The sequence below is a fragment of the Anopheles moucheti genome, chromosome 2, assembly GCF_943734755.1.
Source record: "Anopheles moucheti chromosome 2, idAnoMoucSN_F20_07, whole genome shotgun sequence".
NCBI classification, from domain to species: domain Eukaryota; kingdom Metazoa; phylum Arthropoda; class Insecta; order Diptera; family Culicidae; genus Anopheles; species Anopheles moucheti.
The window spans coordinates 56,930,598-57,205,557 of NC_069140.1; the positions used below are offsets into that span (position 1 = coordinate 56,930,598).

General features: G+C 43.4%; 21 protein-coding genes across 53 annotated transcripts in view; 11 read left to right on the top strand and 10 right to left on the bottom strand.

The window, feature by feature from the left end:
- Positions 1-61,066: 61,066 nt before the first annotated feature.
- On the top strand, positions 61,067-111,020 carry LOC128310805 (uncharacterized). The gene is made up of 9 exons (XM_053047526.1): positions 61,067-61,154; positions 64,591-65,011; positions 92,529-92,734; positions 104,616-105,044; positions 105,122-106,012; positions 106,090-106,308; positions 106,401-107,996; positions 108,066-108,611; positions 108,679-111,020. Exons 3-9 carry the CDS (start codon positions 92,581-92,583, stop codon positions 109,686-109,688), a joined length of 4,845 nt encoding a protein of 1,614 aa, XP_052903486.1. The 5' UTR covers positions 61,067-61,154; positions 64,591-65,011; positions 92,529-92,580; the 3' UTR covers positions 109,689-111,020.
- Positions 84,994-86,241, top strand: LOC128310806 (uncharacterized). Its single transcript, XM_053047527.1, has 2 exons — positions 84,994-85,217; positions 85,283-86,241. The coding sequence occupies exons 1-2, from the start codon at positions 85,122-85,124 to the stop codon at positions 86,183-86,185; spliced, it is 999 nt and encodes a 332-aa protein (XP_052903487.1). The 5' UTR covers positions 84,994-85,121; the 3' UTR covers positions 86,186-86,241.
- Positions 111,021-111,692: 672 nt separating the features above from the next.
- On the top strand, positions 111,693-114,875 carry LOC128309739 (E3 ubiquitin-protein transferase MAEA). Its single transcript, XM_053046202.1, has 3 exons — positions 111,693-112,040; positions 112,463-113,436; positions 113,515-114,875. The coding sequence occupies exons 1-3, from the start codon at positions 112,002-112,004 to the stop codon at positions 113,684-113,686; spliced, it is 1,185 nt and encodes a 394-aa protein (XP_052902162.1). The 5' UTR covers positions 111,693-112,001; the 3' UTR covers positions 113,687-114,875.
- Positions 114,876-118,196: 3,321 nt separating this feature from the next.
- Positions 118,197-133,533, bottom strand: LOC128297835 (protein glass-like). Its single transcript, XM_053033538.1, has 6 exons — positions 133,494-133,533; positions 131,465-131,595; positions 122,857-122,990; positions 121,536-121,658; positions 119,990-121,441; positions 118,197-118,269 (listed from the first exon to the last, which is right to left on the bottom strand). The coding sequence occupies exons 1-6, from the start codon at positions 133,531-133,533 to the stop codon at positions 118,197-118,199; spliced, it is 1,953 nt and encodes a 650-aa protein (XP_052889498.1).
- Positions 133,534-142,174: 8,641 nt separating this feature from the next.
- On the bottom strand, positions 142,175-142,736 carry LOC128298122 (ER membrane protein complex subunit 6). Its single transcript, XM_053033860.1, has 2 exons — positions 142,552-142,736; positions 142,175-142,474 (listed from the first exon to the last, which is right to left on the bottom strand). Exons 1-2 carry the CDS (start codon positions 142,688-142,690, stop codon positions 142,266-142,268), a joined length of 348 nt encoding a protein of 115 aa, XP_052889820.1. The 5' UTR covers positions 142,691-142,736; the 3' UTR covers positions 142,175-142,265.
- A 357-nt stretch (positions 142,737-143,093) lies between these two features.
- On the top strand, positions 143,094-144,424 carry LOC128299643 (WD repeat-containing protein 91). Its single transcript, XM_053035697.1, has 3 exons — positions 143,094-143,378; positions 143,490-143,630; positions 143,707-144,424. The coding sequence occupies exons 1-3, from the start codon at positions 143,135-143,137 to the stop codon at positions 144,315-144,317; spliced, it is 996 nt and encodes a 331-aa protein (XP_052891657.1). The 5' UTR covers positions 143,094-143,134; the 3' UTR covers positions 144,318-144,424.
- A 236-nt stretch (positions 144,425-144,660) lies between these two features.
- On the bottom strand, positions 144,661-146,541 carry LOC128299730 (annexin B10-like). The gene is made up of 4 exons (XM_053035819.1): positions 146,391-146,541; positions 146,078-146,254; positions 145,296-146,009; positions 144,661-144,803 (listed from the first exon to the last, which is right to left on the bottom strand). Exons 1-4 carry the CDS (start codon positions 146,406-146,408, stop codon positions 144,747-144,749), a joined length of 966 nt encoding a protein of 321 aa, XP_052891779.1. The 5' UTR covers positions 146,409-146,541; the 3' UTR covers positions 144,661-144,746.
- An 814-nt stretch (positions 146,542-147,355) lies between these two features.
- On the top strand, positions 147,356-148,861 carry LOC128309609 (annexin B10-like). The gene is made up of 4 exons (XM_053046043.1): positions 147,356-147,525; positions 147,612-147,788; positions 147,853-148,566; positions 148,637-148,861. The coding sequence occupies exons 1-4, from the start codon at positions 147,508-147,510 to the stop codon at positions 148,691-148,693; spliced, it is 966 nt and encodes a 321-aa protein (XP_052902003.1). The 5' UTR covers positions 147,356-147,507; the 3' UTR covers positions 148,694-148,861.
- Positions 148,862-149,572: 711 nt separating this feature from the next.
- Positions 149,573-151,705, top strand: LOC128309793 (annexin B10-like). The gene is made up of 3 exons (XM_053046265.1): positions 149,573-150,038; positions 150,391-151,281; positions 151,356-151,705. Exons 1-3 carry the CDS (start codon positions 150,021-150,023, stop codon positions 151,410-151,412), a joined length of 966 nt encoding a protein of 321 aa, XP_052902225.1. The 5' UTR covers positions 149,573-150,020; the 3' UTR covers positions 151,413-151,705.
- A 249-nt stretch (positions 151,706-151,954) lies between these two features.
- Positions 151,955-153,479, top strand: LOC128310895 (ferrochelatase, mitochondrial). The gene is made up of 3 exons (XM_053047643.1): positions 151,955-152,145; positions 152,234-152,381; positions 152,455-153,479. The coding sequence occupies exons 1-3, from the start codon at positions 152,097-152,099 to the stop codon at positions 153,416-153,418; spliced, it is 1,161 nt and encodes a 386-aa protein (XP_052903603.1). The 5' UTR covers positions 151,955-152,096; the 3' UTR covers positions 153,419-153,479.
- A 1,359-nt stretch (positions 153,480-154,838) lies between these two features.
- On the top strand, positions 154,839-158,960 carry LOC128299890 (regulator of G-protein signaling 7-like). Its single transcript, XM_053036025.1, has 5 exons — positions 154,839-155,797; positions 155,861-155,974; positions 156,056-156,181; positions 156,283-156,574; positions 157,841-158,960. The coding sequence occupies exons 1-5, from the start codon at positions 154,839-154,841 to the stop codon at positions 157,898-157,900; spliced, it is 1,551 nt and encodes a 516-aa protein (XP_052891985.1). The 3' UTR covers positions 157,901-158,960.
- Positions 157,270-160,323, bottom strand: LOC128297462 (DNA repair protein XRCC3). Of its 6 annotated transcripts, none has more exons than XM_053033102.1 (4): positions 160,237-160,323; positions 159,831-160,171; positions 159,320-159,762; positions 157,270-157,868 (listed from the first exon to the last, which is right to left on the bottom strand). In XM_053033102.1, exons 1-3 carry the CDS (start codon positions 160,265-160,267, stop codon positions 159,340-159,342), a joined length of 795 nt encoding a protein of 264 aa, XP_052889062.1. In that variant the 5' UTR covers positions 160,268-160,323; the 3' UTR covers positions 157,270-157,868; positions 159,320-159,339. The 6 variants fall into 6 exon arrangements, with proteins under 6 accessions (XP_052889062.1, XP_052889061.1, XP_052889063.1 ...); XM_053033101.1 differs by lacking the exon at positions 157,270-157,868 and adding an exon at positions 157,959-158,076; XM_053033103.1 differs by lacking the exon at positions 157,270-157,868 and adding an exon at positions 159,081-159,248.
- A 278-nt stretch (positions 160,324-160,601) lies between these two features.
- LOC128310736 (twinfilin) lies at positions 160,602-162,812 on the bottom strand. Its single transcript, XM_053047451.1, has 4 exons — positions 162,615-162,812; positions 162,367-162,444; positions 162,197-162,308; positions 160,602-162,129 (listed from the first exon to the last, which is right to left on the bottom strand). The coding sequence occupies exons 1-4, from the start codon at positions 162,637-162,639 to the stop codon at positions 161,313-161,315; spliced, it is 1,032 nt and encodes a 343-aa protein (XP_052903411.1). The 5' UTR covers positions 162,640-162,812; the 3' UTR covers positions 160,602-161,312.
- Positions 162,813-163,331: 519 nt separating this feature from the next.
- Positions 163,332-169,394, top strand: LOC128310440 (cyclin-G-associated kinase). Its single transcript, XM_053047084.1, has 5 exons — positions 163,332-163,515; positions 163,909-164,282; positions 164,356-167,451; positions 167,534-167,695; positions 167,769-169,394. Exons 1-5 carry the CDS (start codon positions 163,383-163,385, stop codon positions 167,877-167,879), a joined length of 3,876 nt encoding a protein of 1,291 aa, XP_052903044.1. The 5' UTR covers positions 163,332-163,382; the 3' UTR covers positions 167,880-169,394.
- Positions 169,395-171,097: 1,703 nt separating this feature from the next.
- Positions 171,098-196,175, bottom strand: LOC128310477 (uncharacterized). Its single transcript, XM_053047127.1, has 6 exons — positions 195,842-196,175; positions 195,637-195,760; positions 175,401-175,640; positions 173,934-174,967; positions 171,430-173,851; positions 171,098-171,353 (listed from the first exon to the last, which is right to left on the bottom strand). Exons 1-6 carry the CDS (start codon positions 196,173-196,175, stop codon positions 171,224-171,226), a joined length of 4,284 nt encoding a protein of 1,427 aa, XP_052903087.1. The 3' UTR covers positions 171,098-171,223.
- Positions 196,176-199,850: 3,675 nt separating this feature from the next.
- On the bottom strand, positions 199,851-200,240 carry LOC128298699 (uncharacterized). Its single transcript, XM_053034470.1, has one exon. It carries the CDS (start codon positions 200,238-200,240, stop codon positions 199,851-199,853), a length of 390 nt encoding a protein of 129 aa, XP_052890430.1.
- A 25,939-nt stretch (positions 200,241-226,179) lies between these two features.
- Positions 226,180-227,205, top strand: LOC128299832 (probable salivary secreted peptide). Its single transcript, XM_053035945.1, has 2 exons — positions 226,180-226,495; positions 226,580-227,205. The coding sequence occupies exons 1-2, from the start codon at positions 226,316-226,318 to the stop codon at positions 226,751-226,753; spliced, it is 354 nt and encodes a 117-aa protein (XP_052891905.1). The 5' UTR covers positions 226,180-226,315; the 3' UTR covers positions 226,754-227,205.
- Positions 227,206-230,099: 2,894 nt separating this feature from the next.
- Positions 230,100-232,204, top strand: LOC128299828 (helicostatins). Its single transcript, XM_053035940.1, has 3 exons — positions 230,100-230,427; positions 230,507-230,673; positions 230,746-232,204. Exons 1-3 carry the CDS (start codon positions 230,102-230,104, stop codon positions 230,877-230,879), a joined length of 627 nt encoding a protein of 208 aa, XP_052891900.1. The 5' UTR covers positions 230,100-230,101; the 3' UTR covers positions 230,880-232,204.
- A 2,052-nt stretch (positions 232,205-234,256) lies between these two features.
- On the bottom strand, positions 234,257-244,888 carry LOC128299816 (V-type proton ATPase 116 kDa subunit a 1). Of its 8 annotated transcripts, XM_053035926.1 has the most exons (10): positions 244,861-244,888; positions 243,792-243,970; positions 243,417-243,722; positions 239,203-239,297; positions 238,717-238,758; positions 237,171-237,297; positions 235,696-237,075; positions 235,347-235,602; positions 235,079-235,250; positions 234,257-234,993 (listed from the first exon to the last, which is right to left on the bottom strand). In XM_053035926.1, the coding sequence occupies exons 2-10, from the start codon at positions 243,906-243,908 to the stop codon at positions 234,891-234,893; spliced, it is 2,598 nt and encodes an 865-aa protein (XP_052891886.1). In that variant the 5' UTR covers positions 243,909-243,970; positions 244,861-244,888; the 3' UTR covers positions 234,257-234,890. The 8 variants fall into 8 exon arrangements, with proteins under 8 accessions (XP_052891886.1, XP_052891887.1, XP_052891885.1 ...); XM_053035927.1 differs by lacking the exon at positions 238,717-238,758; XM_053035925.1 differs by lacking the exons at positions 238,717-238,758; positions 239,203-239,297 and adding an exon at positions 241,114-241,214.
- A 597-nt stretch (positions 244,889-245,485) lies between these two features.
- LOC128299824 (uncharacterized) lies at positions 245,486-247,584 on the bottom strand. Its single transcript, XM_053035937.1, has 3 exons — positions 247,513-247,584; positions 247,284-247,401; positions 245,486-247,190 (listed from the first exon to the last, which is right to left on the bottom strand). Exon 3 carries the CDS (start codon positions 246,986-246,988, stop codon positions 245,708-245,710), a length of 1,281 nt encoding a protein of 426 aa, XP_052891897.1. The 5' UTR covers positions 246,989-247,190; positions 247,284-247,401; positions 247,513-247,584; the 3' UTR covers positions 245,486-245,707.
- Positions 247,585-249,959: 2,375 nt separating this feature from the next.
- LOC128299807 (calcium-activated potassium channel slowpoke) overlaps positions 249,960-274,960 on the bottom strand; it is a 60,289-nt gene continuing 35,288 nt past the window's right edge. For 4 of the 21 annotated variants that reach the window (XM_053035898.1, XM_053035901.1, XM_053035907.1 and 1 more), the window contains exons 11-23: positions 274,682-274,794; positions 271,154-271,312; positions 271,000-271,076; positions 270,255-270,290; positions 259,344-259,376; positions 258,503-258,644; positions 257,378-257,552; positions 257,085-257,309; positions 256,728-257,007; positions 256,510-256,646; positions 256,287-256,429; positions 255,995-256,214; positions 249,960-255,914 (exon numbers count right to left, since the gene is read on the bottom strand). In XM_053035898.1, coding sequence (XP_052891858.1) covers positions 255,774-255,914; positions 255,995-256,214; positions 256,287-256,429; positions 256,510-256,646; positions 256,728-257,007; positions 257,085-257,309; positions 257,378-257,552; positions 258,503-258,644; positions 259,344-259,376; positions 270,255-270,290; positions 271,000-271,076; positions 271,154-271,312; positions 274,682-274,794 — 1,881 coding nt within the window. In that variant the 3' untranslated portion in view covers positions 249,960-255,773. Of the gene's footprint in view, positions 255,915-255,994; positions 256,215-256,286; positions 256,430-256,509; positions 256,647-256,727; positions 257,008-257,084; positions 257,310-257,377; positions 257,553-258,215; positions 258,282-258,502; positions 258,645-259,343; positions 259,377-261,039; positions 261,118-264,589; positions 264,653-267,261; positions 267,337-270,254; positions 270,291-270,999; positions 271,077-271,153; positions 271,313-273,115; positions 273,229-274,681; positions 274,795-274,960 lie in introns of all 21 variants that reach the window. The other 17 variants (XM_053035892.1, XM_053035893.1, XM_053035900.1 and 14 more) reach the window with 14 other exon arrangements.

The following is a 274,960-nucleotide window of genomic DNA, read 5'->3' on the forward strand; positions in this document are numbered from 1 at the left end:
GTGGTTAAAAAATACCGAACGCACTGCTGCTAAGGTGTTACCGTATGATTCAAACAATAAACCAAACATGATGCCACCCATCCTGTATGAGGATGTTCAGAGTTGGTTCGATTCAAAGTATGACGAATCCTACGACTGATTCACAAATGTAGAATTGACACAGCTTTGTAGGCATACTTTGCAAGGTGTGTTGACTCATAAAATTTACTCAAAACGACCGCGCAAAATATGGTAGATTCAAACAGGATTTCAATCGAAATTAGTGACTCAACGGATTACTTCATCGCAATTGATCGAAAAATTGAATCCGAATTATTATTATTATTGTGTATTGTTCAACGGACTTAAGGCTAATTCTATATTCTATATTCTATATTAAATTCTGATTTCCAAGCAATAATTTATACAATTATTATCTAATGCTTAATGAGTTCGCGAGATTAGTCCACTCTTATAAAATCCTGTTTTTGGATGTTGATTCGATTATAGATGTGATAGTTGTGATAAATACATTTTTCGCGTCATAATGGCTTATGTTTGGGGGCCTAAATGTGTCTCTTGTTCGAAGAACTCTTTCCGATGGCTTATAATATATATTCTCTAACAAACAGGGAGCATCAATGTCATGTTTTAAAATTTTAACAATAAATGTAGCCTGTGCAACTTTTCGCCTAAAAGCTAGTGTTGCAAATTCGGATTTTAAAAGTATATTTTTAACAGCCTCGTTATACTGAGAGACGTTCAAAATTTATTACTCGTCTTTTCTCGATTGCAACATGAATAGGGCCCGATCCTCGCAATCCAGCCCTTTTTATTGCCTTGCTGGTGGCGCCCTCTCCCGTCATTTCTTTTAAGCTCCGATCCTCCAGATGAGCAGGTTGTGTCAAAAAACTTTGACAGCTAGTGATCGTAAACCTAATAGATAACAACGATCACGATAGCAGCGCATAGTCCCGACCATGGCACATTGCGAAGCGCTAATCTACTAAACCTGCGCTGAATCGTCTCAAGTCTATTGTTTCATATTGTTGTACAGGGTGCACAAGTTATCGAATTAAATTCTAATACAAAATGAACCGGCGAAAACACACGGGGTCCTTAAAGTATTTCGCATTGCGTGAGACAAATTCCAACATTCTATTAGGCTTGTGCAGAACTTATTGGTTACCTGTAAAACAGAATGTCTGCCGCCACGAAAGTAGCATATTATCAGAGTTTGCAGAACCGTATCAAAGAAGACATCATACTGTTGACCGCGTGTCTTTGGCAAATGATCGATGAGCGTGTGTTAATAATGTTTTTCTCCTATCTTTCCAACCGCTTAATCAATCCGGTGATGGTTTATCGTTTCAACATTCGCGTCGCTTATATGACCGACTTTCCAGGTTTTGACAGGTTTTGAACGGGAGTTGATTATCTTTTTTGTTGAACTGTTTCTCCCCCCCCTTCTGGATGCATATTTTTGCGATAAAGAAACCCAAACTACTAAAGGTGTGCGGGTATTTTTTTAGTGCCACCTTAATTCCAACCTCCGATGTGTTTCTTTCCCTTCTATCGCACACTGTCCCTCTTTCTTATGATCCAGGTTCTTCTTTTATGGGAAGCGTTCCCATGCTATTTTGACTATAATTCACTTTGTTCCGGTACACCCGAAGCTCCGCAGAAGAGCAAGGCCAACGCAAAACGGTGGTTGTGTGGTTGTTCCGCATTTAAACACCGAAAAATTGCCACCGGAGCAAACCTTTGCAGGGGTGAGAGTTTAGTGATGAGATCTAGCACAGAATGTGTTTTTAGCTTTCAATGGTTCAGCAATTTATGCTCGACAAAAAAAAGGGCTAATTAAACCAACGAAGCCGTGGCATCCGTGGTTGTTCTAAGGAAGGCATCGTGACAGAGGAGTGGTCACAATTTTTGAAGGTGGTAAACTTAGTTTGTCAGGCACTGTACACGATGGTTCTTCAATCGCTCTCCCACAGATTCCGATCACATTTTGTTCATCTCTTCGCACTATGGTGTGAGTGTGTGTGTGTGTGTGCGTATGTGTGTAAGAATATACATTTTTATTGTCCTCCCCATTCCTGAGATCCTGTTCTCGATGGCTGCGAGCAGAGCTCGACACTGGACAGAACAGACCGTGCAACCGGTCCGTGGTGCTAAAGTATTGGAGCCACACACGTAAGCCCACGGATCGGCGGGATAAAAAAATGAATCCCAACCCCAAAAGACCGTTCTTTATCTTTCACTTTCTCGAACCTTTTACATCACGTCGAATTCCCCGGTGGCTCCGGTGGCTTTTCAGCCTCCCGCAGAAGTTCGAGCCGTCTCTTGTTGTTTCCTCTTCACTGCACAGAACGAGCCACAAACACATGCACACGTGTCGGAAATAAATTTGCCCTGCTCACCGGTAATCACGTTCCCGAGGCCTGCATAGAACGATCAGTAAGCTCCGTGGCATTTTATCTCACTGCAGCTTTCTTTTGTTTGATTTTAGCCTGTTGCAATAGGCATAATCTGAAATCACTGCAGATGGGGGCACCAGCACCATGTCAAAGCCTCGTTTTTGAGCCCAGATCACTTCGGTTCACCGGTAAGTAGTATGTGTTTGTTTACCTTTAGCTCGCCAGCTGCTGCCACGCAGATTGTTGATGTTTTCAGTAGCTGATAAAACGCGATTCACCTGCTTCTGCGCACAGAAGTGATACGACACACATACAGACCGATCACAACACGAATGGCACTAGTATCTTTCACCCCACTGAGCTACGCAACCGAGCAGTATTGATTGGACAACAATAACCAGGATTGATGATAGCACCATCAACTGCAATGGGTCAGGCCGTAAACGCGCCACAGCGCAGGAAGAAACGCTCGCGGGCTTCGGAATGCGGGCGTACGTCTAGCCAAGTGCGTCGGTTCGCGCTGCGCGGCTCGTTTTGAATGAAGAAGAGAGAGCAGAGAGCATAATAACAGCCATCAGGCTGCAAGATACCATCACACAATGGGCAACGGCCACACGAAACATGGGGTAAAAATCGTACATATTAACAAATTAGTATGTTCTATGCTTACAGCAAACAGCGTTCATGCTCATTGAGTTTAGTATGAAGGAAATTTAGTTTAGTATGATAAAATTCTCGAAACAACGCAAAAAGGGCGCATTTGCAAATTTTTCGTTGATTTACCAACTTTATTTGTTGTTTCGTAAAGCAAATCAGCATTGCTTCGGCTTCTGGACTAAAACAATCAAGCATACATTATAAATCGTTAACCAAGTCTACAAAACGATTGTTTGTAACGGTTACAGAACAATAAAGGTTATGTAGGAACATTATGTAATAACATAATATTTAGCAACATGAACATATCCAAAAATACCAAAAGCTCCATTAGTGTTTCTTATGCTTCAGAAGTTTTTAAAACGCATCTTTTGATAACGTGCATGAATTTCAATGTCCGTTATTTATTCAAATTTTGATTGAATAACAGAATCTTATGCTTTCGGCGATTAATCATTTGTTTGCCCATAGTGCGTTCTCACGCAATGGCTTTGGTCAGCATTGGTTTCATTTTGCCATTTCCGGACCTTCATTCCTCTGGCTCTGCAAGGTTTCATCCATATACGAATGTTTTTGGCTTGTAGGGCACAACACAAACAGTAGTTGACGAAGAAACGTACGCGTGTAGTTTTTTTTGGTGAATTTCACGAGAAAATGTTGAACAAAAACTAGTTAATGTTGTTATATTCAGATTTTCTAAAGTAAATTACGGTACAATACACTTTGTCAAAGTGGCACATGTTAAATAGTAACAAGCAGTAATAGTAATTCGTTAGTATATGAATATTTCTTAGCATAGCAATATGTAGCATTCAATAGAGATTTCAATTATTTGATAAAAAATACACCACAAAAAATTAACTAAACTAAGCTAAGCTAGTAGTGAAAAGTGAAAAGTAGTAAGACTGATAAGATGAATGGAAGGTGATAAAGACTGATAATACTAAGCGAGAAATGTTAATTAAGAGTGTAAACCATATTTATATTATATTGTGCAACGAAGTTTTGAACTGAAGTTTTGTCCTTAAGTTTCCCACTGTGTTAAGCTGAGCGAAGATTTGGTCGACGATACACTAATTGACTAAATGTAGTCGGTGACCACACAAGCGTTATTCAGCATGTTATTCGCTTGATAATTTTTGCTAGAAATGTTGTCATTATACAATTGCACATGAACCTTTTTTTTATATAAGTTGAAAAGTGTTTTGCAGTTATTTGTTCTAACACTCATTATATTTGTTTCTATGGCTTAAAGAGACTTTGAATTCCAAAGGATTTCTTTCGTCTGAGTTATACATCTTATGTCAACGTTTATCGTAAGTTGAATAATAAAAAAATCATTTAAAAATAAATAATCATACGATGATATTGAAATTTTGTGCATTTAGCTATATTTTTTCGAGGTTTTTGGATTATTTAGTAAAGTAAAGAAACTCAACAAACTCGCAATAATTAATTTACAAAGTTTGTCTCACATGTCGATCGAATTTATCATTTTCGTTTATGAGCACCACAAGTATGCATGATCTTTGATGTAACCACTGTGAACAGATCATTCAACTGTTTTCAATTCATCGCTTACACTGCACACGTGTTACAGTGCACGGTGCATAAACGCGCGGTTATGGGGCCATATATTTATCAATACATTTTACCATCATACTTAAATGCTCATTCGGCAAATGATCAACAAAAGTCTAGCTAGTTTTAGTAACAAACTGCTGCTTTATTTACGATTGCTTCCTCTGTCTGATTCTGCTTTTTCCAACACGTAAAGTAGTTGTAGAACAGAGTTATTGTTTTTCTCACGAAATATAACAACCTGTTCTTCTGTCAAACACCTACGCATGCCCTTCGCTGTCGGTTCGGGTAGGATTGTGTTTTATGCCGACGTTTCATTCGACACCTAGTAGCTGCATATTTTGCGACTAACAACCAGGACGCAGATGGTGGCCTGTATTTTTGTGGTTTTAATCATTTTGCGCGTTACTCACGATGGTGATTCAACGCAAAGCAAACGTAACGTGAAACATTGGGTGATTCTGCTTTCCGTGCGTTGTGCCGCTGTAGAAAATACGGCTAGCAGCTGATTCACATCTTACGAATATGTATACAGTGGAAATGTTTCCGGTAAGCAATGTTACGAGTGGCGGTAAGGAGCTTAACTTGGGCATTTGCTTGGAAGAGAAAGAGGTACCTGATTAAATGGTCGCCCGAGTGAATCGAACACACATATTAGCATTTTTCCGATGAATCCATTGCGGAAATTGATATACAACGCCGTATTCACTAAATTTGGGACACGTGTAATTTGTCTGTTTTAATTGTTCAATGTGCTTTTTTTAATTCATTTCCATGCAACTCAAAATCATCCCTAGAAAGTTGACATTTATATACAATCATATATTGTATCAGAAAAATGCCGAAATGGAAGATTTTTCGTATGCATGATTTAAATAACAAGTTAATAAGTCTGTTTACAAGCCTTGACATAATATTAGAATTTAATGAAAAATAGTTAAGTTAAAATAGTTGAATGAAAAATAGTTAATAGTTAAAAATAGTTAGTAAATAAAATGCCTAAAACCTCAAAGCTTTCAAAAATACTCCAATTGTATATTGCATAAATCGTTAATAATCGGCTGAGTATACTTTCACAGTGTGGAGAAGGAAATGGCTTCAAACGAATGTGAATTGTTCATTAGATTAGGCTACCATTACTTATGAGCCATATGTCCTGGCTATTCTTTTCTGCCCTCTGTTTCTGTTCTGTCTTGTGTTAACGTCAGAATGAATGTAGATGACTTGATGACCTTAAAAGTTGTATAACATCATGAGTCATGGTTTAAAACTAAGCAAATATGTATCACAGTAGATTAGCAGAAAACAACAACATGATATCAACGGAATATACCAAGTTCATAGAAGCCAGTCCCTTTCACTTCTTTTTAAGATAATCAATTTGCATCCCAAAATAAGCGAGGCCATCCCAACTGAGTTAAGCTTGGCTGTTCCCCAATCATCTTGCTAATTGGCGTATAATAAATAATTGAACATATACCTGCACTTGAACATCCATGTTATCGGTGAAACTGGTACTTTTGTCGTAATACAGGAAGAGGTAAAGTGACTGGGTGAAGGGTTCTGAAGTAGTGACAGTTGCAGTCGGTGATCCGCACTGCTGAGGATCGCTTCGGTAGTAGTGTATGTGGAGAGAGTGGACCTTCGCGGTGGTGCTGGGTCAGCAGTTTACTTTCTTGCCCGTCGTGCTGTGTATCGCCGATCACTTGAGCCAATGCGCACGCTACACGCTAAACATTACACCAATTACACAGTTGTTTGAATGATTCACGCCGCGGGAAGGCCGTTTGCCAGGCACGTGTTTTTGGTGTGGTTGTGTGTGGGATGAAGTGTCCGAAAATAGTCGTGTTATTATATTGTTTACATTAAAGTATCTGCAGGATGCGCTCTTTTCACAATTAATCACACGGTTGGATAAAAATAAACAGCAATCAATCTGAAGAAAGAGAAGAAGACACAACGAAGCATGCTATCACTACATGTCAAAAACACATGTTACGTTTTTTTTTCAACAAAGACTACAAAAATGCACAAGATAATCGTGTAATGTGAACAGAACAGCGTTTAATAAACAATAGAAGGATCCGACACGCGCCATGACGTAGGGCTGGGCTTTGTTATTCACCATCCCCCTCCACACAGTGGAATATGGGTGTTGTATGTCCTGTTCCGGAACATTCCTGAATATCACTGTTTAATATCCAACGGACGGGCCAGGATGGTATATTTAGTCTGTGGAACGGTTATGCTGCTAAAAACGCTCTCACACGCACACGTACAACTGCGCAACAGCATCACCAAAAAACAACTTAGCACCAACAGTCGTGGGTGGGAAAACAGAAAAGAAAACACGGAAAAGGAAGAGTAGAAGGATAATTTACAACCTTTCAGTTGCGCCGTTCCGAGGTGTGTGTTTTCGCGATGGGTATTGCACTGATCGTCGATATTGCGAGCGCAACTCTCTAGTCATTTACCAGTTCGTTCCTTTAATACGACACAAAGAACACATTTTGGAGCACTGTTTCGATAGCATCAGCAATAGGGGTTGCACTTGCTCGAGGAGGAGAAGGTCGTTTTAAATTTCGTGTTGTTGCCTTTGAATACACTATGGAAAAAAAACACTCACTCACGCTTCTCCTGTGTGTCGGGTGAATGAAAGTGCACGCGATTCACTGTAGCACACAAGCCACGATCGACACTTGTCTGACGTTTCCATTTACACCCTAAGCGCAGGGGATCGAAGATGGCGGTGCAAGGTTTAAAAATAGCTCAACCACTCTGTTTAACCAACCAAGCCCTACTTCCTTCTTCAACATCTTGAGACGACCAACCAAAAAAAAAAAAAAAAACAAACGGATCCACACTTAAGCGATCACGATCGTGAATGAATCATGGGATGGTTTATCGAAAAGCAGATATCTTTCTTACCACGTCAGAACATTCACGTCTAAATGTTCACAGCCTTTTAACCGATCAATGAGAAAGATAAATTTACGCATCTACTACACAAGAGGGAGGAGTTTTCACGTTGGGTTGGGTGTAGCAGTAACGAACTACTGCAACAAGGGGTACCATAAAACAGGTGAGCTACAAGCGAAACTGCATCCGATTACAAGACATGACGGTGCGGTGCATATGGCTTACGGAAGGGCTGCTATTTTTGGAAAGCGATTGTTTTAGATGCATTCAGAATGCGAATTTGGCGGTGCTGTTGTTTTCACTCTTTCGCTTCCTTCACTTTCAGCAGCTCGCGCAGATGAGAAGCAAGTGTCACTTGCGGTCATTCGCTTTCCTTAGCAGACATTGTTTATGTAGCTAATTTTGCATAAGGGATGTTGTGGTGATAGAAAAATCAGCAAAACATATATTTCTCGAAGAAACGAAAAATACACACTAGTTTTTTTTTAAACTCAACTATGTAATAGGGTAAAGTTATATAGATAATTATTTATATTAAATATTTATCCCATGGAATCCTTCCTGCTTTATGATCACTTAAAATATACTCCCCTTCACACCGTGATGTTTCAAGTTCATCGAGATGTTCTTGACCAAACCTCCTAGAACCGCAATTCTCACTCCATACTTCGTTTCATCGCTCATAACCCGTCCACGGTGCTGCGTGCCGGACAGTGACGGCGGACGAACTGTTGCCAAATAACAGCTGCCCTCTGGTACCGTCGTCATATGCCAGAAAATATGTCAATGCTAAGCATTTTTCGGGTGCCAAATTGGATCAACCTTCCCTGCCATCCTCTGTCTGTCAGTCTGGAGGGTGGATTTTGTCACTGGCCGCAGATCTCAGATGTCGGACGGTGAGCGTTGGAGTGTCCTGTCTCTACCTGTTTTCCCGGCATGGTCCATAGTTTTCCACCATTGGCGAAAAAATATTTCCTATTTTTTGTCTACGACTTTTCGTACACGGTTTGCAATAGAGTGCGAGTGGCACACGCTCGCGCAAATGGCAGAACGGGAAAACAAACAAACATTTGTGAGCGCATAAAATTGAGAGCAAACCGTGCCCGAATACCTCACGCACGTGCATTCGTGTGCGTGCGATGCGTCCCTTTCTCTGGGCAGTGCTCCCGTTGGCTCTGCCGTTTTCCACCGGCATTTTCCCATGCGGAAATCTGAAATCTGCTGAGTGAACCCGTGTGACCGAACACGAATAGAAAATGAGATCCTCACGTTCGCAAAATACTGTGTGTGTGTGTGTGTGTCTGTGGAAAACGGTGTGTTAATATCATACACGTTGATTCACTTTTGCACCGTTCGGTTTACTCTAGCCGTCACTGATCACATTGATGGCGAATGATTAGAAGAATGGGATCGCTTGGTGTGTAATCGTAAATTTACTTTCACTTTAATTCCCGAATAGAATGATTGTCCTTTCCAGTGGTGTAATTTGAGTGTTTTACGATTTGATACCGCTTTCATAACACTTGCGTCATCTGTCATTGGTTGAGATACACAGAGTACTGCCAGGTGTACTGCTTCACTTCACTGCTAATACAGAAACCGTATCACTCGTATAATAATGCGTCAGAATAACTAAACATTATGCATTATTGCTCTTTTAACACAACGTGACGTGAGTTTTCCACTTGTAAGATCACCTGAGCAGAAGCGATGTTGCGCAGCGCATCGAAGAATGGCCGTTCTGTGCAAGTTTGTACTAAAGATCTTAAGCGCGTGCTTACCGATCGAACCGACAACGTTAACTACGGTCTGGTTGCATCTGTGGTGGGTAGTGCCGGTAAGTGAGAGTAACCGTCGCCGCTTCCCTTCCGGTAGTCCGTCGATCCGTGCTGGTTCGTTCGCACATTGGTCGCGGCGCGATTGGATAAATAAAGTGTTGTTATGCCTTGAAGCTACTAATACACGCAGGAAACAGCCGATCGTGTGCGTTATCCTGCTTAACGCGGTACTGTTTACATCATAGACAGCAAATGTTTAATATTTTTAAGCAACAACTATTTGTCTACCGATTATTCATAAGCTCTGTACATAACCTTATCTCTATAACCTTTATAACAGGGTCTGGTGTTAGTCATCAGTTTTATTATTTTCCGAAGGAACGACTTTTATGTGTGAATAATTGATATTTATTGCTTAAAACCAAATTTTTATACCTTTTGTGAGAAATTCTCACTAGAATACTGGCTGTGACTTTAGGAGTTTCACGGAGGTTTAGTTGAAATATTTCATGAAACGTTTCCTTATAATTACTGCAATTTATTTCATGAAGCTATTCTCACTTAAATTTTCCACGCCTTCATTATGCTCTGGGAAGGTAACTCATTACGAAAATCAGGGTTGATTATAGGAATATTATTTTCAGCAAAATATAACGATTTTGTCCAGCGTCAGTTTAAACCCGTCTCACTGTGGTAGTGCAGTTCCTAGTGTACCGGTATTGGGTAAGCATGCGCAAGGAGCGGCGCCTGCGCCGGAAGGATACCTTTTACACTCGTGTACCTACCCTACCAATACCTACAAAACTGCTTGTTTCCACCACGCTGGTGGTTGGGAAAATTGTTTACCATCCCGCGCGCACCGTTGATCCGTACCTCCATTCGGGAAAATGTGTTGGGGAAAATTTGTTTACCGACAATGCTGAGTTTTGCATTCGTTTGTTCGTTCTAGCGCCACTCGCAGGCGCACCCTTCCGTTCTGGGCCCATTTTTCCGACCGAGACCATCCATATGGTGGTGTATGTGTGCGGCCGTTTGTTATGATCGTGATCGCGCGTGCAACCTCGCCATGCGTCCCTGACAGTTTAGTCGATCGTAAAAATTCGGATACATACACACTGTGTGTCTGGTTTTACGCCAAAAAAGGCCATTCCATAACCGCACTCAACGTGACAGCATGGCTTTGCGCTAATGGATTCATCGCTTGGGAATAGGCCAGAAGTATGCCAACGGCTGTTGGCTCGTACCCCCAAAGAAGCGTGTGAGATGAAGCCTTCGATCATATCGGTTCGTTTTAGGTCGCTACGGGCAGGGTGCTAAAGGATAGGACAGAAAACCTTCGCGCAGAAATACGAATAAAAAATAAAAGAAACACACACACACGACTCGCCACCATTCGTAATGCCGTAAAAGGCAATGAATCTTACCTGGCGCGATTAACGGTCAGTACGTTTTGTTGCTCACAAGCTGACGCGTGACCTCCGGCGCTGTCAGTGTCGACGGTTCGCGGAAGCATGACGCGAGAGGGAAGAAAAGCGGGAGATGCCTCGCTGCTCTACAAACAAGGCGCCAGATTGTCACCCAGAGAGGGATCCAAGGAGGTTTATGAATATTGCGATGGGCGCGTCCTCGGTGGAGCTGATGACCGGTTTGAGAGTCGGTGAAGGATGCACTGTATGTGCAGTTTTTGGTGTAAACGGGAATGAGTGCCTGGCTGCGCGATATTAAGCTTGCAAATTATCAAAATAACTAAATGCTGGAAAACAAATGCAATAATTGCCTTAGAAAAGCAACGTGACATATGTTTTATTTCTTTATTTTCAAGCAGGGAATTTATATATCTTGCTTGCCGAAGAGTTAAAATGTTTTTTAATGAAAGAATTGTAGCTCTGTGACTTCCCTCCATTGTTAAGCAAGTACGTTTGGATGCTTGTTTAAACAATATCACTTCTACTACTGTCGAACGATGTATGTGGGGCACGAATAGGTATTGTTAGATTCGTGTCTTGGCGGTTTTGTCCTTCAAACAGGGAAGGTAATGATCAGGGACATGTTTCGCATGAAAATGATATGCTGTTGTCGCGGAGGCCTACAGCAATACATCAACAACCATATTACAACATGTTTAACAACCGGAAGCGTTGATGATCGATCGTAATGTATCTTTGTTTTATCGGTGTGCCTTGACATAGCAACATAAGCTTTTGTATGCAAATTGAATTCAATATATTCAGCGACAAATGGTTCGGAGAGTAATTTCCTGTAAGTAGTTCGAGTTGGGGAGCGATCTGACGAGTAGCAAATCCATTTCATGTCTGTTCTTCATATGCAGAATTGTTTATTCAGCTAAGGACGAATAAAAAGAAAGTAATATTACGAATATTGAGGCGAATCCTTCACTGTAGTGTCATAAAGAAGAAGAAAAGATAAGTTATCGTACAGCATGTAATGCATGCGTCGAGCAAAACCAGTGAAACTGATGCAACCGCATCATGAACCGCAGTGCAACAGCACTATCTTGCAGGCCTCCTTAGACAGTATTTGGCGTTCCAGTGATCGATCGAATCGATGGGCAACGAAGAAAGTGGAATTGTGTCTCCTCATGAGAAATTTAAATCCTTGAGTATCGTTAACCCATCCCATCCCAGCATTTGAATTTCATGAGCAAAGATACTCTTTTCCAAAGAGCAGTATTGATTAAGATACAGAAGTATGCAACAAGTTTAAAAAGATATCAGATATTAATTGATAAAGTGCCTTTAGTGCCAGTACCACTTTGTAGGCCATTTTGAATGATCATGGTTGGAGTTTTGCAGCGTGCTAAGTCAAAATGTGAGCATAAATAATATTAAAAAGCAGGATTTTAAAAGATTCGATTTTGAAAAATCTGATTTTGTCTTCTTCAGATATCACGACTTCTGAACATTTAAGAATGACATCTTTCCCCAGCTCCGATTTTGAGCCATTTATAGATGGACTACAAGCCAGTAATGATAGTATTTTATACCCCTGAAAGATAATAATTTAAGACAGTTTTGGCCAAGTTTCAACGCCTTTGGGTGTTTTATGATTTGATTCCACGGTAAATATATCTTATACAATGTATATGTTTTGAATGGAAAATGTTTCGTAAAGATTTGTAAAATGATTTTCGAGAGAATACCCCTTTTTTGAATATTCGTTGCCTGATTGTTTTAATATCATCGAACATTTAATAGCAAACTTTCCCTTACACTAACCGATGGTAAAAATGAATTCGCCTGAACATTTTTACGTTAAATGATTTTTCTCGCGTTGTTATGAGCCTGGAGCAGTATAGTGTAGTATGTAGATAAGTTAATTCTTTAACTCTGGGCTATTATAAAAATTAGAAGTTTACTCAAAAGAAGCACACATTTTTCTACATAATGACACAAAGCAATCTATACAGTTTTTGTGCAATTAACATGACGCAGATACCTTAACCGTAGAGTTGTCAACCAAATTTACACACGTAACCTGGCAACTGGCATACTCGGGTATTCCGTTTGACGTATACAATTAACGGTTTTCGTAGCTAAACAATGCATTCTATTTATTTATATTCTTGCAAATCTTTGTAAATCGGAATGTTAAATGAATATAGGACTATAATGCAATATTATATAGATTTTTTTATATCACACATATTACAATATAAAAAGAAACAAGTATTAACATTCGAAACAAGTAATCATTCGTATATTCGTAAGAAATCATTCGGGGATCATTCGTAATTAATGAAAAAATAAAATGTAAATATAAGAATTGTATTCAAAATTACTCGCAACTACGTATTGCTTGAAGAAATAACCATTATGGACGTATGGTTTGCCTCTGAGTTAGAAGAGTGAAAATGGAATTTAATGTACTCTTCACAAGGTTTTGAGGAATGTTAGACGTAGCTTATCTTGTAGGGAACTTTGCTGCATGCTGCTCGTAGATGGAAAAATTCAGAAAAGCAATTGCAACGTGAAAAGACTTTCACGTACAATTATATTTTTAATTTTATGTAATGTATTTATTTATAATTAAATATTTTTTCTAGACTTTTTGTTGCTTCCCAAATAGCTAAATTGTTCGAAATCGTACTGTGACGCTGCTTGCAGGTTGCTCTACTGAAAACCGAACCCTGTGTGACTCTTGCGGCCATTTAAACCGCACGCGGTACTCAATGGGAATACAGGGCTTGTTATTGTTCACTTAGTGGGTCGCGATGGAACTTTGCGGTTTGTTGAGAAGCACACGGTACTCGATGGAATTTTTGTTACAATATGATAGCTCTACTGTCAAATGACGGCTCCGCAAACGACGCCATTCGTTTCGGGGAGTTGTAAGTGAAAATAAAATGATTTTAAACCGCGTAAAGGTGTATTGAATTGTAAACGTGCTGGATTCCAATTCACTGTTCCTTAGTTTCTACCGGTGCTATTTTAAACTCCGACCGAGGAAGAAGCCCTTCATCTGGCCAGATTGCTGCTGCAAATTCCTTCATTGACTGTCATTTCCTTCAAATACGCATTCTATTGCTCCAGCATTTGAATCAGAGCAAAAAATCTATCTTCCACAATAATCTACGGGACGCCGTTAACAAAAACAGTGTTGTTTGCCATTTCGATAATTACACAACAGAACAAAAACAACTCAAACACAAGGAATACACTAAAAAAGACAGCAATTAAAAAAAGCACACCAAATCAATATCTCCTTTTTTTGTTTCGTTAGAACGGCCTGGCCGTATCGACGAAAAACAATATCTCTTAAGTACCTAAAAAAATCGCAACATATTATTGCGCACTCCCATTACGCAACATTTTGATGAATCCTCGACAGCGGCGGATCAAACGGTAGGCGGAGCAGGCGGTTGCCTAGGGCCTCGCCGTGTTGGGGGCCCCAAACAACTTGTGCCGATTATGCGATTTTTGGAAATTTAGCAGCAGAGTTAATTTATAGCACAAAATCTAATTTAAAAGGTAGAAAATTGGCTATTCTTGGTTAGATAATTTTTTTTATTTGATTAGCTATATCGGCCCAGTAAAACGGCTACGCAAGAAAAGTATGCAGTGTACTCAAACTCCTACTTCTTTATCGGCACGACATCTTCAGGATGTTTATGCCTACCATTTCTATTTTTTTTTACTTTATTTACCCGTAGGATAGTTAGTGCTGCGTACGGAGGTTTGGTGGTCCAAATGAAATTTTTCCGTGGTCCTGTCTTGTGCAGACCGACTGCGCTACCAATACACCATCTGGCCGCCCCGTGAACCCTTATATGCCCTTTTACTTCAACCTGTTCACGTATTCTATTTCTTGAGCGGGATTTTTTCATCTGTTCGTAAATGATCCTACCGTTAGATGCTAGAATAGAAACCATGCTTGTTTTCACTTCCACAATATTCGCCAGCTATTGCTATTGCGACACTCGTGGTGTGGTATTGTTTTCTCTCCCCGATTGAACCGTGAAAATGTCCAGCCTACATGTTTCGAAACAGTATTGTGGTGGAGTGTTGTGTTTAGTATTTCGATTGTCACAATTTCTGCAAGTTTGCAAGCCGGTAATGATGTTATAACCGACACAATCTGTCAGTGTACTACGACATAGCTAGCATTGTCATAGAATATGAATAAAATCATATTGCAATCATTAGAACTATCTTTTTCGTTCGATATTACAACTACTATTCCTGTCTGTCTGGAATACTATTTCTGTCTTTCTTGAATATTACTTATTTGAAGTTGGATTGTACGTCCAGCTTATGTCCACCCATCCCAAACTGTCCAAATACTTCATCATATCCCCGTGTAGAATACTGTTCAAACTACATTGTTGTAATCTCGGTAACATTTGCATCGTCGTTCGACTTAATTTGCTCTAAAATGTTCAATTCTAAATCCATACGGTTGAAGATCATCACCGCGAAATCGTTGATCTAAATTAAAAAAAAGAACATGAAAAAAGATACTCGAAGAAATCAGGTATGCATTGATTTAAAAACGATGTCCATTGTGGTCGATATCGTGCGTGCTGAAAGTGGTCTCGTTTTTTTGCATTGAAAACTCAGTATGTGTGAGAAAAAATAGTGAGTGCTTTGTGGTGTTGTATCCTTATAATTTGCTAGTGACTATTCAATTGTGCCTGAGGAGCACGTAGGGTGTTTCATATTGATGTAAATGTGTAAATGTGACGAAATGATCGCAAGTGTCTTTACAATGACCGAAGAGGTTCATAATTTGCAAGAAATTCGGCCAAGAAATCGGTCCAGAAATTCCTGGATTTCTTGGCGCACGGACAACCGACCTAAAATTGGAGCATCAAACTTAATACGCGAAAATCAAGCGAACGATCGAAATTGACATTAATATGTGCAGGGCCACGAGAGTTGACAAATTTGTCCAATGACCAAATAAACTGGGCAACTGTGAAAACCACTATACCGTTGCCGCGCACACTATTGTTTTCAGATGTCCGATACCAGGAGAGCATGTTTTTCCAGAGGTGACATCTGCAGCTTGGGACAAATTTGCCCATCACAATTGCTATTGCATACTATCAAACCCGTGAGAACGATCGCTAATAAGAAAGATCAATAAAACGGAAAGCATTTTTCATCTCGCTCAAACTTTCCGTCGGCTGGTACGAAATTCCATACAAAACCAGCTGTTTTCCGATTTTCAATACCAGGAAAGCATCCGCGGAAGAGGTAGCACCTTGTACAGCAATTTTGGTCGAAAACCGCCGAAAGGTATGCAATGATTAAACACTAACTTTCCCGTTGGTCGAGAAAAATTTCTTCTAAAACTACCAGTTTTTGATGTATAGTACCAGGAGAGCATCCACGGAAGAGGTAGCTCCTGGTACTGCGCCGTAAGGTATGCAATGTTTATACACTAACTATGCAACCAATTTTCCGCCGTAAGGTATGCAATGTTTATACACTAACTATTCAACCAATTTTTCGCCGTAAGGTATGCAATGTTTATACACTAACTTTTCATACAAACCAGCTGTTTTCAGATTTCCGATAACAGGAGCGCATGATGTTCAAGAGGTAACATCTTCCATCCCCCTCCCCCCCTTCACCATCAAAGATGGCAGCCAAAATGGTGGCCAAGATGGCGGACAATATGGCGGCCAAGATGGCGGTCAAGATGGTGGCCAAGATGGCGGCCAAGATGGTGGCCAAGATGGCGGACAAGATGGCGGACAAGATGGCGAACAAGATGGCGGACAAGATGGCGGCCAAGATGGCGGACAAGATGGCGGACAAGATGGCGGACAAGATGGCGGACAAGATGGCGGACAAGATGGCGGACAAGATGGCGGACAAGATGGCGGACAAGATGGCGAACAAGATGGCGGACAAGATGGCGGACAAGATGGCGGACAAGATGGTGGACACAAGATGGCGGCCAAGATGGCGGACAAGATGGCGGACAATATGGCGGACAAGATAGCGGACAAGATGGCGGATAAGATGGCGGACAAGATGGCGGACAAGATGGCGGACAAGATGGCGACCAAGATGGCGGCCAAGATGGCGGCCAAGATGGCGATCAAGATGGCGACCAAGATGGCGGACACAAGATGGCGGACACAAGATGGCGGACAAGATGGCGGACAAGATGGCAGACACAAGATGGCGGACAAGATGGCGGTCAAGATGGCGGACAAGATGGCGGACACAAGATGGCGGACAAGATGGCGGCCAAAATGGCGGACAAGATGGCGGCCAAGATGGCGGACACAAGATGGCGGACAAGATGGCGGCCAAGATGGCGGACACAAGATGGCGGACAAGATGGTGGACACAAGATGGCGGCCAAGATGGCGGACAAGATGGCGGCCAAGATGGCGGCCAAGATGGTGAACAAGATGGCGGGCAAGATGGCGGACAAGATGGCGGACAAGATGGCGGACAAGATGGCGGACAAGATGGCGGACAAGATGGCGGTCAAGATGGCGACCAAGATGGCGGACACAAAATGGCGGACAAGATGGCGGACACAAGATGGCGGACAAGATGGCGGACAAGATGGCGGACACAAGATGGCGGACAAGATGGTGGACACAAGATGACGGCCAAGATGGCGGCCAAGATGGCGGCCAAGATGGCGGACAAGATGGCGGACACAATATGGCGGACAAGATGGCGGCCAAGATGGCGGCCAAGATGGCGGACACAAGATGGTGGATACAAGATGGCGGCCAAGATGACGGCCAAGATGGCGGTCAAGATGGCGGCCAAGATGGTGGCCAAGATGGTGAACAAGATGGCGGTCAAGATGGCGGCCAAGATGGCGAGCAAGATGGCGGACAAGATGGCGGACAAGATGGCGGTCAAGATGGCGACCAAGATGGCGGACACAAGATGGCGGACACAAGCTAGCGGACAAGATGGCGGACACAAGATGGCGATCAAGATGGTGGACACAAGATGACGGCCAAGATGGCGGACAAGATTGCGGCCAAGATGGTGGACAAGATGGCGGACACAAGATGGCGGACAAGATGGCGGCCAAGATGGCGGACAAGTCGGCGACCAAGATGACGGCCAAGATGGCGGCCAAAATGGCGGCCAAGATGGCGGACAAGATGGCGGCCAAGATAACGGCCAAGATGGCGGACAAGATGGCGGACAAGATGGCGGACACAAGATGGCGGTCAAAATGGCGGACAAGATGGGGGACAAGATGGCGACCAAGATGGCGGATACAAGATGGCGGACAAGATGGTGGACACAAGATGGCGGACAAGATGGCGGACACAAGATGGCGGCAAAGATGGCGGACAAGATGGTGGACACAAGATGGCGGACAAGATGGCGGACACAAGATGGCGGACAAGATGGCGGACAAGGTGGCGGACACAAGATGGCGGACAAGATGGCGGCCAAGATGGCGGACAATATGGTGGCCAAGATGGTGGATAATATGGCGGCCAAGATGGCGGACAAGATGGCGGACAAGATGGCGGACAAGATGGCGGGCAAGATGGCGGACAAGATGGCGGCCAAGATGGCGGACAAGATGGTGGCCAAGATGACGGCCAAGATGGCGGACAAGATGGCGCACAACCCAAGCAGCCTAAAGCAGCATGAGGCGCTGCATTATAGCTATATTTGCTTCACATGCTACTTTTAACGCTAAAGTTTCGCAGAGCGCTACTTTAGCGATATTGTAGCGATTTTCGCTGCTGTAAAAGTTATGCTGCAAGAAACCTCTCATGCAGCGCTCTTATAGCCAATTGTAAGCCAATGTCGTGAAGTCAAACAGTTTCGCTGCAAACAACCTCTCCTGCAGCGGTTTTGCAGCGATTCATGTTGACTGAAAAAATTTCGCTGCAAGCAACCTCTCCTGCAGCGGTTTTGCAGCGATTCACGTTGACTGAAAAAGTTTCGCTGCAAGCAACCTCTCCTGCAGCGGTTTTGCAGCGATTCACGTTGACTGAAAAAGTTTCGCTGCAAGCAACCTCTCCTGCAGCGGTTTTGCAGCGTTTTTGCGGCAAATCGCCATAATGTAAACATTTTCTGCTCACAGTATAAGTTTAAATATAGGTGTGTGTATGTCATTTGCAATCTATATTTTGGTACGTGAGGTTTGTTCTTGGAGAATTTAGTTGTGATAAAGCAAACATAGTGAAATGAATGCAAAAAGGTTGCGGAAGTCTGGTGTGTTATACCGAAAAAGAGATGTGTATATGAAAAAAAGGACCTCAAACGAAGAGGCACCACAAATTCCAACTGTAAGCATCCAGGAGCCCGGAAACAGAACCTTGGCAGAAACAAAACCATATCGAAATAGTGAAGCAAATTGTCACGTTCCTAATGAAATACCAGCAAACGAATCAGGAAGTGATGAGGAGGAAAGCAGCATGTCAACGGAACATCCAAATTTTAAGGACATGGACATAAAAACATGTTTAAGGTACTGGGCAAAACCTTTGCAAAACCATGCCATGCAGAAATATCAGGAACAATCCTGTCAAACAGGCTCATTGCCGATATAAACTAACACACATACACACATTCTTCAGTCAACTGATTCACTTACACAAATAAAAATGCTAACTGCACGCACACATTTAAACTATCCAAGCAACCTAAAGCAACATGCAGCGCTACTTAGCGATAAAAAGAGCGCTTCAATACATGCGCTGCATATTGCCGAAATGTAGCGCTCTTGCAGCTAATCTGTAAAGCTTTACGATAGCTGCCGCTGTTTCCCGGATTGGCTGCATGAGCGCTACATTTCGGCAACGAGGCAGCGCTGCATTTCGACTGTTTCGCTTCGCTCTCGAACATCGTATCGAAGCGCTCTTTTTATCGCTAAGTAGCGCTGCATGTTGCTTTAGGTTGCTTGGGAAGATGACGGCCAAGATGGCGGACATAAGATGGCGGTCAAGATGGCGGACACAAGATGGTTGACACAAGATGACGGACAAGATGGCGGACAAGATGGCGGCCAAAATGGCGGACACAAGATGGCGGACAAGATGGCGGTCAAGATGGCGGACAAGATGGCGGACACAAGATGGCGGACAAGATGGCGGACACAAGATGACGGACAAGATGGCGGCCAAGATGGCGGACAAGATGGCGGACAAGATGGCGGCCAAGATGGCGGACAATATGGTGGCCAAGATGGCGGATAATATGGCGGCCAAGATGGCGGCCAAGATGGTGGCCAAGATGGCGAACAAGATGGCGGACAAGATGGCGGGCAAGATGGCGGACAAGATGGCGGACAAGATGGTGGACACAAGATGGCGTGCAAGATGGCGGACAAGATGGCGGACAAGATGGCGGACACAAGATGGCGGACAAGATGGCGGACACAAGATGGCGGACACAAGATGGCGGACAAGATGGCGGACAAGATGGCGGCCAAAATGGCGGACACAAGATGGCGGTCAAGATGGCGGACAAGATGGTGGACAAGATGGCGGTCAAGATGGCGGACAAGATGGCGGACACAAGATGGCGGACAAGATGGCGGACACAAGATGACGGACAAGATGGCGGACAAGATGGCGGACAAGATGGCGGACAAGATGGCGGACACAAGATGGCGGCCAAGATGGCGGACAAGATGGCGGACACAAGATGGCGGACAAGATGGCGGCCAAGATGGCGGACAAGATGGCGGCCAAGATGGCGGACAAGATGGCGGCCAAGATGGCGGACAAGATGGCGGCCAAGATGACGGACAAGATGGCGGACAAGATGGCGGACACAAGATGACGGACAAGATGGCGGACAAGATGGCGGACAAGATGGCGGACATGATGGCGGACAAGATAGCGAACACAAGATGGCGGCCAAGATGGCGACCAAGATGGCGGACAAGATGGCGGACAAGATGGCGGCCAAGATGACGGCCAAGATGGCGGCCAAGATGGCGGACAAGATGGCGAACAAGATGACGGCCAAGATGGTGGCCAAGATGGCGGATATAAGATGGCGGTCAAGATGGCGGACACAAGATGGCGGACAAGATGGCGGACAATATGGTGGCCAAGATGGCGGATAATATGGCGGCCAAGATGGCGGACAAGATGGCGGCCAAGATGGTGGTCAAGATGGCGAACAAGATGGCGGACAAGATGACGGCCAAGATGGCGGACAAGATGGCGGACAAGATGGCGGCCAAGATGGCGGACAAGATGGCGGTCAAGATGGCGGCCAAGATGGCGGACAAGATGGCGGCCAAGATGGTCGAAACGAGATGTTGGCCAAGATGGCGGACAAGATGGCGGACAAGATGGCGTGCAAAATGACGGAAAAGATGGCGGACAAGATGGCGGACAAGATGGCGGACAAAATGGCGGACAAGATGACGGCCAAGATGGCGGCCAAGATGACGGCCAAAATGGCGGCCAAGATGGCGGCCAAGATGGCGAACAAGATGGCGCACAAGATGGTGGACGATTGTGGGGTGGTGGCTCGTGGGAGGTGAGTGGAGACCCGTGGGAGGTGGGTGGTGACCTGTGGGAGGTAAGTGGTGTCCCGTGGGAGGTGAGTGGTGATACGTGGGTGGTGGGAGGTCACACGTGGGGGGTGGTGACACCAGGGGGAGTTGACTCGAGGGAGAGGTGACACGAGGGAGGGAGATGACGGCTAATCGACGGCTAATCGACGGCTAAAAGGCATGGAATTGGCATGGAATTGCATAAGAAGTTGCGCGCCATCTACCTCGGCTTGCTCGGCTGGTTCCAGGTGTCACTTCTTGAAAAACATGCTCTCCTGGTATCGGAAATCTGAAAACAGCTGGTTTTGTATGGAATTTCGTATGGAATTGCATACGAAGTTGCGCGCCATCTACCGTCATCTTGCCGCCATCTTGCTCGGCTGGTATCAGGTGTCACCTCTTGAAAAACATGCTATCCTGATATCGGAAATCTGAAAACAGCTGGTTTTGTATGGCATTTCGTACAGGTCGATGAAAAGTTTGAGCGAGAGAGATAAGAGATACTTCCCATTTCATCCATCTCACTTGCACTTGGGATTTGCAACTATCATCGGGAAGCGCCGAGAAGTGAGCGATGAAAGGAGAAGGGGGAAGAGGGGGAAAGAAGATGTCACCATTTGAAAAACATGCTCTGCTGGTATCGGAAATCTGAAAACAATTGTGTGCGCGGCAACGGTATAGTGGTTTTCACAGTTGACCAGCTGATTTGGTCATTGGACAAATTTGTCAGCATTTTGGCAACTCTCGTGGCCCTGCACTTAATGGATCAAAGAATGCTTAAAACATGATCAATTGTTGAAATAGTTCAGTAAGTAGAAGCTCACCACAGAAATCAACCGTTAATTTTTGTTCATCGCCTAAAACATCGACGTGAGCGAATGATCATTGAGGTAGTCTTTCAACACAAAAACTTGACCTAGCATTTTAATTTTCAAATGCTAAAAGCTATGCAAATCTAACCGACTGTGCATAACACAAATTATTATTATTATATAAAATTTGCGTCGTTTGTTTAATGGGATACACAATGTTAAACAATCCACTAAATAATAAATAAACAAAAAAAATCGAAATTCACAACTTAGTAACTCGCTCTTTCTGTATTGCAAAATGTATGACAGGTAATTACCCCTTACAATGCATCAGAGAATAAGCGATCTCCCGCCAGGATATGCAATATATACGCGGCATATTTACGTGGAGTAATTTGATTGGATGAATTTTCCTCTGCTTTCGGATCCATCTGGGGATCATTCTCATTGATGACGCACCACTATCTGTGTTTGTCCCCGTGCTCGATGGTCTCGGCTGTCTTCCTCGGCGACGTATCTTGAGTCCAACCGGCTTCACCCCGTGGAAACAGGATCGGGTACTGTAGTGGACGCATCATCTGGTTGGTCTCGTACACTGACCTTAAGGATCCTGTAGCACGATGTTGCAGCACAATCTCCCGTGTATATTCCGTGCTACCGGTGATATCGTCACAAACACACATGACCCATCTCACCTGCAGTCGGTGTGTTGTTCCGGAACTGGTCAATACCTTGTTTACGTGAAAGGAGGCAAAGGCGCAGTTCATCGCAAAGAGACATGCGTTCATACGTATGACTGAACATCCGTGTTAGGAGATTGTGTGTGATAAATACCCGCTGCAGGATAAACAATAGCGATTAACTTCACCACCAAATGCTGGTGCTTGTGTGTTTTGTTAAGTTAAGTTAAGATCGAAGAAGTATAACTGAGTGTTGCATGGCGAATATCCCGGAAGCACAGCGAGCGAACCAATTCGATGGCAAAGTGTTCCTTAGATGCTTTAGTTGTAAATTCCACCATGTGTAGCTTCTCTAAGCTGGCGCACGTATGATTGTAGCTCCATTTAGAAGAGTACATATATAGTGGTAACTGGTGTTGGTGGTGATATAGCCGGTTCCGTTATTGTATTCGAAGATGGTGATGGCCCTGGCGGACCATTTGAAGAAGATGATTAGGGGTGGCCCAGCGGCGAATAAGACGGTAGGCGGAGTAGGCCCCTTCTTACTGCGCTTTTCGCCTTGTCTCATTCAAGTCCCCTCAATGTCCCCCTTCCATCCTGCATCGTTTTTAAAATTAGAGGCCCCAACTATATTTCCACCCTGGGCCTCCAAGGGGATTAATCCTCCACTGATAGTATCGCAATACAGTCTTCCTCTCTCTAATTCGGCTAACACTACATCCGATGGGCATTTTGCCCATCTTCAGCAGCTTAGCCGCCTCCGAGACATCGAACTTGACAGAGGCAACCTGGGGGCCAGCAGCACGACCCTTGCGGATGCGGATGCTGCTGAGCGGCACAACCAGATTGGCCCGCTGCATAAGAGCGCTAGCCACCTCTGCCTAGTCGGTGATCTCATCTAGATCACAGAACTCCATAAACGTTGTCGGCGCTAAAACCGACGTTTTCGTAACCTTATGTTCCTTAGCCGCCCCGGCAAGGAGTGGAGCGACGGCACTAACCGCCACCCCCTTTTTTAGCGTAATCAGCAAGCCACCGTTCTGTGTTCGGCGGATCTTGCTGATGCTATCTTTCGTCTGAGCAAGGCTCTCCTGCTCACGGAGGCCTTTTAGGATCTCCGCATAGGATGCGGGATCCTTCGATTTCAAAAGGACGGCTTCCGGCCGGGGTCGTATGCGTTTGACCTTCGGCTTCGGAGGTTTCGGTGAAGGTTCCACCACCCTCTGTGGTTTTGCCTTCACGAGCTCCCCCTTAGCCTTGGGCTTCCGCTGGTCTTCGACTGACCCCGGTTGGTTCTTGTTCAATTTGGACTTCTTCTTTCCTTTAGAGGCTGGGGGAGCCTTCGGCTTCCGCCCCTTCTTCGTCTGGTTGACGAATTCCCCTTCACGGTGTTGTGATTTAGGTGCAGGGGACACTTCCTGCACCTTTTGGAGGGTTTGGCGTTCGATGTTTGCTTTGCGCTCGTCCGTATTACGAAGCAGCTCTTTAAGGAGACTTCATACCCTTCGAAGTAGCTTCGGTTGGGCCTCCGCTACTGTACCATCCTCTATCCGTTCTATCAGACACTCGAATTTGGCAACGATCCTTTCGGGTCCCGCCAGCTCCAAGAGCTAATTTTGACGCTCAGTGGCTTTTTCGTGGATACGGATAAGGTTATCCAGGGATGTATCGCCCTCAATGCTGTCATTGAGCGTGTCGATTATGTTTCGTGATTCTGTTTCTTCCATACTGTTGGGTCCAAACTCCCGTCCGCTATCCGAACCTGCGGCTGTAGTCCCATATAAGATCCCGTGGTTATCTATGCAAGCAGTGAGGCCAAGCGAGGGTTGACGACTGTCCTCATGAGACAACCGTTCAGATCCAGGTCAGGGTAAAGCAGGGCCGGAGCTCACCTGCACCTACAACTACCGGGAAACCCGGCAGCAGGCCCGGAGCGCTACTGGAGACTTGCTAGGTTTTAATAGGACGGTGACGGACGCACCATTAACCCTCACGCCGTTTCAGTTGAGTTTCACCTCAACTTACTAAGGGATCGGAATGGGTTGTCCGCCAGCCCCGAACATAAGTCTTTCTGTATCTTCTACCCGTTAAGGTAGAAGTCCATAGCGTTCAATTTAGCACAACATCTACCGCTCTACTTGGTATGCAAACTGGCGACGGACCAGCTACATTCCACCCGGGGCCACGAGGAGGCGTGAGTCGGATTACCCGGGCAAATTCGCTTCCTATTCGGAAGTTTTCTTACAGAAATACAGACCTGAGCAGGTTGGCAAATATCACAATAATGTCTTCCCTTCACTTTCCCCACACACAGCTGATGGAGTAGCAGTAGCAGGACGACAGAACAGCTCATTCCAAGCCAAAGAATAAATGCTAGGGCGAAGAGTAGTGTAAAAAGGAAAAATAGTAATGTTAAACACGTGTACCACCACCTTAATTTATATTTCGTTAAGTTTTTGTTCGTTAAATATTTGCAAAAGCTCAAAAAAGCGTTTTAGCCAAGCCACACACCTCATTAACCCTGATACCAACAACCACTTTCAGCCGTGCAAGTGTTGAACTTTTGCTTGGAAATATTAGTGTTGCGGAAAAATTTAAGAAATTCGAATCTTAAAACATATGTTTGTAACTATTTGCTAAATAAATGATGAAATTAAAGCCATGGAGAATTATTTTTAAATGTGCTCCATTAGAAAATGCTGCTACTTCATTTTATAAGTTTTTGTTGTTGTATGTGTATTCAAAAATGTACATGTCCATGTTATATTCTAATTTGTGCATATTTTAAACCGCACCATTCCAATTTTCCTGTATTGTCCAATTTTTTTTTGTATTGTCCTATGCTAGTGAAAGTTTCAGTAAAGCACTTAGAATTTATTCTTGTTTATGGTAATGTAACAGCATGTATTATTATCTGTACTACTTTGAAAGTAGTGAAAATAAAAATATAGAGAGATACAGGGAACGAACAATCGTCATTAGTTCGTTGATTGTTGAGAAAAAAACTTTATCATGAACGCTTTGGCTTATAAATATTATATTTTTTATTTATTTATTGTTCCATTATGACGGCCAAGGGCCGTATGATCGACATATTTTGTCGAAATTCCATGACTTTGGGCATTTCCTCCCAGTTATGAGCCTTATCCCGGGCTTGCTCGGTTGTTTTTAAAAACTAACTTAAAACTATGGAATGCAGTGGCGGATGGTGATGTGGTCTTTTTGTGGTGGCGGTTGAAGCTTTGTGGTGATGGCGATGATGGTGGCGGTGGTGATGCTGATGCTGGTGGTGGTATTTGTTGTATGGTGGTGGTTGGTGGTGGTGGTGGTAGTGTTTTTGAAACGATGGTTGTTGCCGGTCTATTGTAGGTGTAGGACAAAGAACAGGCACGTAATATTAGTGTAACATTTATAACAGTTACAGCAAGGAGCGATACAACCGTGCTAATTGTAGCTATGTTTTTCTGCCTCCGTGGATGTTCGGAGATGCTGCCGTGTCCCAGTGGGGTCGCGTTGGTGTCGAAATCTATGTGGCACAATACGAATATCACGTAGGACAACATTTAACATTTAATGGAACATTTGGAAGGATGGAGAGGAACTTAAGGAAGGGAATCAAAGGATTAGACCATTCTCTCGGCAGAAGCGGTGTATAATCATCATATACCTCAAGTCCTTGTTAGCCAGTACGTCGCGGATCGGAGCACCCGGTTGCAGTCCGATACCCCGGACTGCCCTCAGCAAGTCAGGTCTGGCGGGTTCGAATTCCACGCAGTGCCACAGAAGGTGATCCACATCGTGGAATCCAACCCCGCAGCTACATACTTTCGTGTCCGACAGGTTTATGCGCTGTAGATGTGCATCCAGTGCAAAATGGTTCGACATAAGCCGAGACATCATGCGGATAAACGCACGATCCACAGAGAGCCCACCAAACCAGGGCCGCAGGGACACTTGCGGAGAGATCGAGAAAAGGAATCTCCCGAGTTCATCCGCTTCCCACATGCTCTGCCAGCGAGACAGACAAAGTTGCTGTGGGGAGCGAAGGTACTCATGGGTTGAGATTGGTCTATCGTAAAATGCGCCTTCGGTTGCGCCTTTTTTGGCCAGTGAGTCGGCCTTTTCATTGCCGGGAATTCCACAATGAGAAGGAACCCAAATTAACGAAACTCTAAAAGCTAACAATGAGCCAAATACTTCCATAATTTTGTGGATAAAATAGTCATGGCTCTTAACAGCCTTCTCTGTTTTTAGCGCTTCAATTGCGCTTAAACTATCAGTGAAAACGAAGTACTGACCAGAAGGGCTCGCAGCTATGATAAGTAGCGCGTAAAATATTGCGGCCAACTCAGCAGTGTATACACTGCATGGTTGCCTCAACTTGAACGCGACCTCCGTTGTTATGCCAAAAACACCGAAGCCCGTACCCTCCCCAGAAGATGATCCATCAGTGTAGAACTGTTTTGAAGGGTCTAAATGGCCATACTTTCTCCTAAAAATGCCCGGGACGACCTTCGGGCGAAGATCATTAGGAATGGTCTTGATTTCCTCTCGCAACGAGGAGTCTGTACATACAAAAGAACTGTAGGCCTCAGGAAGGGCAGCACGGTTTATTGCTTGTGAAGCGCTAGGGTGTACTTGTAGGGAGACAAAATCATTATATACAACAATGATTTTGATCTTTGAACCTGCCTCTATTAGTGCTTTGAAATTCTCTATAATCAAGGGATTTGATACTGAGGATCGGACCAGAAAACGAAGCGAGAGCAGCTCAAAACGAAGTTTCCGCGGCATCACCCCAGTCATCACTTCTAGGGACATGTTGTGAGTGGATTTCATGCTCCCTAGTACGAGTCTAAGACAACGGTACTGTATTCTTTCTAATTGTATCATCGACGTTTTGGGTGCCCACTGGAAACATATGCTTCCATACTCCAAAACGGATAGTACTGTAGTCTTGTACAATCGCAGGACATCTAATGGGTGTGCGCTCCACCAGAAGCCTGTGATTGTCCTCAAAAAGTTGATTCTCTTGGAACACTTTTGGACCAGATGGGCGATGTGTGTGTTCCATTTCAGTCTAGAGTTGAACCAAACACCTAGGTATCGAAAATTGTCGGATATTGATATCTTTTCCCCGTACAAAAAGACATCAGGTTTTGGTTCAAATAGTCCTCTCTGTCTGTTATTAACCGTGTCGCTAAAACAGGAAAAGACTACCATTTCAGTTTTTGACGCAGAAAACGTGATACCTAGGCTATCTGCCCACTTGGTGAGATTATCCAAAGTGGATTGCAAAGCTTCTTGTATATCGATGGTGCGTCTGCCCGCGACTGAAATAACACCATCGTCTGCCAATTGTCTAATGCTGCAGTTGGCCGCCAGACAGGTATCTATATCCTTGACATAAAAGTTGTATAGCAGGGGGCTCAAACAGGACCCTTGTGCTAGTCCATGGAAGCTGGTCTGTTTCATTTTTACGTGACCATTATCGAAATTCATTACTTTTTCCGACAAAAGATTGAAGAGAAAATTGTTCATCTTCGGACCCAGCCCCGCATTTTCTAGCATTTGACACAGTTTCCAAGGAGAAACTGAGTCAAAAGCCCCCTGTATATCCAAAAAGATACATCCCATGTTTTGCTTGCGAGCACGAGCAAGTTCAATTTCTGTTGTAAGAAGCGCTAAGCAGTCATTTGTACCCTTTGCTTTGCGAAAACCAAATTGGGTAGCTGAAAGAAGGCCGTTTGATTCAAGCCATTCTTCTAAACGAAAAAGAATCATCTTTTCAAAGAGTTTCCTCAGACACGAAAGTAACGAGATAGGGCGGTACGATTCGTGTCTTGATGCCGGTTTACCAGGCTTCAAAATGGTGGCAACTTTCACCTCTCTCCAGTCTGGCGGGACGATGTTAAACTCCCACAGTTGGTTGAATAAATCCAACAATCGTTTCTTGCCCACGTCTGGTAAGTTCTGAAGCAATTTGCTTTTCACCTGATCCAAACCTGGGGTAGAATTGTTGCTAGATAGGAGAGCGAGAGAAAACTCCATCATGGTGAAAGGTGAATCCATCCTAGGATCACTACCAGGCGCATGTTGAGAATAGTTTTGCGCAGGAACGAAGTCAGGGCAGGACTTGTAGGCAAAATCCTTTAACCAGTCGCCGGTAAAACCTTCGCTCTCGTTAGTATGTTTACTACTCCGCATTCTTCTAGCCTTTCTCCAAAGTGACTTTAATGAAACGGAGGGCTTCAGTTTTTTGACGTAATTTCGCCAGTAGCATTTCTTTTTTGCTTTAAGAAGATTTTTGCACCTTCTCTCCAAACTCTTGTACTGTATATACAAGTGTCTGGAGCCAGTGTCTCTAAAAGCCTTAAAAGCCGTCCGCTTCATGTTAAATACCGCTTGACAATCCTAGTCCCACCAAGGAGTGGGAGGTTTTTTAAATGTCCTTGCTTGGTGGGAGCCCCTTGTTTGGGCGGCAAGGGCGCACTCGATTATCAATGATTCGAGTTTTTTATATTCCTTTACAGGACATGAATCGGGTTTATCAAGGAAGAGTGAAGCGGTCATAAGTTCACCGTATCTCACCCAATTGATATTCCTCGTTAAGTCACATTTAACGATCGAATTATCTACTGAGTATCCTCCCTTAATGTAAGAGATTGCTATCGGCAGATGATCACTGCCGATAGGGTCCTGGATCACCTTCCAACTAAAATCCAAGGACAAAGCTGAGGAGCATAATGACAGGTCCAGTACACTTGCCCTACTCATTGCTGTTTGCATCCTAGTTGCCTCCCCTGAGTTAAGTATTGCAAAGTTATGTCTGTCGCAGAATTCTCTGATTAAGGGAGCGCGAATATCATCCTTTACACATCCCCAGTCTAAACCATGGGAGTTGAAGTCTCCCAGGATTAAAAGTGGCCCAGGCAGAGCCACTGTTAGATTTCCAAGATCCTGTTTGATCTTTTCAATCCTGTTCTTTTCATCCTTAGCTATCGGGGGGATATAAATAGAGGCAATTGTCACGTGAAGATCGCCTATCTTTGCCTTTATAGCAACAGTTTCGATTATATCCTGTCTGGGGGTTGCTAGTCTTGAGAAAGTGTGACTCTTTTTAATACCAATCAACACCCCTCCTCCTCGGTTGATTCGATCTTCACGGATTAAATTATATCCCGGGAAGGTTAATAGTGTATTGGGCGATAGCCAAGTTTCACAGAGGGCGAAGACGTTACAATTATATTCGCCAACTATGGCTTTAAAAGAATCTATTTTTCCAATCAAACTTCTACAGTTCCATTGTATGATGGTAGCCATTTTGATTTAATCATCAAGACGGACCATCACACTCAAGTATGGCCATTGTGTCAGCCACTGTTTGATCATCCCCTTTAGGTACGGGAGAGCCCAAGTACCGATCATTTGTAGTGGGATGGGAAGATTCAAGGACATAACAAGGGACTCTAGGATTTCGGTCAAGGAAGGGGTGTGAGCCCTCGAGAAGCTCCTAGGTTCAGTGGTGAAGCCAGGAGTGTCCACAAGGGCCTCGGCCCGAGGGGATCGCTTCTTCTTGGTCTGCTCCCGGGGAGCTTGGGATGATTTTTCCAAGGGATCAGCGCCACGACTAGGACAATTGGATGTGGGGAATGGCGTCTTTTTCTCGGCGCGACGCTGTGGTGCCACAGGGTTTCCCTTTTTCGATAAGACCTTCCTTTGGACCTTTTTGTAGGAATATCTCAATAATTTTCTTGGTCTCATGACCACCCGCTCTGATGCAGTCAGATTTAAAGATGGTACATTTGGCGCACCATCGGCCAGCACTTCAAACGAATTTTGAGCACTCCTAAGAGCCTCACTAAACGTGCCGCGTGCCCGCTCGGCTATTGTTTTTGATTGCTCTTTTTTTATTTTTTTATAAACAGGGCACACTACCACCTCGTGCCACTCGTCCCGACAATGCGAACATTTAGGGGTCAAGGTTTTGCATTCCTCGGTGGAGTGTTGCCCCCTACATTTACCGCAGCTTATTTTGCCAGTGCAAAACGCCTCGGAGTGGCCTATACGACTGCACTTAGAGCAGGTGGCCACCCTTGGAATGTATGGCCGGTGGATGGGTATTCTTAGACCCTCACAAACGAGTGCCTGTGGGAGTACCATTCCCTCAAACGTAATCCGGAGGGAGGATGTCGGGACGAAGGTTTTTCCACCTTCCTCGGATACCACTGCTTTAAATAATTTTTTAACCTCCAAAACACGCACTTTTGGAGTATCTGGCGACGGAAAAGTTCCGAGACCATTTTTTAAAATGTCCTCCTCCGGATAGTCGAAATCTTCGACCACGCCGGTTACCTCCACCGATCCACCAGGGATAAACACCCGGTAAAGCTCCGCATACTCCGTATCGGCCGCTATGGCATTGGCTTGAAGCCGGTCCTTTGCGGTGACCTTGATCTTGTTCGGGCGCATCCGATAAATATCGGTTACACCCGGGTACTTGCCTAAGATCGATGTGGCGATCGATCTCACATCCAACTGGCGCGTACGTGGCATAAAATAAACTATTGGCTTACCCTGCCAGGAAGCGGGGTAAGCGCGCGATCTTGTTAAGCCCTTATTCAGCGATGCTGATGCTTGGGCTTGAGGGTCAGAATTGGACGAACATTCGCTAGCGAGTTTTTTTGATGCTGGCGCACCTTTCTTCCGTCCTATCTTCCGCTTTGCCCCACTGCGTAACTCCGAGTCGGAGTCACTACATGGGTCTGACTCTACCATATTGGTAAAGCCCGAGAATTGTCAACTGGGGACAGGGATTGGGACTTACCGTCACGCACAAAAACACTTCACACACACTACAGTGAAAACTAACTGCGATCGCTATGATAGGACACTCTCGTGAGTTACCCTACGCATACGATCGACACATAGACAACACTTTCTCCTAGCGAATATCGGAGAATAACGCAACACCAATTAGCACAACACAGCCACGACGAGATTCTCGGCGTTGTCGCTATCGCAACCGGGGCACTGACCGCTATCTGCCGAAATCGAAACGCAAGCGCTCGTCTGGAACACGTGTGCTCTCGACGGAGGCTGGAGGCAGAAATATTATATAGTAAATATAAATAATCATATTCATATTAGTTACATTTTTAAATCAACTACATTGTATTACCATTGTATAGATTGTGGTTGTAATTAAAAGAAAATAAAAGAGTAAGTAATTCTAAATAACAATCAGCTAGCTGAACAACAATAGTTAGTGTTGACAGTAGAAGTTAAACAATGCTGTTAAAATGTTGTTAAATTAATACATAATTTTTTTTTATTCGAGAACGGCCAGGCCGTATTGCTAATAATACATAATTTCAATCAATATAAAAATCCACCCAGTAGAAATCCATCCAGTAAATGCTCGATGTTGGTTAAACAAATTTAAAAAGGTCTGGACACATTTCCAAGAACAAAGCATAACTCACTTTTCCTGGAAAAATGCTTAAATTGCAATGATGGAATGCTAACATAATTGAATATTAATTAAGTCATCAATCAGTTCGCTCACGTGTGGCGATTTCGTACGTACGAACGCTGCTGGCTTTTGAGAACGACAAACTTTTTCTATCATTAACCGATTAGATGTTCACTCATGAGAAGTGCGGCTGCATCGATGGGAATCCTTCGGTCGGTTGGTGCTAGACATTACAGTGCCATATTGAGATGCCGCGGCAGAGGCTGTGCGTTGTGTAAACAGAACAACAAATTAAAACCGTACCGTGGAAAATACACCATCGTTGAGCCACGTCGAGGGTTCGCTAGATGGTAGGAAAGAAGGTGGCAGCTGAAAATTGGTTTTCCGTTCAAAACATCCTGTTGCGTTAGTGTGGGTAGAAGGTACGAAAAGACGCGAGAGAAGGACATGGAAAACATATAATACATAAAAAGTTTAGATAGAAAATTAAATTATGCACGTCCGTTCGTGGTGTTTCGGTTGGTTTTATTCTCCGTGGGCCTTTTCCGTTGCTAAAACGTGTAGGCGAGCATGCGTGAATCATGTGCACATCTGGACGTATGGAGAAAAAAGTATGAACTGTAGTTACGGTCTGGATCAGTTGGGTAAATTCATGTCCTGGTTTTGCACGACTTAACTTTTAATTATTGCACCCAAGGAAGTGCAGGTTTGCATAGAGTCAAATTACGTCAAATACAGTGAAGTTTTGTGGTAAAGAATAATCCCACCTTTCCCCAATCACCGGCAATTCTCGTTTTGTACAATCTTATGTTTTCTCAAACAATTTTAGACAACAGTAAAATATATTTGACTTGCAGGAATATAGAAAAAACGATTCTTTTGCAACATAAAGCACTATTTCCAATCCACACCATAGTGAAATTAATTACTTCCGAAAAAGCAACATGATTAACATAATATGTAGGTCAACATTTAGCAGATGTAGAGTTGTCTTGTTTACCATTGTATTTAACTTTTTCATTTTATTCTAACTAGTATATTGACCTCTGACCTGATATACTTCTCATATCGATCTAGTCCAGTTCTAAAATATCACAGAGATTAGCAATAGAAGTGGGACTTCCAGAGCCAAAAAATCAGCATCTCGTGGATTGAGATTCTTAGAAGGATGAAAATTTTGTTCAATTTTGATTGTATACTAAGGATTCAGCGACCCGATGGTGACTTGATTGTTTGGGAAATATACACAATAGAACCGGTGCAACATTCTATCCTATTTTATGCCTAAAAGTCAAGGAACGGTCCCAAGAGGTTATTAGTGCCACAAACAAGAGATTTAGGGATTAGAGAGTGATTAAACTGTGGGTTTTTTAAATTATTCATGAGTGCTTGGGGAAATTCGGTCGTAATTGTCCAAAGCTCTTTGTGGGTTTGAAAAATACCTTCTGGTAATCTTTACCATACGAACACAAATGGCACAGGGATAGTTTGAGGTGGAAGTAAAAGAGGATTATTTGCAAATCCGTTTCGGGTTATTAATTAAACGTTTCGTTAGTGCTGCGAAAATCCCAATGAGCAACAACTTTTTTTTCTATACATTAGCGCTAGGGCAGAGAAGGCTCATCAAAGTGAGGTTGATGTGACTGAATATTACGTTGGTGAGTGTCCTTAATGAGAAACGAGAAAAAAACAAACTGTCTATCCGAAGTGGCCACGAAGCTGACTGCATCCAACGAGTCGATGATAAATGAGCGAAATTCAGAGGACGAACTAAACCGAACCGTAATGATTAATGATATGGACGTGTATGTAAAGCTACATTTATGTGCAAAAAAAAAAAACAAGCATAGACACAAAAAGCATAAATACAGCTTTACAAACACGAAGCTCGCCGTAGTAACGAATGCAAGCGATTGTATGGGAAAATCTGAAATGTTTGTCAAAAGGATTAGTGTTCGCTAGCGACGGAAGTTTTTCATCTTGATTTGTAAATTGTGTAGTCTGCATTCATGTGAGTGTATATTGTTTTTTTTTTACAAAGCACTCACGTGGATCGTGGTGACATGCAAAAATAAATGGGACTACGCTACTGAACGGTAGAAGTGTTTTATTTCCGGTTTGTTGCAATGATAAGAAGTATTAAGCTGTCAGTCAAAGCAGGCTTGTCTGATTTATGCTGGAAATATACAGCGCTGTCGGGGTGGAAATACTGTCAAGAGCTTCGAACAATGAAAAGAATGTTGAAAAATAAAACGTAATCTTTTGTCACAATTCATTCGTAGATTTTTCAGTAAAAGAACAGATTTACCAGAATATTGTTATATTATACAAACATTTTAGAATTGGCATTTTGTTCATTTTTTCACACCATTTTTAGAATGTTGTTGGCAATAAGTTTCCATGCCCAGGGTTCGTCGGGTTTGGAAAGTTTCGTAATGGAAGTAACAAAGTAGTCGCTTAAAAACGAGCACACAAAATACGTGACACAATGTTTTCCGCTGGTACATTCGTTGCGTTAGATCCGAACTTCTGAATCACGTGGATACTTCTATAAACAATACAATCGTGCTGCACCAGCGCTACTAACATGAAGCTCTACTTTCTCCTGTATTCAAAGCTTTTTCACTGTCACGAACTGAACTATCAAATGAGTCACATACAAAGTTCCCCACAAACTCACAGTTTTATGCAATCTAGCGAAGCGGCACCGATCTCCCATCATGCGGCTCAAGGCGCGGCACGTGCATCGTTCACCCAATGTTTATCAATTTCGTCTGGATTGTTTTCGGCATCATATTCCAGCCGTGTGGTGCTAGTGCGTCGTGAAAAGGTTGCATCAATTGGTTTCAAACCACAGCAACGTTCAGCATGTTTCCCAACAGTTTCCCGACCAGCAACAGGTCTCCGGCAGCGATGTTTGCGCTAATAAATCTCGGTTCCGTTCTTGCTGCACGAGCCGGGTGGAAATGTTTGGCTCACGACTGGTTGTGTGACGTGTTTTTCCAATTGGCAGCGGACCAATGAGCACACACAAAGTGGTCAATATTTGTGGCAAAAGTTTCAACCACCTTCAACGTCGGTTGAACGGTCGCATCGTTTCAACGCTAATTTATGTCCTGTGACCGGTTGCAAATGTTCTGTACGAGACATAATGAGGGCGTAAAGTGCGATAAATCACGTCCGACAATCGTGGTTCCAGTGTGTCACCATACACCCGAAAGCATGATAGTTTTCCGTGCTTTATTACATTACTTCGAACAATTTTAATAGTCATATAAGCCATTGAATTCCAATTTTCGGTAACCTTTTATTTTGATAATACTTACTGAGGATATTACATACCTTGTTACACATCCATTATACGAAATGGTGATGTACATATTCAAATTCTGATTGCTTTGAGATTCCAATACTATTCAGCTATAATTAAGCTTAATATAAGAGTTAAGCAATTACGTTAAGTTAACATCATTTACAGTAAATGGATCTAAATATCATCTTAATAATAACATATTTAAAATAATACTACATTCGTGTTGATTCAATCGTTTTTATACTGGCATAAATGAACACAACGTTATTGATTATATTAGGACATTCTACCCAGAAATTAAGTTTTCATCTTAATAGAACTTTCTTACTCGTTAATTACTTTTTAGAGGTGCAGGAAAGTAAAAACCATTTCCTTGTTTTATCCATCCAACGAAGCGAGGATAAAAAGCGAAGAACAAAGTTTTTTTTCGTTCCCCGTTCGTTAAAGCCATTGTTTCTCGGCAGGTACGCAGGTGGTTGACAATGTGCATGATTAAAACGTGTTATCCGTGCGCGAGTTTTGGGTTGAATTTCGGCCTCATCTTACCCGCCCGAACGATTCCTACTGTTTCGTAAAATTAGCTCTCCGACGCACCGCCGGAAGCGATACCTACGGTATTGAAAAAGCTACCACGCTTTGATGTCGTCGTGCCGATAAATGATCCCTTTTTTTTCGACGGTTTTCCTGGTACGGGTGGCGCTTTTTTGTGCCGTCCAGTGTTTTTCACGTTTGACAAATTTTCTGGTTCTGTCAGCTTTGAAGCTGGTGCATGGAACCACCCGCGGGTGAACCTTTTTATGATGTTTGCATCAATTAGGCTGATGAACCTTTGCGTTGTTTTGCAATCAATGGGAACGATCAACAAGAGATGCTTCTTTCACAGGACGTACTACAGCAAAATTGTTGAAAAGCTGGAAAATAAACAGAAGCGCAGTTAAAAATATTTACAATCAGTGTAGATTTTGGGAAAGAGTAGATTGTAGATGTAGATTGTGTTTCTATACAAACTTGAGATGAAAACTTTTACCTTTTACATTCAGAACTCATGTTATTTATCATTATGTTCACGAGTCGTTTTCACATTATCGAGATTGGGTAAAATGTGGTCTTTTATTGAGATTCTTTTACTATGTCATGGCGCCGGTTACTATGTCAATTGTCTTAACAATATTCTTCATTGTGGTTTGTGAGCTTGTATTAATCTTTCCTCAATGTCTGACTAATTAATGTATCCTCAATGTCTCAATGTCGGCTGTTGTTGTAGCATCTTCTAGCTGACTCTGTTCTCCAAATCGACGGAAAGTAATTTGAACTTGACAAAAATTGTGATGTACTGTTCATGTCGGTTACATACGTCTAGCAAAATTGTTTTTCTGAGTGACAGGATGACAGTAAACACTAGCATGGTATGACACCCGATGGAGCTGAAATTGTACATAACTCATATGATGATAGATCCTTGCAATGAATATTAACGAAGGTGGCAGCACCAACGGCCTAACAAATCCCAACTAATGCCGAAGTGACGTACAGAAAGATGAGCGCACCTTTGAAGTCATCTAAAATTTTATCTATCTTAGGTCAATAGTTAGTATCGACAATATCATTGATGTTGAGATACATCAGCATGACGAAAATTCTCTACTCAAAACACCTGTGGCGACGAACGAAGCTAAGACTTTATTGAACTTATATAGTTCCAAGACTCACATACCCCGCTGCGACATGGACTTTGTCCAAAACTGACGAAACCCTCGTAGCTGCGTTAGAAATGTTCAGCCAGGGCCCTGTATGTGTGGAAGAACAATCTAGGAGCCGCTACAATGATGAGCTCTAAGAGCTGTACGATGAAGTCATTGTCGTACAGCGCATTAGACTCTTTAGGTTTCGATGGGTTAGTCACGTCATGAGAATGACACCGGAAGACCAGCCAGCCCGTAAAGTACTGTTAGATCGTCCACATGGACAGAAGAGGTGTGTGAGGTCTAAATTGAGATGCGTTGAAGCGTCCGCCAGAAAGGCCGGAATAATAGATTGGCAAACGACGACGCACCAAAATGAGCGGCTTAGAGGACTCCTGCAATAGGCCAAGACAGTGAAGGATCAATCCCCTTGGAGGCTCAGGGCGGAATTTTTAAAGGGGAGCCTATAATTTTGCTACGGCATTATCGGTGTTAGCAGTGGAGGATCAATCCCCTTGGAGGCCCAGGGCGGAAATATAGTTGGGGCCTCTAATTTTAAAAACGATGCAGGATGGAAGGGGGACATTGAGGGGACTTGAAATGAGACAAGGCGAAAAGCGCAGTAAGAAGGGGCCTACTCCGCCTGCCGTCTTATTCGCCGCTGGGCCACCCCTAATCATCTTCTTCAAATGGTCCGCCAGGGCCATCACCATCTTCGAATACAATAACGGAACCGGCTATATCACCACCAACATCAGTTACCACTATATACGTACTCTTCTAAATGGAGCTACAATCATACGTGCGCCAATTTCGAGAAGCAGCACGTGGTGGAATTTACAACTACAGCATTCAAGGAGCACTTTGCCATCGAATTGGTTTGCTCGCAGTGCTTCCGGGATATTCGCCATGCAACACTCAGTTGCAGCGGATACATGAGAACACAGTATCAAAATTCAATGATCATTGTTTGTGCTTTTGGGCAAACCAGATCTGTTCATCATCGTAACTTGTAATCCGAGTCTTGATAACAGGAATATAGTCCAGTACGATTTGCAATACAGAATGAGCGAGTTACTAAGTTGTGAATTTCGATTCTTTTATTTACAGTGTCGGACAAATCAATAAGACCACCCATCAATCCAAACTTTTAGTTGTTAATTTGGCTAAATTTGTGCGGTAAATTATTGCCAATTAATGATAAAAGATTCCTTTTAGTCTCAACTATTTATCGAACATTTGCTTTGGATAAAGAAAAAAGTACACAAGTTTTTACAGGCAAACGCTTTGCAAAAGTCTTAAATCTACGCGACATAAATATAAGACCACCTACGTACTACAAGCTCAAGCGCATCGAAAATTAAGCGCTCATATATTTTTTGTCGCTCCGAGAGGGTACTCGTTGCTCAGTAGTGAATATCTACTCATGAGGGTACTTATAACGGTGAACATCGTGAACATCACCGTATTTTTGTGCAATCGCCTTGTTTTTTTGCAATGGGACGCAGTTATCATTCCACTGCTGATCAGCGTTTGTTTATCAAACAACAAGCTGCTGCTGGTAAGTCTCAGAGAGCTCGGGCGCTCGAAAACGTTTGTTTTCAATGCGCTTCACGCAAGTGAAACGAAATTAGCGTCGGTACGTCCTCGCAAGACGATCTCGAAGGACGATGCGCGCATCAAAAGGTTGTGCAACATCGACCCGTTTCAATCTGCAAGGGCCATTCGTGATGAGCTGGGTTTGTGCGTAAGTGCAAGAACAGTTCAACGACGCTTGGTCGAGAAGAACCTTCAGGGACGTTCTCCACGCAAGGTTCCTCTTTTGAAACGGGTGCATATCCAAGCCAGGATCAAATTTGCGCAGGAGCATTACGATTGGGCTGGAGACAATGCATCCAAGTGGCGAAACGTTATGTGGTCGGACGAATCAAAAATCAATTTGATTGGTTCGGACGGCAAGCGTTGGGTCAGACGACCACCAAATTGTGCTTTCCGGCCACAGTACACTGTAAAAACGGTGAAACACGGTGGCGGTAACATCATGGTGTGGGGTTGCTTTTCTTGGCACGGGGTTGGTCCAATATTTTGGATAAAGCAAAATATGGATCAACATCTGTATATCCAGATACTAGAGCAAGTGATGTTGCCGCACGCTGAGTGGGAGATGCCACTTCGATGGCAGTTTATGCAGGACAATGATCCGAAGCATACTGCCAAAAAAAACGCAGAAATGGCTCGCTGACAAAAGGCACAACGTGATGAAGTGGCCTGCACAATCTCCCGATCTCAATCCAATTGAGAACCTGTGGAAGATAGTCAAGAACACACTCGGTACCACAAAGTCTCAAAATCGAGAGGAATTGTGGAAGAGGGTACAAGAAGCTTGGTACGACATCCTACAGTCCACATGTCAAGCTCTTGTAGAGTCCATGGCCAGAAGAGTAAGGGCAGTTCTGCAGAACCATGGTCACAGTACCAAATACTGAGTCCAGCTCAAACCGAGTCAGCCCGGGATAAGGCTTCTTAGTTTAAGGAGAAAATGCCCTTTTTAACAAAAAAATATAAATATTTGCAATTAATTCCTTAAGTGGTCTTATTTTTTTGTCGCATGGTTTTTGGCCAATTTTTGGTTTGAGGACCATACAAGCTTTTTCATTATTTACGTGGTTCTTGGGACGACTTCATCGTTTAACCAACACACTAAGCAATGTATCAAATAGTTGGTTTTAACGATGCAAAGAAAAACATAGCAGATGCAGCACATTTATATATATATTTTTTATTTATAACAAAACCGGGTGGTCGTATTGTTTTGTCCGACACTGTAAGGAGAACCATAACGCCACTACTTGAATCACATTTTCTACGATTTACGTACATTTATGATTCCTAATTAGTCCAACGCCTTCTACGATTTTTTCGCCCAAGGTACAGTTTCCAATCGGTTTACTTTTTCGGTAACATTCAGCGAAATTTCTTAGCAACCTGTTCCGCTCATGTAGATGTTTTAGGCGATGAACAAAAATTAACGGTTGACTTCTGTGGTGAGCTCCTACTTACTGAACTTTTTCAACAATTGATCATGTTTTATAGCATTCTTTGATCCATTAGGAGCAAGGCCACGAGAGTTGCCAAAAAGCTGATAAATTTGTCCAATGACCAAATCAGCTGGTCAACTGTGAAAACCACTATACCGTTGCCGCGCACACAATTGTTTCCAGATTTCCGATACCAGGAGAGCATGTTTTTCAAGAGGTGGAAAAAAATTTGCGCTGCAGGTGAAATAACCTGCCCATCACTATTGCAATAAATAATTTGCCCATCACTATTGCATTGCCTACTATCAAACCCGTGAGAGCGTTCACTAGTTTAAGGAAGATGCTGTTTTCAGATTTCCGATCCACGGAAGAGCACCTAGTACAGCAATTTTGCTCAAAACCACCGAAAGGTATGCAATGTTTAAACACTAACTTTCCCGTAGGTCGTGAAAAATTTCTTCGAAAACTCCAGTTTCCGAGTGTATAGTACCAGGAGAGCATCCACGGAAGAGGTAGCACCTTGAAAAGCAATTTTGGTCGAAAAGCGCCGAAAGCCGTCGATTAGCCGTCAATTAGCCGTCAATTAGCAGTCATCTCCAACCTCGTGTCATCTCCCACCCGTGTCACCTCCCCCCTCGTGTCACCTCCCTCCTCGTGTCACCACCTACCTCCCACGTGTCACTTCCTACCTCCAACGTGTCACCTCCCACCTCCAACAAGCAATCTCCCACCTCCCACGATTCACCACCTACCACCCGTCATCTTGTCCGCCATCTTGTGTCCGCCATCTTTTCCGCCTTCTTGTCTGCCTTCTTGTCCACCATCTTGTCCGCCATCTTGTCCGCCATCTTGTGTCCGCCATCTTGTCCGCCATCTTGTCCGCCATCTTGTCCGCCATCTTGTCCGCCATCTTGGCCGCCATCTTGTCCGCCATCTTGTGTCCGCCATCTTGTCCGCCATCCTGTCCGCCATCTTGTCCGCCATCTTGTCCGCCATCTTGGCCGCCATCTTGTCCGCCATCTTGGCCGCCATCTTGTGTCCGCCATCTTGTCCGCCATCTTGTCCGCCATCTTGTCCGCCATCTTTGCCGCCATCTTGTCCGCCATCTTGTCCGCCATCTTGTGTCCGCCATCTTGTCCGCCATCTTGTGTCCGCCATCTTGTCCGCCATCTTGTCCGCCATCCTGTGTCCGCCATCTTGGCCGCCATCTTGGTCGCCATCTTGTCCGCCATCTTGTCCGCCATCTTGTCCGCCATTTTGGCCGCCATCTTGTCCGCCATCTTGTCCGCCATCTTGTCCGCCATCTTGTCCGCCATCTTGTGTCCGCCATCTTGTCCGCCATCTTGGCCGCCATATTGTCTGCCGTCTTGTCCGCCATCTTGTCCGCCATCTTGTCCGCCATCTTGTGTCCGCCATCTTAGTCGCCATCTTGTCCGCCATCTTGGCCGTCATCTTGTGTCCGCCACCTTGTCCGCAATTTTGGCCGCCATATTGGCCGCCATCTTGGTCGCCATCTTGTCCGCCATCTTGTCCGCCATCTTGTCCGCCATCTTGTGTCCGCCATCTTGTCCGCCATCTTGTCTGCCATTTTGGCTGCCATATTGTCTGCCGTCTTGTCCGCCATCTTGTCCGCCATATTGTCCGCCATCTTGTCCGCCATCTTGTCCACTATCTTGTGTCCGCCATCTTGTCCGCCATTTTTGCCGCCATTTTGGCCGCCATCTTGTCCGCCGTCTTGGCCGTCATCTTGTGTCCGCCATCTTGTCCGCCATCTTGTGTCCGCCATCTTGTCCGCCATCTTGGCCGCCATCTTGTCCGCCATCTTGTCCGCCATCTTGTCCGTCATCTTGTGTCCGCCATCTTGTCCACCATCTTGTCCGCCACCTTGTCCGCCATCTTGTCCACCATCTTGTCCGCCATCTTGTCCGCCATCTTGTGTCCACCATCTTGTCCGCCATCTTGGCCGCCATCTTGGCCGCCATCTTGTCCGCCATTTTGGCCGCCATAGTGTCTGCCGTCTTGTCCGCCATCTTGTGTCCACCATCTTGTCCGCCATCTTGTGTCCGCCATCTTGTCCGCCATCTTGTCCGCCATCTTGTCCGCCATCTTGTCCGCCATCTTGTCCGCCATCTTGTGTCCGCCATCTTGTCCGCCATCTTGTCCGCCATCTTGTGTCCACCATCTTGTCCGCCATCTTGTCCGCCATCTTGTCCGCCATCTTGTGTCCGCCATCTTGTGTCCGCCATCTTGTGTCTGCTATCTTAGTCGCCTTCTTGTCCGCCATCTTGTGTCCGCCATCTTGTCCGCCATCTTGTCCGCCATCTTATCCGCCATCTTGTCCGCCATCTTTTTCGCCATCTTGGCCACCATCTTGTCCGCCATCTTGTCCGCCATCTTGGCCGCCATCTTGTCCGCCATTTTGTCCGTGATCTTGTGTCCGCCATCTTGTCCGCCATCTTGTGTCCGCCATCTTGTCCGCCATCTTGTCCGCCATCTTGTCCGCCATTTTGGCCGCCATCTTGGCCGCCATCTTGTGTTCGCCATCTTGTCCGCCATTTTGTCCGCCATCTTGTCCGCCATCTTGGCCGCCATCTTGGCCGCCATCTTGTGTCCGCCATCTTGTCCGCCATATTTGCCGCCATCTTGTCCGCCATCTTGTCCGCCATCTTGTTCGTCATCTTGTGTCCGCCATCTTGTCCGCCATCTTGGCCGCCATCTTGTGTCCGCCATCTTGTCCGCCATCTTGTGTCCGCCATCTTGTATCCGCCATCTTGTCCGCCATCTTGGCCGTCATCTTGTCTGCCATCTTGTGTCCGCCATCTTGGTCGCCATCTTGTCCGCCATCTTGGTGGGGAAGGGTGGGGGGAGATGGAAGATGTCACCTCCTGAAGTACATGCTCTCCTGGTATCGGAAATCTGAAAACAGCTGGTTTGTATGCAAAGTTAGTGTTTAACAATTGCATACCTTACGGCGCATTGCATTTCAAGTTGATTGCATACCTTCCGGCGTAGTACCAGGAGCTACCTCTTCCGTGGATGCTCTCCTGGTATTATACATTCAAAAACTGGTAGTTTTCGAATAAATTTTTCACGACCAACGGGAAAGTTAGTGTTTAAGCATTGCATACTTTTCGGCGGTTTTTGAGCAAAATTGCTATAAAATTTGACTCGACCCACGGGAAAGTTAGTGTTTAAATATTGCATACCTTTCGGCGGTTTTTGACCAAAATTGCTGTACAAGGTGCTACCTCTTCCGTGGATGCTTTCCTGGTATCGAAAATCGGAAAATAGCTGGTTTTGTATGGAATTTCGTACCAGCCGACGGAAAGTTTGAGCGAGATGAAAGATGCTTTCCGTTTTATTGATCTTTCTTATAAGCGATCGTTCTCACGGGTTTGATAGTATGCAATAGCAATTGTGATGGGCAAATTTGTCCCAAGCTGCAGATGTCACCTCTGGAAAAACATGCTCTCCTGGTATCGGAAATCTGAAAACAATAGTGTGCGCGGCAACGGTATAGTGGTTTTCACAGTTGCCCAGTTTATTTGGTCATTGGACAAATTTGTCAACTCTCGTGGCCCTGTACATATTAATGTGAATTTCGATCGTTTGCTTGATTTTCGCGTATTAAGTTTGATGCTCCAATTTTAGGTCGGTTGTCCGTGCGCCAAGAAATCCAGGAATTTCTGGACCGATTTCTTGGCCGAATTTCTTGCAAATTATGAACCTCTTCGGTCATTGTGAAGACACTTGCGATCATTTCGTCACATTTACACTTGCACATTTACATCAATATGAAACACCCTACGTGCTCCTTAGGCACAATTGAATAGTCAGTAGCAAATTATAAGGATACAACACCACAAAGCATTCACTATTTTTTCTCACACATACTGAGTTTTCAATGCAAAAAAACGAGACCACTTTCAGCACGCACGATATCGACCACAATGGACATCGTTTTTATATCAATGCATACCTGATTTCTTCAAGTATCTTTTTTCGTGTTCTTTTTTTAATTTAGATCAACGATTTCGCGGTGATGATCTTCAACCGTATGGATTTAGAATTGAACATTTTAGAGCAAATTAAGTCGAACGACGATGCAAATGTTACCGAGATTACAACAATGTAGTTTGAACAGTATTCTACACGGGGATATGATGAAGTATTTGGACAGTTTGGGATGGGTGGACATAAGCTGGACCTACAATCTAACTTCAAATAAGTAATAATCAAGAAAGACAGAAATAGTTTTCCAGACAGACAAGAATAGTAGTTGTAATATCAAACGAAAAAGATAGTTCTAATGATTGCAATATGATTTTATTCATATTCTAGGACAATGCTAGCTATGTCGTAGAACACTGACAGATTGTGTGGATTATAACATCATTACCGGCTTGCAAACTTGCAGAAATTGTGACAATCGAAATACTAAACACAATACTCCACCACAATACTGTTTCGAAACACGTAGGCTGGACATTTTCACGGTTCAATGGGGGAGAGAAAACAATACCACACCACGAGTATCGCAAAGGCAATAGCTTGCGAATATTGCGGAAGTGAAAATAAGCATGGTTTCTATTCTAGCATCTAACGGTAGGATCATTTACGAACAGATGACAAAATCCTGTTCCAGAAATAGAATACATGAATACGTTGAAGTAAAAGGGCATATAAGGGTTCACGGGGCGGCCAGATGGTGTATTGGTAGCGCAGTCGGTCTGCACAAGACAGGACAACGGAAAAATTTCATTTGGACCACCAAACCTCCGTACGCAGCACTGACAGCACTTATCTGCGGGTAAACGAAGTAAAATAAGGCAGAAACGGTACGCTTAAACATCCTGAAGATGTCGTGCCGATAAAGAAGTAGGAGTTTGAGTACACTGCATACTTTTCTTGCGTAGCCGTGTTACTGGGCCGATATAGCTAATCAAATAAAAAAAATTATCTAACCAAGAATAGCCAATTTTCTACCTTTTTAATTAGATTTTGTGCTATAAATTAACTCTGCTGTTAAATTTCCAAAAATCGCACAATCGGCACAAGTTGTTTGGGGCCCCCAACACGGCGAGACCCTAGGCGACCGCCTACTCCGCCTACCGTTTGATCCGCCGCTGGGTGTTAGGGAGGTGTGCTTCAAACATCCTCAGAGTTCTGTTGCGTAGCCCTGTAAACGGGCCTAGTAAGCTAGTCTATATATAAACGTTTGTATGCGCTAAGGAGAACCATAACGCCACTACTTGGACCACATTTTCTACGATTTACGTACATTTACGATTCCTGATTAGTCCAACGCCCAGCGGCGGATCAAACGGTAGGCGGAGTAGGCGGTCGCCTAGGGCCTCGCCGTGTTGGGGGCCCTAAAAAATTTGTGCCGATTGTGCGATTTTTGAAAATTTTACAATAAAGTTAGTTTATAGTAAAAAAACTAATTTACAAGGTAAAAAATTTATCAAAAATATCTTCCTTGGTTATAAAAAACATTTGTTTCTATGTGATAAATTAAATGCAGAGAAGAATATCGACTTAGTGACTTTAAAGTATAAACGAAATTGTACCAGGACCAGGACACTAATTTTCCCGTTGGTCGAGAAAAATTTCTTCGAAAACTACCTGTTTCCGAATGTATAATACCAGGAGAGCATCCACGGAAGAGGAGGCACCTAGTACAGCAAATTTGGTCGAAAACCGATGAAAGGTATGCAATGTTTAAACACTAACTTTCCCGTTGGTCGTGAAAAATTTCTTCGAAAACTACCAGTTTCCGAATTTAAAGTACCAGGAGAGCATGCACGGAAGAGGTAGCTCCTGGTACTGCGCCGTAAGGTATGCAATGTTTATACACTAACTTTGCAACCAACTTGCAACGCAATGCGCCGTAAGGTATGCAATGTTTATACACTAACCTTGCAACCAACTTGCAATGCAAGTTTGGTGCATGCAAGAAACTTGTAGCAAGATGGCGCGCAAGATGGCGTCCAACTTCGTACTTGCATGCAACAAACTTGCATGCAAGCTTGCATGCAAACTTGCATGCAAGTTCTTGCAAGCAAATACTTGCATGCAAACTTGCATGCAAGTTTGCATGCAAGTTTGTATGCAAGTTTGTATGCAAGAACTTGCATGCAAACTTGCATACAAACTTGCATGCAAGTTCTTGTATGCAAGCTTGCATGCAAACTTGCATGCAAGTTCTTGCATGCAAGTTCTTGCATACAAACTTGCATACAAACTTGCATGCAAACTTGCATACAAACTTGCATGCAAACTTGCATGCAAACTTGCATATAAACTTGCATGCAAGTTTGCATGCAAGTATTTGCTTGCAAGAACTTGCATGCAAGTTTGCATGCAAGCTTGCATGCAAGTTTGTTGCATGCAAGTACGAAGTTGGACGCCATCTTGCGCGCCATCTTGCTGCAAGTTTCTTGCATGCACCAAACTTGCATTGCAAGTTGGTTGCAAGGTTAGTGTATAAACATTGCATACCTTACGGCGCATTGCGTTGCAAGTTGGTTGCAAAGTTAGTGTATAAACATTGCATACCTTACGGCGCAGTACCAGGAGCTACCTCTTCCGTGCATGCTCTCCTGGTACTTTAAATTCGGAAACTGGTAGTTTTCGAAGAAATTTTTCACGACCAACGGGAAAGTTAGTGTTTAAACATTGCATACCTTTCGGCGGTTTTCAAGCAAAATTGCTGTACTATGTGCTACCTTTTCCGTGGATGCTCTCCTGAAATCGGCAATCTGAAAACAGCTGGTTTTGTATGTTTCATACCAGCTAATGGAAAGTTTGAGCGAGATGAAAGATGCTTTCCGTTTCATCCATCTTCCGTACACTAGCGATCGCTCTCACGGGTTTGGTAGTATGCAATAGCAATAGTGATGGGCAAATTTATTCCACACTGCAGGTGTCACCTCTTGAAAAGCATGCTTTCCTGATTACGCAAATCTGAAAACAATTGTGTTGTTCATCGCCTAAATCTTCAACATGAGCGAAACAGGTTTCTAAGAAATTTCTCTGATTGTTTCCGTAAAGTAAACCGATTGAAAACTGTACCTTAGGCGAAAAATCGTAGCAGGCGCTGGACTAATCAGGAATCGTAAATGTACGTAAATCGTAGAAAATGTGATCCAAGTAGTGGCGTTATGGTTCTCCTTAGCGCATACAAACGTTTATATATATAGACTAGCTTACTAGGCGCTACTAGCTTACTAGCTTACCCGTTTACAGGGCTACGCAACAGAACTCTGAGATGTACGCAAGGGAGCTTTCTTTCCGAGACTTTGCTGGTGTTGTTAAATCATGTTTGAAGTACATCTCCCTAACACCGATAATGCCGTAGCAAAATTAAAGGCCCCGCTTCAAAAATTCCGCCCTGGGCCTCCAAGGGGATTGATCCTCCACTGCCAACGCCTTCTACGATTTTTCGCCCAAGGGACAGTTTTCAATCGGTTTACTTTACGGTAACAATCAGAGAAATTTCTTATGGGGCGTTTAGAAGGCGATTATAATTAATTTTTTTGACAGATTGAATTAATTTTTTCCTCATAAAAATTAATTTTTTACTACGAAAAATTAAATTTTGCTCCGACAAATTAATCGCTACTGTCAAAATCGATAGCTAGTACAAACAAATGTTTTATATAACCAGGGAAGATATTTTTTATGCTTTTTTTACCTTTTAAATAATTTTTTTTGCAATAAATTAACTCTGCTGTTAAATTTCCAAAAATCAAAATTTTTGGGGTATCCCCAATACGGCGAGGCCCTAGGCGACCGCCTACTCCGCCTACCGTTTGATCCGCCGCTGGGCCAAGACCAAGAAGCGGTTGCAGCACCTAATAAATAAGTAAGCAAATAGAACAACTCTATCCTTATATCAATAGTTTCTGGTCCATCGATCATCGTAAAGTAGTCAATTTATCAAGAGTTCCAAGTTAATCATTGGCCACAAAAATTCTCTTTATGATAAAGCATTTTCAATCATTAATTCATCATTAATTACAAATTAAGTAAAGTTACATTTTAGTTACAACTTAGTCTTTTCGTATATGGAAGTTCGTAATGAATTCATTTATGGAAGAGATAAATGAATTTTGGCACATATAATTATTACATACATATAAGTTTTCTACGCTTGAACTCAGTCAAAATTTTACCTATCCAGAGACGCTTGTCATATACATGAGAATATACTCAAATGTGATGTTTGCAGTTTTTGCATTGCATCCTAATGTTATCGAACAAGAATTTCGCCCATCTCACGCCCATATCAATTACTATGAAAGACATCAGTTTGAAAATACTTATCCAGCAGCCAATATTTGCACAACGACGAAGCACGGTATCCACGTGGGTGTTGGGTAAACATTGGGCCGGTGAGAAACCCGAAAGAAAACCTTCCGATCTTGAATTGTTTGATTGTGTGATTAGGTTTCTGGTGAGAATGTCCAAGTGGTACGAGCGTCCGAGTGGCTTGTTTTTTTTCTTGTGAGATTTAGGTCCGGTATGCACTTTCGGCGTACGTTCACTTTCTTTTCGATACTGACGTAGATCCTGTTTCCTTGCGTCTGGTACAATCGATCGTGAGCTCCTCACGTGAACCTTAAAAAACCGGGTCGCATGACGAGTCACTTTCGATTGCGGTTTCACCGGTTAGCAGCGGGTTTCAAGTTCAGCGACCTATTTATTTGTGTTGAATGTTGTACGTTACTTCCCGATCGGTACCACTTGGGAACGAGTTTGGGGGATAAATGCTTCGGGTGGCTGCACGGATGACGTTGATATTTTTTCGGTGTTTATTCCGAGTTAATGCATGGAGCGTTTAAAAGATGGAAAAGTTCCTTTAAATTGATTGTTTAATTTTGATCCGGAAAAAGTGATATTTCTGATATATTGATAAATTACACGTTACTGATATGACTTTAGTAGGTGAAAAAACTGAATTTTATCTGCTCGTCTAAAACATTTCGTACCAATGATCCTGGAAGTTTTGGCACTATGTTTACTAAAAATATTCATTATGTTGTGTACATACAGTTGACGAAGTTATTGTTGTAGGCAAGTAAACAAACAAGTTATTTCAGCTATGTTTACACAATTCACGCATATGAATGTTTGAATAAAAACTGTATAAATAGGGATAGGATATACAGCCAAGCAACTTATCAATCTCAACGTTCAGTGAAAGTAAGTCGACTATCTGAACATCGGGTAGAAGAAAATAGGTTAGGGGCAATCGGCCGTAGCCGTTGCTCTAGAGAGCTGCACGATCGTTTGCATGAGACGATGTGATTGCGGTAAAAGCAACAGCAGGGAGCATTGCCATCATCAGCATGATTTCATCTGTCGTGGATAATGGTATTTTTCCAATCTTTCGTGATCCAAACGTTCCAAAGCTTTCTATGCCCGCCCGGCGTCCAGAAAGTGCGGAGATGAATGAATGCACCACAGTGATCTGCACGGAGGACCAGAAGAGGTTGAAATTGAACCGCTGCTCACATGGTGTCATGGTCAGTGGAAGAGGATGATTGAATGATGATTGTGAAACCCGGGCCCGAATGAAAACGAAACCGGTCTAAAGAGAAAGAAAAATAATAGCAATGGAAGTAAAAGTGATTGGGCGATTGATTCTAGAATGAGGGTTGTTGCTACTGACGCTTGCGTGCGCTATTTTTTTTCCAACGGTTTTAATCATTCAATTTAACTGCAATCCCAAAGCTGGATGGCTTTCACATTCACACATTTTAGCTTTTTAAAGTTCACCTTTCATGAATTCTAGGAGCTCAGAAATTGAAACCGTGCTTCTGTAACATTTCCGAGCATTCCGTGGCGTAAAACTAATATGAAGCCAACAAAATCAACGGTAGTGGCAGTTGCATTCTGGGAACAGTAATCGATAACGTGAAACCTCAATTTGTGTATTCTCCCACAAGCGTTTGTTTTTGCTCGATTGTTACCATGGCACATAAAATTAGCTTTATTGCAAATCTTCCCCCATGCCAACGGATGATGCCGCTTCATCAGTGCGCTGAATAGTTGCCCACATTTTCCGACCCCAAAAGCTCGCCACATTTCCATTTTTGGATCCGCTTTGGAGATGGTAGGATATAATGCATCCGGTGAGATTTTATTGCATCCCTGTTAACCAACTCGCGATGCAATACACCTGTGCTTCTAACCTGTGATTCCATTTCGATGTTTAACCCCCTCCCCATCAGGCTTTGGGAATTTAGATAGATTCTTAATCGGCCATTGATCATTGCCGGACGACCCCCACTGAACCCCTCGAAACAATCGACCCAATTCCAGGAACACTAAATCGGGGTTTCCTCGTTTGGTTGAGCGAACGACTACAGTAGATCGGATCGCAGAGGAGTAAGCTTTACAGGTGAAATGCAACGCATTCTGTATATCCTTTTGCGATGCATTCACTATCGGATGCAGCGAGAGCAACGGTTTGGAACAACTTCAAAAGCCGTATGGTTATGTTTTGTTTCTCTTTCCCGGTGTTCGATTGAGGATGTGGCTGTCGTTTGCATCCGGCTTACTCATTTTGCTGCCGCATCGATGCCGTCGAGCTCAACCTGACCTTACTCTGGGCAGTGCTTTGCACTATTCAGAGATTGTGCAGCACATAAATCAACCTTCTCTTCCCCACTTTCTGACATCTCTTCAGCTCTTCACACAGTGTGATGTTCGCGCGGGAAAGAATCAGAGATTGGGAGGAATTTGCATTCATTCAATTGGAATAAACATCACTTACAGATTTGGTATCGCAGTGCAGTGTGTTCGTGTAATGTAATTGATTTCAAACAACAGCAAAATGTGCAACCGTGTTTGCATGGTTGCACATTGATAGCTTTTTATGAGGTTTAACAATGGGGAAACGTAGCAATAAGCACCGTGCTCCTGGTGGGTATGCAGTGTATAATTATGTAATATTTAATAAGCCTGTGAATGGTTTTAATTAAAATACTAATAGGATTCCGTGAATTTCCTTACTTTCATAGTAAGATTACGTTTAGCAATTTTTATTGTCTTTATTGTCATTTTATCTTTACATATTTCGATCAAAACATTTCGGTGTCGTTCAGTAGACCAAGGATTAGTAGCTGCTCTCCCCTGTTAGATTATAATAAAATTAGATCTTTCTACCCGAGTGCACTGCAGTAGTAGTAGTAGTAGTAGTAGTTCATATTTATTGATACGTTTTGTTTGACAATTTTTGTTTTGATATTGGTACCGTTCTAAACTTAACTCAATGTTGTGGAATTTAACGCGCATTACGAATTTGATGTCTTTTTTATACATATTTATGAAGTCTGAATAGGGAAAATTGGAAAAAACCCTTTTGTTTAAATTTCACTTATAACTATCCTACACCTAAGTTCTTAATGCTATGAGTAACCTAACTATGTACAAAAACACCTCTGCGGGCACTTGGAAATATATATTTTTCAAGGAACTCATTTATTTTTTGGATTCCGGTGATGCTATGAATTTCGTTTGTACTGTGCCATGGGGGAAGATTTAGAATTCTTTTTAGCATTTTGTTTTGAAAGATTTGTATTTTTTGTTTGTGAACTCTGGCACAATCAGCCCATACTGGCGAAGAGTGGAGTATTGCTGGTCTTATTATTGTTCTGTACAGCAGTAGTTTGTTTTTAACATTTAGTTTAGAGTTCCTATTTATGAAACTATATAACATATGAGCAACTTTCGACCCGGTCAAGATTTTTCCTTCTACATGTTTTTTATATGTTAATCTTTTGTCTAGAAATACACCAAGATATTTAACATCGTCTTTCCACCGAGTGCACTGCAAAAAGCGAGAGTTTCTTGGTATTAGACTTAATTCAGCAGACAGCTTCCGGAATTTCGAACCTCTCGGAACGAGCATTCGTGAATTAGTATGCCTGTTGTAAGAAAAAAAAATTACTCTGCAGTCAGGATTACACAATAATGGTTTTATTTCATAATATTTAACTGCTTACAGACCGAGCTTTTTTAATTGAAATAGACAAAAGTACTTGATCAGGGACGATATGTTTGTATATCACTTTAGCTTTGCTTTCAGCTTTATAACAGGTGGGCTGATAATTGTTTGGCCTGTGACAGTAAAACACTTTTATTTTGCAAAATCATTTTTTGTTATTCAACATACATTCCTTCAAATGATGATACACCGATTATAGCGGTCTTTGAATTTTTCGATACCATTTTTGTAGTAGTATTTGCCCCTTGCCTCAAAAAAGGCCTTTGTTTCGGCGATCACCTCTTCATCCGACGAAAATTTATTCTCAACGGGTATCCTTTTGCGATCTGAGAAATGGAAATTATCACTGGGAGCCATATCTGGGGAATACGATGGGTGGAGAAACAATTCGTAGTATATTTCATGACCATTGTTGCCATTGTTTTCATTAATTTACTGATGAAACAAAACATTTTTTTTCTTCAAATGTGGCCGTTTTTTGGGGATTTCGTCCTTGAAACGCTCCAATAAATTGGTATAGTGTTCACAGTTAATGCTCTTTCCTTTCTCAAGATAGTCGATCAAGATTATTCCTTGTGAATACCAAAAACCTGACGCCATAACCTTGCCAACTGATTGTTGTGATTTCCCCGTTTTGGAGCAGGTTCATCGCGTCCAGTCCACTCGGATGACTGTCTATTGGACTTTGGAGTAAAGTGGAGAAGCCAAGACTCATCCGTGGTAACATACTGACGCAAAAACTCGGATTTATTTCGTTTAATCAACTCCAAACACTGCTCCGTATCATTAAATCGTTGTTGTTTTTGGTCAAATGTGAGCTCGCCCGACAGCCATTTTGCACAGAGTTTTCTCTTATCCAAATAGTCTTGAACGATACCTTCAACACGTTCCTTAGACATCTTTAGGGTGTCAGCTGTCTCGATCAACTCCAAATTATGGTTGCTTTTAATAATTTTGTAGGTTTTTTTAATGTTTTCGCCTGTAAACACCTTTTTCGGCCGTTCACTGTGTTCACCGTCCTCAGTGCTCATTTCACTGCGTTTAAATTTAGCATACTAATATTTGAAGGTCGATTTTTGTGGAAAATTGTCCAAAAACTCTTTATCAAGGAAATTTTTGGCTTCGACTGTATTTTCCCCATCAAAAACCAATACTTTATCATCACACGAAATCCCTTTTTTTCCATGATTACTTAAAGTACAAAAGTTGCGTCACACTAAATGCTCTAGCCTACTAGGTTATTGTCTGAGTGCTGTCAAATTTTGACAGAACTCGTTTGAAGGTTGGTACAAACGAAATATGATATGAATTTAAATCTAACAGCGCGATCTATTCGTTAGGCCAAACAATTATCAGCCAACCTATTATATTGCCGTTATTTATCAATTACGTTCAGTGTGTTTTCAACAATGAAATTAATCAGACCTTTCAAAAAGATAAGCTAAAACAGCTGATAGTTTAACGACGGCATGGTGTGTTAGTTTTTAATAGAAAATTCATCATGTAAGCTCATTTATAAGAATAAGGGAATAAACTGTGAAACTGTTTTGTAAAAAAAGGGTACAACGCGAAGGTTACTCCAACAACGATGTCCTACATTATGTCCCTAAAATATGGGAACAACATCATTCGCAGTGCAATAAACGTAAGCGAGGAAAAAGCAAGCATCAAAAGTTCCGGGTAACGTGGCGACTAAGCCGGGACGGTTTTTTTATTCCATCCGTGCAGGGGAAGATTCTGGCCATCGCAGCAGCGCTGGCGAAAAATAAAAGGAAAAGCTCAACAGTAGCTTAGCGACGCGTCCACTGCCCAGCGGGCAGCTGCTAGGTATAACAATAAAATCCGCTTAAATACCGTTAAACCCCAAGATGGGCTTATTGTTTTAGTGCCTATCACAGTTCACCAGTTGGTGGTTTGATTTTGCAAATAAAAAAACCCCAGACACTACGGGTTGCTTTACCCATTGACAGGGCCGCGCTAAGTGATGCCGTCGGATGCCTCTTCGAAGCAGTACGCCACTTCACCGGACAGCAATTAAGCACAAACCGAAAGCAGATTTGGAAGACGGAAGTGACGCTATTGAGCGGGTCATATCATCAGATAGAAATGGAACCATATGAACGGTTGGAAACTGTGGCGCTGTGGCAGCCATCAGCAGTGCATGCTGATATGGAACAGTAGGACAAGTGGCACAATTTCATGTGTGGAAATTTTATTGTTCCTTCGCATGAAAAGTCTTCCGTGTCCGCGCGGTAGGCATAATCAGAAGCTACCTGAATGTGGGTTTTGATGAAATTTGGGTTTGTGTTCTTTTTTTTTTGTTTTGATTTAGTTTCTTCCCAAACAGCGGGTACCAGAGGGACTGGTGAAATACTAGGTCGTTGTGTTGTGGCGGTCATAAAAATGGCCAATGAGCATGGTGGGCGATAAGTTCCAACAAAATGGCTTACTGGTTTGTGTTCTGTTTTGCTTTTGGGCCCCGCACTAGTATTTTTTTTAAATAGTATGGTAAGTTTACCACATATCAACAAATAACAAAAACAAATTCTAATAAAATCTTAGTAAAATAAATAAAAAAATATTTTATCAGCTTTTAATAATATACATTAATCAAATCAACCAGGCCGTTAGCGATGAATGATAAAAATGTGGTGCATTAATAGTTAATAGTGATTTAATGCATAGTAAAACGACGATTGTAAAGTTTTGCTTTTTACAATAAAAAAACGTTTTTTTTTCGCCCTTTCCCTTATTCCAAGGTAAAGTTAAGCATAATGAATAGTTATATCACGGCGAGGGCTTCTATTATTGCAGTACGATATCATGCCATAAATAAGAAAGCACAAACCACTGTCAGGCCTTTGCAACCTACAGCCTTCACGCCGAAATGTTCGATGACCATATGCTGCTACTGATACATACTCATCGAGTGTGAAATGGCGTGCGGAACGGAACTAGCGAAGGTTTGTATTTCCCTGATTCGCCACGGTCACACACATCGCACCGGTCACGTGTCTAACGCGGATGGTTACGAGGTTGCACACATAGCGTCATACCCTCACAACTGCCCCCAAATATGTTGGGCGTGAGTCGCAGCGCTTACGCACGGAAAACCCCGAAGGCGTTTCGATGACGCCTGTGAGAGCATCCGCTTGGACTTTGTGCTGTTCCGCAGGGGAAAGAAGCCGTCCGGTGCGCAATGGAATCGCTTGAACCGGATCCGGATCCATCGTTTGCTGCGCGGTGAATGTGCAGTTCGATTTCTACAGTGTGTACTTCACGCGAGATGGAGGCAAAACCGTCACAACAGCAATGTCCTCGGTTCCCATCGCACCACGAAGATCGTGATCGTCTGTATGAATGAATCCGTCTTTACGAAACGCGCGCAAACGGGATCCCGGAGGCAGTGGATGTTGTCTGTTGCTGCGTTGAACGTTGGGTCAGTAATGCCAACGTAAAGAGCACGTGGAAAAGCAATAAAAAAGCGCCAAATGCAATAACGAGCTAAATCCGTTTTCTTCCACTGGTTGCGTTCTGATTTTTTGCTAAAGGACAAACAAGCAAGCGTACTAAATGCGTGTAGCACAGCACAGCGTGAAGAAGGTTACCATGGTAACTTAAACAAAGCAGAAATAAAAATGATCTGCACATCACCGAGTGACCAACTTCCGAAATGGCTTCGTTACCGCTTTCCGGTGAGGCGTACATTCTGCTCTATCTCGTCGGTAGCAACCCTTTCCCGAGGGTTTGCGAGTGTGAACGGGAACGAGCGAAATGGTGGATTTATTATTCATGTTCTTTCCTGACCGTCCAGCGGAGACTGCGAAAGCTCCCGTACTTAAGTTTATGCCACATTTTTTTTTTCGGAAACCGAATGACCAACATTCAGATTGTTGAATCCGTGGTGTGATTTTCACTTTAAGAGAAAAATATACAATTCATCATTAATAGACGGAGGCATTTGCAATTGAGGCAATACAAGACAATAAAGATTGTCAAGAGAAAGAAGGAAGCAGCATTGGAAGGAAATACAAATGCATTAGCTGATATCGTTAAGCTGAGAGATTTGTTTGCATAATAAACCCATTTTGTTGGTGATGATTGTATTACATAATTTCAACAAATAAGTCAATCTATAAAGAAAATAATCATTGTTTTACTAAAGATGTGCCATCGGATGAAGTTTAAAATGGCAAATGCGAGCAACAGCTGCCGCACAATGAACTCCCGGAAGTGGTCGAATAAGCTGAAACACTACAGGGATGAAGGAACTTTCCCCAGTTCCTGGCACCTGATGACACACTCTCAGCCTGTTTATAAATTTACGATCGTGACGAAAGTTTGTCGTACGTCTACGTAGCATCGTTGATGTTTTTCTTGTCCATTTTGTGAGATGCTTTCGAAAGTTTCGCAAACCAGGATGCTGTTGATCCTGATTGAACAGTTTTTTGGTGTTGATTTTCACGAGTCCTTGTCATCGAGGGCTGATTAGGTTTACATCCGTTTGTCCGCTGTTTTGTGTTGAATGAAAGTTTCAAGCAAGTGGCTCGCACGTTTAGGAATTTGAGAAAATTCCGAACAAAAAGAATGGAACCATTTACTGTGGCGTTATAACAATCGATATTGAATCATGGCACGGTTATGATTTCTTGGTAATGGACCACTTCCCAGTATCGAGACACTGGCCGTGGTGGATCATTGGCAAGGTAAGATGCTGAATAGTAATCTTATTATGCAGAAGACTTACACGCAAAACAAACTTGGCAAGGAAAAGATTAATTTTCATTCTCTTTCGGGGAAGTGTAATTTATTCCGCAAGTTAAACGGGACCCAATTTGATAGAGGTCGAAACCTTGAAGAACTTGGAGGTTATCTGTTAGATAGGGAAAAAATCGTAATTGATGTTATGAAGTTAATCGCTTCAAAATATATTAAATACTCGACTCATTTCTGATAAGTAAAACAATCGACAAACCACTAAGGTTTTTTTACGGGTAATAAAATTTATGTACAAATTGATCGGTTGAGTTTAACGTACCTTCCCAAATAGCCAGATTTGCTTAAGCAGCCAATTTGGCAACGCTAAAGATCGATCTTTAAATAGGTCGTTTGCAGTAGATAATCAGCCTTAAAGTTCCGCGAACTTTTAAGCAACCTTTAAGCAGCCCTCGGCCAAAACGTCAAAAAATGTGAATGCCTGACTACACGGTGGAGCTGTTCATATTTATGACTTTATGTTTCTTTTTTCTTATTTATTAATTATCATTTTATGAGATTCGAACCTAAGGGTTTTCAGAGACAGCAGAACAACCACTTTACTAATTCGGCCATTTAGTTTTATTACGTCACACCCTACAAAATGCATATATGAATGATACCAATCTAAATGAAAAAAAATAACATTTTCTTGTACATTGCTTTTTATGTTTTGTCTATTTAGGTATCAATTGTTATTTCGGATTTTTATTAAATTATTGCAAAATAATTGTATATATATTTTTATGTATCGTTGACTTTTTATTACACAATAACACAAAACAAACGAATGCCACTTATTACCAGTTTCAATCGAAGCGGGTGCTACGAACTTTGCCGTAGTTTGTGAGCCTTAATCACAGAAGTGTATGCGCTACGAACTATGTTTCAGGAGCAGATAACCTCGCGATCGCAAGGATATGATGACTGGAGTACATAAGGAGGACCCTCATCGTTAATCGTACGCATGAATCAGATGCGAATTGGAATCCAGCACTTTGATTTAATACACCTTTACGCGGATTAAAACCATTTTATTTTCACTTACAACTTCCCGAAACGGATGGCGTCGTTTGCGGAGCCGTCATTTGACAGTAGAGCTATCAAATTGTAAACAAAGTTCCATCGAGTACCGTGTGCTTCCAAAAGAACCGCATAGTTCCGTCGGGAACCTTTAACCGACTACTTTGGAACTCAATAGTTCCATCGGGCGCTGCGTGCGGTTTAAGCAACCCCAAGGTTCACACACGGTTCGCTTTTTCACTAAGCAGCCCTCTAGCAGCGTTATGGTTCGATTTCAAACGTTTCAGGCTACTTGGGTTGCAATCGATACCGCGTCGGAGGAAGGAAGGAAGTAAAAAGTAATCCCAGTATCGCGTCAAACTGCACCTACTACCAGTGCGACACGTAAATACGCTTATTCGTGTTCATGCTTATCCCGAGTAAGAGTACGTATTTTGCCCTTTGCAGGGTCTCCACGCAGGCAGTCAATCGTGAAAAAGGTGGCAATATATTGACGGCCGTTTACTTTCTCCTGACCTTGATCGACGTTAATATACGCCAAGGTATGCAAAGTCACGAACGATTGCATGTTGGCCGAACCGGAAATGACGCCTCTTGCTCGGGGCTACTAACTGAGTGGAAAATAGGAAAGGAAAGGTGCAGAGAATAAGGATTTCGTACAACCAATCTGACCCGAATTTGGTACTTTTTCGACACCGAAAGTGATGGTGGGTGGAAAATTACTTCGATTTATTTTATTTCGAACACCATCGCATCCGTAACGCTTCCTCGAAGGGTCATCATTAGTGTACGTGAGAAAGAAACAACAACTGCTCAAAATGGTAAACCGTGCACTGGTATGAACGTGGAACCAACCCTTAACGCACTAGTAAGGAACGAGGTAAAGAAAAAATGCTAACAAAATCGACAGTAATGATGGGTAACGAGGTTGGAAAAAGGAAACATGGTAACCTTAAACCGTAGTACCGTGGTACGGAAGAAAGGATTTCGTTCGTTCGGGATGCTTTCTCTTCTTTTTTCTCTCCCCTCGCGACTGATAATCTAAGTTGAAATGTAACTCGACGCACTGATAACAGGTCGGAGCATTTTCAAGGGTGCCTGAGAGCATCGGGTCATTGATGGTGTCATTCTTTGTCTCAGAGATAGCTTTTTCTGTTTTTGTTTTTGGCACCCTTACAAACAGAAAACACACATGCTTTTTAGTATACATACCCGCAAACAGCATGGATGACACGAGTGCAGTCCGTAGTGAAACCGAAAGATTTTCTCACTCACTATGGGATTGGGTGGAACAAACTAAAAATATTTTGCTGGATTTTTTTTTGCATACCTTGTATGCACAAAGGCTTCGTACTTAAGCTCACGTATGAAATTTTATAAAACATGTTACTTATTTTACAAAAAAAAAACTTTTTTACGCTCTACGTAGCGATGGCAAAAATTTCTTTTGTGTACGAGTATTGCTTGAGAGAGGTGAGTTTATGATGAGCAAAATGATTTCGTAGTGAGTTAGGTATAGTGAGTAAAGCATAGCCGAATGGAAAATGAGACATGGCTATACTGTCTCAATATACAGTGATAGTGGAAGGGCAAAAGAGTGAATCAACATACAGGGTTGTTAAAGATGTTTTGTCTGTTTCATCATTTCCGCATGGTTTAAGAAAATAAATTACAAAAGCAGAGTGCTTTATATTATGCTTTGTTTCCTGTCCCTTAAAAAAATACTAATGTAATCACTAGCAAACGACAAGATTAGCTAAATACGAACCAACAACATTTTTAAACAAGTTAAATTAGTAAGTTAAATTGAAAAGTGAATTACAAGTGTACAAGTTTTGTACTATTTTGTTTTTTTTTCTATTTAAATAATATTATTATGACATGAATTACCTATTTTGCACGTGTATCAGGTGCTCCGTTTTGTTGAAATTTGGTCTTCAATAACACTGGTATATCTTACACAGTTTACACAACAGCCCTCGGGGACTGACTGTACTCGGCTGATTCTATTTATCAATACAAAAAATGCGCAAAGGATGATATTATTTACGAGCAGAACTCGAGAATTTTCTAGAAAATGTAAAAATTGTAAATCTGATGATAGTGAAGAGGAATTTCGTTGCTTGTATGGTGAATGAAAACCAATTTGATATTTTTCTAAAAGGAAAACCTTCTCCTAACTCCTAACCTGGGCTTTACAACTAAACCTGGAAAATAAATTATTTTCCTAATATTATTCATCTATGCGATACGCTAGTATTCGAACCGTTGTAATCCGGGAAAATTCTGCGTATCTCGATTTCCTGCTTATGTCAAATCCTGGTGCAATATCGTTTATAATTTAATGTTACAGAGTCGCATGATATGAAAATCGAAGGAATTTCCGATTAATTTTAAACCTTTTTGGTGAGATTTGATGCTATATTTGAAAAAACGCATATCTTCGAATCCGCGTATGAGAGGAACTGTACCCTGTACTCCTAACCCCTGTACTCCTTAAATACACGGAAGAATCTTATGCAGAAAAACTAGAAATACGATAATCTAACAATCAGGGTGAATTTCATTCCGATTCAAGAAACTAAATGAAGCTTTAAACTAAACGAATGATTCTAAAATCTCAAAATCTCTATTTCAAATCCTCAAAGATGCATCGAGTACTCGCCAGATTAGTGTTAATTTATGAACAAACAAAACTTGAACAATCCAAGACTCCAAGCAAAACAAGCATACATAAACAAAAGTTTAAATTTAAAAAACGGGAAAAACAAAATATCAGAGAACGCTTTAGGACGTATCGACGTACCCTGTAAAGTAGCTGAGGTGCGCGAAGAAACAGCTCACCACCGTGTGAGAATGAGCTTCTCACAACAGCCTCTCACTCCGCAACGACGAAGCTTCGCGTTATCCAAGTAGCTAAACGAGAGAGCAAACTCAGTTATTTATTTTTGAACCGCGTAGCCGAACGCACGCACGTGCGAGCGTCAGTTTGAAATCGAAGCCGGGAGTTTTGGCGAAACCGTCGTTACGAAGAAATCTTAAACGTAAGTGCAGCACAACATCGTGCAAGACACGTATTGGGAGCGTATATTTTTTTGTAAAGCTGTGTGTTTTAAATACGTTGTTGAATGCGTGAGCGTGTGTAAGTTTAAGCCCAAAGTCGGAAACGTTGACGAAGTTTTGTACGGCACGAACACATTTTCCAGTATGAAAGTGCACCGAAAGTTAAGGATCACAAGAGAAATAGTTACATGCGGTTTTCGGTGCAACAGCGCTCGAAAAATGGTCGAAAAGTAATCGCGTAACTTTAAGTGCTAAGGTGTGCATGTGCATTGTGTGATTGTGTTGAATTGGTGGATACAAAAGATGGTGGAAAGCGCATTTTGGGTGAATGCGTCCGTTGTTGCGTGCATCTGCAATGGAACGGTGGTTGTGTGTCGAGCTTTGTTGTTGTGGTTGTTTTCTTGTGGAATGACGTTGTGGGGACGAGGATTTCGATGGTGAACCAAGCGACACGCTTGATCAGTGGCTGATGGCCAATCATACATATATGAGCGCGCGTGTGTGTATGGCGGTGTGTGAGTGGATATATTGTTTGATAGAGAAGCAGGCGCCGCAGGGTGAAATGAAACGAAAAACAGGTTTCCAACAAGAGAGAAAGTTGCGAAAGCAACCGCAGAAATCAAACAAGCGAACCATCGCGAACGTTGGCCTACTCGAATTGTCGCTATGTGTGTTTGGTGCGTTTGCTGTTTCCCTTCAGGTGACAGATGGCCAAAAACAAAAGAAATACAAGACCGACAAATTTCATTGAAGTTTAAAACGTTACTTATTCAACCTAGATCCGTGTGCTATGGGATGTGAAAGGCAAGTTTCCTTGCCAATATAAAGCAAATAACAGTTAAATAACCGAAAGCATGTGGGCGACTGACTGCTTGGTCCGACGCATGGTTTTTCCGTTGCCAGGAGCAAGTAATGCGTTAAGTTCTATGAATGGAGCAACGTTAAGTGGCGTTAGGATGAAATTCGATCATCCGCAACGTGCCTTCGGTGAAAGGCCTGTATTCACGTTCGATGTTGTATGGTGAATTTTCCAACCAAAAAATCCACCCGTCAGCAAACGGCAAACGAGACCGTCGTTCTTGCAATGTGGCCTTCATCTCAAGTACGATGAGCATCCTTTTTTTTTTTTGTTCGGGGAGTGTCTGTTTTACCAGGAACGACCGAAAAGGTCCATAATCATTGGGTAGACTGTTCGGTTGTTCGCCTAACCGGAGCTGGTCACTGTTTCCAGCCTTTGCGAAATGATGCTGCTGAAAATGGTTTAAGGAACAAAGGGAACCGAAAAGTCGGTGAAGCTGTAGTTTGTGATAACCGGTCAACGTGGCCATGTGGTCGTTGCATGGCTGCGTAGTATGCAATTTATGTTGCAGTTTTTTCGTTGTCTTTATGCTTCCGCAGATTGCGGCAAACGGTAAATTCATGCATTCATTTTGTCACTGCAGAATAATATGACTACAGTACAAATTACAATGTTACATTACAAATGCTGACAATGGATTATGTTTGAAACAAAGCTTAATACAAACATGCATCGAAAGGAGAAAAAACAATGCGCTGCAATTAAAATAGGCATTGCATCGTCATCAAAGCTCAACGCAACAAAAAGCGTGATTGATTGCTATCCATTTGTTTCATCTTGCATCAGCATCGTAACTGCGCTTTATCGCATATCGATACGCATATCGATGTTGATTTTCCACTGCGTAAGCTCAGCATCAGTTTTGCTCACTTACAAACACTTTTACTAACGCCCATTAGATGCGCCAACACGGCTCGGACCCAGGGGCCACACCAGGCGGACGACTCTTTCACTTTCTTTTACGCTTGATTGGCTGCAATTTCTTCGAACGCTCCGCAACATGTAGGCTGCTCATTTGCTTTCAAATCGTAACCTCCCATTCGAACGCCCCCTTCGGATCGGTTCGAGCACTTGGAAACAGTGAGATGAATCGTGGCTTGGTTTGAGGTTTTTGATGGGGATTTTTTTTTCACCCTAATCAGCAAAGTGTAATCATCATTATGGTACCGGTGTCCTATCGGCAACCATCGGCCAACGCCATCGGCAGCGCCACCCAAAGCCCCCAAATGGAAACTGCCCCACCCCACGCACCCCATTCCAAGGAGGACGCATTCGTTAAAGGTTGATCATCATCGAACCGTCTCCGCTATCATTATCGGTGCTCATCTCCTACTCCCGGTATCACGGGTGAGGCCATTTTCCACCGCTTTTTTGTTTTGTTTCACACCGTTTGCCGTATCTTTCTAAGCCATCGGCATTTCGTTATGCAAAGTTAAGAGAGTGCGGCCTGCTTGCGTACCGCCGCCCCAAACCCGCTTGCCCGCAGATTGAATATTGATCAGTTTGGAAAAGCCAAAATTTAAAACCAAAACACCAACCACGGGAAAAGAAACAAAACGCTGGAACCGGTCGGAAAAAAGGCGGAAAATCTACCACACACACAAAAAAAGTAAAATAAACGCAAGAAATACTCTGTGCACTGTAAACGATGATGCATAAATAAACCGATGAAGGAGCAAAACGAGGTTGTGATGTATCAGCGGTGTGGGTTTATGCTGAAATTGCTCAAAATAATGAAATCGAAAACCCAATCGCGAAGGCAACCGAAAACATGAAATGAAAATTTACAACGAAAGAGAAAGGGCTCCGAAGAGCATGATTCCACAATGATGGATGGATGCTGGGAGTTTCCATCCCGATAGAAAAAGTTATGCGCGTGTGAGTGTGTTTATGTGTGTGTGTGTGTGTGTGTGTGTGTGTGTGTGTGTGTGTGTATAAAAGGCAAAAAAGGTTCCAGATTCCTGCAAACGAATTAACGTGGAAGGGCGCATTGAACCACAGACAAAAAGAAAATAAGACCAATTCAGCTTACTGATGCTGGTATGCTCAAAAGGAAGAACGCATCTCAGACAACGCGGAGCCCGAAAATCGATGAATTGATTATTGATTATGATTAAAAAGTGAATTTCATGGTGAGCAACGGTGCAACTTTTTGTGTAATAGACTTTCCGATGAAGTTACAATAACTGCGTAAAAAGCACATCATGCGGCCAATGGCGGCCTTGGGTTTACATTAAAATATTCCACACGACTGAAGATCACCCGCACAAAACGCTGCCCAAAAATTAGAAACAAACTTGTTTCCATCTCATTTAATCACGAGCGAACGCTTATCAATCCGGTTCCGGATCCAATGGGTTTACATAGGTGTGTGTGTGTGTGTTTGTGTGTGTGTGTGCCGCCTGTTTAACCTCGTTTGGTTCCACCTTTTCGTGCTTATGTTTCGTTTGCATGTTTTACTTCTTCCATATTGAAACGTTAAAGTGAGAGTTTTGCTTACTTGGTTTAAGCTATCGCGACATGATTTGTGTTCTTTTCCCCTTATTTTCCCCTTCCAGTTAGTGTTGCGTGTGAACTAGTGCTGCAGATAAGAAAGTTGTGAATTGGTAGCGAAAAGAGGTGAGAAACGTAGAAGAAAATTCAAGAAATAGGAAAAGAAAGCACAAATCGCACCGGAACGCAAACTGTGCAAATACAACAAAACAAAACAAAAAACACAAAAGCTAAAGTAAAAAAAAAAGAGACGCAAATCAAACATCCAAGCGGCTTATTAGCAGCGAAACTACAACGCAACGAACGAACGAACCATCGTGTCGATTCCGGAAGTGCGCGGGCAATCCGGAACCAGCGCGGAACCCTCCCTCCTCTTCTGTACCACAAGCGAAAGGAATAAAATCCAATCAATACGACAGATATTAGCGGTGTGGCTTTGTCCCAAGCAAAACAGTACGCCGTCCCGCTAGCGCACAGCAGAAGAAGGTGAGTGTTGGCTTTGAATATTCGTTCAGGACGTTTGACACTTTGGGTACAGGGAATTAAATTTAGTCCTTTGTCTCTCAATTTCCTCGCATTAGCCACAAAATGGCTTACGCTCTTCGACACGATATCAGTGTGAAATCGTACGGTGTACCAGAAAAGTGGGTCGGTCCGGTCGGGTTTTCTCCGCAGCTATCATAATCATAGACATCACAATATGCGAAATAGCTCAACAGTAGGGAATGCAAGTGCTTCTAGTGTGAATTAAGTGAGGACAGTATTTTTTACTCAACAATTTACAACACCACACCGATAGGTTAGTGGGTTACTAAGCTTTTATCTCGCAGATAGTCGCGTCAATTCCTGGACGGAGGATCGGTGCGGATGACATACGATCCACGGCTGTCGGAATTATTGCAGTGAAGCAATCGCTTGTTTGTTTTATTGTTTGTTTCTCTCGTCTCAAGTTGATTTTATTTTTTTATTTCACTTATTTCTGTTTTGGTATGTAAGATTAACTCTATCGCTTCTCGCCTTCTCGTACGCTCTACAGTATCAAATCCATTCGATAATCGAGAACCTTAAAACACTGCAAGAGATAGGCTCTAATTGCAAAATCCTGAAAGTTTACACGGATTTTGCCTCTTTTCAGGTCCACCCTAGTACATCGCAAAGCGTAAATCGTCCTGCAGTTCCTTTTTCAATGTAGATACCTCGTTGAGAGAGGAAAGTAAGTCTGTCCCTGATAGTCTTCGCAGGACGGAAATTCCCAGCATTTTTGTGGAAAAGTATGGCCATTTAAATAGACATCAATTTTGTACTGACGGATCCTCATCAGAGCACAGCATTTTTGGCGTATACAACACACTATCCGAAGCACACTACAAATTACGCCAACCGTGCTCGGTGTACGTAAAGCGCTGTTCATTTAGAATTCGGGCAGACAATTTAACGTTTAGCAGCGCCACCAGTGGTGCTATATGGAACTTTTTGACATTTATGTGTTGGTATTGGAGTACTCATTCAAGTAGTGCAATAGTTTTGGCAAGTCCGTGCAAGTTTACAGTTGCTTTTGACCATGGAACTAGAACGTCGTAAATTAATTGTGCACACCCACTTAGAAAATCCAACTTGATCCGGGAGAAAAATGGCCAAATTCATGAAAATCGCCGCATCTACAGTTGGATGTGTATTACAACGGTTTCGAAAGTGTCAAAGTACTACTAGAAAGGTTCAACAAAATCGTCGATCAGGAACAGTGGGTCGTAAGGTGAACGGGAAGGTGTTGAAGACGCTGAAAGCTTACCCTGGACTTTCCGATGGGGATGTTGCAAAAAATACGGTGCCAGCACCGTCAAAAGAATCCGGTTAAGAGCAGGCTACCGCTCTTTCCGTGCATCAAACAACCCAACAGAACCCTGAAGCAAAATTTAATCGCAAAAACACGCGCCCAAAAATTGAATGACCAGGTTTTGACGAGGTACACGGGTTGCATTCTCATGGATGACGAAACGTACATGAAAATGGATTTCAGACAGGTTACTGGCCAGAAATTGTATGTTGCCACAGCTCGGTGTGATGTCCCCGATAGATATAAGTCCGATATTGCCGACAAATTTGCCGGGAAATTGATGGTATGGCAAGCCATCTGCAACTGTGGCCTCAAGACAGGGGTTTTCATAACCAATAAATCTATTAAATCAACAGTTTACAAAGAGCAGTGTCTGGAATAGTGTGTTTTGCCTTTCATCAAGGCTCACAATGGCCCAATTAAGTTCTGGCCAGATTTGGGAAGCCGTCCCTACAGTCGGGATGTAGTATTGTGTATTGTACCATTGTACACTAATAACAATGTGAACGTCATCGGCAAGCATTTGAACTAGAGATGTGCACGCTGAGTAAGAGTGAGTGAGTGATTTGAAACCTTCGAGGGAGTGAAAGAGTATAAATCAGCACGAAGAGTTTTTATGACTCCTTAAACCACTCTTTTGTGCCTATACTCACTCTCACTCTCTGTGCCGACTAGAAACTCACACAGGAGTGAGTATAACTGTTTTTATCACTCTTTGGATTATAATCACTCTGCAAGAGTGAGTAAAAGAGTATTATCACTCTTTTGAGATTGTAAACGCTGATGATGAGAGAGCAAACGTGTTTTGTCACTCTCTTTGGATTTTAATGCCCGCCAGGGGATTTCGGGTTAGCAAGAAAGAGTAAAATGTGTTGTTTCTCTTGTTGGATTGTAAACATTGAGTAAAATAGGAAGAGTGTAAAAGAGAGTGACAGTGTTTTATTATTCGTTTTGGAATGAAATCGATGAATAGGAGTAAGTAAAAGTGTTTTATCACTCCTTTTGGATTCAAATAATTCAGTAGGTGTGATTATATATTAAAAATTTGAGCAGAGAGATTTGAGAGATAGCAAGATTTTTTTTCGTTCACTTTGATACCGAAAACCGGAAATAATAGTCGTATTCCAAATCGTTATGAATTTAACCAGGAATTCATACTTGTAAAATTAAATTATACTTCATTAATTTTAACAGTCCTTGGTAAAAAACAGTTTGAATGAAATTATATTTTTACTCTGGTTTACAATAATCAATCTTGATGGATTTATTAGCAAAGCTAGCGGAAAAATACATGCACAAAAAATATGCTGATATTAAAAAAATTATATTAAAAATTTATAAAGAATAATTAATCACACCTACAGAATTATTTGAATCCAAAAGGAATGATAAAACACTTTTACTTACTCCTATTCATCGATTTCATTCCAAAACGAATAATAAAACACTGTCACTCTCTTTTACACTCTTCCTATTTTACTCAATGTTTACAATCCAACAAGAGAGGCAACACATTTTACTCTCTCTTACTAACCCGAAATCCCCTGGCGGGCATTAAAATCCAAAGAGAGTGACAAAACACGTTTGCTCTCTCATCATCAGCGTTTACAATCTCAAAAGAGTGATAATACTCTTTTACTCACTCTTGCAGAGTGATTATAATCCAAAGAGTGATAAAAACAGTTATACTCACTCCTGTGTGAGTTTCTAGTCGGCACAGAGAGTGAGAGTGAGTATAGGCACAAAAGAGTGGTAAAAACATTAATGCAGTGTAATACTTTTAATGAATCTCAAAAGAGTGAGTAAAGGTTTCAAATCTTTAAACCCACTCTTTGACTCTGTTTCAAATCTTTGAAAAGAGTGATTATTCTCATCTCTAATTTGAACCCACCGAACTGTCCAGAAATCTGGCCGATAGAACAATATTGGGCGTTAATGAAAAGAAAATTGAAAAAGACAGGCAAAACCACCAAAACAGCCATAACAGGCATAATAGTGGAAAAAATAGCTGCTGAAGTTGCTAAATCGGTTGTGCGGCAGCTGATGGGAAGCACCAAAAGAAAAGTCCGTGTTTTCATCCGTTCATCAAAATTATAATTTTTTGCTTATTTTAGTAAAAAAGCAAATAAAAAAACCTTTCATTTCATGTGAAAATTATACTTCTATATTAAAGGATGGTCCTTTTACAGCTTGTGATGTGTGACCGATTTCTAAATGAACAGCATTTTAGCGGAGCTCGCCGCAATCTTTTACGCCTTACTAATTATAAGTGCTAGCCCTCCGGACGAATATTTTATTTTTTCCTGGCCTGGCCGTTCCTGAAGAAATAAAAAAAAAAGATTAACTCTAAAAAAAAGTTAGCAAACGTTGGGACGAAATATGTGTTCAATCTAAAATTACACTGCCCACCCAGGTCAGGTTTAAGAAAGGGCCAGCAATGGTTTCTTTTTCCTATTCTTTATCTGCATTACCACGGAGTCAGTCCTGCGCACGGGAGATTGTTCCGGGTGGGATTTTGGACCGGTCCTATCGTGTGAGGACCAATATACTACCGTCCCCCCAGAACAAAGGTTTTAAACCTCCAAAATTCGCTCGTCATTCAATGGAGTATCTAATGAATTGCATTTAATTCGATCTGATTGGTTAGCATTCGCAGGAATACGGACGGGAGCATATCGCGATAATTTTTACATTGTAAAGCTATTCTACATTATCCTTTTGTTATCCGCATGGCATGGCGTACCGTCACGTATCGGCACGGCCATCCCCCCTGGATACGGTCGATGGAAAATCAGTTTGAATGGGTGCCGGGAAATATTCGATTATCTTTCACCACGGGTAAAAATGTCGACCTCAAAAAAAAAGGGTCACCTTTGTGATTGTAGCATCCGCAACTGATCCACTTAGATTCACTATTTGTACAACCTTACCTTTCACCCAGATCCTTGGCACGCACGCATTCTGGAGCACCTTTCGCTATGCGCAACCCTCCCCGATAAGCTTCGAAGTTCAAACCTTCAACCTTGCGCGCGACGAAGAGCATCCGATAGCGGATCGGCTTGAGAATGGAGTCGCATTTCTTTCACTTTTGTAAGATGAAATAAGAAGAAACAGGCAATCTTGCACCAAATTCGGCCTCTTCGCATTGTGGTTCGCATTGGCGGAAAAATACAGTCATTCTGATGCTGGCATTTTCTTTTTGCTACAATCTTTTCCCCACCAAAAAAAAAACCAAAAAAAAAAAATGCCCCGATGGACCCATCCGGTTTGGATTGTGAAGCAGTCCCGGTTGACTGGTTTGGAATTGGCATCTCGGCACAAAAGAAAAAAAAAAACTCCAGAACTCCGGATGCCTTGGATGCGAGAAAGCTGTAAGAACAAACAAATTCCTGCTCTTCTTTTCTGCCATCACGAACGCATTTGCGCCATTCCGTTATCAGATGCTGACGGGGTCGCGTTTCCCTTTTGCCGTGAACAAAACATCCTGGGACCACTTTAGACTTTCTTGCTTGTTCCGCTTGCTTTTTTTTGTGCCGTTCTTGTTGTAGTGCTGAGTACACACTCGGCCTTCGTGCCGCCGCTGCTGATAACGGTTTGAGCGCTGGTTAGAGCGCGCCGACCAGTGCGGAAAAATCGCACCCGAAGGGCGACTGCCTTCCGGCGCGCCAGTCCTGCGGAAAAGCTGCAGTAATTTTGACATTACAAGTCCCGCGAGGCCATTTTCATTTCACAAACTGCTCTAGTAGGAAACGCACAAATGATGAACAAATCAGGGAAGTGGAAAGTGAAGAGAGCTAATGTGAAAAAGCGTGGAGTGTATTATGCTGAAATAACTGCCGAATGGTACCGAAAAGGTTTGGCGCATTATCTATGCTCATTGAAGTTTGTTAAGATACGAATTGTTCACTGATAATAGATTGTAAAACAAGTATTGTAAAGCAGTAGAAATACAGTGACTTTTATTTAATTTAAAAGAAATAGAATTTAAAAGTTTATTCAAAGCTTGTTTGGCAAATGTTTTTTTTTGTTCGCTTTCCAAATAAATATACAGGCAGTCCCTAAGATTCGCGGTAGTTGTAAGTTTGTAGAGCAAAATCTCAGGAAAAAGGTGAAAAATTGGTCGACAATTCCTTCCTTTGTCATATAAAATATTTGTGTTTCATTTATTTTAATGCATACTTGCAAAAAGTCGTCTGGTTTGCTGAATGAATTAAGTAACTATGTTAAGTCTACTATGTAACTTTGAAGTTGAAACGATTTGTTCGACCCGGATTCGATCTGCGCGGATTTTCCCGAGCAACATCGGTCCGCTATAATAGCATATCTCGTGGACTGCCTGTATTAGAATATGTGTTGGTTTTTTTCGGTGGTTTTTTTGTTTGTTTATTTTTGTTTTCACTCGACCACCAACAACAAATGATTCAATTAATTCAGTAACGAAACTGCGAGGGACGAATGGAGTTTTTTAAATCAACGAAATTAAACAGCTTTTTCCTCTGCTTTCTTCTGGGTTGGGTTGACTCACCCGAACACGAAGACTCCCGGTCCCAGCAAATAACGTTAGTCCTTGGCAATGTTTGATTTTTGGAATGGACAAACAAAATGACTGTCCCCACGATCGTTCCAAAAAGGGCAATGAATGACTTTTGGGCCAGCCCGTAGTAAGTCACCTAACCTATTATTACAAACTTTACCAGCACGCAGGACACGGTATGCGGACGAAATAGAAGTCGTGGCAAGTCAGGAAATGAAATACGGAAACCATTTGGGAGAGTATTTTCTTTTCAAAACAATAACAAATCCGCTAAGGAAACAAAACGAAGGCATGAAAAATAGCGCAAAGACGACAGTTGCCATATGGCAGGACTAGCGTATTGTACCTTAAGGAACTCTCGGTGTATATTGATGAGGAGATGTGATATATATGGAAAAAAAAGATCGGTTTGATGTCCCAACCCAGAGTTGGATTCCGCAGCAAGGACCTTTTTCGTTGCTGTTGTAGGCGTTGTTTACCTGGGTAGTATTTCCCCAAGCTAATGAAGCATTCAGTTGACCATTTATTATCACCCAAGGCTTACCCTACCCTGGGGTACTTACCCTTTATGCTCGAGACCGCGATGTGAGCACATTTCCATCCAAATTCTACACCTACAGCACCGTACAGGTTTCCGAGTTGGGGTTTTTCCCCCAACATGCCTTGCCATTACTTTTGGCAGTAGAATTTCCTCTTGAGTGTGTTGAAATTGCGTCCCACTTAAGTTTGGAGCTAATTTGATCAACGATGTTCAAACGAAAATGCCTTCAAAGGTTCCAAAAATACAGTCACAAAAGCAAACGAAGCGGCGTACCGTGGCCAATCCGACGGACGGCAGAATGGTAATCATATTTTAGAAATTAATGTGATAATTTTAATGAAATAATTTACCTCCTCCCGGCGTCAGCTTCGTTCCTTCCACGGCGCATTTTCAGCACATTTGCGCCTCGGCTCGTTTTTCAGCGAAGAACGAGAGCTCGCTCACCGGAGCGTGGAAAACTCGCCCGCATCGTCTTTATTTGAGAAGCCAAATTGTATCGGGATGTGGCATTTGCCACAGAAGTTTCTTATCCCCCATGGCCGGGCCGGGTGATTAACGGACCGGCCATATTTACGCGAGGTCATCAATTTCGGTCTACCGGGGTCCGTCTTGGTGGTGGCCGGGATGTAGTTGGTCGGAGGTTTTCTCCCGCAAAACCCCCCTCCCCCCGTAAATGTGTGTTGTTTGCCCAGGCTCTTAGGGCGCAATAAACACTGATAAGTGGAGATCGCGCTGGATATCAATTTTCCCCCCATTTTCGGGTCCGCGCCGTTGCTGCCGTCCGCTGGCTGGGGGCACATGTGCGCCGGAGGCACGCTATACGATAACGCTTTCCAACGTAACCGAACCTTCCGCAACATTCCGGTTTTCTTTTCGGTGCTGTACTCTGTTCGACCCGCCGTGTCCCCGTGTACATAATATTTTTTTATTGGAGCGTATCGCATTGCCAAGACGAAATTTGCGAACGACAGCCAACGATGGACCATGGATGGGGCTGGTGCTAGTAAGCGAGCGAACGAGCTGCGGCGTGGTAAATTCAGTTGATGATGGTTTATGGTACATACGTTGCCGGAAATCCTGCGTACACAAAGAGACGATTTTTATAGAACCCGTGTACGGCAACGGCGGGGTCGAAAACAATCTTGGGTCGCGGCGGAAAAACGGTGAACGCGGTGCCGGAGAATGCCGCCGGAAGCTTATCTTCCCCGCTGGTTGGATTCACTGGTAATGGAATGGAACGTGTCTGCAGGCAATGGCAAACCGGAGCCATACCGGAGTCATCTCGTAAAGTGCACGATAGCCATGGCAACGCATCACACACACGCTGGGGGTTACGTACGGTTCGTGCTGGAAAGGAAGAAAAAGAAAATCATTTTTCCAGCTTAGAGAGAAAAACGGGATCCGGTGCGCACACATATTTATTGCAGTGCGGAAAGTGTTTGTCCCCAAATAGACGTTGTTTAAAATTGCATTTTCTGCGAAGACGTATCATTTCCTATCATTTCCACCGAGCTTGTGGAGTGTACACGCGCCGTACACGCGCGTACATCGTTTTCACGCTCCACGTGTGAATGCCGTGTTCCACGAGAGCTCACGTGTGTCGCATGATGCAGCAGGTTTCTTCTGGTCTTACCTGTGAAACATCCCGGCAAAGTTCGCCATCATCGTGAACCCGAAGTGTTCGAGGTGTCAAGTGGGCGCTATTCAATCGGTTTCGCAATGCCCTTTGGAAGATAGTGGCTTTGGCCGCCCTTTTTTTTTTTTGGCCGGAGAATGTCAATTAAATTGCTAGCACGAGTTCGATCCACACGCGAGAAATTGAACGTGTCACTGCGGAATTGAACAAGAAGAGAAAAAAAACGCACAAGCTGTGCCATAACCATGAATCCTTTCGGCGATGCCGTCGTGTTAAAGCAGTGTCCGGGAGGATTACATTTCATCGCCGTTCAAAACGATGGAAATTGTCATCAGCAACTGGAAAAGTTTCACAACCCCTGGCCCCCAATTCTACGTCGACACCTCGTTTTGCACAGACAGTTGCTGACCGCGCGCTGGTTGGGAAAAGTTTTTCTATAATTTCCCCCCCCATCAAAGACAACCGATAAGCCGCACTCCATGCGAGTGAAGCGTATTTATTTATAGTTTCCAAACGGGGCCAAGAAAAACAGCCCACAGTTAATAGTGAACAGCAGCGCTTCCTCGGAGCGACACATTCCATGCTGCCACAGTTGGACATTTGTCTTGTTCGGTCACCATCAAATGGGAGACAAGTTTGGCGTCCGGGTGTCCTAGGGTGCTTTTGTTACATTCATTCATTCATACACACACACGCAGTTTATGGGAATAGCAATATGAACCCTTTTTTAAGTGGGGCTGGCGCCTAGTTGCTTTGTGAAAGGATGATCCGATGCGTGGTCACTGTGTGATGGGAAAATAATGAAACCCGGAGAGATGGAGCGGCGTTGTGGAAGGAAAGGATTCGAGATAAGCCACGTTTACAGTGCTAGCCCCGAGGCATGATAAAACCATTATGATGTACGCTTACAAGAACCATACCAGCTAGTAGTAGGAATATTACATGTGTTCACATTGGACAGTGGCAAATTTAGACATTGCAACATTGCATACCTCCAGGCGCAATAAAGTTTATGATTATATTCGTTTTCACTGTTTTTACAATACATCAGAATACTAGAAATATACTTCAAAAATGGTATTTTTCGAAACTAATTTGATCACAAGCAATCAAACTGTAAGGGGAAAACATTTAATAAGTGACACGAATATGGGCGCCAGATCATGTTTTCACGAAACTCATCCTATGCCATGTTTCCGTAGTTATTAAATCCCATTATTGAATGTACCACGTCCTCTGTCGCATAGCTTCATTTTTGCCAGCGGCGCGCTTAGTACGGTCCGAGATATGCACATCGGTTTCGATGCAAAGGCAGTACGCCTTGGTGAATTTCCCATTGGGCTGTTATTGTGGGGGAAATGAGTCGAGGGACACATAAAAATTTATGTTTCATAAAACTCCATCCTGTCGAACGATTCCGGTTGAGGTGGACGCAGTATGCGATGCGGACATGGTAATCGTTCGTGGAAGGTACGATGGCCATGTACTGATTTGTATGGAAAAAAAATGCAACTAAGTCAATTCATTCCTCTCCAGGATGTCCCATGTGCCTGTCAAGTAGTAGTAGCGAGCACGATTACTGACATGCCGGTCAGATTTTAATTAAGCAAGGATCGGATTGCTTTAAGCTTCGAATTGGTTTTTCGACAATGCTATGCAATCGAATCGAGTCCTGTTTCGCATTCCAAAGAGCCGAGGTTAGCATTTGCCAGCTGGCTGGTTCGGATTGTGGTTTTTAGTTGGAACAATGCGAGTAGATGGGTGCTTTTGTTGAAAGTGATGTATAGCAAACCCTCCATACATCATAACACATTTATGCGTTAACATATTTCTGTCGAACATTTTAGGAATGTATGAAGAACGATATGACGTCCAGAACCAGACATACAAAAGGGATGTGGCGCAACATAGCCTAGACTGCTCCATTATCAGACATTGGCAATTTTGCAACGTTGTGTACGTTGAATATTGACATCTGAATACGACGCCACGCATTCAGCAGATTCTTCAACTGGTCATTTGACTGTCGCTGGTTGGGTTTTGTCTGTAACGCACCGACGTCACGAAGGCCAACGTCGGTCGTCGAGCAACGGAATAATGAAAACGGGCACGAGTTTCTGCTCCATCAACTCGACGCGCTTGACGTGTATCCTGCCAGTGGATGCCGGTTTGCTCTTCTCGTTTCGGGTGATAACGAGCGCACGAAACGTCACCGGGTGGTAAGCCTTTGAGAAAGTTGTTGGACTGTTGGCCTCATGGTTGGGATACTTCATTAACGTAACACGGTAGTACTCTTTGCCTTTGGGAGCCCTGTCTTGATCCCTAATAACCGTTTTTCTGCCGGATCGGGCCCAACCCGCACACGATGCGTCTTCGGCGTGGTGCGGTGCTATGAATTATTCATGGGCCAAGGATAAGATTGCCGGTGGTGGTGGTGGTGAGGCCACCAGAACCGCAGTCCTCGCCGGGGTTCTCGACCTTGGCAAAACGTCCTGTCACGAAGAACTGTTTCGATGAGCGCTTCGATCGGTTTCGAGTAGCCGGGGAATCCTTTTCGAGTGGGTGCCTTTTACGTCGACAAGAAGCACTTCTTGGGCAGAATGGAACGGGCATATAACCGCTAGCAGCGTCTGAAAGCGCTTGAGGCTGGCTCTCAGTTACACTAAGATGTTGCTGGCGAAAAGATACTAATGCTTAAGCCGCTCGCAGGACAGTTGTGAAAAGTTTTTCGTCGAAGTTTGAAGAAAATTTGTGATAAATTTATTCATGAATAGACACTGCGCCAAAGTTTGTGAATATGTGGCAAATTTGTTTACTTGTTTATCAAAAAAAGTTACACTGTGATGTAAAGTCGCAAATGTTCATAAATATACTTTTTTATCTTTATTGTTGAACATTCGTGTTTCATACGTTAAAAATCACTGCATACCATGTACGATCACTTGTTTTTCTCATTCAAAAATGAAAAACAATCATGGACATGGATATTCATGCAAATAACATACAAAATTGGCTTTCACGTTTCATGTATCTCGTATAGTTTTTTGCTAGTTTCATACGTATCGTTGACCTGATTTCTGTACATTGGATTTAATATTTGTTTTTTTTGCATTTTAAAAACGTTGCATTGGAGCATGAAAATTCTGGCAGCATCTCATATTCTGTGTTGGGTTTTTTGTTTCGTATTTCTCCTGCAGGATTTTATTTTTCCCGATTTGCTTTCCGGGTTTGCAACATTGTTTTTGACAAATAAATAACCTTTGGAAGTTTTAGTACAATGTAGCTCAAATGTCGAATGTTTAACGAACTTTCAAAATAAGATACTAACGAATGTCACATATTTCATTTTCACACACAACTCTTTGCAGTCTTATCGGTAGATAAACTAATGAAAGAAGCAGTTAGAGAACTACGTAAAAATGCTCGGTAACATTTGGTTATTATCTGAGTATTTTATTTGCATAGCGCGCATTTTCAACGGCAATTGTGAATATACCATTTTTCCGCCACATACAAAGAACTTTATGGAGACATTATTTATTACTGTTGGTGTGTGTTACCCTACGTTGTGTTTTTTTTTCCTTGTAATAAAATCCAAACTCCTTCCGTTGATTTCTGGTTTTGCCTTTATTTTCAAATATTTTGAAACTTCAATCTGTTATAGGTGTGATCCTCTCTAGATGTGGTTACTAACTGATTTCTTTTCCTTCTCTTCCTTTGCTCTATGGTTACTTGATTAAAATCTTATTTGTCCTTGAACTTTCCTTTTCCTGTTTTCACATATGGATCGAATTCTTCACTCTCTCTCTGCTTTAAATGAAAACTATTGTATTTCCAACAATTACAATGCTAACAATTGCATTCTTCACGCTGTTTTGCCGCTAATTTACATCAAACCATGTTTTTTCCAACATTTCACCGTGAATGGTTTTTTATGCTCCCGACACGATATGCCCAGTTCTCCCGGGCACCAGTTGTGGTTTCGTGTCCTGTCGCCTGCTTCCATCCCCGGCTCGGGAGCAATAATGGCTAAGTGAAATTAGTTTCCCCCTGGAGCCGGTCATAAAATATCAATCAAGTTCTCGTTGATGGAAAGCTACCGGATGAGAGACGCGGAGCGAGATATTCGTCTTGCCGTTCGCCGTTCTAGAAGGCACGCGAATAAAAAAGCACTTTTACTGAATTTGTCGTAGTAATTGGTTTAGTGGAAGCAGTGCGCGTCTTAGCTCATGTTATTCCGATTGATTCCACCGCCTTCCAGCTGTGCCGAACGAATGAAAAACCCCGGAACATTAGCGCAACACTTAAGAACCGAACAAATGGCTGAAAAAGAGTGAAAACAAATACATTAAAGAGTTTTTAAACTTTTCCAACTGTATATTATTGCACGTTTTTTGTTTTTGCTGAAAATAAATAATAACAGTAATGCAAACTTTTCCCTTTAAACTTATTGAAAGATATTGTTTGCAATTAGTTGCACTTCCGGTGGTAAATAGATTTTTGAAACATTTTTTTATTCATACATACAAATACAGAAATTACGAGTTATGTTGAGTTTATTATCTAAACCGTACAAGTGATGTTGATACAACCAGTAGTCCTTCTATGATAGCAGGATTTTTTTTTCCTTCCATATCCGGCTTTATTTCATTTCAACCTATCGTTCATGGCTGGGAACGGTTGAAAAACGGAAGGATCTCCAAACGGCAGCTCTCGTGTAGAGTGCCTGAAGAGTGCTTTGTCAGACTTGGAATTGGATGAAAAAGATGAAAGCAAATCGTAAAGCAGGGTGAGTCAAGTGCACTCACCCACCGGCGTCCTCTAAAAAAAAAAAAACGGACCGGCAGAAGGTGTTCGGATGGATCGGAAGCAATTCACGTGCAAGGCACCACCAAGTCAGAAATAACAAGCACATTTTCCCGCCGGTTGGTTGCCGGTTTCGGTACAGGATACGCGTACAGTAAGCATCGGAAAATAACACCATGGCAGCGATCGGTGTACTTTAGGATGCTGCTTCATTTGAAAAGAGATATTATTATGCTACTATTACGTACCTCATTCAATTTAAACCCCCGCTCCGGGCAACGCGATTCGCCCGGAAACCTTTAACAAGGGCTCCACTGTACAGATCGGGATGGCGGGATGCTACGCAAGCTCCGAGTACGTAAATATGGGAAAATGTGATAAACCCATGTAGAGAGTTTTGCTTTCCGGTGGCTCGATTCGGGCATAAATCTCGCATAAAATTGGTGAACCATAATTCAGGTGGGGAGATGTTGCCACAGCACTAAACATCATCCGGCAATCCTTACGCCATGCGTACAGAAGATACACAGCATTCGTTTAAAATTAGTGACGCATCGTTGCAGGGCTGTGCTTTTTTAACCTTGACTACAAAACAGGGGATGTTGCATTATAGTGGCTTTACTTGTGGTTGTTGTGACACTGATTTCGGTGATGATTCTTTGAACGATCAAAATGCATGAAGCCTGCCAAACGTGTGGCGCGGCACACATTTTGAAAATCTTGACCGCCGAACCCATTTCCCGGAAAAAAAACATTCCATCTGCTTTCCCAACGTTTACAACGTGCCATAAATCATTTGCAGCGCTCAATCAAGCCGTTAGAAAGGTTAAACAGGTTCCGTTCTGCAAACAGAAGAAACGTTACACTGTGCGCGTTACCACTGTTCCGTGCCGTCCTTGCGAACGATTGAGTTTGCTCTCACCCGAAGATCCGTGCGCCAATCACAGTCACGTACTGGAAGTGGGACGAAACTTAATTACACTCATTGCATTAAATACGTTGCACAAGTGTCGGTAGTAGTGACTGTGATGGGGTTTCAATCTGCCTGCTTACAAGCACTTAACTAACGAGCAGTTGTGCATGCGAATCGTCCGTGGAGTGGAGTTGCGGCCTGGTGGCCGTAATCTCAGACGTACGATGCACTTGGTCCCGTTTTACTGTTACTGGTACTGCAAACGGATGGTAGAACTCTCCTGTAAAGTTCAACTGCCAACGAAGATGGCATTCTTTCCCTCATTCTGCGAGATCCAATGCTGGTGAACAGCATCTGAGGACGTTACATTGATTTGTTACGTTGGTAGATTTATTTCTCTTTCCCCCATTTTGTCGATATGATTTCTGCTCCAGAAAACGATGCTGCCACATACAGCTAGCACGGTGGTTCTTTCAAATGGAATTGGGGGTTACGTACGGTCTCATAAATTCTTGACAAGCAATTACAAATTTCTCATCTGTTCTCTGGCACTGCTTTGACTCTTCATCTACTAATAGTAGAGTCTATGGGTATGCAATGCATGGTTGAATTCCGAAACGTAAATAGTAACCTTTCTATTTGCGGTGTTGTCACAATCTCGTTGTAAATGTAAAATAAAACTTCATCAAATTTGAATATTTTCCTCACTTTCTTGAACAAGACATTTACCCGAGAAATGAGATTCCAACGTACCATCTTTATTCCTGCTCCCCATAAAGTAATTAATTAGCGGCAGTACGGTGCTTGCGATACAATATATTGATTAACATTCAACAAACGATTATTCACGGCAGTATCATCTGTTAGCTACCAAACATTATTAAAGCATCAGTGAACAATTATCTACCTTTGGAGCATTGTTTTATGTTTACGATGCGACAAACAGCAATCTCTTTATCGCTACCCATTAACAATGATCATTATCGTCGTTTGCACCTGCGTCTGTGTGCGAACTGGGCAGCTTCGGGTGTATGTGTGACGCTCAGAACATTATCGTCCTGTGTACATTGTTCTTTTTATTGTGGCATTATGACTTTCGCGCTTTTCTTCCTTCATGTGCGTGGAATTGAGGTTAGCGCGTTGAGGTAACAACCGGGAAGCTTTCTTTGCCTTCACCGCCAACGCTTGTTAATTGGTGTGTTAGGTGGCGTTTCCGTTGGTCTGCTAATGCCAGCCGGCAATCATTCTACCGTACCTTTGGTAAACCACAAATCTGTCTCCATTTCGTTCGCCATTCGCTGAACGCCACGTTTGTTGGTTCACGTGTCGCGCGCGCACTCGCACCAGTCGGAGATGGGGGCGACAACATTGATGTTAATCTATCGCAAATCGGAACATAATCCGGAACCCGTGGGAGTTGCGAAAGCTTTACACTAGGACGAGCACGTACGCCGAAGTCCCGCTCCGTGCCAGCTAATATGTTTACGGAATGCGAATGATTGAAAATGTTCGCATTTTATTACGCATCGGCTAATGCTGAAGAGGCTGAAGAAACGGGCAGCAACACTCAAGCAAGATTAGGCTCATCGCGTAAAAATTGAACTAGCGTGTGCGTGATGCTGTTCGCACTTTGCGTACAACTCATCAAAAGCGCATTATCGGTATTAGATTGCCCCGGGCGGCTGTCGCGTTTAATTAAATGTCACAGTGCCGCCACTTCGCCGTTGTCTGCTGGGCGAGTAGGTTGACGCTCAGGGAGAGAGCGAGCGAGTGATGCTTTATTACGCCAGACTCGGGCCAGAATACTAGAAAGCGATTAGTTCGATGAAAGCGATTCTATTGACATGGAGCATTGTGATTGACAGGGCGCAAGGGACACAAATGAGTTGGGATATTTATCAGCATAAAACAGTCATTTCATTTGGCATGGATAGCATTTTCCGATTGCAGCTGGTATGTTGGAGCAGCAGAATGGTTTTGGTAAATATAGGGGAGCACGGGGCAAAATAGGCACCCGCTATTTTACTATGAAGATACGATAAAATCACTGACTCATTCATTGTAGGGTGTTATCAACAGCACGTAAGCTTGATAGCTCGATATAAAGTTATGGCAAATCAAGAACAATATTTACTAAGTATTAGCTGTCAAACAATGCTCTTTTTACCACTTAGACCATAAGCTTAAATTTATGTTTCATAAGGGTTGTGTTGAGTTGAGTTAATGTTCTACCGGGTATTTTTTTAAAGATATGATATTTCCATACAATTGGTGAAATAAAAGTAGGATTAAATTGATGTACATTTTTATAATAATAGCAAATATAATCAAGTGTTGCGGTCGGGGCAAAATGGCCAGTTTTTTGTCAGATGTCTTTAGATAAGGCTATGGTGCCGTGTTAATTCAATGAATAGGAGTATCTTTCCATTGAAGAAGTTAAAATCAATTGTTATATTGAAGTAACCAATAAAGTTAGGATTATGTTTATGATTAAACAAATGGCATAAACGCTGACCAATTAATTATTTCCGTAATTTAAAAAAAAACAATATGTTTTATTTTTTACAGCAAACATGTCACATGTGGCACAATTTCTGCGACCATTACCTAAGATCTCTTGTTATGGCCCATATTGAACAATTGGTTTCACATTTCATTTGTTGAATGTGATTAGTGTCATGTGAAACATTGACTTTTATTTTGTTGAGAGCTTAATAATTAAATAGTAATATAATTTTAATCCATATCTAAAGAGTAAAAGCATAGAACCATGTAAACATATTTGAATCACAACATATTTGATCACAACATAGTTGTGCTTAGAGGTAAATTCTAATAAATATTCATGACTTTGCTTAGCATGTCTATATTGCCCCACATTCCCGTACCCAAATTTAATCGCATTTTCTAATACCATCGAAATCAAATCACTCCGTTCCACGTTGTAATGTAATTATCGTAATGTAATAGGAAACGGTACTATTTGCCTAAAGTTAGGGACGAATGTTACTATTGACAGGTTTAGCACTGGAGGTTTGTTTTATTATATTGTTCTGGGTAATGTAAGTAGTGCAGTAAATTAATTGTTGAAATTATCACATACTGATAAACCGCCCGGTTTACGGCCGTCTGCTTAAGAACAAGTTCATTGCTGTCCCGCATAATGTTTAGATTTTCTTCGGTAATGGAAGCTCCTATGCTCCATCCATCCAATGCGGCCTCCTTATCGCATTGTCCCTCTATTCCCCATCTTTCGTGCTCAAGCACCAGCTATGTTGCGTGAATACATTACCCGTATACCTAGATTTAAAGCTCGCGATACGCCGTTAGTACCCGGCCCGACCACTTTCGTTTTCTTTCCGTTAAGCTTCGCGCCTACTTGGCGACGATGTGCCGTGTGCGTCTTTGTGCTGTCAGCCCCGATGGCTTCCGACACCCCGCAACAATGAATGGAAAACCAAGCGAGTGATGTAAAGTGTGTGGGCAGGCGCTTTCCTCGCTACACAAAGAGGGAGTGGAATCTTATACGATTTCATCCGTTGCTTCCCTGCTGGCGAGTGATGTTGGCCAAAGGCAGCAATAAAGTGAATGTAAGCGAGAAGAATTAATGGTATCTTCTTTTCTTTCGTTTTCTTTGCCCGTGCTCCATACGAACCCTCTTCAGCTTCACAGTTCAAAGGTTATGATGCTCCAGTCGAGCAGTTGCAATGCACAGAACCGTACCGTGACCCCGACTGACACACTCAACCTATCCGACAGCTTCGTGCGGCAAACGCCATCCTCTGTCTGCCATCTGTAGGTTAGGCACTATTCCCGTTCGAAGACTTTGTCGTCCATGTCTAGCGGGAGCAATAAATTGATACCGTAGAATTACAATGAAACGCAGATTGCAGTGTCCGTTTGGCCGGGTGTGATGGTCTATCTCATTGAGATTCCTGACAGCAAAAGATCCCGGAACGGTTAAGAGTGGCCACATTACTAATTGGTAGGATTCTCGAATGGCTTCTTGCGGTGTTCACTTCGGGGACACTTTCTTTCGGTTTTGGATGGAAGCCTTTCCAAGAACGCGGGACCCGACGTCTTTTTCCATGGTGGACTATTATACACCTCTGCAGATGGGACCCGGTGTAAAGAAGCATTTTTATGGCGCATACGGAACGAGCTACCGGGAACAAGAATAGTTGTCCACGGTATGCCATAGCGTGTGACATGTAAGGAAGGGCCTCTGCTGCAAGTAATGCGGAACAACCAGTTCGACTGATCCGACACGATGGGTTCACGGGAACGTGTTTCGCTTATTAATGGCCGTGTCTTACGAGCGGTTGGGGCATCCGTCGTTACCGCCGGACGCTTAAGCTGTGAAATCGCTTTCCCTCCATCCGTGATCGGTGCTCCCGTTCGGCAGGACAAAACCCTCCGTAACCGTACCGGTAAACGAAAGCACGTGGAAACACAAACATCATCGAGCCGTCGTATCGTTAGCATAACAATTTGATGGAATCCCTTCGTTACAGCGACGTGCGATGGTTTATTGAAACAGAAGCCGCCTGGTGCTGTTTTTCATTTATTTTCGGCTGTTTAAGGAAGCACAAACACCTCGCAACGATGCGAGCTTACGCGGGTGATAATTTGCGTAACTCGACATCACCCATCGCAGTGCCATCTTTCTGGTGCGCTAGGGGAACCCAAGCTTGGAAAGAGCTTTGCATAAGCACCAGATTTACTGTACTCGGGACGCCCGGGGTGAAATCATAATTACATCCCTTGGAAATGTGCATAAATTGTGAATTGTGTAGTATTAAGCACATCTTTCCAACGGCGGAACAAGCTCATTAGAAGCCTTGCCCGTGCCGTGTGTTGATTCAGCATCGAGAGATCCTTCATTCGCAGGAGGCGTGATCCGATTCGCAGGAGTAGCTGCTTATGCATCCGAGGGGACTCATGTCTCGCTTTCCATTTGCATTAGATTATAAAGTTTGTGTATGGAGTGGTTAATGTGGATGCGTCTACCGGGTTCTCCATCAGACCATTAGCGAAACTCGCACGGTAAATGCCTGTCGTAGAAATGATAAATCAACGCTTACTCTGCGCGTGTACGAGGTCACGTTCCCATGCAGGCCGATTAGGAACGCTCTCCGGAGAGTTCTTGCTTGTCAAATAAATTCTCCACTCAGTCAGAGGTGAACCGTGGCACTAGCTGCTGTCTACCAATAGGACATAAGCGATGCCAAGCATCCTGAACGGCATTTTGCCCACGCCATTTCCCGGAGGGGCCACCTCATAAATCAAAACATTTCTGCATAAATTATTCCCATCCCGAAAGCTCCTTCACTGCCGTCACGCCGCACTGTGTGTAATGCCGTAGGATGGCGCTCCGGATCTCGCGTCCTCAGGACAGGCGGCCGGAAATTGAATTGTTCAGTTCGATTCGATGTAATTGGATTCTTGAAGCTGAACTTTCTGCACCGCTCCAGTGTCACCTTTTTGGCACGATGTGCACACAGAGCTTCGGGCTTTGTTTCCGATTTCGTCGGTGTTTTCTTTTCCGAGGACACCGAACCTTACGCAATGATGCCAAATCTACCCACGCGGTTAACGACACAGACAATGTGACAAATCAAAACTCGGAACGAGGCTCGCTACTCATTGAGTACACCACGGCACGGCATCACCCCACGACAAGGGGAGGGGGCTGCCTGGAGTGGAGCCATGTTGTGCCAAATGGGAAATAAATTCCGAGCGCGTATCGAAAACAAGCGGCACCTTCGTTGCGGTCGGTCGTGATGGCAGCTTCATTTTGCGGTGACAGTTGAAATTGTTTCCGTCGGTTTGTTGGTTTTTCCCGTCGGCCAGGAGCTTCCGCCTCGCCGGGTTGGCTGTCGATAAACCAACGCACAAACCACCAAACCAGCCTGTTGCTGTGCGGTGGGCAATAAAGTTATCCCGGTACGGTACAACACGATACGCGCGTTTGATGGGGATGGGTTTGCAAGCGTTTGGCAAGCTAATGGTGGGGGTTCGATTAAAATGTCAATACACAGGCTGGACGTTGCCGTGGATGCGGACGCAACGCATCGCCAACACGGTGAGTAACTATTTGCGCAGTTGTCGCCGTGTGCACAATAGTTAGCGGAGAAAGAAGGAAGAGACAACGGTGGACGGCACGCTATGGTTTGTTCGTACTAAGTGATCATTGAAGTTGTTGACGTTGACCCGAGGACACTGGTGGTTAGTACACCGCGACTCGAACACGTCCGTCTATCAGGATATCTAAACATTGTTGAAGAATACCTCTCGGAGCTGCGTGTTCTTTGATCAGAGTATATCAGGAAATGAGATACGGAACAGACTGGGTGATACCGGCGCTAGCTCTAGCATCCCTGGTGTTACCGCGAGTGACAGCTGTCAAACACGTTGACATATTTCAGGTTAGAAAATTGGTTGCTTTGTTCGGTGGAGTTTTCACGAGAAGTACAAGGTGTAACATTTGCAGCAATTTAACGATGGGAGCTATCAGGAAAAGCAAAAATCCATCCGTGAACCGCTGGACGAATCGGACGAGGACGACATCCGAACCGAGCAGCCGATGAGCTGCGTCGAGGATGTGCTGCCCACCGATCCGCTAGAACTGCACGAAAAGCTAGAAAACGAGACGGACCGTCCGCGTGTGCCAGTGCAAAACATTCCGCAACCAAATCTGAGCGAGCTGTTCGGTAAGCTGAAGTCGGGTTTCTTCAGCGTCAACCTCTTCCAGATCGGTCAACACGTTCGCGGTGTACTCGCTGGCATAAAGGATGGCATGCAAGCATACGTCGTTGACACCGTTGCCAAATTTGAGCACCGCCGCCATCAGACGATGAATGCCGTGAAGCGGAAGGTGGACGAGATAAACGGGCAGATCCGCAACTACTTCCAGAACGAGTTTGTGGAGTACCGGGATGTTTGTCTGCCGGACGAGAACCGTTGCATGCAGCTGCTGCACACCCAGATCGACCAGTACGAGCACCGGCTGCGGACGAACGTGGACGAATGCCACGACAAACTAGCGGAACATTTGGCCAAACAACGGCGCGAGATAGACGAGGCGCAACAGCTGCTGAACGGACCTTACAGCAAGATGGACAATTGTCTCAACCGAGATGCCGGCTTCGGTCGCAGTTTTCTTGCCTGCACTGGTGGTGCCGTGGCGAACCTAGCCAAACTGACCACGGATACGATGCAATCGTTCGCCAATAGGATGACACACCTGTCCGGTGTGTTCACACAGCGCGTGAACAAGTTCGAAAAGTGCGTCGTCCATCGACGCCAGCTGATGAAGCAGAACGAGCGTGAGGTGTCACAAAAGATGAAGAATTGCTTCAGGAAGCAACAGTCGCAACCGGAAGCCTTCTTCTGACCGTTCCTGGGTTGAACAAGCTAAGCTGATCCAATAAAGTTACGGCACATGGATAGGTACCGATTCCGAAAGCAATCCACATCTTAAAAGGAAATGTTCCACTTTCAACAGGAAGCTTATCTTTACGTGGCTTCCGTTCACGGGATGGTGCGTCAACCTTGCTCGTTGCCGTCTTTATCAGTAGGCAACCATCGTTCCAGGTACATAAATCTCACCAACATGTGCCATTGAACAGTGAACAGCTAGCTGACATGTGCATCGCGTGGAAAACTGGAAGCCAGAAAAGGTGAACGCTTTGACGCGCCCGGCCGTCTTCATCATGCCATGCTGTGATGTATTGTAGCTCTTTTTTGCACGTTAATCTCCCCGAGTTGACAGGAGATATCTGGTGTTTGTGACTCGATTTGCATCATGTCGACAGATGAACCTCACGGAATGTGTCGAAACAGCTAAGGGAGCTAATCATCCCTTGTCCCTATTCTGGTAGTTACAAAACTTCAAGCTTATGCGGACGTGTATAGGGAGGTAGAGTGGAAATAAGCTTAATCGTTATGTGAACAACAGCTTCTGAGCTTCTTGACAAGTGTTCGGGGCGATGTGTTCAACAAGAAGTTCGAGAGAAACTTACATTTAATACTAAAGGAGGCAAAGCTTTAGTGCGGAATTGTTGTTTGCCTTAGCAATGTGATAAAACATTGCTCATTCAACGGAATTTTAAATATTCATTTCCAATCTTCTCATTTGCCATTATTCGTTCGAAACTCGGCAATTCGTAGAAGTGGACCGCCAAAAATCTGTTCCCTGTTCGCAGAGCGCAAGCAAACAAACCAACACGGCGAAGTTCTATTGACACAGTGCTAACAGCACGAGAGCTTTGCACAAATGAAACGCGTATTTTGCACATTTCATGCACTGCACGCTGCAAGCACGTGTGCAATGGTAAATAAACCACGCCTGAACTTCAAGCAACAGACTGCGCTACCGCTACGAAAGCCCACCTGCATAGAGGCGTAGATCTGGGAACTGCCGCCATCATGCAAAAGGAAGGGGAGTAGTTTGTAAGATTGAAATTAAAATTTAATTCCCGGCATTTCCGCCCAAACTCGTCTTGCGATACGTTCAACACTGAATCGTTTTCTTCCCACGAATCTTCGTTCTATTTATTTCTACGAATGGACTGTCGGAGACACACAGAAAACAAGCAGTATGCGAAACACCCTTAAGGATGGCGCAAGGATTCGGTAACTGTGGGAGAAAGGAAAGTAAAAGTTTCCTTCTTCCCTGCCGGTGGCCAAATTAAGTGCAGGAAGTGAGTAGATTGCTTTCTGGCCCGTTTACTCTTTTCTCCCTGTTTTCGTATGCAATTGTGGATTGGGTTTTTTTTTTCATTGCCGCTGTTGTAGCCCTGTTTTGAACGGCATTTATGCAGAGTTTTAAACCCCTGAACATCAGCTCCACTTGGCATCCCTCCCTGCTGCACGGTGGTAACGTACCTTCAGGCTGCGTACTCATTTTAAAAGCATCGTGTTCTTATTTAAAACTTCGTACAGAACACTTCTCGCTAGTCGCGAACACTCTCCGCCATATGCCCTGATTCTCCTGTCAAGAGCTGTGCAGCAATTCGCCCCTACCGCTGTTGGGGCTTTTCACCCCCATGCCCTTTCGGTTCATTACGGTTACTGAGGCGCAGCGCAAGTCGAGAGCCCATCGTGAAAACAAGCCCACGGTATGTGAAGCATTTTGCGCGCTAAAAGTATGTTTATTTGCAAACATGCCGGCACCATATCCTGCGAATCACCATCCCAAGATTCCTCGAGAGAGACTCTAGAAACGATTCGAGAACTAGCGGGTAATTGTGAAAGAAAGGACTGGAGGACGGCGTCAGTGTGAGATGATGGATGAGCAGCAATTTCTCATGGGGCTCATGGTTTTTCCACACCTTTGGGCTGCCCACCTTCTTCCTTTTTACTGCTACTTTCAATGAACAAGCGTCCACCGACGACTCACACGAGGGCGATATTATACTGGATAAATATAGCCCTACTTCGTTTCGTTTCTTACACAAAAGCAGACGAAAGCGTTGGAGTTTTCCGAAAGTACTAAAGGTAAAGGGAAGAATAGTATTAGTGCTGTTATGGTAGTACAACGTATCAAAGAGGGGTTGCACCTACGTGCTTTAGGCAAATATTTTACAAGCGCGCAAATAAATTTGTCATGGGAATTCCACTCGCTTTTGATGTTGACTTTCCGTACCAAACGGTGGGAACCCGGTTTTAGGTCGTACGCACCACGCACCGAACTATAGGGCTTCCTTAACCTTAACCCTGATCGTTTCTCATCCGAACGCATCTTATCCGGACGCTCAATTACACTCACCACCACCAGTAAAAGTTGTCTAAAGGATCTTTTCAACCGTCTCAGTTGTTTTTATGTAGGCGGAAGGACACTACATTTGCATTCATAATACTGCTCGTGAAATCTACGGACCACCGGGGCACCGACAGGAACCGTTGAAGCAATCAAACAAGAAGCAATTTAGAATACGCTTCTTCAATTCGCTCTTCTATCGGTCTTGGCGTATGTGTTTTCGGCATAATATCGGAGCAAAACTTTCTCCGGCAGCTTGTAAATATTTGATGATAATCCTTCATCAGGTTGTTCTTGTGAGAGATAATCTTTTACTCGCTCGGAAGTTTGATAATCATTGTTGAGCAGCTGAAAAAAAAGGTTATACCGCACGGAAAGTTTTCTCCCCGGCGAGAAAAAGTTTAAAATAAGCCGTATTAATGTTGCATCTTAAAGTTTGCTTGAGTTATCCGAGTATTGAGTATATCCTTTACTTTAGAGACTAATCAGGACCTTCATACATCTGAAAGCTCGTCAGTGGAAGGTGAATAGATGGTGCTTGAAACATAAAATCTACGTAAAGTAATCAACTGTAACAATTTCAGCAAGAAAGTTCGTCTTACGTACTGCCAACTCAAAAAAGGGTGATTCAACTCTTGTCCCCATTCTCCATGCTGTCAAAATCCCTAATGCACTACCGTTCCCAGTTGGAACGAGCACGACCTAAAGTACTCTGGCAGGACTGGAGGGATTTCTACCTTCTGGTAATTAACCACAGACCGGCAGGGCGTCCGTACCCAGCCGTCATGTCGAATGAGCAAGCCCACCGACATAACTGATTGTGACAACTAAATTGGAGTTCTCGCTCGTCGTTAGAGAAAACTAACAATCAATTCCCTCGACCACATCGTAGAACTTCGATAAAGAAAACCTCACTTCCAGCCTCCGCCACTTCTGCCCTGGCACTCGGGCTTGCCGGTGGAAACGATCAAAGTCCTAGCGTTCTTTATCCTTCCTGTTCCGCTTCCGATTGCAAACCGTCTCTCCGTGATGCTCAGCAAGCTAAACTAATATTCTTGCTATTGAAAGAGAACCGTTCTTTCATACCGCAGGGGCGGGCAACTTTTAATAATGTTGTCTTTTGTGAGTGTGTGTGTGTGGACATTTTCTGCCTCCCTGCATGCTTTTCCACTCCTTGACACAGTTGGTGCTCCACTTTCTACTACCAAAGCTCTCGTTCTTGTGTGTGTTTGGTTCGCTGTTTTTCCCACAGGCTGCCATCTATCTTAAGTCGGGTCATTCCGGAAGCCCGCAATCAACGTTGTTTCTGGGTTGGTTTTCTCTTTCTTGTCCTATTAATTTTTTTTCGCATTTGCGGTTTTCCCTTTACTGGTGGCGGTTGTGAACTTTTACCAAAGTCATAAAATGGAGTACAATCAGTAGGGATCAAGCCCGGGACGCTGATTGTGCGCTCATATCCGATGTCACTTTTTATTGGCGATTTTCGTTCTGCCCTGTGCAGATTATCGGTACGAGGAAGGAAGTTTTCAACATCATAAACTACCGGCACGAACACACCAAGTGGTAGCATTAAAGAGCATTTCAATGGTGGAAACAGGATATCTTGTTAGCAAATGAGTTATGCGCAATTAGCATATTCCTATTCATGATGGAATCAATCCATCCAGCAATTCAGCAACAAAGTATTGAAATTTTTAAATTGCTTTAATAAACGAAATTATACAACGATGGCAAGGCATAATTAGTTCTCTTAATTTTGTAGTCCCCTTGTCAATCCGCGACATTCCAATTTAATTACATATCCAAACATATGTAAGAAACCTCCAACGTTGATGCGTTTCACTATGCATCGATAATGTGACACCCGATTCCTTAAAGCAGGGGTCGGCACTCCTTTCACGAATAGGGCCAGATAGTAGAAACATCTTTGAAGTTGCGGGCCAGATATTCCAAACGATTTTTTTGGGAACATATGAAGTAAGTAAAACCATTTTATAACTGTATCGGTTCTGCTGATACACAAACGTTTTTTTTTTCAAAATTATTACTGCAAACTGTTCGCAGTCCATTTCAAAATATTTCATGCGTTTTTGTAATTCTTTTTTGCTGAATTGTGAAAAAACGCTGCTTCTCAGTCGGATTTAACAAAGTGTGAAGCACACACATACACTGATAATCGATCAAACCCACTGCTGTCAATTTTTGTTTCATTTTTCTAAAGAACAAATGTCAAATCATTAGGGAAAAGCCCACTTAGTTATTTACTTTACCCACTTTGGGATTTAGAAATCATGGACAAAACTCTGTCATCCTCGACCACTGGTCACATGGTTACACAACGTTACATTATGGACATCAGGTTTCGATTTGTGCGTAGAACAACTCTAGAAAATAACTGCCTTCATAATGCCTATGCTTTATTGACTTCGCGTAGAAGGAACTTTAGTAAACCGACCAAGAAAAAAAGATGACCAAAGAAATTTTGTTTAAAAATCTACACAAATATTACACAGCTGATATAAATGATCAATCACTAATATACATTATCAGTATCGTGGTGAAGAGATCTTGTGAGGTGTGTGAGGTGTTTCAAAATTTTCTATCGGGCAGGATAAAATCTATTAGCCGGATTTGGCCTGTGGGTCGCACTTTGCCGACCCCTGCTGTTACACGCCGTGCTTCTTCGGCAGATCACGCGAAGGACTGATCCTTTTGCTGAAGACTCAGTGCGACGGTAACGGAGTTTTACCCGTTACCGCTCAGTTACGTTAAGTCGTCCCGCTTACCAGACCTTCCCGCTAGTTGCTCCTTATCCAATGCTTGGAAAGCCTATTCAGACAGAAGGGGGTGAGGTGCCGAAAACCAGAGCTCTGATAAATGAAACCCTCACTGTTCGCTGTTTCTACTTCAATCGATTTACAAAAACTGCTTTATTGAACAATTGCTCCTGCTTATATAGCCATTTTAAAAAATGTCATAGCTTCCTTAAACTGTTTTACTGCGGTTTACAATGTTACATTTTCGTATGGTTACTTCGATTCAAAATTCCAAAACGCAACACCTGCCCTAAAACAACCAAGCGTACAGCTTCTGTGAAGACGATCGGAGCGGTTTACCGTGAAGTTTTAAGTTTTAAGTACCTTTTGTCTAATGTTTGAATTTTGGTATGCTTGGTACACTAAAGCCAACTGTCGGTCGGTGTGAATTCCACACCCATTGAAGAAAAACGACACTGCACGGTAAAAAGTAAAAGTTTTCCTTCCATTACCGCGTGTGCGTGTCGTCTGTCTACAAACTGCAAACAAAAACATCCATTTTCGTACAAAGCACGGCGTATCGCACCGATCGTTCGAAAGAGTGCTTTGACCGGTGTCTTGCGGACGGACTCGTACACCCCCGTTGTAACGGTCGGCCGGATTTGCCATAATCCGATTACGGAAAGCCTAGCGGGAAAATGGATGCACGGACTCCCGTGCGCTGATGATCGATGATTAACGCAATGGCATAGCCATGTGTGAACCGTAACCGTGCCTTACCGTTTTGCCGATGGTGGAATTGTACGCTTGGATAACCCAACGTCGGCGATGGCCACAAAAGGCTTACTTACGTGCATCCATAGCCCCAGGGCCACGGTGCACAGCCACGGGACTTAATGAGCGTGCCAGTGTGTGGATTCCTTTGTTTGGTGGACGCATCCTCTCGGTCGCCGGAGGTGCTGGAGGGTGGCAGGGGTGGTGGGGGAGGTATCGTTTTGTGGGGCATTGTGTGCTTCATGACTCAAGTGATTTCCAACGCAGTGCACCATGCTGGCATGGCCGTTGCCTATCAACTGCAGCGTCGTGTGCCGATGCTGTTCTGATTTTCCGACCAAACCCGTGCGATGACACATCACTGGAGAGTTTGCGGACTCCTGGGCTGTGAATATACCGCCCCCGTACTGACGTTATGGTTTTCTCTCTATCCCTCTGTCCTGCAGCGGCTACCTGACCCACGACCGGCGCGAACGAGAGCTCGATGTGCAGAGAAGGATGAAGTTGATCGATCGACTGCTGGACAAATGCTTCCCACGCAACGGGGCACTCGTGCTTATCGTCGCCGGACTGCTGTGTCTCCAGATTACCACTAGTGATAGTACACCGTTAGACGATAGCAATAGTAATAGTGGCAGTATTAGTAGTAGTGGTAAGTAACATCTTTCTACTTCAAAAGCAAAATCCACATGTTGTTGCCACTGCCAAGTAAGGTTAAGGTGACTGTTTTCCCAGAAGAATGTGAAGAAAACATTTACATTTTTTTTCGTTTCATTACGTTATTACAACAGTTTATTTGCATCGCAAAAGAAAATTGTTATCACCGTCATGCACATTAATCCTTTCCCGAGGAGGAGAACCCAAAGCACCAAGTTCCAAACAACTGTCCCCGCTGTGTTCACGCACCGAACAATCAGCATCCATCGATTCACCTTTGGCAATAGGCAAACACACACATTGGCTGTCGGGTAACAATGTGGAAGCAAATTGAATTGAAGTTTATCTGATTTGTTCGACGCTTGTTGTTCAGTGTTCGCGCCCCGCTGCTCGTCAGCAGCAAAAACAATGCCCCGGTGCTGTAACTTTCCCGTGAGCGCCACATCACATCAAGGAGCCCGCCGACGTCGTTACGCGTGGCACTCGGCACCGGCAATGATAAGGCGCCACCATTGTGCAGCAACGCCAGCGCCAGTTTTACAGGAAATGGCGTGCAAAACGCGCCAAACGGAAGCATCCCCCTTCCCAAGAGTACGCCAACTAGGAGGACTTTTTGGAGCTCTCGAAACGTTATCTGCTCGACGGTTTTAAGTTCGAGTGAAATGAAGCAGCGTGTGTGTGACGGTTTTTTTTTCTTTTGTTTGAAGGGCATTTTTGAGGCTTTTGTGGTAGAATGTAATTGACGATACGCACCGTTTGGTTTGCGATAAACGGAAATGCCACCAACAACATCGTCACTACCCGCCCCGCCCTCCCCTGGTTTCGACTCACTCGCATTTCGCACCGAGTGCCGTTAAATACTGGAAAAAAAGTTTTTATGTCGGTTGTTTTTCCTTTTGTCTTGCAACAAAGCCAAAAGTACACTAATGAGTTCTGGAAAGTCACAAACCGAATATTCCATCGTTTTCCCTGTTTTCATATCGGACCTACCAGTGTTGGTGTCGCTACCGACCTAATGGTGCTTTTTTGTGCAAAAGTTTGGTCCTGCTGTAAAGGATCGAGGGGGTCGGTCGGCCGGTAAGGGCCGGTCGCGGCGAATAACAATTTATCAGATCATAAACAAAAACTTTTGGTCGTCCACTCTCCGCGCGCACCGGCTTGGCTCTACCCGAATCCGGTCGAGAATGGTTCGTGCAAAGTTGGTTTCTTCTTGAGGTGAGGATTTTCTGTTTTACAAAAGCTCACTAAACCAGCACGTTATTAGAATTTTGCAGCAAATGCGGTGACATGGATCGATGAAAAGCAATCTGCCGACGCTGTTTGTTTCTGCTCGCTCGGTACATTTTATGTAGAAGCACTGAATTAGTCGGTTTGTGGCATTGTTTTAACTGCTGTGTTTACTTATTGCTAAGTAAATCCTAACTATTCTACTTGAAATAAGCTGAAATTTGCTCGCTTTGTTGAAAAAATTCATTTGTAATTACAAAAACCTTAATTTTGATTGAAAAAAATGCCAATTTTCAGAGAATTGTGTGAAGAGTTATCCGAGAAATCTTTTGCATATTAGTGGTTTTAATTAAGTGCTTTTAGTGTGCACTTTACATACACGCTATACGACTCGAATCACAAAAAAAGTCGTAAACATCTACAATTCCCGGTAACCGTGCAGCTCGTAGTTCGTATCGTTTCGTTGGATCGGCTTCATTCAACCATGACTGCCTTGGCATGCTTTCCCAACCCAACCCGGTAAGGTAAGGTGAGTGCCGGTAGGGGGAGGGAAGTCATATAAATCGACTCTACTTCATTGCCCCCGGTATATTGGTATCTTCTTCGATTCCGGCGCCCTTCGTCCATCGTCCATGGAACCTTGATCGGTTTTCTCGATCGAATGTTCTGATGTGTGGCCATTCAACCGCACATGTAGATAAAAATTTGCCAAATATCAACCGTACAGCAAACGAGCTGAACGGAGTCGGGCGTTAAGTTAGGCAAGCAGACTCGCAAACGCCGACTAAACCACCGGAGAGTGGGGCGAAAAGTCGTCCCAGCTTGAAAGAAATCGAAAAAACACATCCGGAAATCCGGAAGTGCGAGCGCACTGGGTCCGTCCGGTGGAGGAAACCCGAGAGAGAGAGAGAGAAAAAAAACCCGTTTCGGCCCCGTACGCGTCACAAGGTCCGGTTTGAGCGATGAGATTCGATTTCACGATGATGCCGCCGTTCGAGGGTGAAAGTGAACCCCCCCCCCCCCCCCACCGGGAGAAAGTTCGATGTGTGTCCCGTTGGGATCCGTGTCTTCTTCAAATCGCTGTTTGCTTTCTTCTGTTTAATGTGCTGAGTCAGTCGAACAGGCGTAGTGGGAACAAAAACAAAAAGAAACCACGTGGTGATGGGTGGATTGGATGCAAAGGGTGCAGTACATGCTTCACTACATTGCCGTACACATGATATTGTACCAACTCCACCCTGCGGTGTGACTACTTCCTTGCATTGGGGGTTTCTTGCTTTCCGCCGGCAAATACTTTCGTACACATTCGTTGTCTGTACCCCACACATACGTTCCGTTTCTATTTGTGCTGTTCAACCGCCCAGCTGACAAGAAAAAAGGCACTTTCTCCTTACAACACTGCCCGTGTACCTGGTGTACACGCTTTGACCTCGATCGATTGTATGCTAATATGACACCTCAAAGGCAACCGTCCGGCGAGTTTCCCCGCTACCTTTGCATGGAGATAACAGCTGGACAGTACACCCTGTGGCCCATTAATAAGCGCCACCGAGTCTGCCATAAATCTTACCAACACGGGGGGGGGGGACGGGGTGCCCTATTAGGGCAAGTGCTGGGCGCCAAGAGTTTTTGCCATTGAGAACGGCGACTCGAATGACGTAGGCCCGCTTGCCAAAGGTAGCAACTTTCGCAGCAATTCGCAACAATAATGGCACGCAATGCCAACTCGGTCACTTTGCGCACGGCATGCACGGAACGGTCAGACCCCAGCCCGAAAAGTAACGATTACGATTGGCAAAAAACCAAGAAACGAGTTACTTTATTCTTTACCGCTGGTTCGTTTTTCTGCTGTGGCGATTATTATTTTAAAAAAATGACGCCATTAACTGAGCCACCTCTTCCAGCGCAGAGAAAGGGGAATGAAAATAGACGTATTAAAGTGAGCTTTTTCGTTGGCGTTGTGATACCGGTTCAAGCTACCTGTTAAGCTGCTCCCCTGGAGGAGGTTTACGTTGGGTTCGTCGCTTGTTCCCGCTTTTTCTCCGTACACGTAAAGTCACTCGAGTGTAAAAAAAAACCTGACAGCCAGTTGAAGGGGGGGGTGGAAGGAAAAATGAGAAAATGTGGCACAATGTCGACAATCAACTCAACTATTGTTTAATGACCATGTGTATATGGTGTATGTGAGTGTGTGTGTGATGTTTTTTAATCGCACCGTTGTTTACAATCGGTTTTACCAGACCGGCTCTATCGACATTGAAACGGCCTCGTTCCCATCGGTCCACCACCAACCAATCGCGCGTCTGGTCCTCGGCGACCGGGGCAATCGTTCGCTTGAGTTTTCCAAATTGTGCCACTCGGACACTCACAAGAACCCTCTCGCGGCAGGTCCAAAACAGCAATCGAGGTCAGCCGGGAAAACGAAGTCACCGCAAAAAGCATGGAAAAGCGAACCACAAAACCACACAGCGAAGCATTATGACACTCGGAACAGGGGTGGGATGGACACGAGCACTCCATTTCGCTAATCAATCGACGATACGAAGCGGGACGGATTTTATACAGATACACACTTTTTAGCTGCTCGAATTTAGTAGCAACGCCCCACACACAAACCGTGCGGGGGAATGGAGTGAGCGATTACAGAAGCACGCGGAAGCTTATGGTCCGGTCCGAAATGATGGGTTTCGGATATGTCGTGCCGTTCCACCTGCAAGCGTGATTGATTATTGGTGATTGACATGATTCCGGAGCGCCGGCCAAATGGCAGACGAAGGCGAAACCGTATCGGCTTTCGCCTAGTGCGTGCAGCCGAGCGCAAAGAAACATCAAATCGCTTTTCTCCGCCGCAACCAACGCGCGATGGACACGGTTCGGACACGGCGACCCAACGAGAGGAAGGGGAAATTATTGTACATGGCTTGCGCTTGGGACATTGTTGTGATATTTTATAATACTCTTAGGCGGTGCTTATTTTCCACTCCACGTGGCGCCGACCTACTTTCGGGCAGAAACGTTCGATTGCTTTAGAAATTAACGATCTGCTATCATTTCGCGATTGATTGACAAACTGTGGCTGTTGGGTTTCATACGGTGGCTTACAGCAAGACTGTGCATGCATTCGCCCATATTTTTAAATAACTTTTAGAATTTAGTTTTGTCTAGGATTAAGTATTAATATACCCTTAAAACTCCCTTTTTTCATATTGTGGTGTGTTGGATATTCAGATGGCGACAGTGCATGCGTCTGTGATTATAGTAAAGTATTGGTAATAAATCACTCTATATTACCATCGGTATCACAAATACACTCAACTCTAATTGTTGGCTTAATGACTTACCTCTAGGTCATGCCTGCCATTTTTGGTTTACTAGACTTTTTTAACCTGGTAGCCGAATAGTCAGTCCTTGCTACGGGAGATTGGTCCGGATGGGAATTTGGACCGTTCCTGTCGTGTGAAGACCGACGCCGCTACCAATACACTACCGAGCCGCCCTTAATATTACACCTAGTATCGCTGGGAACATTCCTGAGGCTGTGCTACGACTAACTGTCACACATTAGAAAGGCTTTACGAATACTAAAAGACGATGATGAATAATGCAAAAGAATCCGTAGCAAAAGAATGCTGTTATCATATTTTACTTACTCCTTTTACATACAAACTTATAGCTTGCAAATTTGATAACTAAACTTCAAATGTAGATAAAAATTGGTTGGAATTTTCACTGAGGGTATAAAAAACTGTTAAATTTAATTACTAACAACTCACCAAGTGCAGGAGTTATCAGGAAAAATGAGATATTCAAACACAAAACCAAAGTTTTTTTAATATTTCCTGGAACAATTTTGGTAGTAAATCCCTCGCTATGTCGATCCTAATGTTTATTGAAATACATCATGATAGTACACTGAAAATCTTTTCCAATGGCGTTTTATGTCCAAAGTAAATTGTTTTGTTGATATTTCTATAAGGAAATTATCAATCAAAATAATTTCAACCGTTTTGTCCATATTGTGCAAGTTTGTTTTTCAGATGGTGATATCTTGCATGAAGATGATGGCCATAAGAGGCCTTGCTTTGGACTAAACTATCTTAATTTCATTACAGTCATTTCCCGAGTTACGCGACACTCGAGTTATGCGAATCCCAAAATATTGACGGATCGTGTAACTTTATGTGTGGAATTGAATTTTTTATTTTTCAAATTTGAAAATTTCCAAAAATTCGTTACATTTTAATATTATAAACATAAATTTTGGTAAAAATTAACCTGATTGTCGAAACAAATGCAAGAAAATCAATTATTGATGCACTTTGTACCATGAAAAGAAGAAATCGATCTCTGAATACTAAATATAAACGATATTATAAAGGGAATTCGAGTTACGCGAACTCGACTGTATGAACATTTGGTTTTAAGATACGTATATTTAATGTAGACCCAACGTCCACCTCTGGGCTATAGCACGTTTTGTTCCATAAATGAATTTCACAGAACGATATGAAATACATACCAAACACAATAACATAACAGATTATTACAATTGATAAAATGTACCGAGAGTCTTTTTCATTCATCAAATCTTTTAATTTCGCTACAAAAGGTCATTGACGCGCTTGATCCGGCATGCAACTGAATTTTCCCCGGATTTGTTCTCCGATAGTTACTACGCATCATCAATCCGGATTGTGAAAAGAAAAAGCACTCTTCGAAACAAAAATGTCGAAATTACTCATTTCTGCTGCGGTTGCAAACCCCTCCTCATCGTAAAATTGCCCGTGATCGTGGAAAAACGAGAAACAAAAAATATCTCCAATCAACCGTCTATTATTAACATCAGCGGTAATCGTGCGAGCAGCTTCCGCTTTGATGAGTTCACCCCGTTCACCCCTTGCGCTGGTGGTAGACTTTCAGTTTCAGTTCAAATTAAACACAAGTTTACGGTTTACGGGACGGTTCTGTAATTTCGACGCGTGCAAAGACCATCGATGTGTTGAAAGCGAAACGGACTCCCGGACAGACGCACCCGATCGGGTGCTGTGGCGATCGGGAATGGCACCGACCCACCACCCCCTTGAGACATTGCGCTCAAACCTTTTCTGGCAGCAAAACCGCGCACGTGCGGGTGAATACTAATGGCGGGAAAATCCGTCATAAATGCAACACGCTATGCTTAAAACGTCAAACGTGAAGCGACCTTGGTTTATGTTCCGTAGTTGGAAATTCACTCCTTTCGGCAACGGTGTGCGGTGTGGGTGCCAAACAATTGCGTGTCAAGTTAACAGTGGTTGTTTCGTTTCGTTTTTGCTGCCGTCCATTCAGCGGTTTCGCTATTCTGCGTTCATAATTAACACTCCGCTTCCTGGGCGGGTCGAGGGAATCGAGTAGCACCGCAGCAATTGCCTGCAGCTCGCACCGTCCGACGACCTCCCGTGGGCCCACAGAAATTGAAAGGGCAGAAGCGTAAGTTATGACACGGTGGCATGCACATCCGGCCACCCGCCAAGGACCCTTAAAGTAATGAGGGGAAAATTAAAAACACTTCCAAAAGCGTGAACCTGCCCGGCAATCGCGAACCGCACCACCGTCCGGTTCGGTTGAACGCGGTTGAGATTGTGCATCCTTTTTGTGCACGTTGCATTTTCGCCATTCCACTGCACAAATAGCTCATCGCGTGGAATGAAAATGGATGAGTGCATTTAACTGCTGTTGCATGCAATGCACCGGAGGAGGAGCAGGTTGGATGTCGAATTTCCATTACAGTGATTCCTACTGCACAGGAGTTGCCGCTGCAATGATGAGTACTTTATATGTTCTTAATAATAACCAATCCATACAACCATCAACAACCATATCAAACATGAAACATTTAACATCATAGCAAACAGGGACTTATCCTTTTAAACTTCTTTTTACGTAGAATTCAACACAGTCCCACACAGTTTCCAACATCACAGGTTAGTTATTGCACCCACAAATGCACTTCATCAACTATTTCAATTGGGTTTTCATACGTTGAAATTGCAGTGTGAGTGTGTGTGCGTTTAAATTGCCACTCGAAATGAATGTTCCATTCCAAGAACCTGGCCGCACATGGTACAGTACGCAATCAACAATCGCTATAAAAAAAATGTCACCCTTCGAGATCCTTCCAAAGGCAAAAAAGAAGAAGGGAGGAGTGCTGCCTGGGTGTGGTGGTGTATTTTTAATTATCACACCACATTCCGATCCGTAACCATAGTAACGCTCACTGCCGTAACGCACCATAGTAACGGTGCGTTCCAAGGGCCGGGTGGTACACAGGGTGTGGTTTCTATTTGTCTACTTTATGAAACGCACCGCACCGCGTTCACCATATAAGCGCTATCAGTCGCATAGGGTTTGGTTTTGTAATTTTCGAAGGTCAAACCCCCAATTCCCGATAGTGGCTGTTCGCACAAAATTAAAATGCATACCCGGTTGTGGGACCGATATTAGCCTTGTTATAATAGGTGTCTGGAAATGGTGGAGCAAAGCGTTTTACTACACCCCATCGATCACCGAATGCAGCGATGCGCAGCGGATGACATCAACCTGACTACGGCGAATTCCTTAACGAATGGCGGTCACCCCTCTTACCGCCGAGGGGGGTTTTGTTTCTGCGCGTTATGAAATCATCAGCAGTGCGAGCTTTTTTTCTATTTTCTTGCCCATTCTCCTTTCTCCTTCCAACGCCCATCTTCTGCCCATTTGTTGTTGGCCAGCAGAAAAGAAGGGAGGTTTGGGGTTGTCGCGTCAATCAACGGTATTACGTAACGACGCGAGGCCATTTCGCGAGATTGCCAGCGCAGCAAAGGCGTGTGTTGGACGTTGGTTCGTTGGTGCATCATCCACTGCCGAGGGAGCCGAGTAGTGTTGCGAGTCGGTATTACTCAAACCGGCGAAAAGACACTCTTTTGTCGCTATAATAATATGCAGATTGGTCCCATTTTTTTTTTGTGTCCCCTAACGAGATGGATCCTTTCAAAGTGTTCCTCTTGGAATTGGCACTGTGTTTGCACTATTGTTAGCTGATGGAGACGCACCGTTTGCTTTGTGATTTGATGTGACCTCTTGAACGCTGTATTATCCTCTATTCATAAGTGCACAATTTCCACTGGCACAATGAGGTGTTTGAATGGGACCGGAATGCGCTTGAAAGCATCGCCGGGCATCAAAGTTTTCCCATCCTGCAACCGGAAGGGATGAACTTTTCCGTCGCCACCCCTGCCAAACCGGGAAAACTATTCCGAACGCATTGTTTGAGTCGCGCCCGGGCAGGGATAAATGTGTAATTGAATTTCTTCAAGGTAAGGGACAACTTTTCGACCATTTGCGTTCACCGATGGTGAGCTTCCATATTGCCATATTGCTTCGGTTTAAAGTTTGCCCTGGTGCCCAGTGCAGTGCCAGGACTTTGGAACAATACAGGTTCTCGAAGTGAGCAGCTAAAGGACATGCAACCCATTCCCCCATGTTGTCCAGTGCTGGCTACGAGTTCAGCACTTCGGATCGGAACGTGGCAAACGGTGCGGGTCCATCGTGAAGATAAACAAACATGTTATCCTTTTTACAAGCGAAGTATACATATTTATTTCCGGTGAAATAACTTTCGTTTTACAAAAAAAAAAATGCGGTCGATACCTCCCCGGGCATCCGCACAGTCTGCTCCAGTCGCACGGCTTTTGTTCGACAGGATCGTAAAATAGTGATAACATTTACATCACATCCCATCACCATGAAAAATGTCGTCAAAAGCTTGTGTGCAGAACAACCCCGTTGCGCCGCACGCCACACGGTCGAGATGAGTTTCATGTAAAGTGAGCCACCGAAAATGCTGGGAGGTGGAAAATTGACGTGCACGTTCAGAAGACAAAGCCCCATTCTCGTTGCTCACAGCTTATTACTTTTCATCGTGCCATTTTCTTACACCGGGGTTTTTCTCATTTTGTTTTTTTTTATCTCCCCATAACGTATGGTCCCATAACCGGTGTGTGCTTGGCATTGCGCCCGTCGACGTCTTTCGAAACCTTCCAACGCTCCGTTAGGTCGGCACAGCACAGAAAAATGATTTGGATGTTGTTTTTTCTTTCCTGCTCTTCTGATACCCATTTTGTCCGGCACACTTCGGCAGACGAACTTTCAATATAACTTCGTGTATCATTTAAGCTCATTATAGAACCATTTTAGAAAATTCTGCCATACAACCGGTGGCTGCGTTGAGAAGTTGAGCACCGTGCTTAGATTGTGTTTTTCACCACCATCGAAGGAAAGAGGGAAGTTTTTCCACGCTGCATCAAAAATTTGGCTTCGAGTTAAAGAGTTTCCTTTTGCGAAGTTTGCAAAAAAAAAAAGTTTCCACCCTAACTCGAGACGCGACACTACAACTTTAACAAACCATCATTTTCCGAAAGAAAGTTAAACACACACACACACCCTGCGATACGATCCCCGATCGCAGGAAGTGAAGAGCGCGCAATTGACGACACGAACGTTCATCATGGCGCTTAAACGTAAACTCCACTTTGCTTGGCAATTTTGAATTTTCACAACAAAATTAACGCTTGGAGCACACACCCCCCCCCCCCCTTCCCCGCCCATAAACGTTCGTGGCCATAGGGTGGCTTTCCGCTGCCGGTCGTCGACATCCACTCTTTTCCCAGCCATCTCCCACAAGGGCCGTCGTTATGCTCTAGGATAATAGTAGCTTAATCGTTGCACTTTCGCTAGCCTCATTCACGACGGTACCCCATTGGGAGGGCCGTACTAGGGGGTGTGGGGGTCAACATTGACCAACGGCCACAAAGTGGACTTTCCATTTTTAGAGACCGAGTTGGCTGGACCAGTCGCAGCTGGTGATCGTGGAAACCCTAGCCCCGGTGGTGGTGGTTGTTGATGACGTTGGAACCAGGGCCCCATGTTTCTATCTCCTATTCGCTTGCATTTGTTGTTGTTGCCGTTATAATGTAGGAAAGAAAGTAATCACATTATCTGCAGGCTGTGAAAGGTGTGCCACTCTGATGTTGTGCAACGGAAAAGCACCCGGCTCTGCATACCCCGGTAGCTTCTTTTTTGTGTGCCGCTGTAATTGTAGCGCTGAGGCTGAAAATTTTTGTTTCATAAGACACTTTATTTCGGGGCGTGCTAACCGGTACCGGTTCCATTTCAAACCATGCCCCAGTGGGTTTGTTTGTTGCCTCCGTTCGGTGCACTTAATGCCGGCGAGCACAGTTTAATTCACTGAAAATCATTCAACGTCAGGCTAATTCTATTAATTGTACCTCGCTGTTAAAGCTTAAATTGATGAAAAGCAATACTGAAACGTTTGAAATATGCTGTCTGTTGTGTCCTTTTTTGTAACTATATTCGCTTTAAATTGAATTATTCGCCTGGATTCAGCACAGCTATTGCGCCACGAGATGCCTGAACCGGTTCCTGGATTGACCGATTTAAGCATTCATTCAGCCATCGAAATGCAATTTGTTTCCCACTAGCGATGGTAATTTGGCCCACCAGAATCCGACTCACATTCTGCTGCTATTTAGACGAAAGCTCCACCACCAACGGAACCAACAACAATCCGCATATTGTACGACGAAACGCGCCCATACAACCGGCAAAGCAGGCGGTGAAGACGCGGTAAAGCCGTGCGTTTGTAATATTTGCCGAAAATTCATCCAAGTGTACGTTTGCCGCTGGAATCCACCTTTGGCGAAAACAATCGCCGAGCAACGAAGCGTTTCGTTTAGCGACGGCATAATTCAACATTCCTGCCTGTCGCGGGGGGTGAGACGAGACGCAAAAGACCTTCACAGCGAGGCAACACTAGCAGGTTTTGTCAATCGTAGATTTATGCAAATTATACACACCACCACCCCGACACCCGGGGAGGGGCAGATGTCTTGGATCCCGTGCGCTCTCAAGGCTGGCACAGCAACGGAGCGCGTCTTCTCATCTTGAAGCGAACTCTTCGCAACGAATCCGAAGAAGTGCTACGGGACGTTCCGGGTTCGAGTGGAAACACCTTGAATAAAGTTTTGTACCGTGTCGGTGCTAACCGGTAGCGCAAACACACCGTCGTATCGCCGTGGGACGGTGTGCATACGGTGGGGTCAAATGTGCTCACCAGCGTTGTGGACGACCGGTCAGTCGGCGGCCGGTTTGGGTGCAGTTTTGCAACGGTGAACGGTGAACGCCAACCACCGCAGAACGTGAAACAAAACTCGAACTAAACCTGTTTCGGGCCGGAGCAACCACCGAAAAGCATTGGGGTCTTGCTCGTCCAATTAGCTGATAATAATCGGGTGTCTGTTGTGTCTGCTTCTGGGGTTGCAGCTGGAGCGCCAAGTCAGGAATATGGATTCCTGTGCTACACCACAACATTGATCACATGCTGGGCCCCACCGGGAGCATATAGTAAGGATTGATGGTCTCAAGGTTTTCTGGACATTACAAAATTAAAAGCTTCACTTACCATTGCAGAAGTAGAAAGTAAATGGAAAATCAAACTCTATTTGCGATTTTCAATGTATTGATGTGAAAGTCTCCAAAGTGTCCACTTTTGAAAAACGTCTCCACGATTTAGTAAACATATCTCTTCAATCTTCTCTACTTTCATCCAATAGAAACGCTAGAATTAACCGCATGTCAGCATCTGAGGCGTGCGGAGGCGCGTCGCGCCAAGTCATTAGGCGATAGTCTGCTGCAAACGGTCCGGATACCACGGTGTACCGCGCTCGGTGACTTCGAACCGGTGCAATGCTCCAACGAGCTGAACGGAACCGAGTGCTGGTGTGTGGACGAGTATGGCGTGGAGATTACGGGCAGCAGGCGCAGCCACGCGGATGACGTCAACTGCACCCGGGTGGATAACCACTGCCAGGCATCCAGCTGTCGCATGTTCTGTCCGGCCGGATTCGCGAAGGACCTGGCGTCCGGTTGTCCCGTTTGCCGCTGTCGTGATCCGTGCGAGGACATTCAATGCCCTCGGGGACAGCAGTGTGAACCGCAGGAGGTACAGTGCAAGACCGAACCCTGCCCGCCGGTTCCAACGTGTAAGTATCGCTTTTGTACCGTATCTGCCGCTAGCTGGCCATGGTTGTATGAAACGTCTTCGCTATCTTCGCTACAGGTCGTAAGGCGCGCAGTCTGAATGACCTTTGTCCGGCGGGACAACCGCTAGCGATCACGGGCACCATACGTCCCTTCCTGTGCGGAACGGATCCTGGCAAACCGAGCTGCCCGCCACTGTACCGCTGTTTGGTGCAGGGTGGCAATGACTATGGCGTGTGCTGTCCGGCTTCGTTACAGTTCGAGAAGCCCGGTAGCTGTCCGCGGGCGAACGAAATTGAATCGACGGACAGCGCAGGGTTCCTGTGTGGTACGCCCTGCAGCCACGATCTCGAATGTCCACAGATGCAAAAGTGTTGCCAGTCCGATGGTTGTGGCCGGAACTGTCAGCAGCCGCACAATGTTACCGTCTGCCATCAGGCACGCATGCTGTCGGAGCTACTGTCGGTGAACGAGCGTGAGGGTCGCGGCTATGTGCCACAGTGCGATGGACCCGGGGGCAGCTTCTCAACGCGCCAATGCTCCCGGAACGGGCTCGTTTGCTGGTGCGTGGATCCGAAAACGGGTAACAAAGTGAAGGGCACGATGGGAGCGGCTACCACCGTGAACTGTGAAGGTGTGGAGAACATGATCGGTGGCCGTAGTGGGGGACGAAGCGTGGACGGCACACAAACGCTGTGCGACCACAACATCTGTGCGGCGGTCTGTGAGTATGGTTTCAAGAATGACCACAACGGATGTCCGACGTGTGAGTGCTCGGAACCGTGCGAGGGATACCTTTGCCCGAGTGGATCGCACTGCGAAGTGGCGAAGGATCCGAAATGTGAAGCATATTCCGGTCTCTGCTCGTCCGAGCCAGTCTGTAAGCCGGACCTCGTGTACTCAAACCCGTGCGAGATTGGTACACCGCTAGCGGACAACATCACCGGTGAGCTGCTATTCTGTCATATGGGTAAGTTGGGCATTGTCCAATAGGGGTTTGAAGATTTTTGACGAGCTTGCTACATTTTTTTTCATTCTGTTACTTAGAGCGTCTTAAGAGTCGCGAATATCAAAGTCGTACCTTCTTCGACGATGACGAACAAGACGAGGAGCAAAATGGTCGGAAACGATCGATGTCGAACACGATCATGTGTCCGGCGGAGACGCACGAGTGCCGCAAGCTGCATGGCGAATCCCGCAGTGTCTGCTGTCCTTTGGTGGTCGAAGGTGAAGATGAGGAGGTGACAGAAGAACGTCAACAATCGAGTAAGTAAAGAACTGGCTAAGGAAACATTCTCACCCGTGTGCTCAAAGAAAAGCTGAGCTAATACGCTTTCTATTCCCGTTTGCGTGTCTAGTGTGCGAATATCTGCGCGACTTCTCCGACCGTATGGAAGGTACGGTGGAGGGGATGGAACTTGCACTGCCCCCACCATCCTGTACATTAGACGGAGGCTACCAGGCCATGCAGTGTGTTACTCGTAAAGCTAAGGTCAAAGTATCCGAACAGCGGAAGTACATCGAGCAGAACAGCATTCGTCGTATGCGGAAACTCCTGGAAGATGCATCCGTCGCAGGACATGCGTCCCCAACCACGACCGCTTCTTCTTCCACCTCATCAACTGCGCCCGAAGTTAGCTCTGTGAATGCACCAGTTCGTGCACGACGTGCTGCTAATCCAAGTCCTGACAGCACCCTCAAGCTGCTGCCCGTCAGTGATGTAGAACAGATGATGGGAGGCGATCCGACCGGAATCTACAACATGCCCGGTTATCTGGCCGTCCAAGCACGCTCTGCAAAGATCATCGATTTCAATCGTCTAGAATCGAAGAATGGCAACGGGAACCTCGACAAGCCGGAAATTAAGCCGTCTACGCTGCTGAAACGCCCGCTCGTGGTGCCGACCCTTCCCACTCCAATGCAGGAGCAGCTGGTGGAGGTTGAGATTGAGGAGTGTTGGTGTACTGATGGTTTCGGTACGGAAATTCCCAAGACGCGTGGATTCAACGCAACGACCAAGAGTTGTGAAGCATTACGAGAATCTCTTGACTGTTTGGATCTCACGTGCCGTATGGGCTGTGACTATGGGTTCGTGTTGGATCCTGATACGCAATGTCCATCCTGCGAGTGTCGCGACCCGTGCGACAGTATCAACTGCCCGGATGGTCAAGAATGTCGCTCGGTCGAGGTGTCTTGCGAGGGCGAGTACTGTCCACCGGTGCCGGCCTGTTTCCCCAAGAAGCCCGGCCAGTGTCCTTTCCTGGTGCCTCCTGGATCGGAGAACTCCGAATCAGACTCGTGCGAGTATGAGTGCCGTACCGATGCGCATTGTGATGGATCGAAGCGTTGCTGCTCCAATGGCTGCGGTACGCAGTGCGTTGAGCCACAGCTAAAGACCGCTTGCCAGCATCTGCAAACGATTCAACTGCATCAGGCGTCTGAGCTGGGTATTCCACCTAAACAGAAGTACATCGCACAGTGTGACATCGATGGCAGTTTCCGAACGATACAGTGCGGCCCGGGTAATGTGTGCTGGTGTGTGGATGAGTTCGGCAACGAGAAGAGCGGAACGCGTACCAACAATGGTCAACCGAACTGCGAGCTGTTCCCGAAAACGGAATGTCCACTGCTTAAATGTCGTCCGTGTGAGTACGGCTACAAGATTGATGCGAACGGTTGCAAGACCTGCGAATGCCGGGATCCGTGCGGGGAGATCTCCTGTCCGCGTGGGGAAGAGTGTCAACTTATCCAGGTAGAGTGCATTTCGGTGCCCTGTCCAAAAATGCCAATCTGCGTACCGATTCGAGAGTCCGTCTGTCCGGAGGGGTTGCCTTTGCGTTCCAGCGGTCGGGAGATTGTGTGTGGACCGCAAACCGACGCGGACACGTGTCCGTCGACACACATCTGCCAACTAAACCCAATCAGCAACCGAGGGGCTTGTTGTGGGAAGACAAGTAAGTGTAGCAAACATAAGTTTAATGAAGATTTCCGGTAAATTCCGTTCGTTCTGTTTCTTCCAACAGGAGATGTTTGCTTTGAGTCGATCGATCAGAGTTGCCTGCAGGTAGCGGAATCGGGATCTGAAAGTAACGAGTTGGACAGCATCACACGATGGCGTTTCAGTCCTCGATTGAACAAGTGTGTCCCAGTGACACTGCCACGCGGCGTATTCTGCCAGTCAAAGAACCTGTTCCACAGTGAGCAGGCCTGTAACGGTGTTTGTCCAGTGCTGTCCCAGTGCGAACGTCTTCGTCTAAAGAACGCAATGGCAGCTAAACGAGCAGGTCAACCAAACACCTGGTTCCAGCCACGTTGTGATCCGGAAACTGGTTTTTGGAGTCCTGTGCAGTGTCTCGGGTCGATGGGAGCTTCATCGGCCGAGTCTAACGAAACGAACGGAACAACATCGGCAAACACGGATGCTCCGGCCGCAGTCGGAGTGTGCTGGTGCGCCGACAAGAAGGGCGCTCCAGTAAAGGGTTCGCTAACGAAAGGCTCCGAACCGAAGTGCAGCAGTCGACAGGCACGCCGTCGTGGTGACTCAATCGAGACGTCCTCCAGCGATCCAGGTAAGTGTGGTTAATAGTGCACTGGAGTTCAACTATAATAATTGGGTGGTTCCTTTTCCTGTTCCAGTGATGGAAGAACTGATACGACAGATCACCTTCCTGGTGGACGAAAACAACTATCTGGTGGATGAAGATCTGGAACCTGTTCAGCCGGTCTCTGTGGCGAGCGCCAACTATGCTCCGGAACCACGCTACATCGGCTCAGTGTCATCCGCTACGGAAAAGGTCATCGAGCTGGCACGCACCGCCGAGAGCCGTAATTACATCAGTGACAATGGAGCCGAACCTATCGCCAAGCGTCTTAGCGCTTCTGCAACACGCTGCCAAGCCCTGCAAATGGCTGCCTCCTTTCCGGTGGCGTGTGATGAAGCCGGATCGTTCGAACCGATGCAATGCAATGGTGATACGTGTTGGTGCGTGGATGCGGCCGGCAACCAACTGCCACTGTCCAGCACCTTCAAGCGTGGCCAGCGGTCCTGCCTCTTCACACCGATCGACGTGGTCGAAATCGAGCTACGGCTAAACAACGTCCATCCACAGCGGGCACTGTTACATGTCTACGAAACCCTCCGTACCGAACTTTCCATGCTCGTAGGCAGCATTTATGACAACTATCGGGTGCAGGAGAACGTCGATGGAAGTGTTACGTTGCGGTTCGATCTGATCGAAAGCACCAAGGTGGACGATGCGTACGCGATCGAGGAAATGGTACGGGAAGGATCGTTCGCACTGTATCATGGTCAGCTGGTAGCGGATATGACACAGTCTCGGTTCGCGCATCGCATCTCGGTCGGAGTTCCGCTGGCCCAGCCATCGTCCGGCATCCCGGAAAACACCTTCCAGACGATCGTGTTCGTGCTGGCGACGGCTTCCGCCTTCCTAGTCGCCATCTTCGTGGTGTTTGTGATGCTGAAGCGGGGCCGCAGCACCAAAAACAAACACTACTCCAATGGGGACAAAATATTCGCCATCGGTGCGGACAAGTATGTCGACTACAGTTCCCCCATCTTTGTGCTCAGTGCCAACGATAGCAAATCAATCCAGCATCAACAACAGCAGCAGGGTCGTTCCGATTAATTACCTCCTGCAAAGCTGGTGAACGGTTGGAAAACAGTACAGGCTGTTAGGTATTATCTAGGGATCTTGTTATCAGGGTCCGCTGCACACGGTGCATCTTCGGCCCCGGCGTGCACCAGACTCTGGTCGGCTGGATTTGCAGGCTGCTCTTCGAGCCGATGCTGAAGGTTTCGCAACTCTTGCACGAACTCTATAGGAAACGGAATGCACATGTTGTTGATTTTTTACTGTACATATTGTGAAAGTTCTCTGCGTCTTTCGCTGAAACTGCAGCGATGACTGCTAAAGGGATGAAACTTTAAATGCTCTTCATCTTTGCAAACGTTCTTTTAGTTGCTTCCCGTTTCGAAGCACTGTCGATTATTACTTTCCACTGGTTTGCATCACGCGTTCCACGCTATCGTCACCTTAATCGTGTCCCCAATTTCCTTTCGTAACGGTTCTAAAAAAATGGCTTTTTTGTGTGTCCCCGAATGGAATGGCTCCCTCGTACGGTGAGGGAGGTTGGAGGTACGTGTAAATAAGATTTTTCGCGCAAACAATCCGAGATTGTCTTTACATTTCCTGACGATTTCAATGTCTGCAAGTCTTCACTATACCAAGAAGTGTTTGAATTCACTACCAGGGAAAACGTATAAAATAAAAGAAACCATACACACAGGGTCTACCGGATACGGAAGTAACGAAATAGAACTATTTTTTATCTTACAAAGACACACAACCGCTAGTATGTAAGCGATCATATTTCTCTACTCTTGTCGTCTCGTTGATACCCTCCGTGGAGCCAATGAGATGTAAAATATTACGATCAATCAATTAAACGCTGAAGATCATTCGATCCACATTCGCGCAGGACAGTATGATGAACGATAAATGAGGAGGAATATGCTATTTATTTATTCTTTTCCCCCTGCTGATTCCCTTACGTCCAGCATTTTCACCTCGTTTACCTATCTCTAGGCAAATTAGGATTTTTCAAACATAAACTTTTCGAACTGCCTGTACATTGGGTCACCTGCCGCCGAGAGTAGGATCTCGCAGTAGGTGTAACTGCGCACAACTGTAGCGACACGATGTAACTGGCGGAAGTCTGGTGCTCTTATTAGTATTTTTCTTAAAGTACGTGGTGTGGTATCTACAACTATCCTTTCTAATTTTGAAAATTTGTACATAAAACTCTACACTACAACCTGGTGATAAAAATACACACACACACAAACACACACACAAAAACGGTGCGAAAGCGGCTGGTGAAACCCCAATCGATATTCTTCCGTTTATGTGACTTGTTATTTTGTTTTGTTCGGTAATGAAATAAAGAAGATCCGTATAAAATAATACTGTGTCGATCGTGCTTATTTCCCACGTTAAACAACTTACTTTTCCGAAGAAACTTAGATCCGAGCCTGCACCGTACGTAAAATTGTGCTGCTGCTGCAATTTCCAATAGGCAATACACTGTCTTGATCAAGTGCTAAGAATAACGCTAAACAATACAACATGTGAAGATCTATCTCAGCAAAAGTCTGATTCTGCAAATTTCTTTATAATAATCACTATCACTATGCGATTAATATGCGATGTACTACTGGTACCTGCAATTGTCCGAATGAAATAGAGAAGCAGTTGAGATCATTGTTATTATCTAATTATTCCACAAACAATAGAGCTACGCAGGAGCATAGGTTTTTGTTAAGGACATTTTAGATTTTCTGGGCAAAGGAGTAGCTTTAAATTTGATCCAGTATTTCCCATTGTTCCTGAGCGTTAGCTCATAACGGTTGGCTGTCACAACGATGCGTTACCAAACGTCAAGCAGTCATATGGGCATTTCCGAACCAAAACAACAGTCGTCACTTGTCATCTCTTTTTCTCTCTCTTCCACGGGAGCAAGTGTGGATGAAATGGACGACATTGTTGTTGTGGCATAGAAAGAAGCTGTAGTATTGAAGGCAGACACAAAAAAAAAATCCGTCGCGAGCAAAAGCAGTAAACGTAGGGGTTTCAGTGTAGCGAAACTTTACTTTCCATCCTTCCTTTCGCTGTTGCAAACCATACGGCAGTGATCGACAAATTGCCTCGGTTGCTTCCTCCAAAGTGCCACCTCTCATTAGAGTGTCGAGAATGAGATATAGTTGGAGACAATCGACAGGAAACGCAAACGCAAACGCAATATCTTTGGTGCATCGTTCTGATTTGGGTGGTTTCATTGCCACCATTGTTGCAAAGCACGTACAGAAGTGACGTCTAGAGTGGAAGTTTTCTATCGCAAACACAACGAAATCTCTAAACCGAAAGACGTGGTGAGGGGGAATGGCAGAAATCCGTGCGATGGAACATCCTACGCTGAAGGTAACTATTTCTCCAAATTTCGTTAGGATTATTTCTGGTGATGTTGAATGGACGAGATCCGCTGAGCTAAGCACTACATTTGCGTCGCAATAGTGAGCTACGGCAATGGTTGCATCTGCCACAAAATGGGCCTACTTGATTTGATTTGGCAAAGGTGTGGGGGTTGTTCGAGGAAACAAAATGGTTGTTGCAGGACGATTCTCCGCACTTGTCAAACGCAATTGCAATCTTCGTTCCAATTTTGTGCTAAGCCTACTTCTCCATCCACCATCACCACCACCACCTAACGCCAACAAACCGCACCCTTCACGCAAAAGTCGATGTCAGCTGTTCGTTTGTTTAGAGGGAACAGTTGAGTGATGAAGTACATGATTAATTGTTTCCTGCCACACTGTTCTTTAATTGCCCTGTGTCTGTTTCAGGTACCATATGAAATTCTGAACAAGCGCTTCCGAATTGCTCAAAAAACTTTGGACCGCGAACTAAGCCAAATACAAAATGTGGCCTCGGAACTGGAGAAAGGTCTGACGGAAGGGTCTGACAGTACGGAAATATCGCGCCTGCTGGGAGGAGTGGTCGAGCGACTGCAGGTTCTAAAGCGTAAAGCCGAGGAAAGCATTTCAGAGGAACTGTCTGCTGGATATGTTTGCAAGCGCCGATTGGAACATCTGAAGCAAAACGTGAATCCGCCAGTCGATGCAACGACGCTAGAACTGCAGGCAGCTGCCACGAACCAGTGGAAGAAGATCCGTCTCGATCGAATGATCGTGGAGCATTTTCTGCGTCTTGGATATTACGACACCGCAGAACGGTTGGCCGAACGTAGTGGCATCCGGGACCTGACCAACCTGGACATCTTCCAGGTGACGCGCGAGGTGGAACGTGATCTGGTGAACCGTTGCACGGTGAAATGCATCGCCTGGTGCAACGATAACAAATCGAAGCTGAAGAAGATAAACTCCACAATCGAGTTTCAACTACGCGTGCAAGAATTCGTGGAACTGATCCGCGAAGACAAGCGACTGTTGGCGGTGCGTCACGCCCAGAAGTATTTCCCTGCGTTCGAACACGAACAGCTAAAGGAGATCCGCCAGTGTATGGCACTGCTCGCGTTTCCGGTGAGCACCGAAATTGAACCGTACAAAACACTTTTCGATCCGCAGCGTTGGCAGGATCTAGTATTGCACTTCCGGCTGGAGAACTATCGGTTATTCCAGCTGCCAGCCCAATCGGTGCTGAGCGTTGCCGTGCAGGCAGGTATTTCCGCCCTGAAAACACCGCAGTGTTACTCGTACACTTCGAAAAACATGAACTGCCCGGTATGCCAGGAGAATGTGAACGAAATAGCCGAGAATTTACCGTTCTCGCACTGTGCCCAGAGTCGTCTCATTTGCAGGTGAGTTCAAGATAGCACGTAAGACAGCGATCTATCGCATCCGTTCCGTTATCAACAATGCTTATCTGTTGTTTGTAGGATCACCGGCAAACCGTTGAACGAACACAACCTACCGATGATGCTGCCGAATGGGCAGATATTTGGCCAACAAGCCATCGAACAGATGCGTCGCGAGAACGACGTGCTCGTTTGTCCCAAAACTAACGAAACGTTCCGTTCGCCAAAGATTGAGAAGGTGTTCGTGATGTAGTAGCATCACCGGTACATCCTACGACCGAACGGCTGCATTGACATTCTGGAAGGTGGTAAACGTGGTTGGAGGACGTTACTGTACTATGTAAGCGATTTTTTTCACAGTCCGTTTGGACGTTTTTTTCTTCTTCTTTCAATACGAATTATTTAGCGCAAAATACTGCGCTGTGAAATATCTATAGAGTTTGTTTTTAATTTTAATTGCTTATGATTTTAATGTAATTATATGTTATGAAATTAGCGATGAATTTATATCTTCGGAAGCAACAGAAGCGTAGGAACGCCAATTTGCCGATTGATTGATTATTTTTTTCAATGTGATCGATGCACAAGAAACAAGCCAAGTCAAACCAAATGCTTTTCATAACTTACCTAAAACGTTTTTTACCGATTTCATTTTGTTTTTATTTCCCTACACGATTCTCCCGTTTTGTACTGGTATGTTGCATATTTGAAATTATCATTTTGAAACACTCAAAGAATTTAAAAGTATCGCTTGACAGCACTTGCGGCTTTGTGCTGCACCATCAATTGTAATTTTCAAACAAATGTTCTTTTAGCAATTAGTGTTAAGTGAACAAAAACAAAAGCGTGTGATCATCTCTCAGCTACAAGTAAGACAGTTTACTTTTGACACTTGTACGAAAGTGTTCATTTGATCAATATCTCCGATATCTGATGTAATGTAAGAGTGTAATACAACCGCCTACTAATCCACCATCAGATATATATACATATACATATAGAAAGCAGAGAGGTTATGTCAGTCTGATATGTCGGCAACCTTTTCGGACGAGCGATTCCTCAAGTTTTCGCTTAATGTTAATAAGGTGAAGTGTCCACGTGATAATATACCATTGCGGAAAAGAAATCACGGATAGAATTGCCTCTAGGCAAACGAAACAAAATGTGGAGAGATAGTGACGATTAGTTCAGACGAAACCGAATCATAACTGATATCGTAACGATCAGAAGCAATATTGCTAAACCAGGGATAACCGACACTATCTATAACTTGAATTGTCTGCTATAACCCTCGAATGCACGACAGATCGAGTCAACGCAATAAAATTTAATTTTGCATGATAGTGTGCTATTGATAAGAAGATTTGAAAATGCCGCAATGTGGATGATTATCCAGATTAAGAGTGACACTAATAATGGTTTGCTATATGATTTTCAATAAAAAAAAACAATTAAAAGGATGATCAAAGTTTCTACGCAATACAAACGATGAATGCAAATCATCAGAGACAATTCCGAAACAAAGAATACACCGTTGAACAGATTTATACTATGTCGCACACTCTAGAGAAGATGGCAGGGCGGTAACCGCATTAGCATGCAATAACAGTGCCAGATTAAATCTTTACGAAAAAATAAGCTCTTTGAGCTACTTTCTGAACGAGCTTACCATCTTCAAGTTTAACAGGAACCCACCTATTTTGGGACAGCGCTATCTATATCTACATAAATGTTAAGAAACACGATGTGCTAGCTGCCAATCGGTTTAGAACACCTGCAAACATAATAGCCGAAGCTGGTCTGTTAGATAAACAAACTCATTTCGCTACGAGGCTTGAACTGTGCTAAAAGCGGATATGAATAACTTTTGCCATCATCATCATCATCATACTTACTTATGAGAGTTGTTTTAACAACAATGATAATCAACACGAACGGATTATCCTTTTGCATGGTAGACCCAAGGTGCAGGTGAAGATTTCCCTCGTACATAGGACTGACTATCCAACTATGGGAAAATAAAACAACGCGAGTTGTAGTACCATAAAGAAAGAGATGGAGTTGATGCGTCCGTTGAAAAAATGCCAATTTAACCTGAAGTTTGTCAATGAATCCACCGTTGCCCTTGAAGTTATGATTTGTACATGGTTGTTGTACACTACTTTTATTTAATAGTAATCTTTGTTCCAGTTATTTGTTCTTATTATAGCTTCTGACCATACTTTTCTAACACCACTTGCTCTGGTACTAGTTTCCTTTAATTTTGTGTCCGCTTGCTGTTGTAGTTGTCCAGCAATGACAATACAATGTTGCTCTCGTTGTTCTTGAAATATTTCTGACGCGTGAAACAGAGAGAGAGTGAGGGGAAAAAACAACAACTGAGCTTCTTAGCTTAAACTCTAATTTAGTGATAAGTATAGTAAGTATGCGTTACTTGTTCGTATTTATTAAAATTACAACTTCCGTTTGGTGCCACGGTCAGCACGCACCAACGAAGTTTCTGTGTGCCTTTTTAAAATATCGATCAACTAGAGCGACGTTATTACACGAGCAATGACAGGGATGATCGCCCGAGCTTGTCGGTGCCGCACACTACACTGGCCAGGTTGTTTGACTAGATCGTACGTTCATGGGATTTGTTTCGCGACGACGAACAGCAGCCAACTCTCGCCCCGCACTGTTGGTATTTTCTCGCCAGTCCATGTTTAGAAAATGTTCACAAAATTGTTCCTCCCAAACAATGCCAAATTGTCCTCGTATTTGGAGCGTTGCTGCTGTTGCTGGAAGTGGTGGTATTCCTCAAAGTAAGACAGTTGCGTTGCCGTCGGAAGTGACTTGAACGGATGGTGGGCGGTTGTTGTGTTGGGATTGGTCTGGCTGGCAGTGCTGGACAATGCCGCGCTAGGGTTGGACGCAGACATGGCAGCAACCGATGTGCAAGCGCGGTTGTAGTGATGGTTGTGATGGTGATGAAAGCTGCTCGCATTTTGATTGTAAAAGTACTGGGCTGCAGCCGCCGTTGCCGCTGCCGAGTGCGCCGCGAGATGATGCCCCGATGAAACGGACTCGGCGAGCTGCTGTTGCTGAGCGTGCTGTTGCTGTTGTTGCTGCTGGTACTGGTGATGCTGGTAAGACTGGTAGGAGTGGCGGTGATAGTGCGACGGCAGAGCATGTTGAGCCAGAATGCTGCTGTGACCGACGGACGATGAGGATGATAGTGGCGCCGTTTTTTGGTGTCAAGCAATCAGCGCTTGTCCGTTATTGCCATGAACGCGCATGTGGCGATTCAGATTACCAGACTGCGAAAATCTACCGATGTTCGAATAGGGGAAAGAAAACAAACAGGATTTACTTAATAAAATGCACAGTATGTTAACAAGTTTCTTTCTTTAACATTTTGTGGCCCTACAACACCAACGGAGTTGACTATCCTTTGGTTTGGATTCGATACCAGTCTGTTGTCTTGCGAAGACCGATGTCGCTGCCCTCTGTACCGCCTTATTTCTTTAGTGTATGAAGTAGTCTTGGGTGAATCTGATTCAGATTCATGAATCCTTATGAATCTTTGAACTGGATGAATGAAACGAAATCTTTATTTTAAAGATTAATGAATCCACCATGAATTTGAACACCCCCTATGAGCTTGTCCGTCATCAGTTGTCCAAAAAATGGGTCCAACTTCCATTCCGGTTCAGAACTGCAAGGAGCCCTGATCCGCCACTGTCCTGAGGATTCAAATTCCTGATTTGAAAGACTCCTCATTTACGATTCATATGGATGACTCTTCTCAAAAGGTTTTTTAAGCACAACACTAGTATGCATGGATGCACAACTAAACTCGATCAAAAACCGTTAAAAAATTATGGATTTGTGCAGAAAGTCTTCGCCAAACGGAGGATTATTCAACTCCGGATTACTTTTAGAGACATTTCACATAATCAGCTACATTTTGAACTTTATCTTGAAAAGAGGTTAGAAATGGCACCCAACTTTCACAGTTCGATTCGGAAATAATTTTTTTACTTGAGTATCGTGATATTTGTAGTTTTCAACTGCAACTCAATTATCCTGAATATGATTAATTTACCTATGACAACTTATTTCAAAGTATTTAACAATCTTGTCGAATTATGGTCAATGTTTAAACTATTTATTGTAAATAGAAAATGTCTAATAATTATGACTTTTATTGAAAAAAAAATAACTCAAGTACAAGTAGTACAAATCTTGGAAAGCAAAAGTGCAGTTATTTTATAGCAGTCCAAACTCTATTGAAATATCTCTTATTGAAACATCTTCTCAGTTATTGTAAAAAAAGTTATGGTTTGACTATAAACCCATTGATTCGACTCCACTCTGGAATGAATTGAAAGCAAATGGTGCTGGCTTGAGTAAAAACCGTATTAAAAGTGTTCCAAATTACTTAAAAGAATTTTTAAAGAGAAAAAAATGTGAAATGCCGCCCCGGCATTCCATTAAGGTAATCCAAATCCATTCACGTGCGCCTCTGAGTCATGGACATTGTTCAAATGCTGCGTTGAGAGGAAGATGCTCCGAAGGATTTCGGGTCACGTATGTGTCGAAGGACAATGGAGGAGTCGAATTCTATGAGATGTCCGGCGAACTCACTGTCGTACAGCAGAATAGACTCATCTGGCTCCGGTGGCCACGTCATAAAAATGACACTGGACGACCCAGCCCGTAAAGTCCTTTAGGGTCGTCCACATGGACGATGAGGATGATAGTGGCGCCGTTTTTTGGTGTCAAGCAATCAGCGCTTGTCCGTTATTGCCATGAACGCGCATGTGGCGATTCAGATTACCAGACTGCGAAAATCTACCGATGTTCGAATAGGGGAAAGAAAACAAACAGGATTTACTTAATAAAATGCACAGTATGTTAACAAGTTTCTTTCTTTAACATTTTGTGGCCCTACAACACCAACGGAGTTGACTATCCTTTGGTTTGGATTCGATACCAGTCTGTTGTCTTGCGAAGACCGATGTCGCTGCCCTCTGTACCGCCTTATTTCTTTAGTGTATGAAGTAGTCTTGGGTGAATCTGATTCAGATTCATGAATCCTTATGAATCTTTGAACTGGATGAATGAAACGAAATCTTTATTTTAAAGATTAATGAATCCACCATGAATTTGAACACCCCCTATGAGCTTGTCCGTCATCAGTTGTCCAAAAAATGGGTCCAACTTCCATTCCGGTTCAGAACTGCAAGGAGCCCTGATCCGCCACTGTCCTGAGGATTCAAATTCCTGATTTGAAAGACTCCTCATTTACGATTCATATGGATGACTCTTCTCAAAAGGTTTTTTAAGCACAACACTAGTATGCATGGATGCACAACTAAACTCGATCAAAAACCGTTAAAAAATTATGGATTTGTGCAGAAAGTCTTCGCCAAACGGAGGATTATTCAACTCCGGATTACTTTTAGAGACATTTCACATAATCAGCTACATTTTGAACTTTATCTTGAAAAGAGGTTAGAAATGGCACCCAACTTTCACAGTTCGATTCGGAAATAATTTTTTTACTTGAGTATCGTGATATTTGTAGTTTTCAACTGCAACTCAATTATCCTGAATATGATTAATTTACCTATGACAACTTATTTCAAAGTATTTAACAATCTTGTCGAATTATGGTCAATGTTTAAACTATTTATTGTAAATAGAAAATGTCTAATAATTATGACTTTTATTGAAAAAAAAATAACTCAAGTACAAGTAGTACAAATCTTGGAAAGCAAAAGTGCAGTTATTTTATAGCAGTCCAAACTCTATTGAAATATCTCTTATTGAAACATCTTCTCAGTTATTGTAAAAAAAGTTATGGTTTGACTATAAACCCATTGATTCGACTCCACTCTGGAATGAATTGAAAGCAAATGGTGCTGGCTTGAGTAAAAACCGTATTAAAAGTGTTCCAAATTACTTAAAAGAATTTTTAAAGAGAAAAAAATGTGAAATGCCGCCCCGGCATTCCATTAAGGTAATCCAAATCCATTCACGTGCGCCTCTGAGTCATGGACATTGTTCAAATGCTGCGTTGAGAGGAAGATGCTCCGAAGGATTTCGGGTCACGTATGTGTCGAAGGACAATGGAGGAGTCGAATTCTATGAGATGTCCGGCGAACTCACTGTCGTACAGCAGAATAGACTCATCTGGCTCCGGTGGCCACGTCATAAAAATGACACTGGACGACCCAGCCCGTAAAGTCCTTTAGGGTCGTCCACATGGACAGAGGAGGCATAGGAGGCCTAAATTGGGATGGAGTAAGGGAGATTGGCTGTTCGTGAGTTCGTGAGTCTAAACGTGATCAGTTTAGGGCCGTAAAGGATTCATAGCACCTAGCCAGCTTTCGTAAGACACGTAAGTCGTAAGACACTTGAGACGAATAATTTTCCATAATTTCCCGGGATTTGAGATTTGCCCTTAAATCACTAGATACAGGAGCAGGAGCTCCGAATGAAGAATCTTTGCACCCTGCTTTAGCACATCGTGCAGCTTAACCATCCGGTACTTCGGTTCGGTACTTACCTCAAGAGACACAGTTTGCACTGATACGGTTTTTCGCCACTGTGTATCCGCAGATGCTTCGTCAGTGTGGAACTGTCGGAAAATGCCTTCTTGCACGCCCGGCACCGGTACGGCCGTTCGCCGGAGTGCGTTCGCATGTGCGTCGTAACACTGGAGCTTTGCGAGAAGCGCCTATCACAAATGGGACACCGGAACGGCTTTTGGCCCGTGTGCGTGCGGACGTGTGCGGTCAGGTTGGCCGCCTGCGAGAAGCTCTTGTTGCAATCCGGACAGCGATATGGCCGCTCGCCCGAGTGTGTCCGGAGGTGCGTCTTCAGCGTGCTCGGCCGAGCGTACGTCTTCCCGCACAGTCGGCAGAGGTTGGGCTTGTTGTCACCTCCGGCCGCACCATCGCTCCCACTACCGCTACCATCCTCCTCCTCCTCATCTTCACCGCCCTCCGTAGTGCGCTGGTCGGCGGCGTCCACAAACCCGAGCCCGAGCGAAGCCCGGCTTTCGGCCTTCATCTTCAGGGCGGCCGCAAAACCGACGGAAGCCGCCGCCGCAGCAACGGCGGCGGCCGATGGGGCCGTCGTCGGTGGTGTGGACTGCTCAACGGCGCTGCTAAAATCCGGCGGGGTCGCACTCTTTGGTGGTGTGCAGTCATTCGGCGACACCGCAGCCGAACCCCCCGACTGCGAATGGTGGTGGTGATGGTGGGGATGATGATGGGGATGGTGTGCATGTTGATAATACTGTTGCTGTTGGAGCTGTTGCTGCTGCTGTTGAAAATGTTGCTGCTGCTGCTGCTGCTGGTGCTGGTGCTGGTGCTGGTGCTGCTGATGCAGTTGCAAGTGTTGCGGCGCTTGCGGGAGTGGCTGTTTGTGGGGCGTCAGCGTAGACGAGCTGCGTGACGAGTCGTGTAGTGCGGGCGGCGGGGATATGGAGCCGCTGGAGGTAGGCGGTGCTGGCGGTTGGCTTTGGGGCCGGAAGTCCGCCGTGAAGGAGTATGTCGTCCCGGGAGGGTACGGTACCGGACTGAGCAGCGGCGGGTAGAGCACATTTACCGACGAGGCTGCGTTTTGAGCTCCCCACTGCATCTGGGAGCACTGCATGGGGACGGACGCTTCCGCACCGTACCCGTGCATCGTCATGTTCATGCTAACGTTGACGCTCATGCTGGGATAGAGCGGTGGAGCCGAATGTTGTGCGCAGGACGAGTCATAGTAGTTGGTGCTGTACGGGCCGCCCGTTTGCGCCTGCATCTGGTTGTAGTGCGCGTGCGAGCCGTGCCCATGGTGACCGGCGGGCGAGAGCAACATTTGCGGGTGGACGGTGTACGAGAGCGATGCTTGCGGGGTAGCAAAGTTCTGCCCCTGTCCGATGGGTGGCGGGTCCGGGCTTTGCTTTAACACGGCGTGTTTCAGTGACAGCAACACATCCGCCACGTCGTGCGTTGGCCGCTCTGGTCTACTGGGAGGGAGAGAAGAAGGGGAGGCAAATAAAACCAAGTTCCCGCAAAGTGGACATTTCAGCGAATGCTCGTTGGATGCGCTCTTTCACTTACTTGTACGAAGCACCGCAAGGAGAAAAGGGAAACAAACTCGGTAGCGGATCGATGTCCAATGGAGGCAGGCCGGGAAATGTGCTCATGTCCTCGCTCCAGTAGCTGCCAAGATTGCTTTGCGAGCTGTGGATTAGAAAACGACAACGTAGAGAAATTTGTTTGATTAATTTAATGAAGATTCTCTATAAATCTTTCCGATACAATACTAAAGCTAAGCAAAGCAAACAATCATCGAAGGTTCGCTCAGCAGATAGGCTAGATAGAGACAGTTAGAAACTGGATTTCATAATTTCTACCAGTTTTTCTTGTTATGATCCACATTCGCACTTAATTTAACCACCACTGAATAAATTCCTCCACGTTCTAAACCATGGACCTGCGGGGTCGTATAGACCAAACCCATTCATTGCATCGGATTCGCATGCCGATCGGTTTACAACAGTTCAAAATTGCAACGCCGCAACACGGTAACACGATAGCACCTTCCGCCATCTTCTCACCGTTTGTTCGCCGTTCCTAAGCAACGGCGTCCGCTCGTTCGGGGTGGTTTGGTTTTCCGCAAGGAAAACATGCTCCACCTGGCTAGAGGCTGTGTGATTGTTTCATACAAACAACAGCACAGTGGAAAGTGGAGAAAACTGTATCGATGAAGAGATAATTAAAATGAAATGCTATTCCCTTCGCAGTGGAAGCTGGCAGTGTAGCAGGAAGTGTTACGGGGCAAAGGGAAATTCACACGGTTGTACACCGAACACGAAAAATAGTCGCCAGAAACGACCCCATGGCCGTACTTATCGATTGAAATAATTCATCATTACAGAGAGAGAGAGAGAGAAAGAGAAAGATAGAAGGAGGGAGTGAGAGAGCAGCTAAAATCGAGTGCTGGGTAAGGAATACCTGGACCAGGGCCCGTCATGATCCGTTTGATGGGAGATTCATTCACAACATAAAAAGGCGTGCGGTTTACCAACAGAATGACATGTTTTATGTTGCCCATTTCTTCTCCTACCAACACATCAACGTGATTGCATACATCGAAGCAACCAGTTGAAAGCACTGCAGCATCGCCGTAGGCTTTGGCAGGAGCTTCTAAATCAGTCCCCGCCACCGCCATTTCCATTCCATAGACGTTTCGTTTCACAACAACGATCCCTACCGTTGCCAGGCAACAACAAGCTGGCATGCAAAAAATCATCGGGTCAAACTTTTTATGTGCCAAAGTATGCCTCTTTTTTGTTGCTGTTTGGTTTCGCCCTGGCTGAACCTTCCGCATTTGTGAGCTGTGTTTTTATTTGAGCTCTTTTTCGCATGAATGTTTTACCTCAGTACACCGCTGTGGTCGAGACAGTTTCCGCAGTCGCTGAAATCCGATCCGTGCAGTCCCGCAAGGGGCAATGATGCTGCGTTCTCCTGACAGCTGGAACAGCCACTACCACCGCAGGACGATGGGCATTCCTAGAAAGACAGATGGTGGCACGCATTGGGGAAAAAAGGGTGGTTGAGTAAGTGCGGTGATGGTCAATATGTTGTCGCTACATACATATAAATAGTATCTAAAAATAGCACCCCCGTGAATGTTGATTTTTTTCTGCTAACAGGACTCGATGTATTATGAATGAAGGGCTCTTGTTGCTATCTTTATGTACATAACATACCAGCAGCTTTTTCTTAAGTACAACCATGCAGAATACTTGTTGATATTTATGCTAGTTAGCCTTGACAGGTTTCATGTTATTTTACAATTGTTGAATATTTCCGTTAACTTTAGCTGTAATATTTGTCTATAATGCGAAAGTCAATTTAAATTACATATTTATTTCTATTGCTAATTAGAACAGATACTGTACAGTACTATATAAGCAGTAGTAAGATAAGTTCAAATTTTAAATCTATTACATAAATTCTCAGGACATGCGTGAAATAAATATCGTTCACTTTTCCACCACTTAGTTTAAGCAGAACAAACAACTTTGATCGTCATTAACAATTAATTCTCATTCTTGAAGCAATGCAAAATTGGAAAAACTTGAACGTCATTTAAAATTTTCAAAGGGTGAGGAAACAACTTTGTGCCAAAACATGACGGCTAACAATTTTCTCTATTTTGCTTTTAATTCATTAAGAACATTCAGGCCATATTGCTGTTTAGTTCTTCTTTATACTTTTTACTTTATATAATTCTTTTCGGTGTATTATGTTTTAAGGCGTTCTCTATAGGTGTTTCTATTGCGTGTTTTTTTTCTTTTCCAGAAAACTTGTTCAATATACGTAACACTCTGTAACTCTATTGCATTTCAAATACTACGAAGCTTTTGTAATCAATTACTGGCCTTAATTCCAGTACAATTTTATTTTTTTAATGCTTTTCAGTTGTTAATTTTATTTCCTATCTTACCGTGCAAATAGACATGCAGCGATTTTTCTCAGTGCGAAATTTCGCAATGCTATTCGATGAAATGCGATGATAAGTTCATATATAAAAAACGGCTTGTCGATGTAATTATTTGACAGCCTCAGTAGGCGCTGAATTGTCTCCAATGAGAAATGGGATTTTTGCAAGATTGAGCTACTTTGCGAAATTTCGCACTGAGAAAAATCGCTGCATGCATTTGCACGGTTATGATAAAAGTTTTAAATTTCTTCTGTCACTAACGAGAGCAATTTGTTTAACATATATTCTAGCACATAAAATTCTCTCAAACTTTAAGGCTTTTTTCGAAACATATTTTTTCCCAACTCATAAAATAGAGAAGCATAATTAATTCACATAATCTTGATACTTATCTTCAAAGGGGGCTATTCTATTTGTAAATAAAGCCGGCACATGTGATAGTGATAAGACTCGCCTCATATCCCAACACAAGTTCAAGAATGACGAAAGCATATTTAAGATATCTAAACTTTAATACATATTTTAACATCCATGTTAAAGAAAAAACTAGTCGATAAGTGGTGGCATCAAGAAATTTTTCAGGACATTTATCGAAACATCTAATTCGAACAATTAATCCCTCATACCCCTTTCCCTAGTTCCCTACTTAAATTCCTAGTTGCTGTAATATTGGTAGCATTTATTGGGTAACAGTCTACCAGCGGTCGAGACACATTGTTCCTTGTTTATGGCCATGTTCATAGACTCCAATTTTATGATAGATATTCCGGACATAAGACCCTGTAACGAATTTGTGAATTGACCTTGCTTTGACTGCACCACTACTGAAGTTTAACTCCATTAGTATGGTGTCGCTATACCTTTATGTCGATTAATAGAATTGAAGAAATTCACTGAAACTATCACTGGATATTCGTGACGCAAATTACCGTGGATTAACAAAAATCCATGGCCGCCGTAGCTTCATGACATCAGATATTTCTGTGCATTTATAGACCCAACACACGCCAACTAGAGCTATTTGTAAAAGTTTCATTATGATCTACCAGTATTACGATTTTGAACAGTCGTTTGCGACGTATAAGGAACATCATTTACATCATTTCAAATTGTGTTGAATTGTGTTTAAAATGTTTCTAGCAGGTTTTGTCCGATGTTTTACTAAGTTTAACACCGAATTAGATAATAATATGTCCGGTGAGTTTTTAAGAAATATACAAATAAACTACTGATAACAAGCTCAATGTCACTGCAACTAAGGAAACACAATTTGTTTAATGATGCCTCCAGTTGTGGATCTTCCTCATGAATTGCGAAGAAAAATCAAGGGACAGACAATCTCCAAGGTCACGGAACAGTTGTGTCCAATTTTTTAAAAAACTTGTTCTATTTGTTGACATCACAACAACACATGTATGGCAACCCCTAAAGGCAGCGGCGGATCAAACGGTAGGCGGAGTAGGCGGTCGCCTAGGGCCTCGTCGTGTTGGGGGCCCCAAACAATTTGTGTCGATTGTGCGATTTTTGGGAATTTAACAGCAGAGTTAATTTATAGCAAAAAAAAATAATTGGAAAGGTAAAAAATTGATAAAACATATCTTCCTTGGTTATACAAAACATTTGTTTTTATGTAATTAATTAAATGCAAAGAAGAAAATCGACTTTGTGACTTTAAAGTATAAACGAAATTACACCAAGACCACTAATTTTCCCGTTAATCGAGAAAAATTTCTTTGAAAACTACCAGTTTTCCGAATGTATAGTATCAGGAGAGCATCCACGGAGGAGGTAGCACTTAGTACAGCAATTTTGGTCGAAAACCGCCGAAAAGTATGCAATATTTAAACACTAACTTTCCCGTTGGTGGAGAAAAATTTCTTCGAAAACTACCAGTTGTATAACTACCAAACTACCGAATGTATAGTACCAGGAGAGCATCCACGGAAGAGGTAGCACCTTGTACAGCAATTTTGCTCGAAACCCATCAGAAGGTATGCAATGTTTAAACACTAACTTTCCCGTTGGTCGAGCGAAATTTCTTCGAAAACTACCAGTTTCCGATTGTATAGTAACAGGAGAGCATCCACGGAAGAGGTAGCTCCTGGTACTGCGCCGTAAGGTATGCAATGTTTATACACTAACTTTGCAACCAACTTGCAATGCAAGTTTGGTGCATGCAAGAAACTTGCAAGATGGCGCCCAACTTCGTACTTGCATGCAACAAACTTGCATGCAAACTTGCATGCAATCTTGCATGCAAGTTTTCGGATGCAATTTCTTGCATGCAACTTGCATGCAAGAACTTGCATGCAAGAACTTGCATACAAACTTGCATGCAAGAACTTGCATACAAACTTGCATGCAAGAATTTGCATCCGAAAACTTGCATGCAAACTTGCATGCAAGAACTTGCATACAAACTTGCATGCAAGAACTTGCATACAAATTTGCATTCAAGAACTTGCATACAAACTTGCATGCAAGAACTTGCATACAAACTTGTTGCATGCAAGTACGAAGTTGGGCGAAATCTTGCAAGTTTCTTGCATGCACCAAACTTGCATTGCAAGTTGGTTGCAAAGTTAGTGTCTAAACATTGCATACCTTACGGCGCATTGCATTGCAAGTTGGTTGCAAAGTTAGTGTATAAACATTGCATACCTTACGGCGCAGTACCAGGAGCTACCTCTTCCGTGGATGCTCTCCTGTTACTATACATTCGGAAACTGGTAGTTTTCGAAGAAATTTCGCTCGACCAACGGGAAAGTTAGTGTTTAAACATTGCATACCTTTCGGCGGTTTTCGAGCAAAATTGCTGTACAAAGTGCTACCTCTTCCGTGGATGCTTTCCAGGTATCGGCAATCTGAAAATAGCTGGTTGGTATGGAATTTCGTACCAGCCGACGGGAAGTTTGAACGAGATGAAGGATGCTTTGCGTTTCATCCATCTTCCTTACACTAGCGATCGTTCTCACGGGTTTGATAGTATGCAATGCAATAGTGATGGGAAAAATTTACTCCACACTGCAGGTGTCACCTCTTGAAAAACATGTTTTTCTGGTATCGCAGATCTGAAAACAATTGTATTGTTCATGGTCTTAAACATCAACATGAGCGCAACAGGTTTCTAAGAAATTTCTCTGATTGTTACCGTAAAGTAAACCGATTGAAAACTGTACCTTGGGCGAAAAATCGTAGAAAGCGTTGGACTAATCAGGATTCGTAAATGTACGTAAATCGTAAATGTGGCGTTATGGTTCTTTTAGCGCATACAAACGTGTATATATAGACTAGCTTACTAGGCCCGTTTACAGGGCTACGCAACAGAACTCTGAGATGTAGGGAGCTTTCTTTCCGAGACTTTGCTCCGAGACGAGTGTTGTAAAAATAATGTTTGAAGTACACTTCCCTAACACCGATAATGCCGTAGCAAAATTATAGGCCCCCCTTTAAAAATTCCGCCCTGGGCCTCCAAGGCGATTGATCCTCCACTGCCTAAAGGGAAGTAAAAGTCAAACAAGTAGAACAAGCAGAAGAAGAGAAAGAAAAAATAAAATATTCTTTTTTTGTCTGTATGGCGGTTTAAGCAATAGCGTTGTACGAAATATTCTTTATTACACAAAAAATGAACTTTGCAATGATTAATGGTCACATTTGCTAATTGAAGCATAGAGTGTCTAAAACAATACTCTAAACGAAAACAAATAATTCACATAAAGCCGTTGATGTGTACGAAAAATACTACCGAAATATGCAAAAAACATTCGTTATAGGCGATGATATCATATGGGACAACATAACTTGCGACCGGCGGCTTACGGTGTGTTGCGTAAATCTGTCACTCCCGACACGTGCATTCAATATTCGATAACGGCAAATGAGCTTTACCTATCCAACCTGACCAACACCGACATGAACCGGCACCGATCACCCCTCCAGTCCCCCACCTCACTCCACTAACCACACAAAGTAGTACGCCAAACAAAACAGATTTATTTGTCGCCATGCTGTCGGTTATAAATGGACAAATATTCGCAAAAAAACCTTCGTAAATTTCACGCGCGGGTTCCTACGGACCTACGTACCTACACTTCCAAGAACAGAAAACGCTCACCGATGGAAAATATAATCTTGTTAGAACGAGAAAAAGGACATGCCATCACGTGACGCGCTGGTTTTGGTGACGTTGGCCCTGTTGGCGCTTAGCAATATGTAACACTGTAAAGGACGGGACGCAATTTTCCATTCCACCGAGAGTGGATGAAGCGCTGAATTTACGAAAACTCGACGTCCATTCGCGAATGATGACAGTAAGATGGGACGCAAAAAAAACGGTTTGATTTACCTAAACTGCTAACGCAGCAAGCATTGCCATTCCAGGCCATTAAGGCTATTAGGGATGGTTACTTCGATGTGGTACATTGTATCGGCATGATATAAGTTTTTTATGCACCGCCCTAATACAGAGGCTATTACACAATTATTCATTATACAACCATCGCGTTAGTACACCATTTCAAAGCACTAGCTAGCTGGCTAAAAGGTATCCATGATTGTAAGTATTGGCAATTTTCCCTAACCCTAATATTGCACAGTTCGTCAGTTTTAAACAAATTCTACAATCCGGTATCCTTATCACTATTTTACGAGAAATTTAAAAACTTTATTGAACATTATCATTAATTGATGGAAAAAGTACATTGAGTGTATACTTAAGATCTGAACCACCATGTGGCGCTAAATAAAATGGCGTTTAATGGCGCTGTCAGTAGTAGTTTTCCGAATGTAAGACTGTTTCCTTTTTAATGGTTTTGTGTTCTTTAGTTTAGGGCTTATCCGCCCGGTTGGTCAACGCTCTCTGATCTTGATGGTGCGCAACTACACACTGATGGTGTGTAACTGTCATTGAGAGTGACAGCGTTACAACACAGGGTGGTTCCCAAAAAATGGTCTACCGAACTTTGTTTGCATCCGTTTTGAGCTGCTTTTTTGTATCTGAGGTACGAGAGGTGGTGGTAGTTTTTCGCAGGTCGTAAACACATCACTTAAATGTATAAGCACACTCGTTGGATGTTGCTTCAGGTTTTTGATGTGAAGATCTCCTACTCTATAAGGGTATATACAGGCAGCCAAACAGATCGAGAACACAAGAATAAAGTGGAAAGAAAAAGAGTCATTTGTCGTTCCACACTAGCTGAGGCTGAGTGGGTGTGCTTTGTCCTTATAGGCTAGTATTGTAACGATGTTAACCGATCGTTTAGTGATGGTTACTGGTGTTCTGCTTCTCTGATATTGAATCTATGAAGACTAACAATTACCAAAAAGGATGGATTACACTTGCAAAAACTTATATTTAGTTTATGTAAACAGCCATAACATCTCCCAGCCCTGCACTGCCCTGTGAATCAGTATGAGAACTGAGCACCAACAACAACAAAAAGTTTTAACAACATCTGGCAAGTCAGACTCCTTCCTGGTTTTCAGCGAAATTCAACTGCATAATAGATCAGATGAATGGAGAGATAATATCCTTTAAGTAGAAAAACTTCGAACATTTTATAGCATGCTCCTTGCTGTCGTTTATGTAAAATTTGTCACGACTTTTAACAGCTTCTTCTCAAAACGTTGGTGCATTCATGACAATTTATGCCAATTGTAATGGTTTAAATAGAATAGTTACGTATCCTTACACTACTTATCCTATATTAATAGGATTATTAGGAATTAATATCTTCAAATCTTGCAAACGAACTCTTATGAAATCTATAAAACATTGCTAAACACTGCTAAATTAGCTCGGCCCTAAAATTAACTTTCTACAGCCATTTTCATTGTTACTACTAGCTCCCATTGTGGTTGGTGAAGCTATTTTTATACTTTTTAAACTTTTTACTGTTCAAATACAATGATTTGCTATATTTTGTAACGTTGCACCTCTGGAAATCGAGTAAATACGAATTATGTAGGACACACTCTAAAAACTGCATACTTGCTGGCAATGGAAAAAAATCTAACGTTCAAATTTTTAAGATATGTACAAACTTGTTTTTTTCTTTTCTGATACTTTATAATAATTCAGTAATTCGATTCAATCCATTTAGTTCGATTTAGTTTCAAATTTACGGGAAGTTAAAGAAACACGCTTTATCAAAAAGTAACTCCTTTATGGGGACGCCTAGTATCCTACGTAACTGTTCCAAGAAAGAGGTGATTTTTTTAAACTTTAAATCCCGTTTCTCTCGCAGAATGTTTTTCTCGAAAAGTAGAAAAAACACACACGTTGCACTTTTATCTTATACATATGACACTTCATTTTTTGGAAACCGGAATACATGTAGTGCATATATAAAAACCATATAGTTTGCGAATCACAAAATATCATCAACTTCCGTTAATTATTCAAAGTATATAACTGTTTTTTATTTAATTTTCCTTATTGTTTTCTTCTTCTTACAAATCCTGACTTTGGTAGTCTCGTTTTCAGAAAGCAGATAAGACAGCGATTCATTTGCTATTTTTTCATGGTTTAATCTTATATATAAAAGTTAAATATAGATTAATCCCATATACTAAGAAAAAAGTTTGATTTGGTGCCCCGGAATGGTTTATTTTGGAACTGACCGTGAATTTCCAGCTATCTGAATGGATTAGTTACTGTAAATGATAAGCGTATCTATTTAAAAAAAAACTGCCTGACCGAATCAAGTCATGCTTTGTGCTTTGTTGGAAAGGATTTTTTTGCGAAAATGCTAAGAACACGCAATGAGGAATCTTGAGATAATCATCCATCAATGGTAGCTGTCGGCTACCTATCCGTTCAGCACAACATTAAAATCACAAATGAAACGGAGGTTTTGTGGGGATACGTTGCTTAACAAACACGACACATAATTTATATTGCAAACATATTCACAGCGTACTGTAAAACGCTACCAACTCTACCAACATAACCAACCGTAGCGTAGTATAAAAACCACACACTTGTTTGATCTTCATATAGATAGCACCACTCGCAATATTGATTCAGTGTTGGTAATTTTGTGTTTGAAGCACTCTTCACAAAACTTTACACTTTCACTCCAGTTTCAGCTTTGGTGAATATGTTTGCTATTATCCACATACAGCATCCACAAACAGTAGTCCTTTCCGGCGGAAGAGGCAGCAAACCCGCCAAACGATGCGAAACGGTGAACCACTTCCGAATGACTAAACCTGTAGACCTGTTTCGGTCCCAAAAATGGGATGCTGCTATTCATAACAATAATGGTGAAATTTCAGTTATTACGATTCGGCTGTGAATTATGCAAACGGGTGGAACAATTTTCCTCCCTGTGGGGCTGTGCGCGTAAAGGAGACGGATGCCGAACCTCGTCTCTTTGTGCATGGATGTTACGGTATCGGCACGAGCATCGCAATTCATTCCCGGTGTCCTGCGCGACTCTTGGCGGATGCTGCCGATTCTGGGCGGTAAAACGATGGCGTAAACGGCGTGGAAAGTGGGAACATTTCAACGCATTTCAACCCCCCCGGTACTCACCTGCGGACTGTCGAGTGGCATCCCGAAGAGGGGATTGTTCGGCACATAGCCCGTTTCCGGCTCCATGGGAGTGCTATCCGTACTCCCACATGATATGTACATGGCTCCACCTTCGTGTATTTGATTGAACTCTGCAAATTGACAAAAGGATGCAAGCGAATCCCATTAGATTGTAGCACATTCCGCTCGATGAAGCAATTCCGGTCGTAGGCCCCATTCTACAGGGACAAGCATTTTTATTTTCCCTCGGCCACACAGGTAACACAGACACATCTTGTTGATGCTTCCCATCGGGCATGATGGTGGAACTAGGGAAAATATTGCATCGTGACGCATGCGCTCTAACATCAACACGGTTTTCAGTGACTTTGCTTCTAAAGATGGATGCCATCGTGATACTCAAAAAAAAAAAAGATATATTACGTACTTCGTTTGCGAGTAACACACATTTGCTATAAAATAGTAACAAACATTTCTCGCGTTACTATCTGACCATCAAAATACAACAATCAATGAAAATTGTTCATTGGCACGTAAAGCGTTTATGCGGTATATCGGTTTACTAAGTGTAAAAATGCCGAAATAATTTGTGCAACAGTTAAAAACTAATTTAAACTAAAAACAACGCGTAAACACACAAATCCTGACCGCGTTGGGAATTTATTTTTGCAGTGTAAGCCCTTTGCCGAACACGCCCCTTTCATCGGAAAAAGAGGGCGTAGCTTGTACAACATTGCAACTGCAACTGCAGCGCGTCGCGTTATGAAATGGTGCAATTTTCAACTTTTACCTGCAATAAATTGGAATTTAAGGCCATTTTTTTAACCACTTCAACATTTACAAACATTCCCTCAAGCTATTAAGTAGAGTGTACATATAGCGGGTGGTTAACAGAATCACGAGAACTTCTTCGTTCACTGCTTTAAGCACAAAATTTGCTGTGCTGTGTAGTTTCGAAAGCGTATATTAATCCTATTACTTTCTATAAAATAAAGCCTCTTTCATTAAAATCACTGAGTGAACAAGTAAAACGAAAAAGAAATGTGAAACGAGGTTAAATTCATTAAAAAACTACAACAGTTACAATAACAGAAAATACGAAAACATTAAATCTTTCCACTGTTGTATAGATGGCGGAAAATTGAGTAACAGTTTAGAAACCTGATTTGTTAACAATTGAAATTAAATATGAAATCGTTTGCGTGTATTCGACTGACAACACACGAGTAGGAACTGAACTAGATAAGTTTGTTGGACAACCTGTCTAAGGCAGAACTGTAATCGCATATGATTAAGCTAAACGGACTATGTAAATAAACTCGACAAATCAATATAACAAACGGAACTGTTACCGCCTGATTTTAACAAATGGTGTCCTCCTGGAGTATTTTGTAGCGGTGCCGATCTTCACCAGACAGAACCGGTTCAAAATCCCATCCGGATCAATCCAGCTACTGGGAAAATAGAGTCAAAGTAGGCCAGAAATGGCAGACCCTGTATCTCTTGAGGTTATTGTGCTGCTAAAGAAATAAAAATGTTTCCTAAATGTCTGTTTTCATTGCAACTACTTTCAAATATTTTTGTTTGCACCTTTGCAGGAAAATAAAAGGAAAACACTTTTGACTGCTTTGTTACAGGCAGTCCCCGAGATAAGCGAGTTTTGGTTGAAATTTGACAGTAGAAAGCACAACATCGTAGCAAATAGGTGAAAAATTGGTCAAAAATACCTTCCTGTGTCATATAAAATATATGCTTTTAATTTATTTTTATGTATTCATGCAAAAAGTCGTCTGATTTGCTGAATGAATTAAGTGCAGAGAAGCAAGTCTATTATATAACTTTTATATATAACGCTTATAAGTATAAACGATTTGGCTTCCAGATTCGGCTTACGCGGAAATTCGAGATACGCGGATTTTCCCCGAGTAATAGTGCTATATCTCGCAGATATATTGACCTTTTTTCACCTGTTGAAATATCTGGTCTACTCCACACTGCCCCAATCCAAATGCTCATTTCAAATACTAACCCAGAGTGAACGCGTTACTATGTCCTGCCGAGTGTACCATCCAAACCGCCCGCGCACTGGTAAGCCACAGCCAAAACACAAAGGAGTGAAATAATTCCCACCAAGAGGCAAACACAAAATATACGGATTGTATTCACAATCACAATCCCAACATTAACAGCCCACCGTGGGCGGGTAAATCATCGTGCGGGTAAATCAACTTAATCCAGGGGTATAGCACCGCAAACCGTACGTCGGAAATCAACCGAACAGCAAGTATCATAATTCACACGCTTTCACTTCCATCCACCGGTCGGCGGGTCGCATCCTGTGCAGCGTTACTGCTGCAGCTTCCCCGTATGAAGGCACCCGAGGTTCTGCAATCACTGGCGGATGGTGCACCAGCGCCTGCACTTTGCTATGCTGCTTACTGTCGTAGACCGCGCGGGTAGTACATTCGTGCAACATGCCGTTCTGAACGTTGTGCACTTGGATCGTTGGCATCGCGTCAGAGGCTACTGGGGAAAAATCCTCTTATTGCAGCCTGCGCTTCGCCCTTGAACATCATTGAACTTTCCGAAACTGTGTTGTGCACTTGTACGGGGCGATTGCTACACTGCACTATGTAACCGGTAACTTTAACTATTGCAACTTTAAACGCGGTAACACCCGGTAAGCGTATGCGTGGAACAAGTACGGTCAACGTTGAAGTGCCTTAAATGACAACAGCGACGACGACGAATTCGAAGGCGACTTCGAGAGCTGTGCGCCGACACACTCGGAAGGACGGTATGGTAAGGACTGAAGGATGAGTTTCGTTCGATGAGCTGTTGGCAAACGTTCCGAAAACTATCCCTTACAACCGGACGGACACGCTCGTTCCCAGCTATGCCACCCTCTCTGCTCTCCTGAAGCCACAGCGCATCGATCGGATAGGCTCGCTGGCTGGCGCGCTGGCTGGCTTGTGGACGGGCCCGTGCATTTTCAACGTTTCCCTCTTTTTCCTCTGTTCAACAACGGCACAACAAACAGGAACCGGGCGTAAAACAGGGAAGGAAACAGTGTAGGATCCCTTCCATACGACCGAACCGCATTAGCCAACCAACGAACGATGGTTCACTCCGCTTTGCACACTTTGCACCGAATTCCCAACATAACATATGACGACAAAGAGCAATCAGAAGAAAAAAAAACCAGAAAGGCCCAACGAACCGAGTGGAACGTACGCACTGAAACACAACCAACGTTGGCCATCTCCATCTTAATTCCACCGACATCGTGGTGGACCTCGTCGGCAGCCACTGTTATGGCCGTACGTTGAATGGGGCAGCTACAGAGCCGCGATGCACCGAGCAAATGGCACGAACCCGAGTCCCCACGAGAACGGACCGGGGGAGGTGTATGCCTCGTCCTCTGTTACACGATATGCAAAACGTTGGACAGTGGAGAGTGGAGTTTGCCCGGCGACTGGCAGTCAGTTTGCACGGTCCTTCGAAAGAGTTTTTTTTTTGCTTTACTTTCAACCTTTACTCCTAGCCTCACAGCAATACAGTAGGTGATTCATTTTGCGCTTAACTTTTGTGTTTAAAGTGACAATTTAAAACTTTTTTTTTGTTCTTGTGTTTAATTTTTTAAAAATCAGTATCAGCTTTATTTAAATTTTGATGTATCTTTTATAGGACAGCTTTAGCAATCAATCATCATCATCAAACCCCTGAAAGACTTTGTATTAACTATATGACGTTTTAAAATATAAAATTATTGCTTTCGTAACTAATAGATCAATACTAAACTTTGGTAAAGTTACTAACGGGAGCAACTAATAGCGTGGTTTGTAATAGTATTGCATACCTTCAGGGGGATTATCCCATCAGCAGAATTGGTTGTCGCAATTAAATTGTTGCGTAACCATTTTTACTGATATTTTTAACCATATTTGTTAAGCAGAAGATCACTCATAGGATCATCGTTGTGCACATCACACATCGTGTAACACACTTTTAGTCCCTACTGTATTTTATACTTTCATCGACTGTTTCCTTTTCACTTATTTTATTCACTTATGTTTATAAAAAAAACCTTCTCTTAGGCTGCGTTTCACCAACTGAAGTTACCATGCGGCTACATCCTTCGGCTGTGTAGCGTCCTAGGATCGATAGCTCACTCGATCAACAACCTTCTGCTTCTCTTCCATTACCTCCACCCTTCCATCTCATCTCACGAGCACCTGATACTCGATGACCGAACGATCATCGCTAATTTGATACTTCTCCTTGCTCCTTTGCTCCTTCGACTTACGTTTGTTCGGCCGGGACAGGTCCAGCTGAACTGGAACAGTGTATGCAAGAGTCATCAACGAAAGCATTGCATCCGTAGGAAGCGCCTACATCGTAACAGGAACGCTTCCTGTCCTGACAGTTCTGTCCGGTTGTAAAGCAGTGGAAATAAAGTTTGAGATTGATTTGTAGCATGTCAATCGGCGCTACTGGCGCAACACGAGGGCAACGAGATATCAGTTCCAAAGGGTCAAACAAAACTATCAGTTACATCTTGAACCGTTCCCATTGCCTGTTTTGTTTCGTCTTGCAGCATCTTAATCCTCTGTTCGTTCTCCATTAGCAGAACGGATGCAGTAGGGTGAGTTGAACATTTGTAAACAAGTGACAATATCTAGCAATCATGTTTGAATATTCAATGAAGACAAAAATTAAGCCGTACTGATCACAAACGGTCTGATCGCCATGCATTACACTTCGTGCCGTGTCCCCGATCCACAACATATGATCTATGCTCATCCTTTGCTGTAGTTCCCGTTATGTTACTGCTGCTGCTGCTCGAACGATATCGAATGGCAGGAAAACGCACCCCCGTATTCCGGAGCGAAACAGGATACTTGCATCAATGTCCGATCTCGTCACGAAGTTGCTGACATTCGGAAGAACACGGACACTTTCCTTGACATCAGGTTGCTTCTTGAGGTACAGCCGGCCACACTCACACACGTTGATCGTGACGTTCCGAAGGTCCGGACCGGCTCGTTCTTCCGACCCTTCCGGATCTATCCCTTGCCCATGGCAGAACCTTCGATCGGCAAAAGTCAGACACAGGATCAACGTAAAACGTAATGTTCAATCGAGCGTCACGAAACTGGAATGAGAGAACGCAATTGGCCGTGGTCCACACCTTTCTCAGCAGGCCTCCTCCACGTTGATCCTGGCGCGTTTTTGGGGTGCCGTTGTGTAAGACGAGACGCGAGAGAAAATCTGTATCGTGCGGGATTACCTTCTACAGGGTAAGGGGTTAAACAGCCGATCCAGCCGTGGTTGACCGACGCACATATGAAGGAATCGAATCGAGAGCTTGGAAATGACCTGCCCTCAAACTATAGCTCACAGCAGGTCCACTTTTCCCGCCGAATATGCTCGTCTTAAGGGCAGTTGGTTCAATTTTGTCTGTCTTTCGGATGCTGCCTTCTGTTTTGCATCCGACCGGGTGGTCTTGCCCGTCAAAATGTGTCTCCTCCTTCCCTGTTTCCGTTAGCCTCCCCGATCCAATCAAAGGATGCTGGTTTGGCTTGGCTCTCACTCTCTCGCGCTATCTCTCTTTCTTTTTCTTCCATTCTGTACCATATTGGAATCGCTTTTTGAGATCAAGTAGGCTTTGGAGCAATGAAAGATGACTGTAAACGGTTCGTAGTAACCGAAAGACATAGAAAGAGAGCCAATTCATTGATGAGTTTGCGATCCTACAATCGATCAATCGCTCCAATTGTCCATTCAAGGGAGCGCCAAAGAGGGTCCGTTGAGGTTACTCGGTCGAATGCCGCTCGAAAGAAGAGACCACGAAGAAGGTTCCGGGCACACAACGCAGCCTGCTTGGGGCAGATCGATGGGATGGTTAATGAAGTGTGTGCTAATTTGTTCATAAGCTCCACACTGCCGGACAATAAAGATCTACCGAAGAAAAGGTGAACGTGAACGTTTTTTTGCTGCAGAGGAACAACTGTGCTTTTATGTCGTTATGCGTCTGGTTCAGGGTCACTAACTTCAGGGAAATAAGGATTGAATCCAGCGATGACCGGTAGTTACAATCAAATGGGGCCACCTTTACACTTTTATTACAAAAAACAAAATTTCATTATTGAAAATAATTAATAAAAACATTATCTTTTTACCGACACTAAGGAGAATATACAGGAACATTTGTCACATTTGTAATTTTATCAAAATAGTAAAATTTCAATTATTTTCTTAAAGGAAACACAATCTATCTTCTTGCAAGATCGAATAACTCACAATGTTACTTAAACACCAACTTATTCTGCTGAAAACTTGGAAAACGAAATCATGTTTCTCAAGTATTTTCTCTTTTTTGTTTATCCCTGGAACGTCTATTTTCAATTCTGCACCGCAAACAAAATGGCGTGTGAGAAAAACGCGACAAAAGAAATTGATTATATTCCACTCACTTTCCCACCGGCACCATTTTCGCTTCCCTAACATTTCCTCCCCACATCCCCTGCAATCTCTCCCCCTTCCCTCGGCAACCCCATGCTCACCCACGAGCGCACACACTAACACACTCTCACACTGTTATGCTGCCTCCCGCCCAGGATCAACATCATAGACGCCATTGTGTTTTTCTTTTTTCCTGTTATTTTTCATGTTATTCCATTGCTTCTTTTGGTTTTCCCGCAGAAATAAATGAGGGTGGAATGAAGTTGAGTGAGTAGCGAGCGCCGCATCGTCGGGGAAGAATGCGGCGGAGGACAGGGTGGTGGGGGAGTGGGGGGGGCGGTGTAAATTGAAATGAAAATGAAGCCCCACAAGGGGCAACGCCAACGACCACGCAGCTCCGTTACGTCGAGATGGGTTGTTTGTGCGACTGGCCGACAGCAGTTTCCGTTCTGTTCCGTTCTTTGCATTACGTGTACGCCGCCGGTAGGCGTTGGGCGGTGCGCTTCCATTACCGAATTATGAAATGTCTTATTCAAGAGACTGTTTAACTTTAGTTTACTTTTACTGTGTGCGTTAATTAGAATAGCAATCTCATGTTAGATTGCTATTTTTGCGTTGTTTCATATGTGCTCTTTTAAGTATTTCATATTGAAAGAATTTGCCGCTCGAAGAGTTGAAGAAATTGGGTGCTTTGCACTGTGGTCAGGCTGATGTACCTGTTTAAATATGTAGTAGGCGAATCTCACCGGCTTGTGATCATTCCCATCATAATAGTAACCGCGACTATCTTTTTCAACATTACCTTGTGGTAACAAATCTTATCTTCAGCGAAACGTTCCGAGCTCCCATATTTCCACCATTTTCCTTCGATTCCTCCTCAATCGGCAGCGTCTGTTTCGAGAATGAATGAAATCGTGTAAAACTTGACCGGAACCGGGTACTGTACCGGCAATATCGATTATAGAAGCCTTAAAAACGTCCACATGAATCAACAACGGCGACGGCAACATGGTTCCACTTTCATTTCCACACGGTATGTAGCAAAAGACACATTCAAATAGTTTTAATTGCAGCTAATAATTGTGTCCTTTCAACGAGGGCAGATTGTTATGCATGAAAGGGAGTTTCAATTCATTGGTTTGCTAAAAAAAGTCTATGGTTTGTTGATAAATTAACCATTCTTAAAGCTCAATTGACAAATCAATTCAGTATTTCTGTATAATTTAAGGTATTTTTCAATAAATTAACTCTTACTCTTACTAAAAATTTAATTAACTACATGATATTCATATCTACATTATGTTAGCTTTTAGTTTTCCATAAAAATCAATACATCAATCAAGTGAACCATTGAATAGCACATTACAATTAATATATTTTAACATTCTCAGTACTAACCAACCAAAACGATGAAACTTTAAGCGGAAATGGAGTTTCCTCCCTTTTACACTTCCTTCCACTGCCCTTCACCTTCTCCACCCCTTCATTATGTTACATTTATTAAAATATCGCCTCACTCCAATAATAACATTTCCGCTCCGGTACTGAACATTCTAACCCGGTCCCACTTATCCTCCCGCCCAGTCCATCTTCGGCCACAGGGTCAGGATATCGTCATTGCTGAAACGGTTGGAAAAAAGGGGGAAACCGACCCCGGTCGGACCACTGTCAATCCGTCGATCGTGTGATCCAAACAAGTGACTGCTGGCCGGCGGAGTATGGCAAGGTGATATCGATACTTTTAACGCGCCTGGCGGTGTAACAACGTTTCGTTTTATTATTTCAACTGCTGCCCACGGTGCTCCGGTTGGTCCCGTGCGGAGTGGATTTATTTTGCCTCTTCCGTCGGTAGAATCCACCTTCAAACCGGAACGGAAAATGGTTTAAACGGTCACCATTCGATCCTTTCCTTTAGTTTTCCATTCCGTCCTGTTCGGTCCTGTTCGTTCGGAGCATCTCGTAATCGATACTTTAGCGTTCGATTGGACACCAACGATAGGGGAGAGTCTGGGGTGGCTGTGTATTTTTAGGATTAATTTCGACAACTGTTAATAAATGCCCAAAGAAAGGGTTTATAAAATTAAAAGTACATTATTTTTTGTTACAACTGTAATATTTGTTGATGATTTTAGTTATTTTTAACGCCAATATTATGAAAAAAAAACAAGTGAAAATTATCCACCAGAAAAAATAAACATCACACTAGGCAGCCTACTTTGATGCTCCAACTAAACACTTGGTTTTTCTCGTTCCATACCCTACCATTACGCAAAACGCCCACTTTTCACACACACAAACACCCAGTTCACAACCGGAAGCAACGTTCCGAATCGCTTAACCACACCACAAACACCCTGGCTGATTTGTTTCCTTGATGTACTTCCGCCTAATCATTTGTTTACTCAGTGCGCGAAGCGTATAATAACCGGTGCCAGCCTAATCCACCCCGAACATATTGTTCCGGTCAGTGTAAAAACCACCCGGGATTGAGTTTGTGGTTTTTCCCCCGCTGTTGAATGGTGAGCCCGGTGGCGCAATCTTCATACCCTGTCGTCAAGGGAGCACCTCGAGCTTAACTCGAGAGGGTGATGAAAAGTGATTTAATCAATCAAACGCAACGATGACGTACGGTGGGCAATCCGAACAAAGGGGTACGAGGGTACGATACGTGGACAAGATAGTGTAACTTTGTGCTTCCTTTACGAAGGGTAAATTGTTTCTATTACATTGTTTCCCGTAGGTACGAACCTGCAGTAGGATGTTATCGTTATGAGCTGAGATATCCACGTGGCAAATTGTCTTCACTCTCGCTCGTTCTACACCGTTCGTATGCACGTGCTGCTAAGAAGTTATAATGATAGCGATTAGCTCATAGAACGTGGCCAGAACGAACGCACTCGGTCGATCAGATGAACGATTTCATAAAGACCGATAAAATAGATGAAGTCACCCAATTGTTCCTGGTGGCTGCTGGTGTGGTTTGGTAAATTGATAGGTGTAGATGCGAGCAACGCACACAGCCCGGACGACACTTTCGCAGCGGGTGCATGTTCTGCGCAGAACTCAGTGGCGTCTTGTACTCAAGTGGCTCCCTTGGATTGGGATGGGAAATGTAAATAATATGGCCACGCTGACTGACTGGCCGGTCGGTAACGTAAACGAGCTGTGTTCGGTAAAGCTGATGATGAGAATGATAAGTTAATTTGATTCAAATCACTGTCATCTGATATGCACGTGGTTCTAGCCGCGATAAATGGTGGGAATAATTTGTTTTTCCAGTCTAGTCCGTATAGCACAACTAGATATGTGTGAATGCAGGTATTCAATAACTTAAAACATTATCCAGTATAAGACTTGACGATCTGTACGGATGGGTGTGGCTAGATCGATTAGTTTGCAATTCAAGTCTGACTGAAAACTCTGGGGAAAATATGTGTCTCTGGGAATTGTGTATTTTTGGAGATGCCACCGGAACAATTCGAGATCGTATCAATTTTGTAATAGAATTCGGAAATTGTCCATGAGGATTTGATTTCGGTATATTGAAAGATATATATTCTCTCGCTAACTGCAATAACTGACTTGCTAGCTAGATTTAATTTGACCACATAGTCGGGTTTTCCTGAGGTCCGATTGGGATTTCTCACCGTCCATGACCTCCAGTATTCTTTGGAGATCAGGATAAGGAAGGTGGTCAGGAAGGACCATCCGACCACAGTAACTCCTAGAATACACTTTCGGACCTTATCCGTACTCAATGGCAGTTCTGAAAGAAATACTTGGAAATTCTTGATGGAGGACGGAAAGTACTCAATTACCATAAAAGTCTTTGCTGTCCATTGTCAAGTAGGTCTCGTTATTCTCGTTATTCACGTTCAGCTTCGTCAGAAAAAATGGCTTTACGGCAGTTTCATTCGCACCTTGCGTGGCAATTTCTGATCAGATGTATAAGCTCACTTGCATCACTTGCCCACCTAGTCGGAAAACTATGTTGACGTTCAATGCAAACCAGTGAGACGTAAAATTTGAAAAGGGCGTATTATTTATCCAGACTTAACAGTCTACTGCCGATTTTTGTTTTTTTTTTTCATGATCACCAAAACATATTGAACGAGAATGCAGAAATTGTTGCATGCACTCAGTGTTACGACCTTCCATTCTAAATGTTGCGTTAAGCTATTGTGCAAACACAGGTGCACAAGTTCTTTCCCCTTATGCAGAGAACAAAAGTATGTTTGCTGTTGGTAAAAGATGGTATGTGTATTTGGAGAAAAAATAATTTACCAAAGTATTAGCCTAGGTTTTCGTCGTGACCCGATGCGTACGTCGCGTTCGCTCAGTACACGTGCACCATACCGTACAGGAATGTCCAGAACAGTACGTAAGTGCACAGACCGCTCAGGAACCCATGGGTGAGAAGGCTTTTCCTGCTGATGAAATACTTCTGCCAATTGGATCCCGACTTCAATAGCAGCATCTGCCACAGGCCTAGAACGGCCAGCACATAGAACAGAAATCCTAGCACACCGGTAAGTCCCAAAACACCTGTGAATGATTCGAAAAAAAAAGACATTGTTATCCAAAGTGACTTTCGACACGATCCCATCTATTGCCGCCAGTACCTGCAGTACTTCCCGATAATGCTGCCATGGAAGTTCGGCAATATTCCACTGCGGATGCATTGTTTCGTATGGCTGTATCACTGTACGCAATAATTTCTCCCGTTTTGGTTTCTCTCGTTTTAACGCGTGTCGTAGACATGATTACAGCTGAAAATTGTTTTCACGAACTTGTACTTCACACCATCAGTGTTTTGATTTGGAAAATACAATTGACAGCAATAAGCTAATCTGACAGGCTGCACAACAAGGCTCTTGTTGACAACGACCTACCGACAGCAATTTATTATCGAATTTTTTGATCATAAAATGGCAAATTAACTAAAAGAATAAGCAATTTGTCGGTTGGCTCGTGGGTCAAGTTGAAGAACTACGGTGGCACACAATACGACCGAAATCTCTTGCGAGCGTTGTTTTTTTATCCAGCATGGTTAGCCCATAGTGTTTTGATGGCTGTCATTATGCTGTCAAATGCACACCCTCGCTAGCACATCTCTCTACCTTGACCGTAATCAACATCAACAAACAACAATCATTGACGAAATCCTTGTGGACGATCATTTTAATTGGCCGTGTAAATTCAACAATGGCTCACGTCCAGTACATCGATGGCTTGATACGTGAATATATTTTATTCCGTGGATTTTCCAACACGCTAAAAGTGTTTGACAACGAGTTAAAGAGCGATAAAGACAAAAGCTTTCGTGTGGATAAAGTGATCGAACAGATACTGCTGCTGATACACAATCACGATTTGGGAGGGTTGCGTGAGCTGTGGGCACATTTAAATAATCATTTGTTTCGTAATTTGGAGCACCATTTCGCCACCGGTAAGTGAAACGGTAAATCACCGTTAGGCTACTCGCATGATGTGTTTGTGTGTCGTAATGGCTCTTCTTTTAAGTGCGGTACGATGCCACTAATATATTGTTCGTTTGCAGCGGTAAATAAACTGGAGCAATCGGTATTGAAATTCTACCTCATCGTCGCATATACCTCGAGCAAGACGGACAAAATAACGGAATTTTTCACCAAACTTTCGCCCGAGCTTGTTAATCAGAGTGAATGGAAAGAATGGTTTTGTAAGTAGCGCAGTACAGCTCCCAAAACATTTCATCAGCAATCTGTAAGTAATTTTTCATCGATGTATCTGTTTAGTTTTTCCTTTTTGCAAGAATCCTGAGGAACATGCAGCTTTTGCAGTTTGCTTCACCAAACAATGGCAAGATACGTTGCTTATTTCACTGCACAACTTCCTGTCCACCATCTACCAGTGCATGCCACAACCCATCATTGCAAAGGCCGAATCCGAGGGATGTCTCATAAAAAAGCTGCAGGAAGAGAATGGGTTGTTGCGGAGCAAACTGGCCAGCATCCAGCAGCAACAGCAGCAGCACCTTCAGTCCGCAGGTTCCGGCAGTCATCATTCACGATTGAGTGGAGCTATGTCCGGTGGAGACCAGCGGCTTTCGGCTGACGGCAGAATTAAATACTCAACGCGACCATCCTCGAGCATGCTTTCGTTGAACGACTTGCAACCGTTTGGCATTCCACCACCAACGCACATCGTGGACGATTTTTACATAATCGCGCAGGAATCGAACAGCATTGGCGGGGCGGCCGAAAACCAAGCCAGAGGGTTGAAATCTCTGATAAGAAATATCGGTTCTGGTGGGAGTCCAGTTCTCGGGCGCCGTGATGCAGCGCATGAGCGAAATAAGAAGCGTTCCGGTAGTGTCGGAAGTCGTGGCAATTGGATCTATAGCTAAATGATACCAAGATGTGGTCATGCGGACCATTCAAATGAGAGGAATGCATAACCATAAGCTACTTAATGCTAATGTAATTGATACTTATAAAAATATATATTCACGAGAAACCCATATACATCCATTGATTTACGGTTACATTAAATGCTTTATTTCCAATTGTTGTGCATTAAAATACTGTTTTGATTCAAGCGCAACGCTGCATAAGGCAAACCGAACAAGGCTACATCGAATAAGCGCTTCGCTAAAAAGGCCACTATCTAACAAAGTTCCAGGAACTTTTGCTAAATTGAACAAGAACGGCGCGTCCAAAGTTTTGCCTTGCAATCGTTTACTAGACTGCGTTGATTGGATATCGTTGGCTCTCGGTGTAGTGTTGTGGGGTACAAATAATTCATAAATAGACTTTATCGTCCTTCCATTATATCCTTAGGCTCCTCCGATTAGGGCGCAGAGAGCACGCTTGTAGTCCCCGGAGCATTCGTTCTGTAAAAATGGAAACAATTCCGTTACACAAATTTCTATTCGGCGAAACTATTGCATATTTTGCAATGTGTTAGCGAGGAAAGTTATTAGAGAAGATTATGCAGATATAGATGTAGTATTGCAGAAGATACCATTAGCACCTCAAACGTATCTGCATCACCAAGGTATTCAAATTTACACAAAAAAAATATGAGTTTGTGTCGAAAACGAGTTGCCAGTAATGATGCAGAAACGGTTATAAGTCAAAAGTGAGGACCAGCATGTCTATGATTACCTCCTATTGATGCATCATTCGGGTGTTACCGTATCCAAAGAGCCGGACACCATGGTCAGAGGTAAACATAATGAAAAGAACAAAACATACAGGACAATGTCAATACAACACAAACATGATCGGCAGCGTTACAATAATGCTACAAGCTAAGATGCCATTCGGACAGGGTTGCTTTACAAACTACAGCACACATTTCATGGTACATTCGACCCACTTACCCGTACAGCGCTCAACAGTGTCTTGTTGTACATCTGCTCAAACTCATCCTTCACGTTTTGCAGATCGATCTCCGAACGTGACACAATGATACGAATCAGCTTCTCATCGTCCGTGCCAGCCCCATCCATGGCCTTATGCAGTCGTTTGGCAAAGAAATGCGGTGCCATCTGGACACATTCCACGATCGCACTCAGGGCATCGTAAAGCTCGCCACTCAATTCGCTCTTCATGGCTTGCTCGATCGTTTGACCAGAGAGTTTCTTGTACTCTTCGAACACAATCTCCAGCTGATCAAAAGATGCATGGGCAAGTATCTTATAGAACACTTCCTCATCCGTACCGAGTTTGCCCTCACCGGCGTCATACAATTGTTTCGCCTGCTCCACAGCAAGATCCGCATCGACTGTACCCTGTGCATCGCGAGCACCGACGATAATCATGGTGAGCAGCCGCCGGAAGCTACCATCGGTTTCGCTGCACAAATGCTCTGCCAGCGGACGACTGTACATCTCCTCGTAGCAGTCGACGATCTTCTTCACCTCTTCGTTGGTTTGCGGTGCAAGGACCTCGATAAGCGTGTCCTCATCCGTTCCCATACCGTCCATCGCTTTATGCAGCTGCTTGCACAGATACTTTTCCGGTGGCATCATCAAACCGACGATGACGTCCTCAAACTTGCCTCCTAGTTCGGATTTAAGATCCTCAATTAAATCCTATGAACAGACGTAATTAGTTAGTAATTTAATCACGCGCGATGACTCATCGGCTCGCTGCTACTCACCCGACCCAACTCGCTGCTATACTGCTCCATAATTTGCTGACGCTGGGCGTTGCTACGAGCGCAAAGAATGTCGATGATGGCCTGTTCGTCCGATCCAAAGCCCTTCATTGCACCGCGCAGTGCATTGGCATCCGCGGAAGCATCAAATCCCTCCACCGGAACCACCGTAGGGACAGGCTGAACAAAACAAATATGTATTGAACCCAAGCCCCGGAATGTGAGGGGAAAAATCGATGCCAGAAGCAAGCACACAACGGCACACCTTTAACATGGTCGAATTCCCGCACACTTTTTGGAAGGGAATTCTACTTACCGTGTAGTACCAGGACATTATGGATGCAATATTATTGCTAGAACAGCACTGAGCACTTTAATCGGGGGATGAAATGAGAAGAGTTTGGGCGCAAAAATAGCTACGCAGCCAACACCTTGCAGCACCGTCCAATGAATGAGAATGAGTGAGAAATCATAACGGCGATTCGAGATCGTAGTAAACGGTTCCGCCACCAACACTTGTTTGTGTTTCTTTTTTATTGGTGTTCACTCGACCATAGCTGAAGGTATGTTTCAACGTGTCAAACCCAATGTTCGTCCTGGACTGCTGAATGTATGCTTATCGGAACCTATTGATTGGTGGTATGGACAGCAAATCATGTTCGACTGATAAGATACGATACAGTGATTCGCATTCATTATCTTTTACAATAGTTCGAGCTATGGAGTATTTACGCGAGGGCGTGGAAAGGGATTGAAGCCAACGCTAATGAACGCTAAAAACACAAAATGACCAGAGAAGTTATCTGCACCGTAAACATAGCTTCAGTTGAGCTTACGAGAAATACTTTTTTGTATGATCATTCGCATCATAAGTACAGTTTCCACACATTGATATGTAGACATATAAAGGTAACGGTCGTATTTCAACGCGTTATAGCCTTTATTCCCGGGTATTTGCTGCTCTGATCATTATTCCACATTTCACAGCTTCCAGGTTTATAAACATGAATATAAAATTCCTAAAACAAATGAGGAAAATGAGAAAACATGCTCATGCTTTCGAACGAGATCCGTTCATTCTCAACTTGTGTAACGCACGTGTACACTGCGCTGTAATACACATACCAACACACAAAATACGACGCGCCCGAAAAACGCGTAATCTCTCCGTCTCGCTCTTGGGTACGCATTCCAGCATTTCACTTTTCTGTCAAGCGCATTCGTGTATATTGCGTCGTGGAGCTGCATTTATTTATTCTTGCTAACTGTTTTTATCTTCCTTCGCTCGCCACAAACTCGTTTCGAGTAAAAACACCGGTCGCGCTGCTGCTTCTGTTCTGTGCCAGATCCCTGTACACCGCGCGTCGTTGTAGCGTCATTACTTCAAATAGTAAATTGTGTTAAATTGTTTGTTTGCTCTGAACAATACTGCCATGTCTTGGTATTACACGGTAAGCACGGGGTAACAACTGTATTTGCTAAAATTCTAGCGAACAAAGCACGATTTCACCAAGAGATTGTTGCGTTCTTTTCACAGCCCCACCCCACCGTTTTGCCGGTAGAGGATTTTGATGCATCTGCCGATGCAAATGCGCTCCGGAAAGCGATGAAAGGTTTCGGCACAGACGAACAGGCGATCATTGATATTCTGTGCGCGCGATCCAATGCCCAGCGTCAGGAGATCTCGGAAGCGTTCAAGCGTGAATTGGGAAGAGTAAGTTGTAACTGGCCTGGCAACAAGAGTCAGTTCTATTAATACATCTTTTTTTACGTTGCAGGATTTGATCGATGATCTGAAGTCGGAGTTGGGCGGCAAGTTTGAAGATGTCATTCTTGGGCTGATGCTGCGTCCGGAAGCGTATCTGTGCAAGCAGCTGCACAAGGCGATGGACGGTATCGGTACGGATGAAAAGACGTTAATCGAAATCATTTCTCCTCAGACGAACGATCAAATTAAGGAGATCGTCGACTGCTACGAGGAGATGTACAACCGTCCGCTGGCAGAGCATTTGTGCAGCGAAACATCCGGTAGCTTCCGGCGACTTCTGACAATGATCATCGTTGGCTCTCGCGATCCGCAGGGCACGGTTGACCCGGACCTTGCCGTCGAGCAGGCGAAACAACTGTACGATGCCGGTGAGGGCAAACTCGGTACGGATGAGGATGTGTTTTACAAGATCCTTGCCCATGCATCCTTCGATCAGCTGGAGATTGTGTTCGATGAGTACAAAAGTTTGTCCGGTCGTACGATCGAGCAGGCCCTGAAGTCGGAACTTAGCGGCGAGCTTTACGATGCACTGAGCGCGATCGTGGAATGTGTCCAAATGGCACCGCATTTCTTTGCCAAACGACTGCATAAAGCGATGGATGGGGTCGGAACGGACGATGCGACGCTGATTCGCATCATTGTGTCGCGGTCCGAGATCGATCTGCAGAACATCAAGGATGAGTTTGAGCAGATGTACAACAAGACGCTCGTCAGCGCCGTGCGAGTAAGTACAGCTAGTCGTGCTACAGTTAGTGCAGGCTCGTTTGTAAACATAATCTTTATCTCTTTCCCAGAGTGAAACTTCCGGTGATTACAAACGGGCCCTTTGTGCATTGATCGGAAACGCATAAAGGGTACACACAGCACCATGACAGGAATCTTTAGCCGCTTCTAATTGTATTACTATTCCATAAGCTGACACGAAGCATGCCTTATGGTCACGGGTTTCGTATGTGTTTGTGTTTCGGTGTCGAATCTCTTGTTCAACAATAAACATTTTTATCATATTCTATCGCAAATTGTGGCCTTTGAGGAAGCTTTAATCATATACTCGTAAATTATGATAATAGACGGGCTTTATAAAACCCCATTTGGCCCATGAGCTTGATTAACTTTGGGTGCGGTATCATCGCCTCATTACATCTGGAACCGATAGACAACTTTGGCGCCGCCAGGTCTGTCTTCTCCGTCGCTCCTCTGTTGCAATCGGTTTACGCTGTTGTCACTTACACGTGTTGTAGGAGACGCCGGGCCCTAACAAATTAATGCAAAAATCGATAAAATGTCGCCCATAGTAAGACATCACGCTGATTCGGCCCAACAAATCCCACTAGCTACTCGGGGAAATTGGGTAATCGTCAGCAGAAAACGAGGTACAGAACTGGCAAATGACATTCTCCTGCTCGACGATATACTGGTGCAGAATATAATACAAAGCAGATATGTTTATGAATGTCCAGCGAAAATTGAATTTTAATGATGAAATAATGAATTTCAATGAGTCAATAACCAGTAGAAAGGGCCAACATTCCCATAAATTGAGCGTGTTTTAGATTCAACCCAACAATGTTGGGCGAGAAATATTTATCCAAAGAAATGGTACTATTTTATCTTGAAGTGCGTTGTTATCAATTTCTATTTACAATAATATGCGTGATAGTTTCGCAAACGATATTAATGTTTAATTTTCCCATGACTCATCTCGTCATTTGAAATAAGAACCATCGGATTCTACCGCCTGGCACAGTGCCATATCGACGCTTGTTCGCTCCGCAACGATCGTGAAAGTGAGCCACTCTCAACTGTATCTCGAAATACTCGTGCAACGTGAATCGTGACTCCAAGTAAACAAGAGAGATTGAGGCCGGCTTGAGAGAAACGGACACTGCATGCGTAGCGTGTAAAGAAATATAAACCCACCACCACCAGTTCGAGGACAACAATTGTATCGCATACTCCATTAGCAGCGAACCGGTTGGTTAACGTGTCTGCCATTTGTAGTCAGACGAGTGATTGCGGTGCATCAGTAAACAGCAAGCAATAGAAGTGATCATCTGACGTGTCCTCGGTTGATCGTGTAAAGCATTTTGTAAGCTCAAGTGATTCACGCCGTAGTTCCCGATCGGTGTTATTCCTGATTGCTTCCAATCGGTAGTAACCTTCATTTTCCTATCAGCAATGTCGTGGTATTATGTGGTGAGTGTGAATTCTATTTTTAAAAAAAGGCGGAATGCAATCATTTACCCAAATTTGTCATACAAACGATAGGCGTAGTGATATGGTTTACAGAATGCTGTTGAATGTGCTTTTTGTTGATTGCTTTATTGTAGAGTAACATTCGATAGAGTACAGATCAAAAATGAGGCCGAATCGGTGTTTCCGATCATATTACTCGGACAGGTGCAATTGCTTGCTCTTGTTGCACTACCTGATCGACCTTCTGTAGGGCATCAGAGAACACATGTGGAATGATTGCATGCTACCCTGTGTATTTGTTGTATTCTTTTTGACGATCTGCTTTGTAACGATAACTTTAACTGATTTACAGCCTGTACCTACCGTACGTCCGGCGGAAAATTTCAACCCATCCGAAGACGCGGCCGCACTCCGTAAAGCGATGAAAGGTTTCGGTACCGATGAACAGGCGATTATCAACATACTTTGCTCGCGGAGCAACTATCAACGCCTGCAGATTATAGACGCGTTCAAACGGGACCTGAACCGTGATCTCTTGAAAGACCTAAAGTCGGAACTGAGCGGTAAATTTGAGGATGTAATCGTCGGTTTGATGATGCCCCCGTTGAACTATCTCTGCAAACAGCTGTACAAGGCGATGGATGGCATCGGCACGGATGAGAGTACACTCATCGAGATTCTGTGCTCGCAGGATAACGAAACGATGCACGCAATTTCACGTAGATACGAAGAGATGTACGATCGACCGCTGGCTGAACACGTCTGCTCGGAAACGTCCGGTAACTTCCGGAAATTGTTGACGCTTATAATTACCGGTACGCGGGATCAGAAGGATGTTACCAATCCGGACCTAGCCGTTGAACAAGCCAAGAGCCTTTATAACGCTGGAGAAGGAAAATGGGGCACCGATGAGTCGGTGTTTTATAAAATTCTGGCCCATGCCTCCTTTAGCCAGTTGTCCATTGTGTTCGATGAGTACAAGAAGCTTACCGGCCGAACCATCGAACAGGCATTGAAGGCGGAGGTGTCTGGCGATTTCTACGAAGCCTTGAGCGCGATCGTCGAATGCGTCCAGATGGCGCCACATTTCTTCGCCAAAAAACTGTTCTTGGCTATGGACGGTCTCGGTACGGACGATAAAACGCTGATCCGAATCATCATCAGCCGAGCGGAAATTGATTTGCAGAATATCAAGGATGAGTTTGAACAAATGTACAACAAAACTCTTCTCAGCATGGTGAAGGTAAGTGTAGCGAAATGACCCACATTAAATTGATGGCAGAAGTAACCGGAATACCTCACTCTTTGCCATTGCAGAACGAAACATCCGGTGACTACAAACGTGTTCTTTGTGCGTTGATTGGCGATGCATGATCAATCCATCAATATGCAGAACTATGAGTTAAACCCAACAAAACCATTTATTTTAAATAATATGTAAACTGTTTTTACTGGATTCGCCTGGAACCTAATTTTACATTTTACGCAGGACAAATGGTCATCGGAATGGGATTTATATCCTATAAGTGCCAATGTATGTATCAACGGAAGTCTACCATTCACATTCTTTCTAGCATGACAATGAACAATGTATTATTTACATGTAGTACTGTTTCTGATATATGTTAATAAAATAAGATTCTGTCCACGGCAGAATATACAGTGCATTTGCGGATTCGTTTGTGAATTTTCCCGCTCAATATCCCAGTTCCATGTAGATCATGTACGGCATGCTTTCGTAATTCGGGTATTGTACAGCATATGAGCATATGATGATCAATTTCATTGAATAAAGGAAAACTCATAAATTTAACATTTCCAGACAACAGCTGTTTGTGATAAACATTCCAAACTGACAATTGATACATACGAGAAAAATACACAAGCTGTCACTTAACATGACCGAAAGCTAACACTTTGTTTAGCCGGCTGGTTGGCGAATGGGATTTCGTGTGTACGTTTATTTTCTTTCCCAAACGAAACGAAACAGGGGGGTTACGTCTGCTTGCGCTCGTCCATTGGTTTAATTGTTAAGTGAAAGTAGTTTATGTTAGCGGTATGCACTCGTTACTGAAGAAATGTTTTTCCAGTGGGATAACCACACATGGTACGTGAGATGGAAATATTAAACATCGTTCGATTGGTGAATGTTAGCATTATTAATTATTTGATTTTCCGACCCTCTGGGCCCTTAGGCTTTAACCAATTTCGCAATGTTACCACCAAACCACGTACAGCTGTGGTTATGCTCAATATGGGTGGACCACAAAACACGGACCAGGTACATGATTACCTGCACCGCATCATGACCGATCGTGACATGATCCAGCTGCCGGTACAAAGGTAAGCTGGTGTTTTCGCAGAACGCGCGAAAGAACGTTCTCGATCGTATGATAATGTATATGGATGTTTCCAGCAAACTTGGTCCATGGATAGCGAAGCGCCGTACTCCTGAAGTTCAGAAAAAATATTCCGAAATTGGCGGCGGTTCACCGATTCTAAAGTGGACAAATGTGCAGGGTGAACTGATGTGTAAGCAGCTTGATAAACTTTCACCGGAAACCGCACCACACAAGCATTACGTCGCCTTTCGATATGTGAACCCACTGACGGAGGATACATTTCGCGAGGTGGAGCGTGACCAGCCCGAGCGAGTGGTTCTGTTTTCACAGTACCCACAGTACAGCTGTGCCACATCCGGATCCAGCTTTAATGCCATCTTCACACACTTCAAGGGAAATTCTCTGAATGGGCTAGCGAAGGCGCGCTGGAGCGTTATCGATCGATGGGGCACGCATCCCCTACTGGCCAAAACATTTGCCGACAACATTCGCAAAGAGTTGGAGAAGTTTCCTGCCGATAAGCAAAAGGATGTAGTATTGCTTTTCTCTGCACATTCGCTACCTCTCCGCGCGGTTAACCGAGGCGATGCATATCCTTCCGAAGTTGGCGCTACAGTTCAGAATGTTATGCAGGAGCTTGGCTGGTCGCAACCATATTGTCTAGTGTGGCAATCGAAGGTAGGACCATTGCCCTGGCTGGAGCCTTTTACCGAGGATGCCATCAAGGGGTATGTGAAGCAGGGCAAGAAAAATTTTATCCTTATACCGATCGCATTCGTTAACGAGCACATCGAAACGCTGCATGAACTGGACATTGAGTACTGCCAAGAGCTGGCACATGAAGTTGGTGCGGAGAAGATTGGTCGAGCGGCCGCTCCGAACGATCACCCACTGTTCATAGATGCCCTCGCGGACGTGGTACGGCACCATTTATCAAACGGCTCTACCGTTGGGCCAAAGTTCCTGCTACGTTGCCCGGCATGCGTTAATCAGAAGTGCTCGGTGAGCAAGCAGTGGTACAAAGAATTGTGCAATTAAGTTAGCAAACATTTCGGTAGCTGATAATGGGTGCGGAGGGTTTAAAAAATAAAACGTAAACGTACAATAACAAAACATTCTTGCTACAGAGTGAAAGAATTTGCTGTGCGTTATCGCGCAAAAGCTTTCGAAAGAAGAACGTATCACGTAGCATGGCATGAAAATAATAACCAGCTGTTACGAAACGGGCCGATAAAGTCAATTGCAACAGATTAAAGAATTAATTATATTGCTGCATTAGCGGGTACTGCGGTAGGTTGCATTCAGAGTGATACATGCGATCGCGAAGTGGTCTGGAACCACTTGTATTAAAGCAGTGTATAGCAGCAGAAATAGATTACTAAAATTATAACGCGGCCGTAAAATTACTGCTTATATATCATATGATTGCCATATTCTTTGCTCGATCCCTAATGCAACTGACCGGTGGTGTTTACAAACTACAAATTTACAGTTTCTAAATATTATAAATACGCATTGCTTATCGCTGAGAGCACGCTTCCGTTTCTATTGAACCAATTTAGATAACCAATTGCAAGTGTTGAGTTTCGTTGGCCTGGCGCAGAGAGCTAAAATCGAAACGTGTTGCTATCAGCAATCGAGCACGCTGTTTTCGCTCAACAAATCCAGGATATTGGGGAATGTGTGCTCTGTAGTATCCATTTTTGGTAGTAACCTATCTGGTAATCTCGCTCTCTTTGCATCTCCCCGGAAAATGCCATCTCGCTCACGGATGGTGGAAAATTCCGCTCAAATTTAGGCGGAAAATCACATTTATTTCCACGTTCACATACACGCACACGCGCGTGGGTCCATGTCCTTGTCCATTGCCATTCGTGTAGGGAGAGATGTGAAAATTGCCATTTTCATTTTTGCACTCCACCAAGTAAGTGCCGCTCCGCATCGTAGGCTGGATGTTTTTTTTGCTGGCAGATAATGTTTCGTGTAGACCGATAGAATAAAAATGGGTTGCCATGCTGATGTAGCGTTCGGCTGGCCATCGTTTACGCGGCACTGACCCGCACGTTCTAGGTTGGTGTTGAGGGAGGTGTGCTACACACATATTTAACCGTGTCACAGCACAGCGGGAGTACGCAGGTAAAACGCAAACAAGAAAAGGTGATCCAGGACCAAGGCTGTTTGCAAAAGTTGGGTGTGGAGTGTCCGTTTGAGTGAGTGAACAATTGCATTTTACGTTGATCTTGTATCGGCTATTTACGCCTTAACTACGGTATACTGTTTTTCGCCCCCTTAACGCAGCTGACAGACAAAATCCAACAAGTTCTGCAAGAAAAATCGAAGATCCCAATTGTTGGGTTGCACTGCACAAACCCCCATTATCGAAACACCCCCACGCCAACAGTACCATTACCACCCAGAATAATATTGCAATCAATTTTGCCAGCTATCGTAGCGAAGGATGGTTACGAAGAAAAGTGTTGACATAGAAAAGGAAAAACTTGCGAAAAACATGTACTCTGGCTCCAACAGTGGCGCCACGGGTCTTCCGTCAAAGTCGTCCAGTGCGGGAGGAACCAGCGGTGGGTCGTGTAACGCGGTAGTAAGCTTTAGCGCCACCACCATGGCCAACAGTAGCCATATGGTGCAACAGATCCTACCCCACGGCCAGGATGCGCCCAACATTCTGGTGTACAAAAAGATGGAAGCCATCGTGGAACGGATGCAAACCGAGGGAACTGGCGTGTCGGTGCGCACGGTGAAGGCCTTCATGAGCAAAGTTCCGTCAGTGTTTACCGGGGCGGATCTTATCCAGTGGATCATGACCAACCTAACGGTGGACGACATTAGTGAGGCGCTGCACCTGGCGCATCTGCTCGCCTCCCACGGATACCTTTTCCCGATCGATGACCATCAGCTGACGGTGCGGAACGACGGTACGTTCTATCGCTTCCAGACGCCGTACTTCTGGCCGTCTAACTTTTGGGAACCGGAAAATACCGACTACGCCATCTATCTCTGCAAGCGCACGATGCAGAACAAGACACGGCTCGAGCTGGCCGACTATGAGGCGGAGAATCTGGCCAAGCTGCAGAAGATGTTCTCGCGCAAATGGGAGTTTATTTTTATGCAGGCGGAAGCGCAAAGCAAGGTGGACAAGAAGCGGGACAAGCTCGAGCGTAAAGTGTTGGACTCGCAGGAACGGGCGTTCTGGGACGTTCACCGACCGATGCCGGGTTGCGTCAACACGACCGAGATGGACATCAAGAAGGCGTACCGAAAGGGGGCCTCATCGCTCGGGTCCGGATCAGCCGGTACGGCCGCACACAGCAATCCGGCAGAAACGATGGCAAAAACGATCACTCTGCTCAAGCAAAAGCTCGATAGGCGCACGATCAAAGTGTCGAAAGTGGCGGAATCGTAAGTGGTGTTTCCTTTCAGGAAATAACATTATTTCATGAAAAATTCTCACCATCATTTCAGATACATCTCGTACTATGAACAGTACAGCGAGTTTGACTATTTTCTATCGGCTCCGGATCATCCCAACCCATGGCAAACGGATAATACCGAATTTTGGGATGCGGAAAAACTCGGGTACACATCATTCGGTTGAAAAAAAAAACAGAAACAAAAGGATATTAATATCTATTCATTCGTTCGTATCACTATCAACAGGAAGGACATACCGATGAAACGCGTCAAACGATGGGGCTTTAGTTTGCGGGAATTACTGAATGATCCGATTGGTCGCGAGCAGTTTACCAAGTTTCTCGATAAAGAATTCAGCGGTGAAAACTTAAAGTAACGATTGGCGCTGATGAAAGCTTCCTCACATGTATGGAACACGTGTTTAATGCATATGCATATGCTTTTTGTTTGCTTGCTCGCACTTCATTCAACAGATTCTGGGAGGCGATACAGGACATGAAAGCTTTGCCGCAGTCGCAGATAAAGGATGCCGCTCAGGCAATCTGGAACGAATATCTCGCACCGGATGCTGCCTGCCCGGTAAATATCGACTCAAAGTCGCTCGAGCTGGCACGGGAGGTGGTGAAGGAAGGGGCGGCACAGCCGAGCCGTTGGTGCTTTGATGTCGCAGCCGATCACGTGTTTTATCTGATGAAGAGTGACTCCTACTCGCGCTTCCTTCGTTCCGATATGTACAAAGACTGTCTGAACGGCTCAAAGAAGAAGGTAAAGTCAATTCCTAACCTCTTTGGCGTAAAGTTAAACTACTAGATAGCTTAGAATATTAGCCAACGAGCGTGGCAAGGGGGCGTCTTTGAAACGCTGCCAGTAGAGTCGTGGCTCGTAATCGGTACCGATTTACCATGCTTCACATGGCAGTGGCCCATACTTTACTCTTGCTGTTCTCTTTTTATAGAAAAAAAAGAACATTACGCTCGATTTATAGATTTCTGTTTTGTTTGTGTTAAATGCTGCTTTTAGATAGATTAGAAGCTGTGTATGCCATTATCTAATACATTGCAGTTAATAGTTAAAAAGTTTTGATCATGCATATATTATTAGTTCCTAACCTAGTGACTTACATTGATTGTTGTGTTGAGTTTCGATCAAATTCGTTACATAGAAGGGTCGATTGGTTGTACAGTTATCATTGTCTCATAATTCTTATCCGTGTAATTCTCAGACCTCTCTTCAGTTGTCGAATAATTCATTCACTTGTGAACGTTACACATATTTTTCAATAAATTTAGTATAGCTTAAAGGCTACGTAGACTCTACTGAAATACTGTACAAAAATTGGAGCGAACTAAAATGTGTCTGTGTTTTGGGTGTACCAGTAAACATTTGACTAATACATCCTCGATACCAGCAGCACACGACTGCACTCCGTTAGCATCTGGCAAAACTTCTAGAGCTTTTCTACATTTTTCACAAAATAACAAAGAAAAAACGATTAAAATTCAATTGGCCCAAAACATATGTAATTAGAAACCGCAATTAAACGTTCCTTGAAAACACAAGAAAAAAAGCCATAGAAATCAACATACCGAGAATCACATAACATCGTGACAAAAATGTTGTACAGCATGCTGTTCCTGGTTTGGACCTCAACGAAGGATAACTGTTCCTTGAAACTGAAGAAAAGCTCTTAGTAGTTGATAACTGATCGTTCCTTTAATAAATGCATCGTTTTATTTTGTTTACATGTATGTTAAAGTTGGCTGGTGATAACTGTAGCAAAGTAATGTGTATATTATTTCATCATTCCATAGCTAGTACCGCGTCGGCGAAGAAACATCGCTGCACGAAAAAAAAAAATGCTCATGTTTTGAGCCATTTCTCGCTTGTTTTGGGCATGTTGTAAGAGACGCATGTGGTCGATAGCAGAATGTTATACATTTCTCGTTAATATGTGAACGCACGTTACGAACTACCCTTGATTGCTTACTACAACAATGCCTTTGTTTCTTACTGTTCCTCGTAACATTTCAGACATCCGTCAAAGGACTTCGAATATTTTCTGGAAGAAAAGATACGCCTGTGATAAATTAACTTTTGCCTGTTATCGCTTAATTCTTCTTTGCGATGCGCGTTAAAACGTTTTAACGATAGCATATTCATAAAGCAGGTACCACCAGTATTTTGTTGAAAAAAAAAAAAAAAAACATTTCAACATTGTTTTACGGCTGATGCGATGCATTCATCCGATCGATGCCGATGCTTAAATCCTTGAACGAAATATGAAATCGTATAAATCGTTATTCCAGCATAACGTTGCGTATAGTTTCAAAAAAAAAACTATATTTTGGCTATGATAAATTTATGCAATCGAGCAAGTTTTTGTTTCTAGTATCTAATATAGTTTCTAGTATCTTATAGTTATTCGGAATTCACAGTGCTATCCAAAAAGATGTTTGATTTAATAATCATTTGATTTTGTTCTCGATACTGTACCATTGCTTGAACAAACAGAACTAACTGAACAACATATAACGTACTAACAGCTACAACGCTTTTTATGTTAATCGGTTTATGCTTCGGTTAAAGTTATCGTAGTAAGAACAATGTCTATCGGGTATTTTACAGAATGTGATGTGTAAATAGCGTTAGTCGTAATAATGAAATAAGAAATCACCGGGTAAGAGCCAACAACATGCTAAGATGATTCTACACCCAACCCATGTCTATCAGCTGTGTAATGTTACTACTAAGACAATCTAATTTCACTAGAGGAGCTGCGACAAGTCCGAGTGCATCTCTTTTGCTCTGTGTATTGGTAATTGAGTTACCTTGCGGCTACTATTGCTATAGTTACACGTACTAACCTAATGCTACTCTCTACTCTAAAAGTGTTGTTGAATATCAACGTTTTAAAAACGACATTACCCACCACCGTTCGTAAACAAGAAAGACAAACAAAAACTAGTGAGAAATGTTTTAAAACATACGATTACAGAGACTAGACTAGTTGATTATGATTAGCGTACGTGAGCAGCATTTTAAAAGACTCAAACCATCGGTAGAAACATGTGCTTAGTTTAGGAAAATGTTTAAATTACAAAAAAAAAAAATGCTACAAAATGAAAAAAAAAACCATAAACCATAGCCAAAACACATGTCCATGCTCTGATGCTTACACGATGTAAAATCTTACTATTTGCCAAAGGTGAATGTTATCGCTCTTAGGAATCCGTTTAGACAAAACCAGAAACTGTTTAGAAATATTGCTAAACGAAATGTTTATGTAATGTACTGTTAACAATCAATCCTATATACTGTACTTTTTATCGTATTTGGTCGATACTGATTGTAATTGGTGTGTATGGCAGAAAAGATCTCACCGATCCGCAACCGATCGCTCATACTTAATAGGTATTTGGCTCGAGTGAGGCCCGCGACTCTATCTTTATGAACAATAATAAATCTGTGGACTACTGCAGGTGTGTAAACAGCGCAATGTTTCTTACTTACATGTTTGGTAAACGGTAGTCTCAACTGGGCAGAGCATCAACTGGGCCCGACTCGTTGATTTGATAGTATCCTAGCTTCGGTGGCAAAGATGGTCCAAACACAACGCAACAACCTCGTTCGTTCGAGTTCATTTTTCGGAAAAGCTGCAACCGTGTGTGCACCAATGTGCTCCAGGCCAGTCCAAGCGCCGGAACGATTCGTTGATCGTCGAGTGTAGCAGAATCAATCACCGCCCGTACCTGATTTGTGACAAATGTGGCAAAGTTGTGATGCTCTTGGAGGTGCTGCAAGCGGTTCACTATCGAACGAAACGTTTCGGCACGTAACAAGTAATTTTGCTCCTCTACGAATGGACTTGTGATTGAATCGATGATAAGCACACTGATCTTTGTTTTTTCCAATAGTTTAGGTAACCGGTCGAACAGACACGCTATTAAAGTAGGCTGAAATCGAGAAGAATTTGATTTTAAATTGAGATGAACCCGAGGAAACAATCTACCAGTTTACGTACCACACATCGAACATGTTCCACAAGTATATGGTCCGCAAAGTTATGCGCTTGTACCGCGTCGTCGTGAGGATATTGGCGTTTATATTCTGCTTCCATCTGCAAAAGCCTGCTGGAGGGAAACATGTGCTCCGTACATATGTATACCACGGACGAATCCGGAACCTTGCTTTGGGCCGTTAAAGCAAGTTTCAAAGCAATCTGTGTTTTACCCGAACCCGGATCTCCAGCCAGTTCAAAAATTCCTCGGCAGGAGATGCCACCACCCGTGAGCCGATCGAACACAGGTACACCGAAGCTTATTTTACGCCAACGATCTGCATGTTTCGTCAATATTTCACCACCTGATTACGTATAGCACTGGTTTATCTTTCACTTGTTAGATTTTAAGCAGTACTGCATCACTTACCCGTGCAAAAACCCTCGAATAAAGATTCCATTTTCTAAGCGACGATGAAGCTAAAAACTGAGCTCTATAGTTTGCGCGCCATTTTTTGGCAGCTGGAAAAATTTCTTCTGACAACTACAGTTCTCAATATCAACAGTTTGTTTATTTGCATTCTTGTGTTCTTTCAAGGTCATCGTTTTGTAAAATCAAAACATACGCACACACACACTAGGCTGCCACGGAAATGATCGTGCACTACACATGGATTTGCGCACAATTAAACAACTCATGCTGGAGAAATGTGTGTTTTTCATTTCAAACTAAAGTCTTCTTAAACCATCGTGTTTTTTTTGAAAAATATAATATTTTATTCAGTTCGATCGTTATTGAAAGGTTTTCGATTGAATAGTTTGAGCTGGCGTAAGGAAACGATAATATAGTTAGGTAAGGTAAAGCACATCTTACAAGTCAAAATGTAGCCATTCTACATACATTTTTTCAATACTTTTGCGCACATGCGTTAACTGTAAAGCAGCTCATGGAGCTCGAACTAAAACAGGCAAATTAAACGAGTCCTGTTATCGTTGGTCGAACATTTAACGACACATGCCCGTATTTGTCGTGATTATTGGTGATCCTTAGCGTTGCTGGGCGAAAAATATCGTCCATTTGAAATAATTTCTTTTCAATTTTCAGAGATGTTTCGTTTTCGAGTAATTCCCTTCCCAAAGATGCTATTTCGATTCCCTATTGCGGGTGAACTGTATAATACTTTTGATGCTGTACACGGGTTTTAACTACATTGTTTGCAAGTATTGTATTGTTTTGCTACTTGACAATGGGTTTGTTCCGCCTAATGTGGGTATATAGCCGTCAATGTTACGTGATCGTTGGTTATTGCACTGTGGGTCTACGTAAAATGGGTTCAATAAGTTATGTTCTACACAAACAGACAAAAATACATAATAGTGTAATGCCACAATGCGATGCCAAAAAAAAAAATGCTATGAAAGGTGGGTGCGTCGGCAGGTGATCTAGCTAGCAACGTGGTGTAGCGCATTAACTGTGACCCTATCCTAACTCGGTTAGTCTCGATTTTACTCGACGGCCTGCGGTTTCGTCAGTCTTTTAGCTCCGCGGCTTGGTGGACCTTTCGGCTTCGAAAACTGCGGCCGAAGATTAAGCTTGCGTGGATGTAGCTCCTCATGGAGGAACTCTTCCGTCAGTTCCGCACCGTTGTCAATCTCAAGCTTCTTCGCCACCTGTATGCCATGTTTTTCGATGGTCGCAGAAAATGGACCCTTGCAGCTTGAATACATCATGCGCTCCCGAATGGAGCAGGTGTAGCCGGGCATCGAGTACACAAATACAACACTTTCCAGATAGTTTTCTTCGTGATGGTGCTTGAATATGTATAGATGATAGCGTGCATGATCAGTCGGTATTTGCATTGGGAGCGTGGTCAGTTCAATGTTATCCGCTTTGACCAAATGTATCTTTTCCTCCTCGAGATCGATACGAAACTGCAGATAGTTGTAGCCGCCACGGCGCATATCATGCAGTGCTTGAGCGACCGCATCCGAAATTGGGCAGTTGATGCCACCGAGCGTCTGTTGTTTGGTGTCTATACCGAAATCTGTCTTTACCTCTGTTTTGCGCAGTTCGGCTAGCTCTTCCTCGCGACTGGTCAGCGGGGCCGGTGTGTCAAAGTCGACCTTATGCTTATGATAACCCTGCAACGTCGTTTCCTCCTTGGAGGTTGCATTAAGCTCTTCTTTTATGTGACCTGAACCGAATTCGAGCTTCAGCGTAGCTTTAGTCGAAGCGTAAAGCATTTTCTGTCTCACTGTTGCCGATTCCGGAACCCAGCTCATCAGCAGCCATGCGTACCCGGTGGGAATTTTGTAGTCCAATCTGTAAGGTGGTCACAAATGATGAGTTTGGAACACTTTCCTTTGTCCAGCATGTGAGAGCTATTCACCTATAGAGGATGTAACACGGTGTGCTTTCTTCTATCAGTGGTCTTACCAACGAATCGTAATCCTTTTCCCAGTCGCGTTTGACGTCACTGTGGCTTACCAGGCGTAGTTCCTCTGAAATGTAACAACGAAAATTAACTATTTGCAGTGTTAGGCCTATTGAATAGTTTACCATTCTCGATAGACACTTTCAACACTCTAGTCTTCCCGTCTTTGCTTTTGCCAAAAAATTTCAAAAGCTCGGCGTTTGCTGGAGTAAAAGGTAGGGGCAGAAAAAGCAATTAGATTCGTCATACCTCGTCATAGGGCAGTTTTGTTCGTTTTGTTAATGGGCTGGTGTAAAAAGAGATTATGCTCTCTTCATTCTCGGCACGGTGACGGTGTTCAATGGTTGAATCACTTGGTCCGAAGGAAACTTACCTTTGATGCCAGTTTGGTGCGACATGCTACGAGAAGGTTGCGAATTTGTTGCACTAGAAGGGAAGCGAGAAAAGCAGTGCTCTGTGCACTTTGGCGATGGAGTATCGGGCTGGTTAGGCTAGAAACAAAACAAACACAAACGAGGCAAGTGTCTGGCGAGATCACGAAATTTCTTTTTTGCGAGCAATGAATTTCACTTGTGGCGATTATGGTTACATCAAAATCAGCTGTCAAATTGCGGCCCTTTCCGACAATTGTCAAAGCGATCGTTCTAGGGTGCGGCAGTTGCAAAAGCAGATAGGTATCAATGAGAAGCATAGAGACGCAAGATAGAATTGATCATAATCATAAAAAAACGATTCAGAGGATCGAACGGTTGCTAGTACGAATTATAATTTAATCAACTTATTTGCGGCAAAGCGAAACGAAGTACTCGGCCCGCGCTTACAAACGCTGTTTGTTGACAGCGGGGTGAAAATGGTGTTTGACAGTGTGTACCACTACCAACGAAAGAGACCGAAATACAATACAAGCGCAAGTGGGTGACTTTTCGTGGCTCTCGACGTCGTTGTGCATTATCGGGAAGAAAGAAGCAAGAATCCCGTTCGTTCTATGAAAGGGGGTGTCTCGCGATTAGGATCTACCCAGTGGACACAGTGGACGCAGAAGAAAAACGCAACGGAAGTAGCAAAGGGTTATCGAGGGCACAAGCGCTGATAAAAATACGGCCGAACAAGATCGCGTAGTGCGGTTGAACGTGCGGGCAAGATGAGTGATTTCTTGAAATCGGCCATAAACTACTTCAATGCGACACCTTCGAATGGATTGGACAACGATTTCGTGGGCCAGACGGTGGAAGTGGCTAATGTGAAGCTGCGTATCAAACGTGTTATAGCGGAAGGTTAGTGTCGCTTCGTAGGGCTTAAGCCTATCGGCCGCAATTTTATCGTTATCGCAATGGATAACACGACGGCGGTTATGACGATAGGTGGCGATGTCTTTCTCAGCCAGCTGTTACTCATCCGGAATCATCTTTCGTATCGAATTACCGACCGTCGCCATCCTTTGTCCAGAGAGTAACAAATGTCATACGCATTTAAAGGACACTCGGCGACGGCCTGAGTGGGTGGATAAAAAGTGTTTTCAGTCCTGCCTGTTCCCTGGCTGGCAGCAAGGCAAATGGGCAAAGGTCACTTTGCCACTATAAGAAATTGAACCTTAGAGTTGCCCCGGGGAGGGTAGCACTATGTTTCCCCATTATCTAATTTCTATGAACCTTTTTTTCGTTACGCAGGTGGATTTGCGTACGTATACGTGGCACAGGATGTGCAATCTAACACGGAGTACGCACTGAAGCGTCTGCTCGGCACGGATAAAGAGGAGTGCAATAATATTATACGCGAGATCAACATTCACAAGCAGGTGTCTGGCCATCCGAATGTGGTAAAGTTCATTGCGGCTACCTTCATCGATCGAACACAGAGCTCCAATTCGCAGCGGCGAGCGGAATATCTGCTCGTGTCGGAACTCTGCAAAGGAGGCTCGTTGTATGATTGTCTGGAACAAGACCTCGCCCCGGAAACAGTGCTGCGGGTGTTCTACCAGGCTACGAAGGCCGTGGCTCATCTACACAGTCAGCCGAAGCCAATCAACCATCGAGATATAAAGGTATGTCTTCCATTATTCTTTTGAATTTGAGCGTACGTTTACGAATGTTGCTACTTTTGTTGATAATTTACAGATAGAGAATTTCCTTATCGGAAGCGATGGGTTGCTGAAGCTGTGCGATTTTGGATCGGCATCTACGGATAGCTTCGCACCAGACGTAACGTGGAATGCCCAACAGCGGGATACGCTTGAAGACGCTTTAACACGATGCACGACTCCAATGTACCGAGCTCCGGAGCAGCTCGATACGTGGGCAAATTATCCGATAGGCATCAAGATGGACGTTTGGGCACTCGGTTGCATTTTGTATTGTCTTTGTTACCGCAAGCATCCCTTCGAGGATTCGGCAAAACTGCGCATTATAAACGCAAACTATGCTATTCCTCCGAATGATGCGCGGTACGCGTGCTTCAGTGAAGTTATCCGTGGATGTTTACAAATAGATCCGAATCAACGTTTCGACACTGCAACGGTTCTGGAACGGTTGGCAGCAATTGCGGAGACGAAAGGATGGCCTTTGAAGGCACCACTAGGGCTGCTGGGGAAACCACTAAACTCCCCTCCTACAGGTATGACACCAGCGCCTAGCCCAAGCCACAATCGACCGAACGGTGGTGTAGTGCCGGATCGTCCAGCACCACCTAGACCCGTTTGTCCACCCGGCGGTCCTGTACCAGTGTCCAGTGATGGTTCGCTTAGAAACAAATACCCTCAGCGTCCTCCGGATCCAGTACGTCCGGTACACGCAAATGCGCCTTCACTTCATTCCGGGCCGTCGCCATATCCTGCACCTCATGCTCAACAGATAAGTCAGCCAGTTCCACCAGCAATGGGAGGCGGTGGTGGACTATTCTCCTCGATTAAAGGAGGTGCGGGAAGCTTTTTGAAGAATCTGAAAGATACCTCTTCGAAAGTGATGCAAACGGTTCAGCAGAGTATTGCCCGTACGGATCTGGACATGAGCTACGTCACGCAGCGGATCATAGTGATGCCTTGTCCATCAGAGGGCATAGAATCGACGTATCGGACGAATAACATTGAGGATGTAAAAATATTCCTGGACAGCCGCTACCAACCCACGAAGTTGAGCGTTTATAATTTGGTCGGTCGGAATAGTTGTCCACGATTACCTCCTCCGGTTCGAACGGTAGACGCAGGTTTTATTTATGCACCGGTTCCGCCGCAGGGTGGTAAAGCACCTTTACTGACTGGACTTTACTCGCTGGTAGAGGATATTTATGGATTTCTGAGTGCTGATCCGAAAACGGTCGTTATTATCCAGAGCCCTGACGGCGGACGTGCGCTTGCAGCGACAGTCGTGTGTGCGTTGTTGATATACGCCGCATTGGTAACGGAACCGGAAGATGCAATGCAAATGTTTGCTATCAAGCGAACACCACCAAGTATGCGGCCCTCCGAGTTGCGCTACCTCTATTACATGGGCGACATTGTCCGGTCGGTACCGCACCTGCCACACTATAAGCCGGTAACGCTAGTGTCACTTGCTGTGACACCAGTGCCGCGCATGACAAAGGCACGCGATGGTTGCCGAATGTTTGTGGAGGTGGCGACGGCCGATCGAACCGTATTCTGTACGCTGCAAGATTACGAACGAATGCGTATGTATCACACATCGGAGGGAAAAATTGCGCTCGCGATGAATGTAACCGTTTGCGGTGATGTTACGATCAGTTTATACCATGCCCGCAATGCTCTTGGCGGTATGGGACGACCGCAGGGCCTTAAGATATGTCAGCTTCAGTTCCACACTGGCTTCATCCCGGAGGAGGAAACATTGATAAACTATGATCGCACCGAGTTGGATGAAGTTCCGGATGTAGAGCATGTGCCGCAAAAGTTCAGTGTGGCTCTAAGTGTATTCGTGGGAGATTCTGAGCGTCCACCGTCTGCAAACCCACCCTGGAGTACACCGAAGGCTGCGCGTGATCCTCACACTCTGTTCGCTTCTCAGCTGGAATATGAAGAGAATGTGGATAACTTCGTCACAAAACCGAGCAGTAAGGGAAAGGGAGGGTTCGAATCGTCTCTACCACATAAACCTCCACCACCACGGCCGGCACCACCATCGCCACAACCGATGCATCGAGTGCTGACCGAAGATGCTCCTCGGATTGGATCCTCCGGAACTTCATCCAGCGTTGGCATGGAACAACAAGAGGCCGATCTTTTAAGCCTGAACAAATCTAGTCAAGGAAGACAGGCACAGGAAGATTCGCCATCCGTTCCGAAGATCGAAGAAACGTACGATCTACTTGGTGGACTGTCACCACCGGTAGTTTCAGGACCGACTGCCACTGAAGCTCACATTTCTTCCAGCGGCCGAGGTACGACAACTTCAACTGCCGTGTTGGATGATATATTTGGAACACTTGACGATGCATCAGTTCCGAGTGGAGGCACACTGCCCAGCACCAAATCGAGCAGCGATCTAAATGGATTAAATCTGAACTTCGATCATTTTGGTGGAGTAGCGCAACCAGCAAGTGGCGCTCCTTTCACGAATGGAGGAGGACAATCGGATGCAACGGCAAGTAATGCAAATTACAGCTTTGGTTTTGATGCATTCGCTGGAGTCGCCCCACAAGCAATCTACAACAGTGCTTCACAGGTACAACCTACGCCATCCGTTCCACAGCAGCAACCATCATCGACTAGCGCTGGATCGAAGGATCCTTTCGCAGATATTGGTAATTTGGCAGCGGGTCTCGGCGGTGGCAGTGGTGGCGTTGGTGGTGCTTCTGGTGTTTCCAGCGGTTGGGGTGGTAAACCGGGAACTACCCCAAGTCCTCGTTCAACACAGTTCTCCAGCCCAACACATCAGTTTAGTGGAGCCAGCACAGCAAATCCGTCACCGAGGGCTCCTTCTACGCCGAACCATCAGATGCGCAGTCCGAATGATCCGAGTCAATCACAGGCTCGTCCCGACTACAGCAGATCGCATTTCGAACCACCGAAGAATGGAAGCAATGGAAATGCCAAGGATGTACCGAGTGGTACCCGATCTGGAGACATTTTTGGTGATATTCTTGGTCAACAAGGCTACTCATTTGGGAGCACGAAAAACCAAGGACCACGAACAATGAATGATATGCGCAAGGAGGAGTTGGTGAAGGAGATGGACCCGGATAGGGTGAAACTGATGGAATGGGTACGAATAACATGCAAACGGTGGATGCAAATCCCTGACGAGCATTGTCTAATTATTACTAATTGATAACACCCCTTTACAGACTGAAGGTAAAAAGAACAATATCCGTGCGTTACTCTGCACGGTGCATACCGTGCTGTGGCCTGGTGCTAAGTGGACAAAGTGTGAAATGCATCAGCTTGTATCGGCGGCTGATGTGAAGAAAATTTATCGCAAAGCATGTCTCGCCGTACATCCCGATAAGGTATGCGCTGGACGAAATTCGTGCAATTTGTTACTACGGCAATATATCTATATTTGAATTTTCTCTTGTTCAGCATACCGGCACGGAGAATGAAAGCATGGCTAAAATGATATTCATGGAGCTGAACAACGCGTGGACCGAGTTCGAAAGTGATGCCAGCCAACAGAATCTATTCTCTAACTAAGATCACACTGCGTTGGGTAGGTAATAATTTGATAGTCTAATACAGTGGTTTAATTATCCCCAGGCGATCCCAGAATGGACCGTATGAAGTCGAATAATTCCCACTTTCTTGATGCGTAAGTGTTTTCGAAACATCACGCTACTCTCTTGTTTTATGTTAAACATTCGGAGTTTTTTAATGCATCGAACCCTGTGCATGTGTTCCTTTCGTGTTAGAAACATGGTTCGTTTCTTCCAGCGTATCATTGCTATGTCTACACGAGCAAAGACATTTTAGAATTATGTCAGACGCAACCGCAATGTGTGGACCGGTCGGAAGGGGGCAAAGAACTGAAAGGCAATGCTAGAGTGAAGCTAATGTGATAATTTGTCCTTTCTATTTTGTGTTTTACTTTTAACGAAAGTGCACTTTTAACATCACGCCGTTTCATCGTTTAATTCACTATTTATGAACGTTGATAAGTATCCGCAACACGGTGCTGATTAGCGATCTTAAAGCATGAAACGCATTAGTGGAGTAGCTTAGTAGCAAAACGTACAGAATGAAGCATTATTTTGCGACGCGTTGTTCGTGTGGCGATGCGCATTGAATGAGTATTAAAATGTTAATATGTTGTAACATTTTTAGTCAAAAATCGGAAGAGAATGAAAACATCGCTTACACATTGTAATTGTTTGAAAATAAATGGTACCTAAGTTAAGGTACCAGTTACGCAATGTTTAAAAATTTTGCGTAAGTAATAAACTTGAATGACCGCTTAGAATCGCGAGAAAAATGAACGAGATTAATGCAGCAAAATACCGCGTTAAATAGAACGATAGAGGTACGATATATCACAAGAGTTCAATTAAAATAATAAAACTTGCAAGCAGAAGCGATATGTGCATCATCATGGGGATTGCGAGGAATATAGAGGGGCAGTGGGATAAAATATGAAAATTGTATGCAGTTACAGGATGTGGATTGTTACGTATATGGCGTCAAAAATTATGCAAGTAACCAGATTAAAATGAATGTTAATCCATTAAAACTTAACAAACGGAGCTTAGCAAAGTTCCAGAGTGTAGCAGAGATAGCAATGAATTGTAATTTAAATGAAATATTTTAGCAATCTGCATGCTGCTTGCCCACGTTGTTGATTGTTCATAACTATGTGTAATGTGTACAAGCCAGTAACTTATTCCCCTACGCTAGATAACGTGAAATGTAATACAAGTTTCATTCGTTCAGATAAACATGTACATTGTGTAGGATATGGGATGGGCGTGCCGATGTAGTTCACGTGGTGGGAAACACGGATATGTGCATCGTGTGGTCCACAATGACGCGATTGCATTGCGAGTGTCGAAGCTAGAAGATGCTTTAGAAACGAGTGTCAGTAAGTAGCTGCAAGTGAATCGTACACAGATCTATAGAGGAAGATTGAATTGGTATTCGTTTTCATTTAGTATAATGAGGGGAGATTGTATAATGTTTGCGTTCTGTAAAACCACACGCTCCAAACTGATGATTTCAAATTCAGACAGTTAAGTTATGTTAGACGTACTATCTTGCGGCTCGTAACCATTGTTCGCGCAGGGATAATGCAGTATGAGACACTGACGTAAGCATGCATGTGAATATTTGAGCAAAGTTCAACGGTAAATACGTTAAGGAAGAATGGAACTACTTACGTGTTGTGTCGCAAAGTTTCACTCTATATCAACATGATTATGATCATTCGGTGTGGTAGGATAACGACGGTTGGAAAAGGGTTCGACTGAGCTGTGATTTTACTATTGGGCGACAAACGGTTCACCCATCCGTTTGCCGACTCGAGTGAGTGCGTTAAGAGGAGTGTTAGATGATCGAATCCTTATAAGCGAAGCGTTTCGCTTCGCATGGGATGAAGGTTATTCCAATGAAAACGAAAGAGAGAGAGAAAATGCAGTTGATTTTATACATTGTTTGGATTCGATAATTCCGGTAACAAGAGGAACAATCGCTATGTGCGAGGAAAGGTGCAAAATGTGTGCGTGTAGCAGCATGTTATTACAACTACTTTGCTTATCAAAAAAGCAGTAGTTTACTTCAGGAGAGCTGCAAAGCAATAATGAAACCACGGCTGATAAATGTGTAACGTAGAAAGACAGTGAAGCGAGAACATTGGTTTGGGGCGATCGTGAAATGGACACAGTTGCTTGTCGATCAGGTGATGATTTTGTTTTATTTTTACAACCACAAGAAATTTATTTATTTGCATAAAGGCTTACGTGCTAACGAGCGAGTGTGGTACATTCTTATGTAAAAATATGTAACGTTCCATAGGTTTACGATTACTGTTTACTTTCGGGTTAACTTTAAAGGAAAGGCAATACTGCAAAACCAGTAGCAAAGCAGAGTGTAATGGAAGGCAAAACAATTTCCAGATATACAATTTATTGTTACTCAAATAGGATTCGAATGCATGAAAAATTATTTCACCTTCCACTTGTACTCGTATACACAACCTATCAACCCCTTATATATTACGTAAATACATAGTGTTGAATGATAAATATGATTTGTATATGTGTGAAAGATTTATGGGTTCGTTCAATTTTCCTCGGTGAAGGGCGCCCTACTTATGCAAATGAAAGCGGCGATGGTGCCGTTTCGCTTCGCTTCGTACCCCTATGTGTTAAACAGACTATCCAGCATTAGCAAGAACAACGGAGGAGTACTACATTGACGAGCTCAATGGGCTTTACGATGAAATCATTATCGTTCCAATGGGCTGGTCATATCATGAGAATGACACTGGACGACTCAGCTCGTAAAGTCCTTTTAAATCGTCCACATGGACAGAGGAGACCTAAATTGATATGGAGTGATGGAGTGACGTGGATGCGTCCGTCAGAAAGGCCGGAATAAGTGGATTGACAGACGATGGCGCTCGACCGCGAGCGGTTTAGAGGAGTCCTGTACCAGGCCAAAAAGTAAGTAAGTATTTTAAACTATTTACATTATGTTTGGTTTACTTTCCACTTACGAAAATTGTGATACTAGTGCTACGACGTTTCCTTTCCATTTGTCTATAAACGCTTCCTTAACTCCTTTGTAAGCCTTGCAAACATATGCTTGAAAATGATTTCTACATTCAAACGGTCTCGGGCATCACTTACGTTTTCAAAAAAATGTCACCATGTGGTTGTAATGACAAATATACACATTTTGAATGTTTAATATGATATGCATTTTTCAATAAAATTTTATTTTATGTTGTGGAATAAATAAATAGTCATATGATGATAATGTAAGGTATGCAGTGCAGTAGTCATGGAAATGCATTGTAAATTGGAACACAAACTCAGCCGAATGTGACTTCAGTCCGGATCGGCCATCGGTTTTGGCAACTCGCTAAGCGAAATTGTGTCACTCTTCAGCAGTGGCACGGTCACCGGCGGTTTTCGATGTTTTGATGGTTTGGAATGGTACATTACCCAATTGTCCGGTCTGGGGAGAAAGATGATGAAAGAAACATAATATGATATCAGCCAGGGTTCGCCGATTTGCATAATGAATGGTTTACCTGTCAATGCTTGTTAGTAGTACAAACGGTACCAAAGAAATAGCACTCGGGTTTTTGGTGGACGTCTTCGGTCTATTGTTGATCGGTCGTTTGTTTTTGAGTTTGGTTACCGTTGTTCTGTCTTTGCTTATGTCGTCTCGGATAGAACGTTGTTCAGTTGGGTAGCGCGTGTCTTTATGCGTCCGGTCGGAGTCAATCATTCTCGATCTGTTACGGTTCCGCAGGGTCACTGTTGGTCGATCGTTCTTGTCCGGAGTCGTATCGTCGCGATTTTCACCGTTTAGTAATAGTCCCACGAACTTGTCCGAGTACTCATCTAGTAGTAGCTGTTTGTCATGTCCAGGTGCATAACGGTGATCTTGTCCAAGGTCGTGGTACAGAGGTCGCAAAGTTCCTGCAGTCAAGTAGTCAGTATAATTCCTAGTGTTCGTTCTTTCCTTCGTCCAATAGTCTCGATAAGTAAGATCCGCGCTGATTACGGATTGGCGTACAAGCGGTTCATAATGTGTTTGTTCCGGTCGTAGATAGCCGTCGTGTTCGTCTAATGGAAGTACCTGTAGTCGGTCACCCTCAGTGTCCGCGTGCGTTACTGTCTGTCGACTAGGATGCGGTACGGTATCGTCGTAGTCATTGCCGTAGTCGTAGACAGAGAAAGACTCCGAAAGTTTCATAGGAAGATCCCCAGAAGTAGGAAAAGCGGTTCGAGTAGCTGTCAGAGCGACAGACGATCCATTGGAAACGGAAGTAGTGTTACCAGTAGTAGTGGTTGCGGAGATAACAGGAGATAGAGTTCTATTACTGTTAGTAGATAGGAGGCTACGACTTCCAGTGGGAAGGCTTTTGAAGTCTACAGAGAAGACAGAAGTTTGTGCGAGAGAAGGTTGTTTGAATGGTTTATTGGAAGGTGTCTTGTGAAAGTTAGTGTCGGTCGGTGGTCTAAACGTCGATGTCCGGGGTCGCTGCGACGCGTGTTGCGATGGTAGGTCGGCGTTCAGGGTAAGTTTGTCCGAGAGTCTTCGTCGCGGTGTCGTTGTACGTATCGGTCGTCGGGTGTCGAAGTATGGGTTTGGTGGTGGAGAAGGAGGAGGAGGAGGTGGCGTCGGTTGGGCCGCGTAGTACCCTCCCCCATACGGAGGGTAATACCCGTACGGTGGTGATTGCGTTGTAGTCGTTGTAGTAGTTGGCCGATGATAGCCATAGGCAAAGTACGGTGGAGGAGGATCATAGTCCGTATTGTAATCCTCGTCGTAGTCATTGTAATCAGGCGGCGGAGGAGATGTTTGGTAGTACCCGTAACGTCCGTCCCGATCGCTGGCTATGCTCGATGTCCGTCTCGTACGTACAAGTGTTTGCGGTCGGTCGGTTGAGTCTTCGTTCGTGCCGTTTGCATTACGTGACGCGGAGAAGTCCAAGTTATTGCTCACTAGCGGTCTGGTCGCTGACGGTGTAGGTCGTTTCTTGGTAGTCGTTTTGCGCGTAGGTTTGCGTTTCTGGGTAGGTTTTGTAGTTACCTTAAGGTCCAGTTTGTGGTCTATGATAGTCGCGGTCGAAAACTGTCCACTGGGCAGCGGTGGTCTATTGGATGTCGGTGTCAGGTCAACTTTGTTGCTCACAACAACTGTTGGGCCAACGGTCAACGTCGAAGACGGTGGTCTCTGTCGGTTCGGTTGCACACCAGTGTTGCCGTTCGTTATGAGGTCCACTTTATTGATGACGTTACTTGAAGTCGTTACTGGTACCAAAGAGGGACGTCGTGTAGTGGTCGTTGTTGTGGAAAATGTCGCAGATTGTGCAGTGTCTTGGTCGGCTGTAGGTATTGCACCGTTGGCCGGCACCGTCTCGTCATCGTCTTCGTCTTCCTCGTCCTCGTCTTCGTCACCGGTGTCGTTGTTGAATGGGTCGCGTTCTTTCCACGGCGTCAGGTCGACGGGTGCCATAAGTCGCGATTCACACGGAAGTCGTTCGTTCTGGCCAAAGTCCGACGGAAGAAACACGAATGGTTGCAGTGTTCCGCCACCGCCCAGTGCACGGCAAAGTACCTGCGAGAACGCTACCTGTCGAATCGATTCGAGCTGGGCAGGCGTAAAGGATGATTCGAAGCCCGGATTTTCGTACCAAAACCGATCGCCTTTCCGCAAATTGCTGAACTGTTGAGCAATGATGCACGAGAAGGTGGGACCTACGATTCCACCCACCACCGGACGTTCCGCTAGACCGCCGACAAACAAGTCAATGTCGTCAACGGTACGATAGGCCTTCTGTAGACGATTCGCCGACGCTGGACCCATGATGCGTTCCACATCGGACCAATCTTTCACCGACGACAGACCGCACGGACCACGCCAATTGACGTACGCTGGAAGCCCATGATCACGGCCCCGCTGAATGTTGATCGCAGCCAAATCGAGCCCGAACGGAAAACCTGTGCAGAAGGGGGGTGAAAAATGGAAATTGTGTTAGCCAAACATCGTTGAAACCGTCCGCCCGTCCAGTGACACACTTACTTTTCGTTTGGAACAGATGATTTGTCAGCTCGGCCGTGATGAACTCGTCGCGCTTCAGTGCCCTCTGGTTGACCATACCACGCAGCAATCGGTGCAACGAACCCGGACCTCCAAAGTCACCTTCGGACGTGTCCTCGTGCAGGCTGACATTGTTCGCAATGAACCGGTGGTGCCGGTCGGTCCGCATGTACGTGCTCTGAATTAGCGAATGGCCGAAACGGAATGCAGCGGCCGAGAACTCGTTCGCTATGGTAGGGTTCACGTTAGCATCGTAGTTCCGGTAGTAGCCGCTCGTTTCCAGCTCCAAGTCGAACAGCCGACACACCTCCTTGCCCAGCACCAGCGGCAAAAACTCCCGGTAGGTAATGTGCTGGAAAAGGGCGCCCACGATGCGCCGCGTTTCCTGGTACACTTTCTCATCGCTCCAGTGGGGGTTTATGTCGGAGAGGCGCGTCGCGATCTGATTGTGTTCGTTCACCCATATCATGTGCATCATAAGCAGTCCCGGTTGCTCACCGCTCCGACTGTCGCCGGGCCGTATGCACTGGTTCGCTAGGGCCGCCCGAAAGCAGACGTCCTCGTGCGGTGGACCACGGCCAAACAGCAGCAGCCCGTTACGAAAGATCCGCGCATTGTCCGACGATCGCGGATTGCTCGAGTAGATCGGTGATGCGTCCAGGAAGGAGGTGGCCTGGTTTGTTTGTTCCCGCCACGAGAGCAGACAGTCGCGGCGTTGCGCCGGTGCCGACCGGAGAAACTCCAAACAGCGCACGCCTAGATGCGACAGCCAAGGGTCGTCGTGCGGAACTTTGATCGGCAAACAGGAGGGATGGGTGCTTTCTTCGCCTCCGTTGCAACATCGGGGCGTGGAACCGTTAATGCTGCGCGGCTGGGCCGTGGCCGTCACGTCGTGGTCAATCAGCTGTCCCCAAAGGGCCAACATCATCGTCACCGGGGCTTCTTCATTGCGGGAACCATGCACCACGAGGCTGACGAATCTAGCCGATGGTAACGTTGCACCAGTAACGGATCGACTGCAAGAGACGGGAATTGTTGTTAAATGAGCGCCATCGTGACAATTTTTGGGTTTAAATGAGGCAGTCATGCTAACTGAGGCCAATGTAGGTATAGAATCATTTACAACCGAGCATTGCTAATTGATTATATTCGGTTGATTCGTTTAAGAGTTGGTTGTGTGTATATACATTTTAATTAGTTATTTAAAGAAAATTGTAACAAATATTATGTTACATCACCATAACTCTTTTTTTTTTAAACTTTCGAAATCTTTCACACACCGTAAATATTAAAAAAGATTTTGATTTTGGAAGTTAGGACACTTTGCATTTTCGCATCACAAAACGATCAAACTTCTCACTAACACTGACAATAAGTTTCACATGGCTACAACGTTCTCAGGATTGAAAAAAAAAACAGGAAAAGCTATTTGAAAGCTCTCTCGCTTACCGTATGCCTTCAACACCATCTTGATACTCGGGAGCCAGGAACCGATGAAAGGGCATCTGTGCCGATCCCCAGCGTGGCCTGCGGGCGTTATTGCACGTTCCATCGTGCGTTCTATAGCGCAGGCTGGCAGGGACACAGCGTGGCGCGTCCCGCGACGGACACAACTTCTCGAGCGGTGTTTTCTTCAGTGAAATTTTCGGCGGCGCTTGTCGACCGATGGCCACATACTCGACGTTGGTGCTGGTGTAGATCGCATGGAGAAATGCACAAGAGATCACATCATTAGCGCAACGCTGCCAAGCACATTCAGTGTCAGTGTCTGTTCTTTCCGTCGGCACGACATCACTTCAACCCCGTATCATCAAAGCCCGGGCGGCACGAGTTGCCCGCACGGTGCGGCACTTTCACTTTCACCCACGAGCGCTGCCACTTGCATCGCATTTCGAACCAGTAGTGCAGTGTACGTTCTGCTGTCCGTCGTTTCTAGGTTACGTTACGCCCCACTCTTTCGTATCACTTCGCTTTTGGAGCTATGCGCTTGCGACCGAACCACACTGCAGCGAATCGTGAGCCACACTGACATGGCCTGCCAACGGGACGATCGTATTTATAAAGTTTTCCACCACGGTGGATGCGCCCGAACGAACGATCGCTTCCGATTTAGTACCCCCCCTTCCCCCTCCCCACGCCTTTTCACCCCCCGATGGCTCTGCGCAACATTGGCCACTTTCCACCGGGGATCACGATGAAAAGGTGGGAGGGGGTTCAATGCGGCGATGTTTCCTTTTACCTAACCCACCGCTGGGTGATTTTGTTTGTAGATCTTTTTGTCCATCTTCACCTTGTTTGTGGGTATTTACTAAAGGGACAATCCATGAACGATCGTGTGAGCTGTTTTTAAGGTCCCCGTGTCTAGTGAAGTGGAAGTGGAAGAAACTATGCATCGGCTTATACTAGCAACAAAATACGCGAAAGGTGAAGCTGACACGAACGGCAATCTTCCATCAACAAGATGACATCTTGCTAAATGGCCGCTAAATTTGTTTTCTCTACGTTTTTCCACATATCTGTGTGTGTGGTGCACTGGACGAAATTATCATCAACCCTTATGTGTCGGCCTGATCCCAACCCTACCCAGGGCAGGTGTTTTATTAAGGGAAGGAAAAAAAAATACCCGTAAAGTGGTCACATAGCTATTTTCATGACGATCTTTTCCCTTGAAGCTTTCCATTCGTGAAATTGTTTTTGTACTTACTTCCCCGAAGCATCATTTCTCCCGCGTGCTTCAATCGAAGTAGCCCTTTTTTCGTACGTGAGAATGTCACTGGCTTCGCGGAAACTGTTGGTGAACCGGAATTAAAACTTCACGACCCATTCCAACGGTTTAGCTTCAGATAGGCAGCGATCGTACCATCATCATCAGCCACCGATGGGGAAAGTGAACGATCACGTCTGCTTTACGATCGTGATCGTGAACCGCGACACTGACGACCTATTCGCGTCGCAGTTTCTCTTTTCCACATTTTTTGTTTCATTTTTAACAATCTGATCTTCAGCGTTTCGCACTGGGGGCAGTATTTAAAAAGTTTCCTTCTGCTTTTTACGTTTCACGAATTGCAAAGTGCCGTTTTATGATGGCCGATGGTTTTTTTTGTGTCTGCCATTTTCTCATGGGACTGTACCATTATCTAGAAATTTGTTAAGTCACAAAATGAAGAAAATTAAATCACTCCGACTTGGTGTGGCTATGGTGGGTTAAACGTTACTTGTTCGAATGACGCGTTTTTACGGGGAACCGTTATTTCTCATTAGGCTACCCGGTCTGTCGCTTTCGTCACAGACTGCTCCGGTTTCCTTTCCTGTCTAATTTAAACCTTTTTTGTTGTCTGTCTGCGATTGATTTTGTTGCAGTATCAATGGGATCAAGGAAGGAGTAATTGCTTGTTTATTATTAAGTTATTGAGTTGATTTTTAGCATAAGTTAGTTAACTAATTGAATTAATTATCTATAGGGGTTGATATGCATATATATATTAGGCATATTTAAAAGTGTAATTTTTAAGTGAAATTTTTAACCAAATACAAGATTATTCTTCCCGTGACGTGTAATTCAATAGTTCACACTGTTACCGCTCATATTGTCGATATTATTGGACCATTCCGCCCTTCATGCACCGGCAATGAGGTCGATATAAACAAAATAGCAAAACTTGTGAGCAGACTGGCCGCGACAAAATTTTTGATGTGCGCTGTTTGAGACGAGCGAAATTGAAATTCCTCTGATAGTGCCAAGTAAATCCTCAAGCGGGCTGACGGAAAGGTCTCGTTTCACTGAACTTGACGCCGGTGATCCCGAAACCAAACTGTCGCTATTTCGGTGAACAGCAAATTCCCCCCCGCGTTGGGCTGCACGCGAGTCGAGATCAGGGTTGAGATTCGGTGCGATTCGATTGACGATGCAACTACACGATGTAGCCGGCCGTGCATGGTGGAGGTCGAACTGTTTGTTATTCGCCCCAGCCAATCTGGCACACGTGGTGTACGTGCTTTGGGGTTTATGTTTTGTGGATTTCTCTTGCATCTGCCTGCCTGGGATATGCTTAACGAGGTGCGAGAGTCGTTCAGACGGGCATAAGGGCTTACATTCGTTGTTTTCTCCCATCAATACGTGGAAGCTTAATTACGTTCCTCGTGAAAGCTGCTGTCCGCGGCTGCGAGTTTATATTGGAAGAGAAATGTGTTTTAGAACTCACAATGCTTGTAGGAAGGACATGGTGATTTGTGACGAGACTATGTGCTCTTATTCTGGTCATAATTGCTATATTGTTAAATGTGTTCAATGTTCGAAGATCATGCACCTCAGTTAGTTCATTGTTATCGAATGTAAATAACGCCTTTATCTACTCCATCTATTACTTGCGCTATTCGTTACTACCTCACCATTCGACCATGTCTCAGCATCTGACGGGTAGCTTGACACAACATCCATCAATCTGGCTCGTTTGCATCGTTTGCATCCAACCTCCACCGACACCGTGTCCAGAAATCGACAAACAAACGCTCACAATTCAATTAAATCAATCCGCCCATCCGCCGCAGGGTGAGAAACGTTTAGACAGCCCTTGAGGGCACGACCAACCCACACATCACCTCCATTGCTTCGATGACTTTTTTGGGTCACTGGCCGCGTGGGGTTTTTTTTCGTGCAACGAACGGTGACGGCGACTCCCCGACTCTGCCGCAAACGCGAGGAGAAAAGAAAGTCCAAGACCTTTCCAGATCGCGCAAGAGATCATGAACTTTGAGCAAGAAAAATCGAGAAAGTATCCAAGGCAGGCAGGAAGAGTGCAACACATTCGGGCTCCTCTGTGCCGGGGCAATTGTTTGCGGTCGTCTCGCTGTTTTCCTCTCCGTCCTCGCACCGACCTCGCGGGGTACGCTGTGCAATGAGATGAGTATCGGATCACAAAGTGAAACGTAACGCAGCGCCAGTTCCAGTTTGCCGTGAAAGCCTGCTTTCCTGCCGAAGGCTCGGTCGCTTGGAAAGTGCTTGCAAGGTAAACCCGAATGGCCAAAGTGTGCAGCCTTGGTACGGATGCTGCGGTCACCGAAGGAAGCGTGGAGCAAACTACTTTCTACCCGCAGCACATCCGCAAATGGGAGACCTCGGGACCGCGATCGGAACCAGCGTCGGCCGGAAATAGAAAGTGTCTCGAGCCTTGCGCGGAACGGAGGCACTCGCTTGCGGACGGGGAAGCTTGGAAAAAGAAAAAAAACGCTCGGAGGAAAAGAAAGACCAAATCAGGTCGTACGATCGAAATCTCGGCGCGATTTGGAGTGGGACATAATCGGTGGAAAACACTGCGAATGCATCAATTAGGTTACCTTCGCGAGTGGGTTGCAAAGTGTGTAACAGACAAGTGGTAGCTTTTCTTTTTGGGCGACCAAATCGGAGCGCGGCTAATGCAATTATGCAGATGAGATGCGATCTTCCGACTCAACGATAGGTTCCGCAAGCGACCTCGTATGTTTAGGTGAATGTTTACTACTGGCTTTTCTTTTACTGCACAACGTGGGATTTCGTGGTTGGATCGAAATAACTACTCAGCATACAAGTGATGCACTGGATGGATGATGTAAAAATTGCAGTTCTGATGAAGGAGGAAAATTCGCTTAAACATACCTGGTAATAGTTGTATAAAGTTGCATATTTAATTATAGCATCTTTACTTTTTCATTACATATTTTTACGAATCGACATGAATGAGGTTATAACAGCTTTTTGTTCGTTTTTAATACGTAATATACTTCTTTTTTTCTCCTTCCTTCAAGCTTTCAAACTAATATTGATTTATCACAAGCAAATGTGAACATTTGTTATTGATTATTCGATTGTCATCCTAACCCGCTTACCATTGGGCTCGTAGCTTTACCTAATATCAAACAGAGAGCTTTTCAATGTTCCAAGTAAATGCTTTACCGGTGATCTATTTATTACATCAAACCGTACGCCAGTATGACACAACCGACCAACGAAAGATCCTCTTCAAACTTCAAGAGAATATGGCCCCAAAAAGCGATGCGATTTGCATGCCTTGAGGAATTGATGCCCAAACAATAAAAGACCAGCTGTTCGATGCATGGGACTTCGTAGGTTACGACTATGGTCGATAAAACTTTGTACGAGTAAAGCTCACACCAACTCGCTCTCACAATCGAGGAAATGAAGAAGTAAGAGCTACCTTACCCGTTGGGGGGAAAAAAGTTATACAGTCTGCAACACGATACTTCCGTAAAACATAACGTAACGTAGGATCGCGGACGAAGATCTTTCCTGATGGCAAAAGCAAAAAAAAGGGGGTTATGGCAAGATTCAGGCCCATCCATAACCTGTTTTTTTTTTTCGTCTGTTTCAAGCAGACTCCAGAAGCGGTTATCATCGAACTCATCGTACAGCTCATCACGCCGGCGGGCCGAGGGTGTAGGAAAGCTTAAAACCGTACCTCCGTAAACTGCTGTGCCGTGTGGGAGAAAGTGCCCGCGCACAGCCTTACATAAGCGGTGAGAATTAATTCAACGAACACGAGCTGCGCAGATGAGGCCGGCATTTTGGGGCTTTGGCGTCCGTAACGCATGCCCGTCGCTGGCCGGGGCTCGCTTATGCCGTGCATTTTTCTTTCCACACATGTCTCACACGGTGTCTCTCATCAAAACCGAGAAGAGTTCAAACGGTACTCCAATCGAATCGGTATGCCCCTCAAAACATCAATATGCGGCGGAATTGTTTTGGAAGATGTTCGCCATTTGCATCATTGAATCACACACCGGTTCAACTCGTTTTCGGGGTGCTATTACTGGAAAGCACAGGACTGTAGGGAATAGTGTAGCGTCCATTGGCGATTGGTTGTTCCAGACGTTGTTTAAGGGTAGTGTTACAGCAGCCACAAGTGTGTGGATTTGTATCACCTTTCTAACAAATTTCACACACTAGTGAATGAATCCAAGCATGCCTTGGACGACAAAACGAAGTAGCCATTGGTTGAGTATTACAAATAGTTGTTCGCAATGGTTTTTGTGAAATATTTCCTACAAAACATAAAAGTTATACTAATCTGCGAAATAGAATACGTAGAATATGTTAAAGTATTTTCATATCTAAAATCGTAAACATCCTTCAATTCCCTAAGTGAATCCATCATCCTCATATTTGACAAATAATTATAGTAATCGTTACAAACATGTTTTTTTCCTTTCTAGACTCGAAATCATTCCTTCAAAAATTGAAATTTAATTAAAACTGCTAAATTTCTTACACGCTAAACAAAGATAATTAATTTGCCCCCCCCAAAAAAAAAGACTGTTACCTTCAGTTTGTCCAAACACATCTCATTAATTGGGAGCTCATTCAAATCACCCGGAAATGCAAATATGTACATTAAACGTCGCCACCAGAGATCGATTGGTATCGTACGGCAATCGTTAATCATCTTCGACATAACGCTAATCATATAATACACGGTTTCCTGCACCTACCGGTGGATGGACCAATCAACCGTTTCCTCAAACCTGTCACAGCCCAGGGTGGTGAGGTTTTGGATTTGTTTTACGATCGGTCGGTACTAATTCCACCGGATGGCTTCGAACTGAGCTCGATCTCCTGCTGGGTTCGTTTGTGTTTGTTTTTCTCTCTGCTACCGGTTGCAGAGCACCAATCAATCGCAGAAATGGTACCAATCAAAAGTAAATTGCACCCCCGGTCCCAATCGCCCGGGTCGTTTGTGAGAAGCGATACGAACGGAGCGCCGTCACAGTAGCTGGAGGCAATTGGGCGACCAAATAAGTGGAAGCAGCAGTCGGTAGTGCCAGCTGCTGAAAGGTGTAAATTATATTTTTTGCAGCTTGAAATCAAAGACAAAATGAAACATTATAAATGTATCAAGAGCTTGCACGAATCACGCTGACTGAAATGGGGTGGGGGGGGGAGAGAAAATGTTACCCAACAAACAATTCGACGATTTTTTTAACGTTGTCCGAGCCTCCCAACAAACAATTCGACGATTTTTTAAGCGTTGTCCGAGCCTTTTTGGTCGAATCAAGCGTCGTTTGGTTCTGCGCGCGGCTAAATCAGCAAGATTGGTTCCGAATCTTGGCTAAGTTTGCGTCAAAGGTTTGGGTCTTTGATTTCCTCCCGCACGAAAAAATCGAATTGGTGCGATCTATTGCTCTTCTTCATCTTTTTCCATGGCTTGTTTGCATTTTGTCTGCGGTGATTACCGCTTTGACAGATTGAATGAAATAGAAATGTAAACAAAGCCTGACCTGTGATCAAACAACATCTACTCTGCTTAAAGTTGCCCTTTTAGTTAAATCTGTGCAACAGTCTTTCATTGGTGTTAATATTTTCAATCTGTGGTGTTTCTGAATACTCTGGTAAGTAAATAACGTGTGCATGTCTTACAATATTCGTGCCAACATTGTTGTTTTGAAAACAGCGCTCTGTTTGGATCTTCCCATGCTAGGTGCAAAATGGAATCCAAAAGAAGCCGTGCGACTGGTTTGGTGTACAAGATCCTCAATATTCGACCTGCTCTTCATCTTATAACTTCATCTTCATCTTAACAACTATATGACGAATGTGTTGGAAGGACATTGCGACGCGGCCAAACACAGGATACGGTGAGTGATATCAACATTCGTTACAACTTGCCCATTAATTAAGGACATATTTTTCCAGACAACGCGCAACGATGGTTTTGTTGTTTTCTTCAGCTGTGCGCCATTATGGTTCAAAGAAGGATGACCGGATAGCGGATTCAAAAGATACAATACCACATATATCTACATCGGAGATTAAAACCACAATATATGGAGCAGCGAATAATTTAATAATAGCAGACCAAATGCTAAAGATACTTTTATGTTGTAGGTAGCATCATATAATAAAATAAATATTATTTTTACAAATATTTTGCATCTATAAATCTTTTCCTAAATATTGTTTACTGCAATGCACAATAGATGGCGCTTTCGTAAAACGTCCCGCTCGATTTTCATCGAAAAGGCTCGAACGCGTCTTCCTTGCGAGCTCGAACAATGGCTCGAACGACGCTCGAACCGGACCTGTTCGAGCCTCGAACCAGTTCGAATTGTTTGTTGGGTATGTAGGGTGACACAACATAACGCGGAAACCGTTGGTGTGCATCCACCAAGGAAAGTTCGACGCGGGGTGAGGGGCTGAAGTTTGGGTAATGAATTGATTGTCGTTTTCATGCTTTCCTTCAAAGAGCCTTCTCTATATTATGGGAACTTAAGATTACTTGAGTGAAACATTCTGAGACTGATCTGGCAGCAAATTTTATTGATCCATTAGATCCCAATGGTTGACATGAGCTTCTTGCCAGCGCCATTCTGCAAAGACATGAGCTTAGGGTTGCTGGGATTAAGCTTGCGTCACTCATTTATCATGGCTTACTAATGACAACAACCCTTAACTTTACAGCCTGTTGTTGCTTGCCCAATTGCTCGAAGCATCTTGCACAGACCCACCGCATCAATGCCATAAGGTACAAACCATAATCAACTAACGTTTCCCTTAAGGTTTTCTCTTTCCGTGATCTCTTCACGATTGTTCTCACAAACCGCCCAGGCATGTAAGCATCGCGAAACGAGCGGCTCCCCTCCATGATCTGGCCAAACCCGGGCCTGTCATAATTTCATTTTGTTATGTGTCGTTTTTCCCTCCTTTTTTCACGTCTGCCTCACTCGCCAGATTAAGCCACCCACCGCAGACAATGTTGGGTGTGAAAAGTCCCGCTGTCTTTTGCTGTTCAACGATGATGCTTTGTAAGATATTTGCGTGACGGATTTTTCTGTGTTGTTTTTTTTTGCGTCCCGTGCGCCTTTTTATTTGTTTTATTCCATTCGTGGCTATGCGGGCATATGCGAAAGTTGGGTTCCCATCGTTTGTTTTTGGTTTGTTTGTTTGTTTTATTTGTTTGCCATGTTCGATGGGCTTTTGGGTGGTTTGGTGCATTGTGTAACGTGGAAGGTGGTGTCAGCAAACGGTTGAGCGCGTTGCATTACCAGCGATGCCCGGAAAGGGATTGCACAGACGAGGCATGAACGCCAAAAATGAAAATCAAAACAATAACAAAACCGTTTGGTTCGTGTGGGGTTTGTGCTAGTGCATTGTTATTATAGGTGCCCCTGTGTATAGGTGGAGAAGGTTAGTTATCAAAGCACTTTTAAATATAAGTTTTTCTTCTTCATCCCCTGTGGTCTCGTTTGTGGACGGAGATGCATAAAGGGTACCGCCTGAATTGTGTTGCACGGCACGGGTTTGCCTGCTCACGCTCCTGCCATAATGTTGAAGAGTGTGGGTGTTGCGACGAAAGCGTTCGACACCCCTGTCGGTAAAGTAACGGCGCGCTTCGGCAGGACCCGACGATAAACGGCGCGCAATTGGCACGCGAGTAGGCAGCTAGGAAGCGTGTAGGGTCAGTACAAAAGTAGCAGTGAAGAATATTCAACGTAGAAAGTGACCAGTGTACAGGGAAACACAGAAAGGAGACGAAAGTAAGTGGACGGTTCTAGGATTAGAACAAATGGTTAATTGGTAATGTAGTTTCAGAACCGTCCGCAAATCCGTCCGTCTACAAGCTTCTGAGAGTAGAAACGGGCCAAATAAAAAGTGACGGTTATCGAAAAACCTCCGCAACAAACTTCTGAAATTTCCTCAGAAATTTCCTCTGAAATTTCTTCTGGAAGAACTTCTACAGTGGAAGCGATGGACGCTACGAAGAAGTGTCAGCTGTGCAACCGACCAGGAGATGCTGAAGCCACGATGGTGCAATGCTGTCTTTGCACAAAAATAGAACATGCAGAATGTACAGGACTGACGTCGGAAGATTTCAACGATCCTGCATTTCGGTATGTATGCACTAAATGCAAGAATAAGCAAGAAGCCACGGCCGCAAAATTCCGGGATGATCGGGAAGCAACGATCGGATTGAAACCTTCGCTGAGATCAAGGAAGGGATCAACGACATCGACAGCGAAGAGAGGAGCAAAAATCGCTCCGATGAGCGTAGCGTCGACGTGCCTCTCGGTGAACATGGAAGAGCAGCTTAAATTAGTGGAAGACGAGAGGCGCTTACGAGTGCGTGAGATCGAAGAGAAGAGAGAAATGAAGCGTCGCGAGAACGCGGAACTAGCAAGACGGCTAGATGAGAAGAAAAAATTAGCCGAAGAGGAAAGCATCCTTCGGGAGAGAGAATTGAAAAGTGAAGAAGAAATGAGAGTGCTGGAGCAAAGCGTGCTCCGTGAGGCGCTAGAGAAAAAGCGCGAACTGATGCTGCAAGCCTCGCGCACTAGCCGCATGGGCTCAGAATGTAGCTACAGTGAGAAAATTATGTGCTGGTTAAACGAGAGCAAAGGAATGACTGTAGCAAAATCGATGCCGAATAAGGATATTCCTTACAGCTCCGGCTCTACAGTTTCAAGCGTTAAACCCATCGCGACATCAAGCGCTACAAAAAGAGAGAAAGAGATGGTTGGTTCGAGACAAGAAGAGGAAGTGTATGACGCACCATCGCGACGACAGGTTGCCGCTCGCCAAGTGCTTGGCAAGGATGTACCACATTTCAACGGCAACCCAGAAGATTGGCCCATTTTTATTAGCATGTTTGAAGAGTCGACGAAAACCTGCGGGTTTAGTCAAGCAGAAAACCTGATTAGACTGCAACGAAGTTTAAGGGGAAACGCTCTCGAACTAGTTAAAGGCCAACTTACGTTGAAAGAAAACGTGCCCGAAGTGCTAGAAACTCTAAGGATGGTGTATGGAAAACCCAGTTTGCTAATACGCTCACTACTAAACAAAATACGCAAAACTCCACCTCCGCGGCCAGATAGAATGAGAACCGTAATAGAGTTTGGGTTATCGGTGAAGGCGCTAACTGATCATATGAAAGCCGCAAAACTACACACCCATTTAAATAATCCAACGTTGTTGGAAGAGCTCGAGGAAAAATTGCCCGGAGAGTTGAAGCTGAACTGGGCTGCCTTTAAGGACGAGAGAGCAGTTGATGGCTTAGAAGGGTTCAGCATATACGTTTCTCAACTGGCGAGGCGCGCGTGTGACGTAACAAATGATCTGACTGAAATAAGCCGGATCGGGGAAAAAGGGAGAAAAAGTACGGCAGCGTTAAATGCACACGTCCCAACGTATGATACATATCCCGAGAGGCCAGCATCATCTTCCCGCTCACCGAATGCGCAGCGTGAGAAAGTGTGTGCAGTATGCTTGCGCAACGGACATCGCGTATACGAATGTGACCAGTTTAAGGCAGCAGGCATAGATCAACGGTGGCGAGTTGTAAAAGAGAAATCACTATGCAAAACGTGCCTAAACAATCACGGCAAGTGGCCGTGCAAATCATGGCAGGGCTGCGGGGTGGATGAATGTCGATTAAGGCATCATAAACTGCTCCATTCTCCGTCGACACCCCAAACGGCAGTAAACGTCTGTGCTACACACATCAACGATGCATACCCTGTAAGTCCTATCTTTAGAATATTGCCTGTTACCCTGTATCATAAAGACAGAGCTAAAACCATTTATGCCTTCGTAGATGAAGGATCGTCGTTCTCCCTAATCGACGAATCGGTCGCCAGAGAGTTGAATGCTTACGGATCGAAATCCCCGCTAACGCTTCAATGGACGGGGCAAGTGACGCGATCTGAACCAAACTCCGAAAGAGTACAACTGCAAATCTCTGGTGAAGATAAAACCTCCAAATTCAGATTAGAAAACGTGCGGACGGTTAGCAGTCTCTTACTACCGTCGCAGACGCTGAACTATGGAGTGCTTAAAAGACGATTTCCCCATCTAACAGGGTTACCCATTACAAACTACGAAAGCGTGCAACCTCAACTTTTAATCGGGCTAGATAACATTCGACTGGGTGTGCCATTAAAACTTCGCGAAGGACGTTCAACGGAACCGATTGCGGCTATGTGCCGCCTGGGTTGGTCAATATATGGAGGAAACGGAGGTGGTACAGCGCAGACACCTATTGTCAATTTTCATGTAGCGCCCGCTACGGATAGTGACTTTGCGCTAAATGAGCAGCTGCGAGACTACTTCACGATGGAAGATTTCGGGACTTCGATTCCTCGTGGGATCCTTGATTCGGAAGAGGAAAAACGTTCAAAACGATTGTTAGAAGAAACGACGCGCAGAGTAGAACCCGGGAATCATTTCGAGACGGGTCTACTGTGGAATACAGACTGCCCTAACTTTCCCGATAGCTACCCTATGGCAGTGAAGCGTATGGAGTCGTTGGAGAGGAAATTTATACAGATGCCAAACTTGGAAGCGAAAGTTCGTGAAACCATCGCCGACTACGAAGCTAAAGGTTATGCGCACAAGGCCACCCTAGAAGAACTGTCCTGTGTTGAAGCTGGAAGAATTTGGTATTTACCGCTGGGAGTTGTACACAATCCGAAAAAGCCAAATAAGATTAGACTAATCTGGGATGCAGCAGCAAAGGTCGCAGGAGTGTCGTTCAACTCGAGAATGCTTAAGGGACCCGATCTGCTCACACCGCTCCCGCAAGTGCTAAGCCATTTCCGCCAACACCCGGTAGCTGTCGCCGGAGACATAATGGAGATGTTTCATCAAATCAGGATTCGTGATCCTGATCGCCAATCACAACGCTTTGTTTACCGCAAGAAGCCAGGCGATCCCGTCGAAGTATACGTGATGGACGTGGCAACATTCGGTTCGGCATGTTCTCCGGCCTCGGCGCAGTACGTAAAGAATAAGAACGCCATAGAGCATGCAAAAGAATTTCCACGAGCCACCGATGCAATCATTAGAAACCATTATGTGGATGATTACCTGCAGAGTTTCACGACGGTTGAAGAAGCTATAGAGGTCGTGAAAGAAGTTAAACTTGTGCATTCGAAAGGAGGATTCACGCTACGACGTTTCCTTTCGAACTCATCGGATGTACTTAAGAGTGTAGGAGACCCAGCAGAAGAAACTACCAAGAATCTGATGATAGAACGAGGAGAAGACACAGGGTCGGTATTGGGGATGAAATGGAAGATAGAAGAAGATGTGTTCGTATTCTCATTCGCGACCAACGAGAATATTCGACACATAATTCGCGAGGAACATGTTCCTACGAAGCGTGAAGTGCTGAAGGTAGTCATGAGTTTGTTTGACCCTATGGGACTTGTATCTTTCTTCCTAGTGCACGGAAAGATACTCATCCAGGAGATCTGGATGAAAGGCATCGGATGGGATGAAGAAATACCAGCGGATCTGTACAAGCGATGGCGAGAGTGGACCGACCTATTTCCTCGTTTAGATGGAATACATGTACCGAGGTGCTACTTCAAATCACCGCACCCAAACTGCCTCGAAACTCTGCAGTTGCATGTGTTCGTCGACGCCAGTGAGACAGCGTATTCCGCTGTAGCATACTTCCGCGTCGAGACAAAGGGAGTGATCCAAGTAGGACTCATAGGAGGAAAAACCAAGGTCGCCCCACTCAAAACGATTTCCATCCCTAAACTCGAACTGAAAGCTGCTGTCCTCGGTTGTCGAATGGCGACAATAATAAAAGAACATCATTCGTTCAAGATCAAACGGCAGTGTTTGTGGAGCGATGCCGGCGTTTGCTTGGCGTGGATAAAATCGTCAAACCCTCGGCGATACCAGCAGTTTGTGTCAGTGCGGGTGGGTGAAATCTTAACAACAACAGATCCACAAGACTGGAGATGGGTACCATCTAAGCAGAATGTTGCCGATCTAGCTACAAAGTGGAACACCGGACCAGAAGTGACGATGGATAACTCATGGTTCCATGGCCCGCCTTTCCTACACGAACCCGAAGACCAGTGGCCACCAAAACGCTCGATTTCCGACACAGATGAGAACGTCCGTGTGATACACATGCATATCAGTCAAGTAGGGCATCCGATCGACCCGACACGATTCAGCAACTGGAGAAAGCTGCTAAGATCAAGCGCGTACGTTCTCCGATATATACACAATCTGAAACGCAAATCCAACGGTGAGCAGTTGTCACTCGGTACGATCAAACAAGAAGAGCTTAGGAAGGCCGAACATGTATTATGGAAAATAGCGCAGCGCGAAGCTTTTCCCGACGAAGCGGCAGTGTTAAGCGAAACGCAAGGGGACCCAGACGGACGACACAACGTCGTCTCAAAGGCTAGTCCAATCTACAAAAAATGGCCTTTCATGGACCGAGATGGGATCTTACGGATGCGAGGACGAGTCGGTGCCTCAATACATACAAAATTCGAAGCTAAGTATCCCACCCTACTCCCCAAGCATAACCATGTCACACTCCTTATTGTAGGTTGGTACCATCAGAAGTATCGGCACGCAAATGGGGAAACAGTAGTGAACGAGATACGACAACGCTTCGATATACCCAACCTCCGAGCAGTGGTAGGAAGGGTGGCTAAAGCATGCGCTTACTGCAAAGTGATGAAGGCCGTCCCACGACCACCCCCGATGGCACCGTTACCAAAAATGAGCCTTGCCGCTTTTACTAGGCCATTCACATACACTGGGTTGGACTATTTCGGACCAGTATTGGTAAAGGTAGGACGAGCCAATGCGAAGCGATGGATAGCCCTTTTCACGTGCCTAACGTTGAGGGCCGTACATTTGGAAGTGGTACACTCACTAAGCACCGTGTCCTGCGTAATGGCTGTAAAACGTTTCATCGCTCGTAGAGGAACGCCGCAGGAGTTCTGGACCGACAATGCGACCTGTTTCCAAGGAGCGAGTAAAGAACTGATGACGGAGATAGAGGATGCACTTGCAGTTGCGTTCACAAGTTCATCTACAAGTTGGAATTTCATACCACCAGCGACGCCACACATGGGAGGAGCATGGGAGAGACTAGTGAGATCGGTAAAAACCGCGATCGGTACCCTTATAGATACGCCTCGCAAACCGGACGATGAGACATTAGAGACGATATTGTTACAGGCAGAAGCGATGATAAACTCTAGACCACTAACATATATCCCATTAGAATCACCAGATCAGGAATCCCTAACACCCAACCACTTCCTACTAGGTAACTCAAGCGGCGCAAAGCAAAGCTTAACGCGACAGGTAGAAAAAGGAGCAACCCTAAGGAATAGTTGGAAGCTAGCACAATACGTGACAGATCAGTTTTGGCAAAGATGGTTGAAAGAGTACATACCGGTCATAACCAAACGAAGTAAATGGTTTGAAGAGGTTAGAGACTTGAAGGTAGGGGATCTCGTCTTGGTAGTGGGAAACACGACGAGAGATCAGTGGACTAGAGGAAGAGTGGAGAAAGTCCTGCCAGGGAAAGACGGGCGCGTCAGAGAAGCGCTGATACGCACGTCGAACGGATTGCAACGACGATCAGCGACCAGGCTCGCTGTTTTGGACGTCTTGGAGGACAGTGAACTCAACCCGCCGAAAGTTTCATAAATAGATGGGGTGAGTTCACGGGAGGGAGTATGTTGCGACGAAAGCGTTCGACACCCCTGTCGGTAAAGTAACGGCGCGCTTCGGCAGGACCCGACGATAAACGGCGCGCAATTGGCACGCGAGTAGGCAGCTAGGAAGCGTGTAGGGTCAGTACAAAAGTAGCAGTGAAGAATATTCAACGTAGAAAGTGACCAGTGTACAGGGAAACACAGAAAGGAGACGAAAGTAAGTGGACGGTTCTAGGATTAGAACAAATGGTTAATTGGTAATGTAGTTTCAGAACCGTCCGCAAATCCGTCCGTCTACAAGCTTCTGAGAGTAGAAACGGGCCAAATAAAAAGTGACGGTTATCGAAAAACCTCCGCAACAGTGGGAGTTATGATTTGATTAGATGTGCCTACATCGAAACTCATTCATACTCATTGGGGAAGAGCATTATTTTGTGGGCAATGGTAAATTGCAACAGTTCGTGGGAATCTAGCATAGCGAAAAGAAAGTGTTTGAGTTTTCCATAAACCAACAATACGCTAGTTCATTAATCTCATGCTTGCCTTTCCCACAGGTGAAGTTTATTCACCGCTAAAGATAAATTGTGATATTTTGTTGCACATGAGCAATCCATGCTCTAACCAAAACCTAAGTAAGTAAATATTTAGGGCCTTACTTAATGTTTTAGTTCCCTAAAGAGTGAATTAAATATTTTCCTCGAATCATACGTTTAAGTGCCAAAAATCAAGAACAGTGATCTTGCCTCGCACTCTCTTAATATTCATTATTAAGAGTTTAACATACATTTGGATAACGCCAATATCAGCCAATATCAATATTGTACATCTGATATTGTATGCTTTAAGATTTGACTAAGTCTACTAGTACTTATTATTGCGATTTTATATTATTCGCTTCAGAATGCTCGGGTGAGAATAGTTGAGAAATAGTTTCCAACAATTTAACAATCAAACCTGGAAATCGGTTTATTGTTTTCAACATGTTTTGCATTTAGAGTACATTAAATAGCATAGATTTTCTCGACTGATTTCTTATCCTCAGCGGTCATACACCTGAAATAATTTCTGATTTTCATTTATCCTTAACTAGCATACTATAAGTAGCGGCGCCGTTCTTCACACGACAGGACTGGTCCATAAGCCCATCTGGACCAATCCTCCGCACGCCTATGAGTAAATGACTATGAGTAAATAAAGTCAAAGAAAGCCAAATATGCTAGGCCTAGACCTCTTGAGGTTGTTGTGCCGATAAAGAAGGCAAAGTGCGACCCACGGGCCAAATCCGGCCCGCTAATAGATTTTATCCGATTCCGGTAGAAAATTTTGAAAGCCCTATAAAATACTCAAGATGTCTTCACCACGATACTAATAATGTATATATGTGATTTATTATCGACATCAACTGTGTAATATTTGTTTACATTTTCCATCAAATTTTTTTTTGGTCAATTCTTCCCAAATAATTAATTCTTGATCGGTCTTACTAGGTGTGCTAAAGTTGCTATAACGCGAAGTGCATAACACATAATAGGAAGGCAATTATGCTTAAGAGTTGTTCTACGCACAAATCGAAACTTGATGTCCATAGCGTAACTATATTCGATATCGTATGACAGGGCTTGAAGATGACAGAGCTTTGTCCATGAAAATCTTTGTCCATGAAAAGCAGCGATTTTTCCACAATCCCCGATTATTCTAAATATTTTGATCCAAGTAACATTGGAACGAAATGTAAAAAAGAATTACACCAAAGTATGAAACATTATGAAACATTATGATTACGAAATCATAATTTTGAAAAGACGTTCGTGTACCAACAAACTCGATACAGCTTGAAAAAAATGTAGGAAGTTTTCCTCAAGGGTTTCACCTACTTCATATGTCTAAAAATTAGTTTGGAATGTCTGGCCCACAGCTTCAAAATTGTTTCTACAATATTTCCCTATTCGTGCTTTAAGCTATCAAGTATAATTATACAATCGAAACAAAATCATATTCGATTGTAATTAATGTAACACATTATGAGGGATGTACCATTAAATGCAGTATTTAATGTTACGTTATATTAGCTACATTTAAATTCACTCACACGCAACATCTGATCTGCGCGAAACCAAGTAAAAATAGTTGAAATGTTTTCTTCAGCAAACCCCGGCTGGTTATCAGCGTCTGCGCTGCCTAAAGAAGCGCCCATTGTGTAGGGCCAGTTTTCCCGCGCGCGAGAAAAATTCCATGTCGATGAGCGTTGTGCCGGTGGTTGACTGCGTCTTTCGGTATGCGACCAGCAGTAATCGCATAATAAAAAGAAACCTCTATTACTCAATAACTTCGAAGATGGCCCATGACGGAGACGGCCGGGTAGCTTCTCTTCGCCCGCTATGACAAACGTAGGTAAGTTACGAAATCGGTCGTCAGGAAAAACTCGCGCGAATAGTACGCGCTGTAGGGCTGTGCGCGATAAGGGGTACTGATGGGAACGTGTTGAAAAGAAATTTTCCAACATCGTGTGCTCGCTTGACATTGCATGCAAAACTGTCCGCCAACCAGCAGTAGCTGTCCATCTCAATTTGTCGCGGCAAAGGCAGGACAAAAACAAGCGTTGATGTGCCCTTTGGCCAGCTTGGCTGGGTTTGAAACAGTTGCAGAAAAAGCAGAGAGATCATGTAATTGCGTTGCGGGAAAGTTATCCATTGTGTCCGGGTGGGGAATTGCCCGTCGTGCAGTGGTGTTTCCAAAGGCTTTCTTGTAGCCGTGCTGGAGATGAGCGATGGTAAACACATGGTTATGCAGAGGAAGATGTTTGCTATCATCATGCCGATTTGGTGTGGCCAAAGCGTACTACAGCACTGCCTGAACTGTCGCACAACTAATAAGGGCTTTGCGGTATGTCAGTATTTCATATCGCACAATTAGTTTTTTAATAAGTGGAATCGGTGAACTATGCAAATAACGCACAGACGCCAACCGTTGGTTCATAGTGGTACGTGAAGCGGTAAGGATGAGCTGGACAACATTGTAGGGCGAACATTCTTTGTCTTCAATGAGTCTTTAAGAGTGTAGCAAAGTGCTTCAAGCGTAAAGCGTCTTTCATGTTTAAGTCTGGTGTTTGAAAAATCTTTCATGGCCTACGTGATATAACCTATTCATGGGGACCCTTTATTGTCTGGTTTATTTTGCAGCACCTGCACCTCTACTCTTTAAAGGTAGTGTTAGAACTTTTGCCTTCTTGGATCATTCTAAGCAATTATCCGCAAACATTCTGGTGTTTGCTCAGTGTCAAATTGTTCATCTATTGAGACCACATGGCAACTGGAGCACAACATGGAGCACAGCAACACAATTGTGCGTAATTAAATAACCATAACGGCGTTCCGGCCAGCGCTATCGGCCACCCAACCGACCGAGTCTCAACTGCGGGCTATGCTAAAGGTTGTGCAGATATTTGAATACTAATACACCCTGCTTGCTAATTGTGCAAACGAAAGCGGCCGTCCACCCGGGTCGGTTCGTCCCACCACAGCCACACAATTAATTATGAAACAAATGAGTGTTGGCCCCAAAACAAACACCCAAAATGTTGAACTCCTTAGCGAAACGATCATTCATTATTTTGTGTTCGCCTTTGGGCAAAGCACTTGCGCCGATATGCATTGTTGCGTAGACGATGCTCGGCGTACGTTGATGTGTGCCCTTCTATTGCGCCAGTGCGTAGCGGTTCTGTTTCGAAGCTCCCGTGCAACAAATCGTGCTGAACGAGGCAGACGCTATCGCCTTATGTTTTAATGATATCAATATGGGTGTGCGGCTTTCCAGCCATTTGGTGTGTTGGTTTTTTTTTTGTTTAAACCGGACTATGCTTTTTTGGGTCAAACGTGCATGCGTGGTTGGGCGACCGAAGTGCGCACAGGGTCGCACATTTAATCAAAATGTTCCCGTGTAATATTTCAATACGACAAAACAAAGGGAGAAATGTTTCGCATACACAATGTAGAACGTTTTTACTTGTGCCTGTTCGTGTACGTGAGGATTAGCAAAGCAATCAAATGGCTATTTCGTGATTGGACGTCAGCTAGTGTTCAAGATTATCACAATTGTTATTATCTTACGCTGTGCTGTTGCGTGAAATTGAGCGTTAAATTGTCACGTTTTGGATAAATTCAGATGCGATGGTTTTTAAAGTGCTATAGATGAGTCTCGGTGCGTGTTAGATTGATTTTTAACTAAAATAAAAATTTGCCAAATTATAAGTGATGAGCTAAAAACATTGGGAAAGCAAATAAGTAACTTGATGTTTGTTCAATGTTAACACATAATATTGTCATTTGTGTATGTTTGACACTTGATAACATTATTTGACACTTTTCTACTCAGCATAACATTCGGTTTTTAGTTAAAACCTCAACGCAACCCAACGACTGTGGGTAATATGAAATATTTCACGTAAAACATGTTGATGTGTAAACTTTATAATTGAAGTAATTCTTTTGCAGACTTCAAGCAATAAAATTACTGTCCTTTGTTTAGCGGTTCAATGTAGTTGCACATAGAAATCAGAATAAGCGCAGAACAGCGCTTTATCGCCATTAGTGGAACAAATGCGACAAACATGGCACTGTCCGATGAGCAGTCTGTCAACAATTCTGTCGGACCGTTTTGTGTGGTTTGATTGCACTTGGAGCGCTGCCTAAGAGAGTTGTTATCGTTTGTCGAGAGTCGAGAATTTTAATATGAGTTTCTAATGTCTACTCTGTTCATGTGGATCACCATGAAGCAGGGCAAGGCCTTTCTGGTAATTACTTTACCTATATGACCATATCACATAAAGCAGATAATTCTAGTTCATTGTTATAACTATGTCTCTAATGTTTTTATATTCTTACAAGAAAAAAGTCAATTTCTTCGTTATAGCGTACTCATAATTCGGGTCAAGGCACTGTCGAGCTGTTTAACGAGATGTTCCAAAAATGGGTTTAATCTAAACACGAAATAGATTTGTATCCATTGTCCTCAAAAGTACAAAATTGTGACAGCCATAACAACTGCATCTTCTAATTAAAGTTTAATTTTACCAGCAGCCACCATTGCCCCAGTGCTACTGCGCTAAACCTCTTGAAGTTTAAGTACCACTGCAAATAGATTAGCAGGGCTTCTTCGGAGATTTCTCATTTATGTCGCCATAAGTGTGTTAGAACGTAACGTTGTTGAGTGAGTAGAATACCTTTCTTTGAATGTTTTTGCAGCGACAAGTGTTGCGTACGCAGCTTTGGCATCCATTTCCGTTTGGTTGGAAGCACTGAACTGTGCCAACAATGCTCCCGGATCATTCGTATCCAAAATGGCGCCTAAAATTGTACAAAAAAATCGCATGTTGTTAGATGGAACATTTTTCCTTTCTGCTTTCGCATAAACTTAAGCTTAAGTACCTCGTTTCAGTAGATTTGGTTCAGCGCGATCGTACAGCTCGATCATCGCTTCCAGTCCCTTCCGTGCGGCTGACTGTAATGCCATCTGCATGACATTTTTTCGTTTTTTCGGCTTGCTGCGATGCGCACTGCCTGCAGCAGTAGTCCCTTTTCGACGTGTTTTATGTCGTCGCGGTGATATTATGAAGGTATCGGGTTCGGTTGTATTATCATCCGTTGGAACTGTGCTGATCGGACGTGGAAGATCAAGATTATCGAAGCTTTCCGTATTGTTCAATAACTTTTGCTGTTGCGCGAGATTGAAGTCCGCTTCTGGGGAGATTTCTATGGCCATGCAGTAAGCAAAACATAGAAAAACCACTGTACCACACAAGAACGTCCAGGAGCTCCTGCACATAAAGAGGGAAATAAAATAAATAAAATATGTTTGTATACATATCACCGTTGACAAAACATGTTTGTTGGTTCGTGTTGCGGTTCAATAAAATAGATTAAATAATTTTGTTAGTCTCACGTGCATCAGATTCTCAGAATTTTATAAGTAGCATGAAGGAAGTTACGAAAGTTTGCTCGGTAGAGCTGAGCGAACGAAAGAAACTTTTACTTTCATTCCTCGCTTTTTGGTTCGTGGCCGCTTGCATAGGAAGACGTGTTGGCCGATAGATGGAAGCACGTGCCTCAAAACCACTGCACTCACTGGGCAACTAATCTACGACCGTCGGAGTACCACAACGAAAGCTGCGAGCAATCACGTAAAGAGTCGTAAAATCTAACAAAACAAAACCCCGCAAACTTAATTGATACAACGAGGCGTCGTGCTGTACCATTTCACCAAACAGCTGCTCGGACATGGCAGGCACCCGGCACCGTGGTGTGCGGTAACTGTTGTTTTGGTTTGAAAATTGTTTGCGGCAATCTTTCACACGCCTTCCGACAGCCATGCTTGACCCTTCGCAGTGTTTAAATGTAGGAGTTTTGTTTGATGTTTATGTTATGGAAGTTCGTTCGTTGGGGCGTTTACCAACAGTGGTTCTTAATTATGCAAACCGAAACACATTGCAATTGATTGCACTGTTATGCACTCATTATGTTTTGCTGTAGGAAGACGATTGTTTTGTAAATCATGCTGAATTTCGTGAAATTTATACTGTGTAACGTAACGTATAAAATTCTTTAAAAATTTAGTATTTTTTTCGAAAAAAAAAACATCAGAATGTGAAAAAAGAAACTGTTCAAAGTGTGTTTATTGCGGAGAAAGTCATAAAATGTGACACGTTCCGTCGCATCAACCTATTTGTTTTAATGTGCAATTTATACTTACCCCTGGACTGTCGCTGTTGTCGTGTGCTTTGTGGTGGTTATATCAAGTCGTCGCCGTGAAGTGTACTGCTCATTTTGATTTATTGCCTTCATTTGTTGATCATTTGTAGCCATCCTTTGCTGAGCAATTTTCCAAGTTATGGGGGTTTTTAATATATTTAATCAACGTTGGTTCGCGGTTGATAGACAGCCATTGGGTAGACTGTACGGGATGAGCTGTTGTATAGTAATAATGAAACGCTCGTTAAAACGATTGATTGGATTCTAACATGTGTTGTGCCTTGTCTTAACATGTGTGTTATATCCTCCCCAAATAGGATTTGTAATATATTTTAAAAACTTAACGAACAAAATATCATCAATTTGCCTTCTCAGCTCATCGTACAGAAAAAGAACTACAGAGTAATTTCCCAAACAATATTGTACGAATAGATTACACCTTCAACTGCAGATTACTGTGTGACTTCTAGGCTGTTCTTAGCACATTCGTTTTCAAACTTTCATCACTTCACTGCTTATTCTTTCTGTATGCTTGCGTAAAAACTCATACTGTAACTCTCGCTTCTTGCAATCACACACTTTATTGTACGTCTCAAAACCTGAACAAAGCACCAAAACTATACCGAGTAGGATGCGCGCGAAGTCCCACAACTCCGGAGGCAACCGACGCAAATCCGGCACTGAGGTTGCGTTTGAACTTGACTTAGTCTGGAGAATGACTGACCCATAAATCGACCCAACATCTTCAGAAGCGGATGTCTCCTTCCTTTGGTGATCATCCTCGACATCGTCGTTCCTATCATTATTTTCACCATCATCATCATCATCATCATCATCGTCGTTGTCATCTTCGTGACGCCCGGGCCACGAACAGTACAATCCAATTGAATTCCTGTTTGGGTGTGTTCCGGTAAGAAGGGTAACACATCTTAATGTGGTCGTTTGATGCCATCTCGTCCTCCATCCTGAGGTGATCCCTGCATGCCGCACGGTGAAACGGCATAATTTCACCTCATTTCCCGTACTGACTGACTGGCGCTCGCATAGAAATATGATGTGCTACCCGAGCTTGCTTTGTGGAATGCTTCCCCGTGGTTGGCTGATGATCGTAAAGCCGATCGTCACCTCCCGTTGCGGAGTGTCGCAAATTATTCAGATGAGTCTTTTAAAAACCCATCAGCCCTATACCTGGTGGCTGGTGGCAGTTGGGTGAACGTTCAAACCCGCCAAGGAGATTTCAATCTGCAGCTTGCAAAACCGTAAACCAAGCTCAGCAAAAATATAAATAAACGCTACGAGATCGTTCCGGAACAAGGGCGCGACGATACATACGAAGAAAGTGATATAAGCAAGCGTGAAACTGGTTGTGGTGTCGTTTCGATTTAACGTCGCTTCACCCATCATACTGGGATTTTTTTTTAAACGGAAGCGATCTTAGAGATCTTCCTCGAAAGATTATTACCCGCAAAATGGCTTAAAAGGCAGTCGGAGAATAGGTTAGCACATAAGAAAATATCTTTCTTTAGAGCAAAATAGTATGAGTTTTTGAAAAGAAAGCGTAACAAAATTTGCAAAAAAAAAAACAGTTGGAAAACAATATTAAACATTCTTTTATGAAAGATTTGAGATAAAAGTTACTTGCTACTTCTGCATACAAATTGCATTAGTCTATCAGGTACGTTTGACATGTGCATATCTTATTGTACAATTTTTGAAACATTTCTTGTTCCTTAAAAATTTTTATCACACTGTAGATAATAATGATATTGATATGAAAAACTGACTTAGCTAATAATAATATCTGACAAACAAATAATAATAATAACTGGTATTATTTTCTGGAAAATATTTTTGGTTTTTCCAAGTGATGAACATTATGATGCAACATGATGCAACTGAACAAACAATGGCCACTTATTTGCCACGTAATGCAATAATTTCCGTTCTATAAACTTTTGATCTAGTCAATTTAGAATGATTAGTTTTGAAGAAATTTAATTCAACCTTTTCTGTTCGAACGAACTCTTCACAATAGCAATTATTTAGTTAGAAGTGAGGAAAAATGATGTCAGCATTTTCCAAGCACCATTGACCTACATTTAAACACACACAAGACGTGCTCGTCTTCTCCTTGGCAGTGAACCCCCCACCCGTTAAACGCCCTATGCGGTGCAAGTGTTGTGGTGTTGAGTGGTGCAAGTAGAGCAAGTGGAAGAAAGGTATCGGACGGTGAATAAACTCACCTATGGGAATGACGGTCTGCGATGCTCGCGATGATTTTTCACTACATGTCCGGCGCTGATCACCTGCAAGATCAGTTCTCGTTCCACTGCTCGTTCCTGCTCGTACTAAGTTACAGCGCGTAAAATGTCCGTTTTGCTTGAACGTCTTCTTTGTATATCTAATACACGTATCCAATATATCACACTTAGCAGGTGGAATTATAGTTCATCTAATTCCAGAGAGCAATCGATGGAAGTTGTTTGTTTATATTGTAAAATTAGTTATTCACAGCACGGCGTGATGGAGCCAGAAGCAATCAGGATGTGAAGCCACAGGTTATACGAGCTAAATGTTCTTAATGGACGATGTAGTTCTGGGAAAACATAATAAAGAGAAGAAAAAACACGATCGCGTACACACTTTCCGGTAGAAGCTTTTTTTTTGGGGCATTTCACACAGGACTCGCTCACTGTCGACGTCCTGCGGCGCGAGCTCCGAGTTGTCGTTCGTTTTGCTCCTGTTCACGGAGCTCCTTGATCGCACTGACATTGCCCCATATTACTTTAGCGGTCACCTGTGATCCCCCTCCGCTGCACGCCGCACTGGCTGCCGTATCTTTGTCACCGCGCGGACTGCCACCTGATTGCTGCTGCTGATGCTGCTGGTTGTGGTAATGTTGCTGAGTTCTTGCACCCCGAAACATTTGCTGATGCAGACCATCTCTCGCCGACCGGGCCGCAATGCGACGGGCCCGCGCCTCTCGATCTATTCCCGCTCCACCGTGGGCGGTCGAGTTGACGAAATTATTATTCTGATCCTTTTCGCGGTCACCGTGCTTGCACGGGTTCGACGACATGTTGCAAGGAAAGGGAATATTCCGCGTAAAAGGCAAACTTAATTCAATTGCAACCAACACGGTACACCTCCCTACATTGGATGGACGCGAGATTCTTCACAGACACATAGTGGTTCACGGCAAGGTAGAAGCACGAGCGCGATTGGAAACGAATCTTTTGACCGGAAAGCAGCAACCGAACCAGCTGAGGCTGGAAAGTGTTATGCAATCCGCGATCAGCACGATCCCGGTTCCGTCCACTATGCACACAACCTGTATACGCGGCCCGCACGCGATGAATTTTCGAACCGAGTTTCCGAGCGCTGAGAAGATCCCGGGGTTGCTGCGCCGTTCGGTTTGGCACCCGTTGACGAATATTTACGAATAAACAACGGCCGCATGATCGAGTGGAACGCAGCAGGCATTAACAGGCAAACCCACAGCTGATGGCGACGAAGAAGAGATAAAAGAGACGGAAGAATACTACGAAAACGAAAAATCAGAACGAATGAAGAACGAACGCATAGAAAATAACTGAATAAATGGTTAAATGCGCGTATGCGCGCGCCCTACTCATACACTCGCACACACCGTGCCGGAGCAGCATTCGAAAGATCGACCTTTCACGTGAAGATCGGGCCCCAGCATGTGCGCAATCTTCGCGCATAGCGGCAGCACAAATACTAGCGGTACATGTATTGGGTTGCGCGAAGCTGCAGGTGAGTCCCGGTGCTGATCGTGAAGGGAAGGGCTTAGAAAAGCATTTGCCCGATTCTCAGCGCCTTCATCTCAGCGAACGGAGGAGGCTGGTGCGACCCAGCTCACCAACACTAAACAAAACGTAACTGTGAAGCCGTGCGCCCGAGAGATTTTGCATAGCGATTAGCAGACAGCATGCTGCGTAGCGATGGAATCAGTTCAGAAATTCCGATCGGGTTCGTCGCTTGCTGTCCGAAAGAAGAATTCAAATCTTTTAATTTCACACCACAAAACTAATTCAGCACAGCTTCTCTTGCATTGTTTGATTGTATGCAGGTGTGTGTGTATGTGTGTGTACCTTTCGTTGCCTGTGTAGTGATGAATCGGGACAACAAAAATCACCTGTTCGCCACTCGATGGACATTCACTTGCGCAAACAAAAAAAAGTTGCTTGACCCTACAGCGGAGAGCATTCAACTGGTTTTGGCGCAGCACTATGGGGTGCATGCGATCCGGTCGATGCGCTATTCGGGAATCTCGCTGCAATTTGGGAGACTGTTGCTGTTGCTGGGCAACCTCCGATGCCCTTGAGGAACGAGTTTTACTATATTTGAAAGATGGTAAAAGTGAACCTAAACCACAGCGCTCTAGCACGACATTGGTGGCCATTAATTGTAGCGAACAGATCAATTCACAATGCAACATATCCTTCAAAACACAGCTGAATGGCGAGAGAGTAGCGTGAATTGTTAGAATTCTTGTAGTATTCAACCGTGGCTGCAGAAGTAAAAGCTGTGCTAACAGGTTACCAACAGTGCGTTCTGAATATTCTTTCAAATGTCTTGTACAGTAAGCGGTATAGTCATTTGAATTATTTTTAGATATAATAACCTATAACTGCTAAACTTTACAGCAAGACTCTTATAATATGGCATATACTAGATTGATTTTTGCTGCATTAAACAAAGACCAACGCAATATATTCAGATCGTCAACACTTGATCAATTGTGTACAGGACTGTACTCACTTGCTGAAAAGAGAATTGGCAGTACAGGTCTTAGTCAATCTTGGGGTCAATGCACGTCAGCTATACCAGGCCCGAATGAAAACCTGGGCTCCGATAGGTTTTCGGAATGCTCCGGGGGAGATTCCATCGTGCTTTCTTCGTATTTGTGCGGGACCCGGTAAGATCGCGCGCTGCTACGCCGATCAACATTCTCTTTTGTACACGAGCCCGTTTACCACCTTGCCCTTTAATTGGTGCCACCTTGAAAATGTGGGTCATTGCAAATCGCATGCTGGAAGAGGCTGGAAAGTTTCGTGCGCGAACCGCGTTTGCTGTCCAACGGTTTTGGTTTGACTGATGATGCATACAAATGTGTTGGTGATGGCAGATGGAAAATATCGCTTGTTTTGGTTTTTGGTTATTTGTTATGCTATCTGGGTTATTCGCTGCCTTTTGCATGCAAAATAAGCCGAAAAGTTGTTCGGCATCGTTGCGCGGGAGGTCAACGGAACTCAAAAATCGGTTTGGGTTGTGTGTTAAGCACTGTTCCACCCAAACCCGATCGCGATGACGAATTTAAGCCACGAGACGTTGAATGAAGACATATTGCAAGACGCTCCTGCAGAAAGCATTTGTCCTCACTTTATGTAACTATTTAAAATGCATCTTAATACAAAATACCTTACTTCAAAATAATACTTCAAAGTACAAAATACCCCTACAATCTCGGGAAGGTGGCTCTGTTGAACAATGCTAGAAAGGAAAGCAAAAACCATCCTGCACTCTGCTCTGTCCTGTGAAGGAGCAAATCCAGAAGGCGGAGTCACTCCGGCGCGATATTTGCGGCAAAATTTGCTGCAAAAAAGTAGATTGGTGTACCAAATTGTGTAGCAGCTAAGCAAGTACGCCATTCAGTGTAACCCACGCAAATAAATGGCACCACGGCATCAAGTGTGTCCTACGTACGTCACGAATTTCAATCAACTTCCATCATACCATCCCCAAATTCCACGTGTCCCCAACAAGGGGACGCTATTTCGCTTTGTTCAACCCAATCGCCTCACCGGGAGCTTTCGTTCGTTTGCCTTCCTGGAAGCAGGCGAAGCTTTACGAAAGCTTTCACTGCTCGAATGACGTCATTCTGTTGTGCATTGAGGTGATTAATGTCGACCCGCATTTCACGTTGTCTCGGCTGGCATGATGATGAACCGGTGAGGTGAAAAGCGAGATCTTTCATGGCTTCATTTTTCCAACCGGGAAACAAAGAGCAGCACAATGCTTAAGCGCAAGGTAGCAAACGTGCGCCATGTTGACCGTAGTACGCATAATGATATGGGGTGCTTCCCATTCCGGTGGCGGTTCGATTGAAAGGGTGATGCCGGCTTATCGTCCTCCAGTTTATGGGTATTATCACTTTGATTTCGATTAAGCTGCCTCCCACCGTTGGTCGGCATAGGTGTGCCGTGCGTCGCAAGCGGGAAATGGGAAATCGAAATGGGGAAATTCAATTGTCACCTTTGCTGTATATTACCAACCATATCGAGCAATGCTTTTATTGGCGTCGTTGCCCAGGTTTATTAGCTTTTGCGTTATGCGCAACGTCACAGTGATTGTGGTGAAATGAAATTTCGCTTTCTTTCGTGCAGTCGGCAGTATCACCAACCGCCAGCTTATCGCACTGGTTTACCTTATTTTATCTTCCTTTTACTACCCGGTTGTGATTGTTTTTGCAAAACCCAATGTTCCCATTGCGGAATGGGGAAAGATGTAATACCCTCGCGCTGTCGTCATTATGCACACCGAACATCCATTTATTTGGTGTGGTGCAAGTGTCATAAATTATGTCGCGGCCAGTGGAAAGCACCGTAGGACTCCGCGCCTCCAGCTCTGTAGGTTGAAGGAATGGCGATGAGAGCAGTTACCACTTGGAAGGTGATGGTGATGGTGGTGAAGCCCGGGAAAGAACAATGAAATGGAAAATGTATTTTTCACCACTATCATAAGTCAGAAAAAAATATTCGTTGCATGACAACTTTGATAGAATTAATGGCCATTTAACGTAGAATTGAACATGGGAAATATCAGCGCTAACTGCGCATAAATAAATTATCACACATGTGTCGATTTCTTGCCAAGAGTCTTGCCTCTTATCTTATGCACCTCGGTAAGCTCCATATGCCAACGAAAGACCTTTCATTTCAGCTGCAGAAATTTAGGACACCGGAAACGAATAATAGCTTCGGCTGCGTAGCTGCAATGGCATGTTCACAGCAATAAAGAAACCGAACCGTTGTCATTGGGGAAGGCGATGACGATTAATATTTCCGGCGCGCTTGCCAGCAGCCATTTTGTTGGTTCCTGTCACCATGAGGCCAGCGGGTTTCGTACACCCGCGCGCCCTGCATCCACTGTTGTCCACGGTCGGTGGTTAAGAAGTTTTTGAAAAGAGCCATTTTCGATGCAGGGTGATGGGTGTTTGGTCACAAAGGACAAATAGCACGTGTTGACAGCTTGGGCAAAGAGAGCTACACAAGATCCTGGAATCTAGATAGCTGTGCGTTTGTACCATATTTTTGTCACTTCCAATGCACAACGGTTGCGTCGGTGGTAACGACTCAGCTGTCAGCTTAATTTAATAACACTCACCTAGTTTTGTGCAAAACAACACCTAATATGACTTTCTCCAGCAGGATAATGGTGTCAACAATGGCTTCAACTATTCAGACGCAGGTTCGTCCAAGGACGCAATGGAGAGTCTTTCTGTTGAAGAGAAATGCTTGCTGATGTGCAATTTATAGGTCAAAAAATGTTGAAACATTTGAAGAAGCTCAGGGTATTTTAAAGGTAATACATTTAACAGATATTCCAAGTATATCTTCCTGTTGATCACATGTTATGATGCATCTTTTGAGTTGATTATCGTAGAATTTCAATTTAATTACTGCTTTATTATACCATACACGTTCTAATGCTATATATTAACTAATTTTAACTATTACGATCTAAGTCTTATTTGCAGTAAAAGTGCATTTTAGTAGCAAAGTTGCTTGAAATAAAGGCGACCAAAATGAAATACATCAAGCAGACTGTTGACCGACCTCCTTTATGCGTTTCGTGTCTGTTCGAGACCGTGCATGGGAACAAATGATGTCGGTTGTATATTCTCATCCATTCGACCAGCTCCATCAGCATAAGAAATGATTTTTATCGTCCCATTTTGTGGCTTTCCACACACACATAACCACACGAATAGAAAAAAGGGTAACATTTTTGTTGGTCCCTTTCCCATATGGGTTATGCGCAGAGCTGATGGACCCAAAGAGTGCCGGAAGCCTTTTGCCCGTTACTCCACGACCATAGTTTGAACTGGTGGGGCACTGTGGGGGCAAGATTGTTTGGGTGAATATTTGTAATATACTTGTTATTCGGTATAAATGGAAAAGGACTGGCTCCGGAAGTTCATTTGGAGCGCTATTTATCACAACCAGTGCTCTTCAATGATGGATCGCCGCAATGTTGAAACAAACTCAACGGAAGTAATCTATGCTTCGTGTTTCAATCGTTTAAGAGCAGCTTAAAGATAAAATATTTGATCTTAACATTAGTTCATACTTGGTTTTCATGGCAGAAATTTGTCTCACCCGTTCCAGATTGCTTTTTTCCGTTGTAAAATCCAGGAAACGGAATCTCCATGGACAAAACAAAGCTATTCAGCAAAGATATACTTTTGTTTCGCAGACGATAGATATCGCGCGAGTGCGATACAAATGGGGAACAGTATTGAATTTCCTCAAAGGGAAAACAAAAACGTAGAGTATCGGTACGTTCTTAGTGCAGCATAAAAACAAGTTGTTTTCTGACCTTGGAAGCCAACAGACGCTTCTAATCTGCAACTTGTCAGCCGAGGCTCAAAAGGCTGCACTAAAGATTGAAGCCCGATCCGGATGTCCCCATCCGCCAAGAAGGAAATTGATTTGTGATTGTCACTGAAATAATCGCTTTGTCTGTATTTTAGCGATTGTACGCATTATTTGTACTGCGGTCGTTCGACTGAAAGGAGAAGGTGTGATGGATGAATGTTTATTCGCGTATAATCGATAACTAAAGAAATCGAAGCAGTCGCCGGGCGTTGCTTCGATCGAGTATGAACAAAATAGTTGTATTTCCACAATAATGTGTTCTCATTTGGTGAATAATGACAGCTACGTGGGTTTTTGTCGCTATAATGCTTTGGAAGATGGCTATTTCATTTGCTTATAAAATCGAATTATTAATAATAGTTATTATTGGAATTTTCTACTGACAAACCTTTTAAATGTGCAACATTGAAAATAGCCTTCCTGGTTTTTAAAGATACTTTTGAAGAAAAATCCCCGGTAGGACTTCAACGGGAGATTAATGAGCTACTTCTACGCACTGTTCCGCTCGTATGGTGTAACCGACCGGGAAGTCAATAATTGGACGTTCCTGAGGTTTTGTTCTCGGCTTGCACACCATACACAACCCCACCCATTCAGGAGAGTGTGTGTAGGTATTTTTTTTTTGTGTGCAAAGGCCCTTTACCGTGGACCAGCAGCTTATGTTGTCCTGTTTGTATCCATACCGTTTGCGTTGTAACAAGAGTGGCCGAAGAAGGGTGGTAATAAAAGTTTCCAGATTTATTAACGGGATTTTCTGGTGAGGTACGAGGTACAAAGAGGGTTGCATTAACCATTTTGGGGCACGGTATCAGATACTCCGCTACCGGAGATAAGACACAATGAATCATTTCCCTCGTGCCAGGTATGTTTGGTAATGTTAAGCGGAGCCATGTGAGCTGATACCAGCGTCAAATAAGCACTACACCGAAGCGCAATGGGTACTCGTGGTACTGAATCGTTTGACAATCAATGAAATTCTTTAACATTACATGACATGTGATTACAGTTGATTCCTGTAAATTGAACATTTCACTGAGAGGGTTTAAAGTTTACTAAAACGTGCATTTGATTTGATAAATGTTTACACTAATGTAGGTGTGATTAAATATTTTAATTGATTTTAATTGTTGTATCGTACGAATATTAAAAGGTAGCATTGTTAGGACTAAACTAAACGATTCCAATTTATATGTTTATTGCTGTTGATCTTTCCCACATCGCCACTTTTGTCGCCGTTCGCACCACGCTACCTGTTTTAAAGCCCGTTTGGGAGTTTGCTTAATTTAATACTCCGTTCAAGTCATTTTTCCCACCGACGCGATGTACCTTTCGCAAAACGGTTCCCGCGCCTTCAATGCATGTTGAAGAAATATTCATCTCCGCACTTCGACAATATCAAGTTCGTCACTGACTGTGGTGAATATTAACCAAATTAATAGTCCTAACATTAATCAAAGCCGTTGCCATTGACGATGAATAAGCAGCGCGCGTAATCCTGTGCAGCTGCGGCTCTGTTACGCCGAACGGTAGAAACGCCAGACCGTTCCGGTGCGTTCGACCGTTTTGCGGCGGATGGAATGACTCCATCGAGACAGCCCAGAGCGGGTTGGTTGGTTCGGGACTAAGTTTTTCTCAATGCGTACGCTAACATTCGACCCGTGTCGGTTATTCGGTGAATTACCGTGCCGGTTTGGCAGTCAACCAATTGTACATCCCCAGTCACTAACAAACATACGAACTTCGACTGAAGCCCAGTAAAGGTTTGGAACTTAATCAACTGTCTTCGATTCGAACGGAACCAACGGAAGCAGGTTTAATTGGGAGTACACAGCTCGACTGGTACGGCAACACGTGGTCGTTGCTTCATTGCTGCAGCGGTGGATTCATTCGTGAGGCTTCCGGTTCATTCCGTACACCTCGGGCGACTCAGATGAACACGACCGCGCGACACGATTCGCTGCCCGAACGGGCCGCTGCCAGTGTTGAGAGCCACCCAGCGTGTTTGGGTGGCAACGCATGCAAACGGGTGCGTTTTTCGCACACCCGAACATGGTCGTCGGGAAAGCCGCGGGAAAAACCGCTCAACTGCGAGGGCGGCCGCGGGTCCTGGGCGGTTCGTGGCGATGGGTCGCGCAACAGTTAGTTTGCGGTACGGCGGCAAAAATGCTCAACGCCGAATTATATAAAAGCGGCAGGACGATAAGCGATGGCTGTAAATGCTCATCAACTGCTGTACGGAGATAAAGTCAACACTTGGCTAGTGCGTGGTGTAGCACCTGAGCGAGGATCGCCGCGGTAGAACAAGTCCAACAGGCATCGGCGTGAGTGAGTGCATCTGTGCAAATGGTTGTGTGCAAGGATACGTGCAAATGTAACATTGCCTGTCGCGATTGATAGTGTATAAATTCAATTGGGAACATTCCGGCACATTTCTTCTCGGGACAGGAGCGTTCGGTGGCCGCTAGTTGCATGTTAGTGCATGTTTGTGTGCCACAATCATAACTATAGAGTGACCCAACGCAAAAACACCACGGACTACTGTCCTCATTTTGGTGCGTCGAAGAAAATTGTGGCAGTTCCTTTGGCCGACGGAAGTGCTGATCATTTTTATTCTGGTAAGCGCGCATTAGTGTTTGATAGTGTATTCGAAAGAATCGAGCTGTTCGTTCATTTAAACAGTCGGGATTGAGATAACCCCTACTAATTGTTATGAAAGAAGCTTAATACCGCTTTAGTTGTTTACTGATCACATTCAAAATTGTTGTGTGAAGTGTTTGAATGTCTTACGCACTTTCAATGGCATAGCCATTTGCATTAATAACGACAACAACAGTTCAGTTTTGGACACCGCAACCAAAACTTCACCTCATATCAATTACGTCACGGGTGGGGCAAACAATCTGAAAGACATAAAAATAAAACTCCTAAAGCTACCCCCCGCCAGGTGTGTAATGCCGGTTTACGATTGCGGTGGCATCAAGGACGGAAATGGAAGTCTTAGAATGTCTAATTTAATCAATTACACCGGCAGGGATTCGGCAAGTGTTAATTGAACGACCAAACGACGCTATTAAAGAGCTTTCGAAGTGAAATATGCTTATTGTTTCCGCAACGAATTTACAACGATCGATTAAAAAAAAATCTGATCTGATACTTTTCGAACAGATATTTTTATGCTATTACGACATTCTGTTTGTAAGGGTTCTATTTTTAGCAAATATTTGCGGCGAAACAATTACAATTGCACACAATCGTGTACTTATACTTATGGAATTTGTTCGCACTCATAAATAAATATCACTCCTATTTTAATTACAGTTTTAAAAATATCGCAAGTTCCCGGATTTAAAGTGGAACAATATTTCTAGATCGTACCTCTGATATTAATTACAATGTGGATTTTCAAACTTAGGATAACTTTTACACATTATATTATTATTTGAAATAGTAGATCAGGCTAGCTATGGTAATTCTATGAGGTGCTCAGCTACCAGTTCCAGATGCTACATGACAAAAATAATTCCGTAAGTCTACTACGATTTAAGTCAACTATACCTCTTGAATACGTATGTAGATGAACGACAGATAACAGGTTGCTTTGTGTCACATTAACATCGTGATCCATTCATCAATAGCCTGACAATTGTGAAGTGTAATCGTAAATCATTCCACTAAGTTAATTATTATTCTATCACACTTTTTCTTCTTGAACGGGGCACGAGATTTTTAATAAGCTTGAAAAGTGACCCCCATCGCATACAAGCATGTCTAAAAGACATAATAAAACTATAAATGTGCCAGTTGCGTGTGCTAAAACAGGTATCCAACGAGAGGAAATTTCTCAGTACACAATACGCGAAACCTGTCGACAAGTATTGTAACCTTTCGTTAATTCTGTTGCAATAAAATAGGCCACCATCGCGAAATATTTCCCCTGCAGAACGCAATTTATTATCCATTCGGCGTATAATTTGGCCGAAGCAGAGACAGCAAAATGGAGCAGCATTTTTGTATCCCCATTTAAGCGACAAAAATGTCGGACCGTGTGAATGTCTTTAAATATAAACAAGGCCATCGAACTGTATCATATATCAAAGCATCAGACTATTGCTGTAAAGCGACCGTCTGAAAATGGCGTCTCAAAAATGTGTGAAAATGTTGCGTTGTAGCGCCGCGTTCCTCACTCGCTCGTGTCCATTCAGTGGGTGCTGACGAAATTTAATTAGTTTTCCAATATTAGACACGACGATCTGAGTCGCTCACGTTGCACTTAAATTGCTTAACATTCCTGGAACATTAAAATGTACATGCAAATTTATCTCACCTCTGCCAGCGCTGCCATGTACTGTAAGGAAATGCTGTACGGTACCGAGACCGGAAGGCATGATGTCTTTTTGGCGAGTCCAACGCATTACGATGCGGGGCAGTGTAATGTACCTTCTGTTACGGAAACCGATTGGTTTCTTGGCACCGTAATGTAAGAACAACGGTCATTTTTCGGTTCATTCACCAACAATAAAAAGCTGTCCTTTCCCGGTTTGGCTACGAGTTGCGCAGTTCAAAGCACTTTATAGATAAATTCGAATGTGCCAAAACTGGTCCTCCACTACGGTACGGCGCGAGCAAAAGTTTCCTTTTTCACCTAGAGCGAAACGTCAAATGATGTGTCACAAAGCTCTTGTGTCGTTTGGCGGGATAGAACGTGAAAGGAATGCTTCTTTTCTGCTACAATATTGCTAAGACTAGAAGCTGGTGCATTGTATGAACTATCAGAAGCGAATGGAGTCGAATGGTTTTAAATTTATAGTTTCCGAAGAAATTCACAGCGGAAGTTTCGCATTGTTCGATACGTGATGATCTAGACCAGTAGATCGGAGCATCGTTTAAAGTAATGCAAACAAAGCAATACACGTTCGATAGAATGTGTGTATGAACGTATGTGCAACAAGCTTTGTTGCGTATCGAAGTACTCCCAGCAAGGGATCTGCCTCCTCTCCCCGAGGGGAAACAATCCGGTCCACCGGAAACCGTATGTGAATATTGCCAATGTCTGCAACGAGGCCAGCGAACTTGTTGGTTGTATTTTTTGGACGTTTGCTTTGTTAATTCAAATAACCCCACTTTTGTAGTGCATCGTGGCTGGATCCTTACCGGAAGTTTATTGACGGTTATTCCAGCCATCTTTCTTTCACGTGCCAGCGTGTATGTGTGACAAGAGACAGAAGCTTATTAGATAAATATTTGCATCTCTCCCAACGAAGAATGTCCTTCTTGCTCAGTAGGCTGATGGCTTGGTATTCAAGAAGTTTCTACACACGAACCTTGGGACCAAGGTTAATGTTTGTATGCGAAACCCGAAAGGATTCTTTCATTTATCTCGGTAGGCTACGAAAGCCCTGTGTAGCGTCCCAGAACAGTTGGTGCAAAATTATGATGTACGAAACTGCAATAAAAGCTTTCCCACCCACAAAACAAACCGAAACACCGAACACTGTCCGAATGTTAATGAGTGCTACTGTGCGGGTGTGGAAATTGCCCTAAACGTCCGGGGATGGAATCAATTTTTCGTGTGTAAAACACGGAACGAAACTACCCCGAACGCCGTTCGAGTCCGTGATTATAATCCCGGTAAACGCCCCGGGAAGGTAGCATATTGCACGCGTACGATATTTAATCGCGTATGAAACGATGCACGAAATAAGCTGCCGGGTTTGGTTTGGTTTGGTTTGGTACCGAGACATGTACTTTTATATTTAGACAAATGGCCATTAAAGCAATCGTATTTATTCAAACACATTTCGTTTTATCCTTTTGCGCTGGTGTGATGTGATATGCCAGCTGCACACACCAAACACAAAGGAAGCTTTATCACTTCGCGACACAAATCCGTGCGGAATGAGATCCCTCCTTTGAGGGTAAAATATAAAAAAGCTCAACCGTTTGGATGTATCGGACAGAGTGATTGGAATGTGATAATCAATAAATGTTTGTATGTAAGTAATAATGTTTTAAAATGAATAATAAACTACTAAAAGTTTTGGATGGCCTTCTTTGCCTGAAAATTGCCTGAAATTCGTTGCATCTGCCGAGAGTAACTTCTGCTGATTCGTAATTAATTCTTGTACTCATTGGTTTCCACGAAAGCTACACTTGAGCAGCAGCTGAATTATACCCTTATCGTGCCCCATCTACAAATTGCAACAAATTCCTAGTTGCCGCAAGCAACGAAACGGTCACAAAAAGTAAAGCATTGAACGCATACCAAACCGCATTCCGTTGGACCGCCGAAAGGACGTTTTTCGTGTTAGTTTTTGATTATCACCATCGATACTCGTGCCGGACACCCGATACTGGACCCATCTCGTCCGGTGCCGATCCAAAACAGATGGTTCCGGAGAATGAGAAAATATGATGAACGATGGATAACACGTCACCTTGGTCCATTGCGTTTCAATCAGACGTGACGGAAAGGGGACACACCATCAAACGGACAAACTCAAGAACGGTTGGGATTTTCCTCATGGCGTGCGTGTAAACCACCAGGCGTCTCCATTTAGTTTGCTGGAGCGGTCTCACATGTTTTGGAGAAAAAATTGATAACCTAATTGTCACGTTTAGGGCATGTTTTATTTCTTTCGATCTCATCCAATCGTCACTTCGGTTGCTATTGTCACGGTTAAAAGAAATTCCTCACATCAACTACGGTTCGGAGTAAGCAGCTACGTAGGACAGTTTGAAGCACAATCTCCCTCCAAACACATCGACGTGTGGTAAATGAGAGCAAGGGCACCAGGGCATGTGAAGATGGGGTAAAAAAATACAGAAATTCGAACAAGACTTCACACCGCAGCTGAATTTGATCACGTACCTTGTTGGGTTTACTTTCGGACCTCTCCATTGTTGTGGATCGTGTCGTCGCCTACGTTGATGGCGATTGTTGGAGTGGTTTTGATTGTCTTCTGTTGGGCACTTTCTCTATCTAGGCAGCTGCCTGAAGCGAGAAGATTAGCTCGGATCGAAAGATGGAAAGCATAACAAGGTATGCGGAGTATAGCCGGAAGCTTAGAAGCATCCTTCAATTGACTCAATTTTTATCTTACTCCACTGAAATGTTGAACAACGTTATTCACATGTACGCTCCAGAATCACACTACCAATGATGGCTTCACAAGCTAGTTTTCGATAATGTGCTTGAGAAGTGTTATAAAACTACAAAAAGGCGGCAAGAAGTTCACCTTGCACCCGTTAAAGTTGTTATTTTTTTAATCACATCACTTCCGAGTGGTTGCCTTCTTCATGCCGTGAAGCAATTTCGCCGTTTCGCCGCGCGATAGCGTGTAACTTAACGTAGTGCCCCAGCTGAGTCGTCCATTGGCTTACCGCAGCCTAATGTCCACCGAGCAACCCCTGAGGGTGCAATGCGAAATGCGTAGAATTTTAAGCGGAATCCCATTCAACCATCAAGCAGTGAGAATTGCGACCATCTTAACGCTTTGCATCGACGGTCGTATCCCAAGGGTGACTATTTGTTGCTTTTGCTCCCACCAGCCAGTTGTTGTTTATCCGGCTTTCGATCTGGTGGGCTCCGCTCGAGGAAACAAAACAACAAAATGCATCTAAAGTCACTTTAATCCACCACCGAGTATTTCGCTTCGGTAAACCACAGTTACTAACACAATAGTATCCGAGTTGGGGTGAACTAGGGGTGGGATGTACGGTAAGTTTGGGATTGTGGCTGAAAATGTTCGATAGAACCGAAAAACGATCCAACCGATAGCCGTAAAAAGCGTAGCCAATTGCATCTGTCTAGCTGTGTTATGTGTATTGATTAGGTTTGGGCTTAATACAATCTTTTAAGCTTCTTTTCTGGCAAGAGGTAGATAGGGATGGCAAGAGTTCCTAATGATTTCAACTATTTTATCGATGTAGTTTTTGTGTGCATGTGCAGAAAAGAAACTGTGGGAAGGATATTAAAAAATCGACAAAATAAAAGTAACATTTATATATGTTGAGTTCTATTTATGCACAAGTTCAGTTAAAGATTGAGCTTTAAATAAAATGTGTTGAATATTCAATGTAGGGTTCAATATTTTGCTCGAACGCCTTGAACCGAGTTAAAATGCTTTATGGTGTACTTAAGATATTTTGCGAGACATAAAAAGATACACCGTTTTATTTCAACTATTACAAGATTGCCAACGGTATCGAGAAAGCATAAACCAGTCGTTCAGTCCAGCTCTTTTTCACACAACTTTCCCACTGCAGTGTGGTGATACACTTTCGGAAGAAGTACAAACCACAATAACGGGCCGTATCTGCCATCTCGATTGCCTGTGCCGGGCGAAAAAGAGAGTAAGAAATGCTTACAAATTGATACAATCATTCTCGCGGTCGGCATTCAAGGTCAGCTTACGTGGCGCTGCCACAGAATGCAATAAACATAACGTTCAACCATCAACCAGCAACCAGTGCCATATGGCACTTTCTCCGGTTTTCGTACAATTTGCTGTTTTATTTTTTTTGTTGTTCAGTCTGTTCAGCAACATTGCATTCCGCGGGGGAAATTGCAACGAGTCGTTTGGGACGACGTTAACTCCTGTCAACCTTTCTTCAAGCGTGTATCAATGTGTTTCCAACCGACGGTAACCGCAAGCAAAAATCACGGATTGTATCGGCACCCACCACGGAAGGGATTATCACTTTTGCATTTCCGTGGCTGTAAATAAACTCGTGTGCACGCCAAAGGTCTCTAACGCTGTCAGAGATGGGCGTTGAGAAAAATTCAATTAAACCTGTCACATGCCAGTGTTGTCGGTTGCCGCCTTGCGATGGCGCAGGCAACCAGAAAGGGCCAAAGTTTTGACCTTGCCGACAGTTGCAACACGACAATGCAGCTTTCCCACGGTGTTTCCAATCGTCTTCCCATTGGTGGAAAGCGGTGTGCAGCAAGGAACCTGTTGATCAGTTCTACTCGTGACACCATTCCAACATGCAAAGGGCACAATACCGGCCGGAGGGGCAATCTGCAAGACAAGATGTTACATGAACGTAAACAGAACATACCCGTTGCTTTGTTCTTTGTCTATTTTGTTTGTGTGCTTTACATGTTGCGAGCGTGATTGTTTTATGATTGGTTTGCGCGATTGTTGTGCGATAAATGATAAAAATGGAGCTTCAACCACCTGTGATTATGCATTACATCTTCTATTTGTATACTAACGTTGGAAAAAATGGGAGTTCTTCGAAAAAAGAGCATATAATTGATGGATTTACTTACCAAGTTGAATGCCTAAAACAGTTTCGCTGGTGAATAAAAACCTCATTTTACAGTAAAATATTGATTCTATATGTCACAAATTTGTTGGATGGAGCTGGTTTGGGGATGGGACATTTAATTCGCTTTAAGGATTTAAATCCGAGTTAAAGAGTTAAAATGAAGGTTTAACTCTTAAACTCTTTCTTCAAGATTTCAATAATTTGAAACACAGAAAAGGGAGAAGGGGAGGAGGTGTTGAGGCCTTTATCTCATGAAATTCTGAAATATTTAATTCTTTGTAAGTGAGTTAAATAGCAAAGAGTTATAAATATCATTCATGGAGATTTGTATTAACACACTCTCTAGAAAGATTTAAATCATTCATTCATTCTGTATCATTGTGCACACTAAATCTCTCAACTGGTTATGCTGGTCATATACTATTCTTCATTTAATTTGTTTTAATTGAGTTTTTAAATATTTTAAATATTCATACTTTAATCAAATATTGTATTTATACAAGAGAACTGTTGCGACAAGCAACAGCGTTCTTTCAATAACGTAAAACACTAATGCACAAACATAATAAAAAACGCACAAACAGGACTTTCTTTAGCACACTTTATTTGTGGAGCTAAAAAATCACGTCCTCGTTCGTCGGGTTAGCTTTATAGATTCCTTTACTCCTGGTCGTTGATCCTTTTAGTTCGGGCGTGCTCGGCTCGATCGGTTGCTCCGCTCGAAGTGGCGCCCTCTACAGCCAAACGGTCGATACCAGTTGTCGCATTTCAATCGACCGTTGAATAATATGCAACAAGAACCACTAAACTGAAGTTTGTTTTGCGTGAAAGTAATTATACATCATTCCTACGAGCTCTCAAATGGTAATAAATAATTCCATCTTTTTATATAACCTGTTTGTCATATTTTTTCCAATTCCTTCTCACAATACTGTCTTACATTACAATAATTTAATGATGCTCAATTCTTTTAGCATTCTTATTGAAAAACCTAATTGTTACTGTTTTTGTTACTGTACAATGTTTACTTTAGTTTTTAAAAGAACAACTTTCAATCCTGCAAAATGCAATTTCAACATTACCGTCGCCCATTGACAATAAACTTTTGCCAACAGTCTGCCGCTTAGCAAACGATTATCGCTTGGAGCATCTTACGGAGATGATCATTTTTTGCCACCAGTTTTGCGTCTTTCTTCTGGGTGCATCGTAAAAGAATGAAAAACTTTAGCAAAAACATTTCACGGTCTCATTTCCGGGACCCTAGCTACATTGACGTCCAATCCCGATTCAATAGAAATGTTCGCTTGTCAAGGTGTAGTTCATTTCCCGTTAATCGGTAAGCGGTAGCCTTTATCGTTGCCAGCGACGGTCGGGAAATGAGAAACTAAAACACAGATAAGTAAATGCTTGCGAGAAAGACTTTTTGTACTGGGTGTTGGTTTTCATCCATCTGCTCTGTTTTTACTTCACCACTCGGGTGTCCGTTGTGAAATACATCGGGATAAGTTTTGCTTTATTATGAGAGACCGTGTAGTGATTACTGGTGCTGTAGTTTATTGGTTTTATCGCTTGCACTATATAGAACACCGCTTGAAAAGAATGACCAATTTGCCACTGAACTGCAGCACAGATGCTTGCGCTTTGGGCGATTTATTCCTTGACCCCGTTTTCACGCGTTGTTAGCCAACACTTGCCCTCGATGCGTAATGAAGAAGACGAGTTTAAGGGCTGTCGTGAAGTGGTGCTTTAGCGCAACACATTCACCCAATGTGGCAGCCGAACCAGCGGCGAAGCAAAGGATGTGATCCGGTGCGGATAAGGCTGCTAAGATGATACGCACAAAGCACGGTTGAATATCGGCAAAGGCAACCGATTTTGACGAGAATTTGATTGCCCGTTACGTTCCACAAACTTAATTGATCCCGATAGTCATCATCGTCCACTTAGTGGCTATCCGGCTTCTGAGCTAAATCCGCCCCTTGTCCAGTCACAACGGCCGTAAGATCGAGACAGAAACAAGTTGGCTGTAAAGTTGTGTCGCCATGGCAACAGCGTGAAGCGTCGGAGGATTGAAGGATATTCGGTGCATAAAGCCGTTTGCTATCGTTCTTTCGTTCCTGACACTCGCTCAGTCGCTGGTGTAGTGTTTTGCCGAAATTCATTATCCCTTATTACTTGCATAATTTGGTTGCCACCGAGGATCTGCCGGCAGCTTGACGTGGGTGACGCTGACGATCGTTAGCACTGACGAACCGCCACATGCGAAAGGCTGTGCATGGTGTGCCCATTAACCGGCATCCGCAGTGTGACAGGAACAAATGAATAGATTGTCGAACGACAGCATCGAACGAAGGAGCAGCGCCAACACGAAATGTGAGGATAATCACATACGGCTTCCGGTTTGACGGTGGGCAACTAGGTTCCGAGCTTTGCGGTGGGGTGCTATTTTTTAATGTAACGCTTCCATTTGTCGCGAGCAGCTGTAGTTCGCGCATCGACATGGGCCGGTCCGCTGCAGGGGATGGCGTGACAATTGCATTACATCGTCCAGAGAGCCTTTGAAGTGTGTGCACATCCTTCGGTGCAGGCGGAGAAGCGTTTGCGTAGTCATTGTCAGGTTGTTGTGCCGTCATTGTGTTATCATCGTGTTGATGTTATGCAAAATTGTAGAACAATCCGTGACGCACGCAAGTGAGGCAGCGGGGAAAATGTAGCGAGTATACTACAGTCATGGGTTTTGGTTTCTCTTATTGAGGAGTGTTAACCAAAGCGTATATCCCAAACATTAAGCATAAGCCATTAAGCTGCTTAGCCGCGTGTGTGCCAAAAGTTTATAAATTGTAGGCAGAGTTGGCCATTCAAAGCTACACCGCATTTAACAAATGATTTTTAACCTTCATTCTGAACTGTTGATAAAGTATTACCATAGAATAAAAAATAATAAATGTTCTGATTAAGGTATATTTTAAATAAAAAGATAAATGTAAAAAGATTTTGTTTATATACTTAAATTTTTAACTGCCTCAATGGAATGGGCTCTTCATATGCATACTGTAGAATGCAGGGTTTCCAAACTTATATTAAGTCGAGTTAAATGAAGAAAAGAACTACAGGCAGTCCCCAAAATTCGCTATTACAGTGGACCGATATAACCCGGGAAAAATCCGCGTATCTCGAGTTTCCGCGTAAGTCAAATCCTGCTGCAATATCGTTTATACCTCAAAGTCACAGAGTCGACTTCCTTCTCTGCATTTAATTTATGCAGCGAAACAGGCGATTTTTAGAAAGATTACATTAAAATAAGTCAAAAACAAATATTTTATGTGACATAAAAGGTATTTTCGACCAATTTTTCACCATTTTGCTGAAATTTTGCGCTATAAACTAGCTGCCAGCTGTCAAATTGCCAAAAACCGCGTATCTTCGAATCCGCGTATCTCGGGGACTGCCTGTATTTCATAGTAAACAGATAAAAAAAACAGTCTAAACTACATCACCTTAGGGATGAACACTCTTCATTTAGTTATTTTATAAAAAGATTGAAATTTTACAACTAATATAATATAATATCGCATATTCCATTTTCCAATGGTACAGGTTTCGAACACGACCATCATAGCAGCCTTGAACTTTGTTCACTTTAAGCACTGTGTGTGATTGCATGTTCAATTAGTAGCAAAAATGCAATTTATAACTCAATCAGTCATAACCGGTTACCTTTTGTTTTTTTTCCGCGGATCTTGGCATCATGATTATGCAAGGAATGCAATCGCAACGGAAAAATCCAACCCATATCTTCCAACCGAAAAACCAAACCCAAATCCGTCGGCGGTGAACGATGTAGTACGGTATGTGGTTTGTCTTTTTTTTTTGTTTGTCCCAAACGTTTCCCCTCTCGCTTTTTCTCCTTCCCACGCGTCCAAGCACAAACCATCCAAACGTACAGGATGATAACTGACGGACGTGATTTTTATGTTTGTCAGCGTCAGTATGTTCATTTCGGTTTTGACTCCCGAATTCCGATACCCCCTTGGCCCTCACCCTGGTGCCGTAACGTACGCGTAAGTGCTTTTTTGCTATCCGATTGGAATGCCTGTGGAATCCGTGCGGCAAGAATAACCAACATCAACGAACCGGCAAGGCGACGTACACAGCTTTCCGACATTCGCTCCGTTGCCAGTCGATGCCGGAAGCGTTGTAAAGCGACACACGTCAGCAGGGCGGTAGGCGGACGCACGCTACGGAAGGAGAGGTGGGTGTCATTTGTTTGAAAAGTGTCGTTATGCTTCCGATCCTTGTCCATGCGCTTCGCCATAATGAAGCCGTAAGGTGCGACGATGGGCATGACGGGTATGCTAATAAAAAAATCATCAGTAGGCGACGGCAGCGTGTGAGCTGTCAGACTTAGCGCAAGGTGCCGCTAGGCTGCAAAAGGCAATGGCAACCAAACGGACCCGTACTTAAGCGCGGTAATGTGGGCAAAAAAAACGCACCGAAATAAAGTTCCACAAGTGGAAAATCTCGTACGCGTGTGAGTGTACAATATTTTGATAGCACACGTCATGGAACAACACCGCGACACGCGAGACACGCGGCTACAAGGTGGAACAACCAGAAAGCTAATATCAGCATTTTTGCGGCAGCAGAAGTGGGAAGAAATCATAGCCTCAAATAGCATAATATGTTTGTGTTGTCGTTGTGTTGTAAGGAAAAACCTTATGTGGTTTACCTCAAGGGGGTTTCGACCGACGTTTATTCCCTGATGAGCTGTTATGGTACTTCAAGCTGTGAAACCAACATTCCCAAACAAGGTTAAAATCTTTAACACACCACACAGATCCTCATCAGAATGCGCGATCGAGTCGGATGCTTGCGAAGAAATGGAGGTGCGATGCGACAAAAAAGCCAACTGCAATTTTGCCAACCCAAACGACACCGTTATCCTTCCACCGTACGACCCAACCCGACGTAAAAGCGAAGGCAGATTGAAGAGGGGGGCGAACAAACATCTTCAACACTTGCGGTACTTAACCGCCGACACCATTCTCAATTAGCTGCGAAAGTTAAAAGTCATAAGAAGTCATCAACACGAGGAATTGATCGACGACCGAAGGCGGTGGTTAGCTAACGGGTGAACAATTAAAGCAGCTGATTGCGGGTCGACGGTACGGTATCTTCGCACTCACACACACACACACACAGCGTAAACTTCATTAAATTTTATGTTTACCACCCGAACCGGTGGCAAACCAGTGTGGCCACATTTCTTACAACGCTCCGCAAAACCCACCTAACGAAAGTGGGAAGAATAGGAAAGAAGTTGGCTTTGTGCTTTTTTTTTCGCCCGCCGGCCGGACTGACCAGGAAAGGCCATGGCGGGTGATAGCGGATCGTAAGCTTTTCTATGAACGATAAAATTAGCCGTCGTTGGACGGTAATCTGGTGGTTTTGAGTGTCACATGCGATGCTTTTGCCGTCGCATGTGGCGGATAGTAAATTTTAACGATCGTTTTTCGCCTTATGCATAGCACCGCGGAACAAAGCATCGGCGATTCGACGTTCTCGATGGAGTAGATATAATATAATATCAGAAGTGAAGTAAATTGAGCTGCACGAACAATATGTGCGTTATGGGGGTTTGGTAGCGTACGAAGAAGATTGATTCTTCGTATCAGAATACACACGGTATGTGCTTTATTATCGATAAAGTGTGGACTATCTGTGTGCATCAACATTATCGTGATTTCGTACGATAATCGAAAAGGGGGGAAAATTCAATTTAACCTTTTCGAAGATTTCGCTGCAAGAATATTGCCAGTTTTATCGCCATTAGCGCATTGTAATGGGGGACACTGTGATATCGTTATACAGCCCATCCAAACTTTCGTGGAAAATTTGGCAATCATAATGAAATTGAGCTGATTACGTCTTGAATTGTGACGACGATATCGATGGATATAAAATTTTTCCAAAAATGAAATTTAGATTCACGATGCGCGCGATGTGCGAACACGGGCAAAAGCTCGTTAGTGCTTTGGAAATGTTGCGATAGGTGTTTTAAGCCCAGATTAGTTAAATTTGATGTTTCCATGGTAATAATACGGTACTGACAGGAGCTTAATTTGCATTGAACGCAACGCTACTGGCTTGCGTTTCGCATATCAGCAGCAAAAATTCAATTTGCTTAAACCTCTCGTACATGTTGCGTCAGGTGCAGTCAAGTGGATATTTAAGAAAGCCACACCAATGCCAAAAAGCTTCCGCTACACAAGTTAATGTTGCAATCCTTTAACACAACAGTTCCTTTTCAAAACCTCACCAGTAATGAGATTAGTACGAGAAGAATATTTCGGTAATGTGAACCATAAAGTGGCACTCGCACCACCGGACGGCCACACAATAAGTAGCCGTAATATGTTGTGTGTGTGTGTGTGTGTGTGTGTGTGTGTGTGCGTTGATTTGGTTTGGCGTTGATTTTCGTTGCCGCAATGTTGGGTGCGAACACGTCAGCTACCAGGCGCTTCCATTGCCGTTCGCACGCTTGACGCGCCCAGATGCATAAGCACGTCTAATCAGGTCATAGTCACGCAGTCGGTTCGTCGTCGGTACAAGCGATCCTGCCAAAATGTGCACAATAAAATGCGCCATTGAAGCGTGTGCCCCGGATCCCGGCGTCCCCATGTGCTGTGCCGTACGCGCAACCCTCACGCAATTGGGATATGCGCGGGGATTATTTGCGGAATGATAAATAATGCCAGATAATAGCTATTGTTGTTGGCGATTTGACGGGCTTTCGGTGTTGTGTTTGGCTTTTCCGATCACGCTTCGCACTATTCGGGAACGTAGGACGGGGATGTCGCATTCGATCTCCCACCCGGCACGGTTCGGTTCCTCGTTCTGTTCGATGGAAAATGATACCACAGCCCCTAAGCAATAATAGTGTTTCCAACAAAACATTTACTGGCACATATTTGTTGTGCTTCTGGATGGGTTACAGAACTGCGTCTGTGTGTGTGTGTGCGTGTGTCTATTCTTCCTCTCGATCTAGGGTGGATTTCTTGAACAAAGTACAATACCAGTTGTTGATCTGGTTTCCTTTTAACCTTTCACTTTCTCGCTCAAGGTAACACAATTATCAAACGACCACCTTCCATGTAGCGGGTAGGCATCTAAAAGAGACGATGACGAGTACAATGATTGTAATTAATCAACTATCATTCCCAAGGCTTCATTGCACCATCTCAAAGAGGCGTTCCCAATCGTGAGCGTGCGATTGTTTCATCGTCAGCGGTGGCGTTTACGGTTTACAATGTTGAATGTTACGAAACATTTGAAGTCCACCATCGATTCGCTTTATATAGTGTGCAAAAGCCGAAGGACAATTTATGTCAACCGGCTGTTGATAACTCACAGAAGACTAAAGAGTGATAGCCCAGTTCGTAACCAACTATTTGAAAATTATTGTACTGCATACTAAACACTTGAGAAAATTTACAGCGTGTGAAAAAAATGTAAGCGTCTTCGAAAGCTGGTGGAAACCGTTGCTCTGAAGAAGACTTGCTAACTCGTTTCGCCTGCCGTTTACCACGTTTCTATGTTTCCATCATCGTGTCAAACGCACCATGACTGTTAATGCAACAGTCATCGCGCAATGCAAATAATCGTTTCGTTTCTACACTCCCATTCATTATGCTACGACTAAACGGTCGTTTGTTTTGTTTGTGCGATGCAAAAACACTCTCCGGGCCGTGCGGTGCTGCTGGGCCATCGGCTGGTGACGAAAGACCCAGGCGGCAGGAAACACTCCATCAATTAGTCGCACAATTGAGTTTGCTAATTGTTTTTGTTTTAGTCCCCGTTTAGTATGCTCGCGGCATCTACGCTACCAATGCAGGCCAATATCGCGCTTTTCTTCCTTTTGCCTTTTGAGTTGCTAGCTGGGAAGGTAACCGACACATAAACAATCCTTTTTTTTTGCTGTTCATAATAATTCGTGTTGAACTGTTCGAAATCGTTCGAATTGTAATCATTCGTTCATGTTACGCAAATGTGGCTGCGTACATCCATTGTGGCTGCGTACGTTGCTCGTAACGCATAACGCTCTGCAGCCAAAACGCGGGCGGGAAAAATATTTGAAGCTCATTTCCAAAATGGTGTACTACGTATATACAGTTTAAAGTAGCTGGTAATAGCAGTGCGAGAATGTTTAAAGATCAGATAATTTTCCTATCCCTACAGTTTTTTAGATTAAACTTTCTTAAACTTTTTCTTACGAATTATAGTATTAGTATTCATATTCTTCCTTAGTATTCATACGAAAGATGACAATCAACACAGCAATTTTTATAATACAGTCAAATCTTCATAAGACGTATTGTCGTTGTCAATTGTGTTCCCACATTCTAACAATCTTTAGCAGTGAAATACATTTTTATTAATTTATTTATTATTTGCTAACTTATTTGATGATGCCGGAATATGCTATATTGTCAACAATGCCAACTTGAGTTTTGAACAATTCTACAGGGTGATACGTCCTTGTAATTTGCCTTGTCCCGGGGATTATTCGGATGTATATTTTTATTACATTTGAAGTATTTCAGTCATGTGTATTATTTATCATTGAATTGTGTGACTTTTACAACAATAAAATCGATCAAATTTACGTCTGAATGATGTTAAAGAATTGATTACGAATTTCGCAAGTGTTATTTTTCATCTTTAGAAATCTTATAGATATCAGTAAGCTTTCATCGTTGTTTGTACAATCTTGAAAATATTCGTATTCTATACTAAAGCCAGTATCATATTCAATTAGCAGATGAATCATGAAACCTTTTGGCACAAATGTTTTTTTTTCGTTTAAATAATTTTGCTTAAAATTTCCAACCTTAAAGCATCACAACGCGTTTGCTCGTTGAGAGACCAGGTAACTTAGCACTTCTCATCCCTGATCTCCCATCAGATTAATAATTGTGAATCGTACAGAAATAGAAGTATCAAGTCCGTTCTTATTTTCACAATTCTCAAGAAAGAGATTTCCCGTTGGATAATTTTAGCCCTTACTTTATTTCCATAAATTCATGAGAGAACGCATTACTTTAATACTTGCCAACGGAAGTGGATCCTTTTCAACATGAGCCTCCTTCCAATGCATTATTTTTTGTTTTAAAACACAACCGCTACATGACTATAAAATAATGAAAAATATTAATGTTTAAAGAATTTATCACCAATTATTTATCACCAATCAGATGCTCCACGAATTTAATCTTAGTTGGGTTGATGTCCAATGTCTCCCACATTGGATTATGATTTTCATTATCATAATGGGAAGCTTTCGTTTCGCTCTAATTTCGCCGAAATAACTACTGGCAACGACCACAACGTCCTTCGTAGTAGCAGCAGGATTAGTAGGCAGCTATTTCTGGTACAGGTGTCTGGTACGATGAATGAGGGCTAGAGTTGTGACGGAACACGGTACGCAAAAAAAAAGACACGAGCACAGAACAAGCACGGAGACAGAAAAGAGTAATATTGAAAGGATTATGCAGCGGAGACAACAAAAATAAAACATCGACTTGGTGTGTCCGGGCAAGATCTGCATAAAAACAAGAACCAACCCAGAATCAACCATCAGTATCGATTGGCCAACGTATGTGACGATAATCGATGCAGTAAAGCGTATAGGCTGGAGTGGAATCGAAAGTGAACATGTTTATAGGCAGCAATAAAGTGATACTTTCAACATTTCATCGAGGAAAGCCTTTTTTGTGATAGTAAGCGCTAAGCAATGTAAGCTCGCGTAAGAAAAACTTTCTCGCATTACTGGACAGGAAGTGGTTCCATTTCAACAAAGTAGACATATTTAAGGATACATGAAGATACAAGAAACATATTTTTACAGGCTTTTTGTTGAAGTAAAATAATCCGACTTGGCAGTAACAGATTTTACGAAACAAAATTAATAAAGCACAGCTAAATCGAGGACGAATCCGCAGATGGCCATGGCAGGCGACGAAGTCTATCTCCGAAATGGTTTATATTGAAAGCAGATATTTAAATCCAGTACTTTTTGAGCTGGGTTTGTAAATTTTCTATGAACAACAAAATGGACGTAAACACATTTAAAATTTAAAATACGTTTTACATTGGAAGTTTGTCAGTTTTTGATTATAAAATAAAAAAAAGAAAATCAAAGGTACTAGTACTAGCCTGACAGTCTGTCAGTGTTTGCTGAAAATTTCAAGTAAATCGATTCGCTAATCTACGAAACATTAGGAAACACCGGACATTCCAGAAACCTTCAGCTTCGAGACACACAATTCAATCAACAAACAAATGTGTTTGAACATATTGACTGTTTATCTCCCCTTCAATAAGTTTGATTGTAGAATAGCTTAGGGATTTAAAAAAAATAATTTACCGGATTGAACTTATTATGTACTTCCCCAATATTCCTAGTTTTCATAGTTTTCAATGGGCAATGAAAATCCCATAATTTTAGCAAAAATAACTCAAGTTTGAAGATCAATTTGCGGACGGAACCAATGAGTCAGATCCTGCGGCCAGTTGATTTTAATTTAGCTAACAGCTAATCATTGCCACGGAATGGTCCGCTTATCGTTATTTTAATAAGCTTACTTCAACTCATTCTCGGTCACTCGGTCACTGAGTCATGCTTGATCTAGACCTTCACCGGCCGGAAGTAGATACGTACAAGTGAGTTTCAGTGTCCTCATCAGACCAGTCACCAGTCATGCGAAATACAGCAAGTGACAGTTTTTATTATCTTCTTTATCTGGCTCACAATCGTGGCTCACATTGGGAGCTTGTTGTATGTATCAATGACACGAGGCTACTGGCCTGTTGCTCTCCGGTAGGTGGATGGTTTGTTGGCTGGACCAGGCAAAAAATGATACCACTGTTATTGATTCTGGGGCCTGCTGCTGTAGCCGTCTAGCAGGCCCCAGCTGATAAGATAAAGATGAGTGGACGGAGATTTTTGCATTATAAATAGTCTAATTGCTACACGCCCAAGACACAACATACGGTTACCACCATCTGAAGCACCGGTGCATCGTGTTTGTTTCCGACTGTGAGCATTAAAAAACTTACGGACAGTTGCCCAATTTCGTAAATCAATTGCTCGTAATTGTGTGTTGGAATTTTACACCACCCGTACCTTGTCAACATGAAAGGGTTCGCCGTAATTGCCGCAGTGTTACTGTTTGCCTGTCTGGTGACTAGCCAGAGCAACAACTATTACTGGGGCGTCCGGGATCCGCGTGACGTTCTGCTTAATCGCACAATTGCGGTCCGCTCCGGTACGATTCTGCAGGTGAAGTCGATTGATCTCGTGTATCCGTTAAAGGTGAGTGTTCCGAGCCGTGCGCCGCTGTTGCCAAAACGGGTGCTAATGTTTCGTTATTCGATGCGTTTCGTTCGACAAAATTAGGGCCAGCTGGGACGTAACATTTCCGCCATTACCGTGGTTGACCAGTACATCAACGGAAATGGCGGGTACGCTAGCTTGTATGCCGGCGGTATCGGCTACAACTACACGACGGTGCACCTGAAATCACAACGTGGCCATGGGTACAACTTTATTGTGGAAATATACGGCCGATAGTATGGATGCCGTGTCGCGTGGATGGCGCCAGATAACATGAGATGCATTCGCGCAACATAATGATCAAATGTTGTTATCAGTTTGCGGTTCAGATTCGAACGATAGGATGCCGACGCCATAAACAACAAAGGGGCGCCTCATTTATCACGACCAACCACCAACGAGCCACGGATGGAATCGTTTCGAAGGCAAATGATGCTGTCAACAGGACTTAAATTTCAAACCGGCCTCGCAGGTCAACGCGAAACTTGTTAATATGTAGCAGTAAACTTATGTTAATGCAACACAACATAATGGTCTGTTTATTTACTCCCAGTTGCAACATTAGCGATTCTTTGCAAAGTATTTATGAGTATTGTGAGTATTTTGCATTATTCGTTTTTCGTTTATTCTTTAAGAATGCAAATGTTTATACTAAATAATGTTTGGTGAGATCAGCTTGATTTAAATGATAAATTTGTTTTGGGCTTTCCCGTTAAATAACCCGTCCTTTAACCAGATAAACGTATGTCTAATAGGTTGATACATGTACGCCATTTGAGCATTCCTATACACTAATTTGGCGTTGCTTAAGTTCTGACTGGCAATCGATCATTGTAGAGCCAGAGAAAACTGCTCTTCACTCAAAACGTGTCGAAGCGGAAGAGGTGGGAATGTATAAAGCTTATGTACTTAAAGAATGCCTTTGGATAAAGGACTCTGGTCGATAGAAAAGTAACAGTATATAGGAAAGAACATTGGATGTGCCACACTAATAACCAGCTCTGTAAGTTTTACGATATCCTCACTAACAGCGGCGGATCAAACGGTAGGCGGAGTAGGCGGTCGCCTAGGGCCTCGCCGTGTTGGGGGCCCCAAAAAATGTGTGTCGATTGTGCAGTTTTTGAAAATTTAACAGCAGAGTTAATTCATAGCACAAAATTTAATTAAGAAGGTAAAAAATTGATCAAAAATATCTTCCTTGGTTATATAAAAACATTTGTTTCTATGTGATGAATTAAATGCAGAAAAGAATATCGACTTTGTGACTCTCAAGTATAAACGAAATTGCACCAGGACCAAGAACACAAATTTTCCAGCAAGTGGAGAAAAATTTCTTCGAAAACTACCAGTTTCCAAACGTATAATACCAGGAGAGCATCCACGGAAGACGTACCTCCTAGTACAGCAATTTTGCTCAAAAACCGCCGAAAGGTATGCAATGTTTACACACCAACTTTGCATACAAACCAGCTGTTTTCAGATTTTCGATACCAGGAGAGCATGTTTTTCAAGAGATAACACCTGGTACCAGCCGAGTACCAGGATGTTGCACAACACATGTTGCGCAACATATGTTGCACAACATCTGGCTTGCAATATATGTCGCGCAACATATGTTGCGCAACATCTGGCATGCGACATCTTACATGCAACAACTTGGGATTGCAACTTTGGTCGAAAACCGCCGAAAGGTATGCAATGTTTAAACACTAACTTTCCCGTTGGTGGAGAAAAATTTCTTCGAAAACTACCAGTTTTTGAATGTACAGTACCAGGAGAGTATCCACGGAAGAGGTAGCTCCTGGTACTGCGCCGAAAGGTATGCAATGTTTCTACACCATATAAACGCCGTAAGGTATGCAATGTTTATACACCATATAAACGCCGTAAGGTATGCAATGTTTATACACTATATAAACATTGCATACCTTACGGCCCAATACCAGGAGCTACCTCTTTCGTGGATGCTCTCCTGGTACTATACATTCGGAAACTGGTAGTTTTCGAAGAAATTTTTCACGACCAACGGGAAAGTTAGTGTTTAAACATTGCATACCTTTCGGCGGTTTTCGACCAAAATAGCCGTACTAGGTGCTACCTTTTCCGTGGATGCTTTCCAGGTATCGGCAATCTGAAAATAGCTGGTTTATATGGAATTTCGTACCAGCCGACGGGAAGCTTAAGTGAGATGAAGGATGCTTTCCGTTTCATCCATCTTCCTTACACTAACGTGATCGCTCTGACGGGTTTGATAGTATGCAATGCAATAGTGATGGGCAAATTAATTCCACACTGCTTGTGTCACCTCTTGAAAAACATGCTTTCCTGGTATTGGAAATCCGAAAACAATTGTGTTGTTCATCGCCTAAAAAATCAACATGAGCGAAATAGGTTTCTAAGAAATTTCTCTGATTGTTACCGAAGAAGTAAACCGATTGAAAACGGTACCTTAGGCGAAAAATCGTAGCAGACGCTGGACTAATCAGGAATCGTAAATGTACGTAAATCGTAGAATATGTGATCCAAGTAGTGGCGTTATGGTTCTCCTTAGCGCATACAAACGTTTAGATATAGACTAGCTTACTAGGCCTATTTACAGGGCTACGCAACATAACTCTGAGGTGTACGCAATGGAGCTTTCTTTCCGAGACTTTGCTGGTGTTGTTAAATCATGTTTGAAGTACACCTCCCTAACACCGATAATGCCGTAGCAAAATTATAGGCCCCCATTAAAAATTCCGCCCTGGGCCTCCAAGGGGATTGATCCTCCACTGCTCACTAACGTAAAACGGTTTAAATTCGCCAGGCTCCGATAGGCTGATCATGGCATATTAATTAAATCCGACTACACAGTTCGTAAGGCGCGGAAATTGACAGAAAAGGCGTGAAATTCAGTTGAAGTAATGATGCTGCCATGTCAACTGTGGATCTGTCAAAAGAGCAACATGGTAATCCGTTAAGCGGTTCGAGTCATTGAACGTTATTTTGAATCCTTTACGATGAAGAGGATGAACTGCGTAGTAGTGTAAACCGCTGAAGGGATATAGTAGAAGTATGTACCCATATTCTCTCGACGTTACATCAGGTTTGGAGGCAGCAACAGATAGCGGAAGCGATAATATATGCTATTGCATCTAATCATATCTACGTGGTACATCTCATCATACGTGGTAAAATGAATCTAGTAAGCCATAAATGGCAGACATATGATCTAAGTAGGTCGTTACACCGAGAAGAAAGAGAGAGAAGTACCGATCTGTCGTTAAATAATAGTAAAGCTTCTTTTATCGCACTTTTCTATTTTGTTCCGAATGGTTTTGTAAGGCTTGTGGTTCTCATAAATTGCTTTTCCCGAAGAGAAAGAAAAGGATGTTCAAAAGAAGAACAAAACTTCCATTACAATTTTTCACATTTCTTGGAATTTACCATGGCCTTTGTCACTGAGGGAAACATGTAGCGGCACGTGTAAAACATTATCAATGCATTTAGTTTCTTCTTCGTTATCTCATCTTATCTCATCTAGCCGAGTGGTCAATTACGTTTCCGCTGCCGACACCACAGCACCGACTATAGTTCAGCAGTAGAATGCGTAGCTACACGTGGGTAATGGCGCTGATCGCGTACATGACGCTTTCCCTCTGTCTGTCGGTCGGTTGGTCTCTTCCGGCCAGCGCGAGTTCCAGTGGCTCGGGCGGTAACAGTAACGGGGGCAGCGATCTCGACCTGGACGACCTAGCCCGTGATCGCAAATCGGGACAGGGGGAAATCTCAACGTCCCAGTTTCAGCACATGCTAGCCGTCCGATCGCCAAAGTACAACTTCGGGCTCGGTAAACGGCGCTACATCATCGAGGACGTGCCCGGCGCAAAACGGTTACCCCATTATAACTTTGGCCTCGGAAAGCGCGGGAGGTAAGCATACATTCTGTTTGCATTGTGCACAGGAGGCTAATGTTCGTCTCTTCTGTGTCACTCTGCCGTGATGGCGCAGCCCTCTGGGAGGCAGCGACTACGAGTACGATGGGTTGATGGGCAATCAGCTCGGATGGAACGATAATGACTACACCAATCTGATCACGAAGGATGGCCAGTTCGATTACGACGCAGAAAAGGACAAAGACGCTGCGAAACGATCCGCCTCTGGTAATGGTGCTGGTGGTAAGTGGGACATTTCGTTTGACCGATCATAGCAGAGCAGTGAGCAACCGTACTTTGATTCCATGTTCACAGCCGCATATCGCTACCATTTCGGCTTGGGCAAGAGGCGCACCTACGACTTTGGTCTCGGTAAACGTTACTTCGACGCGGAAGACTTCAACAAGCGACTGCCGAACCGGTACAACTTTGGCCTCGGCAGGCGCTAATTCAGAGTTTGCACCATACACACCGACCGTGAGTCCGGATCCGGTTCCGTTTCCGTTGCGTGGCCAGTGCATCACAAAATACACTACCAACCGTGCGCGAGTGTGATTGGAAATGAATGCCCCCGCTCCCGTTAAGCTCCAGCACCCGGTGTACCAGCCAGACACGACCATGCCCCGAGTTCGGACAGTTCTTTGGCGCTCTCCAGGACCGACGCAGCGCAGTGTAAATTATATATAAAGAATAGCACATACCCACTCACAGCACACACTCTCACACATGGACTGGTCCATGTATCCCGTGGACAGTACGCTAACGTTACATGCACCTTTGGCCCGGTGCCCCAAAAGCGCCCCCAGGAATGTAACGAGTCGCTAAACTTATCGAGATAAATGTAGCACGTAGTTGCATGACCAACGAATACAGCGTTCTTCATGCAGGATGTATAACTGGCTAATGGAAAATACAAACAAACACTTCAAACAATTATTTACATTGTTTTACATCAATTTCAACACGTCAAGAGTCCAGAGAAATGGTAACATGTAAGCGATTAAATAAAAACAAGCAACAAACACGCAGTGTAAAGCATGTATAATGAATCGGAAATAATAAAGATGATAAACATGAACTACAAACTATACAACCAGACCCTTAGAAGCTGCTAACGCTTTCTTTTCGAACTATTAATTCTCTGCAACTATTAATTTTCTAACGCAAGCAGTACCAACTGCGTCCTTCACACTCTGCGCAACGATCCTTGAAATGATTGGCAGCTGGAAAGAATATTTGTACAGTATACGGAGTGTTAAGCAAGGACTGATGCAAGTTAACGAACCTTTCTAAATAAAAACACATTTCAAACGGTCCTTATCAACAACTACAACAAAAATCATACATAGAGAGGACATTCTTTTCTTACGGGATTCTTTTCTGTTCACACGACTTTATCTTCAAAAGATGATGCAAAAAAATAAACAATATCCAGAGATGCGTACGAACATGTTAAAAGTAATGGAATGGCAAACACAATAAAAAAACTCAACTGGCTCAACCAATTTAAAAAAAACCATTAAACATTGTTAACCTGCAGTGCATACATTTTTGTACTAGACTTAAGCTTCATATTCTCACTGTACTTCTTCTCATGTGCAATGTGTTGCTGCGTGTAATAAAATTAAAAGAATTAATTAAACAAACCCATCAACTCTGCTGTAAATATGCAAAACTTCTGTGGCACAAAGGGCGCAGAGTTGCAGTGCAATGAAAAACTAAACCAAATGATTACTAAAACTTCGTGCAATGGTAAATAAGCTACTACACTGATAAAGACAACCAATAAAATGCTACCATAGTGGTGCATGAACATGGCACATTGGCTTTGCTCCGTTGTGTTGAATTTAACTTCATTGTTTATTTTCACACGAAAAGTAAAGCATACCAAATAAGTGGTTCCATGAAATTGCATGTAAACAATTACATTAATTTTGTGTTCTGTTATACTGCACCTGAGAACGAACAGTGTAAAATTAAAACTAATGAGATTATGTCCGAACCGATCGTTTTGCAATGCATTCAATAAGAACTATAACTTCTACCATATAAACAGCACCGGAATTGAGATAGTTTAAACGGCGAACGTTTCCCAGTTTGAGTCATTGTAAACCTCAACAGTGTCCCCGGCATGTATAATTTTTCGAAAGCGGCAACGGTTTTCGCCTACGTTGCATTGTGCTTCCTTTTAGCAGTAACGTGGCAAGATAAGCTCCTGGCTTGGTGTCACTTACATCCCCGCTACTGTATCGGGCTCGGAAAGTAATGGTTCACAGCGCTGTATTGTATAAGTTGCAAACCATTCAGTGGAAGAGAGAAATGGACATAAACTGTTATTAACAGAGCGTGTTTCGGGTTTATCTTGTCTCGGTTGAACATTCGTTCCAACGATGAACTTGGTACGTGATGACATTTGATTTTGGATTATCTATTCTACCTTATTCGTTTCCGGGCAACTCGGGTCACAACTGCTCGACTCTACTCCCGGTTGCATTAGGATCTCCGGCAGGTTGAGTTCCACATGCCAACAAACACACGATGCCTCCTACCGAACGAGATGTCGGTTAGCAGCTTCTTGGTAAAGCACCAGTACGGTATCCTCTTCAGGTTTTGGAACTATCGTATCCTGTATGGAAGAAGTTGGTGGAATCCATAGTAAGCACAATTCCTCATAAAAATAAGCTTTCATATTTCATTGCTTGGGAAAACGTGCATACTACGGGCTCCACAAACTCCTGCGATCCAGAAGGCTCCAGCAACTCACGAAATGCACGATATACCGCACACTGATACGTCCGGTAGTCCTCTATGGCCATGAGTCATGGACAATACGGGCGGAGGACGCCAACGCTCTCGCCATTTTCGAGCGGCGGGTGCTACGGACTATCTTTGGTGGGTTTTTGGAGCAGGGAGTGTTAAGAAGGAGAATGAACCACGAGCTAGCTGAGCTATTTTGTCGGAGCTGATATCCTGAAGGCAGTTTAAGCCGGAAGGATACGATGGCTGGGGCACGTGATGAGGATGCGGGACTCATATCCCACCAGGAAGGTGCTCGCCAGTGACCCGTTCGGCACGAGGCGCAGAGGAGCGCAGCGAGTTCGTTGGCTGGATCAAGTGGGGCAAGACCTGTCGGAGATCGGGTGCAGCAGGGGGTGGAAGAATGCAGCCTTGGACCGAGTTTTCTGAAAACGAATTGGTGGCCTGGCCATCGCAACACGACGTGCCAATTGGCCCGCTCACAGTTGAGCACGTCGTGTTGCGATGGCCAGGCCACCAATTCGTTTTCAGAAAACTCGGTCCAAGGCTGCATTCTTCCACCCCCTGCTGCACCCGATCTCCGACAGGTCTTGCCCCACTTGATCCAGCCAACGAACTCGCTGCGCTCCTCTGCGCCTCGTGCCGAGGCCGATCGAGGCTACGATCCCGATCGTCCTAGTTCCTCCTTGTGCTTCAAGGGCCACTCGTGCTTCTCATCCAGCGAGAGACTTCTCGTGGAGAGCGCACATGAATGCCTGGCTGCGTACGTACCCAACACTATCTTTAAGGCCTCGCCTTTTAGACGGCTGTACGTTTTGAACTCCGCAGATGTACGCCTGTGCATCTGCATCTGTCCCAATTGCGATTCGAAGTGCATTTTCCTGTAATAAAAACACCTTCTGACATGAACATTGCAGTTAACTTGATACACATAAGTTTTTTTCGATCAAACATATCGGCAGTACCTCGCCGGTTGTAAAACCGGTTTCACGCAATAATTTAAGGGAATCATAGTTATCTTTTTCGGACGTGGAATCAAGGAAAGAGATGTATGTAATCACGTTAGAAATGCTTTGCTGATACTAATGAACAAGTAACATTTATTCCAATATTTGATAAGTGTTGCAATCGGCAGGAATCGTCACAGTGTCGAAGTATTGAAATGTTGTCTAAAAAGTGACAAAGACTAAACCGCCGAAAGCAATTTTTTATCGAACAATACGTAGATAATGCGTCTTGCTGTAATTTGCCTTGGCTGTGCATGAAGCGTTCTGAATAGAACAGGGGTTTTGGATAGTCTTTACTGTCTTTACCAAGTTTTGCTACGACGGTACATATATAAATCTACTTTCAAATGACGCGCGCACAGCTTTAGCAAGGATAAATTCGTGAATGTCATTTTTAATTTTCAAGGGATTAAACATGTATAATTTATATTTCGAGTTAGTTATTAATGTGTGCTCTATAGCTTAAACGTTCCAGACTGCGTTCTAGTGCTCCAGACACGCGCTGCATTTTTGTATGTGCTTCATTTGATCTCGACTATTAATGGCGTTTGAAGAAGAATAGGGATGACACTGTTGGGTCGCAATAGTGCACCAACGAAGAGCAATCTGTGTACGAGTATATATTCATATTGTATTCGTTTGTTGACTGCGGTATCGCATCCATGCTTCACTGATGCACACATTTTAAGCGACATTTTAGTCTTCGGACGAGCTGGAGCTTGATTCCAGGATAACCTCGAACGAGAACGGTTGGAACGCGTATCCAAGACCAGCGTAGAATTTACTCTGGAACTCCACCCTGAAATGTGCCATTATTTTATAAAGCCGTTATTGCACTAGTAGACACAGTATTGATTGCGATATCAGTAGATAGAGTCACTCACCAGTGAAGACGAAGTGTGTGTAAGAATGCAGAAAGACCTTCCATCAGCACCAAAATTCCCACGGTCAGCACAGCCCAGAAGGCAAACACTGCCCACAAAGCTATTCCACCGATCCAACCATCCTGCTTCAGACCATTTTGCAGCACCATGTTCCACAACACTTCCGCAAGCTCTGTTTAAAACCCACGAAATATTAGAAAACGCTTTGATTCAGTCGGGATTTTTCGGTAGCATGAAGCATGTTTAAAAAAAAAAACGAGATACTTACGTGCATGAGCCAACGACAATGCCCACAGACGCAAGTACGAGGCAGTGTGAGACACAGATCCAAGCACATACTCAATCGTGTGGATACCTTGATGGATAAATATTTCAGACATTTCTTCATTGTCGTGTCCATGGCCTCCACCTCCCTGCTGCTGTGCCGGTGGCTGCTGTCCACCCTGAGTCGCTGCTGCGTTATTGTGCTGATTTAACCCATCGGCATCGCCGTTCTCATTACTGTACGGTGCAATTGGTTGATGCTATTGCGGTAATAGAACGAACAATAAAATATGAAACATTGTACCGAAAGCGGGAATTTGGATTGTAAGGCACATCGGGTTGGAAATACTTACGGCAGCTTCCTTACGACCGCGCATGATCAGAATTGGCTTTGCAAGCAGCATCCATGGTACACAAAGCAGCGCTATGATGACAAGGAACTTTTGCAAACCTTGCTGGCCCGCGAACATGAATGGCGAGCAATCTCCATTATTTTCATCGGGCGCCTTGAACAGCACCATGTTGATAAACGTGATCAAGATCGACGGAGCGCAACCGGCAGAATAGACTACCTGTTCCGAGCTGGCAGAGTATTTAACCCATTTGATGAACATTAGCAGCGTCATATAGAAGAACAAGAACACTAGGAAGATGACCTGCGGGATAAACTCGCAGTAGATAGCCATCTTGTTCTTGAAGTAGCGATGATTGAAAAGACCAACAAACACACCGAACAGCATGTGAATGACACCGAAAATAATCGATATCTTCATCTTGTACGCGTTCTGGAAAATGATCTTATTCAACGGGGCCACCTGCCAGACCGGATCAAGCCCAATAGGGTACGGCGTTTGGGCGTAATCCAGGCCCTTCGGATTAAGTTGCAGTGCTTTGTTACCCATTACGGTCGAGGTGTTGTAGTTGATGGACCAAGCTGACCCGAACAAGTTCAAAGACTTCGAGAAGATGTCATTGTACACGAAGCCGGTGTACATCGAAAAGACGCCCATCAAGAAGATAATGTACCGGCCACCGAAGAAAATGTTCCAAATTTCGTTGTCAGATTTCTTTGCCGCCAGCGGTTTCTCCTTCAGTACCATCCACAAACCAAACAGAGCCATTATCGTTCCGTGGCCAAGATCGCCGAACATTACCGCGAACAAGAACGGGAAGGTAATGATGGTGTACGGTGCTGGGTTCATTTCGCGATAGCTCGCGACACCATACGCATTGATTAATGCTTGGAAGGCGTGCGTAAATTTATTCGTCCGGTTGTACGTCGGTGGATCCTCGAACGTTTCCATTCGGTTCAAGATCGGCGGTACGGAAGACCCGGACCGCTCGGTGCCCCGCCGCAGTGCGATCTGGATCGTTTCGAAGTCCAACAGCGGGACCCAGCATTCCGCGATCAAACACTTCTGCGTCACGTCCAAATTGAACAAATTCAGCGTATGGTAGATGGCTTTGATCTTGCGCACCTTCACGAACCAGTTCTTCAGGTTCTTGGCCGCAGCCACCAACACACGATGCCGATGGTCCTGCGTTTGTCCGAGCACGGTGTGCAAATCCTCGATGCGTGTCATCACACCCATCGCCATCTCGCGCCGATCAGTCGGGGCCTCTGGGCATGGATAGAGCGTCGCGCGAAAACCTTCGCAGATCTTCTTTACGCGTGTCTTCAGCTGATCACCTTGGAAGAAGATGATAAACACCGACTTGTACACCTTGTCTCCCTGCAGATCGAGAACACATGTGAACAAAACCGATGAAATTAATTTTCCCATCTACGATCGACTGCGATACGCGCCCGACAAACGCTATTACTTACAGTCGATGGATCCTCCAACGGGTCTTCGATCATTGCTTGGCGCAGGAACACATTACCACGGCAGGCACGCCAAAGCATACGTTCGAACGCCGGCAAACGTTCACGCAAGATGACTCCGGCAACAAAGCTGCAGTCATTGTAATGTTGTTGTGGGCGTTTTTTTTTTATATTCCACAGAAAAAAACGATCGACGTTCATACGATACAGGCGAAAAAATACACAGATTATCGACAGTTCCGGGACGGATTTTTAGTCAAGGATTAAATGGAACGTGGAACGCAAGGAAAGAGGTGAAGTAAGAGAGATAGAAACAGCCAGATACGAAATGGAGTTTAAGAGGCTAGACAGTGTGGCATAGTTCTTTTTGTTAAACACAGAAAACCAATCCAAAAAATTGAAAATGTGCACGCATTATCTGTCTTTCTCTTTGACAGACCTGTAAGCTGTTTGGCTATAGGAACAAGAATTTGTTTAGCTAGCGGCATTTAGTACAGCTGCAACAAACATCGTAAATGGTAAAAAAAATGCACAAATCATATTTTGAAAACAGAAGAACGCGATATCAATGCATGATTAATAATAAGTTTCATCGGTTATTTATGGAGAAACAACGTTATACAACGTTATCAAAGACTGTGTTTCACGGCATGGTGAATAAGAAATGCAAAAAATAAGCAAAATAAACAATGGACTAATTTCATAATTGCTAGAAAAGGTATCGGAATGTCGTATCACATTTTCAATTTTTCGTTCTAGAAATATATTGTGTGTAGTGATTTATGTAATACTAAAATGAGAATGACCATTACAATTGGATGTTGTACGTTACTCTAGAAATGTTGTGGCTTTCGTTAAGATTGCTTGTTAGTACATTAGTAGTTGAAACATTTCTAATCTGCCATACGAAATGTAAGGTATTTTATTTCGATTTCCTACCATCCCTAGAGATAAACGTTTGTTGAACAATCAAATGTATGAAATTTTATCAAATAATAATACTTCTGCAAATGCACACTCAAAACGATGGACTTTGGAGCAAATCTTAATGTAGTAATGCGTAATAACAATGATATCAATCAGAATGAAACCTTTGCGTTAAGCTACAGATAAAGGTAAAGATCACGATATAAAACAAAAGCAACGAAAATCGTTTTAGCCCTACGTGAAGGCAGCAAGGATAGTATTCAGCTACACAATTGAAATGCATTACAAAAAGATATGTTAAACGGAAGGCGTTTGCCTATTACGCTAATATGGATTCTTGCTGTGTTTCACAACACAGGAACAACGAGATGCTAATAAGCTTTATAAAACCATAAAAAAAAACAATAAAATGATTTTCGACTTCTTCAGATGTGATACACTTTGCAAAAAGGCAATAAGCGGGCGATATCATGACAAACGTGTGTGGTTTAGGCAATAGCAGTACGCGTGATAAAGTTATGCGTGCATACATTAGCATTAAGCAGCTTATACAGAATTACGGGTATATACTATTTTTAATATGAAAATACAAAGATCGTCGAAGTTTATCGCTACTACTGACCATGGAAGATATTCTTCTGTGTCTTGTGATTTTTCCAGAAAACTGCAGTTAAAAATTAGTCACGTTAATATCATATAGGAAAAATAGGAAAAGATAATCATAATTAGAAGCATAATATGGAAGAGTGTAATACATAAGAAGAAAGTAAGTATGTGTTAATTCCACACGATTAAACAAACATAAAACCGAAATATAACCAATAGAAGAGGAAAAGAAGAAGAAAAATAGTAAAATTACAACGTAAAAATGAAGAACTAAGAAGAATGGCTAGAACATAGTCGTGGCAACTAGAACAGTGTTTTATACAGCTATTGTTGGTTAAGCAATTGCGATTAAAATGTAGTAAGAGCATCAACACTGTTAATCTGTTAAAACGATATAGGCTAATGCTTTTAAAAAAAATCAAACAAACCAAAGACTAAAAAAACAGTTATACAAATAAATAAAAGAAAATCAAATTCACAAGACAATCAAATTCAAACCTACCCTAGCTGAACAGGACCCATTGCCTTGCCAGTGCGTGATTCGTCGGTGATCAACGCTCGGGTCATCGATTCGGTGGTATGCATGCCACCCTCTTGCTGTACACATTCAACAAATAGGTACGTGTGAGTGATAATTGTTTGTTTGGTTGGTTATATTATACTGCTGTTTAGTTATGACTATCACTGTTTTTTCATGTTCCATTGCATGACCACTATATCTATATATATCTGAGTGATGGTGAATGTCCAAAATAAAATTGGTAACTTAGAAAAACTAACGACAGAGAAACAGGCATTTTAATGTGAGTATAATGAGTATAATGAAGAAAGATGATAATGAATTTAGCATCCTGAACCTAGTCTACCATAACAAACGGAATGATGCATACAAATGGTTTCACACGAAGACATTCCTATTCACCTAAATAAGGATGTTCAAAACGGGATGAACACAAAACGAACCTATCATTTACTAACGATGAAGGGAAAAAAAACGACCGTGGAATTTTGTATCAACTCTTTTCCCATTGAACTCTCTTGTGTGAAAGAGCAAGAAAAAATACATACCATTATTTAAATAAAACGTTTTAATAACACTTATTAGTACTCGAGCTTCGAGCGAACAATTCTGTTAAACAATGTTAGCATCTTTAGTAATACAGAGAGTTCTACGTATAAGAAAGAACTACAAATACACGGTTGTAAAGCGAATGATACACAAACTAGCAGCTTACGTTTGCTGAATTTCTAAAATACAATACCTTGGACAGCTGGGCAACATGTTCTAAAGGAAACTGTTCTATTGGAAAAGCAGAATTAGCAACGAAAAGCGCATCAAGCAAAGTTATATAAAAACAATTATGGTCAACCATAACCATATCCGGAACAATCGAAACAATATTAACAATGTGCAATCATTTAAAACATGTGCATATTCAAAAACTATTAAAGAGGTATCATCTACGATTAACTGCAATTATCAATTTCGCCATCTAATTCTAAACATCAATTGTCGTTATCAAAGGTTTTCATAGGGCTGGATGAAATTAAAAATTTACAAACTGATACAACGGTTCACACAGCGCGAAAATTCGAATTCATGAAACGTGCGATTTTTTTAATTTTCAAACTTATGTACTCCAGAGGGAAACTAAGGGTGTGTAATTTGGCACGAATTAATCACAATGCCTTGCCTTATATGACGATTGTAATTGGGGTTGAATTCGGGAAAACGTTCGCAACGTTTCTGGGCACGCAAGTTCCGGATGGATACCACACACGCAGGGTATAAGACAAGGAAGCAAACCCAAAAAGACAGAGCCATGTGATGGGGGAAAAGATAAAAAGATAAATTGAAGAGCTTTTAATACCGGGATACATTCTAGCAGCTTAAAGACAATCACGTAACAGCACGAACGAGGATAGATGATTGGTGACGTGTGAACTGTTTGTTCTTCTAAACAGTTTGTACGTGAGTTTGTATTTGTTGTGCATGTTGTGAATGTGTTACTTTCCCACGTCATATGACATTTTCAAAACTGTTTTGTTAGCATTACATAAATCAGTAACGTACAATATTTTAGAAATCCCTTTCTTGTTACAAGAACTTCCACACGGTTAGCATAGTAATGATAGACAGATAGAGAGTGAGAGAGATACAAATATGCATATAAACTACAGAAGAAAAGAACACGAAGAGGGATCTGTATGGAAAGTTGAACTAGCGCATCTTGTAAACAATGCATTTGGCACCTGGGAAAGGAATGGCCAGAAAAGAATGGTAACAGATTGCGCTATCGTGAAATTTACACTCGTAATTGCAGGAGACACGATAGTTACGGGAATGAGTAGAAAGAGGATGATCGGAAGGAAACAGCACTGTAAATGTTTAACGAAAATTGTGTATATTTACCCTAGTTTTAGATTTTGTCCCTGTGCCCCGGCACCACCTGCTCGTATGCCCTCCTCACCAAGAAGATTAACCTGCTCCTCTTCCCTGTGCGAATCCGCCATCTGTTGATAGCGGTTTCTTGTCTTATTAGGTACATTTCCAGTAGGTACGGCCTGTTTTTTCGTTTTTCGATCGTTTCACAATGCATGTTTGTGCGTGCATTTTAGTTTTTATTGCATTGATTTTTTTTTCGTATTTTTGCAATCACAACACAACCGAAATAATACGTACCCGACCAGCAACATAGCAACAACAACAAAATTATATAGGAAAAGGCAGGGAAAGGACAAAATGTGTATAAAACCATTAATAAAGCATTACAACAAAATTCTTCCCTCAAGAAGGGAGTTTTTAAAAGCCGAGTACAAGTACGATAGTATACGTAACTCCTTTTCTGCGAAAGGAATTAGGCCGGGGCAGCAAGTTCATCGTCGTAACATATTTATTGTGATGTTAGTACATACGTCAAAGCTTTATAACCAACAATGGCCGTTACCATCAGGAGTGTGATTGTTAAGATTGTTAGATAAACCAACCCCAAAGGTGCGATGTTAGTATGATAATCAATCACAGCTGCTTGTACTCTGTAGAATGAGAAAAACGCACATGTGGATAATGCAAAAATGTTCCCTCAATAGATTCGAATTAACCAGTACAACAACCTTACTAAAATGATATTACAAATCATTGCATGATAATCATGCAACATGGATGGTTTTACTTTCGTTTTTGAGAAAATTGTGGGTTTTGAAACGATATTATTGATCTATTTTTTCGTTAGAACGGGACTGGCCGTATCGACTTATTGTACCACGTTATCGGATAGTCAGTCCTTCCTAGGGGGGTTTGGTCCAGAAGATATGTGAACCTATTAAATTAATGAATTAAAAATTCCAACAGAAGGTTTACAAGTACTGCCGTACTTAAGCCACAATCGCATTTTATGAAAAATAGAAAACAGTTGATTGGAGTCATGGTTCTTAGGACTTAATTGGACCACTATGAACTGAGAAAATTAATTAATGAGGTCGTATTGTATTTTGTTCTTGATGATTGAGATACAGAAAATTGGAGAGGTATTTGATAGATAGATAGACTTGATAAGTACAGACAAAGCTGATTGTTAGAATAGATGCCACAACCGTATAAGAATGATAACTTTGTCAAATGTAAAGATCGTGGGGCACAGCACTGACAATGAATTATAAAATTAAAAGCAACTGAAGGGAAAGATAGTCCATGTAATCATCATATGCTTATGCGTCATACCAATCACCAGTAGCATTCAGTTGTGTTGTTGCGAATGAGATCGTGATTTATACAGTCCGTTTTTGATATGAATTTAGAAACGTTATTCCGATTTTCACGAAAAAACAGGCACAGTAGCATCTGCATTTAATAAATGTTAGTATATAAATGTAACTGAGCTAAAATACTTAAGCTATGAATTAATATTCAATCATTAAATAAATGGGAAATTAAGGGTCAAAGAAAACAAAACCAATTCAAACGCGCACATCGCCGGCCTTGAGCTATGGTAGATAAGTTTGAAAAATAAATAAGTCATGCAAATAACGTTGCAAAATCATTGTGGAATAGTGTTTTCCGAGACATTTGCAAATAGGTAGTAATGTTAAGATAAAGAGCGCATGCTCCTATTTGCTCCAGCTAGATGGTATGTCATTGATTTCCGAGGAGGTGAAACTCCTCACCTGATCAATCGTTACCTCCACTCGCTCTATGCCTTAGTTTTTTATTTTCAATTTCCCAAGCAAACCCGTGATCTATTACATCTAAAGACGTTGCGTTTAAATAATGGTTGTACCTTTTGTCATTTTTTTTTCTTTTCTGACCTAATCACATTGATCGCTTTTGTATGGTGCAGTTAGGATGTAAATAAACTTTTCGATGAACAATGAATAATTAGCTTGTTGTAATGTAACTAAAGAAACAATCAATGGAATTTGGAAAAAAACTTCTCAAACTTAAAAATTTGTATGGTAATGAACATCTCCTAACTTTTCGTTCTTCTTTGAAATGACTTCCAACTATGAGTTAATTTAATTTAGCTATTGGAAATAAATCATTAAATAGTATTTCGAAACCAATTCGTGAAACAACAAAACAAAAACAAAATATGTATAATGAAAGGAACATACGTACAGTGCAACATCTACAAATTATCATTGTTATGATGTACACAACGAAAATTCTGCTCAAACCTAGCTATGAATGACTAGATCTTCTCTAGCAGATTCGCTTACCTCGTCAAAAAAGACCTGAGTCTTACGTAGGATGTGCTTCAGCTCCGTCAGCTCAAGATAGTTACGCTTCAGTGCCTCAGCGTTTTGATTCACCTCACGTAACTCATTCTCCAGCTTTTCGAACGTTGCCTCCAAGTCAATCATTTCGCGTGGCTGAGGCGCTTCGGGGCTCTCGCCGGTGTCCAACATAGGAATGCCATCTTTTTTTATTTCCTTCTCCAGGTAGCGCAGTTTACGCTCCATCTCGTCACATCGACGAACCTCGTTAACAAACTTTCGCTGGAACGCATTGACGTCGGGATTGAGCTGTGGGCAGAGTGGACATTTGAGAACGTCTTTTGGTCTACAATCTGATTATCAAATAGGCAATCTTACATCACGGAACTGAACCAATCCTAGCTCTCCCAACTCCGACACACACGCGTAAGCGGCCTCACTCTGCAGAAACAGCTGGCAGAGGGACATCTCCTCACTACGAAACAGGGACCCCATTGTGCCGGATTCCAAGCTAGTGGTCGTTCCGGGTCAAAATTATTGTCGTGTGGTTTCTGCGCCTGTAAATGAAACTTGGGATTATTATTACGGTTGTACCAGTCCGTGTTGAATTTGTTCACACCAGCAGGTGGAACTAAAAAGCCAACTCTAAAGACTGCTGCTAACTTCTCAACCGAAATTAACAAAATCAAATCGACTGTTCTTATCTTGTACGCCGTCGAGGATTATACTAGCAGCCCAACTGGATGGCGCTTTATCTAAAACGCAACACAAAAAAATAAGGCGCGCTGTCTTTATCGGTGTAAACCACCCCAAAATTAAAGGCTGAACGATTTATCTAATAGAAAATCCCCCTTTATTCCTTTACATTTGTGAAGATCAGATTCAAACGGATTTTCTAACATCACATGAGTAGGGCAAAGCGAACGGATAATCCTTAGCGATGTTTGGTAATACAAGCAGGCTAGGGCCAAATTTGGATCGATTGTCGACTTCGATGTGAAGCGTGACAACCTTCACTGCTTTCTCCTACACGCGCACACTTCTTTTTTTTTTACTTAACAACCCTCTTCACTGCCCCTCAGGCATGGTGATGTTCAACAGTAGAAAAAGAAACATTAAGAAATCACTTTGACTGCGTCGCGACAAGCCAATGTACACGGTTTTCTTCTCACGAAACACTAGCACAGCTTTAGCAGAACAACCGATAGCGAATAAATTACTCATCAAGCTGATTTGATGGGCAAAAAATGTTGTCCACCGCGCCCCAAGGTACAGCTGTGCTGGATTCGCAAGAAACGACCAATCGTAAGGCCAGCAAACACGATCGACGCCATTTACCAATATTCCTATTTCACGGTACGTACGTGCACGGTTTGCTAATGATAGTTTCAGGGCTGCAAACTAATGAATAATTGTATTTTTTAACTACACGAAGGCAGCAACTTACAACACGACCTGCTGTATCGGAGGGTGTGTGTGGAATGCGACTTTGTTGCTAATGACAGCGGTTGTCAAATGAATCTCGATTTGCCCAAGTAGCAAAAAAGAATTTGTTGACGAGCTTTAAACATACCGTTGCTTGACTATTACTCTGCATTGGAAACAGATGGATATAAAATGGTAACATTCGATAATAATTATCGTGTAAGCAATGCAGTTCTTGGTAATTTTTGGTAGCTAATTGGTAAAAGTGACTAAAGTAAAAAAAATTGTCACTCCATTAGAGTATTAAATTCGTAAAAACGATGTTTAAAAGATGGATAACGATGGGTAAAGTAGGAAATCGTGTGATCCTTTTCGATTAGGTTTGTGCAAGATATATAGCTGTGTATAAAGAATCGTATAATACTCCATTCATACGATTTGTTATACACAGCAATGCATCTTGCACAAACCTAATCGAAAAGGATCACACCACGATTACCTACTTTATCCAAGATAAAGTCCACTTGTCTATAAATGATTCCTTCCATTCATGCAAAATAAACTCGAATATTTCTTTCTTGAAACTAATATTTATTTGTATGCCAACCACACATAATCCTGCTCTACAAACAAAGATTGTTGCGGTTATAACACTTAGCTGCGGTTATAGCTGAATAATTAAAACATGAACCCTTTAAATCATATTCATTTAAGATGAGATCGTAGTTTTCCTCTGTAATAAATAAAAGAATACATTAAAATAAACCAAATGTTGCACTATATTGCTACAGTTATGTTGCATCAGCTAGACGCAAACGAGGACGGAATGTAGCATTGCGATGGTTTCAACCATAATGATAGATTTTATACTAGATCGGATTTTGTTTTTGCGTAACTGCAGCAGAGATCGATCGACCAATGACCTCCGATCGAAATGCTCGGTTCTTGACCGGACTTTGCTGCAATCCCGTAACAGGATTGTGACGAACCAGTCCGTCGATTCCGGTTAAGGCAGGCAAGGCAAAGATGTGCTTGGTTGGCGAAGATGCCATGTACCTCGTGGTTGCCGACTTGACCACGTTCAGTTTGTTGTGATGTCTTTGTTCAATTTCCGCCAACAGCGTCGGTGCCACGTAGCTGTTTTGTACCAGGAACTTATAGTTCTTAGATAACGGTGGGATGCGGTTATGTGTTGCCGATGCCGACGCCGACAGTATGGTCGTTTCGATTGTTTTAGAAGATTTGTTCTGATGCTGCTGCTGTTGCGATGGTCGATGGGGCAAGGGTGCGAGTTTCCGTTGCAAATTTACGTTTCTGCTACGGCCAGCATTGTTCCCACCGTCATTGTTATTATGTGTGACTGATTGTGCACTGCAATTTCTACTCACGCCAGACAGAGCGTGATAGCTAGCTGGGCCGACACAGTGGTTCGATATTAGTAACCCGATCGAACCTACCGAGACGACTGGCACCTGTGGTACCATCAGACTGTTGAGAGGTTTTACTTTGATATATGGTCTGTCTATCCTATCTATGACTTCCGACACTGAACCTAGATCTGTCCCAGATCGTCGCCCTGCTTTCGTTTGAGCCGAAGCTTGATTGCTATGTCGGTATAACTGACCAGAGCTAATGTACAAGCATTTATCCAGCTCACAAGACGTAAGCACACATTCCACATCCTTGGCCGGTTGATTGGTAGGCCCGTCTCGCCCAGACCGAGAGGAACGCGTCCTTCCGGGTAGCGGAGGATCTATCATATATATTTCTTCGTAAAACGGATCATTACCTTTCACATGGACCGATTCTTGGATGGTAATCGGTTTGCCCGTAACTCGGAGGAATGGAAAAACGGATGTCCATTCCAGGATCTCTTCGCGGAGTTTCGCGTCTACAGGCAGATCCTCCTCGCCATAGAACATCCGGTCGATCCGTTCCCATTCGTTTTGATTCTGTTTTATTGCATCCTCTGCCCACGGAATAGAACCGATGCTGCTGCGTCCTTGGCTACTTGTAAGCGACTCCCGCGATAGCTCCGTCAGTGTATCCGATTCTTCGTCATCATCACTTATTACGGTTTGGTCGTATGATCTGCTGCGTTCGTCGCTATGTTTCCTACGGTACCATCCGTTGTTGTTTTGCGCCGACATGTTATGACAGACTTTATGAACGGTGCTCCGACGAGTTCATTTTTCCTCCTATCGCTGTCCACCACACTTTTCATCCATCACAATTTATCGCGTTTTTTTTCTGAGTATATACGGCAATTCCTTCCGGTTTTATCCTTTCATGCATAGCAGTCGCATGTTTATTTACACTGAAGCACGCCTTGTTCTTCTTCTTTTTCTTTCTCTACGGAGGAATAGATTTTGCGAAAGAGATTCTAATAATTTTCACTTTTGAGAACTTGGATAATTGCCATCCACGTTTGGTTGTATCACCTACCACGTTATATAGCAGTAGAATGTTTACCAGGAACTAGAGAGGGGCACCGGAACCGAAATCATCCATGAGATTATACCCATATGCAATGTATCACTTTGGAGCCATGAAAAAATCAATACTAAAATTGAGAAATTCATATCATTCGTAGAAGCAGTGATACAACTACGGTGTCCTATAACACCTACACTTGTTAACAATTGAGGTGAACAGTTACTAGAATGATAATCACCGATAGAATTTAGCAAAATTCTAAAATTACGCCGGACTTAATAAAGGCAAAGCAGCAAAAAGTGAATTGTTTTGAAAGGGTTTTTGTTGCTCGTCCTGTTGTTATTATTATCGAGCACTTGAATCGAGTCCTTTTGACGTCGGAAGTGCTCGATCTGTTCGAGTGCATGGATGAGGATAATTTTGGCCGAAATCGAGTGATCTCGCATCTGACTGTGCGGATCTCAACTGTCGATACACTTTTTCGAGCAAATTTGAATGAAATATTTCAATCATGTGAGCCCGGCCGTTCGACCGATAATAAAAAAATAAATAAATAAAAAATTTAAATCATTTGCAGTTTTGAGTTGAAATGTGCACGGGGCGGCGTGTTCTACTTTTTCTCCATCACGAAAGAAACGAATCTCTTTTGAATCAAACCAAGCATTATTTATTTTAAAAATCTGTAAAAACCTTTGGCTCAAAAATACCGCCAAAGATAGTCCGTAGCACCCGCCGCTCGAAAATGGCGAGAGCGTTGGCGTCCTCCGCCCGTATTGTCTATGACTCATGGCCATAGAGGACTACCGGACGTATCAGTGTGCGGTATATCGTGCATTTCGTGTGTTGCTGGAGCCTTCTGGATCGCAGGAGTTTGTGGAGCCCGTAGTATGCACGATTTCCTTGAACAATGTGCCTTCGGATTTCGCTGCTTACGTTGTTGTCCGAAGTTACGATCGTGCCAAGGTAGCAGAACTCCTCTACCACCTCGAGATCGTCGCCGTCAACTGATACTCTGCTTCCGAGTCGGGTTCTATCACGATCAGAGCCCCCGGCAAGCAGGTACTTTGTCTTCGTCGCATTGATCCTCAATCCAATCCTAGCGGCCTCGCCGTTCAGTCGGGTGTACGCCTCGCACACCGCCGCAGATCTCCGTCCGATGATGTCGATATCATCTGCGAAGCCTAGAAATTAGAAGGATCGGGTAAAAATCGTGCCGCTAATGTCGAAGCCCGCGCTTCGCATGACACCTACCAGAGCGATGTTGAACAGCAAACAGGAGAGTCTTGCCTCAGACCCCGGTGAGATTCGAACGATTCCGACAGCATGTTCGACACCCTCACCTTGCACTGCACCCCATCCATAGTACCAGCTTCCCAGGGAATCCGTACTGCTGCATGGTGTTCCATAGCTCTGTCCGATCTATGGTATCGTAGGCCGCCTTGAAGTCTATGAACAGGTGGTGCGTAGGGATCTGGTGCTCTCGGAACTTCTGGAGGATCTGCCGGAGAGTAAAGATTTGGTCGGTGGTCGATTTGCCTCCAACAAACCCAGCCTGGTAGTTTCCGACGAAATCTGTAGCAAGGGGCGCAAGTCTGCAGAGGAGTATGCGGGACAGGATCTTATAGGCGACATTAAGGACTGTGATGGCTCGGAAGTAAGCACCGCCGAATCTGTCGCCCTTTTTGTAGACTGGGTGTACGACACCCTGTTTCTTGGATATACTAAGCTCCCTGTCCAACAAAGCGTTTCGAATATCGCTCACTGGGCTGTCTGCTCATTACAGTATTTCCGTAAATGGAAAGGTAGATCTATATGAAAAGGTGCCTGTAAGGGCAGTTTTTTTGAGAGGTCGATTCTCCCTCATCTTCTTCGCACCCCACAACAACGTTGCATGGTACGTTGGCAATGCAAGTGGGATGACGATGAGCTCGGGAGGTTCTTGTATGTAATCTCAACACAGGTATCCTTGCGTCCCTGGTTTCACAGACCCACGGTAGGTCGTTCGTATGATGTCTAGACTTATGTCGAACTAGCACACGGATTCTGTATCACTTCGCCAAAGAGATTCAAATAGAAGGCCAACGTCGTACAACAATAATTTCGGATCAATTCCTGTGCGCACTGAAAAAAAAACGAGCCACATTCAGTTATTATATTCATCAATTTGTTTTTCTTTTTTGTTCTTGGTTTGGTTTTTCCTTTGCATTGAATTTTATAATTAACAATAAGTTTAACGTTAACAACATTTTTCATCGCGTCTTGCATACGTCATTATATGGAAAAAACGACAACTAAACGGCAGGGAAGGGGGGTGGGTTGGACGCAGCATATAAAAAGGAAAATGCAACACCGAGCAATCGTTTGTCGAGCAGTTGAACCAAAGCCGTAAAGTACCGTGACTCGCCGCGCGCACGCACGCAATCTACTTAAGAAGAGGTTACGTTACAAAACGGTATCCAGCAAAATAAACCATACCCAACGATAGGAGATACAGTGGGGAGTAACACGAGCAGCACTATGGCTTGTTGCGTCTAGTTCGCTTTATAAATCCGCGGCTTTGTTTAGTGCATAGTCCTCGTGTCCGCCAGGCCATTGCGCTTTCGCTCGTGCACGGGTGTGTGTGCGTCCGCTGTGTTTCTATGTTTCTGTGTTTCGTGTTCAAAGTCCTGGCCTGGTCTGACTGTATGGCTGTTTGCGTTAGCTGATTTTCTTACTGTTTTCCTCTAGCCTGTTTTTTTTGTTTTTTTTTGTTGTTTTTGTTGTCTTAAGCTGCTGCTAACTGGCGTGATGGCATATGTTACGTTATCGACGTGCTCCATCCACTCCACGCCGTATGGCTACGTATGTGTATGTTCGACTGTATGTATACCTCTCCAACCGATCATCATCCGATCAGCAATTACCTGCTGGATGAAACTAAAGCCAATGTTTGCTGCAAGCGTTCACACCATTTCTATACAGATCTAGCCAGCCGAACGCGCCTCGCCCTGTCCCTCACAGCACGGTTCTGCTGCTTTGGCCACATTCCATGGATCGTTTTGGTTGTTTTTTTTTTTAACTGACATGAAATACTGCCCCGTTTCACGCGCTGTACGCGCTCGGCTGCCGTGGTACCCCAAAATGCACGGATAATTTTGTGAGAATTAGTTGACGTCCTATGTACAATTGTTCTGCAATTTCCACCTACCTTACACACACTAAATTTTTACGCTAGCTGAAGTAGTTATTTTTGTATGGTTTTTTTGTTGTCAGTTTTATGAAAAATCTATAAAAAAAGGATTCTACCCTTGATCGATTTTCACATCCATACATACATACGCACACACAAATTTAAATTCAAATCATGCTCCTCATGCTCTCATGATCACTATCTGCGCGCGCGCTCATGGGTGTGTGTGTGTATGTGTGCGTGTGTGTCGCTCTGCCCAATACTGACTAGTGTGTGTTCATGCCCCCCCCCCTCCCTTTTCTACATATTGTATGATATTGTTGTGTTGTTGCTGTGATAATGGCGTTCATCAATGGCCGCTCGATGGCCATTCGTTCAGTTAACTTTATCTTTACTGCTCTGTTCCATCGCATTTAGCGGTGCGCTATTGCATTTCGAAGTGATTGGTTGTTGCGGCATCACACATACACCCACACACACACACACACACACTCTCATCCAGTTCCTCAGTTCTCGCGGTATTTCCTTTTTGCTACCCAATCATGGAAATGATCGCGACAAACAAAAACTGATAACTACTGTCCGAACAAAAAACTAAAGGGCAGCCAAGTTTTGTTGTATCTTGCATCTCAATACACTTAGAAAATATAACGACTATTTCGATTCAATGTAGCGTTTGTTATCATTCAATATGCTTGGTAGCTTCACTTACTTGATGGTTGTCTAATTATCGCGCTATATCTTGCATGCTGGCAGGGGATGAATTGTGTTTGTTTGTTTGTTTGTTTGTTTGTTTGTTTGTTTGTTTGTTTATTTTTTGTTGTTGTTTCTTCTTTCTAATCCCTCGCTCCCTCGTTCCGCTCCCTCTATGGCGTTACCCATTTAGCAGTATGTATATATGTATGAAATTAATTACACTAGTCTAGAAGTATAAATCTCTCGCCGTTCACTACGTTCACTACACACACACACGCTGTTACTGCTGCTGCCATCGCATGTGTGTTGTGTGCTTCCGCTTTCCGAATTTATCCCGGTAGTAGTTGCTGCTAGAACCATCCGGCTAGGCCCACCATTTTGTTTTGCTTTACTGCGCCACTGTTTTCGATTCTATCCTGGAGAGTGTTTTTATTTGTCACGCAGTAGGATGATGCTTCACACTTCGGCACTTTTGTCCAACATCATTTCCTCACACCCAAACCAGAAACAGATGCCCAGTGTCGCTTCGCTTATGTTCGTGTAGGTCAGTGCATTTGAACACAGTGATTTATTTCTTGTTGATCATTGCAGCGTTACGCGTTACGCGTTACGCGTCAGTACTGTTTTGCTACGGGGATAGTGTCCACCAGAAAATCAACGATGGAAGCGTTAACACAAGTGGTAGACATTGCAAAACTGCATGCCAGTTCCAGTTCCGTCGTTGATTCGGTTGGAATGAAAGAAGCTACGCGCATTCGCTTCGCCTCCTACGATCTGAACGGTTGCTACTCAACTTGACTGTCCCGAGCTCCTTCGATCATTCGTTTGTGTGTTGTTTTGTTTTGTTTTGTTTTTTTTTCGTTCGATTTCTTGTCTAAGGCGCTATCTAATTAAGTCAAATATGCATAGACATAGTGTAACAGCTGTGCGTGTCGATGGGGTGAATTAATGATGGGGGTTTCTTTTACTTTTTTTTTGGTTTGGTTTCGTTTTTCTCCATTTTTTTTTTGCATTTTATATGAGTACGATGGCTATCATGGCATCATCATCATCATGCACGGCACAGCAAATGTGGCACTACGCCATGCTTCTCTCTACGGGCGTCTCTTGCGTAAAAGGACTTTCTCATACTAGCAACTAGGCGTGAGAGACGTGTGTACGATTGGAAAGAGTGTCGGTGCGATAACGATTCGATATAAGTAGTGTTGTAGTGTTGCGATGTGAGCAAATCCATGTCCACTGCAAGGGGTGTCGATGGGGAAGGGAGGGGAAGAGGGAGGCAGAATGAATATGTCCCTTTTCCGGATACACTCTAAATAGTACTGTACCTCTATTCGCAATAGACATTGAAAGCGGTTTTATGTGAACTAGCGGTTTTGAAGGCCATTCTTACGAGTAAGGCAGGAAAACGTTTCCCACGCGAAAACATTCGGCATTCGGCTACCGGGTTGCACGGGGCCCAGGCCAAACACCATACATAGCATATCGAGTGATTGCATATTGAGCAGTATAAAGTTGGTGCCACCGAACGAGATCGGTGTAAAACGAAAGAGAACAGGAAGAACCGAAACGAATAACAGGGAAATCATTTCCATTGACCGGACAAGAGCCTCCGACATCACCTAGAGAGAGAGAGAGAGAGAGAGAGAGAGAGAGAGTGGCGACATGGCTTCCTAGCGTCACGTAACAGCGTACAAGTTTCGTAAAGTTAACAGTAGCACATGATTGACTAATATTCACCTGGTTTCAGCAGTTGATGGTTCATAAGAACGAAAAAAGCTCGCTTATCAGTTCTATGTACACACAGAGTTCAAACATGCAAGTGCAGGAATGCAAATAGACAAACTACCATGCGGCTCACTGAAATTGGGAAAACGGACGCACGGATGGGAGCATCCGCCACGGATCGTTTCGCCCATAGTTGCGTGTGCCTGGGGCCGATTTCTCTAATAACTACCCTTTTTAATAGCCTATATAGTGAGTAACTCCGGTACGCTTCCCTTCCTTTTCTGCTGTGTGTGTGCGTGTGTTTGATTCAAAACCGGAACCAAACTTCCACCCGGCCTTGGGGAATGGGAGGAAGGTTAGAGGGAGTAGGATGGGGGTGGTTTGAAGTGGAAGGATGTGAGTTGGTGGCGAAGGGGAATGCGGAAGGAATCGATTGTTTCCTTTGGCCGTTTCTCGTTTTCTTTTTGCTCTAGACACGAATCCTAAAATTAAATACACACGCAACAAACAGTCATTAACCGATTTCTAAAGCACCCTGTGTAGCCTTATTATACATCAAGTCGTAACAATTTATGCCTTAACAATCAATGACAGAAAACCCACTAGGAAAGGCGGTAGTAGCAATGATACTAAGAATGGCAGTAACGAAATCCACACTAATGTACATTGGCTGGCAAAACACCGATACTAGCGAAGGAGTTCTAAAACAAACACGTCCCACCCGTTAATGGCGGTGACTCAAGATATAAATGGGGGAAGAGGGGGGGTGGAGGGAGGGGCGCGATCGAGAGCAAACAGTTAGAATGATTTCTTCGTGTGATCAACTATCTACCGTTTGTTGTCTCGTGTAACCGCTCACGCAGGAGGCTTTCCAGCTCCTGATTCCTCCACCTACGATTCAAGACCAGTTTTTCTTCTGTGTTGTGTTCGTTCCCTTTACGTTGGCTATACGCATTATGTAACATTAGCTCGTCGAATTGATTTCGTGTTGTTGATGGTTTTGCATCTGTGTCTGTGTGTGTATGTTCTTGTTGGATTTATGAGCTGGTTGTATACTTCGTTCGTTTGCTTGTTATTTTCGTTTTTAATGCACAAGATTTTTCGCTTTGTCACTGTTTTGCGGCCTCCGCTCATTAGGTTACGCATGTTTTTTTTTGTTGTTGTATTGTTTTGATTATAAAATGATTGTGTCTTTCGATTGAATTCGCCTTAAATCAAGTTAGAGGTTCATCAATTTGCGCATTTCACTATTAAGTATCGACTGCGTAAGTAGCTCCATCGGTTGCACGCCGCCATTTGAACGATTCTTCTATAGTGTTGTTTTTTTTTGTTGCTTCTTTTGTTTTATTTCGTTTCTGTTTTTTTTTTGTTTGCTTTTCTGTATTAGTTCGTAGTTACATTTCCGTTTTTGGTATTTATTTATGCTTCTTCGCTCACTTCATGTGTTTTTTTTTTCTTTTGTTGGTTACAAAACAGGAGATGTTTATTTTTCAACGGGCACCGTAATTATCTAGAATCGATTAAACTTGTGTTTTGTTTAAACATTATGTCGCGTTTTAAGGGATGAATTGTGGAAAAGCATTATCACTAGCACTAGCATTATTTTGTGTACGATCTCGCAATCTCGCTTTCTATTCTTTGTACATGGCGTTTTATATAGCTTTTTGTTTGATTTCACATTTCCTGCTACCCAATCCGATACGGCCGTTATCGAAAATGGCAGTCCGTTTGAGTGTGTGGTGTGCAGCAACCCTGTGATGGTACCCCGATTTGAATTTGAAATTTCGCCTTTCGGTCTTGTTTTTCGACACTCCTTCCATACCCCTTCGTTGCAGTTTAACTAAACTTTGTGAAAATCGGAAGACAATAATAAGAAAAAACAAAAACAAAAACAAAACAAATAGAGACGACACAAGCGCAAAATGTGATGTAACTTATTATATAATAAAATTAAAAGTGAACTAAAAAGTACATAAACGAACCATTGATTTATTGACTTCTAGCGGAAGAAAAACAGACGAGGGCAACAGATAAATACACACAAATAATGCACCATAAAATCATCAACATAGAAACATACTGAACTCAAAGTTAACAACAACCAGTATACCTATTATCTACGATAGCCGGAAATGAAGGATGAAACTAAGAACATCGAACGACGGTGCGCCGATAGTGTTGAGCCTACTCATGGGGGGAAGGTAAGAAACGAAATTCACAGAGAAGGAAAGGAAGGAAACATAAACACTTGTTACGGAATGGTGTAGGAAGCAAGTGGAGATCTTCCTCGATTTTGGCATTGAAATTTCATTCCATATGAACAGCCCTTCTGTATGCATGCGCAGCGCGGTTGTAGCGTAAATGTTTGTAACTTTGGTGAACGTTGCATCAGTGCAGTTAGTTTGTGGTAAACCAACGTGGTTTGCACCACCATTGGTATTAGACGAAGAAACAGATCGATAGGATGTCTATCTTTCACAGGAGCCTTTGACAGTGGATCAAGAAAAAAAACATCTAGCGCTACCACCGTGCAGTGCGAATGAACAAAGTTGGCTGTGGGATGGTTTTACATACTAGATGGCGCTCTATACCACGTGTTACAATAGATAGTGTTTTAGTAGCACTGGTGTTTTTTTTTCATTCTTTTTTTGTTTTGAGTTAACGCTAGCTCAGTATGCAAGCGAAAACCCAACTTCGAAACCACGACCGCACGACGGGAAAGTAAAAAAAAAACACACACACAATTAGTGTATGTTCGTCGTTATGGAGCGCGAAGGTGTGCGGAAAATGTAGACGAGTTTGCGGAAAAATCGCTTGACATAGAGCGCAATCTGGTATATAAAATCAGTTTCTTTTGTTCATATGTATGAGTAGGGTCCATCGGTAAGGGCGCTACACAGTAATAGTCAAGAATTGTCGTCCTTGTTGGAACCACCACCACCAACACCCGCAGCTTGACTGTTTTGATTTCGGCCACCTCCGGAGGGTCCGCGCACCGTCGCCGGTTTATACTCCAGCCCCGGGTCGAACTGCATCAGCACAAACACCTGTGAGGGGCGGCAAAATATAGGAATTGTGAGTTAAATGAAGGTTCGTCGCCAGGTGTGTGCCTGTTTGATCCCCCTACCTGATCGGTTGGCAGTAAGGAAAAGTCGTCCGGTGGATTGGTGATAACGTAGCGTTTGCTACTTGCGTCACAGCTCGAACTGGTATCACGGAATCGGTACAAACCGATACAGAGCATGCCGTACGACTTGAGAGCCGCCACGAACAAATCGCCGTACTTGCCGGCCTCACCGAACTGGGCCAACGGCCCATCGTACAACGATATCTGCCCAACGCGACATCTGCACACGAACGGATAGAAGATACGGTTATGCTACCGGTAACGAGCTCCACAGCACGCCATTTCTGCTTACCTGTCGCGATTACTCAAACTTTCGGGTGTGCTATAGCCACCACGAAGTCCAGCACCTTCGGCCAGGATTAATTCTAGTTCCGGTGTAGCTCCACCCGTGATTAACGAACGAATTAGAGTTAAGGCGTTTTGATTGAAGTATGTCTGTGGGCAAAGAAACGAAGTGAAAGAACGAGCTTCAAAAACCATGCCAACAGTAGTCGGTGGTCAACCGTATACCGTACCGTAGACATCAGTGAGTCCAGCACACTCACAGCGAACGCTGTACCGCAAGCGAACGGTTGCGTCAGATACAGCTCAGTGTCCGGATCGTCGTCATCATCTTGATCCAAAAACTGTACATTGCTATCATTAACTAACTCTGCAAAGACAAACGGATGGCACCCACAGTCGGGTCAGGTCGGGTCTCACCAAAATGGGAGTCACTCATTTACTCATTTACCTGTTATCATGGGCACGTTGGCACCATACACCGAACCACGACGCTGCAGCACTATTGGACTACCTACGGGAGTTAAATTGTCTTGCTCGGAGCCTCGCTGGCTAAGCACGCCTATCGTGTCGTCGAATGTCATGGCCTTAATGTTCAGCGATGCCAGGATGGCTTCCTTGTCGGCTAGCGTTGGGTCATCGTTGCTAGGAACTTTCGCTGACAAAATGCAGCACATATCACATAGGTTGACGTTGACGGCACGGAGATCTGCTCTACTAAGAGGCGAACCCTGATGGAAAGCGGAGTAAACAACGTAAGTGTTGCGCAAACCGTTTATACCTCCGAAAACCCCGTAACCGCACTTACGTTAAGAACGGAGATTTTGGGCAGATTCTGCAGCATCTTCCATTCTCGCCGGATGTATTCGACCGATCCTACGATTACAACATGTTTCAGTTCGTGATAGTGAAAGTTGGACGCTCGCAGTGGCATGACCAAGTTTCGCAATCCTATCAGCGGAGAGTCCGGATCGGCAAACAGACACACCACCACGTGCCCGTTCAGCACGGTCATGGCCGCTTGGTTTCGATCCTGGAAGGCGTATGGAAGCGTACGTCAATGCAAACCCCACCTGCAGTTGTCAGCGCCAGCGTACTCACCAGTATACACTCCTCGAGGCTTTTCGCCGGGCTCCAGTGGAACATGCCCGTCGAATCGTACTTCATTTCCGTTTTCTCGAAATCGAAATCCTTCGACTGATCGTCAGCAATGCCCGCTTGCAGCGTGACTCCGTTTTGACTCTGCGCTCCCGATCCACTGCCGCGACTCGTTGGCCTGTGTGGGTTTTACAAAATGGCACAATTGTACTACGTTACTGGCCGCACAGCCATACCGTATCCCGTTTTGGCAATACACTGCTAAAGCGAACAACTATTTTAAACAAGCATTCAGATACGGTAACGAAACCAAAGTTTTTCAAACCATACTGAGCAACAAAATGATTAACAGACTTTTATCCACTCAACTCATTGGCTATGGGTTCGGGTGGGTGGAGGGGGGGGCGGGGGTGGATGTAAATAAACCAAAACAACACAACAGAACAAGAAACGAACAAAATATGCAACTTCTGTCTATGTAAGGAACGAAAAAAAAAACGGTCAAATTCAATTACTCAGGCAAAACGCAACGAAATCGAGCTATCTTTAGTGTGTGGAAGAACGGGCGTACAAGATAAAGAGTATGGCATTTGCACAAACAACAGAAGTGGTGAGACAGTTTCTTGCAAGGAATACAAACGTCTGCATTAACAAAAAAAAACGGAAAGAAATGGGGATGAGTGGGAACAGTGTGTAAAATCTACTACGAACTTGAGCAAAATCAAACCAAACCAACCAACACAAAAAGAGAGAGAGATAGAGATTCTATCAACGTGGAAACCAGAACGAACAATCGAAATCATATGTAGCTAGAAAAACGGGTAAAAAAGTGTGTGCATACATTAGCTTCTTCACTTCATAAGCGAGTTGATAGCCAGCGTACGGGCTTGGTTCGGTTTCGGGTGGCCTGTAAAAAATACCAGTATCAGTGTGTGAGACGCTTCGCTGCACTGGTGTGGGGATAGTGAATTTTACTACAGTCACTGAAATTGAGTACTGAAACTTCTACTACAAGAAACACCGTATTTTTTGCTATCTCCCCTTAAGGATGCGATTCGGCAACAAATGAAATTCTCTTCGATCAGTAAGTGTAGTTCATGGGGTTTCCCCAAAATTGTGCCTACGTACCTGTTATACGTCGACGGTGATATTAAGTTATCCGGTGGTTGTCTATTTACATTGGGCTTTACTTTGTTAACTTGTTTCGTCGAGTTTAGCATCTGATTGGAGCCGGTCATCGAGACATTGCTTCTCCGGTTTCGATTGATCACTAGATTGGAACGACAATAAATGGTTGGTACACGAGCATTAGACAATATATCGGTTCAGAGGACACGGTCGGTGCGATGAGTTTGACGGTAGAAAACGGAACAAACAGGTGTGTGTAACGGCAGAAACATCGAACACGATAGTACACGGTTCATAGTATGACGCCATGACATGTATCTATTGCACAACACTGAAAGAGGTCTGGGAACATTATATTTACGTACAGCAGATAAAAGGGAAATGGATTGGTCAATACCAATAAACTTGAAGATCGAATCGTTTAAAGGTACACAACATAGGATAGGACACAGAAAGGCAGAAAGTACACAGTGTAGAGAGCGAGAGAGAGAGAGAAACAGAAGCGTTGGTTTAATTAGCATTATTTACAACTTAAAACAGAAAATGCTGCAACAGAGACGTACAACAAGTGAGGTACGTAAGGAAGAGACACATTATAAAAATAAAGTAAAAGAAACGTCGCATAACAAACAGATTCGTCGACTGCCGCGAACAGTCTTTTGAAACTGTTTCATATACAAGTGAACACAAGAGTGAAACAATTGACAGAGCGAAAGTAACATTTACATAGAGAGAGAGAAATAGAGAGAGAGAGAGAGAGCGATGAAGAATAAAAAACAAACGGTAATATAATTGTATTCGCCAAAAAAAAAATGGAGAAATGCATTCATAAGACACTCACAATTTATATCCTCTCGATCCCGAGTAATATCGCCTGGGTGTGCGGATAATGGTTTCGATTCGGTCCAGGTATTGCCCGTCACGGGTTTCGTTTTGGTTTATGTTTTTTTTTGTTTTGTTTTGTTTGGAATATGTTTCGTGCGGCATGAATGATGTGTGTTTTTTTGAAAGGATGATTTTTGCAGCCCCGATTGTTGAATGGTTCCGTGATTGGGCGAAACGGTTGCAGGTGATGAATGCAGTTGCATCACCCCGATCCCAGGTGATGTGTTTGTTGTGAGGTGCACAATGTGTTTGTTTATGTGTGTGTGTGTGTGTTTTAAGGGGGAAAAAGGAAAGGTTAGAAAAAGAACAACGGAATGCACATTAGTCCATGATGTTTTGCCGGTTGGCCACCGCATGATTTGCTAAAGATATAGGTAATATAATTATATCTTCCGCCGTCGATACATTATACGACGGGCATATAATGTGTCGCGCGACTGATGATAATATTACGACAACTAACGTAGCAGTAAATCAAACTAATTAAACACAAAAGCCATCAAAAGCAAACGTTGTCGAAGCGTTAGAGGATCAAATGGAGTAAGAAACGGAAAAATCTACAGAAACGCGCAATACCGAAGGTGGTTCAGAAAGGCGGGGACAGGCCGGTACATGCAATGCAACCTTCCAATGCATCTCTACACCATCGTATCATATCTCTTTTAGACAGAGTGTAAGCCAACTATCTATGTTACTTAGTTATCAACGACACAACAATAAAAAGGGCATATTTTCGGCATACACCACGAAACCTGACGAAAGTACAAAAAGTGCTAAACCAGACGCACAACAGATAAAATGAAGGAAATGCCCCGCTGCCAATAAGTGTACAATTCTTCATCACTCTGCTGGTAATTGTTACTAAAGCAGTAAGATTAATTGAGTTCGTTTATTGGAATTGATACGGGAAGTAGTACATATACATGAACTTAAAACGAGCTCAACAGAATTTTCCAAAAGTAGCTTCCGTACGCATACATCATGATGGTAATACATTGATTTCTTTCGGTCCGTTAGCTCCGTTAGATCGATTTACACTATGTGGCACAGTGGAGATTTCCGTTCATTCTACACACCTGTCGTGATGTTGGAACGTTTGTCAGACAAATCTTACACTACTCTGATATACTTTAATTGTTTTCAGCTGTTCAGTTCGTTATACTCTATCGAACAGATACAATATGGCGCTACCTGAACGGACAGAGGCGTGAGTTCCAAAATGGAACGCTACCCTTCCGCTTTGGGCAAATACACATAGAGCTAAACTGGAACCAGTGTCAACATCTATCCTTGTTTTACAATTAGATTAAAAGGCTAACGAAAAAAAAAAACAAGAATGCTTTCAGTAAAATACACCATCAAACAGCACGCTTGTATTTCTGGTGAAAAGAAAGAACTGAGTGGATGCGTTGGAAAACAAAACGGGGAAATTGAAACAATAAAACAACACGCTTAACAGCCGAAAACGAAAACGTTGCTCAAAGAAAGAAAATCGTGTCATCTTGACGCACGTAATGCTAAAACGGAACGGTGTGCTGCAGGGCCGTGGCGTGAGACAAATGAAACCGAACGCAAAAACGATAAAGGATATGACGTATACAGAACGTTGCAAAACAAGCAGGATGGAATCGAGAAGAAAGATCATTTTTTACCCGATGAAATTCCACGAACATGCACCCGCTTCGGAAGTTCCGGTGGGGTGAACGTGGGCGCAGGATGATGCCCGTCGTCTGCAAAAGTCATACACAAACAAGAGCTCTAAAGTTCGTTCGCCTAGTGTCACGCTGTTCATGGCGTGGCGCATTGACAACAGAAGCCGAAAAAGGAATAAAAAAAAAACTCAAAAACTCGAACGTAGAAGGAACTATCAAAAATTGCTAGTTGAAAAAAAAAAGTTGAATCTTACTGTTGTAAAATATATGCAATTATTACTAGATGAACGCAACATTTTGCTATTGTTGGAGAGATAAGTGGAACAGAAAAAGGTGTGTGTTGTGTGCCAAGAGACAAAACGGTAGAAAAAAAAACGGCAGTAAATGCAGAATAGTTAATGTTAGTTACTTGCTTAGCAAATTGAAAATGAATGAGCATTGTAGCTTAGCAACAAAAAGCGCACTTCATGGATGGATTCTCCATGCCGATGCAAAGCAAGCCATGAAGAAAACATGAAACAAAACGTGTGCGTTTTTCTGTGTTGTTATTTTGCATTTTACGTTTGCAACCATAGAACCCATAACGAAATCAAAATGTAACGTTGCGTGTGTTTATCTCAATGGGAGCAGAAGCGTTTTGAGATTATAATTTTTTGTTTTGCTCAAACTAGCTAGCGTGTAATGCATTGACTAACTGAATCGATCGACTATAACATACACAGCAGAACGAAAACAATAACGAGAAAAGCAAGAAAAGCACTCAGAGCAGTTTCAGAAAGCAGGCGTTGACTTTTGCAATGCACGAATTTTTACGAATACAAAATGTTAAGCAGGCAGGCAGAGCGAGAAGCGATGGAATGTAGACAATATATGTAAAGTTATATACACATACACAAGTACAGTACAAGAGTACAGAAGATGAAAGGTTCACAATGATCAAAGCGAAACGAACAGCGGGCAACCTAGAGACGATGCGGTGATCAGTTTAGTAGGATTATAATTATGCGTGAGTGGTTTTGCTCTCCGGTGGTGATGCCAATGGGTCAATGGTTTGGTTACTTCTCAATCTCCAAGAAACAGAAACAGTGCTGTTATTATTGCGCTCGCTAACCGCGCGCACCAACTGCGCACCGCGGTTTGTACGTGATATCTATGATTCTGTGTACGAATGAGCAACTACTATCTACAGCTAAATGTGAATACCTTCTACTTGGTGGGTGTGTGTGTGAGTGTGTGTATGTGGGTGTTTTACTCTACTTAAGCTTTTGTGATTTTTGATTTTGTTTTCGTTTTTATTTTTTTATTATTTTGAAACTAATTTATGCTAACTATAGAAACATTGCAATCACGTGGAGGTGTAATGCTTGATTTTGTCCACCACCGGCTTTGTCCTAGCGGTACGGTAGTTGTACCCCAAATAATAATCACTGTTCAGCGCTGTTAGCTGCCCCACAAGAGGAGAATATGTGCAGTATAGCATTTATGCAAAACATTACCATCTCCATACTCTCTCTCCTCCCTCGCACCCACCCCATTCCTCACCACTCTCCTCTGGTGGTACTAACGATGCGACACGATGCCAATTGAGCTGGTGATTGATGCTCAGCACACACACACACATCTAGTTTTGCGCGCGAGAAAGCATTCGGCAATAGCTAGGGCAAGGTGCAATCAAGCCTTTTCAATTACACAAAAAACGTTGCACACCGCTCGGAAGATACAAAAAAAAAAACAGAATCTTCGCCCGGTTCGTGCATACATGGAACACGTAACAAAAAATACGTTCATTTGCTTTGTTGCCACAATTGTTCATCATACTATACACTACTGCGTTTATGCGTACAATACTAGGATGAAAACTTACGTGTTGGATGTAAGAAATCGTCGGCTACAGTTCGATAAATAAGTGTGTGGTTGTTGTTTGTTTGCGTATTTGTTTGGTTTTTGTTCGTACGGTTGTTTAGTTTACCAACGTTTCGATTGTGGTTTGAAATCAACCATGGTTCGTTATTTCGTTTCGTTCGGCCCCAAGATTCGTTTTTCGTTGTTCATTGCGCAACACGAGATTAGAAAATGGGTTGCAGGGAAAGGAAAAAGGCGATCATAATCAGTTAACAACAGAAAGTAGAATCATGGGTAAAGTAAATGCAATTGTGAACTTCTCGTGAACTCCACGGAATGGGTTTTAGGTGAGATGAGAAGTTCTTGGGGCGGGATGAAGACAAATCTATTCAACTGTAGAAGCTTCAGCCGAATTATCGCTTAACCCGCCAGTATCACTGATTTTGTGTGGGTTTGAATGTTTTCCAATCGAATTCTTTTTAATTCATATATGTCACATTGGCCAATTCCAATCTTAAGCCCAGTTAGGTTGTTTTACTTTTTGGGTGGTACTTTTGGTAACATACTCTACAGAAGATTACGATTTGACACTCGTCAGGACACAAAGAATGAAACATAAAACAGGAAACGAAAAAAAAAAAAACTATTGTCAAGAACGGAAAATATGTTGAGATTACGACAAGAATCACAAACATATAGGAAATAAAAGCGACACATAATACAGTTTTTGAACGGCCTATTGTTAGTTTGCAGCGAACAGACGAGCTGCTGCTGGGCACTCGTACGACGAACAGAACGCGATTTCAAACACTAGCAGCACGTTTATTCACAATATGAAACAGAACAGAGCGCAAATGTGTCACCGATTAGCAAAACCCCATTCGGACCAGAACGAAACGTTTGTTTGTTGAACATTTCTCGCTTCCCGCTTGTTTCGTGCTGGTGCCGAACTTTCGCATCACCACGGGCACGGCTCGAGTGCTTCGAAAATGTTCCTCGCGATCATTTACGACTACACGCAATACAACAAACATCTATCTCATGTTGCTCGACCATGGCTTACACAAAGATTAACACTGAACTTGCTATCGCGAGGAACATGTTCGGGCAACTTGTCATAAAAAAGGATCATCGTTATGGGTGACTCAATAAAGTGAAACTTTTAGTACATATAAATTTCCTCTCGGTTATTCTTATTCTAAGGCACGTAGAAACATAAAAACGAAAAAAAAAAACAGAAAGAAAGAAACGCTTGACTGGTCTTGCTTCTGACACAACAATAAGGTATCTGCTCTAATCGTTTATATAATATAATCAACCATCTAATTAGGACACGGAAACATACACTGACACATGAGCTGGGATCGGTCGGTTAAGGGTGGTTGGGTTGTAATTTTGATTTTAAAATTATCTGACAACTATCGCGTGAATCGGACCCTTGACTGGGAGCGGGAAAACATTGAATAAACGACAAATAACACGACAGAGCTATGTGGTAAAAGGGGGGTTGGTTGGGGGGTTGGTGGGTTTTTGGTCGATCATCATACACAGCCACCGGATACGGGGTTCGGTCGCGCTATTCTAGGGAATATTCCGTTCAAAACCAGAAAACAAAAGAGATAACAAAACAAATACAATATACACCATAATAGCATCGACTGATAAACAAGTTACCTAACATTTGATTTGATTTGGTTTGTTTGTTTACATTCATACGTACTTGCACGTCCAACAATCTGAATCGCTCGGACGCCTTTTCTGAACGTTGCCACTATGCGTGCGTGCAGTATGGCATTAGGGAAAGATAAACGTTACATATACGGTATAAAGCGATCCGTCACCCGAAATGGTACCCGCGGGTGGTTAAAGTTTTGCGATCGAGTATAACATTTAAGTATGTTTTGTGGCAAAGTTTGCAGGTTAACGGTTACACACGAATGGCAGAGGTAGAAGTGTTTTCACACGATTGGCAATGTACCGAATATAACACGATTAACACGATGGGAAGAGATAAAGAAAAAGAGAAAAAAGAATCAATAGTAAGATTGAGCATTGATCAAAACATGAGGGGTAAAGCTATACAGAGAGATCGAGAGAGAGCGGTCCCTCCTTCTGGCACACTAAAGGTTTCCTCGCCTGCTTAAGCTTGATTTTGTCATAAACAATCGCGCTACCTTTGCTTAACCACAACAGAAGGCTGCAGTCTTGCTGTGACCGACACCGAGGGTATATGCACATTACGCTTACGGCAGATGCGGGTTGATATAGTATGTTTGGGGGAGGGGGGTAAACATTGATCGACATACTGGAACAACGAGCGTCGAAGATAATATTTCTAAACCAGGACTGTGCTTGGTGAGGCTTGGAATGGGAGAACGGGTAAGCTGAAAATTGATAACAGTAGGCACGACAGCTTCAATATACACCACATAAGCTTTCCATTAGTATATCCAAACCTTGCTTCTGTGTTTACGCTTACGTCCAACACGATCGATCGTTAGAACATATTGCAACGGAAACAAATGTAAACGGAGTGTAAAGAGAAGGTTTTTTTTTTACAGATACTTAACAATGTTTGCAGCCATTATCAAGTGACAGATGCTGGACAATGTACAAGGACTGGGGCTGGTCGTATCATTCGAAAGTAATATTCCATGCACTACATGTAGTAATATAACACTTATTTGGGAATATTAACAACATATCGTCGCCACACCACCACGACGCACGGTACACATAGCTTTTAGTAGGGTATGCTGTACACTGGGCCGCCAAATCGCTGTCCAATATTCCATGCAGTTACTACCAATTGCACAACGCTCATGACGATGCGTCTCTAGCGAACCTAGAGTCGCGTATCTGCAATCGCACCAGGCTGCTTTTTAGTTGGTGGATTGTACATAACTCATACACTCGCTTTTACATCTTTACATTGTACCGGTATCATATAGAAGCAAACAGTGAACGATATAGTGTGGAAAAAGCTCCTGGAATACGCTCATTAAAAGTAAACAAAACATAGCTAACGTTCATTGCATCGGAATAAAACATCAACATAAACAAAAAAAAAAACACAAAGCCGCATAGTCAATCATGTTGCATTCCATGAAGAGCTTTCTTCGTTTGAAACTTCGGTAGCATCTGGGTTTTGATACTACTCCTTATTACAAGGTATGCAAACAAGGTAAGAAACGGAATATAATTTGTCACGCTACCCCCAAAATTAGATGATCTCCCTTTGTTTTCTTCGCCCAGCCTTTGTACTTAAAATAGCTTAAGAAATAATCTGTTTATGGTTTAATCAATTTTGCGCAAAATTTCTATTACGGACTGAATAACTTGTGATGGACTTTTCTTGGTAAAGAAAAACTAACGTGTTTTTACCAAATTCGTTCATGCGAGGGCTCAGTAAGTGAGAGGTCCTAGTGTGCATCATTTCGTCAAGACAGAACGTGAGTGCTGCATTGAAATGCTGGGGGTATAAAAGGGTATCTGGCGGCTAAGTAGAGCATCCAATTTAACATTTGGAGTATTTGGTGAATTTGGTCGTGTAAGTACTGATTTTTTTGGTTGTTGTTGTTTCAAATAAAAACAAAAGAAAGCTGGAAAGATGTCCGCCTTGGGAGACATAACCAGCGAAGAGAAAGTGGTGGAAACAGCGAAGTTTCAGCTATTTTAACTCAAAGTTATAGCGGTATGTGTAGCATTAACAGAAGAAAGAGTTTAGTTATTTTGTTTGTTTAAGGGGCTGTTAGTAGTGCATAAGCAATCGATCAAAACTTGAACCAAAGTCATCGAGAAGAAAACGAATGTAAACGAAACGATAAAGGATTTTTCGAAATCTTAACCAATAAGCCACAGTTGACAACGTAACAATCAACAAATTACTTTGGTGGAACGTTGGCGTTCTTGTTTTGATAATAGTAGAAACTTAAAATGTAACACCACTGTTCGCTTAACGTATCGGATTTGGCTGAATGCAAATAGCAGTAAGAAAGGCAATAAAATAACACACATACAAATCAATGTACAAATACGAACAGATCAACGCATAATCGTACGAATCGTTAAGTAAGGTATAGCATAAAGATAGAGAACAGTTCCAGCAGAGCAGGAGTAGAGCATGAATAGATAGAACTTTACAGAACGGAGCTGAACTAAAACGGTGGTTAAAGAATATGAAAAAAACAAAAACGAAACATAAAGTATTAGTTTGTCGGTAAATTATACATTCACTAGCATATATTAACTTCAATGGCAATTGTGGAAGGATAATTGTGTCCTAGTAGATTCAAGAAAACTGAGAGGGAGTTATAGGCGGGATATAGTAATATGTTGCAATATACAATATACATTTGCCTTGAATGTTTGGTATCGTACCGTCGATGTAAGTGTGACAGGCGGAGTTAAGGCCCTGTTTAACCATTCCTGTCTGCATCATTATCATGCCCACATCTGAAAGGCGTACATGTATAATAAGAGAAAACGATATTTCGATAAATAAAACAAAATACTGCAATCGATGGGCGCGGCGCAGGGACGCTTGAGCGAAACGGGACAGCGCAAAGGGAGAATATCACTTATTTTACTGACGAGGATGATGGTGATGGCGATGGCGCGAAGTGGAACAGCAGCGCAGTCGCTTGCGAAACGTATGGCGCGTAGTAGCTGGTTGATGTGTGCGTGTGTTTTTTTTTTTGTTTCATGGTACAATACGAGAGCGCTAAGGTATGTTGATGCTGTAACATTTAATATACTATATTTGATCAAACAACCCCATTCCCTTCCCTACACAATGCCCAGAAGTATGATTGGTTTGCAACGATCACCATCATACTCTGACTCTAGTCAGGGGAACAGGCAACGTGCATACTTAGCGTTGCATCTTGACCACAACGAGCACAGATAGATGCAAATGTCTATCATTGGCTACGGCTAAAACGACAACTACAGTAAGTATTACACTTCCTCTTCCTCGCTTCCTCGTCATTTAGCAATGATGGGCAGATATGGAAGGTACCGGATGACCTGGATACCTAGCGCAAGTCTTGCTTGTCGTTGCTTTGCTTTTGCGAATTAATGTCCAATAACCGTTGCTTAGATAGAGTATACTACGACAGAAATGATGTTGAACGTTACTCATGCTATTATTACAGTATGTGTGGAAGATAGCGGTCGGAAAACGATGTAGGGTAACGGGTACGACAGTTTTCGTATTCATCTACTCAGTTAATTCGTGCTGAATTACCAGGCATTCATGCAGAACGAAAGAAAGAAAACAACGTATGTTTTGGTAATAGTAGATTGAGCATAGCGAGATGAGCTGTTGTAGTATAAACTTCAAATGAATATGGAACCATTCCCAACCCAGACGACTTAGACGAATGTACAAATGGCACATTGATGGCATTTCACAACACCCAGTAGAGTTATCATTCACTCATCGGTCAGAAAAGGATAAGACAGTGTAGGGTGAATTGAGGAGCTTTTGGGCTTCTCGATGTATGAAAATTTGCACCAAATTACACCAAATATTGAAGAGTGTTAGCGCAACGGAATCAACCCAGTTCCTGATTTGCATTGATTGTAAAACACATGACACGTGACATGTTTACTGATACAGGAAATAAAGTATATGGTAGCGTACCAATGTGATAACAACGATCACAATATTAATACTCTGGTGAGACCATACCACAACACAATACAAAGTAATGGAGAGCATAAGTAAGTTTAAACATAACGTAAATAATAAGCGTACAATCTGTTCGCCAAGAGCGCATATGAGCGATAGTGTATAATTCTTCATTTAAAAACAATCTATGGATTGTTCAAACCAAAACATAGAATAAGGTTTTTATTACATTATTTAGTTTTTATTACTGCATCTTTTCATCATCGCTACTTTCATGTCCAAGTTATATACATTTGATGTTAAAAGAAAGCATCAACTGCATGAAAGTTATACTATTTCGCAATAGTTATGAGCTCAATTAAATATTGAACTGTTCTTTTTGGTTCCACCTTAATCTGAGATATTTTAAATCATCATTATTTAAAACAACCTTGATGTACATTATTGGCAAATATTTGTTATGGAAATTATTATAATACTGCCATTCGAAAGCAATGCACAATATATTCTCTTGACGAAAAGATTGTACGTATAAGTTCCTCACGATACAGACAAAATTTGACGCAGAGATTCACTAACAAACGGTGATGAACATCAAGAGCGTGTAATACGGATAAGGGTTGGAGTATTGATCTTTAACTAATTTTGATCGATTTCGTTCTATTTCCACTCAAAACTCACAGCATGTGTACAGAGTACCGAAAGGTTCTTTTAGCTTCCATTTTGTTGTACAATGGAACAACTCCAAGAGTTTAATTTAATAAAGAAAAAGGCAAAATCTCCCTATGGATACTACATTCGAGGAACCCACTTTCCGTACGGGTCAATATTATTCGCTTGATTACCGCGCTACTTTAGTACTGAACCCATCCTTCCTAAAGGTACACATGGAAAGAAGGTCTTACAGCTAATAATCAAACAATGGTGCAAATGTTAAAAACGCTTAATGCTACTATTTTGACGAAAAAACCTAGACGCGAGTAAGGAGCCGCGCGAGCAACATCTGCGAGAGGGTGGCGCCCAAGACTTAATACGTCACTCGTAAGAAAATGTAATTCAATTTATTATAAAAAGGAAAACATTATACAGAAAAGCGCCCATTGTTTACTGCAGCATATAGTTAAAAATCAATACTACTATTACGGAATATACTTGATAGAAACGTGGAAAATGTATTAGATAAAAGAGAAAGAGAGAAAAAGATAGAGAGATAAATACAGCATCCAATGCGCGTCAAAATTCCTCCTATGTACAGTGCAATAATTTCTGCAGAGGAATGTTGAGTACTGTTGCTCACGCTTTACATTGCGCACGATAGTAGAAAGTGTGTTCGTGTGTGTATGTTGAGTAATACTATACAAATGAATCTAAAAATTATGGAATCAGTAAGACGAAGGGTTAATCAAGCTTTCATGAATAATACTTTTTTTAAAAGTGTACTTCCAACGGAATATGTCAAACACAAACCAACTATGGTAAAAAAGGTTCGCACTTATGAAAAAAAGCGAATTTTATCTTGTTTTCAAAATGCAAACGGAACAATGTAACAAAAAGGAACGGTAAAGGAAACAAAACTGTGTAACTGTTACCAAACGTATGATTTCGATAAAGAAACAAAACAACTAGAAACACCGGAAATCATGTGTCGGTTAGAGAATAGAGCAAATGAAGTAACAAAAGTTCTAAACTAAACAAAGAGTAGTCGAGAGAAAAAACAAAACGTATGCAATTGCTTTACCTAGATCACCTATTTTTGTCCTCGTTTGTGCTGTCACTGTACAATGCGTTACGAACACACACATATACACGCGCGCGCGCGCACACACACACACACACACAAACGGAGCAACGCAGTCGTGTTCGGATTGGGTTTCATATTGTTTCATGATCATTCGGGGCAATCCGTTTGGTAATCGCAAGGACCCATCGCAAGTACGATCATTTTCGATAGGTGGACGCATTATTTGTTTGTTTTATAGTATTTAGTACAGCGCAGAATATTCAGTTCAGGAGGCGCAAGAGAATAGAAATAATTAGAAAAGATTATCAAGATTAGGAAATGAGCATCTGGTATGGTTATTGATATCTAACAAATATGGGGCAATACGGGGGGTTCTGGTTGGGCACTCGGGTACACCGGTAAAGAGTTGGATCCGGAAGGAAGACAGAGGGAGTATACAAACAAAGTTGTGTGATAATCTCATGGTGGGTGCTGAATCGTTGGGTTTTTCTTTCCTTCCAGTGTGGTAATCGGGCAATCGTCGCCGAACAATGCTGGACCGTACACAGACGTGTGCGTGGTCGAGATTACACTTTGCGAAGACAGTTCTCCAGCATCGGTCACATATCGGACGTAAATAGGTCACAACATGTCGAGTAACGAGTACAGGCGCGTGTACACTTAAATCGATATTCTGGTTGGTAGACTGTTTTTTTCTGGGAAGTAGTATTAAAAATGGAGCATCGATTCAACGTATACTTACAGTTCTTGCATTTGCATTTCTTTATTAAGGTTTCATCTTTGATATCGTCATGACACGCCTTGCAGTAGAACCACGCACTGAAATTGGGAAAAAAAGATTTGCATTGAAGACGTCTGCTTAATGCGCGCCATGACGGTCGCACGGTTGTCCTCACCGCTTCACTTCGTCCGCACTCTGCGCTATGAAAAAGCCTTGCGTGTTGGCGAGTATTTTAGCACCTCGAGGATTGATGGAAATCTTGCTGTCGTTGCCCTCTTCGCCTCCCTTGATCTCGATGGCTAGCAGTAACAGTTTAAGCTTGGTGAAGCATAGCCTAGGTCGCGAACGTAACGGAAAAGCAGGCGAATTAATATACCAATAGGCGTCACGATCGCATGTGTTACAGGTGACGGTAAGAGACCGACCATCTCGAAGAATGAATAGGACCACACTGATGTAGGGAACACATAAAGATACATGATCGGGATTAAACAACTACACATGCATGATGTATACTACTAACAGTTCTACAGCTGCGAACTACGAATAGAAGTGATTTTTGCGTGTACTGAGTGATGTAGCAATTGATGCATGTTGTAGCTTCACACTATGCATGGACGTTACACGTACTAAGACCACTTCTGCCGCTTATTATCGACACACAGCTATGCGCTACATTCTATGCGACGGGAGGACTACGCAAGGATACGGACAATTGGGTAATGCAAAGTTTGTACACAAAGTCTAAACATGGGCCGCAAAATTCGTTCGGCACGAAGTATTTTCAGCGATCATACAGGCACTATTATACACTACACTCTTCGACCAACGGAGGAGATGCGCTCTAGATTCGTCCCTTCGTTGTTCTTGAAAAGCGGGAGACACTACGGCAAGGTATTAGGGGAGAAAATGCTTATCACTACAAAGCGCCTACGCTTCATTATTTTAAAAAGATGGAACGACAACGACGATGTTAAGGTGAAACCAAACTTCAACCAGGATATCGATGCTGTGAAAGGATGACAAATTGGCGGACAGGAAATTGGTTATAGCTCGCTTGCTCGATACATGGTAGTTGATCTATGGTTTTCGAATGGTGTAACTAGGTGAATGACTGTAGAGAGAAAAGGTGACAAAGCTATATGCTGCGGTGGCGCTTACCCACTACAGAACTATGCGAGTTCGCTTGGGTTCAGCTCAACTAATCGAGCTAGCTGCTAGGTTATCTGATTTATTTATTTTTTTTTGCGAAGCCTTTGGCACAATGCTTCAAGAAGGGTCGTTGAAAACACATGAGGAAAGCTCATCTACTGGCAAATTGTTGGTAGTGACAAATGTGTAAGAGACTCCACAAACAGTATATGGTCTATTTTTTGGCACAAAATAATACATGGAAAGACAACTAACGGAAGGAAAATGAAATAGGATAGTTTTGGTAGTCAGTAAATTGAAAGCTGGTTAGTTTAGTATTGAAACCACTACCAGGATTGTCAAACCCGTAGCCCATGGACAATGGTAAAATTTTTGGTAAAATTAAAAAAACAATGGTAAAGACAATCATTTCGAACCTTTGTGATTCAAAAGTGAGCCGAAATTGAGGGAATTCTTTTCGATTGGAAAGAATCACCCATTGACGTACATCGATTTGACATATTATAACATAAAATTAGGTTATAATTTTGGAACGAATGGCGAATGGGCTATATTGATCAACACAGTATTGTCTCCACAAAGCTAATGAGATGTTGTCATTTTTTTTTGTTGGAACTTTTGGGTAGTAGTAGAAACAATACTCGTAGTAATTTCATTATTATGATCTGCAGTAAACTGTTTATTGGGATTTTCTAGTAATAATGTCTAACGTCAAATTAATATCCATAATATAAGAGGTGAAAGTATTTGTAGTAGTAGCAATACTGAGGAAAGTGATAGTAATAGCAACAGTAAGTATTCTAAAATTTGTAAATAAACACTAAGAGAAGTAAGAGAAAAAGGAGTTGTTACTAGTAGTAAATAGGAACAGGGTATGTTTGATTAAATGTCACAGCAAGGATGGCTAAACTGTGTCTGCCTAATGATCAATGAAACCGAATAAAAGAATGTTGTTAGTTGTAGCGAAAAAAAAGGGAACTCTTACTCGCTGGCTTGTGGAAAAGTCATGCCGGTAAAAGAAGGTGATAAGGTTTCGGTATACATCTCACATCCGGTACCCTGTAGGTAATCATTTTGCCAGGCCTGTGTATCTGGCGACTGTAATTAGTAGAGATACGGGAAAGACAGAAAAAGAGAGAAGAAAGAAAGATAACAAAAGCGAAAGGATGTAATGGCACAGTGGTCGAATTGAGTCCGGGGACAGTTTTTCAACCGCCACACACTGACAGGTGAAGGTAATTTGATGTTCCAGCAAAACCCTTTCTGTTATGGGACAAAAAGCGTTACAAATTACACATAGCTCGTCTTGTGAAACGAATCCAGGCTAACCCATGAAACACACAACCACAGGAATGTATCGGGTTGGTAGGTGTTTGGCGGCCCTTTTCGTGTATCCGTAGTCAATTGTGTCTTGTCGGTGCCAAACAAATAGTAGTCCGCTGTCCAATGGGAACCAATAACCACCCCGGTCGAGATGTGTTGGAAAATTGGGCCCAAAAGAGGTCAATGTTTGGGTAGCATATCGAATGCCATTAGTTTTGGATACCACATATCGAAAGTATCGTTACAAGAAACGGGGAATTGTTGATAGGGGACTCGAAACTGCGCGTAAGTGCAGCTCGAAAGGATAATTACTGTCCAACTTTGTTTGCTGTCGCAAGGTAATAACGGAAAATGTACAGAACAGCTAACGTACAACCATTCAATCTGCCGTTGCAAATTTGCCAGATTTGTCCAGAAAAATGGAAAAAATGTGAACGTCTATCCTGAAAAAGACTGTTGACAACCTCCTGGTAAAGCTCGCATAGGCATACATGTTTCGTCGACGGATGAAGCGACACGCGGGAACCAAGGATCGAAAGGAAACGATGGGGAATCAACCTGGCTGGGCGCACATTCAACGGACGTGATAAGCATATTTATTACCCAACTGTACGATTTATTCCTAAAACATTGAAAGCATTGGCAAAACAGTTGCCTTGATTGAAATGTTGATACAAATTGAAGTGTGTGTGTGTGTGTAACAGGCGTAAAACTGAACGTAACGACCAAACAATATTTCAGCTAATCATCAACCACATCCACATTCGCATTATTTGATGCCGCTATACATCATCGGTGAGCAGAGAGTGTACATTGAACGATGCTGACTGGAGGTTGAAACTGGAGTGTGTGTGTGTGTGTGTTGATGTTTGTGGATTAACATTCCTGTGAACGGGTGTACGTATTCTTTATATCCAAGTGCTCGTAAAAGCACCGAGAAGGCGCACTACAAGTGACTGCATGGAGCAACTTAAACAATATTATATAACTCAGATATGATGAAACATAAGAAGGTGGAAGCGCCAAAAATCAACTCAAGTTACAATGGCAGCATTTGTGGATAGCATACGCACAAATCACACACACACATAAACACACATTACGCAGAAAATGGACGGAGAGAGAGAGAGAGAGTGAAAGAGATACAGACAGACAGAGAGAGAGAGAGAGAAATAACGTAAAGAAAGAGAGATAGTGTGACTGTTGCGTATTGTTGCGTGGGACTTACTCTGTCGCTTGCGCAAACGGCATACCAATGAAAGATGGACTCAGTGTTTCGGTGTACATTTCCATCCCCGTTCCCCTGAGATAATCATTCGTCCATACTTGCATGTCTGGCGACTACAAAAGGTTGATTTCGAGTTTGGAGTTGAAATATCAGTTGTAAATATAAGGGTGATCGTAGGTAGAGGGGGTGAAATGGATGTAGGGAGCAAGAGCATCTGTTGCAACAGTACTGAGTAGTTCGCGTGTCGTTTGAAATCGCTTAACCGAAAACAGCTTTCAG

Bases quoted from the DNA above. Each gene is read 5' to 3' on its own strand.
- LOC128310806 (XM_053047527.1), top strand. From the start codon at position 85,122: ATGAGATACGGAACAGACTGGGTGATACCGGCGCTAGCTCTAGCATCC. The intron at 85,218-85,282 runs GTTAGAAAATTG...TAACATTTGCAG, and splicing joins AACACGTTGACATATTTCAG to CAATTTAACGATGGGAGCTA.
- LOC128310805 (XM_053047526.1), top strand. From the start codon at position 92,581: ATGAAGTTGATCGATCGACTGCTGGACAAATGCTTCCCACGCAACGGG. The intron at 92,735-104,615 runs GTAAGTAACATC...TTCATCCAATAG, and splicing joins TGGCAGTATTAGTAGTAGTG to AAACGCTAGAATTAACCGCA. The intron at 106,013-106,089 runs GTAAGTTGGGCA...TCTGTTACTTAG, and splicing joins GCTGCTATTCTGTCATATGG to AGCGTCTTAAGAGTCGCGAA.
- LOC128309739 (XM_053046202.1), top strand. From the start codon at position 112,002: ATGGCAGAAATCCGTGCGATGGAACATCCTACGCTGAAG. The intron at 112,041-112,462 runs GTAACTATTTCT...TGTCTGTTTCAG, and splicing joins TGGAACATCCTACGCTGAAG to GTACCATATGAAATTCTGAA. The intron at 113,437-113,514 runs GTGAGTTCAAGA...TGTTGTTTGTAG, and splicing joins CAGAGTCGTCTCATTTGCAG to GATCACCGGCAAACCGTTGA.
- LOC128297835 (XM_053033538.1), bottom strand. From the start codon at position 133,533: ATGGTACACTCGGCAGGACATAGTAACGCGTTCACTCTGG. The intron at 121,659-122,856 runs GTAAAACATTCA...TCTAATCCACAG, and splicing joins GACCACAGCGGTGTACTGAG to CTCGCAAAGCAATCTTGGCA. The intron at 121,442-121,535 runs GTAAGTGAAAGA...TCTCCCTCCCAG, and splicing joins CCTTGCGGTGCTTCGTACAA to TAGACCAGAGCGGCCAACGC.
- LOC128298122 (XM_053033860.1), bottom strand. From the start codon at position 142,690: ATGTCTACGACACGCGTTAAAACGAGAGAAACCAAAACGGGAGAAATT. The intron at 142,475-142,551 runs GTACTGGCGGCA...AATCATTCACAG, and splicing joins ATTATCGGGAAGTACTGCAG to GTGTTTTGGGACTTACCGGT.
- LOC128299643 (XM_053035697.1), top strand. From the start codon at position 143,135: ATGGCTCACGTCCAGTACATCGATGGCTTGATACGTGAATATATTTTA. The intron at 143,379-143,489 runs GTAAGTGAAACG...GTTCGTTTGCAG, and splicing joins GGAGCACCATTTCGCCACCG to CGGTAAATAAACTGGAGCAA. The intron at 143,631-143,706 runs GTAAGTAGCGCA...GTATCTGTTTAG, and splicing joins TGAATGGAAAGAATGGTTTT to TTTTTCCTTTTTGCAAGAAT.
- LOC128299730 (XM_053035819.1), bottom strand. The intron at 146,010-146,077 runs GTGAGTAGCAGC...GTCTGTTCATAG, and splicing joins ATAGCAGCGAGTTGGGTCGG to GATTTAATTGAGGATCTTAA. The intron at 144,804-145,295 runs GTAAGTGGGTCG...CCATTTTTACAG, and splicing joins CACTGTTGAGCGCTGTACGG to AACGAATGCTCCGGGGACTA.
- LOC128309609 (XM_053046043.1), top strand. The intron at 147,789-147,852 runs GTAAGTTGTAAC...TTTACGTTGCAG, and splicing joins TCAAGCGTGAATTGGGAAGA to GATTTGATCGATGATCTGAA. The intron at 148,567-148,636 runs GTAAGTACAGCT...TCTCTTTCCCAG, and splicing joins CGCTCGTCAGCGCCGTGCGA to AGTGAAACTTCCGGTGATTA.
- LOC128309793 (XM_053046265.1), top strand. The intron at 151,282-151,355 runs GTAAGTGTAGCG...TTGCCATTGCAG, and splicing joins CTCTTCTCAGCATGGTGAAG to AACGAAACATCCGGTGACTA.
- LOC128310895 (XM_053047643.1), top strand. From the start codon at position 152,097: ATGCACTCGTTACTGAAGAAATGTTTTTCCAGTGGGATAACCACACAT. The intron at 152,146-152,233 runs GTACGTGAGATG...CTGGGCCCTTAG, and splicing joins CAGTGGGATAACCACACATG to GCTTTAACCAATTTCGCAAT. The intron at 152,382-152,454 runs GTAAGCTGGTGT...GGATGTTTCCAG, and splicing joins ATCCAGCTGCCGGTACAAAG to CAAACTTGGTCCATGGATAG.
- LOC128299890 (XM_053036025.1), top strand. From the start codon at position 154,839: ATGGTTACGAAGAAAAGTGTTGACATAGAAAAGGAAAAACTTGCGAAA. The intron at 155,798-155,860 runs GTAAGTGGTGTT...CCATCATTTCAG, and splicing joins GTGTCGAAAGTGGCGGAATC to ATACATCTCGTACTATGAAC. The intron at 155,975-156,055 runs GTACACATCATT...CACTATCAACAG, and splicing joins TGGGATGCGGAAAAACTCGG to GAAGGACATACCGATGAAAC.
- LOC128297462 (XM_053033102.1), bottom strand. From the start codon at position 160,267: ATGGAATCTTTATTCGAGGGTTTTTGCACGG. The intron at 160,172-160,236 runs GTAAGTGATGCA...ATACGTAATCAG, and splicing joins ATTCGAGGGTTTTTGCACGG to GTGGTGAAATATTGACGAAA. The intron at 159,763-159,830 runs GTACGTAAACTG...TCTCGATTTCAG, and splicing joins TGGAACATGTTCGATGTGTG to CCTACTTTAATAGCGTGTCT.
- LOC128310736 (XM_053047451.1), bottom strand. From the start codon at position 162,639: ATGTCGCACCAAACTGGCATCAAAG. The intron at 162,309-162,366 runs GTAAACTATTCA...GTTACATTTCAG, and splicing joins GAAAGTGTCTATCGAGAATG to AGGAACTACGCCTGGTAAGC. The intron at 162,130-162,196 runs GTGAATAGCTCT...ACCACCTTACAG, and splicing joins CCGTGTTACATCCTCTATAG to ATTGGACTACAAAATTCCCA.
- LOC128310440 (XM_053047084.1), top strand. From the start codon at position 163,383: ATGAGTGATTTCTTGAAATCGGCCATAAACTACTTCAATGCGACACCT. The intron at 163,516-163,908 runs GTTAGTGTCGCT...TTCGTTACGCAG, and splicing joins CAAACGTGTTATAGCGGAAG to GTGGATTTGCGTACGTATAC. The intron at 164,283-164,355 runs GTATGTCTTCCA...GATAATTTACAG, and splicing joins TCAACCATCGAGATATAAAG to ATAGAGAATTTCCTTATCGG.
- LOC128310477 (XM_053047127.1), bottom strand. From the start codon at position 196,175: ATGGCCATAGAAATCTCCCCAGAAGCGGACTTCAATCTCGCGCAACAG. The intron at 175,641-195,636 runs GTATTCTACTCA...GATCTACACCAG, and splicing joins GCAAAAACATTCAAAGAAAG to CACCAACGTCGAGTATGTGG. The intron at 174,968-175,400 runs GTAAGCGAGAGA...CGTCTCTTGCAG, and splicing joins GATGGTGTTGAAGGCATACG to TCGATCCGTTACTGGTGCAA.
- LOC128298699 (XM_053034470.1), bottom strand. From the start codon at position 200,240: ATGTCGTCGAACCCGTGCAAGCACGGTGACCGCGAAAAGGATCAGAAT.
- LOC128299832 (XM_053035945.1), top strand. From the start codon at position 226,316: ATGAAAGGGTTCGCCGTAATTGCCGCAGTGTTACTGTTTGCCTGTCTG. The intron at 226,496-226,579 runs GTGAGTGTTCCG...CGACAAAATTAG, and splicing joins ATCTCGTGTATCCGTTAAAG to GGCCAGCTGGGACGTAACAT.
- LOC128299828 (XM_053035940.1), top strand. From the start codon at position 230,102: ATGCGTAGCTACACGTGGGTAATGGCGCTGATCGCGTACATGACGCTT. The intron at 230,428-230,506 runs GTAAGCATACAT...GTGATGGCGCAG, and splicing joins GGCCTCGGAAAGCGCGGGAG to CCCTCTGGGAGGCAGCGACT. The intron at 230,674-230,745 runs GTAAGTGGGACA...CCATGTTCACAG, and splicing joins CTCTGGTAATGGTGCTGGTG to CCGCATATCGCTACCATTTC.
- LOC128299816 (XM_053035921.1), bottom strand. From the start codon at position 243,908: ATGGGGTCCCTGTTTCGTAGTGAGGAGATGTCCCTCTGCCAGCTGTTT. The intron at 237,298-241,113 runs GTAAATATACAC...CAATGACTGCAG, and splicing joins GGACAAAATCTAAAACTAGG to CTTTGTTGCCGGAGTCATCT. The intron at 235,603-235,695 runs GTAAGTATTTCC...TTACCGCAATAG, and splicing joins GCGGTCGTAAGGAAGCTGCC to CATCAACCAATTGCACCGTA.
- LOC128299824 (XM_053035937.1), bottom strand. From the start codon at position 246,988: ATGTCGGCGCAAAACAACAACGGATGGTACCGTAGGAAACATAGCGAC.